Source organism: Oryctolagus cuniculus, chromosome 4 (genome assembly GCF_051225735.1).
Source record: "Oryctolagus cuniculus isolate XC-2025 breed Fujian yellow rabbit chromosome 4, ASM5122573v1, whole genome shotgun sequence".
NCBI classification, from domain to species: Eukaryota; Metazoa; Chordata; class Mammalia; order Lagomorpha; family Leporidae; genus Oryctolagus; species Oryctolagus cuniculus.
This window is the reverse complement of record NC_142870.1, coordinates 113,056,563-113,344,920: the sequence shown is the minus strand read 5'-3', so window position 1 is coordinate 113,344,920 and position 288,358 is coordinate 113,056,563. Positions and strand designations below refer to the sequence as shown.

The 288,358-nt window shown below is 37.9% G+C and overlaps 1 protein-coding gene and 2 pseudogenes across 6 annotated transcripts; 1 reads left to right on the top strand and 2 right to left on the bottom strand.

The window, feature by feature from the left end:
* Positions 1 to 80,437: 80,437 nt before the first annotated feature.
* LOC100339499 (ADP-ribosylation factor-like protein 8B pseudogene) lies at positions 80,438 to 81,093 on the bottom strand (annotated as a pseudogene). Its single transcript, XR_016232582.1, has one exon. The product of XR_016232582.1 is annotated as an ADP-ribosylation factor-like protein 8B pseudogene (transcript).
* Positions 81,094 to 107,565: 26,472 nt separating this feature from the next.
* ZBBX (zinc finger B-box domain containing) lies at positions 107,566 to 272,124 on the bottom strand. 5 transcript variants are annotated; one of them, XM_089331010.1, is made up of 20 exons: positions 272,049 to 272,124; positions 263,639 to 263,754; positions 261,013 to 261,126; positions 258,468 to 258,558; positions 250,914 to 250,962; positions 249,553 to 249,662; positions 242,942 to 243,037; positions 212,541 to 212,693; positions 203,900 to 204,071; positions 196,083 to 196,203; positions 179,772 to 179,896; positions 179,323 to 179,423; positions 176,743 to 176,822; positions 175,345 to 175,484; positions 165,766 to 166,073; positions 142,345 to 142,498; positions 134,194 to 134,310; positions 124,134 to 124,391; positions 110,366 to 110,504; positions 107,566 to 108,817 (listed from the first exon to the last, which is right to left on the bottom strand). In XM_089331010.1, the coding sequence occupies exons 2-20, from the start codon at positions 263,704 to 263,706 to the stop codon at positions 108,694 to 108,696; spliced, it is 2,520 nt and encodes an 839-aa protein (XP_089187136.1). In that variant the 5' UTR covers positions 263,707 to 263,754; positions 272,049 to 272,124; the 3' UTR covers positions 107,566 to 108,693. The 5 variants fall into 5 exon arrangements, 4 of the variants coding, with proteins under 4 accessions (XP_089187136.1, XP_089187137.1, XP_089187139.1 ...); XM_089331011.1 differs by lacking the exons at positions 142,345 to 142,498; positions 165,766 to 166,073 and having other exon boundaries at positions 107,569 to 108,817; XR_016232581.1 differs by lacking the exons at positions 107,566 to 108,817; positions 110,366 to 110,504; positions 142,345 to 142,498 and having other exon boundaries at positions 124,259 to 124,391; positions 165,766 to 166,076.
* Positions 216,626 to 217,504, top strand: LOC103350499 (uncharacterized; annotated as a pseudogene).
* Positions 272,125 to 288,358: the final 16,234 nt, after the last annotated feature.

Genomic DNA, 288,358 nt, shown 5'->3' with positions numbered 1-288,358 from the left:
GGTGCCAGTTTGGGTCCCAACTGCTCCACTTCCCAACTGGGGAGTTAATCAGTGAATGGAAGACTTTCTCTCTCTCTCTCTCTCTCTGTCTCTCTCTCTGTCTCTCTCCCTCTCCTTCTCTCTCTCTGTATAACTCTTTCAATTAAAATCAATCAATCTTAAAAAAAAAAAAAGTAGTGGAGCAACTAGGACTTAAACCAGTGCCCATAAGGGATGAAATTGCCACAGGCAGAGGCTTAACATACTATGCCAAAGTACCAGTCACTTGTATCTCAATGGGAATTGCATTGAATGTGTAAATTGCATTGGGTGGTATGTATATTTTAACAATATTAATTCTTCCATCCCATGAACATGGGTTGTCATTACATCATTTTGCTAAATTTCACTAAAAAATATCTTATCATTTTCATTATAGACATCTTTCACTTCCTTGCCTGAATTGATTTACTGGGTATTTCATTCTTGTAATTGTTGTGGGGATGGGAATGTTTTTGTGACTTCTTTCTCAGCAAGTTCATTATTGGTATATAAATGTGTTACTGATTTTTGGGCATTGACTTTGTATTTTGTAACTTTTCTGAATGTATTTATTAGTTCTAATCATCTTTTAATGAGGTTTTTAGGTTTTTCTGCACGTAGAATCATATCTCCTGCAAATAAGGATACTTTAACTTTATCCCTTGTTCCTTGTATAGGTTTTATTATCTTTTCCTTGCCTAATTGCTCTGACTAAATTTTCACTACCATACCTAAGAAGAGTATGAGAGTGGGCAACCTTATCTTATTGCAGATACTAGAAGAAGCATTTCCAACTTTTATCCATTCAGTATGAATTTGTGGATTTGGCATGTGTAGACCTTATTATATTGAAGTATGTTCCACCTGTACTTAATTGGTTCATGGATTTTTTTATGAAGGGTTGTTGAATTTTTTGGCTGCTATTTCTACATTTATTAAGATAATTTTAGATTTTTATCTTTAATTCTACTGATGTGATGTATTATATTAAATGGTTTATTTAAATGAAACCACTCCTGAATTGCCAGTTTAAATCCTACTTCATCATCATCATCATTTTGATGTACTGCTTAATACAATTTATCAGTATTTTCTTGAGTAATTTTACAAATAATTTAATCGAGAATATTGGTCTTAAATTGGTTTTCACCATTGTCTGACTTTGGTAAGATAATAATGCTACCCTTCTAGAATGAATTTGGAAGTTACTTGCCTTTCAATTAGAAAATTAGTCCCAGTCGTGGCTCTGGATTCTGTCCCGGTTGCCCCTCTTCCAGTCGAGCTCTCTGTTGTGGCCCCAGAGGGCAGTGGAGGATGGCCCAAGTGCTTGGGCCCTGCACCCACATGGGAGGCCAGGAGAAGAATCTGGCTCCTGACTTCGGATCAGTGCAGCACGCTGACAGTAGTGGCCATTAGGGAAGTAAACCAACGGAATGAAGACCTTTCTCTCTTTCTCTCTCTCTCTCTCTCTCACGAACTCTGTCAAAAAAAAAAAAAAAAGAAAAAGAAAATTAGTTTGAGATTAATTGATGTTAAAATATCAATTTTAGTGTATCCTTTTCAAAAAGTTATTTATCTGGATCGTCTCTGTTTTTTCACTTGGTTAACCAAGTTAAAGATTTATTGATGTTGTTTACATTTCGAAAAACTAACTTTCATTTCATTGATCTTTTGATTGCTTTTCTATTTCATTTTTCCATTTCAATTTTGTTTTTTTTCCTTTTATTTTAGAATGGTTTTAAATTTGCAGAACCAAAATTTTGAAGTAGTAAAAAAATTTCCATTTATCCTGTACCCAGCTTTGCCTATTATTAAATTTTCATAAATAAAGTCTCTTACATGTGACTTGGTACTATTCTTTTGTTAAAATTTTAAAATTTATTTATTTATTTGAAAGTCAGAATTACAGAGCGAGAAGGAGGAACAGAGAGAGAGAAATTTTCCATCCACTGGTTAACTACCTAAATGGCCTCAAAAACCAGAGCAGTGTTATTCTTTCTTGATGTTTATCATTCTGTCAATTTTTTTTTTTTGGTTTTCTGACAATTTGAATTTATTATACCATAGTGAGTATTTTTCTGGTATTTCATAGTGATTAATTTTCTGTATTTCTCAAGATGGGGGAAATTTTTTAGTTATTATTTCATCAAATAAGTTTTCTATGGTTCTCCAAATTTTGAGCATTGGTCTCCATTATTTTAACATATTTTATTTTTTTTATTATTATTTTTTTGACAGGCAGAGTGGACAGTGAGAGAGAGAGAGAGAGAAAGAAAGGTCTTCCTTTGCCATTGGTTCACCCTCCAATGGCCACAGCGGCCGGCGCGCTGCAGCCGGCGCACCGCACTGATCCGATGGCAGGAGCCAGGTACTTCTCCTGGTCTCCCATTGGGTGCAGGGCCCAAGCACTTGGGCCATCCTCCACTGCACTCCCTGGCCACAGCAGAGAGCTGGCCTGGAAGAGGGGCAACCAGGACAGAATCCGGTGCCCCGACCGGGACTAGAACCCAGAGTGCTGACGCCACAAGGCGGAGGATTAGCCTAGTGAGCCGCGGCGCCGGCCTCAATTGTATTTTTAGCTTATTCACTTCTTCATTTCATAGATTTCTGTTGTTCACTTTGCAATTTATTTATCTTCATAGTATTTCTCATTCATATTGCCAATTTTTTTCATATTTTGTGCCATGTCTTTCTGTATTCTCTCATATCTCATTGAGTTTCCTTATAATCATTCTGTTGAATTCATCAGACAGTTCATCTAACTCCTTTTCTTTATGGTTCATTGCTAAGGATATAATGTGTTCCTTTGGAGGCATATTACCTTGATTTTTCATACTTCTCATTTCCCTATATTGATATCTCTTACATCTGATTTGGTGGTCCCTGTCCTTTTTAAAGGGTGGCTTTTGTAATTAAAGGCTTTTCCCTGCATATATGTCTGTAGGTAAAGGTTTGCAGGTTAGTTGGGCTTTGGTTTCAGCTGGATTCTATAGTGTAGCTTCTCTATAACTTCTGCAACTTTATTCAGTAGTGGTGTGCACAGGGCATGTGGCAGCAGAGTTAGAGTGTTGATTCATCTCGGCAGATTATCTGAGGGCAGGAACACTCAAGTGTCCTGGGAAGGTATAGTGCACACAAAAGTGGGAGTGAGACTTCTAATGTGAGCCTAATTCAGTGGGCTTGGGAAGACGCTGTGCAGTGTGCATATATGGCAGCAGGAATGCACTTGTCATGCTCTGTAGGTAACATACGGCTAGAGTCATCTAGAATGTGTGGGCTGTTGTGGTTCAGTGTCTTCCTCCATTGCCCACATAAAGGCAGAATTAGTTTGGCAGGCTGTAAAGCAGGTATGGTATAGTTCTCATGGCAGAGCACCTCTGTATCATGAAAAACATCTGTCAGTCTCTGACAGTGTAGGGATGGAGTCACTTCAGCATGCCCGAGAGGGTGATGTTCTGCTCCTGCAGCCTGTGCCTCTTATCTAGAATAAGGTGAGGTGCCCTTGTCTCTAGGAAGTTATGTGAGAGGCGGTCTCTCTCGCATTCTGAATAAGTGATGTGCAGCTCATTAGGTACACCCATTAGTTTCTAGGAACTATGTAGAAGTACAATCATTCTAACATACCTGTGGGATCTGGCACAGCTCATGCAGCGCTTCTCTGTGATTTTCTGCAGGTTACATGGAGATGGACTCACTCCATCAAATAGGGTGGGTGAGTTGTGTAGAGGAGCAGGAAAGGGCAAGGTTGAGTATCATATCACAATGGCACTGCAATAGCAGCCTGATCGGACAAAACATACTGCCTGAACTGAGTTCTCCCTTGAAACAGTGCAAAGCTGTGCACTCCTTGACAACCCCTCTACTGGTCTAAGTATTTGAGGGCTGAAATATTCCCTAGCCATGAAAACTTCAGTTGTCCATGGTGCCAATATGAGCCTTTAGTGGCCTCCAATTAACTTTTTTCCTACCATGAGAGGAGGTTCCCAGGTTCAAACTAATCAGATGGGGTAAGGGGGCACTCATGTGATACAATGTGTTCCTTCCTTTATTAGATAATCCAGAGTTACTGAGTTCCACAATTTCTCTGTTTCACCTGCGCTGGATTCCAGTGATGCTCTTCCACAAACATTCTTTGTTGACCTTCAGATGCTCTAGCCATTTATTACTCTCTTTTTTGTGTGTGGAAGGGAAGCACATTGTGTGATTCAGCCTATCATCTCCTGAAACTCACGCATTTCTTTTTTCAAAAAGTTAAAGAGACATCTCAGTAAAGAAGGTACATCTTTAACAAATAAGCCATGAAAGAATATTCAAAATCATTGGTGAGTAGTGAAAAGCAATTTTGACATATCACTGCATACCTATTAGGATGACTAACATTAATAGCACTGGCAAGTGTCTGGAGCAATTGGAACTCTCATACATTGTTCATTTGGAAAAGAGTTAGTAGCTTTCTTTGAAAAGTTGGACATATACCTACTTCATGAGCCAGGCATTACTCTCCCAGCTTTTAAGCAGCTTCCCTCCCCAAACTAAGTGACTAGTCAATCAAAATATTGTGTTCCTATTCAACAAATATAATTTAAATATTTGAGTTGAGAATGCATGTATTGCAACCTTCAGTTTCTATTCTCTACAATTATATAAATCATCTACTTTTGCTCTCAACAAAAGCAAATATGCCGACTGAGAGACAGTGTGTATAACAGAATTAGTAACTATGATTCCTCATTTATTCACCTCCATTTATTAAGTGAGTAGAAAGCCCTTTAATCCTTCTGAGCTCCAGTCACCTGCTAGTAAAATCAGGGCATTAACCCTTGTCAGAACTATCGCTGAAGCAGATGTTTTCTTCGGGATACTCTAGTTCAAACAACCACAACAGTTTGTATCTCACCAGCATTTTAAAAAGAACTTTTTAAGAAGTCAAGATCATAAAAATCAAACTGCTATAACACTGTATATGTCACCAAAGTTTGACATAATTTTTAATCGGTCAGTATCATACAAAATTTTATTTTAGAATAAATCATATTAAACATCAAAAATATTTAGGAATACCTAGAAAATTTTATGTAAGAGACCACTTCCTTTAAAACACCACATTTTTAAAATATTTATTTTGTGGTTCTTTCAGCAAAGTTATATAGGAGCATATTTTTAAATATTGATTTAGAAATTCTTAATGGCAACACTTCTAAAAATCACTCTTTTAACCAGAAAATATATACTAAGTGCATGAACAAACATATTTAATAATTTTGATTGATATCTATAATTTATATAGTTTTATAGATAATAAAGAACCAAAAATATGCTATTTTTATCCTTCTCCTTCTAAAACAGGGGAAAAATAGTCCTGAACCCTAGAGGTGCTAAATGACAAATTAGAGGCACTTTGCCATTTAGTAGAATTTTTTGTGATTTGCTAATCTAGAGAATTCATAGAACAATGAAAAACCCTACCTGTCCCAAAGAAATGTTCAGATAAAGATATTCAGTTCTCAGCATCTCTAAAATAAAGAATTGTGTCAGAAATAATCAAAATAGATTTGTTCCTGTGGCCATATTTTTCATTTAATGGAGATTCACATTTGAAATATATGATGTTGTATCTGACCAAATATAGCACTTATGTCCTAAAGGTATCTTTTCATATTTGTCATTGTAAATAGTTTGATGCACTATTGTCCATGAGAACAGGGAGATATCATCCATATCAATCCTCTACAGGCAGATAATCTTTTAAGCTAATATCTACCTTTGCATCCAATATTATTTCATGTTTCCTGGAAGCTATCAGTAATTACAGTATTTTTTTCCTGTCGCATTGTGAAAAGCATTTACTACAAACACTAAATGTGTTAACGGGCTAGTAGAAATTGATAGCATGTTCGATTTTTCCAAGAATCTACTCATATTTCAGATTAATGATTGTAACCTGACTAGTATGTAATGACTTAGTAGGTTGAACCGAGATAAAGCAATCCTATACAGCCATTAATTACTCTGTTCCCTTAAAAAATAGAAAATCCAAAGTATTTTCTTGTTGGGAATTCTGTTCAAATAAATCTATCTAGCACAAATTCAAACAAAGCACAAAGTCATTTTTTCAAATGTAAATATTATTTTATTCCCAAACTCTTTAGATATGAGTTTTATTGTCCAGCAAATGTTGGCTAATCCAGCAGATACTGTGTCCTTATTGTACTGTGCAAATACAAGGATTCCAAAATCCCAATATGAGACTAAAAGCAAATCCTTGTCTGTATCCTTCTATCCAAATTCAACTGTGGGAATAATTCTGATACTGTGAAAAGGGAGAACAGTCTCCTGAAATGCCCTGCAGATTATCTGCACTGTTACATTTGATGTAATCTGATTTGCCAGTGATTACACAGTTCACCACAATGAAGCAATGTACACAAAAAATGTCATTGAATTAGTAGGAAAATATGTCACATGACAACTGCAATCTGAGCCTAAAAAGAACTCGGATTGCAAATCAAACCAAACATAACAATAAGTGACTTAATAATATGCACTGACAATTTTAGGAAAAGTATATTTTATATTGACTAAGCTTTAGCAGTATGCAAATGGTATTACCTACACCAATAGGACAGGATTTTCTTTCTTAATTTTTCTTTTTTTTCTGATAGTATTCCATCTCAGCCTGAATGTTAGGCAAAATTTATCATTTTTACCTTCTCTTATTCTACAATATTTATTTACATTATCAGTTTACAAAGATTTCTCTAATGTAAGATTCTTTTTTTTTTTTTTTTGCCAGAGTTAGACAGTGAGAGAGAGAGACAGAGAGAGAGTTGTACACAGTGAGAGAGAGAAAGAGAGAAAGATCTTCTTTCCATTGGTTCACTCCCCTAATGGCTGCTAGGGCCAGCGCGCTGCACCGATCCGAAGCCAGGATCCACGTGCTTCCTCCTGGTCTCCCATGCGGGTGCAGGGCCCAAGCACTTGGGCCATTTTCCACTGCCCTCCCGGGCCATAGCAGAGAGCTGGACTGGAAGAGGAGCAATGAAGACAGAATCTGGCGCCCCAACTGGGACTAGAACCTGGGGTGCTGGCGCCGCTGGCGGAGGATTTGCCAAGTGAGCCACAGCACTGGCCCATAAGATTCTATTTAATCCAATGTCCCCTGTGAGGCTTAGTTTCCTTACGCCTTAGCATACTTTCCCTCTATTTTCCTCAGTTGTAGTCCTTGGTAAGTACTTTCATGTCTTTTCTGTGCCTCTATTTCTTTCTGAATAAATCAATCTAGGTTTCCTTGGAATCTATCAACCTCTTGGTCACAAATGAGGAATGAAATAAAGAGTGATGGTTTGTAGAATGGAAAGAGTGACCCCACCCCGAGACATTTGTTTGGAAGACCAAATCTTCTGGCATATAGGGAAAGTGACAGGTAATAGAGGTAAGAAGACATGAGCTCCTTCATGTCTCAGCCACTGGGAAGTTGAATCAGTGATACTCCACACATTTCCTTGTAAAAGACATCCATCCACCTAGACAAGGATACATACACTAGAGCAGCAATAACTTATTGAAAACCATATATTTTTATGGGAGATTTCTAGAATAAAAGATCAAGGGTATGAGAAGTAAAAGATATTTATAATTTAGTGATATTGCTGACCTCTTATTCAAGAATAGAAATAAATTCTTTTTTAATAGAATAGACCCTCTCTAGGTGCCATTTTTAATGTGTTGTATTTGAACTTTTCTAAGTGCATGCTTTTGCTTTTAACAAAACATTTCTCATTCAATTGCACAAATAATTATTTGGTTTTGTATACTCTCCAAATCCTTGATATATTTGCCATCAATAGATGGATATCAGAACTGAATTCACACTGCTGAAAAATATAAAACTCTGGCATTCAGCGTCTCACATAGGATCACAATATTTCTTAGTGTTTTTTTTTTTTAATACACAGTCCAAAGCTTCAGTCCATAGATTTAAAGATTTCCCAAGAGTATGCTCAAGAACCTGCTATTTTAAACAGCTCATCAGGGGCCAGTGCTGTGGCGCAGCAGGTTAATGCCTTGGCATGAAGTACTGGCATCCCATATAAGCATTGGTTCATGACCAGTTCGGAAACTGAAATATGAATTTTTAATAACTTAAGAGGGAAGATAATTGATAAATGAGAAATAAAGAACATATTTCACATGGTGATCAAATGGTATTCATTCTCCTAACGTTGGCATAACTCCTTGTAATTCGTGGAGCCTTTGCACAGAGCTTCAGCACTGCATGAAATCTCATTGCATTTGATTTTGGTAGCACCAATAAGACACCAGTATCCATTCTGTCACATAACGTTAGTTAATATATGGCATCATCCACAAATAAACTGGAAGCAGCTTCAGGGGAGATGCAGTAAATTTTCCTAATCAGCATGTTACTTTCCCAATCCACTAGAATTTAAAACAACACTAGGTTTGTAGCTGGCATTCAAGAAACATTTGTTGAACAAATAAATTAATAAATGATGTAATGGGTTGAGCCCGACCCAAAGAAACAAAAACTACAAAATAAATCAGCCAGAAAACTGTTAATCATGGAAGAAATCTGTATTTCCTTGTTGTCAAAATGTAGATATAGTAAGCTAATTAATTATAATTATGCATAAAAGGCCGTACCTACTCAAAACTATATTTTTCTTTCAGTTTTAATTTTCTATTCAATAGTATATAAATAGCAGTGCTACTTCTTGACTGCAGCAAATTTACAGGAACAACATGTAAAATGTCTCACACCTATGGAACTCAATAATAGTAGTAATTAGTCCTAAAATTACAGAAGAAAACACTTTTACACAGTTTCTTGAGAATTGATCTGGCTTACCTTAAGTTAAACATGAAAGAGCCAAGGTTTTATATCTAAACATTTTCTCTCTAAAAGAGCATGATATTTTGATTTCTATATTTCTTCCCACAGTAGAATAATCATGAACAAAATACATATGTGGTCAAATAGAACTTCTTCATCAGACTTCGTGAATTTCTGAATTTTACCTTAAGGTAATAGACTTCAATTATTTCTAATCTTGAGCCCCTTAAGAACCTATTATAATATAGATATATAGATTTTGTGAAAGAGAAAATGCACCTGTGTGCAAAAGTTTTAATATAATTTGGAGCACTTTTCTTATTTCTCCAACTTTCAAGTTAAGATCCTCTATTCCTCTTTTGGAAAACTATTGATTTTTAATTGCCAAGAAGCATGACTCAGCATGTTATTGCCTGAGGCTGAATGGGCTTTATTTTGCAGAGTTTCTTTGCTACTCTGTCCCACCAGGACAGCCCTACCTTAGAATTGCTTCAAGATCTAATTCAACTTTAAACTGTACAATAGCCCTAATATTTAATCTCTGCACCTCAGTTCCCATTCACTAAAATCTATTCTTCCTTCCATCATTACTCACAACAGCACATGAATCAGGTGTGTGTATGTTATTTATTATTACAAATGAATTATTCACTTAGAAATATCATTCTCTTACTATCCTCTTTTTTAAAACTAATATCATATAGTAGTTACTGGTGCATGGACAAATGCCAACCTCCAAAGTTCATTGGGTGAAAAGTCCAAACCTATCACAGAGGGCACTTTTAATTCATCTGAGGAAATGATTCACATTGACCAACCATAATTTTCTAAAGGATAGCTTTGAATATCAAGGGATTTGGGGAACTTTTTAACCTAGTAACAACAGCAACAATGACAACAATAGAGATGGCAACGATGGGCAAACAATCATCAGCAGATTCTCCTCAGTTCAGAACTTTATTGTATTCTCAAAATGACAGGATTTCCTTTAAGTCACCAAGAAAAATATCTATGCCTTTATAACACTGATTGTTCCCTGCTGGCAAAATGAATCATCAAAGAAAACTTACTTTTGCATCATCAGTATCTAATTCCATCTATTTTATTGTGTTTGTTTTGCTAATAAAAACATCATATAGAATATCTCATACTGAAATGTATTGAATGATGAACCCTTGGAGTTAAAATACTGCTACTTTTTTCTATCAGATACTTTGTGATTACTCTAAAATTAATTTTTTTTAAAATTTTCTCCAAAATTCTGCCCCTAAGATTAAAGGAATTGACGGTTTGAGCTTTAATACTATTTTATTTCACTTTTTTTTCTATGTTACTTTTTCTGATGAACAAACATGGAAATTTTCATGATTATGAAAGAATCTTAATCCATTTTTGCAAAGAAGGAAAAGGATCCTAAGCAGAGGAAAATTGGCATTATCCATCTCTTTCTAAAACCTGCACAAAAAATAAGTATATGCTTTCTTGATTTGGAGCACTTAAGTTCTAGGTTGATCAAGTAATATACAAGCAAAAACAATACAAAACAACAAAAAACAAACAAAAGAAAACCTTTTCATACACCCCTCAACCCTCAAGTCTCCAATTTCGTCACCTACAATATCAAAACTTTCTAGGGCATTTCTATGCAACAAAGTCTGTTGATCAGCACCACAAACATCACCAGGCAGCTGATTAGAAACAGGGAATCAGGGCACCCAGAAATCCCCAGAATTACAGAATCGCAATATTTCTTGTGACAAGATTCAGAGGTGACCTGTAACCATTCCACTTTGACAAAGCACTGGCCAGGATGGTTTACCAAGACTCAAGGGAAACAGGTTCCTTATTTCAGAGGAAAATATTGGCAGGAGAAGGGAATATTTTTCTCTGCACTTTCAGAATATTTCACCTATTTTTCAGAAGTATTTGCAGACCACATTGTCTAGTTTTAAGGAATGCACGTGTGGTCACTTGCAAGCTCAATCAAGAAATGAAAAATGATTTTATAAACAAAAGTTTTATACAAAAAGTAAAGAGAACAAAAGTGACTAGACAGAGCAAGTTTGTTTGAAAATGTGTACATTTGTTTTCTCTGACAGAAACAGATGAAAACAGATTGACTTCTCCAGAAAGATAATAAGGAAAATTTGCCTAAGAGCATGCTATTGAAAATAAAATATAGAAGCAATGAAGTACAGCATTGACAGGTAACAAGAAAACAAGCACAGTAGAGAAAGGATGTTTATTGTAATGCCCGGGAATATGTAGCAATACCATGAGTCTCAAAATTGATTTTCCTTTCTTCTGAGGCAATGGTTTCTTGAAAAAAAAAATAAAATAAAAAAGGAAGAAAACACTAACCATCAGAAGTAGGACTAAGGCACAAAAGCAACTGTGTTGCAAGCATAATAATATTAGGACAGTGTCATTTGCAGGAAGAAATATTTTCCTTCTACTTGCTGACTTTAAGAAATGCCTGTAGGGATATAAAACATGTTGGTAATAACAGAGAAAAATGTCTAGGCACATACAGCTCAGAAAATTATAGTTATGTTTTTGTCAATTATCTCAAATGAAAAAAAAAGTCTTGAATAGTAAAGTCCAGTTAAATTATGTAGTTTCCTTAGTAATTCATTAATGTGAATATTTACCCCTAATTCTTTGGCTATATATAGCACATTGACCTCTGAAAGAAATAGTTCAAGAAGCAAATATGAGAAGAAAGTCACACTTGCCAAAGCAAAGGAAAAGGGATGTTTTCAAAGGTAGCAATAATTTTCTACATCAACAAATGTGTCCATATGTCTGTGTTAGAGAAATACAAAATACCTCACCCCAGGACAGCAGGAAAATATCTTGCATCCCTGGTTAAGCTAAGAAGTTTGTATACTTTTAAAATAATGTAATCATCAACGATCTGAGCAATTCAAAGACCTTGGTAAAAGTTTTAATCAACGGAAAGGTGGAAAAAATATGAGTCTGATACATTCAGGTCAGGATTTTCCCAAGCAGAGACACAAAAAGCAACTTAAAAATAGCAAATAAAGTGTTTAAACTGTACAAGGATGTTTTGGAAATATGAGCTGTGAATGTATAACAAGTCTCCAACATTCCCAGGGCAATTGCATAAAAAAGCAATGCTTCATTTTCTAGTATGTTTAGTAAGTTTCTGGAAGTCTTTTTAAGAACTGGCACAGGCCATTTGCATAAGTAGAGAATTCTAAGCACTATGCCTAATAGAGTGAGCACCAGGGTTCTGTAAGCAGGTCATTCTGAAGAGTGTTTAAAGGACGCTGTACTGAGAGCTGGATATGTTAGCCTCTTTGAAGAGTAATGCTGGTAGAGCTTTACACAGATCATTGGTATGAAGCCTGGAAAGCAATTATTGAAAATATGTAAACATAAAACAACAATGCTTCCTTGTAAGCAGCAAATCTTCATTAAGTCTTCTGGCATTGATTACATTCACATGATTAATTTTGAATTCTTAGTAATGTGAATTTAATGCATAATTTTTATGTAATGACTTTTTTAATTACCACATAATCATGGGTGGAAAAAGTGTCTTCCATTTGGTCCATTTTATGAGGCTAAGCAAATAAATCTATAAAATAATTTATTCTGCTAGTTGCCTGGAAACCTTATTGTTAATATGACAACCCTGGCATAGTAAATCAAATCACTACTTTCTTTCATTTGCACGAAGAACTCATGTATTTTCAGAAGAAATGAAGTCTTCTTTCTTTTCCTTATACTGCAGTGACATCTACAGAGAGGAATGAAGAAAAATTGGGAGGAAAAGACTAGGAAAAAACTTTGCTTTCTTTATTTTAAAAAATATTCTAACATATTGTATATTAAAACTTCCAGTATTAAGAAAGAGGTTGACTCTTTTAGAAATTCCCTAAAAATCTCAGAGGGCCTAATCTATAGAAGCTTCTAATTTGTACTTCCTAAAAAATCTTGGCTAATAGCAATTTTTCAAACAATGTTAGTCAATGATAATTCCAGAAAGAAATAATTATTTCCTTCATAAAGATCCATAAATTCTTGTATTATTAAAGGGTCAGCACTTACAAAGTATAAATAATCATTTATCTTCATAGTTTCTTTTTATTTTTTTTATTTTATTTATTTAAAAGAGAGAGATCATCCATCTACTAGTTCGCTCCATGAATTCCTGCAAGATTCAGGAACTCAAACTGGGTCTCCCAAGACTGTCAGGGACCTACTTACTTTAGCCATCACCCACTGCCTCCCAGGGTATGCATTATCAAGAAATCAGAAACATAGCTGGGACTTGAAACTAGGGACTCAGTTGTAGAATACAACTACACAGCTTTGTCAGAAATGCTTCATCTTGTATTTTGCAACCCACTACTATATTTATTTCTATAGATTTGAACATTTTTTCCTATTCCTTTGATATAATTTGAACAAATAAGCCTTTGTTCTTGGAAGGTGGATATGAGTTTTGAATTAAGCATGCCAATCTTCGCATCAAATACATTATAAATGAAAACTTTCATTTCTCATTCACCAAATGTCTATGTCCTTTCTGACTACAAAGATTGATCTGAGAGGAAAAAGATCTTAATCCCCATGTTCTGGAGACCATAAGTGATTCCACCTGCACCTCATTAAAAAGAGCAAGAATAAAAATAATTCTTTTTTTTTTTTTGGTCAGGATCAGTATCACAACAGAGACTTTTAAGAAAAAAAGAAGTCACTTTGAGTATACCCTGTTGAAACATCTCTGTTTCCTACAGGGCTTCAACATGTTCCACAATGACAGATATCAACATGACTTCTAAGAAATTGTAAAGTTATTAAAAACAGTCTGAAAAAGTCATTGTATTAGGGGCAAGGAACAATTCAAAGACTCCCTGTCTTAAATACTTTCTCATTTATTTATTTCCTTTACAAGGAAATCAAGGGGAAAGGAATGTCATCATCATTATCATCATTATGATCACTACTATGTTGTTAGGTATGGTGGGGATTTAACTGCCTAAAGGATAGTGATTTATCTCTCAAAAAACAGGATTGAGCAATGAAGAGGCTGGTAATTGTGGGAAGACTCACTTGGGACCGGCAAAGAGTTCCAGTTCCAGAAAATCAATTATATTACTTCAACTGGCACTTATGAAGCACCTGCTATGTACCAAACACTGAGTTTACCAGCAAAAATAAAAAAATAAAGTGAAAGTGTGGCATTCAGCAACATGAAAATTATTCTAAAACATAATGATGGTCTAGAAGACAGTACAGATTTGTCTTAAAGACAGAAAAATAGAGATAGGTGGGTAAGCAGATAGAAAAATGATAGGTGCCTACACACATACATATAAATCAGTAGTTACCTAGATAATTACATAGTTGACAGACAAATTATTTTGTATGTAACTTTGAGATGACAGATTTAATTCTTAGGAGTTTCATCATGTATTATTATTATGTTAAATGTGTAGAATGGGTATTTCTTAGGGAAGATATTGCTTCACCAAAACAAAGTACTTACTTTTCTGCCTCTGGCACCACATATTTCAAAAGGACATGAGTCAATATGTCAGAGTCTCTTTCTTTTGAAGAAAATCCCTTAATCCTGCCTTCATCTAAGAGGCAAGGTACTCATTGCAGTAAACCTCACTGGAGCATTATGCAAAACATAGAACCATGTCCCACATTCACAATGTTTGTCCATTGCACATTTAGTGTCATTCACAACTAAGATCCAATACTTGAAAGAAAATGCTGATGAAATATTAAATCAAGCAAGATTTATGGGATATTGATACACATAAAATAAAAATATGGACAAATAAGGGACCTCCTATAATGTGCATCAAGCTATCAAAAATAATTTAAAGACCAATACCTTCACAAAAGGACTAAGGTTCTAATCGTATGACAGTTGACCTGCTTCAATTTTCATTGCAAAGTCTCAAATATGTTTACAACTCATTTATTCCATTTTTCTAAGATAACCAGATAATAAATCCAAAATGAAATTCTATATATGGTCCACACCTGTAAGAACAGTAGTGCAAATCTTCAGAATCATTTGTGTGATAACTTCTCTTTCAATGGCTATCTGATTACCTGTAAAATGGGCTGTGGCACCTGGCTGGAGTCTCTGAAGCCTGCGAGGTATGCTAGGTCTAGGATAATTCAACAGGTATGACCCACAAAGTAGAAACAAAATCAAAATTTTAAACTCAAGATCTTTCTCCAACCTGCCCATTCATGCCTTTTCTCTACTGGCTGATTATAGATCCCTTATTTCCTTACCTGTAACTCTTATTGCCTAGATCTGCCAATTTGACACACCAGCAGATCAATTTGTTCTGACCCTTGTACCTCCTATAGTATTTCTAGCTCTAAGTCTGACTCTGTATCTTTGCTTCATGTTTAGAGTTGTCCTTTCTTAGAGGATCCTGAGGGTCTCCTGTGGACTGTCTTCTCTTCCATTTCTCTGGGACAGTACCCTGCCTCCAATACTGGCTCAGTCCACAGTGGTTGGACTCTGACGAGTGGCTTTATATCAGCTAGTGGTCGCATAAATCAGAAAATTGAACCTACACTGGGAGATCTGCCCCAGCACCTTGTTGATCTATCTACCAATGTCACCAGACCCTTCTAAAAATCAGGCCTTTTCTTTCAATCCCCCAAAAATACATCTTACTGATACTTTATGAACATTCTATGCATAAGAGCTTTGAAAGACATGAAAAGCAAATGCAAATGACCACCCTAGATATGGTGTAGAAAGACAAGGCTGAACTTCTAAAGAGTTCCTATTGAGTTTGTGGCCTCTGACTTCACTTGTTTTTTTCTCTCTTTGAGGTTTAAAATTTGTACAGCTTAACAGTGTGCCATTCCATTATAACAAAACACTGATTTAATATTTATTTTTGATAGCTTGATGCACATTATAGGAGGTCCCTTATTTGTCCATATTTTTATTTTATGTGTATCAATATCCCATAAATCTTGCTTGATTTAATATTTCATCAGCATTTTCTTTCAAGTATTGGATCTTAGTTGTGAATGACACTAAATGTGCAGTGGACAAACATCCCAGTTCCACTGGGATGTGGAACTTATCCATGCAGTTATCCAATAAATGCCCATTCAACACCGTGCTGGGTTTCTTAAATAACCAGATGAGCAAGACAAAGAGGTCCTTGCCTACTGACTGATTCCAGCCTTGCACTGAGGAGCAGAAAATTAACTATGATAAATGGTCATCAGAGGTATACATTAAAAGAAAGGTAATCAATATGAAGGGAAATTAGAAATAACCACAAAGGGATAATGATCTTGTCTGAGACCACCTGAAATGGTTTTCTAAGGATAGCACTTTTCTGCTGAGGCTTAGAAGGGGAGTAGGATTTAATTAGGTCAGGAGAGTAATTGTGAGGAGGAAATGTTCCTGGCAGGAGAGATCACCCTGTGCAATGACATTGAAGGAAAACAAGCCTTTGAGGAACTTAAGGAAAACCACTGTGACTGGAACACGGAAGGTGAAGAGGATGTTTGGTGATAGCTGCAAATCCCTAGCCCAGATGGCTATAAACATGATTGAGTGATCAAAGTAGCAGTGAGTGTGTATAACGCTGACTGTCTGCATATAGTTGACAAATGCTCTTCTTATCACTCCCCTTCTAAAAGGTAGCTATACACCACGTCAAATTATATCACCTAAATTACTTCCTTTTTGAGCAAAATAATATTCTCATTTTTGCTATTGTTTTCCAAAATCACCTGAGTGATTGAAGAATGGTTCACACCACTTATAAATGGCAAGCAAGTCACACATTCTCTACCTGTCAGAATTCAAGCAGTTGTACTTATTCCCCACAGATACCTTCATTTATTTGCAAGATGTACAACATTTTAATCATTGAAGTAATTTTTGTCATTATACAAATACAGTGATCCAATCATAATAGTTAATAACACGTCACTGTTTACTTTGGGTCAGGAATGGTGATGAGTACGTTACCTAAGTGACTTTCCCAAAGCCAGGACTGGAACCCACCTTTCTGGATGGTTCATTCAGTGTTCTTACCATCATTGGCCATAGAGGATTCAAGGTAAGTATTTAGAAGAGCAGGAATATGTGCCAACTTGGGGATTTACTTAGTACCTACTTGTATGGATTTCTAGTATAAAGAAGAGAGTCACACGCTGAGGTATTGACTGTGAGAGAAATTAAGGCAAGAAGTTGGGTTTTGTGTTAACAGCTAGGATTACTGTTAGAAATGTTTTAGGACAAAGAAAATGTACCCTTTGAGAAATAAAACTTTAAGTATGGCTGACGGAATTTCAAGAAACATTCTTTTTAAAAAGGTTAGAGTGGCCAGTATTGTGGCACAGCAGGTTAAGTCACTGCCTGCAATGTTGGTATCCTATATGAGCACTACTTTGAGTCTTGGCTGCTCTGCTTCTGATCCAGCTCCCAGCTAATGCAACTCAAAACCAGCAGAATATTGCCCAGGTGCTTGGGCCGCTGTTATCAATGTGGGAGACCAAGATTGAGATCCAGGCTCCTGGCTTCAAGGCCACTTGAGGAGTGAATAAGTGATGGAAGATCTCTCTCTCTCTCTCTCCTCCCTCCTCTCTCTGCCTCCTCTCTTCTCTCTTCTCTCACTTCTCTCCTTTCTCCCTCCTCCTCTCTGTAAATAAGCCTTTCAAATAAGTAAATCTTAAAACAAATACAAAAGAGAGGAGCCAAGAAAAGTCATTTTTCAGGACAGAATACTTTTTTAAGATTTATTTTATTTATTTGAAAGACAGAGTTACAGAGAAAGGTAGAGAGAGAGAGAGAGAGAGAGAGAGAGAGAGAGAGGTCTTCCATCTGCTGGTTCACTCTCCAGATGCCTGCAACAGCCAGAGCTGCACCAATCTGAAACCAGGAGCCAGGAGTTTCTTCTGGGTTTCCCATATGGGTACAGGGACCTAAGCACTTGAGCCATCTTCTACTGCTTTTCCAGGCCATAGCAGAGAGCTGGATCAGAAGTGGAGTGGCCGGGACCAGAACTGGCATCCATATGGGATGTCAGAGCTTCAGGACAGGGCTTTAACCCGCTGATCCACAGCACCAGTGCCTCAGGACTGCATATTTATTTAGGAAATTTAAGTAACTGTGCATGCTTTAGAATATGTTGGCTGCAAGGGTTAACCACAACAATAGGGAAGGTGAATGATTCTGCCCAATGACTTCTTTCTGCAAGGGGAACAGAACGCTGGATACTACTGGAGATCTTATTACAAAAGTTTTACTAAATTTTTATTTTTATTTTTATTTTTTGAAGATGCATACATTTATTTTCATTTGAAAGGCAGAGCAACAAGGGCAAAAGAGAGAGAGAGAGAAAGAAACCTCCCATACAGCAGTTTGCTCTCCAAATGGTTGCAACAGCTACATTAGAACCAGGCTGCAGCCTGGAGCTACAATTAGAACCTGCACTCTGATATGGGATGCCAGCACAGCAAGGGGTGTTTTAACACACTGCACCACTATCCTAGACTCTACTTTTATTTTTAGTTGACAATTAATAATTTCATTTAGTTATAAAGTACATGCAATGATTTGATATCCATACATTGTAGAATGAAATTCAAGCTAATTGATATATCCATCAGCACCTAGTTAGCTTTTTTGTTTGATCCCTTTATAATTTAAGGCAAGGATAGAAAGGAAATCTGTGCCATCTGGTCTCTAAAACAAAGAAACCACATGCCACTTCACCTAAAAAGGGAGGGACACTTTTATCCAAGCAACAAAATACATCTTCCATTGAGGAATGAAATGTTAAGTGTATTGCACAGTTGGGTATTTGCATTGTCATGTATGTCTTAGATATAATCAGCAATACATCTCCCACAAGGCAGAATACTAAACATGAAGTGTTTTTTTCTTTCTACTGTGTGACATACTCTGAAGACAAGATGAAAACAGGCTGTGATCTTGTCATGACACCTACATGAAGCACTTGAAGGAAGAGATTTTTGTTTTAAATCAATGTGGCATAACATTATCTATAGATTCAGCTGATAAATAAACAAGTTAACCTCCTCTTCTTCACTAGGTGATTAGCTACATATTAAGTGTAAAATGCTTATTTTTTTTTTATTTTTTAACAGGCAGAGTGGACAGTGAGAGAGAGAGACAGAGAGAAAGGTCTTCCTTTGCCATTGGTTCACCCTCCAATGGCGGCCGCGGCCGGCGCGCTGCGGCCGGCGCACCACGCTGATCCGATGGCAGGAGCCAGGAGCCAGGTGCTTTTCCTGGTCTCCCATGGGGTGCAGGGCCCAAGCACCTGGGCCATCCTCCACTGCACTCCCTGGCCACAGCAGAGAGCTGGCCTGGAAGAGGGGCAACTGGGACAGAATCCGGTGCCCCAACCGGGACTAGAACCCGGTGTGCCGGCGCCGCTAGGCGGAGGATTAGCCTAGTGAGCCGCGGCGCCGGCCAAAATGCTTATTTTTGAAGAAGTTCATACAGGGTGTTTCTGTGGAATTTTCAAACTGGGTTTGATCTAGTCTTAGGGTTACACAGAGGGCCTTAAAAGACCCACCTCACAGGTTGAGGCCTAGAATAGGGGAAAGCAGCTTGGAGAGGTTGTGTCCATTCTTATTCATATGTATTTCCTTTTATTTATTCAATACAATTTTATTGAGTGCCTACAAAAATAAGTAAATGAGTTCTCTCTAAATCATATGCTCACTGAATTGCTGTGTAATTACTGTTCTATGATCCCATTAACATTTTTTCAAAAATACACATGGTTGTATTCATTCATTTGTTTTTCAATCAATATATTCGACCAATATTGGATAGGAAGTAGAAATACTACTATTTCTCATAGAGTTCCCATAAAGTTAGAATCTAGAGGAGGGCTGGAGATACTAATTAAATTGACCATGCAAATAAATATCTAATCACATTTATGGAAGAATTTCCAAGCGGTAAATTGAGATATTTTCAGAAATGAGATTGACTTTATTGGCAAGGTCAGAGGAAGGCTTCAAATAAGCACGTGCAGAGGGAGTAATGCTTCTTGTAGAGTTCAGTCAAGCATCCTGAGGACTGTGCGAAGGGAAGTCAAGAAAGGCTGAGAAGTCAAAGTGGCCAGAAAGGAGGGAGGGAGAGGCAGGGCAGAGCAGACAGAGATGAGCATGAAGAAGGTAGAAGAAGACAGACAGGGCTCCCTAAGCCATGTCAGTGGATGTTCTCAGGGCAAATTTTCTCCTGCTGTTCCCCTCAGGCCCTCGAGTAATTCAAATGGTACAGTGATGATTTTTGTTCACTTCCAGATTTCACTGTTAAAACTCATCTAGACATTTGCCCAGTAAGTGGAATTAATTCTTCAAATAAACTGAAATTAATGCCTTCTCACACGTAACAATTATGTAATATGCTTTAAAGAATCTGAATCTGCTTAGAAATTTCAAAACACTGCTATGCATACTAGTATACACTAGCAAAAAGTTCTCTAAAAGTGTGATTGACTTATTGTGGGATGCTTGAAAATATTCTTTAAAAACAAAATAATATGTACACAACACTTTGTTGGTCCTCTAGCATTTTTATTTTGTTTTTCTCAAAAATTAAAGATCTAAGAGTCCTATTCTAACCCAGCTAGTTGCCCCATTAGATAAAACTACAAGTTTAGAAACACATAAGCTTCAAAAATGTTTCCTATCCCAAATTTTCTACTTATGCTTTTACTGGAAAAAAGAAAAAGGAGAAGAGAGTCACACTATTTGTTAAAATCAGAAAGATGCTTTTAAAGTTGTGATTTTCATTTGAGAGACAGAGATGAGAGAGAGAGAGAGAGAGAGAGGAGGAGGAGGAGGAGAAGGAGCTCCTGTGAGCTGATTCACTTTCCAAATACCCACAACAGTCAGGGGTGGTCCAGGATCAAAACCAGGAGCAAGGAGCTCAACCCAAGTCTCCCACAAAGCTGACAGGAGTCCAACCACTTGTGCTACCACTAATGCTTCCCAGGGTCTGAATTGGCAGGAAATTGGAGCCAGGAATTGAACCTAGCTATATGTGTGCTAACTGCTAGGCTAAATGTCTGCTGCCAACCAGCAAAACTTTCTTTGCAGAGCTTCTTGCCTAAAGAAGCCCTGCAAGACTCCAACCCCAGTCCTCACTTTCTGCTTCTCTTTGATTTCAAGAGCTTATGAAGAAAGGGATCAATTGTGTCACCATGAGAACATTGAGTCTTGGGTAACAAAGGAACAGCATTCAGAAACAAAGGGTCCCACAACATACTGCTTCAAAAAAGCAGCGTGGGGGGCCAGCACTGTGGCTTAGAGGGTAAAGCCACCACCTGCAGTACCGGTATCACATATGGGCACCAGTTCCAGTTGCTTCACTTCCGATCCAGCTCTCTGAGATGGCCTGGGAAAGCAGGTGAAGATCGCCCAAGTGCTTGGACTCGTGCACCTGCATGGGAGACCTGGCTCCTACCTTTGGATTGGCTCAGTTCCAGCCATTGCGGCCAACTGGGGAGTGAACCAGTGGATGGAAGACATCTCTCTTTCTCTCTCTCTCTCTGCCTCTCTTTCTCTCTGTGTGTGTAATTCTGACTTTCAAATAAAATTAATTAATCTCCAAAAAAAAAAAATAGCTTGTTGAATGACTCAAGTGAAAACCATCTTGGAAAACATTTGATTTGAATTTCCAGTGTCACCAACTGCTTTCTTTTTATTTTTCTAATTTCATCTTCTGGTCATTCTAACATCTCAAGTATGATACCAAAAAAATAAGAGCAGTTAGTTTTAGGTGTCATATACTTTTGACAGAATGAAATTACATTTGCCCTTGTCATCTCTGTGATAGGTAAGTTCAAAATTTCTTAAAGTTGTATTGTTGAAAATAATGCTTCCTTCTTTCTCTATGCTTTATTTGCTGATTTCTTCTTGTTAAGAGGTGTATTTCTTGATGATTTATAGCCTATAATTTACATTTTTTGTATATATACACACACATATATATAAAATATTTGTATATTAACACATGTGAAATACTCCCACAAAAGCAATTTCTAATTACATAACACCCCCAACATCAAAGTGAATATAAAACAATGCTATCACCAAGGAGTTCAAAAAAAACAAAAAACAAACAAAAATTCATTTCATTTCTGTGAGTTACCGTTGCCATTAATGCCAAACCATTACCATGCAGAATTGATAACTTCTAGTTGTTTAATTTGGGACAAAATTTTCTTGCCAAAATGTTTCAAATGCATACACTCTTGAAGAATGTTATATAATTCATTTAGTTAAGAAATCACAGCTAGATGCAGCATCTGGTTTTCAGTGAGTACAGGCTTTTCCCCCATTTTTCCATCTAGATTGACTGAGGTACAAGTCAATCAAGGGTGGAGCCAAAGGTCTCACAGCAAGTCAGAGTCTGGTACAGCAGTGAAGTCCAAGAGTTCTCCTTGCAAGCCCTATCCCATGAGACTTCTTCAAATATAGATATTGATTTATGGATTCTGATTTTGATCATGGATTCCGGCAGCCCTGTCTCTGTTAAAACTGGACATTTGACTAAAGATGGCAGTTGTAAAACCCATAATTTTAGAGCATCTGTCACAACACAGTCCAAGTTAGTGGTGTTAATATTCAGCAACATGGCTTTCTTTGGTTAGCATGCATCCTCTTTGAAAGACTCCACTATGTACTCAACCCCTAAGAAATATGGCCAGAAAAATGTACTCTTCACAAAGCACAAACACAAAGCACAATTTTGAGGACTAAGGCCTGAGGTTAAGATCCAGTTCTGCCGTTATTTGATTGTGTGGTCTGAGCAGGATCTTGAATCCCTGCAAACTTGTTTAATATCAGTAAAATAAGAGAAAATAACACTGTACAACTCAAGACAGTGTGGTGAGTGAAAAAACTTTTTTTTTTTAACTTTTATTTAATGAATATAAATTTCCAAAGTACAGCTTATGGATTACAATGGCTTCCCCCCCATACCTTCCCTCCCACCCACAACCCTCCCCTTTCCCACTCCCTCTCCCCTTCCATTCACATCAAGATTCATTTTTGTTTCTCTTTATATACAGAAGATCAGTTTAGCATACATTAAGTAAAGATTTCAACAGTTTGCTCCCATACAGAAACATAAAGTGAAAAATACTGTTTGAGTACTAGTTATAGCATTAAATCTCAATGTACAGCACACTAAGGACAAAGATCCTACATGAGGAGTAAGTGCACAGTGACTCCTGTTGTTGACTTAACAAATTGACACTCTTGTTTATGGTGTCAGAGAAAGGTACTTCCTTCTTTGATGACCCGTTCTTTCGTTCTTTCCACTAGGATCTCACTCGCAGAGATCTTTAATTTAGGGTTGTTTTTTTTTTTTTCCCCCAGAGTGTCTTGGCTTTCCATGCCTGAAATACTCTCATGGGCTTTTCAGCCAGATCCAAATGCCTTAAGGGCTGATTCTGAGGCCACAGTGCTGTTTAGGACATCTGCCATTCTATGGGTCTGCTGTGTATCTCACTTCCCATGTTGGATCGTTCTCTCCCTTTTTTATTCTATCAGCTAGTATTTGCAGACACTATTCTTGTTTATGTGATCCCTTTGGTTCTTAGTCCTATCATTATGATCAATTGTGAACAGAAATTGATCACTGGGACTAGTGAGATGGCATTGGTACATGCCACCTTGATGGGATTGAATTGGAATCCCCTGGTATGTTTCTAACTCTACCGTATGAGGTAAGTCAGCTTGAGCATGTCTCGAATTGCACATCTCTTCCCTCTCTTATTCCCACTCTTATATTTAACAGTGATCACTTTTCAGTTAAGTTTCATCACTTAAGAAGAATTGTGTATTGATTACAGTATTCAACCAAAAGTATTAAGTAGAACAAACAAAAAAAAATACTAAGAGGAATAACATATTAAGCTGCTCATCAACAATCAGGGTAAGGGCTGATCAAGTCACCGTTTCTCATAGTGTTCATTTCACTTCAACAGGTTTCCTTTTTGGTGCTCAGTTAGTTGTCACCTAAATTGTAACAGTGGTTAGGATACCGTGTCACGCTCAGGTTTGTGTCCTGGTTGCCCTGCAGATTCCAGCTCCCTGCTGATGCATATCCTGGGAGGCAATATATGACAGTGCAAGTCGTTGGATCCCTGCCACCTATGTGGGAGACCCAGATTGAGTTCCAGTCTCCTGGGCATTTGGAAAGTGAACCAGGAGACGGGAGGTCTCTCTCCTCTGCACTGTCTTTCTCTGTGCCTCTTCTCTTTTTCTTTCTCTCTCTCTGCCTCTCAAGTAAAATCAACAAATTTTTAAAAAGTTCAATAACATTTTAATTGAATGAAAATATTTTAAATTTTATATAACAACAGTCATTAGTCATTATACTGGATTAACTTCATGATGTTGCTGAAAATGGAGATACACAAATCATTGGTTAGTTATTGTATCAAGTTCCTATCTATATGCTTACACACGAAGTTAATACATATGGAGCTCATAAATATTCACTAAAATTCAATGTGACATTTTCCTGTTCATATGTGGTATAGACAGCATTGCACACAAGATTTTTTATAGGCTCTCCTGCAAACCCTGGCCTTCTTGCAGTTAGATGGATCTTTGTGACTGGTTCTGGAAAAACTAGTTTTGCAAACATAACCTTTTGACATTCCTAGAGGGAAGCATTCATGATCTGGAACTCAGCTTTCCACTAATGTGTCCCCTTACCATATTAGTTATCTATTACTAAGTAACAAATTACCCCAAAATTCAACAGCTTGAGAAAACACACATTTATTACCCCTTAGTTTGTATAGGTCATGAATTCCCTGAAGCTGGGTCTTCCACATAGGTCTTTTACAAGGCTGCAATTAGAATGTCAGCTGGGCCTGAGATCTCATCTGACAATTCATCTGATGATGGATTCACTGTTAACCATAGTTACATGGTAGTTTGCTAGATCCAGCTCCTTAAGAGATCCCAGCTCCCTCCTGGCCATTAGCAGGAAGATGCCTGAGCTAGGCTCTCTATAGTGGATCCCTCAACATGGCCACTGGTTTCAACAATGTCACTCAGAGAAGTAGTCTGCTAGTAAAACAGAAGCCACAAAAATTGGAAAGCCAATACCAAATATGAAATCCCTTCAACGTTGTAGTGCACTGGTTAAAAGGAATTTATCAGGGGCTGACGCGGTGGCTCACTTGATTAATCCTCCGCCTGTGGTGCCGGCACCGTGGGTTCTAGTCCCGGTTGGGGCACCGGATTCTGTCCTGTTGCTCCTCTTCCAGTCCAGCTCTCTGCTGTGGCCCGGGAGTGCAGTGGAGGATGGCCCAAGTGCTTGGGCCCTGCCCGCATGGGAGACCAGGAAGAAGCACCTGGCTCCTGGCTTCGGATGGGTGTAGCATGCCAGCTGTAGCTGCCATTTGGGGAGTGAACCAGTGGAAAAGGAAGACCTTTCTCTCTTTGTGTGTCTCTCTCTCTCACTAACTCTGCCTGTAAAAAAAAAAAAAAAAAAAAAAAAAAAAAAAAAAAAAAAACACCCTATGCACATCCAGGACAATCTGCCTCAAAACTAATGTTCTTTTCTCTATTTTTGTTCTCTTAATAATGTGTTTGTTAGAATTGCTCCTTCCTTACCAACCTGCAAGTGTGGTTAAGTTAAATGTTTTTAACACTAAATAGTGTATTTATTAACATCATGAAAATTCTTCTCTTGGCTCCAGATGCCCAAAGAATGAAGTGTAAATTCGTAGAATGTTACAAGTAAATTGTTGTTAATTTTGTTAATACTCAAGCAAAGTTATTTGGCATATGCCCTGCATGATCCTAAAATCCTTTGCCTAAACCTCTATTTAAGCACATAATGCACTGAACTGTAGTGTTTCATGTCATTAGAATGTTCAGATTTCTTTTCTCAGATTAATTCCCTAATAAAACTTCATTTCTCCCTGTAGGATTTATGAATACTTACCTACTGATAGTAATGATAGTGACACCACAATGTAACATTTATTCAGTGTTTACCATGCACCAGGCATTGCTGTAAGTTAGTAAAAGGTAATATCTCACTTAAGCCCTATTAAAACTCAAAGTTCCTTCACATGACGTCAACAGCTTAAAAATCCCCAAGGTCAGATGGCTAGTAAGAGCCAAAGCTAGTAAGGGCCTGGGCCCAGCATGTTTGACACCAGAATCAACGTTCTTTATAAAAAAACTATTTGTATATTTATTTGAAAGGCAGAAAGAAGGAGAGAAAGACAGAGATCTTCCATCTGCTGGTTCACTCCCCAAATGCCCACAATAGCCAGGTCTGAGCCAAGCTGAAGCCAGGAGCTGTGAATCCATCCTTGTCTCCCTCGTGGGTGACAGGAACCCAAGCACTTGGGCCATCTTCTGCTGCCTTCTCAGTTGCATTAGCAGGAAACTAGAAAGGAAATGGAGCAGCAGGGACTTGAACTGGCAACTCAGATGTAAGATGCCAGTGTCCCATGAGGCGGCTTACTCTGTTGTGCCACGATGCCAGCCCTAAAACCAATGCTCTTAACTCTAACATGTATAGTCCCCATTGCCACATGGAGACCCAAACACAACCTCAACTAGGTACACCCTTGCCTTCTGACCTAGCACTTGAATGAATCAGCAGTTCCACCTGACATGACTAAACTATCCTACCTTAATCTGCACATTCTAAGGCAATATGAGGGGAAATCTGAATGTATGACTTTTCAGAATAATCCAAGGCAGAAATTTTATGTCCTAATCTTTCTCCATAAATCCTTTAACCTAAGCCAGCCCCGTGTCTTAGTTGTGTATGTGACTCTAGCAGAATACTACAACCTAGGCAATTTACAAAAGGAAGATTTTATTTCTCACATTTCTGGAGGTTGATTAAATCAAAGGTCAAGATGCCAACATCTGGTGAAGGCTGTTGTCTTCTTCTAAGATGACTCTTTGAACACTTCATCCTTGGGAGTAGAGAAATCCTGTGTATTCACATGGCAGAAATAGAAGGACTAGAGGGATCAAACTCCTTTTATCAAACCCTTTTGTAAGGACATTAATCAAAATGTGAGTTCAAATCCCTCATGTCCTGAACATCTCCAAAACTCCCGTCTCTCAGCACTGTTGCTCTGGAGATTAAGTTTCCAACACATGAATGTTGGAGTTCAGAGTTAGATTATAGCAGGCTGCGAAAAAACAGACGGTTCCTCGCTTTTCTTCTAGGTCTTATTCTGATCCTCTTTAATCTCTAATCCAACTTCAAAAGAAAATGTAATCCTATTCTTAGAAATGGGCATCCTACAAATTACTGCTATCAACCAAAAGTGTTCAAAGATCAAAAGATCCCAAGAAAATAATTCATGAAAAAGAAATGTCGAGTCCTTAGTTCCTCCTAGTAGCTTAGTTCTGAATGAATGAATTTTTGCTGGTAGAATATACTAAATCTAAATAGCACAAATGTCTGTTTACTACATTTTTTTACTCATTTTACTACAAACAATATATTTCCTCCTTTACTACAAACAATATGTTTCCCCTATTTTCCACAATTCACAAATTGAATGATAACACAATATTGGCTCATTTTCTTTTCGTAATTATTTACTCCAGAAGCAGAGAGAGAGAGAGAGAGAGAGACGGAGACAGAGACAGAGACAGAGACAGATGGAGTTCTCCTATCTTCTGATTCACTCCCACACAAAAAAAGCTTCCAACACTTAGAATTGGGCCAGGCTAAAGCCAGGAGCTGGAAACTCAGTCTCGGTCTCCCATATGGTTTGCAAAGACCCAACTACTTGTGCCATCACTGACTGCCTCCCAGAGGGCACAATAGTAAGGACTTGGAATGGAAAGCAGAGCCAGGACTCAAGCCTAGGAACCATGATATAGGATGTAATAGTCCCAACTGGCATAATAACCCCTAAGCCAAATGCCTATACCTAACTAATTGTGTTAGTTCTTCCAGAATTGTAATATTTTGCTTTATTTATCCTTATTTTGCTTAAAAAACACAGAATTTCAATCTAGATGCTTTTACCTTCTAATGTGATTTTGTTAGGAAGGATCCTAAACTCATATATTTAAGTCTGAATGTGAATGTTCTCCAAAATTCATGTATTGAAATCCTAATCCCCAAGGCTCTAGATCATGGCATAGAGCCTCCATGGAAAGAATCAGTGCTCTTATGACAGAGGCTATTGGAAACTCCACACTCTTTCCACTACAAGAGCACACAGTGAGAACACATCTTCCATCATCCAGAAAGCTAGCCCTAGCAGAGACCAAATCTGTGGTGCCTAGATGTTGGACTTCTTAGCCTCCAGGACTGTGTGAACATTTCAGTAAATTTATATTATTTAGAAGCCACTCAGCTGACAACACAAATGGATTAACAGAGCCCTGCTAATGAATACAAAATACTTCCTGCTTAGCCCTGTGTCTTCCTGTCATGCATCTCTGTTCCGGCCAGGTAGAGTGCTGAATGAGAACAAGGGACATTCACAAGCATTGGAATAAGGTTATCATCAAGACTTTCAGTGGGAAGGTAAAATTGTTTGTGGGGTTAACCTGCTGTATACATCTGTCACCAAGAGGGATCAGTATTAAGAAAATTAAATGATTGTTGCCTGTCCGGTAAGTGTCTATACTACTCAAAAATTAAAGCCAGACCAGCACTGTGGCATGGTAGGCTAAGCCTCTACCTGAGGCATGGACATCCCATATGGGTGACAGTTTGTATCCTGGCTGCTCCACTTCTGATCCAGCTCTCTACCTATGGCCTGCAAAAGTAGTGGAGGGTGGCCCAAGTTCTTGAGCCCCTGCACCTGCATGGAAGACCCAGAAGAAGCTCCTGTCTTATGGCTTCAACCTGGCCCAGCCCTGGCCATTGTGGCCATTTGGGGAGTGAACAGCAGATGGATGACTCCCTCTCTCTCTTTCTCTCTCTTCCCCTGTATACCCCTCAAATAAATAAATAAAATCTTTTAAATAATCTTAAAGCCAAAAATTGTCCTTTAAGGTAAAAACACTGCTTACATTGCTGGCTAAAATTAGGGAAGGCTCATCTTTTCATTTTCAATAACCAGCAATTTATCAAAATTATAATATTACCCTCACAATCTTTACAAAATTATATTAAAAAGGTAATAAAAGTGACTAGTAATCATGAAATCCACCATTCAATAAATGTTCATTGTTTGTCAGGCAGCACACAAAGGATTTTCCATGTGTTATCTAATTTAATCTCCATCATATATTCTTAAAATAAGCAGAGTCACTAGCCCAAGTTTCAGAGAGAGAGAGGAATCAGGCTAACAGAAGTTAGCTGACCTGCCCAAAACCAAAAATGCAGCTCTTTAAGTGGCAGCATGTTGCAAACTGGCTTTCAGATTCTATGTCCCAAGAATAGGTTGTTGTGCTTCACCCTTTCTAAATAAAATATACAAACATCATGGCATTTCCCAAAATACTAGAGCCAGACTAATTTTGTGAATTCAGGAAATTACATTTTAGAAAGAGACAACAGTTGCTCCCCCCGCAACCCGCCCTGCTTTCTCCATTGGAATTCTATCATTGCTGTCAACTCAGAAGCCAGAATGATCCCTTCAGATAGGACATCTTTCTGATAAATGTTCTCCTGTCAGTCTTCTGGCTCAAATACTTCCAACATCTTCACCTTCTGAATAAAAGTCAAAGTTCCTATAATGTCTTAAAATCCTCTCTACACACTGCTTCCTGACTCCTACCGCTCTGTCTCCAATCTCGTCTTCCACTTGTTCTCTCCTTCACTGCCTAGAGCTGCACTGGTCTCCTTGTTGTCCCATGAACACTCTGCCTCTTCAGGACCTTTGAACTTGATGATCCTTCCTTATGATCTCATGACTCGATCTTCCATCAAATTCGCCTGTTCCAATGAGAACCTCTCAGATCCCATGTTTAAATTACAACCTACCTCTGACTATTCTTAGCACTCACTGAACCCCTTCCCCAAACACCTTATGGATTACATTTTGATTATCTTCCATCTGTCTGCACGAAAGTCAAGATTTGTTAGAGAAGGGATTGCTATTATTTGTGTTTATTTTATTTGCTATTGAATTTTTAGGGCCTAAAACAGTGTATGGGAAATTGTGGATGACAAATGAGCATTTGAATAAATTGAGAATAAATGAGTGAGTGATGCTAATAAGATCCAAATGTACATCATAATATCATTATTTACTGTATTCTATCAGAATACTGGGAAAAGATACATCTGGGTTGTAAATTGAGGCTATCATCTACAAACCTATGCAAAGATGAACAAAGACTAACCTAAAACTAATTTTAATTAAAAACAATGGGAAGATCTCACAAACCCATATTTGTAATTATTAACAGGACAAATTGAAAGTTTATAGAAGAATAATGATGTAAGATCAACCACTCTGATAGCCTGAATATGAAGCACTGCAAATAAAGTAACTAATAAAGTTACCAACCTGAAATGTCATGTTCGGAAAAATCAAGATTACAGTGCCATGGCTTCATTGTTCCTGTCAACTGAGAAGTGTCGGAAATGAAGTAAAACTTAACCAGTGACACCAATGAACAGAGTGACAAGAAGACAGGGGAATAATAGCTCCACAGGAATGACTCATGTACATTTTAATTCATGCTTGCTCTTTACCAGTTTCACATTAAAATCTGATAGAGAAAGATAAAGCAGTGAAATGAAGTCACACAGACCTTTGGGAGCTTTTAAGATGAACATTAGAGAAGTCAGAAGTCAGAAAGAAGAGTGATCTAGAGATAATTTTAAACAGTCATTAATTCCTCACACTGCCAGAAATGGAAAGAAGACAACAAAACAGTGAACCAGGATTAAGAAGACTTTTGAAGGAGCTTTATATTTCGGAATACTACTTTTCCTTGGCACCCAAGGCAATCAAACTGTATGAACTCTGCTCTCACCACATAGAGTGTTCTCAAGTTCTTCTCTGCTACTATCTTCTCTCCAAGTATAGCTGAAAAAGGCAAAAAGGCTAAAGACACACACAAAAAAAACACCAAACGCTCAGCAGAGAGAACCATTCTTTTTATTTTGGCAGTGACGTGGAGCTCCTTGGCAGGCAACACTGTTAGTTAACATTGTTAGCACTTTGGATTGTCTATGACTTTTGTCATGTGTTTAAGCTGATAAGCCCCTTGGGTGACTTTGGCTTCCAAAGCAACATTTCTTTTGACAGCTTGCTGAGGGTACAGATGTCTGGACAACCGATAAAGTTCTTAACCCTTCTTTTTCATTTGGTTTCTGCTCAACAGCTGTAATAGCATCTTGCACAATTATGAACAGAAAGCAATGGTTTAATCCTGTTTTAAGATGTACTTTTAAGACCTAACCACTACTGGCTATGACAAATTTGCATAACTAGCTGTACTCACTACACTGACCCCTTTCATATACTATACTCTGCGGATTATCTCTCTGTAATCTTAAACTAGCTCCAGCCTTTTAATTTCCATTTCTACCACCCTTTCTCCAGCTGTGATGTACGCCTGAAAATGCCTACTTCCTCCTTCGTGAGCTGAACTCATCTTCAACTTTATATTCTACTGTATCACAGGGTTAATGTTCCATTCCAAATACCTTTCTAATTATGGACAGTGAGGTCCAGACTCTGTACATTTATTTGTTCATGTTCCATCCATCTTACACATTTTTACATAATCTATTGCTCAAAATCAATAATTTAGCCACTTTTAGTCAATATCATATATAAATATTTGTAAATATATCATGTACTCTCATAATTTTACCAGTTTTAAAATATCAGCATATTTCTGTTGTTCAATCAGAATCATATATCTTATATATATACATATATACCTTTCATCCATCTTTCTTATACTCTATTAACAAATTTAGCTTCCTGAAGAACAAATTCTGTCTGACTAAAAAGTAAAATTTCAACATATATTCACATAGGTTTTAATCATTTTAATAACCCTTTCATATACTTGTGATAGCTTTGTTTTTTCTGAATAAAAATGCATATTCTTTGAGCCAATTATTTCCCTTTTATTTATCTATTATAAAAAGCATTCATCAATGCATATTAAAAAATATTACTCATTGTTTCATTATAATAGAAAAATCAGAAAACATTGAGATAATATTAATAAAAAATGAAGTAGTAAATATGAAACATCTTTATGTCATAGACTACTATGCAACAATTAATGTCTACCCCTTTCAGTGACTGCCATTGATAGTGAACATTTATCAATACATGTTATAAGGAAATAATAGCAAGTTTCAAACAAACGCGTATGATGTGATATAACACTTAATAGAAACAAATCCACTTTAAAAGGTCTGGAACATTTTGTTATAACCTTTTACTTCTCAAGAAAGACTCTGTGTGTAAATATTGTGGGAAAAAAAAGCCATTTCTTTTCACTGATTTACCTGTTTATTGTTTAAATTATTTCAGAGCGAATACATTCACATAGTATGAACTTATTTTCAACAATATATAAAATGACAAATATTGAGTTCATACTAGGTTACATACTGCAGATGGTGTGTGTCATCACTTATATTTGCTTACTTTTATTTCACAACTACATCACAGTAAATAGTTTATGGAATCTACTAGAGCGTTCACATTAGGTTGCAGAGTGCTGGCAAAGAAAGAAATTATCCTCTCAAGCAGCATTTGTCAAAGTCCTATATAAGGGATAATCTTCAATTTGGGGAGTCATATTTCATAAGGAAAAATATGAAGTAGACTAATCAGGATGCAGCATTTTTGTGATATTAAACACTTCAGTCACTGATAACATTCACAAGGAACAAAAGAAGTCTTTGTCATTTAAGAAGGTGCTAGCTGGAATGCAGTGGAGTCATTTTATCAGTATAGTCCATGGTAGGCAGTTTGACAATGAATTAATTCTACCTGGTCTCTATAATTATCCTATGTTCTCTCCTCATTGATACATTGTGATCCCAAGGATAATATGCTTTATGTAAATATTAAAGGCCAGAATGAAGAGAAGAAAGAATCATTTTTCCTTCATCACTTATAAATAGCACCAAGCATATCTTCCTTCACCTGCCAGCCATTGTGGAAAGAAAATGGCAACATTGTGATGTCATGTGAACTAACAATTGGTAAACTCATTCCAGCTCTAAGGTACTACACTTTCTAACTTCCACCACAAATGAGCCTAATCCATACAGGAGAAGAAGTCATCCAGCAACACTTTTGTATTGAAGTCTAAAACTTGAAAAAGTCAGAATACCCAGATAGTAAAAGAGTGAAAAAAGAAAAAAGAAAGAAACAGCAGATTATATACACTCATGGAATCAAAATATTATATTTATTTACAAGGCTGACTATAATAGCAGACACAATATTGAGAAAAACAATCATTTTGTATGGTTATAAATGTCACTTGGAAATAAGCAAACTGTTAACGACTTCTCGTGTGAATAGTATTATAACCTGCTTTAAATGACATCCATATAGAAAAAAAGATATCAGATATCATTGTAAGAACACTTAGCAGGAGATATACCCTTTTAATAAATTTTAAGTGCAAAATAGAATATTGCTTACTATAGGCACAATGTTGTATGAAAGAATACATTTCCTTGCTATTATTTTAGATTCAGTACCATATTCTCAGATTCTGTAACTTCTTATCCTCAATCAATTCCTTTCTGTCACTACTGTCTACTAAGTCTCCTCACTATGTGTAGCTCATCATTATTTTCAATTCTTATCCATTGAAAAGATGGATTTAGGAGCTAGAAAGTGATTATAGCATAGTAATTTGTAAAGGTCTTCTTAGAATTGGTACATATTACATGTGTTAATGACTGGCCTACTTAGTTTTACCTGACTCAGAACTACTAAGCCTGCAGAGACACTTCTCAGGGCTCCAGCCTTAATAACAATGAAGAGGCAGATGGAACACCTATTTATAAAAACTGAACATCTAATTTATTTACTAAACAGTAAGTACTGACCAGTATTGAATCACTATCCCAATTTTACCAAGCTCCCAAAGCCATTTAGTGGAGCAATGAGCCTGCGAGTTAAAGTAAATTAAAAATGTTACTGCAAAAATTAAGAAAGAATTATCATCATATTCTTAGAATTTGTATCTATGAAATACTTCTATTGATGGTAATAAAAAACAAAAAAATCTTCATTATTTATTTATGAATTTTATATCGAATCATTAGTTTGATTCATGCTAAACTATAACTATATTTTGAATCTAGAATGATATATATTTATTTATTTTAATCCTCTCTATTAACATATGCATTATCTGTCAGCTGTAAATTGATATGCAATTTCTGTCTCATCTTGTATTAAACTTGACCAGCTTCCTGCTATTAAAGAAAAAGGGCACACATCTGTCCTTAGACATTAGCAGTAATCAACAGCTAGTTTGTGACAATGGGCTTGATTTAAATGAAAAGTCTGATTATTATATGGAGAAGAATATGTTAGAATGAAAAACCATCCCTTTGGTATCTAATTTAAGGTCTGCTAACACAGTATGATTCATATCATAATTTTTAATTATATTTTTAAAAATTAAATTATTTTATTCAATTTTGCAGTCTTTATCCATCACTTTGTACAGCTGAATGTATTTTGCTCCTGAGTTTTCAGTATTAAATTAAGACTGGATTCAGGGAATGCAATGATTTCTGATGCCAACCACCCAGAATTAGACCAAACTTCACAGGTGAAGGGCACAGTTCTCCATAAGACTGAAATGACTGCAGACACCAGATGCGAGTTAGCAGGTCTCCAAGCCACCTTCACTTCTCACCTATAACTTCAATTGCCCACTCCCCCCATAATTTTAATGATTCACTACGATATTTCAGAAAACTTAATCAAATGCTGTACTTAACGGCTATAGACTTCTGATCACAAACAAGAGAAATCAGGACCAACTACAGGGAAGAGATGCACAGAGAGGTCTCACAGATGTCTAAAAATGAAGTTTTCATTGTATGCAGAGATATGTACCTCTCCTGGAGAACACATACATAACAATATACAATGTGTTGCTAACCAGAGACGTTCACCCAAGCTGGATGTCCAAATTTTCACCATTTTAGTTTTCAACATGGAGGTATAATTGATTGAATCACTGCCACCTGTTTGAACTCAATCTTTAGACCCCTTCTCTTTCCAGAGGTTGGTCTGAAAGCCCTTAGCTCAGAGTTTCAGTTCTCTAATCACATGGTTGGTGTTTCTTTCATGGCCAGTTCTCATTCTGTGCCATCTCATTACCATACATGATCTAGGGCTCCAAATAAGTCACCTCTACAGCCTAAATGATCAGATATGGTACAAAAAGAAAGTCATGTATGACAATGATACTCCTATCAGCCAAGATATTTCAAGAATTTAGAGACTACCTTTCAGTAACGGGAGGCCAACTCCAGAGAAAAATCTTTATTCCCAAGGGTTTTAAGGAACCAGAGACAAATGCCAACCAAATTGTTACAAAGTGCTTTGTGATGCACATGTTTCTCTAGTTCACACGAAATTCAAGATTTATTTGGTCCATAGAGGAAACTGTCAGCATAGTAAATAGATTTGGTATTCAACACTGATTACTATTTATCTTAACAGTACCCATTTGCCAATGCAGTATCTTAGTTGGAAGAGGAATATAAAAATAAAGGAGACCTGTGTCCAACATATGCCACTAGTTGAAAAAACAGCAAGAAAACACAATAGCTTACTCTGTATAGATCTACAAAACGTCCCTTCTACCAACTGAGTCAAATCTAGCTCTTTTCAGGAAGAAAAACCTGTCAAGGTTTTCTTACTATGACAAAAGATTGTTTTTCTCTTGTTTATGGAAATACCCCACTGCTGTTTTCAGTTTTGGTTTTCATTCAAAACAACTTTATTCCTGCTATATGTGAACATTTCAAGCATGCTTATCCTAGCTGCTTTCTCTTGACAGAATATTCCCAAAATCACCATTAAAATAATCAGAAAAAAATCATTCAAACTGAAATAGACAAATTCATGAATATATATTTATCTACATTTTAAGAAACATTATAAAGCTGTAGTTTTTGCCTGTCATGTGTTGCTCCCTGAAAATATGGTTTACATTTTACAGAGGGCTTTTAGTAGGCTGTGACCTAGATATAGAAAAACCCTGGAGATGAGCTTATTTAGACAAATGCCTTTGATAGCTGAGCTGGGTGAACTAACACAAGTGTTACTGTCTGTAATTTCAGAGATAGTGAAGACAAAGGGCCAACTAATAATTTATAATTATAAGTAGTTATAAGTACATATATAATTATATAAATAACTATAACTAATATATAAATAGTAATATCTAATATAATTAGTTATTAGCTATAACTAATTATAACTATACATTTATAATTTCAAAATATCCATATCAAAAGACATGGAAGCTTATATAACTGTAACATTAAACCACAAATAAAAAAGATTAAGACTGAAATAAAATATGTTTCCAGGAAGAAAATCAAATAATGCAGTAGCATTGGCTAGGGACCCTTAAATTAGAGCCAGGAGACTATTATTGGATCAGATTTCAAAACATTCACACAGAACCAATCTTTTAATCAGGCTGCAGACACTTACCCTTTCTAGTCATGTGAACCAGTCTTTGGACTGGGCCAAACCCCAGCTTCCTGAAACATTGTTAATCTCATAATCCACATAACAAGATTTTGAGGAACCTTCCACCTGGGTAACAGGTACTAGTGTAATAGTTTATCAAAAATTCTCTTTCAGGCCCAGACAGGAAATGCATGGTGTCAGCCTAGGAAATAGATGACTTCAACTGATGTGAGAATCTTACTAAAGCCAGTCATTACCCTAGCCAGGATACCTGAACATGCATAAAATTCTGGGAATTAGCCAAGAATGAACTTTTCCTTATTTTATTGCTTAGATTTCTGTACCAGGAGGGGCTTGAGCCTTATGGATATTACCTGTGACGTATGTCAAACATGTTTCTGAACTGCACTTGCATGAAGTTGTGTCCACCCTTACATGTGATGACAATGCTTCCCCTCTTGAGTGTACATTTCCTTTAAGATTAAAAAACAAAGCAAAACACAAAAAGAAAAAAAAACCTCCCTTTGCTTAAGGATTCATGACTTTAGAAATAATTCACCTTGCTCTCTTCATTTGTTGAAAATAAATTACTTTGTGTGACACAAGCTTTTGGTGAAGGTTTTGATTTCTACTCATGAAGAAATCGATTTACAACTTGGTAGGTAACAAATTTGTGGCAACTCCACCAAGACTCTGCCTCAGGGATCCTAGTCTTCGACTTCACAGTTTCTACTGAGAGCTGGGGAGCAGGTCTTACAAAGGCAAATTCATTATCGGTGCCAATGCTGTTGGTCTGGCATTGTTGCCCCTCAGGAGACTCAGGCACCCACACTGAGCATTTTGCACAGAGGAATTTTTGGCAGAGGAACATGATGACAACTATAAGAGTTATTTTTTAATTGTCTCAAAAAGTCTATGTAAAGCCTGGCTTCTGGAATCTGAAGACTACAACTCAAAAGGAGGCACTAGTCTTGGGTCTGCAGAAACTGCAGTGGTTCAAACTTTGACTCATCATCCTGTGGATTCAAGTCCCCTCATTGATCACCTTGTAAGTGATTCACAGTGGTTTGAGTCCCTCCAAAGTCACTATATGAGTAAAATACTTATTGGGATCATCCAACTCGTGTCCCAGAATTCTGTCACATTGGTTTTCAAGGAATCTGAAACTGTCCTCACTTTCTCCATTTCTCTACCATCAACTCTCTTATCAAGTCATTGACTCTACCAATTTCACTTTTTCAAGTAGTCCCAATTCAGATACTTTTCTCAAAAATTTATGTCCCTTTTCAAAGGATTTTCTTCAGTGTTCTTGGTATAATCCTTTCTACCAATCTTCTTGGTATAATTTTTCTCTTACATATTCTATACCCAGCATGTGGGCTCTAAATGGGAAGCTCTGCTTCAAGGTCTTCTGCTCAACTTAAGAATCAGCCTGGCCTCTAATCTGGCCCTCTTTCCATTACAGATGTCAGGCAAGAGGTGGTCAGAATTAGCCAGGGTCACCCTGAGTCCATCCCCAATAGGTCCTATGGAACTGTTTAGCTTCAGACGGCAAAAGAGAAGTGTATAGAGAGGACTGTTACACATCTCATGAGCAGTTCCAAAGGTTACAAACCTAGGATCTTTTTGAATCTCCTAACTCCCGCCCACATACAGAGATCTGGCAGAAGCCCACAAAATTTGACATCTGATTTGAATTGAAACAGTGGTATTTCTGTTATTACTAACTACTATAAGTTGTCAATGGAAATTTGTTAAATAAGAGCTCTGTGGAAGGACCTTAGAATATGTTCTATGCCAGAGGAGAGCCCACTGGTTTGCAGCCTCCAGAAATGGAATGCTTTCTGGTATCCCCATGGATCCAGAGACAGATGGGCTTCCTCTATAACACAGCCTGGCTGCAATTCCCATTAAAGGGTGAGGAAAGATGGTCACAAAATGATACCCTAATTTTTTTTTAACTTTTATTTAATGAATATAAATTTCCAAAGTACAGCTTATGGATTACAATGGCTTCCCCCCCATACCGTCCCTCCCACCCACAACCCTCCCCTTTCCCACTCCCTCTCCCCTTCCATTCACATCAAGATTCATTTTCGATTATCTTAATATACAGAAGATCAGCTTAGCATACATTAAGTAAGGATTTCAACAGTTTGCTCCCACACAGAAACATAAAGTGAAAAATAATAGATGATTTTTTTAAATGATGATGAAATCAGATCAGACCTATTGTTTTAATATGATACTGCAGTTGGATTGACTTTGCAAAAGGGGTGAGATACAGGAAGAATCCCTTAGGTCCACTCTTTTATGGCACTTTGTCATAACGGAGTTTCATAGAAAATATAAAATATATTTAAAAAGTTGAGCCCAAACCCAAAAAGTTTTTGCTATCTAACAGAATCCTTCTGATTAGGGAGAGCTGCTTTTTCAGATCAAAATCATAAGCTGAGAAAATCCTTCCAAGGTCCAAACCCTCCCCCACTTGGCCTTTGGAACCCTCAGTCTGCAGATTAATGATCCTTGGGGAGTCTTCCATCTTACTTCCCAGATCCAACTCCACAATAAAGTCCTTGATTCCTATGGAGTCGGAGAAAACCCTCTATCCCTAACACATGGTCCTCCCATTGAATGTTTGACTCTTCAGTTGTCTAAGATAAAACTGGGGTTTATCCCATAAGACAAGAGCCTGGTGGTGAAGGTGGACTCATAAATACATACACCCCCTTTGCCTATGAATCATATAACTGGAAGGCACATAGTAGAGGACTGAGGGTAGTTCCAGAGTAATTTAAAAACTTGCTCAAGGGAATTTTTATCACTAATAATCACAACTGGGAAGATACCCAGTTTGCTGATCACCCTGATTATCACCGAAGAAAAATCAGAAGTGATCTTAAAAGGAAGAGAATGGCCAAACAGTGAGTATGCCTTAGGACCAAGCATTTAATAATCAGATGAGTAGGTAGTGCCAAGGACAAACCCTAGGTGGGACTTCAATAGCCTGAGTGATCATGAAAAGTTTGAACATTCTTGAGATTTCCTTTAGATAGCTATGAAGCTGGTGAGTCAGCCACCAATTAACTGGTCTAAACTGAGAAAGATCCACAGGACCCCAGTGAAAACTCTTTGCCTTCCAACAAAGACTTTGAGACTGCTTCAGATAATACACAAACCAGGACATGAGGGTCAGGGCAGTGCAGTGGTTCTCAATACCTATTGTATATTTCAAAATGTTCCTACCATCCATAGAGAACTTCAGAAACTTGCAATAGGCCCTGATACCATTTCTGCCCAGCTAGTAGATGGTGCCTTTAGGATACTTAATAACTAATATGTGATGGAAGCAGGAAGAGGATAAAAAGATGAAAATGCACATCACCTTGTCAGCTGCAGCCTTCCAGTCTGCTCAAGGTTACCCAGTGGAGACACAGGAGACACCACAGTAGAATCAGGAAGTTACTAATCAAGCTGGGATCCAATAAATGTGGACTTCACAAAAAGAAAGGTATTTGAAGCCAGAAAAACCAAACCACCTCCAGAAGGAGCGGGAGTTGAGCAGGACTGATTCATGCCAACTTCCTTTGCCTGAAAATGAGATGTGGCAGAGCAATAGTGCCTCTAAGTAACCAGGTCCTCATCTCCTCTGTGGAACCCTGAGTGAGCTTAGCAGTGAAAGGAGGGAAGGCTACATTTCTGTTTGATGCTGGAGCTGCATTCTGAGTGTTAAACACCAGAAAGGCAAATATTTCTAACCATAATAATAACAACAACACACACAAAACAAACACAAAATAACATAGAAGCAATATCAAGAAGAGGGACTAAGTGGTTTCTGGAGTCCTTGACCTGTAAAACAAGGTCAAAAATGCTGAAGCATTCCTTTCTGTATATACCAAAATACCCTATTCCTCTTTTGAGGAGAGACATATTTATTGACTAAGGTAGAGTTCTCAATAAACTGAGAACAAGACAAAAACTGAGGTCTAAAACTCTAAAAGCCAAGAGTTTGAGCTCAAGACCCTATTGCAGGGCCTGCACTATGAGGCAGCGGTTAAAGCCATGGCCTGCAGAGCCAGCATCCCATTATGTAGGAATATAGGCACTGTTTCAAGTCCACTCCCAATCCAGCTCCCTGCTAATGCTTCTGGGAAAGCAGATGAGGATGGCCTAAGTCCTTGGACTCCTGCCCCATGTTGGAGACTAGGAAGATGCTCTTTGCTCCTGAATTCAGCCTGGCCCAGCCCTGTTGTTGCGGCCATTTAGGGAGTAAACCAGTGGATGGAAGCACTCACTATGTCTCTCTCTCTCCCTCTTCCTCTCCCTCTCTCTTTCTCTCTAACTCTATCTTTCAAATAAATAAATCTTTTTCGAAAAGACACTACTGCAAGGTAGACCAGCAGCACCAGATGTATATATATATATATAGAGAGAGAGAGAGAGAGAGAGAGAAAGAGAGAGAGAGAGAGAGTCCTGTAAGCATTGTGAATTAACTTGTAAGTATGCATGCTATGGCAAGTGGGACCAGCATCCGTAGGCAGTAAGAAACAGCATCTAGTGTCATATCAGTAAGAGAAAAATTAAAACAGATAGATTGCTGGCTCTAAGTAAAACAATATCCCTTTAAAAACAGAAGCTATAAGAGTGTTTCTTTCTGTTAATCAATGTTTTCTTTAGAGCAGGGACTAATCAAGCCATGCAGATCCCCATGCAATACTCCCATTGTATCTGTTAAAAAAAAAAAAACAGGACCAGGAGAATACAGATATATTCAAGATCTTAGAAGTGTCATCAAAGCAGTCTGAGACACACATCCTGTGGTACCTAACCCTTATACCATTCTTACTTGTCTCCCTGGGGACAGCAGTTTCTATACAGCACTGTATTTGAGGAATGCTTTTTTATTTTTTGCTTCCCAATATATCCTGAATCCCAAGAAGTATTTGCTTTTGAATGGGAGAACATTCACCATCACCAGAAGAAATAATACTGTTAGACGGTCTCATTCCAAGCACTTAGAGAACTGCTGTACTATGTTTGGAGACATCCTAAGTTCGGATTTAGGAGAATTAGGACTATAGTTACTACAGTTACCAACACAGTTACTACAGTAACACTGACTACTGTGTTACTGTATATAGACAACATCCTGATAGCCAATCCTACTAAAAATTTTCTAATAGCACTGTATTCATGTTAAACTTTCTAGGCAGTAAAAAATATAAAGTGTCCAAAGAGAAGGTACAAATATTTAGGAAAATTGTGAAACACTTAGGGATCATTATTTTGTAAGAGCGATGTTTCCTTCTAGGAGAGAAAAATTATAATTTCCCAACAGCAACTATAAGGAAATATAAGGAAACAGCAACTAGAAGCAAATATAAGGATCATTGGGAGTACCAGGCTTTTACTGCCCTAGGATCCCTAACTTTGGATTGATTGCTAAGTCTCTCTTTAATAAAGTACTTGGCTAGAAATAGACTTCTTTAAATAGGATAAACTATGTGGCCAAGCTTTCTGTAGGTTTAGAAAGCTGTTTATGGAAGCACCTTTACCGGCTTCTCCTGATTCCACTAAACCATTTGATTTACATGTCTGTGGGAGTCAGGGAGTATTTCTGGGGATATTAATAGTTTGAAACTTGCAAAAAGTGTGACAGCCCACTTCTCAAAGCAGTTATATACTGTTGGCAAAAGGATGACCTCCATATTTGAAGACTGTGGCTGCCAGTTTTCTCATTAACAAGGAAAAAGAGAAGGTATCTACAAGCCAACCTATAACATGGACCTTTCTAATCAAGTTTCTAGTCCACTAAAAACTAAAAAAATGTCTTTGGCTATTCCAAAATAGAATACCACAATTCCACAATGTCCAGTCATTTTGGACTCTCCTTGGATCTTCCAAAACCCTGTTAGATCCTGAAACCAGCTGCCCTGATCCCTGACCCCAGAAGGTCTATTACTCATAACTGCCCAGAGGTGATTGATTCGGTTTTGTCTACCCAGAAAGATTTTAAGAGTAAAATCTTATCTAAGGTAGAGTAAATATATCCAGGAAAACTGAACTGCACTGGAACAGAGCCAATAGTTATACTGCCAGGTGCAGGTTGGTAAAACAGGGCTAATCCAAGAGTCCAAAGTTCATGCTTGAAATAAAGCGAACAATTTAACAGGTTATCATTTCTCTTTCAGCCATTTGTCTGGTAAATTCTAGGAGGCTAATGATTCCTGGACAGTTCCAGCTTAGACAACTACTAAATAACTCCATACATGTTAGAATATGCCCATGCTGTGTACCATGTGGTTCTGTGGGCATATTTCAACTCTTCTTCCTCCTCCCAGTGACCTGTATGCTCTTCCTTCACAAGGGAAGCCTTATTGCACATAAATACATAGATAATGTTTGGTTCACCATACAGTGTTCACTTAATACAAGTGTGTGTCACTGTCCATGATAACAACCACCATCTGGACCATTGGGCTCTAATTAGAAGTAGGAACAGCTATAGGTTTAGCTGTGCTGTAAAACCACCATAAGAAACCTAATGATAGCTATAGAAACAGTTGAAACTCATACGTGCTTGAGGAAGTTTTACAAGGACTACAGTTTTGAAATTCATGAGACAGTGTGGCCCAGTGAATGACTGGTCTTATACCATCCATTAGCGGAGTAAGGAAGGATATGTTTCACTGCCTGCTGAAACTGGATAAACAATACTGCAAAGGTAGAAGTCAACATGGCTCCACTCTCTCTATCAAGGAAGAGGGTCAGCTCAGGGTACATGGAACACTGTGAAAACAGCAATACCCAACATTACTTGGATTCTCCCATTATTAGGTCCTTAGGCAGTAGACATCCTACTTTTGCTCTTCAGATCCCATGTACTTAATTGTCTTCTGCTGTTTGTAGCTAAAGGAATTGAAGCCATTGCATTATAGATGGCTATTACCCAGTGATGTTAATAATTAGTGATGACTCCTGGGGCTCATCAAGCCTGCCTTAGGCTAGCAGGTTAGAAATACTGCTCTGCTATAGTGCCTCTGTGATGACAGCCAGTTCCAGCAGAAAGCAGCTACAGAAGAGAGACCTCTGCCCTGGCCCCTCAAGCATGAAAAGTAGGATAAAACCAGAGAGATTTTGTAAACCACATAACAGGGGTTTGATGAACTCCTCCCTTGGGTAACCAGGCAAACAGTTGTTTCATCAGAAGTTATAATTCAGGCCTGACAAGGAAACAAGCAGCTTCAACCAGGAAACAGGTGGCTTTGACCAACTTGAAAATCTATCCAACCAGTCATAATCACAGCCAGGGCAAGAGAGCATATGAAAATGTCCAGAAATTGGGCCGGCGCTGTGGCTCACTTGGTTAATCCTCCACCTGCAGCACTGGCATCCCATATGGGAGCTGGGTTCTAGTCCCAATTGCTCCTCTTCCAGTCCAGCTCTCTGTTGTGACCCAGGAGGGCAGTGTGGATGATGTCCCTAGCGCTTGGGTGCCTGCACCCTTTTGGGAGACCAGGAGGAAGCACCTGGCTCCTGGCTTCAGATCGGCACAGCGCAGCACCGGCCATGGTGGCCATTAGGGGAGTGAACCAATGGAAGGAAGACCTTTCTCTCTGCCTCTCTCTCACTGTATATAACTCTACCTGTCAAATAAAAATAAATAAATAAATAAATAAAGGGGCGCTGGCCTCTATATTTAAAAAAAATCCACAAATTAACCAAGAATAAACCATCTCCTAATTTTAAGGCTATGATCTCCATTTCAGGAGGACCTTAAGTTTTGTTAGTATAACACACAATGCGTGCATAAGCATGATTCTGAACTGTTTGTGCGAGCTTGTTCCCACCCCTACAAGAGGTGACAAACACTTTTGCATATTCATTTCTCTAAGATAAAAAAAAAGCCTACCACCTTCTGCTCAAGGAATCATGACTTTAGAAATGATTCCTCATCATCTCCTTATCACCACAAATAAATTTGTTCAGTACCTACTTCTGGTGAAGACTTTGATCTCTATTGGACAAGATGTGGGTAAACAATTTAGGTGGGTAATAATCTCTGCACACCTTCTGTGCAGTGGTTCCCAACCCTCTAACTATCCAGGACAGAATACAAGTCTCATTACAAGACAGCTTAACTTTTGTCAGCACCAGTAATAATTCCTAGCAAATGACATAACTACCAACCCCTTGTTTTAGGTGTTAAACACAGTCACCATTTTCTTCTGTCCTGAGAACAAGATTCGCTGCTACTTGAATCTGTGTCTCCTGGGTGACAATCTTAGTAATTCCCTCAAAAATGTGATTTTCTTTGATTCCAAACAGGCTGATTTCATTCTTATTTGACATGATATCATGACTCTTCCAGTCATGTTAAGGAATGGAAGAGATGTATCTGCATGTTTTTGTTCTTCCTGAAACCCATGCTTGAGAGAGTCAGAAAGACAAAGACTCTAAGACATGTTCCTGTCAGGTACATAAACACACACACACACACACTCACATACACTTCTGTCAGGAAAATGGAAATGTGGTAATATGGTCCCTTAAGTTGCCATCTTACGTTCACTAGTCAATAAAACTTAAAACGGCATTTGAGATACATAAGGTAATCTTATTTATTGAGTTATTTGGATAAAGTCAACTTGACAAAATGTGATATGTTTGGGTATCCAGCTGGAGCAGTCCTCAAGATCTCCTTTGAGAGAAATTCTCATCAGTCACAAATAAGCCTATCAGTGGTAATACAAGGAGTTTAATAACATATTTGCAAACGCAAGAATGAACTCTCTATTTCACTTTTTTGCTATTCATTATAAAGCCCAAGAGAATAAGTCATGTTATAAGGATTTGTATATATAAAATGTAGGGTATGATGGTTGCTTAATAAGTCACAGAACTTCTCTAAAGGAAGAAAAATCAGCTAAATATGCTCAACATTTTTAAAATTATACAGTCAAATATCTTCCACATGGAGAAAATTCATCATTACAAATGCACAATAGCTAAAGCAATTCTGACATTCCAAAAAGACACATTTCATTAAGCATATAAAATTTAAGTTAGTGATTCTTACCAAATACAATTAGGAGGAGTTTAATTTATATTCAAAATGAATTGCACTTTCAAAGAGTGCATATTCAAGTCTTGAAAATCATAATTTCTTTTTAAAAATTTTAATCTATTCTATATTCACAGGCTTAATTTGTCACTAATCAAAATATTCAACAAGTAAGAAGTAAGAAGACCACAGTTCAACAGGAGTACAAATAAGGACTAAAAATAATAAATCATATCCCCAAATGTCTATTCCAGTCCCACTTTTTTTGGTAATCTGCATTAACTGCCACCTATCAGAGAAATATACATTTGTCTTGTGGAGACTGGCTTATTTCACTAAGCATAATGGTTTCCAGTGGCATCCATTTTGTTGGGGAATACAGGATTTCATTCTTTTTATGGCTGAGCAGTATTCCGTAATGTGTATATACAACATTTTCTTTATCCTGCCATAAGCTGATGGATATCCAGGTTGATTTTATAGATTAGCTATTGTGAATTGAGCTGCAGTAAACATGGGGGTACAAATAATTCTTTTATATGCTGATTTCATTTGGTTTGGGTAATTCCTAGGAGTCAGATGGCTGGGTTATATGTTAGACCTATTTTTAGATCTCAGAGAAATCTCCATATGTGTCTTCAATAATTATTGTACTACTTTACATTCCCCCACATCTCACCAGCATTTGTTGTTTGTTGATTTCTGTATGATAGCCATTCTAACTGGGGTGAGTTGAAACCTCATCATGGTTTTGGTTTGCATTTCCATTACGGCTAGTGATCCTGAGCACTTTTTCATATGTCCGTTGATCATCTGTATTTTATCCTTTGAAAAAACGTCTGTTCATGTGCTTTGCCTGCTTCTTAACTGGATTGTTTGTTTTATTGTTGAGTTTCTTGAGCTCTTTAGAGATCCTAGACATTAATCTGTTATCAATTGCATAGTTTGCAAATATTTTCTCCCATTGTGTCAGTTGCCTCTTCACTTTGTTGAATATTTCCCAAATATTAGTTATTTCTTTCCTCTTCATAATTTTGGGTTTGGTTTGTTGTTATTTTTCTCCAACCTTGAGATGCATTGATGGATCATTTATTTGATACATTTCCAGTTTATTGATGTAGAAACTAATTGCCATATACTTTCCTCTTAACATTGCTTTTGCTATATCCAATAAGCTTTGTTATATTATATTGTATTGTATCATCATCTTCGTTCATTTCCAAGATCATTTTTTATTTCTCTATTGATTTCTTCTGTGACTCAGCGTTCATTCAGGAGCATGTTTTTCAGTCTACATGTGACTGAATATTTCCTAGTGTCTTAGATTTTTAATTTCCAGCTTCATTCCAGTGTGGTCAGAATAGATACATGATGTGACTTTGATTTTTTTGAATTTGCTAAGGCTTGCTTTCTTGCCTAGCATCAGGTCTTAAAGTTTCATGCATTGATGAATGTGTATTCTTCAACTGTGAGATGAAATGTTCTGTAGATATCAGGTAGGTCAATTAGGTCCATAGAGTAGGTTAGCCCTGTTGTTTCTTTGTTGATTTTCTATTTAGTTGATCTGTCCACTGATGAAAGTGGCATGTTGAAGTCCCTATCATTTTTGTATTGGAGTCTATGTCTCCTTTTAGCTCTGTTAACATTTGTTTCACATAGCCCTGGCATTGGGTGAATATATTTTTATTAGAGCCACATCTTCCTGTTGAAATGATCCTTTAATCATTATATAAAGCCCTTGTCTCTTTTAACAGTATTTGTGTATCACATTTACTCAGACAGATTTTCAAAAATTCATTTATGTTTTTAATTCCTTTATTTGCTGACAATTTCATTGCCCTCATTTTCTTTTTTTTTTTTAAGAGTTATTTATTTATTTGAAAGTCAAAGTTATAGAGAGACAGAGGCAGAGAAAGAGAGAGAGAAATGTCCTCCATCAGCTGGTTCATTCCCCAAATGGCTGCAATGGCTGGAGCTGGTCCAATCCAAAGCCAGGAGTCTGGAGCTTCTACCAGGTCTCCCATGCTGGTACAGGGACTCAAGCACTTGGGCCATCTTCCACTGCTTTCCCAGGCCATAGCAGAGAGCTGGATTGAACGTGGAGCAGCCAGGACTTGAATTGGCACCCACATGGGTTGCCAGCACTGCAGGTGACAGCTTTACCGGCTATGCCACCACGCCAGCCCCTAATTCATTTTCTATATCACCTCTCTAGTGATTTACCTGACTGCTTTTTGATGCTTTATTTGATTTTACTACACAAGGTTCAGAAGGTGAACAATAGTAACAATGTAAAAAACTTGTTTGCCAAAAGTCATTTTTGGGGGGTGCATTTTTGTTGCAATAATTGGTTGTTTCCTTTTGATTAAAGAACAGCCTGTGAGACTTAATGACAAACATAAATAAAATAAAACTGAGTCTCAACATTTCTCAGGAAAGCTGATAGCAAACACATAGATTTTATTGTTTTGTTTTCAGGATTTATTTATTTGAAAGCCAGAGTTAAAGAGATGAAAAGAGACATCTTCTGTTCACTGGTTACTCCCGAAAAGGCTGCAATGTCCAGCGCTGAGCCAGGCCAAAGCCAGGAGCTTCATCTGGGTCATGGGCGGCAGGAGCCCAAGCACTGGTCCATCTTCTGTTCCCTCCCAGGCCATAACCTGGGAGCTATATTGGGAGGGAAGCACCCAGGACAAGAAAGTGTACCTGTTTGGGAAGCCAGCATTGCAGGCAGCAGCTTAACTTGCTTTGTCACAATACTTGCCCCAAATACCTACAACTCTTGAAGATTAAAAATTGTGCCCCATATGAATGAATGAGTTTTTGTGGAGACTAAATATATTTTGTGAAAACTGGAGTTTTAGAAAAACACAATATCTAGCCGGCCCCACGGCTCACTAGGCTAATCCTCCGCCTTGCGGCGCCGGCACACCGGGTTCTAATCCCAATCGGGTGCCGGATTCTGTCCCGGTTGCCCCTCTTCCAGGCCAGCTCTCTGCTGTGGCCCGGGAGTGCAGTGGAGGATGGCCCAAGTGCTTGGGCCCTGCACCCCATGGGAGACCAGGAGAAGCACCTGGCTCCTGCCTTCGGATCAGCGCAGTGCACCGGCTGCAGAGTGCTGGCCGCGGCGGCCATTGGAGGGTGAACCAACGGCAAAGGAAGACCTTTCTCTCTGTCTCTCTCTCTCACTGTCCACTCTGCCTGTCAAAAAAAAATAATAATATCAGAAATACAAAATTAGGCCATGGAAGGGTCAATGAGGGACCCTAAAACATACTATGCTTAAGCCTTATGGTAAATTCACTGTAACTATCAGGTTAAAAATTATAGCTACATACTTATTTTGAAACATGTAAAGATCTCCAAATTACATTAAATCTTTAAACATATTTTCAACAGATTGAAAACTGAGGATCAAAGCCAATTAGTTCCAAGCTGAAAAATGGGGAATTGCTGCCAGAGGTCATTGTGAAAGATAAAGCTTTATTATGACCAAAAAATCATTGAACATTAAGATGAATTGGTTATTATAGGAAGTGAACTATCACCTCCACACTTCAGAATCTTCAGGTAAGAAGAGATGAAACAGCAACTTTTCTTCATTTTTATCATTTCTGTTTTGTTTCAAATCTAGCCAAGGATAGTAAAATCCACAGGCCCTTCCAAACAACAATCAATCTATGATTATACAGTGAAATTTGAGGTTGCACATATTTTGATGTTGTAGAGAAAAAAAGGCTTATTTTGTGCCTAAGAAATCATAGTTAGGTTAGGATTATGCCTAATCTAGTATTAGAAAAATTAGAAATAATCTGATGTGTTAAAAATTAGAGATGATGTATATAGAATTTCTGACATGCTGGATATTAATTAAACAATTTTTTAACTTTATAATTATCAGTAGTAGCATCTTCTAAAACTAACAATAGTTTGGTTCAACCATTTGTTTTTGTATAGCTGACCAAAGCAACTGAAAACACTAGATGTCACTCACCCCTACCATGAGTAGTTTAGGACTAAGGAAAATTTTTGTTTGGCTATGAATTTGCCTATAATTCAAGTCAGTTTGGCTAAAAAGGTAATGTATAAATCGTAGTCAAGTAAACGTTGGAATTGCCCTCACATTTTGTTTGCCATGTTCAAGAAAAACCAAAAGTTGTGGTCACTACTTAAGATGCAGAAAACTTGCAAAAAGATTACCTTCACTCTTATAAGAACAAATAGTCAACTTTTCTGGAACTCATCAAAGAGCTGAGGTCTCAGGAAAAACACCTTACACAAAATCCAAGAAAATCCATCTCTGTAAAGAAAAGGGATACAAACCTTACTTAGAATCCACCTGTAGCCAAAGATGGTAAGAAGAATTCAAACAAACCTTAGCCCATTTCTAAAGGGCAATGTGTGCAGGAATGAGAATATAGGACACATGGAAGTCATAGCCACAGGTGAATTCGCACTTGCTCCAGGTGCTCTTCTTCCAAAACTTCAGACAGTGCTTTTTAGAAAGACTGAATAGGGGACCATCAGGACTGAGAAAACCTCCCTCAAGTGCAAGGATCAGGGAAGAAAATGGCAATGCAGTGTTAAAGCCAGAAATTCCTACATGGACTTATCTTACCTATCTCTCCTTTAGAAGACTTAAGGTTGGATAAATTTGTGATTTTGAGGATAGGGCAGTGAAATTCTGTTGCTTTTAGGGTAATGACGAGGAATCACTGAAGCTGGGGAAAGGGAAAAGAACTTTCTATTATGGAGATATTTCCCTAGACTATATCATTAAATATCCCAGTAAACTATGTTTTCCGGAAAGTGACAACCTAATTTTAAAAATTTTATGTAAAGACAAATGAACTAGTTAGTCAAAAAAAAATTGAAAAACAAAAATAAGGCTTAAAGAATTACACTGATTCCTGGGTTTATTATTAATATACAGCCATATGAGAGTTCTGTATTGGAGAAAGGATACACTGAAAGACCAAAGGAAATGAGTGGTGAATTCAAACCAATATCTATATGGTCAATTGATTATCAATAAATGTGATAAATTTCAATGTACAATGATTGTACTTTTCAAAAATATTATGTAAAAATTTATCCATATAGAAAACAATAGATGATGCTCATTTATGTGTCTTACTGTATATACAAATTAAATAAAAATGAACCTAGACATGATTCATTTGCAACTCATTGATTTAGTGCTCACAAAGAGTAAAAGAAGCTAGACATAATAAAACTCCACTCATATGGCATCCTTTCAATTCAAAACCATAAAGAAATAAAAACCAAGGTTTGAATGGGAACAGTGGTTTACTATTACAAGTATAGTAGATTTGATGAGATGAAACTTTCCTGTATTTTGTTCTATAACTTCATACTTCTTTAAAATAAATTTATAACTGTACAACAAAAGGGTGAATTTTGCTATGTGTAAATTTTATCTTAATTAAAGAAAGTAGAAATAAAGGAAAGAAGCTCCATTAGTTTCTCCTGAATACCTGAAGCCTATTATGATCATAAAAGCAGATTATTTACTTTTTTAATAGCCCACTAGAATATTAAAACTACAATTATTGCATTACTTTATATCATGCACAATGCTACCATGCCAAAATATTACATCCTTGCAGTTTTATGTGTACTCTCTATGTGTACTATAATCTTTGATGGAATTCACACATAGTATGGTGTTTCCAATTACAAATATTTAATTGACATATGTAATGGTCATTTCCACCTATACATCATTCTATCTGTAAGGTATAATCTACTTAACCTTTCCTCATTAGTGGACATTTGGCTGCATTACTATTATTTTGTCATTAAAAGCAAAAATGTCCACTGAACATCTTGATAAACAATTTTAGTTGACCTTTTTCCCTTGGAATACATTTCGATCTATAAAATTATAACAAGAAAGAGGTATAAACACCTACTTTTCCTTCATAAATATTGCTATCTTTTCACACAAAATGACTTTTGTTTATGTCCCTGCCCACAGTGAAAATTTTAACAATTTCATGATTACACATATTCATTGGTATGCATGTTACACAGTATATAACATTTTAACATGTGAGATTTGGAATATTTTGCTTTAATTTCCATTTCTCTTTTATATTTTTGTTTAAATTACTTTCCAATTTCATGACCCCTTGTGGCATGGCATATCCATATCCTTTGTCTGTAGAAAATGTTAATGGATAAGCATAGCAAATTTGCTGTGGATAAGCATCCTTTGCCTATTCTGTATTCACGACATATTATATTGGGAAACTCTGTTAAGTAAAATGAAGATAAAGACCATGTGTTGTTCATTGTCAAAAAGCATAGAACCTGCCTTATAGCAGAACTAAGTGTTCAAAAAGTATTTGTTGAGAGGAAGGGAACAACAAGGTTGGTGGGAAGGGAGAGAGGAAGGAAACTCACTCCTTGTGGGAAAACCATTTATTAAGATGGAGTAATAATTTTAATCTGCAGTTCTGGAAGGAGTCTTTGTAAGTAAGTGTTGTGGTCCTGCTCTCTCTTGAATCCTCTTGGTTTGGATCACATGGTGCTTCTATTATACATAGCTATGTTGCTCCTTTCCTTTGCTTCAGAATGACAATTACAAAGGTAAGCATGGACTCAAAATGTATTACTGACCTTAGTAAATTTGCATTGTAATAGTCAAATGTATACATAACGGCTTTTTCCCACCAGCAACACTGATAAAATTACACAGAAAATTCCTAGCTGAAGAATAGAAAACAAGTGTCCATATTCAAATGTATTGCTGATACAAGTAAAGTCACATTGAATAGGTTGCCATAGTCACAAAGCTTCCCCTGGCTTGTCATATTCTGCTTTTTGTTACAAATATTAGGATGCTTGTCACATTTTCCCCTTTTTATCTTTTCAACTTTAGAATGTACTTTTATTTCTAAGGGGAGGCTGAAGTAGTTTCTGTAACTAGAATAGCATATTTCTACTCACCCAATAGTGACAACTCTGAAGATACTTGGCTTTTTGGATTTTGAGTGTTTATTTGGCAGAGAGGAAAATATGTTAAAGTAGAGGAGATTTGCTACAATGGGCCCAAACGACTCAGCTTTCTTTTCTGTTTTGTTGTGCTTTCGTATCTCCCCTTCTTCTGTCATTATGCTGTACTAGACGTCAACCTTACTCAGATAAGATGTTTTTATTTTACCAAGTGAAATTGTAGAAGTAACAAGTATATTTCTGGCAAAATAATGGGGACATTAAGAGACCTGTCTTTGACACAGTATGGCAAAACCACAAACTGATGGATCTATGTCAGAATTTTACTATACATTTCTTCCCCACCCTACCTTGAAAAGAATAGCTCAAGGGATACTGGTGGTCCATCTGGAGGGCTCAGAGCCAATTTTGTTAATGCCAGATGATAGTGTGTGCATCAGAGCAAAGCTAGCATAATCCTGACAAGTTGGGAAGTGGTAATTGGTGACTGACATTGAGCATTTTCGGAGAGGTCAGAATCAAACAACATCTTTTTTTTACTATGAATGACAGAGCCCTGCATTCCATTCTCACACTAAATTCCCTTGTGCAGTAGCTTAGTAAAATGAAAGCAAGCATTATTTGGAACATTAGCTATAAGTCATGCAAAATTCGGAAGCTCCAATTAACATTTGAATAATAAATTAAAATGATCCCAGCAAACATGACTGAAGCAGACTAACAATGGAAAATGCACACTTAACAGTATTACTCTCCAAGGTAGCAAAGGATGTAAATGAATGTTGAAGCTTAGCATAAAACTGTCTAATATTTAATCCATCGATACTTACGAAAACTTACACATAATTTATGACTTCCGTTTTCTTAATTGAATTACACCACAGGAACTTACATGAGAAATAAATTGATATTGACAATACATTCCATTGTAACAATAATCAGTAGAATGGCTCAAAATGGCAAACTCTGAAAATGATACATTTTCCATAGTTTACATCCAAGACAAAGAAAACAGTCTGAGATTATAGAACAGAAATCATGCTACAGAAAAAAATCTGAAATTAAAATCACAATAGTTAAATTCTAAAAGATTGGTGAAATTATCATAAAAACAATTATTAAGAGGGAACACATGAAAGAAGAAGCTAGGGAATTTTTTGACATAAGAAAGTAGGGCATCAGTTAAGCATTTGGAATGCCTGTATCCCATATCAGAGTGCCAATTGGGAATGGTTGAGCCCCACCTTCACCAATACCAATCCAGCTTCCTGCTAATGTACACCCTGGTAGGTAGCAGGTCATGGCTCAAGGAGCTAGGTCCCTGCCTCTGAGGTAGGACAGCTGGACAGTGTTCTTTTAACTAACAACCTGAGCCAGCCATGGCTGTTGCAGTCATTTGAAAAGTGAATCAGCAGATAACAGATCTCTGTCTCTCCCTCTGTCAGTCTTTCTCTGTCACTTTTCAAACAAAATAAAAATAAAAAAAAAAAAAAACAAGACTGTTGCTGTGGCGTAGCAGATGAAGTTGCTGCCTGCAGTGTGGGCATTCCATGTGGGCGCCGGTTCCAGTCTTGGCTACTCCAATTCTAATCCAGCTCTCGGCTATGCCCTGGGAAAGCAGTAGAAGATGGCCCAAATGCTTGGGCCCCTGCACCTGCATGGGAGACCCAGAAGAAGTTCCTGGCTCCCAGCTTCAGATTAGCCTAGCTCCAGCCATTGTGGCCATTTGGGGAGTGAACCAGAAGATGAAGGACTTTTCTCTCTCTATCTATCTCTTATCTCTCTCTGCTTCTGCCTCTCTGTAACTCTGCCTTTCAAATAATAAATAAGGAAACCTTTAAAAATAAATAAATAAGCAAATTTTTTTAAGAAAGGGGCGTTCAGGGAAGAGTACACTTATTTGTTCATTCATAGATTTAAACATCAAAACATTTACTGATAGGCAGGCATTTTGCACAGCAATTGAGACACTGCTTGGGACTCCTGTAACCCATATCAGATTACCTGAGTTCAGGTCCAAGCTGAACTCCTAATTCCAAATTCCTGCTAATGTTCAACCTAGGAAACAGCAATTGATGGTACAAAGACTGTGGCTACTTCCAGCCATGTGGGAAATCCAGATTGAATTCCTGGCGGCTCCTGGTTTCATCCTGGCCTATTTCTGTAGATGTTCCAGGGATCTGAGGAGACAGCCAGAGGATGGGAGATCTCTGGCTGTCTTTCTATTTCTCTCTCCTTACTGTGCTAATAAAATAAATAAATAAATAAATAAATAAGTTTTAAAAGAAACATTTGTTGAGTATTTAATGATTCTGAGTCCTATTGTAAGATCTTCAGATAAAAAATATAAATACAATGATGGATTTTTAAAGGGTATTACAATGCAGTGGGGACTATGACATGTAATAAGATGGAAAGTTGCAGTGTGGAAGTTCTTTAATGGAAATATGTGCAAAAGAAAACATTTATAAGGCTTAAAAGCCTCTGGTAGACTGTGATGACAAAATTGTAAGGATGAATGAATATAATAAATGGGATCAGTTTGTGATGAGCATAAGAAAATCTCCACAGTAATTTAAAATGTTCATCATTTAACACTGAGAGACAGACACACACCTAGTATTTATAAGATGTGGCATACAGACATAATGGAATATTATCCATCTATAAAAATAGAATAGAATTAAATCCCATCATTTGCAGCAGGGCAAATGGAACTAAAGGATACTATGTTAAGTAAAATGAGCAGAGGCAAAAACACAAGTACCACATGTTCTCCACCATTTGTAGAACCTAACACATCAATCCGACCATAGAATAGCAATTGCCTGTGATTGGGAAGGGAGCACGGAGGTGAGAGAGAACTTCTAAGATCAGTGCCAATTACAATAGCCACAAAAACAATCAAATACCTTGGAATAAACTTAACCAAGGACATTAAAGATCTCTACGATGAAAATTACAAAATCTTAAAGAAAGAAATAGAAGAGGAAACCAAAAAATAGAAAAATCTTCCATGCTCATGGATCGAAAGAATCAATATCATCAAAATGTCCATTCTCCCAAAAGCAATTTATAGAAACAATGCGATGCCAATCAAAATACCGAAGACATTCTTCTCAGATCTAGAAAAAATGATGCTGAAATTCATATGGAGACCCAGGAGACTTTGAATAGCTAAAGCAATCTTGTACAACAAAAACAAAGCCAGAGGCATCACAATACCAGATTTCAGGACAGTTGTTATCAAAACAGTATGGTACTGGTACAGAAACAGATGGATAGACCAATGGAACAGAATAGAAACACCAGAAAAAAAAATCCAAACATCTACAGCCAATTATATTTGATCAAGGATCCAAAACCAATCCCTGGAGTAAGGACAGTCTATTCAATAAATGGTGCTGGGAAAACTGGATTTCCATGTGCAGAAGCATGAAGCAAGACCCCTACCTTTCACCTTACACAAAATTCCACTCAAAATGGATTAAAGATCTAAATCTATGACCCAACACCATCAAATTATTAGAGAACATTGGAGAAACCCCGCAAGATATAGGTACTGGCAAAGACTTCTTGGAAAATACCCCAGAAGCACAGGCAGTCAAAGCCAAAATTAACATTTGGGATTGCAACAAATTGAAAAGTTTCTGTAGAGCAAAAGAAACAGTCAGGAAAGTGAAGAGGCAACCCACAGAATGGGAAAAAGTATTTGCAAACTATGCAACAGATAAAGGATTAATAACCAGAATCTACAAAGAGATCAAGAAACTCCACAAAAACAAAACCAACAACCCACTTAAGAGATGGGCCAAGGACATCAATAGACATTTTTCAAAAGAGGAAATCCAAATGGCCAACAGACACATGAAAAAATGTCCAGGATCACTAGCAATCAGAGAAATACAAATCAAAACCACAATGAGGTTTCACCTCACCCCGGTGAGAATGGCTCACATTCAGAAATCTACTAACAACAGATGCTGGCAAGGATGTGGGGAAAAAGGGACACTAATCCACTGTTGGTGGGAATGTAAACTGGTAAAGCCACTATGGAAGGAAGTCTGGAGATTCCTCAGAAACCTGAAGATAACCCTACCGTTTGACCCAGCCATCCCACTCCTTGGAATTGACCCAAAGGAAATTAAATTGGCAAACAAAAAACAGTCTGCACCTTAATGTTTATTGCAGCTCAATTCACAATAGCTAAGACCTGGAATCAACCTAAATCCCCATCAATAGAAGACTGGATAAAGAAAGTATGGGACATATACTCTGTAGAATACTATACAGCAGTAAAAACAACAACAACAACAAAAACAGTGAAATCTGGTCATTTGCAACAAAATGGAGGAACACATCATGCTGAGTGAAATAAGCCAGTCCCAAAGGGACAAATATCATATGTTCTCCCTTATTGGTGACAACTAACCGAGCACCAAAAAGGAAACCTGTTGAAGTGAAATTGACACTATGAGAAACAGTGACTTGATCAGCACTTGCCCTGTTGATGAACAACTTAATACTTTATCCCTTTTAGTATTTTGTTGTTCTACTTAATACTATTGGTTGAACTCTGTAATTAATACACAATTATTCTTAGGTGTTTAAATTTAACTGAAAAGTGAGCTCTGTTAAATATAAGAGTTGGAATAAGAGAGGGAGGAGAGGTACAATTTGGGACATGCTCAATCGGACTTGCTGCAAATGGTAGAGTTAGAAATGTGCCAGGGGATTCCAATTCAATACCATCAAGGTGGTATGTACCAATGCCATCTCACAAGTCCAAGTGATCAATTTCAGTGCACAGTTGATTAAAATGATAGGTCTAAGAGTCAAATAGAATAGTGTCTGTTAATACTAACTTATAGAATTAAGCAGGAGAGAATGATCCAACATGGGAAGTGGGATACACAGCGGACCCACAGAATGGCAGATGTCCTAAACAGCACTCTGGCCTCAGAATCAGCCCTTAAGGCATTCAGATCTGGCTAAAAAGTCCATGAGAGTATCTTAGGCATGGAAAGCCAAGACACTCTGACAAAAAAGAAAAAACCTAAATGAAAGATCTCTGGAAGTTAGATCCCAGTGGAAAGAATGGGCCATCAAAGAAGGAGGTACCTTTCTCTGAATGGAGGAGAGAACTTCCAGTTTGACCATGACCTTGTCTAAATAAGTCGGCGAACTCAAAAGGCTTCCACAGCCTTGGCAACTCATGAGAAGAGCCTAGGGTGATTATTGACGCCACAAACAAGAGTGTCAATTGTTAAGTCAACAGCAGGAGTCACTGTGCAATTACTCCTTATGTAGGATCTCTGTCCTTAATGTGTTGTACTATATGAATCAATGGTATAACTAGTACTCAAACAGAACTTTACACTTTGTGTTTTGGTTTGGTTTCAAACTGTTGAAATCTTTACTTAATATATACTAAATTGATCTGTATATAAATAGAATTGAAAATGAATCTTGATGTGAATGGAAGGGGAGAGCGAGCTGGAGAGGGGAGGGTTCGGGTGGGAAAGAAGTTATGGGGGGGGAATCCATTGTTATCCATAAACTGTACTTTGCAAATTTATATTTATTAAATAAAAGTTTAAAGAAAAAGAAAACAAGCACCAAAATGGTAAGATAGAAGCAATTATTTATAATTCCAAAGCACAGTAGGGCAACAACAGTGCATGGTAAATTAACACGTATTTTCAGAGCAAATAGAGGAGAGGAGCTTGAGGACGCTAAACTTAAAGTAATGACAAAGAAAGGGAAATGTTAAGCTATCTTGTTTATATCAATACACATTGTATATACTTATTGAAATATTACATTGTACCCTAGAAGTATGTACATTATTTAGTGCTAATCAGATCTTTAAAAGTGTCTAAGGAGGAGCTGCTGTTGTGGCATAATGGGTAAAGCTGACACCTAAGACACCAGCATCTCCTATGGGCTCTGGTATGAGTCCTGGCTGTTCCACTTCTAACTCAGCTCCCTGGATATGGCCTGGCACTTTTAGTGAGGTAACAGATTTTCATAAATATATGCAATTTAATTTATTTAGAAAGAGATTATTGATATACATATTTTTCTGTTTTATTTTTTAACATTGTTCATGTGTACTGTCATTTCACATATAAAGTTCTAAAACATCCATGAAATTTGGGGGTACAGGAAAAAGATCATTGACTTTGGAATAATATAAAAGTTTTTTTTTTTAATTACAGTCATATCACTTATAACATAAACAGCTTTTCTTAATATTTATTTACTTGAAAGGCAGAGGTGGGGGAGGGGGATTACCCACATGGTGGTTCACTCCCCAAATGGCCACAATGGCTGGAGCCGGGCCAGTCCTAAACCAGGAGCCAGAAGCTTCCTTGAGGCCTACGCACATGGGTGCAGGAGCCCAAGAACTTGGGCCATCTTACACCACGTTCCTTGGCAATTAACAGGGGACTGGATTGAAAGTGGAGCAGCTGAGACTTAAACCACTGACCATATGGGATGCTGGCACTGTAGGTGATGGCTTTACCTGCTACATCACAGCACTGCCCCCCAGTTTAAAGTTTTGACCAACTAGAACTATTGTTTCATCCAACAGTGAATTAATCCCTTCACATGATTATGAAGATATAATGTAATAAAACATATAAAATGTCTTTAAAAAACTTAAAATTAGGGGCCAACGCTGTGGTGCAGTGGGTTAACGCCCTGGCCTGAAGCACCGGCATCCCATATGGGCGCCAGTTCAAGACCCAGCTGCTCCACTTCCGATCGAGCTCTCTGCTATGGCCTGAGAAAGCAGTAGAAGATGACCCAAGTTTTTGGGCTCCTGCACCCACATGGGAGAACAGGAAGAAGCAGCTGCCTCCTGGCTTTGGAACGGCGCAGCTCCTGCCATTATGGCCATCTGGGGAGTGAACCATCAGGTGGAAGACCTCTGTCTCTCTCTCTCTCTCTCCCTGCCTCTCCTCTCTGTGTGTAACTCTGACTTGCAATTAATAAATAAATCTTAAAAATGAATATCAACTTAGCCAGCTGTTATCACTTTTTTGAAGCAGGATTATTAATTGAAATTCACATCAATAGGAGTCATAGTTGACAGAGCAGGGCTCTGAATGGAGAATACTGGCAAAGTGTACAAACTTCAAGGTGAACATCAGAACATGTGGTGTGAAGGGGCCACTAAGTCTTCTACAGTAGATGGAGTAATTAGGATCTGTGCTTTGGCTCATGAAGGTGTGGTGCATTCCTAGCCTGTGAGCACAAAAGGCAATGAGAAACATCAGACAAGTCTTGACGTTGTCCTGGAAATGGTGACTGCCAAGGTGAATACAGACCCCGTGGGCTCCTTCCTGCAGAGGCAGGAAACTTATAGACTTACTGATTTTTTTGCAATTCAAACAAGTTATTATAAGTAGTAAACCCATCTTGGAAATCTAGGAGTGTTCCTCTTGAAAGTAAGGATTGGGTAAATCTCAGACATGTTTTGTCACATCCAGTATCTGAAGAATCAGATGACTACCCCTGCTGACAAAAGCACACCTATAGTAATTCAGACAATGTGTGTGATCATTGTGTTGGACACAGCAAATTCTTAAGTTAGGGACCTCCATTGGCTTTGCCACTCTTAAAGGAGCCCTCTCCATCACCACAGTGCTGCTGCTTCTTCTATCTCAGAGGTATTAAGAAGAGAACTTGTGATATTTGGAAGGCTCCCATTTGATTCTCTTCAAGCAATGGGAATGGCCTTTTCAAATGGTAAAGCTGGCTCATGGAGCAGAAAGCCATGTAAGTCCAACCCCCATATGCATCCCCTTAGAATCCCATCCTTGACCTATCCTGGTGTAGTAGGAAGAGAGGTGTGAATTGCCAACCTTCTGTGAGTGAACTGATTCATGTAAAATGAATCAGGATGCACTTGGATCCAAACTCCTGTGTGTATTTCAGAATTTGGAAGTGAGAGGTGTGTGAAAGTGGACTAATATAAAGCATATGGTAATGATCAGTAAGACACATATCTTGTCCAAAATGTTGGGGGTTGAAGCAGAAGCATTGATTTTATCATTAGACTTGCACAGTTTCCACTCTAGCCACCAGCTCTCATTTCCTTCAGATGGACTTTTTTTTATTATCCCAACCACTGCCTTGGGCTTCTAATCCTTACCTAAAGCAGGAAGATAAGGGAACCTGAGTCTAACCCACACAACTAGGGGCAGGCTTACCAAGAGCCAAAGAACCTCAAATTTCAGTCCCTTCCCTTTCGAAGAGCATTTCCCAAGGCTCAGAACATTCTCTTCTTGGAGGAAACAATGCCTCTGGACAAGCACCAGAAGTCCCATCTTCCTAGAGATTATTCTTTAAATTCCTGGGCTCAGCAAATGCTGGTGAACTTTCAGAACTATCTCTACTCAGTTCCCAGAAAAAAAATAAATAAATAAACCACAAACTGCCCCAGAAGGTCTTTTTGAGCTTTCTTCATTGCCCCCGAAGAGAAGATATGTGAACCAGATGCTGTTGCTTCATGGCAAGCTCCTTGCCAAAGAATGATCACAGGTGAGAGGAGGTGGTAATAGAAGGGTGAACAGGACAGCAAGGTTTTGGCTGAGCTGCACCAACTGCAGCATCAGAGGTCATTCTAAGGAAGAATGAAGATCTGGTGTTTTCTGAAGATTTTTTTTCCTGGAAAAACGAGGCCAATATTAGCAACTTCCTACCAAAGTGATGGATGTGAGATTATTTATAATAAGATGAGAATGATAAGAACAAGCACATTTTGATTAATAAAGATGGAGTGAATTTTTTTTCTATTCTATGTAAAACCATATTTAAAAGGTCATTGTCATATGAAAAGGCAGAGTAAACATCATAAAAATGTATTATGGAAGTATATCATGAAGTTAAATATGTCCTTTCACTGGATTTGTGATATGGTGAAATTTGCAAGCTTTATTTTTTTAAAGATTGGTTTACTTATTTGAAAAACAAAGTTATGGGGAGGGAGATGGAGACAGAGACAGAGAAAAGAAACAGAGATGCTCCATCAATTGGTTCACTCCCCAAATGTCTCCAACGGCTGGAGCTGGGCCTATCTGAATCCAGGAGCCAGGACCTTCTTCCAGGTCTCCCATGTGGGTGCAGGGGCCCAAGATCTTGGGCCATCTTTGGTTGCTTTTCCAGGTGCATTAGCAGGGAGCTAGATCAGAAGTGGAGCAGCCAGCACTTGATCCAGTGCCCATATGAAATGCCAGCACTGCAGGTGGAAGATTTACCTGCTAGGGCACAGCACTAGCCCCAGTTTGCCAACTTTTAAAAATACATAGTTTGCTTTGATTTCTTTTACAATTCTAACAAACATTTGTTTTCCAATAAAATTTTATATTTATAAATTTACATTTTTAGAAGAGTGTTCCTCCAACCCTGGGGGAAGGGGCATGGCTTTACTCTCTTAAAGTCTGTGTCTAGCTCTGCTCAGAAGCAAGCATAAAGTCATCATCTGCTGTTATATCCTGATTAAAAAGGGGAAACTTCTTGGATTCTGGCCTATGAGCCTTGGCATATGACTGCCTCTGGAAAACATGTCAGGTAAATATAAATGTAAACACTGTCTAATTGGGGCACCTGTTATTTTCTGCTCACCATTTTTACATAATTAAAACATGTGCTGTAGATACCAGGCTCTGGCCAGCCAACTGGAATTGCTTTCAACTCTCCCTGAGTTTATCATTCAGTACTTATCCTAGGAATGACTCTAATTTCAGGTCCTACACCCTGCACTTCGTTCATTCATAAATATCAGAAATACCTTAGAAGATATAAAACAGTGTTTTAGTTACTTATTGCTGTACAATGGACTACTTCGGTGATTAGGAGTTTGAAACAACCGTTCTATTTCTCACATTTCTGTGGATTTCCATCACTCAACTCAGTGGTTTTTCTATGCTAGACAACGTAGAATGGGTGGTAGCTGCCTGAGGGCTCAGATGATGACAGGTAAGCTGAGACAGCTCGTCATACAAGTTATGTCCGGAAATTGATGCTGGCTTTACTAGAAGTTTGCCTGGCCTATCGAATGGCACCTTCAGGTGGGTTCTCTATGTATTCGGGATTCTCACAGTGTGGTGTCCAATGTCTAAGGAATGTCCTAAGAGTGATCATTCCAACATGGGAAAGGCAAAAGCTGCCAGTACTCTAAAGTCCAAATAGAATTACTTCTGCAAAATTCTAGTGAGTAGAGTATTCAAGATCAGCCCAGATTAAAGGAAAGGGGAAATCAAGTCACCCCTAAGTTTAAAGAGTCACAAAAGTGCGTAGCCATATTTAATCTATAATGCACAAATATATAGTGAGCAAATCCCCAAAATTTACCATTAAAGTCCCAGATAGTACTTATTACGTAAACTCTGTGACCCTTGGGTCAACATTTTTCTTCTTTTTGTACCTTCATCTTTGATTCTGCCTGAAACTGCATTATCTTGGGAGACATTAAATCAGATTGAATTTCTCTGTATTAAAGGACAACTTGATGACTTCTTGTCCTCCTTGTATCTATTTCCTCTAACTCAACATCATTTCCCTAATGAGTAAAGAAAGCTGTTAAAAACAAAGCTGATCAATATCATTGAATGCAAATTTGTTATTAATTCTTAGGTTAAACATTAAAATGGATTTGTATTCTGGCATTAAGAAATTGATGTAACTTAAAAGAAATAAGGTATGGAGCGTGCTCCTCCCCACCTGGAATAAAAAGCAACATGAGATATTCTTATTAATCTGGAAAGAAAGCATATGCCACACTAACCTTCATCCAAATAATATTTATATACTAATTTAAAATATGTGGCTCTGTTGAAAGCACATATTTAATTAGCATCAATCTTTATCACACTGAAGTTTAATAAAACAATTTTTCTTCCTGATAGACATAGTGATTTTTATATTGCAGTCACACCATCTGCTGTGGCATTAATATTTTGGGGATTTCTTAGAGAACATATTTACAAAATCATCATATATGCTGTTAAAACTGAAGCCAATGGTAGCCTTTCAATGCGTCAAATCTGATATTTATCACAGCCTGCAGAAAGCCCCAGGCCATCTCTACATGCCAGAGTCTAAAGCAGTGGTTCCTAATATAAACTAATCAAGAGCTGTCACAGGAGTTTACACCATCTGGCATCACGTAAACCCAAGTCTTCACTAAACATGGAAACTCAGAAGTCTCATTTTCCCTATGTTAAGTCATTTGGTATTCCACTACATATCCAACAATAAAACATGATACACACACTTCACAAAACTGGGAGTACTTCACTGGAGCAAAATATTTTCTTACACACTGACTTTTAAAATTACAATAGTTGCTACACATTCTTCTGCATGATATTGATCACATAGTAATGCCACTGGAAACTCTAATAATAAGAATCACCTCCCCCAGTCACTTTCATTAACAAAGACTCCTATGAAACTGGTGCATTAGTATCTATTGTAAGATGAAAAGAACAGCTCGTTAGTACAAACTGAGAATTGAACCATTAAGATTCTAAACATGAATCTGGAAACATATAGGAACTCAATTTAAATATCTCATTGATTTCTAAAATCATAAATGGAATTCCTGAAATAAGAAGAAAATTTAAAACAGACAAGCTCTTGAAAAAAGTACTGTTCCTGCTTAAACAGCGAAATAGATCAGTCAGTTTACTTGTATTAGACAGACTGCTTAGATATGATTCCATCCAGGCTGCATGTAAAATCATGTATAAAGCTTTCACTGGACACTTAGGATTCACAGCTCCCTGTTTCTGACTTAAGCAAGAGATTCTGAAGTAAATACATAATGCAAATGGGCCCTTATCTCTAGTCTAGGTATCAGCGGTTGATAATTGCAAGGTGACGATATCATAGATGGAAAATCTGTTCTCATTCATTCAGGAATACTACAGTTTCAGAGTAATGTATTTGCTAATGCTATTGACAATGGGGTGTTAGGATTCCAAGTCTATACTAACATATTTTAATGCCTTAATAGAAGGCACACTTACTTAAAATCATAAAGAAATGGTGCTTGGGTTCCTGAGTTTTAAAAATAGGTAATCATGCCTTTCAGTATCACTTTCAGATGCTAACATATGCTATTCTATTCACAAAAGAAAAACAACTCTGATGAAATAACTATAAAATAAGAGCAGTCACTCCAAGCCTTCCAAAGATTATGCAGTTTCTATCTTGATTTTCTTCTTTTGAATATAATCATAGCAAAGCTGTTTCACTTACTATTGACATTATGAGAAAACGCTAAAGCATCAAGCAAGTATTGACATTTAATATATGACTAGAAACTGCCAGAATATTGAAATGAACACAATGCAAAATTTCTTACCAGTGATGCTTTCCTTTAGGTGCAAAGGCTGTAAAGTTTGTCCAGTGAGACTAGTCGCATACCATTCAAGAAAAGTGATACCTATCAAAAAGAATTATACAAAAGTTATCAAAAACTCTCCTTTCTAAGGAGTTAAAAATTTCTGCTCAAACTTTGAGGTCTGTATGAAGTCAGCCTCTGTTTTTTTTCTTTAAAATCTCCTTACTTTCTCATCACCTATGCACTGCAAGAATTTACTGCCCCTTACTTAAAACTACATGATCTTTCCCATACACCCCTGAAAGTACAGTCTCTATGTTGAGTCCTGATTCTCCTACCATGGCTGCTTCCAGATTACACTGTGACAACTTCTTTAGAAGCTTTAATTTGCCATTTCAGTCTGTTAAATTACATAGTTATCTGCATGAAAACTTATGTTGACAGGTATCTATGAAAGTATATCCAATAAGGAAAATTCTAAAAAGAACTGTGCAATTGGTAAGCTGTAAAAATGAATCACATTTCAAAAACTTACATTCGATTTTCAAAATTAAGTTGTGCTTAATAATTGTCATCAAATCTTTTTGCTTGTCATATTATCTTGAAAATTATATTAAATTCTAATATTATTTGCAGAAATATTATGTGAAATAATATTGAGACATATTATTTGCACAAAAACTACGCAAAATAATATTGACATATAAAACTATACTATGGATCCAGATATTTCAAACATCGAGTTACATATTCTCTGTCACCAAACAGGAAATAGGTAAGAAACCTTGGTCAACTATCCATGTTGATTTCAGGGGACCATTATTAAAGAAAAACATTTTACACACTAAATATTCTATAGTTTTCCAAATTAGATTATTTCTAATAGGAGTATTTTTACCACAATTAAAATAAGACTATTGGACAGAACAGCATTTACCACAATGGTTAAGTGTCAGCTTCAGATGCCTGCATCTTATTTTGAAGTGCCTGGGTTTGAGTCTAGCTCTGATTAGAGTTCCCGATTCCTGCTAATGAGCACCCTAGGAGGCAGCAGATGATGACAGAGGTAATGAGTTCCTGTCACCCACCAGGGTGTGTCACACTTTGATTCCAAACTGGCCTAACAATGGCTGTTGTAGGAAACCAACAAATGGGAGATTCTCTCTCTCTCTCTCTCTCTCTCTCCTTCTCACACACACACACACACACACACACACAGAGTAAATGAATAAAGAAACATCTTACACGACAATTTGACAAAAGAAATCTTCATTGGCTATCACTATCAAGCTTCACTTGCCTAAAGTCATCCATATAGGTAATGTATATTGTGGGATGTAATAAGGAATCAGGAATTATCATTTCTGCATCTCTGAATATGTCATTCTTTGCTCAATTACTCAGTCCTATTGAATTACTAACTGAGAATCCCTTCAATATTTGCCTCAACGATCTTTACTCATCTGAGTGTGCTTAAGGGTTTGAAAATATATATATATATACATATATATGTACTTTGTAATATATATATGTATTTGCATAATATATATTTTATTTATGATATTTCTTTGTCTTTACCTCCCAGTTACAACCATTTTTACCATAAGAGTTAATTTTTTTTTCATTCTTTGAAATTGACGGAACTGGAGCAAGATTAATATCTGTGTCCATCATACAAGATTTGCTGTTTGATCCCTAAGTACCATCTAAGTATCAATGTACTTCTGTACTATTTTAGAGAAATCTTTTTAATGAAACATGAAGGAATTATTCCCAGGATTCATTCTCCCCAAAACATTTTTGACAGATAAAATTAGACATATTTGCTGTGTACAATATGATGCTTTGAAGAATATATACATTGCATAATGGTTAAATCTAGCTAATTAACATGAGTCACCTTACAGAGTTATCAACCTTATGGAAAGAAGACTTTACAGCCACATTCATAAAATTGTTCAACAATGCAGAATACCGTTAACCATACCGACTCACCATGTTGTACAATAGACCTCTTGAACTTATTCTTCCTACATAACTAGTATTGTATCTTTTGCCCAAGATCATCCAAATCTCTCCACCAATCATCTCAACTGCTGTTAAGCACTATTCTACTCTCTACTTTTATGAGGTCAACATTTATAGCTTCAACATATAAATCACAGAATGTTTGACTTTGTGTGCTCAGGATTTAATTCATAATTTAAAAAATCAGGACAATTTGAAGGATCTGTTTCAAAATTTGACATTGATTTTTCTTTAACATTTATGAATTGGCCAAAAGGCAGGAAAACATAACTACTCTTCTCCAGTTATGTCAATTACTTGAAAAATCCTTTCTAGTATGACAGAAATGACTTCTCAAATCACAAATATGCTTTCTGTTTTGAGTTGCTGTATTTTTATATATGTAAAGGAATTGGGTAAGTTGTTATGAGAGCTCTATTAGAGGCCGGCATTGTGGCATAGCAGGTAAAGGCAAGGCCTACACTTCCAGCATCTTGTATAGGCACTGGTTTAAGTCCCAGCTGCTCCACTTTTGATCTAGCTCCCTGATAATAACCCTGGGAAAGCAGCAGAAGATGGCCTAAGAGCTTGGGCCCCTGGAATTGCTCAGGGCTCCTGGCTTAGGACCTGCCTAGCTCCAGCCATTGCAGCCAACTGAGGAATGAACTAGCAGATGGAAGATCTCTCTGTCTCTCCATCTCTGTAGCTCTGCATTTCAAGTAAATAAATAAATCTTAAAAAAAAAAAACCTATATTAAACCAAAGCCTTCCTTTTTCTGTTTTGTTGTCACAGACACATGGATATTTTAAAATGATAATGCTTACACATTTTTGTAATATGCTTGAAACAAATGCATTGAGATGCAGACAAGAAAGTCAACAATTCTCATCTAGTCTGTTTGAAAATAGCATATCTCAGTTAAGTATCAACACTTAAGAATAACTGTGTATTAATTACAGAATTCAAGCAATAGTATTAAGTAGAACAAACAAATAATACTAGGAGGGATAAAGTATTAAGTTGTTCATCAACAGTCAGGGCAAGGGCTGATCAAGTCACTGTTTCTCATAGTGTCCATTTCAACTCAACAGGTTTCCTTTTTGGTGCACAGTTAGTTGTCACCGATTGTGGGGCCCCATGGGCTGGCCAGCCATGGGTCCCTCACGTCAAGGTTTGGCCTGGCAGCTGATGCTGTGTCGGCGGATGTTTTTTAGTTTTAGTTACCAGGTGCTTTCCAATGGGCGGGGCTTTCCTGGAGGAGCTAAGAGTGCTGTAAACAACAAGATGGTGCCTGCTGCATGACACCTCATTTGATTGGCCCAAGGACGCTTGTACACTGCGTGAACAGGAATTGGATTGGAGGATTCCGTGCATGGACTTTAGCCCGCTTGTGATTGGTTGGATTTTGTATATAAGCCGTACTATGAGGAAGGAAGCCCCTTTTTTTCTTTTTCTTCTTCCTTCCTTTCTCTCTACCTCTGTTGCTGTTATTTTCTCTCTCATAATAAAAGTCTACGGAAGACCGATTAGCTGCGAGTAGCATCGTTCCTTTGCGGGCAAGGGAGCGACAACCGATCAGGGAGAACATATGATATTTGTCCCTTTGGGACTGGCTTATTTCACTCAGGATAATGTGTTCCAGATTCCTCCATTTTGTTGCAAATGACCGGATTTCATTGTTTTTGACTGCTGTATAGTATTCTATAGAGTACATGTCCCATAATTTCTTAATTTTATTTTATTTTTATTTTTTATTTTTTTGACAGGCAGAGTGGACAGTGAGAGAGAGAGAGAGAGAGAGAGAGAGAGAGAAAGGTGTTCCTTTGCCATTGGTTCACCCTCCAATGGCCACCGGGGCCAGCGTGCTGTGGCCGGCACACCACGCTGATCCGATGGCAGGAGCTAGGTACTTCTCCTGGTCTCCCATAGGGCGCAGGGCCCAAGGATTTGGGCCATCCTCCACTGCACTTCCCTGGCCACAGCAGAGAGTTGGCCTGGAAGAGGGGCAACCGGGACAGAATCTGGTGCCCTGACCAGGACTAGAACCCCATGTACCGGCGCCGCAAGGCGGAGGATTAGCCTAGTGAGCCGCGGCGCTGGCCCCATAATTTCTTTATCCAGTCTTCTATTGATGGGCATTTAGGTTGGTTTCAGGTCTTAGCTATTGTGAATTGAGCTGCAATAAACATTAAGGTGCAGGCAGCTTTTTTGTTCGCCAATTTAATTTCCTTTGGGTAAATTCCAAGGAGTGGGATGGCTGGGTTGAATGGTAGAGTTATATTCAGGTTTCTGAGGAATCTCCAGACTGACTTCCATAGTGGCTTTACCAGTTTACATTCCCACCAACAGTGGATTAGTGTCCCTTTTTCCCCACATCCTCGCCAGCATCTGTTGTTGGTAGATTTCTGAATGTGAGCCATTCTCACTGGGGTGAGGTGAAACCTCATTGTGGTTTTGATTTGCATTTCCCTGATTGCTAGTGAACTTGATCCCTGTTAAATATAAGATTGGGAATAAGAGAGGGAAAAGATGTACAATTTGGGACATGCTCAAGCTGACTTGCCCCAAATGGTAGAGTTAGAAACATACCAGGGGATTCTAATTCAATCCCATCAAGGTGGCATGTACCAATGCCATCTCACTAGTCCAAGTGATCCATTTCTGTTCACAACTGATCATAATGATAGGACAAAGAGTCAAAGGGATCACATAAACAAGACTGGTGTCTGCTAATACTAACTGATAGAATAAAAAAGGGAGAGAATGATCCAACATGGGAAGCGGGATACACAGCAGACTCATAGAATGGCAGATGTCCTAAACAGCACTCTGGCCTCAGAATCAGCCCGTAAGGCATGCGAATCCGGATGAAAAGCCCATGAGAGTATTTTAGGCATGGAAAGCCAAGACACTCTGGCAAAAAAAAAAAAAAAATGACCTAAATGAAAGATCTCTGCGAGTGAGATCCCAGTGGAAAGAACGGGTCATCAAAGCAGGAGGTACCTTTTTCTGAAGGAAGGAGAGAACTTCCACACGACTACGACCTTGTCTAAATATGATCATAGTCGGTGAACTCAAAAGGCTTCCATAGCCTTGGCAACTCATGACAAGAGCCTAGGGTGGTTACTGATGCCATAAACAAGAGTGTCAATTTGTTAAGTCAACAACAGGAGTCACTGTGCACCTACTCCTCATGTAGGTTCTCTGTCCTTAATGTGTTGTACATTGTGATTTAATGCTATAACTAGTACTCAAACAGTATTTTTCACTTTGTGTTTAGATGAGCATTAATTTTGTTTTTGTTTGGATTCTCCCAAAAGTAGTAAGAGAGAAAGGAACACCAACAATAATATTGAGATGCAGAGTTAAATGCAAATTATTTGGTAACTGATTTGGATAAGCACATAGGACAGTGGCAAAATGAAAAAGGGAAGCAGAAGAAGCCAACAGAGAGTGAGGTAATGAGAGGGTCATCTCTGGGTAACTGGGGCTCAATTCTTTGAGATGTCTAACATAAAGTGAAATGTACCTCACAACTGTGTCAGTCAGAGGTAATGAAGTTGGCGGGTTTACTCACCAAGCCCCAACGCTTGTTTGTTGAAGCGCTTCCCAAAGCCATTAACTTTCCTCTGGCCCTGTGATGCCAAGTACACCAGCTACAGCATCCAGGAACACGCTCAGGCAGAGAGACGCTCAGGCTGGATAGTAGCTGTGCTCAGGTGATCTCCCTCCTGGGACCTATATGAACAAGCCCCAGGACATTACATGGAGAAATTTATTTTCCCATCAGGCTTTTCACACTGAGTGGAGGAATACTAGCATCATGATTTCTAAATGCTTCAGTTACATGCATACCATTATATAAGAAACCAGCACATTTTTGCTTAACGTTAGATTGTACCAAAATGCTATCACGTCCCAGAATCAATTCAAATATCTTGAAATTATGATTTGAATAATCTGTTCTAAATATATATATATAACTATAGCACAGTAAATATATCCTGATGTCATTCAATGCCTAATAATTTGTCTAAATGAATATTCTTAGAAGACTTCAGGGATCCTCCCTAAGATTACCACTCTGGACAAGTTAAAATAAAGAACTCCCAGAATATTAGCTTCCAAGGTTTACCATTGAAAAGTAATGCACAGTGGATGGCTTTAAATAACAGACAATTTCTCAGTTCTAAAGACTAAAGATTCCTAATGAACATATAGGTAAGGGCATGCTCTCTCTCCCTGAAGGCTCCAGGCAAGGACACTTCCTTTATTCTTCCAGCTGCTGGTGGATGCTGGCAGCCCATTGGTGTTTCTCAGTTTGTAAACACATCATTTTGGTTTCTGCCTCAGTCTTCACAAGACAATCATCCCTGTGTGTCTGTCTGTGTCTCTTCCTCAAAGGGCATCAGTGACCGGATTTAAAGTCTATCTTTACCCAGGATGGCATAATTTTACTTGATTGCATCTATTTGATTGCATTTAGAAAGACTATGTTCAAATAAGATCATATGTGTATGGGGCTGACACTGTGATGTAGTGGGTATAGCTGCTGTCTGTTGCACTGGCATCCCATATGTGTGCCAGCTAATGTTCCAGCTGCTTCTTTTCTGATCCAGCTCTCTACTTCTGTCCTGGAAAAGCCATGGAAGATGGCCTAAGTGCTTGGGCGTCTCCATGTGGGAGACCTGGAAGAAGCTCTTGGTTTCTGGCTGTGGATCAGCCCAGCTCTGACCCGTTGTGGCCATCTAGGGAGTGAATCAGCAGATGGAAGACCTTTCTGTCTCTCCCTCTCTCTGTCAGTAACTCCACCTCACAAATAAATAAAATCTTTAAAACATTAGTATAAGAAGAACCATATTTTTAGGTTCTGGATGCATAAATTTGAAAGAAGAGGATTCTACATGGTGCACCTAGTTAAATTTGAACATCATATGAAAAGTTAATATGAGAATATTTCACAAAGTTCATAGAAAGAGTGTCTTACTGGGGCCAGCACTGTGGAGCAGTGGATTAATGCACTGACCTGAAGCGCCAGCATCTCATATGGGCACTGGTTTGAGACCTGGCTGCTCCACTTCCAATCCAGCTCTCTGCTATGGCCCGGGAAAGCAGTAGAAGATGGCCCAAGTCCTTGGGTCCCTGCACCCGTGTGGAACACCCAGAAGAAGCTCCTGGCTCCCGAATTCGGATCAGTGCAGCTCCAGCCATTGCAGCCAATTGGTGAGTGAACCATCGGACCTCTCTCTCTCTGCTTCCCCTCTCTCTGTGTAACTCTGACTTTCATATAAATAAATAAATCTTTTTAAAAAAATTTTTCAGATACATTTTAATTATTTTCACATTGCCCCAGATATTGCAAGGGACATACATTTCCTGCCTTTTTTTTTTTTTTTTAAGAGTGGGCATTCAGCTTAGTGTTTTAGTTGCTGCTTAAAATGTCCATGTCCCACATTGAAACACGTGGGTTCATTACTTTGCTCTGGTTTCTGACTCCATTCCCTATTAGTACACACTCTCGGAGGCAGTGGCAGTGGCTCACATAATAGAGTGTCAACCACTCATGTGGGAGTCCTGTATTGAGTTTTTGGCTCCTGGTTTCAGCCCTGGCCCTGGACCATTTTGAGTATTTGGAAAATGAGCCAACAGATGGGCTCTCTTTCTTTCTTCTCAAATGAAATTTTGAAATATAAGTACCTTCTTTGAAATTCAAATTTAAATAGGTGTCCTATATTTTTATCTGGAAAGTGTGTTGCTAGAGAGTGTGTAGTCTTCAGCATTATCTTATTTCTACACATCTTTTAAAAACACTTAGATTCTGAAACTAGAGTTTGAAATTAAAGGAAATGTCAAAGAACCTCAGATTGTCCCAGGGCTTGATTTATTATTCACCTTTCCTAAATCATTGAATTAGAATCTGGGTCAATTTACTTCCTTCTTTGCACCATTTCCTCTCGGAATCTGAAGTTGTGATTTGAATTTCACTTGATAAATATTTATTGAATTTTTCACAATATATGAGAATATGTGAGAGTAATGAGCACAGGTACTCAGTCAGATGGTAAAGAAAGGGAAGTAGGGAGAGCTCCCTTCCTCCAGGGCCAAGCTATTAGTTGGTTCTAATAATGAGGAAGACAAGTCCTTGGTAACTGCTATGAGGCACACAGAATATCTACCACCAAAAGTGTGCCACAAAAGTGGAAGGAAACTCAGCTAGTTGCTATCTGACCCATTCTGGAAGGTCCTGGTCAAATTTCATGGGGAGGTAGCTTGGGGGACCTTCAAAGAAGGGTAGGAAGGAGATGTAAAAGTGGGTCGGTGGAGAATAGGTAAAAAGAATAACCTGACTTAAAGTAGGAGTCAAGAGCTTTTTCAGTGATGAATTTGCCACCTAATCCAGTGATTCCCAAACTACGCTTCCCTTCAGAAACCCCTGTGTGTTGAATTCCTCCAGTTCATCCCAAGAGCATTGGTTCAGTAGGTCCAGAATGGTCAGTTTAAAAAAAATTACCCAGATACTGAAAAGTAAAATATGCACTCAAATGGACAATGGCTCAAACACAACCTAAGTTTATATTCTGTTCATACAGTAGTCCAAGGTTAATGGGTTAGGCTACTGCTAGGTTAGGTAGTAGTAGATGGAGTGGGGAAATCTATCTTGTATTTCAAAAACACAAATTAATCTTAGATATCATCAGGGATCTGAGAATTTTGTAGCCAAGAAGCTTTTATCGTTAACACTAGTATTTCCTATCCTTCATTCTACAAATACTAGCATGTTTCTCCTGTTAATTGTTCCTCATTAAATAGTTAAAAAGTCAAATAAGAATTCTCCAATCCCAAGTAATTTGTACATGCCGCATTACTGATGTTTCCAATTAGTAAACTAAAATGAAAAAGACTGAATGTTGTTAACTCTATGAACAAATCTACAGCAATTGGTTAGTCATTTTAGTTTACTAATACAAATGAATCAGAAGCATATGATGCAAATCACACTAAAACAGAAGTGGCTGACTTTTCATGTAAATAACTAAAAAAACTGCCTAAAAATATCAACTTAAATAACTAAAAATAACAGTGTGAGTCAAACTCCAGGAAATGCAGACTACTGCCTGTTGTGTCTCTGCGTTTCAAATAATGGTGGAAACAACAGCAAAAACTATTATTCCTCAAAGCAGACAAAATAGGAATGTGCACTTTTAGAAAGATGTTCTCTGACAGGTTGGAAAATGCTTTGACTAGGAAATTTCTTGTTCTCGTTGTTTTAGGAGATCCTCTCCCCACTGTGCACCATTCTAATCTAAACAGTACCAATATGTGTATTATCTGTTTGAAAAGGTCAGCATAGTTTCGCCTACATACTGCACAGTAATGATGACTACCATTTGCATTTTATGAAGCACATATGCTCATTATTTCACATTTAGCCCTTAACAGTTGTGATGGGTGAGGAAGAATGGGAGCTACACTTAACATTGCCTTTACCAATCAAGTGAGAGGAACTGGCTCAAATCTAAGATCTCTGATTAGCAATCTAGTGGTATTCCTATCATGCCATGAAATTGTATCATTGCAGGAAAAGTTTATTCTCATAAAATAATGTACCAGAGTAGAATCCTAGGCATCTGTTCTCTTTGCCTCAGACTGGTGAGAAGCATTATCAGGCTGTGGGTTAAGTAGCTGAGAAGCAGCTATTGGGGGTTATGAAATCTTATTAGGATTTAATATCTCTGTGGTTTTGTTTCAGAATAACTTGGTAAGCTGAACTAATCAATGTGATCAAGTAATGGTCTATGAAATTATACTTTAAAGAAAGCTTTCAGATTTGAGGAATCCAAAGACAAAATCTAAAACTAGTACACTTTTGCTAGTAATCTCCCTCATAGTTTTAATGAAATTCAAACCCAGTCACAATGAAAGGTCAGAAATGAAAGGTTTCAAAAGGAAAATGCAAAAATTGATTCTGCCAAGTTTCATTTAAAATCAAATGTTAATAGCTATGTTTTAAACCCCCCAAAATGATGTTGCTAATGAACAGGCTGACAGGCCTTTAACTGTCACAGCAATAACCAGGCACCACTGCACAAAAGCAGCATTGTTTGCAGTGGAAAATATGATGCCTATGTTACTATACTTGTTTGAAATAAATCGTCAGCGTAATTATATCCCAGGTAATCAACCCAGTAGTTCCCTGTTCAGACCTTCCTGGGGGCCTGTGGTCTCATTAATTCTCAAGTTTGAAAGTTCTTTTAGCAAACAGGAACAAAAGCTGAATGTCTTACAATGTGGAACAGTTAATTAAATTATGATGTTTACCAATAGTGTCATGTTAACTCTTGAAGAACTTTTATTGACATGGATAAATGCTCATGATCTAAAATGAGATATGAAAAAAATGACACCAATTCTTTTAGATTACTAGGGCTGCCACAAAAAAAAAAATGCCAAACATTGGGTGGCTTAAATAACAGGAATTTATTTTCTCACCACTTAAGAGGCTAGAAGTCCAAGATGAAGGTGTCAGCAGGTGTGCTTTCTCCTAAGGCCCCTACTCAGTGACTTTCAGAAGACCACCTTACTGTGTTTGCCCCTAGCCTTTCCTCTGCGTGGACTCATTTTGTAAGGAAACTAGTTACATGGGTGTGGGCTCTGACCTACCAGCCCCATATTAAATTAATCATTGCCTTAAAACCTCCCTTATCTCCAAATATGGTTACATTCTGAGATCCCAGGAATTAGAATTTTAATATACAAATTTTGAGGGCACATAATTTAGCCCATAGCACCAATTATATGGAAGAAGATTTTTCCCCCCTCTGGCTGTGTGTGCATTATGAAAAATCAAAAGGAAATGTGACAAAAAATTAACAGAAATAAATGAATAAATTGAGTGAGGTTAATTTTATTTTTAGCCTTTTACTAGTTTGAATGTTAAAACCGTGTGTGTTTATTTAAGCAGTAATTATTAGAATCACTAGCCACAAAACATCAGGGTTAGTTAAGAAAGTATGAATTGGTGAAAAAAATGAATTGTACAATAAATTATCTATATCAATGATCATATCCCTTTTCGTTTCTTTCCCTTTTTTTTGTAAACTAAAAACTACTGTTTCAAGAAATGTCTTAAACTGTAGCCCAAAAGGGTAATATTGGGAAGACTGGAATTTTTCTAGTTGATGCAAGGTCATTTTCCTTGTAACATGTAAATAACTCAGTTGTCTAGAGTAAGTATTTAAGTACTTTGAGGGCACAAACAAAGGGTTATTGTTCTTTAAAACTGTTAATCTCTAGTGCAATGCCTTCAACTGAACACATACTCAATAAATATATCACAAAACAAGACATTAAAATATCTTATAGCTATTCCTTAAATAAGAAAACAATAGACAGTGAACTAGATTTGAGTCAAGTCATTTAATTCAAGTCTTTGTTCTGTGGCTATTACACAGATAACTTTCAATAATCCACATAAATTCTCTGTGCTTTGGTTTACTCATGTGTTTATAATGCAGAAGAAAAAAATCAATTTTCTTAACAGCTGTTCCAAATCCAAGAGGGGATTGTCTTTGTTTAGGAAAGGTCTATGAGAAGGTACTTGGGATGAGATAAGATATTGAGAATAAGAGCCCAGTGAAGAACAAAAATTAAAACAGAGGAAAGGTTTAGTCTCTTTGAATGATAAAATGAGATTAATTTGGTCTAGTTCTTTCTATTATTAGAGAAGGTGAGAAGAGAGGGAAAATCTAAGAACAAACAGCAAAGGAGAATGAGAGAAGAGAGAAAGATGGAAAAAAGCATGAGGACACAACATGAGATGACCCAGGCGTTAGCAATTTCTGTGGCAGGGCAGAGAAAGTTCTATATACAATTTTAAATTGTTTTTTGTGTCAGGTGTAATTTGACCCCACATAAGTATTCCATAGTATTCTATTACACTGATGAGCTTTATATTTTAATGGTTGATGGTAAATAGTGGAGGGTGCAGAGGAGATTGGATGACTCAACAGGAAAGAGCAAGTCCTTCTCAAGAGGAGAGTAAAGGAGCCAAGGCCACACTGGTAATAGAATCCATGAGAAATTAAAAAAAAAAATAAAAAGAAAAAAACCATAGAAAGGACTTTGAACCCCCATAAGCCAAGATCAATCTCATAAACATCTTAAGTGGTTTTGCAATTCTATGAGATATCTGGATCATTTGTTAAATGGAGTAGTTATGTACCACAACTGACTTCATAGAATTACTGTATCAATCAAATGAGATAATAGCAGCTAACATTTATATAGCACTTCCCATAGGCAAGCCCTTTTGGGTATACATTATATATTTTCACTCTTTTGCCCTCATAAGAATGTCATGAACTTACCATTGATGTTTTATCTGCACTTTACGGGAGAGGAAACTATGGCACAGAGAAGCTACTTTCTCTTATTCATATATAATATGAATAAAAGTAAGAGGTGAATCCAGGATTCAAGACCTATAGCAACTACAACATTACATCCTAGAATAAAATAATGATTTATATAAATTAAGGGATATTGTAGTTAAATTGAAGACGTCACTCTTTGACAGATATTTTAGAGTACCTAGTAGCTATAATTTGCATGTGTGTGTGTGTGTGTATGTGTTAAGAACTTCTAAAATCTAGCCCCTCAGAAGAATTTTCAGTAGACAGTATGTTAGCAACTGCAAGCTTACTGTGTATTTACCCTACATAACTGAAAGTTTATTCTCTTTGACTCAATTATCTCCATTTTCTCCTCCACTCTGCCCCTGCTACCTGCCACCATCCTCTTATCTGGATCTATGTATTTGACTTTTTTATATTCTATATGTAACCAAATGATGCATTATTTTTTTCTTGCTGAGTCCAGCTTATTTCACTTAATAAAATGTCTTCAAGCTTCGTTCATGTTGTCACAAATGGCAGTTTATCCAACCATTTTGCAGTACAATGATATTCCATTTTACACACACACAAACAATACACACATACTACAACTCATTTATCAATTCAGCTGTTGAACAGAGATTATTTTATATTTCTTCACTATTGTGAATAATGTTACAATGAATATGAAATCTCAGATAGCTCTCCAAGGTGCTGATTTTATTTCCTAAGGAAATTAAAGACAGTAATAAATGGAAAGAGATCCTATGCATGTGGATGTGAAAAATTAACATTGTTAAAATACCCACACTCCCCTAAACTGACAGATGAAATGTAATCTTTATCAAAATTCCAAGGACATTTTTCACAAAAATAGAAGATAAATTCTAAAAGTTATATGGAAGCATAAAAGACAACCCTTCCCCCACATAATAGAAAACAATCTTAAGAAAGAAAACAAAGTTAGGCCAGCATTGTGGTACAGCAGATTAAGCTGTCTGCTTGTATGTAGAGGCATCCCATATGCGTGCTGATTCATGCTCTGGCTGCTCCACTTTTTTTTTTTTAACATTTATTTTATTTATTTGAAAGAGTTAGAGAGGTAGAACGAGAGAGAGAGAGAGAGGTCTTCCAACTGCTGGTTCATTCCCCAAATGATCCCAACAGCCAGAGTTGAGCTGATCCAAAGCTGGGAGCCAGGAGCTTCTTCTGGGTCTCCCACAAGGATGCAGGGGCCCAAGGACTTGGGCCATCTTCTACTGCTTTCCTAGGCCATAGCAGAGAGCTGAATTGGAAGTGGAGCAGCTGGGACTGGAACCAGTGCTCATTTGGGATGCCAGCACTGCAGGCAAGACTTTAACTCACTGAACCACAGTGCCAGCCCCTGCTCTGCTTCTGATCCAGCTTCCTGCTAATGCACCTGGGAGAATAATAGAAGATGGCCCAAGTATATGGGACTGTCACCTTCCTGGGAGACATGGATGGACTTCCAGGTTCCTGGCATCAGCTCTGTCTTCCATGGCCATTAGAAAGTGAACCAACAGATGCAAGCTCAATTTATCTTTCTCTCTCTCTCTCATCTCTCTCTCTCTCTCTCTCTCTGTATGTGTGTGTGTGTCTGTGTGCATGTCTTTTCTCCTGCTCTCTATAACTCTGCCTTTCAAATAAATAAGTAAATATTTTTAAAAAGAAAGACAAAGAGCCATCATACTTCTTGATTTCAGATTATATTGCATTGCTAAGGCAATCTACACAGTATGGAATTAGCATAAAATCAAACATATAGCACAATGGTCAGACTAGAGAACCTAGAAATAAGAATTTTTGACAAGGCCACCGAGAAGATACAATAGGTGAGATTATAGAGTCTCTTTCTTTCAATTCGTTTAGAGAAAACTGGAATTTACAAGCAAAAAGAGTGAAATTGTAATATTTAATACCACACAAAAAATCAATTCAAGCTATATTAAGGTACCAAATTTAAGATCGAACCCACAAAATCCTGGAAGAAAACCTAGCGGAGAGTCTTCCTGATATTGGCCTAAGCAATGATATTATGTATATCAAATCAAAAGCTGAAGCAACAAATACAAAAATTAACAATTAGGATTATATAAAATTCAAAAGTTTCTGTACCATAAAGGAAACAGATAACAAAATGAAAAAGCAGCATATGAATTGGAAAAATATTTTCAAGTCATACATCTCATCAGAGGTTAATTCATAAAGTATGTAAGGAACTCAATATATTTTTTAAAACAATTTAAAAATGGGCCAAGGACCTGGGTGGACATGTTTCTATATATATATATATATTATTATTATATTATTATATTATATATAATATAATATATATATAATATATATATAATATATTATATTATATATAATATAATATATATTATATATATTATATTATATTATATATATATATATATATTATTATATTGGCTGGAATGCTCTAAATTCATGAAAGCTTTTGAGGAAATCTTCAATTCCCAACCCCTTTAGAAGGTGTGTGAGACCAGGGACAGCTAGGAGTCGGCATGCTCTAGCTCGGCCCGTCCACAGCAGAGGGGTCTCAGCACAGTGTCGTGAGAACCCCTCAGGCAGAGGCCTCGGCCTGCTCTGCGGACGGCGTCTCGGCTCCTAAGGTGTGGTCACGCCCTTCACATGCATCAGGAGGGAGGCGAGGCACCGAGTTCGTGTCCCCGTGAGTCAGGCTTGAAGGATTCCTAAACACTGTGTGGCACTAGAACCCGCATGCTGTACCAAGTCAGGCTCCTAGTAAGCTACCAGATTCTATAATAAAATATTATAGTCATTAACTGATAACCAATATAAAAATCTGGCCCAGAAAGGCCAGAATAGAAATACGCAATTTTCTTGATTTAAGATGGTCAAAAGTGTGGGTCTGGTTTTGTTTTAGAAAAGAAAAGAAAGAGCTCTACACATTGTTTAAGCATGTGTAAGAAGCCTTTGTGTGTGCTGACTTTATCACGACAACTCTAGCTGATTCTGTGTGAGGGTTAGGGAGACACATCTGCAGCAGTGCACATGAGAAAGGAACTCTGAAAAAGGCAATCTCTCAGGTTTAGGAAGGACCATGTTCTGGGAAGTGCTTCAGAGGAACGGACAGTAATTCCAAGGCTACAGCCAAGGACGGAAGACTTCCGGAGGTTCTTCAGCTTCTTCTCGATTTTGAATGTTGAATAAGCCACTGAAGTGTGATATCTATGTTATCCTTTTCTTTGCAAGAAATTGAATAGCAGCAGATTTCTCTGTCCTGAATAGCAGACAGATTCATTTTTTCAATTAGCTGTTTCTCATCCAAGGCATTGGGGAGATCTCTCTTGTTTCCAAGTACTAGCACTGGGATTCCTTGTAACTGGGGTTTGTCTAGAAGATTGTGTAGCTCGTTTCGGGAGGCCTCTATTTTCTCACGATCTGCAGCATCTATCATATAAACAATAGCGTTGACTCCCCTGCAGTATCGTTCCCACATGCTCCGGAAGCGGGGCTGTCCTCCTATGTCCCAGATCTTTATGGTGACGTTACCTTTCGTGACTTTCCTCATGTTGAAGCCCACAGTGGGTATCATGTCTTCACTGAACTGGCCTGACGCGATGACATTGACGAAGGTGGTCTTGCCCGACTACTGCAGCCCCACGAGCGTGAGCTCCATCTCCTCCTTCCAGAAGAGCGAGCGGAACCAGTCCAGCAGGTGGGAGATGAGCGCCAGCATGGCGGCGGCCGGAGCGACGACCCCGTTTCAATATATTTTAAATTAACAATAGCCTCACAATGTAAAGTCTTTTGTTATTTCCGCTTATGGTCCCACAGCTTGAAATACTCTTCTGCTTATTTTATGATTATTGTGCATAGCACAGAAATCAGGTCTCAAGAGTGATCCATATTGAAATCCAGCCCTGTCTCCATTCTACAAGCCATATGCCAATATGGTTGCAACTAGCCAAAAGAGGAACATATTTAAATTTCATGCTTTGTAAAATTTTAGGCCCTGATTCTCTTCTTCTCAACAAAACAATAATCTTGTCATCATTAGATTTGCTTGAATTCCCTGTCTACCCGCCAATCACTATATTTTCATTTTTTTTAGCTGATATTAATTCCTGGCATCCAACCTGAGTTAATCACTATACTATGCTTCCCACATACTTTCTATGCAAGCCCCTTGAAAACTTGGGCTTGTTTGTTCTTAAGTATAAAAATATTAGCACAATGTTAGCAACACACTATGTTAGCAACAAAATGTTCTTGTTTTGTTTTCAACAAAGGAATAAAAAGTCAAATAGATTTTCTTGGAAAATATATTCTAGAAAATCAAAGCCAAACATCCTGGGAGACATTTTGCTTGAGAATCCCAAGAGCTGAAATTCAGCTTTAACTCAGATTCCAGCTGTATGACTTTGGGCAAATCATTTAAATTTCCTGGCCCTCAACTTTCCTTTAAAAAAATTGCTGAGTTGTGTTAAATTCATTGTTAAGGTCAACTCTTATTCTTAACTTTCTTTAAACATTCATACTCTCCCCTCTGTCAGAAGTATGACTAATGAACAAACACTCTTTATAATCCATTAGTCAACTTGGAAGATGAGGCAAAATTCTTGCCTTAAATCCATTATTTTGTATTTTTTTGATCCAGGTTCAAATATTTGCAGTGCTGGGAATTTGGAACTCCAGCTGAATGTGTTCTGAGTCAGCCCCAATGAATTCAGCTTCTGTATCTTTATTGCTCTACATATAAACTGTGGGGCATGGAAGAAAATGGTTTCTCTATGATAGTAACTTTCTCAGCTGTTCTTTTTAACTGCTAAAAAAAAAGTGAGCAGTGGATGAGAGGGGAATGATGGAGAGTTTAATGCCTCAAGCACTTTAACTTTTTCAAACAGCTCAGGTCGATCTGCTTGGCAGACATGACAACAGGAGGTAACATAGCGGGTGGGAAACAAGATATTAACAGGCTCAAATGCTTGGCAATTAGCAGTCCATTATACCCACCTCAGGGCTAGATTGGTTTCCCAATAAGTCTCTGAATTAACTGGTCCTCTCATCACAATGCATATCAATTAAGGACATTTTTCTGTATTACTTTCAGACTTCTTAAAAGTAAGTTGATTTATATTTGCCTAATTTCATGTATTTTTGATAAATTGGCTTAGTAAAGATTTTATTGTTCCACAAACATGACATATCATTGCTGATATATTAAGCCATGGAAGAAAACTGTTTGATTCTCAAATTAATCTAACTTCATAGTAACATACTAACATAAGTTAAAATTATTAAAATGGTGGAAGTAGGTAAACTCAATCCTGAAAAAATATATTTGAGAAATATTTTGGGGCTGGCGCCGCGGCTCACTAGGCTAATCCTCCGCCTTGCGGCGCCAGCACACCGGGTTCTAGTCCCGGTCGGGGCGCCGGATTCTGTCCCGGTTGCCCCTCTTCCAGGCCAGCTCTCTGCTGTGGCCCGGGAGTGCAGTGGAGGATGGCCCAAGTGCTTGGGCCCTGCACCCCATGGGAGACCAGGAGAAGCACCTGGCTCCTGCCTTCGGATCAGCGCGGTGCACTGGCCGCAGCGCGCCAGCCGCAGTGGCCATTGGAGGGTGAACCAACGGCAAAGGAAGACCTTTCTCTGTCTCTCTCTCTCACTGTCAACTCTGCCTGTCAAGAAAAAAAAAAAAAAGAAAAGAAAAAAAAGAAAGAAAGAAATATTTTGGGGGCAGCGCCGTGGCTCACTTGGTTAATCTTCCGCCTACGGCACTGGCATCCCATACGAGCACCGGATTCTAGTCCCGGTTGCTCCTCTTCCAGTCCAGCTCTCTGCTGTGGCCCGGGAAGGCAGTGGAGGATGGCCCAAGTGCTTGGTCCTCTGCACCCGCATGGGAAACCAGGAAGAAGCACCTGGCTCCTGGTTTCAGATCAGCGCAGCGCTGGCCATAGCAGCCTTTTGGGGAGTGAACCAACGGAAGGAAGACCTTTCTTTCTGTCTTTCTCTCTCTCACTGTCTGTAACTCTACCTGTCAAATAAATTAAAAAAGAAATATTTTGACATCAAATAAATACTCAAAGGTAATTATATGAAATGTTTCTTTTAAAAATGTTCCCTTATTAAAACATTGCTTTAAATGGCAGCAGCATCTACCCATCTGACATAAAACTTGAATGCTATCTTCATTGCTTTCTCTTGTCTACCACATCCAAGTTGTTTCCAACCCAGTCTATTATGTCTTCTTTTCCATCATTATAGATATGCTACCCTCCACAAAACTTACATTACAACACCTCCCCATCAGTAACACCAGTTAAAATGTCAGCCTTCAGGGCCAGTGCTGTGGCATAGTGGGTAAAGCCACCGCCTGCAGTAGTGATATCCCATATGGACACAGGTTGAAGTCCTGGCTGCTGCACTTCCCATCCAGATCTCTGTTATGTCCTGGGAAAGCAGTGGAAGACGGACCAAGTTCTTGGGCCGCTGCACCTGCGTGGGAGACCTGGAAGAATCTCCTGGTTCCTGGCTTCAGTACAGTTCCGGCTGTTGTAGTCAATTGGAGAGTGAGCCAGTGGATGGAAGACCTCTCTCTCTCTCTCTCTCTCTCTCTCTCTCTCTCTCTGCCTCTCCTTTTCTCCCTGTGTAACTCTGACTTTCATAAATAAATAAATCTCAATAACAAATGAGAATAAGATGGCTCCAACACATTTCCTACCTATGGCTCATACACAGATTGTAAGTCTCATTTTTTTGGATTCTTGTTTTGCAATTTTTGAAAATCACAGTCATTTTTTTTAATTTATTTGACAGGTAGAGTTATAGACAGTGAGAGAGAAAGAGACAGAGAGAAAGGTATTCCTTCCATTGGTTCACTCCCCTAATGGCCACTATGGCCGGCGCTGCACCGATCTGAAGCCAGGAGCCAGGTGCATTTTCCTGGTCTGCTATATGGGTTCAGGGGTCCAAGCACCTGGGCCATCCTCCACTGCTCTCTCAGAGAGCCGGACTGGAAAAGGAGCAACCGCGACTAGAACCGGCACCCATATGGGATGCTGGCACCGCAGGCAGAGGATTAACCAAGTGAGCCATGGTGCCAGCTCCGAAAATCACAGTAACTAATCCCTCACTATGTGATAAAAAAAAGAGAGATTAATCTCTTTTGGATCATCAACTTGCCACTGGCCACTAAGACTGACCTAATTAAACATCTTTTTTCTCTTTGTGTCTCTCCATCTCTGTCTCATGCATCATCATTCGAACTACTACCTAAGTCAAAATCAATGATATCAGAACATCAGGTACTCTGAGAGATTGAAACTCATGCAAATGTATGGCATTCTACACTATCATCTCACACCATCATCTGGGTTCTTCCTCTGATAATGGAAGATCCAGAGAACACTTTGGGAATTTCATGGGGCTGGAGTTTTCATGTGCTTTGTTACTGAGACCAGGCATTCTTATTGTCTGAATTCAGGTGGACAGGGTCCAGTTACCTGCAGGACACCTTCCAGTTATCAACATGCAACCCTATGGATATAGCTCCTTCATCAAGGCTTATGGCTTGTCAGAGTACAAGATGGATTTTACCCTACAATCATTCCCTTGGTCTATCACAAATTGGGCAAACATAAATAGAAACCCTGCTTGTGAACAAGATGAAAACACAGCTGGAAAGGCAGAACCATATTAGACAATAAGAAAATTTAAAATAATAATAACAGAAGAACTGGAGTAGGATTTTCAAAGACTTCCTAGATGTTCAATGTTAGATGCCTGTACAAGACCAATATAACCAGGCCCAGACATATAAGTTTATAGATCTTTTGTAATCTCTGCACAGATATCATTTTATTTTATGTGCCAATACTATTATAGTATTTCTCTAGACTCTTAAATAATCAAATAATGATTTAATATCTCTCCTTTGATTATTAAATAAAGGGTAATTAATTGTAGAATTGTGAGAAAACGCATCTCCTGAGGCCCATGTGATTCAGGGAATGGTGGAATGGAGTGTTGATACATCTTACTGGTGAAGACACTTTAGGCCAACCTAACACCACAATAATCTCTTGTCAAATTATTGGAAAAGCTGTTGAGAACAATGAAACTGACTTATTTATTATTATCTGTTTCCTTGTTACATAAACATGTACACCCACTCACAACTATAAGATCCTTGAGAAAAGAAAAATATTTCTTCAAATTTTTTATTATCCCTGTATAGAATAGTACCTAGAACTCTTAGACATCCAGAACATAGTGAGCAAATAACTTAATGAAATAATAAACAAATGCAGGCCATGATGTCATTTAAAGCAGAAGAAAGAACAGGGGCTGTAGGACATCCACCCCAGATTCTATGGAAAGAACCTCCTCATAGTTCATACTTCTTTGCTTATTAAAAATTAACTCACAAAAGCATGAGTTAAATCCAGGTCCATTGGAGGCTACCCAGTGTCCTAAAAAGTGTAATTACAGATTGCTGTTGTGAGCACTGGGAATGTAGGCCAGCCAAAGTTCAGAAATGGTTATTTAAAGAAAGCATTGAACCATTATTATAACAGTCATTACGTTTTTAAATAAATGAAGTAACTTCAATATACTTTAGTCTAGATCCAGTCAAGCCACCATCCTTGTTCCTTAGACTGGATTAGATGTGTAGACTCTAAACCACTTGTCCTATTTATAGTCTTTACCCTCAGTTATCTCCAGCAACAAAGTCCTGAAACCATCAAGTGTCTTCCATAGCATTTAAAATAAAGTGCATGCACACAGCTTCCTTTCCAGCTGCGTTTTCAACCACTCTCCTCTTTATCTACTATTTATGGGTGACACCAATCTCGTTACACTTCTGTCTGGAACCTTTTTCTCCTCCTCACCCCTTTCCCTTATTCACTTGGTTAGTTTTGTCTCACTATTCAGCTCTCAGTGACCTTCTTTATAAAGTTCTTTCTTGACTGCCTAATCCGAAGCAGCCCCCCAACTGTACCTTTACTTTAACCAAAGAAATATAAGTATAGATATACTCACTTCCTAACAGAAGCTTAAAGAGAGAGTGTGTGATTTGCAACAGTTTCTCTCCCCCACCCGTGTGTGTGTGTGTGTGTGTGTGTGTGTGTATGACAGTAACCAAAAATGCTACACATAGGAGAGACTTCAGCAGCCTACATCTTTCATTGATGATGATGTGTAACAATGGCTCAGTCAAACAGCAATGGATATACGGCCTGAGAAATACTAATCCACTAATTTGGGGAGATGAGTGCTACTGCAGCACAACTCATTCTGTTCTACTTAATGCATATCAACCTTAATGATTTCTTTTGCCAATATCTTTGCTTTATGAATATTTCTGTATTTATATCTCTAATTGCAGTCTTCAACAACTTATTTTATTTACAGGTAAACTGTCCCACTAGAATGTAACTTTCTAACCTATATATGCCTACATAAATTGTATAACCTTGTCTAGCATAGATTGCTAAATACACATTTAGTGTAGAAATGAATCCAAGTCCTATACTGTTATAGATGCTCTTCAGTAGAAAGGAAGCATGTAGATCCCCAGCACAGAGGAGAGGAATTGGAATTGATGCTAATTACTCTAACTCAGGTTAGAAACAAGAGGCCTCAACGAAGGACAGAGGATACATTTTTCCTGATTTCTTCTATGCCTCCCCAAAGGAACAGTCAGTCAGTTCACCCTATCAGTAGGCTGTCTCCTACAAGTGATCTGAGTTTCTACTGTCAATCCTGGGAAGCAGTTTGCTACTTGGATATCTTAGCGTCAAGCTTTTCTTGGCCTTAAACCAATACAACCTGAAATTGTGAACTTTTTTATAATGTAGACTCATTTAAAACTCTGAAGAAAGTCATGTTCTCTTTGCACAGTACAAAATTGTATATGTTTACAATTTCATGTAGTTCAAATTCCATGAGGGGATCCCACTCCCCATATTCCAATGCTCTCAATCTAAGAAATGGACTTCAGTATAATTCTGATTAGGCTTCCATGCACATCATTGTTCCTGAGCCTCATTTGGATCTGGTGAACACTCCTAATCTTGCCTGCTGTGACTCTGTCTTGATTGTAATATTTTTACTGTGCTGAATGTCTGGCACATGGCAGCAGCTTGGCTAACCACTCCTCTCCATCATCCTCATCTCCTCAATGTGTCCCCTGCAAGGCTACCTATTCTTCTTACTATTACTGGGTGATGGCACCACCTGTGAGCCCCAGTGCCTGTCCCACAGAAGGGAGTATGTGTTAGGTCCAGGTCCTAGTTCCTCTTGATCTCTGTATTCTACTCCCAAAATACACTCAAATACCCACTTTAAAAGCAGAAAAAAAATCCTCTGATATTGAGTATTTTTAAATGAAAAGACTTTAAAAATCTCTCACTTTTTTCAACTTCTTACAACTATGAAAGTATGAAAATAGGTTGTAAAGTCACTTCATACATCCTAGTGTTCCCTCTTGAACTCCTTTTTCAGCAGAAGTTGAAGATATAAAGTGCTTCTCAAACTGATAAAAGTGCATCTTCAGAACAATGACTTAGTTCGGAATCAAGCTAAGTTTTTCCAACACGGAGAGCTCTACAGCCTAATTTATGCATTCGTGTATGATGCTACACTATGCATGTGCATGAAGCTATTACACTCAGTTAAAATAAAAACCATAAGAAAGACTCATTGCTCAGGAATGTGGACTTAGCATCAGAGCAGAGCTAATTCAACATTTCAGATGGGAAGTCTGTAGTGAAGAAAAGTCTTACACAAAAAAAGCGATTAGAAAGAAATGGGCATAGAGTTTCTGTACCTGAAATATGGACAGGAGTTGAGAACCCCACCCACCCACTGAGGCCCTCTTCCCTGTGGAGTCTTCTTGGAACTACCAGTGCTCTGGGGAGCACTGCTTGAAAAGCACTGACAGAAAATATTTTTCTCTGTGTTGAATTCTAAGCTGCCCATGACAAGGCAATAGACAAACATCAAAGAAACAATTCAGATAATGCTTTCTATCTTCCACAATATCAAAAAAGAAAACAGTTCATGACCCCATCATTCATTTTGCTAGAGGTTCCTGGTGATGATTGTTTTCCAGGAATTTCAGAAGACAAATAAGCTCATTGCTATTGTGCTGAATGACATACCCCTGCCACGTGTGGCTGGTTTCAGCCTGTCTCCATGTGTCAGTGGCAGTCTCCTTTGCCCATTTTATATCCTGTCATCCTTAGTTAATGTATAACTTGAAAAACAGACTTTGTTGCTTCCTGCCCCTTTAGGATAGAATGTCAAATTGCTAGGGCTTTGAAGGATGGAGTAATTCCTTACATGATAGGAATATTTGCAATAACTTTAGCATGTGGAAATTCAGAATTGTACATCTTAAGGATATAAATTGCCTAAATAGAAAGCTGAATAATAATTTACTAACTTATTAATTATAAATTCTACAATACTGTTGTTGTCCTTTCTATTTGGGATTTATTTTTTCAAATAATATTTTTCAAGAATATTTCTCATGCTGCACCCACCTCTCTCAGTTGAGATAACAAATTCCAACTCAGTCTAAAGACCTGAACTGCACATCAATACTTCTGAGAAGCCTTCCTTAACACAAATATCACAGAGATGAAGCCAATCCACATTCATTAGTGCAATTATGTAGGTGTCTATCCTCCCTCTCAGACCATAACTTCCTTGAGGCAGGATTCATATTTTATTCATATATGCCCCATAGCCTACTTCAGGGCCTAACACATAATGGATTGTCAAAAATGTCCACTAGATAAATAAATAACAATGACTACTGATAGAAATGAAATACCTGATAGAATTATTGTGTGGGTAGCCATACTCAGGAAATCAGATAATCCAAGTGTTACTGGAGCCTACATCCAAGGACAGGAAGGTCACATGTTAGTTTTAGCCTTCTCACCAGCCATCTGTCATCCATCAACAAACTATATATTCTACCTTTCGAAAGAAAAGGCTTACAGTAATGTTGAGGTTATACAAATGATCACATATCTAGATTTTACTTTTGATATTTTATTCAGCAAAGATTTATTGGATTACTGGGTTCAAAGTAAGATAGGAACATTTTTCAAGAAAACAGTATTATAACAGTTAGTTATAAGACTAACTCCAGATATTTTATTAAGAAAATCCTAAATGTAATCTAATACCTAAAGTTAACATATATTTTATAAATCAAAAGTAAACTATATTTAAAAGTTCTTTGGGGCCAGGCATTTGATTCAGCACCTGAGATGCACTTAGGATGCCTGTGTCCCATATCTGAATGCCTGGATTGGAGTCTAGCAACACTCCTGATTCTAGCATCTTACAAATGCACACCATGGGATTCAGAAGGTGATGGCTCAAGTACTTGGATTCCTGCTGCTCACATGGAGACCTGGATGGAGTTCCCAGTTCCTGGCTTTGGCCTGGCACAGCCCTGATTGTTACAGGAATTTGTGGAGGGAACCAGTAGATGGAAGATCTATCTATCTATCTATCTACATCTTTCTGTATGTCTCTACTTCTCTCTTACTTTCTAACTCTGCCTTTCAAATAAATAAATTAGTAATTAAGATCCATTGGCTTGCTGCCTACAAGAAATACACCTCACAGCAAAGATACACACAGACTGAAAGTAAAAGGATGGGAAAAAGTATTTTAGGCTAACAGAAAGCAAAACGCGAACAGGAGTAGCCATCCTAATATCAGACAAAATAGACTTCAACACAAAAACTGTTAAAAGAGAATGAATGTAATGATTAAGGGATTGATTAATTAGGAAGATGTGACTATAATAAATGTATATGCACCCAATGCCAGGACACCTGGCTATTTAAAACAAATGTTAATGGATGTAAAGGGAGAAATAAGCTCTGATACAGTAATAATGGGAGATTTCAACACACCACTTCCAGCAATGGATTCATCAACTATACAAAAAAATCAACAAAGAAACAATAGAGTTAATCTATACTATGGGCAAAATGGACCTATCATCTGCAAAACACTTCATTCCACAAATATAGAATATGTATTCTTTTCATCAGTGCATGGAACTTCCTCTAGGATAGACCTTATGCTAGGCCATAAAACAAGTCTTAACAAATTCAAAAAAAATTGAAATATACTATGTTGCTGTGGATTCGTTCTGAGAGGAGGAGTGTGGTGGGGACAAGAGTTGCGGAGTCACCATACAAACACCGGGAGTCATGTGAAAGAAGGATAGAGGAAAGCAACTTGAAGACTCATTTATTTCAGTTGGTGCAGCAGCTTATATAGCTGAGGCAGCCAATCCAGTCAGGGGGCATATTTTATGCTGTAACCAATCACTGCCTGTTGCCAGGCAGGCTCCTTTGCCAGGTGGGTTCTGAAGCCATTCCTGAGTAACTGCCAGCAGCCATCTTGGCATGGCCTTCTCATTCCACATTTCCCCCTTTTCATTTATTTTTGAGCAACGGGAGGCATGATCCTTGGCCATACCATTGTTGACCCCATTTCCATGTGGTTTCCTCATGTGGTTCTGCCTGTCTTAGGTTGTCTCCCAGGAGATCTTACCTGTCTTTGACTAACCAGCCCTCAAAACATGAGACCACAGGAGTGCTTGCTCAGATGGGGGTAGGAATGGAGAACAATGATAATCAGGAATGGCATGACCTCACACAGTCTGTTGGCTGTGCGAATGCCTGACCAGAGCTAAATGGGGTGTAAAGCAGTAACAGACGTGGCTGTGGGCAGTTCCTCAGGGCAGCATGATGGGGCAGCAGCTTGACAATTGGTAACAGGTGCGTCCGCTAACAAGGTGGTCTCTCAGTCTTGTTCAGCTGGTTCTGGTTGACTGTCAGTTGTAGGCTTGATGTTTCTGGCTGGAACCCAAATGGGCTGTCCCGCATTTTCTGGAAAGACACAAGAATATCCTTGGCCCTCGGTTAGCAGAAGCTTTTTTACGGGAGTTGGAATCCAGGATCTGAATTGTGTGTCTGCTCCTACATTAACAGCAAACATGCAAGTGGGATGGGGTCTAGTGGCTGCCCTGGGGTGCCCAGGGACTGCCACAAATGTGGGGATCCTCACTAGGTGCGAATGGGATGACCTCACATGGGTTATTGCCTCAAGGTTGTCTAAGTTCATCTCACAGATATTTGGGGGGTGGCTGACTAGGCATTGCTGCATTGTCTATTGTCATGTGATTTTCACTGTCAGAGCTCTCTCTCCCAAAGTCATCAACCGTTAACTGTAAGGCAGCAGCCTGGAGTGACAGGCCCTTATCACTCACAGATTCATTATGTTTGGTAATTTGTGTGGGTTTCTGAAAGGGGGGTATGTTTCCCATGTTTGAGTGCTTAAAAGCAGCATTCCATGCCAACTCTAGCCAAAGGAAAGACACCCACAGCACCGCTGCCATAATAAAACAAATTCCTAGCACCTCAGTGGCTGATGGCATTATGCAGGGTGTTCCCTATGTTAGATGAACAGACAGTGGTGTTTCAGATTGTAAATATGTCCTGTGCTTAGTGGGGGACTTCTTTGATTCTTTAGGTCAAGGTCATATGTCCACACAGTGTCTCCAGAGTGTCACCTCTTTCCAGTGAGGGAACATGACTTCGTTCCAAATTCTGGGATGATCAGTCCCTTATGTGAATTTGCCGGGTGAAATGAAAGTCAAAGCAGAATCTGAGAAGTAGCATTACGCTTCTGGGTGGTGTGTGCCTAACCTGGGGTCACTTAGACTGAGGACAAGGACAAGGAAAGGGGTGTAGGAGGGGGTTCTGTGCTCATCATCACAGAACCGAACAGCACATAAAACACTGAGGGGCATAGTTGCCAAAATCAAGGGGGAACTTTATCAAGTCCGACACAATGTCTCTCTCTCAGTCATGTTGGGCGCCAGATGTTGAGGTTAATTTGTTCTGAGAAGATGAGCACTAGGGGCAAGAAGTGCAGAGTCACCACACAGATACCGGGAGTCAGGTGAAAGCAGGCTAGAAATCAGCAGCTCGCAGACTGGATTATTTTAGTTGGTGCAGTAGCTTATATAGCCGAGGCAGCCAATCTGGTTATTCTCATTCCACAATACTATGTCTCTTTTCAGACCACAGTGGAATGAATCTGGAAATTAACAAAAGAAACTCTAAAAAGTATGCAAACACAGGTAGACTGAACAACATGCTCTTGAATGAACAGTGAGTCATAGAAGAAATTAGAAGGAAGGGAAATCAAAACACTCCTAAAAATGAATATATGTGATGAAACAACTAAAGGAATACAAAACTTATAGAAAATAGCAAAAGCAGCATTAAGAGGGAAACTTACAGAAATTAGTGTCAACATCAAGAAATTGGTAAAGCATCAGATAAATGATCTAATAATGCATCTCAAGGTCCAAGAAAAACAAGAAAAAGCCAAACCCCAAATTAGTAGAAGTAAAGAAATAATAAAAATTAGGTAAGAAATAAATAAAATTAAAGCAAAAATACAAAAATCAATGAAATGAAGTGCTGTTTATTGAAAAAAATGAACAAAATTGATACACCATGGATCAACTAACCAAAGTTGGGGGAAAAGATCCAAATCAATAAAGTCAGAGATGAAAAAGGAGATGTTACAATCCATACTGTACAGATGATACAATGTATAAAAAATCATGAGTAATTGCTATAAACAGATATATGTCAACAAACTGGATATCCATAAAAAACAGATAGATTAGTGGATACATATAATCTACCAAAATTGAGTCCTGAAGACATGGAAAACCTAAATAGACCAATAACAGAGACAGAGATTGTATCTATAAAAAAGACCTTGACAACAAATACAAGCCCAGGACAAGATGACTACACTGTTGAATTCTATCAGACATTTAAAGAAGAACTAATTCTAATTCTTCTCAAGCTATTCAAAACAATAGAAAGTTAGGGAATCCTCCCAAACTCCTTCTATGAGACTAGTATCACCTTAACCCCAAAACAAGAAAAAGGTACAAGAAAGAAAGAGAACATAGACCAATATCCCTGATGATTGCAGATGCAAAAATCCTTAACAAAATACTAGCTAATGGAGTGCAACAGCACATCAGAAATATCATTCACCTGAACCAAGTGGAATTTACCCCTGGTGTGCAGAAATGGTTCTACATACGCAAATCAATAAATCTGATATATACATTAAGAAACTGAGGAATAAAAATTATATGATTATCTCCATAGATGCAGAGAAAGCATGTATTAAATATAGCATCCTTTCATGATAAAAACATTAAGCAAATTGAGTATAAAATAGGCATTTCTCAACATGATCAAAACTATATATGCCAAACCCACACTCAGAATCATGTTGAATGAGGAAAAGTTGAAAGTATTTTCACTAAGATCTGGAATCAGAAAAAGATGCTCACTTTCACCATTGCTATTCAGCATGCTTCTGGAAGTTTCAGTCAGAGCCATTGGGTAAGAACATCAAGTCAAAGGGATACAAATTGGAAATGAGAAAGTAAAATCATCCCTGTTTGCAGATGACATCCTATATATAAGGCAACAAAAATACTCCACTAAGAGATTACTGGAGCTCATAAGAGAGCTTGCTAAAATTGCAGGATATAAAATCAACACACAAAAATCAGTATACATTGTATACATAGACAATGCCATGGCTCAGAAAAAACTTCAAAAAGCTATGCTATATGACCTTGGAATAAATGTAAGCATGGTTGTGAAAGAGTTCTACAGTGAAAATTTCAAAACATTAAACAAAGAAATAGAAGAAGACACAAGAAAGAATGAATTCTCTTTGTTTGTGGATTGGAAGATTGAGAGATTCAATGCAATCTCAAAATTCCAAGCTCATTCTTCTCAGATCTAGAAAAAATAATGCTAAAATTCATATGGAAACATAAGACACCCAAAAAGATAAACCAATCTTAAACAACAAAAACAAACCTGGAAGCATCACAATACCAGATGTGAAGACATACTGTAGAGTAGTATAATCAAAACAGTCAGGTACTGGGGGAAAAAGAAAGACATGTAGAACAATGGAACAGGACAGAAATCAATCCATGAAGCTACTACCAACTAATCTTTGACATAGGAGCTAAAATCAACCCCTGGAGAAAATATAGTCTCTCCAAAAAATGCTGTTAGGAAAATTGGATATATTCATACATAACTAAGAAACAAGACATCTACCTTAGCCTTATACAAAATAAACTCACAATGGATCAAGGATCTAAACTTAGAACCTTATACTATAAAATTCTGCAGGAAAATATCAGAGAAACCCTGCAAGACATTGGCATAAGCAAAGACTTCTTGTAAAGACCCATAAACACAGACAATAAAAGTGAAAGTTGACAACTGGGATTATATCAAATTAAGAAGCTTCTGTAATGCAAAGGAAACACTCAAAAAAAATGAAGAGGCAACTGTCAGAATGAGAGAAAATGTTGCAAACTATGCAACTGAAAAAGAATTAATATCCAGGATCTATAAAGAGCTCAAGAGACTCAACAATAGTACAACAAACAATACAGCTAACCATAGGCAAAGGACATGAATAGTTATTTTTAAAAGGATGAAATACAAATGGCAGACACACATATGAAAAAATTCTCAGGATCACTACCATCAAAGAAATGCAAATAAAAAATCACAATGTGGCCGGCGCCGCGGCTTACTAGGCTAATTCTCCACCTTGCGGCGCCGGCACACCGGGTTCTAGTCCCGGTCAGGGCACCGGATTCTGTCCTGATTGCCCCTCTTCCAGGCCAGCTCTCTGCTGTGGCCCCGGGAGTGCAGTGAAGGATGGCCTAAGTCCTTGGGCCCTGCACCCCATGGGAGACCAGGATAAGTACCTGGCTCCTGCCATCGGATCAGCATGGTGCGCCAGCCGCAGCGCGACGGCCGCTGTGGCCATTGGAGGGTGAACCAATGGCAAAAGGAAGACCTTTTTCTCTGTCTCTTTCTCTCACTGTCCACTCTGCCTGTCAAAAAAAAAATCACAATGTGGTTTCACTTCACCTCAGTAAAATTGAAAAATAACAATCCAAAAATCAAAAAATAAATGTTTGTGAGGCTGTGGGGGGAAAAAGTACCATAAACACTGTTGGTGGGAGTGCAAACTAATACAACCATTATGGAAGACAATATGGAGAGTTGTCAGTGATCTGTAAGTAGATTTACCATCTGACCCAACCATCCCAAACCCTAACAAGATGAAATCAGCATATGAAAAAGCTATTTGCACCCTGAGGTTTATTTCAACTCCTTTTACAATTGATAAGCTATGGCATCAATCAAAATGTCTATCAGCTGATTACTACATAAAGAAAATGTGGTATACACACACTATGGAATACTACTCAGTCACAAAAAGAACGAGATGTTTATTTGAAAGGCAGAATGATTGAAAGGGAAAGACAAAGGAGAAAGGGATCACTTAAATGTCCACAATAGCAAGGGCTGGGCCAGCCCAAAGCCAGGAGACTGGAACTCCATTTATGTCTCCCACATAAACTCTCCACATACAACTACTTCAGCCATCTTATAATGCTTTTCCAAGAGCATTAGTCAGGAGCTGGGTCAGAATTAGAGCAGCCAGAACTCGAATCAGTCCTCCAGTATGGGATGCCAACATCATAGGCAGCGGCTTACCCCTCTGTGCCACGATGATGGCCCCCAAAATAAAGATTTAAAAGGTTCATTGAAGTGGAAAGGAAGCATTACATATGTTGGCAAGTGTAGACACAGGAATTAGAGTGCATATATTTACAAATCCATCAGCTCACTTACTAGCTTGAGGCATCTGGGTATGTTTTTTAAACATCTGATGTCTCTGTTTCCTCATATGTAAGGTGGCACTAATAATAGTATCTACTATATAAGATGATTGTGAGGCAAATGGAAGTTGCTTACAGCACATTATAGTTGCATGCACTTAACTATGAACAACTGCTCCTAACCACCTTTTCTATAGTTTTTGCAAAGCAAAAACATTCAATTGATATTCACTAAATACCTTCTCTATGTCAGACTCACACTGGTGACACAGTTATGAACCAGACCTTTCAGGAAGCCTATATTCTAATGAGGGCTACTAGCAAAAAGACGATCAAAATTTTCTGTAGTAATATTATAAAATATTGTAAAAAAATTAACATGCAATAGAACAAAGTAAAATGATGTGTGTCTCCTTTATACACAGTAGCCAGTGAAGACAATAAATTGATGATGAGACCAGAACACTGTTCAGAGGAAGCCATGCAAGGATCCATAGGGAGAGTATTTAAAAGGAGAGAGCATATAGGCTCAAGACAAGAGCAAGCCATGAGGTCTAAGAATAGCAAGCTGGTCATCCTGTTCAGAGCAAGTAGAGGTTAAAGTAGGCGGGAGAAGATGAGACATCAGGTCAAGGCAGGGGTTTACTGGCAAAAGTTGGCTCTAAGGTGCCAATGTTGTGGCATGATGGGGCAAGCCACTTCTTGCAATATCAGGATTCCATATCGGAAGCAATTTGAGTCCCAGCTGCTCTGCTTCCAATCCATCTTCCTTCCTTCTAATGTGCCTGGAAAGGCAGCTGTAAATGGTATATGTACTTGGGCTCCTGGCAACATGGATCCTGGTTTCATCCTGGCCAAGACTGGGATGTTGAAGCCATTTGGGGAATGAACCAGTGGATGGAAGATCTCTCTCTGCCTTTCAAATAAATAAATAAGTATTTTAAAAGCTGTTTATAGTTCTAAATATAATGTATGATCCTTGGAGGAGTCTGCATATGTTCCGGCTATATTAACTCTGGCTGTTTTATGAAGTAGAGATATTGGGTCAAGTATCAGAGGAATGAGCTGGAGTTAGGTGACAAAGGAAGACCGAAAGGCCCACAGTCAGAGTGGTAATAATATTAATATCATTCACTGAAGAATGTATGAAGGAACTTCATAAAGTTCATGGACAGCATGTACTATCTTTCTATTCCTTTTTCCATGAACCTTTTAAAACTCCTTCATATTTGTGCCTGTGAATAAAAAGACTATTCAAGTAACTTCCAGAATAGCAATTAGGTGATAGCTTTATTTCTAAAATGGGGAAAACTAAAGGAGGAGCCAGTATTTTGGACATGTCAGTACAGTAATCCACAATTATGCTGTAATTGTAAGTGAAATATCCGTTGAGTGTTGCATAGGATCACTAACACAGTTTAGATATATATTGAGCCCTGAATGTACCAACATTCAGAGATTGGTTAGAGGAAAGTGAATTTCAGACAACAATGAAACTGTTGCAGGAGGTGAGGTAAAAAGGAAACCACAAGAGTAGGAGGTCCACAAGGACATGTAAAGCTCAGTTTCCAGGATGGCACGGTGGTCAATCCAATCAAATGATGCTGAGAGCTTAGGATGATCTCTCAGAAATATGGAGGTCATTGCTGACGAGCACATTACAATCAAGTGGTGAGAATGAGGCTGACTTGAGAACACAGGAGATGAGGAACTGAAGTATACACAGACATCGCTGTTGAGGAACTCTATTAATGAAGTAAAAATAGTTGTAAGGGAAACAGCTAAAGAGGAAATGGAGTCAACGAAATCAGTTTTGAAAGGGAAGATATGATTGTTCATTCTCTATTGTCTAAGGAGGACTTTTTAAATTAAAACAGATTGAAATTCAACCTCCTCCATAAACAAATCCTCTCAGATCTATGATGGACTTTTTAAAGGGCAGCATTCCAAGAAATTAGATATTTCCCTTGGATTTAAAATGTGGACAGTGGGATTCCATTTAAAAAAACAGTAATAGATTTCTTCTTTGACTATTTTTGGAGGATCAAGTGGAATGATATTTATAAATCAAATTAAAGAACTTAAGAATTTTATTTTTATATTCCAGAATAAAAAATAATGAAAAATTAATTATTTGGTGTAGTTGTAGTCTATATTCTTGTTTCTATAAAATACAATAAATTTTCATTCAAAGAGTACTAGTGAATCAGATACTTTGACTCATGAAAAGACTTATCTTTTGGAAATATGAAAAATTCAACTGGGAATTTTTCCTAGCTGCATGCCAAAATTGTCTTTTACATAACAGTGCAATGAACTGAGTTTCACTAATACCAACTAAATGTGTTTTTAATGATGTTATAATAAACCTAAAATCTTGAGAGAAGAGTGATACTGTCAAAATATAATTGTTTCAGATGCAATGTTTACTTGCAGATACACGGCTTACTTTCACCTTGGCATTTATCTAATAGAAGGAAGAGACACAGCCATGGTAAAAGTTCTGTTATCGTTATCTCTGATTTTAATCTGCAGCATCTGGTTGGAAGTTCATTCCTCTTCCATAAAGAAGAAAATGGGGCCATTCCAAGAACCAGTAAAAGCAATTCAGAGTGAGACGGGCTGGAGCTCCCATCAGAATCATCTGGCTCCGGATGTCAGACATGCTGAAGGAAGCACCTGCTTCACACATTTGCAATGCTGCTTTCCAGAGAGTCTGCCGAGACCTCCGTAGAGTGCATTGCCCAGAAGGGAATTCAGTGTGACATTTCACTCCACAAGCTTTTCAAATACATCAATCAAGGAAATGAAGAGATGTTTATATGATGAGGACGTAAAGAACAAAACAGAATGAAACTCTAGGTTTCTCATTTCCAGCAATGGACCCTTGAGAACACAGTGAGATTCACACCTGAATCCTGTGTGAGAGGATGGCCCTGAGCAGTTCTAGCAAGCATGCCACTCAGGTTGATGCTGAGACTGGAGGTACTATCTGCATCATTACTGTATAGTCAGTTGTCTTGACTTGCAACCAGCCTTTAAATCCTTTTTTAGTTACTGTCCCTGTCCTCACACCCAGAACCTCATTCCTTTAATACTCAGTTTCTTCTCTGTATGGCACATCAGGACTTCTTCATTTTTTTTTTTAATTTTAAGATTTATTTATATATTTAAAAGTCAGAGTTACAGAGTGAAAAGGAAAGAGAGGCCGGTGGCACGGCTCAATCCTCCACCTGCGGCGCCGCCACACCAGGTTGTAGTCCTGGCCGGGGCGCCAGATTCTATCCCGGTTGCTCCTCTTCCAGTCCAGCTCTCTGCTGTGGCCCGGGAAGGCAGTAGAAGATGGCCCAAGTGCTTGGGCCCTGCACCTGCATGGGAGACCAGGAGGAAGGAAGCACCTGGCTCCTGGCTTCGGATCGGCGCAGTGCGCCGGCCACAACGCGCCAGCCATAGTGGCCACTTGGGGGGTGAACCAACAGAAAAGGGAAGACCTTTCTCTCTGTCTCTCTCTCTCTCTCACTGTCTAAACTGTGCCTGTCAAAAAAAAAGGAAAGAGAGAGAAAATATTCCATCCATTGGTTCACTTCCCAGATGGCTGTAATGGCCGATACTGGGCCAAATTGAAACCAGGAGATTCGAACTCCATCTGGGTTTCCCACATGGATGGCAGCAGCCCAAACACTTGGGGCATATCCTGCTGTCTCCCCAGACCATTAGCAGAGAGCTGCTTTGGAAGTGGAACTGCCAGGACACGAATAGGAGCCCATACGGGATGTTGGCATCAAGGCATCAACTTTACCCACTATGCCACAACGGTGACTTCTACTTCATTTTTTTTTTTCAATCTGAAAGCCAGAGTTACAGAGGGAGGGGGAGAGACAGAGACAGAGACAGAATCTTCCATCTACTTGTTTACTCCCCAAATGGCTACAGTGGTTAGAGCTGGGCCAGATCAAAGCCAAGAGCCAGGAGCTTCATCTGGGTCTCCCACATAAGTGCAAGGGCCCAAGTTCTTCTGCTGCTTTTCCAGGCACATTACAAAGGAGTTGAATCAAAAGTGGAGTAGCTGGGAAGCCAACCAGTGCCTATTTGGGTTGCCAGCAGAGCTAGGAACAGCTAAACCTGCTAAACCAAAGCATCAGCCATCCTCCACTTCGTTTTTTAAAAATTACCTAAATCCTATCTCTGGACCTACAGAGATGCAGAGGCCATGTTTTATAACATAAATTGCCATTACCTTCCTTGACCTCTTCTCTCACCATGGCCTTGCAAGTGTGATTTTGATGTGACTTAGCTCTGGGTCCTCCTTAAGCTATGATGGTGCCTGGCTTGAAAACATAAATGCAACCAATCCAACATCTCCTTTTTTAATTTAAAATTGAAAACTCAGTCCAGGAGACTGAAAGAGCCTTTTGAGGAAGGCTGTGAGGTAAAATCAGAATCCTGAATGAACCCAACGATGTTAAATCCTCAGGCATGAACAGAGAGGAGTATGCAGAGGACATCAGTCAGTCAAGTAAAAACAGGGCTCATGGGCCAAGAAAAGCGCGCGCAGGCATCCATGACCATCCTGAGGGAGAGTTGCCTCAAGTCCCAGGAGCACTTAGCTTCCCTTGACATCAGCTCTACTGTAGTTCTGGTTCTTAGGTTTCCATTTGATTTTGCTTCTCAGACCATTTACTTTCAGTGACTTCAGTGGATTTCATACCCGAGGGTGGGGTGGGAAGAATGTAAGTAGAAGATAGTTAGCACTGCAGACAGGTATGTGAGGTTGGGTAATCCTTCATGGGTTTCCAAGAATCGAAATCTTTCTCCATGATTGGAGGCTGTTCTTACTACTAAAGGATGTCCATCCAGTCACATATTTTAACGATTCTGTATCAACATAAATTTCAGAATATCAGCCTAATAAAGTGAACCAGAGTTGTTCTAGGGTCACCTGCATCAATTTTTATGGTAGAGTTCTTTCTTCAATCTTACAAAGAACCCTTTCATATAAACTAATGTCCAGACATACGTGCTTGAATTGAACACTTGGGTTCCCCTGCAAACTCCCCTCTCAAATTAAGAAACCCTAAGTGTCCCAATAACTCCATTCTGAAAGCAATTTATCTGTCATTTTACACATGGAAGGTGAAGGATTCAAGTGTCCAAACACTGCTTTATGGAAACGCGACAATGAGGCTTAATCAAGGTACCATTTGTAATCCCTGGCTGGTTTGTTTTGTTTTGTTTTGTTTTGTTTTTGACAGTCAGAGTGGACAGTGACAGAGAGACAGAGAGAAAGGTCTTCCTTTACCGTTGGTTCACCCCCAATGGCTGTTGCGGCCAGCGCACTGCGGCCGGCACACCACGCTGATCCAAAGCCAGGAGCCAGGTGCTTCTCCTGGTCTCCCACATGGGTGCACGGGCCATCCTCCACTGCACTCCTGGGCCACAGAAGAGAGCTGGACTGGAAGAGGAACAACCGGGACAGAATCCAGTACCCCGGCCAGGACTAGAACCCGGTGTGCCAGCGCCACAGGCAGAGGATTAGCCTATTAAGCCTCGGCTCCGTCCCCCTGGCTATATTATAACAATGATCAACATTCTTTTATCACTTTGTATTTGTTCTTTGGGTATTCTTATGAAAATTTCCAGCATCATAAGTTTCAAAATACCCTAACATTGGAACATTTATTTGAAACAAATATTTCATATTGTAGCATTTTTTAATGCAATGCATTTAAGTCTCTGCCCAAATGCACTACTTTGGGGCATTAGCCCAAAGAACAAACTTTACAGACCTGTGGAATGTTAAAGAATTCCTGAGGTCAAAATTTCAAGCTGAATAATGAAAAGGTCTCTATATTTGTGTAACTTAAATATAGCGTATCTTTGTAAAGGTATCAAGAAAACTAAAAGTGAGGTGCAGATTATACAAGAAACGCAATTTTCCTCAACAGTCAAGACAAAGGCTAGTCAAAGTCATTGCATCTTGAAGTTAATTTTACTTTTTTTAGAAACTTAATTAACTTTAAAGAAGTACCCAAGAATGATATATCTTTTGCAAGCACTTAGACATAATTATAATACAACTCTTTTTGTTGTTGTTGTTGTTATTGTTTTCAGACAAATTGTTGAACTCTTTACTTAGTATAGAGTTGATCTTCTGTGTATTAAGATCCTAGAGGAGAACGGAACTAGGGATGGGAGAGGGAGGAGGAAAGGCATGGAAGTGTGGGTGTAGGGTGGGTATGGTGGGAAGAATCACTATATTCCTAAAGTTGTACTTATGAAATGCATGAAGCTTATATTCCTTAAATAAAAGGTTTCTTTGGAAAAAAAAAAAAAAAGAAAAAAGAAACCATGATTTTAGTAGTATCTCTTAAATGTGACTTACTTAATCTCAAAAGATTGGTTTCAACCATGCCTGTCAAGCCATATTAACTGTAAAATCCATATATTCTGAAAACAAGCCACATGAGGAATGTATATAAATAAAATTTGTGAGAAAGAGAGAGCTCCCACTCACTGGTTCACTCCCCAAATGCTCAGCAGAGTTGGGTTAGACCAGATTGAAGTTGGGAGTCAAAAACTTAATCCAGGTCTCCCACGTGATTAGCAAGAATGCAAGCATTTAAGCCATAACAACCGTGAGTCTACATTAGCAGGAAAGTCAAATTGGAAGTGAACCCAGGACTTGATCCCAGGCACTCTGCTAGAGCATGTGGATGTCCCAAGCAGTATCTTAACTGCTAGATGACACACCTGCTCTAATAATAACGATGGTATTAGAGGCTGACAGAGATGCCAGTTGCCTTCATTGTCTCCTACCCTCTTTTCTCCTAGTAACACAATCCCAGTTTTATTCAGAGCAGTAATGTGCCTACATAAATGACTGCATTTCTAAAGTCCCTTTGATGTAGCTGTGACTAAGTTCTAGTCAGAACTGGTGCATGAGACTTCCTCCAAGGATGACTGCTTTAAGGAAAATTACCTGAGCTAGGAGGTGCCTATTTTGCTCTTCTTGTTTGCCCCTTCTTAATATGGCTGGAGACCTACAAGCATTTTGAATGACAAAGTGACCTAGTGGATGGAAACAACGTAGATAAATTGCAATAGTGGTTCTTGACTGTGTACACCCAGACTTAATTTCCATACAAAATGAACTAACTTCTATCTTACTCTGATGATATTTGATGCTTTTAATATAAAATTAAATCAAATCCTAACTAATTCAATAGCCTAACCTACAAGATACCCTTCTAGAGTTATGGCATAGGAAGTCAGAAGAGAAAGTAAATGTGATAAATACTTTTGGAAAATAAAATGTGTATTTGTTTATCTCCTGTCCAGACTGTTAGCTCTCATATTTTGATGGGCAGAGCTATTTAAGCATATTGTTGCCATTTGAATAAACAACACCAAATGTTTCTCTATAAAATATGACAATTATATGTCAAAAAAATGAAATCATATAAAAAGTTACCCTGAAACAATTATTTCATATTTATGTTGTATATGTAAGATTTAATTAACTGTAAAGTTGTCTGGAAGTGAATTCCTCCTTTACCCTTGGAAATCTTTAAAGAATCTGTATCTAAAGCAATATGTATTTTTTTCTTCTGGATAGAAAGCAATACATGGATTGCTCCCTTCTGCTAAAGGAACAAGATGTAGGAAGTTCTTTCAGAACTATATTTTCATAAGTTTTATTGCATGGGTATTTCATGTATTTGAACTAAGAAACTCCAATCAATCAATTAATGCTTTTTATTTCAAACACAACTATCACCTTACAGAGAATGTTAAGAAATCCTCTCTTATTCCTTAACTATGAAAGACATTTGCATTAAGAGAGCAGGATTGTTATTTCCTTATAGCTCATCTATGCCTGCTGGTTATTCCCCAGCTAAAGTCATAATCTTGTTTGCAACATCATAATCATTTACCCAGCAAACAATCAGGGTGTCACTAACAAAGAATTATGACTTTAAGGTGGGGGATAAACTACTGGCTCAGAACTCTGAGGAAATAAACATTGTTTTTATGCAAATGTAGCTAGTAATAAATAACAAGGGATGAAAATTATGATGAGACAGAATATCCTATAAAAACAGGTTTGGGGAGGCATAAATTGTATTTTTAAAATGTTTCCTCTGTGGAAGCATGATGTACAGGGTGCTTGTAAGCACTGGTACAATTTTAGTATTTAAAACTGAATATACACATGGTGGAAGTTAAAACATATGGAAAATGTCTTGGAAAGATTTTTAATAAATTTAGAGACATAGCTGTTAGCATAAACCAGCATTATACATCATCCAATGAATTATACATCATTCAATTCATGTGTTCAATACATTGAGAGCATTCCTTACTTCTGGTATTAAGAGATTTTGTGGATTATTTATGTAAACTTGCTCCTAAATTCATTCTTTGATCCAACATTAATTTGTCTGTATATTCAATGATTGCCTCATAACTCAAAAAATGATAATAAGAAGCACGGCAAACCACTTTCCAGATCCCAAGTGTTTTCTGATTGTTTACTTCATTTGATTTTCACAACATTAGTTTGAGCCAAGTAAAGTCAGTATCTTTCTTCCCATTTTATAATGAAAAATTACATTCAAATAAATGGTGCTCCAACTATTAAATAATGTAACCTGACAACTTGAAAACAGACCCTGTGTTTCTCTCAATGCTTATATTATTGTATCCCCTTAGGGAAAGTCGGGGTTAAAGGGGCTAATATGTTGGATCCTGCATGTTCATTCATTCACTAATGTTCTCCCAGTCTGAGCTGCACATCTGCTAGCAGCTAAGCATTTAATCATGAAAAGAATGGAGCTAATCCATGTTTTGTCCAAACTTGATGTCTAGTAGAGAGACCATTCCTTTGGCCAGTGCTGTAGCTCACTTGGCTAATCCTCCGCCAGTGGCACCAGCACCCCGGGTTCTAATCCCAGTTGGGGCGCTGGGTACTAGTCCCAGTTGCTCCTCTTCCAGTCCAGCTCTCTGCTGTGGCCCAGGAAGGCAGTGGAGGATGGCCCAAGTGCTTGGGTCCCTGCACCCGCATGGGAGACTGGGAGGAAGTACCCGGCTCCTGGCTTCAGATTAGCGCAGCACCGGCTGTAGAGGCCATTAGGGGAGTGAACCAATGGAAGGAAGACCTTTCTCTCTGTTCTCTCTCTCTCACTGTCTAACTCTGTCTGGAAAAAAAAAAGAGAGAGAGAGAGACCATACTTTCAAAACACACATACATTAGTAATATATGTGTGACAAAGGAAAAAGTAGAACACCATGTGAAAGGAAAAGAGAGAAGGGAAATTAATTTGTAGAGATATTAAAGCCTTTTTGAGTACTAAAAAATGAGAAATAGCATGTTCCAAAAGCAGGAAAACATGAACATTGTTCAAGATTTTCAAAAAATAGAATTGGTGGGTAAGAAAGAACCAGGTTTTTTTCTGAATCAAGGTATTATTTAAAATATCTGAGTGCCCTACTGCAGCAATGATGCCATTTTGTAACATTCATTTGTTCAAGAAATGTTTTCTGTGCACTCCACATATAAGGCATAGCAAGTGATCTTAAGGGAATCTGATGCCACTGGCCTGTTGCGTGACACAGAGTGCACTAGACATGAAAGATTTCAGTGGTTTTTAAGAAAAATTTTAAAGCTATCAAATACAATTTCATGTCAATTTTCACCCTCAATGTTTATGTACAGAACTGTGAAATTACAGAATCTCTTGTGGCTATCACAGCAATAGATAAGTCTGGGTATAATTTACCAACTCCCAACATGCTTAATGCAAAATTATGAGGTCATTTATCCCATAGTTGCTGGAGGCACACTGTACTGACTCTAGTGTCAGTAAAATGGCAGGGCTTCTTCTGGAAAAATTTGTAATGTTCTCAATTCCACAGGCAGAAGTAGGTGTGGGCTTTCAGGAGCTATTTTAAGATTGAGAGAACACAATGAAGCTGCTTCGGGCAAAGGCTGTAATCTCATTGAGTTTTTATTTCCTCATTAGACTAATGGCAATAGAATTAAGGAACTTTTCTAAATGTGTGGTTATGGGAAGCAAATAGAGGCAGAAGGGGGTCTTCTCTGCTTTGCCACAAGCGACTCTCATGTTTGATATCAACGTCCTATTGGAGGTCAAATGACAGAATTAGTGGCATGCTCCTTTCCTCAAGTTTTGGCCGGTATTGCACTGACGACTCTGTTTAATTTTCATTTAAAAATTATTAAATGTTTAAAGGTACTTGTGGGGCCAGTGCTGTGGCATAGCAGGTAAAGCTACAGCTTGCAGTGCTGCCATCCTAAATGGGCACATGTTCAAGTCCTGGCTGCTCCATTTCTGATCCAGCTCTCTGTTATGGCCTGGGAAAGCAGTACAAGATGGCCCAAGTCCTTGGGCCCCTACTCCTACATGGGAGATAAGGAAGAAGCTCCAGGCTCATGGCTTTGGATCGGCCCAGTTCTGGCTGTTGCAGCCTTTTGAGGAGTGAACCAGCGGATAGAAGACCTCTCTCTCTCTCTCTCTCTCTCTCTCTGCCTCTGCCTCTGCTTCTCTGTAACTCTACCTCTCAAATGAATAAATAAATTAAAAAAAAGGTATTGGCATTGTTAAAATCTTCTTCTGAGCCAGTTCACAAGACTCAAGATGTAGCTGAATTTACAAAAGGAATAATAGTGGGCCAATATAACCCTAAGAAGAATAGGATATGGCCTTGCACTTTGAGAGATGTTCCCAAGTGTTGGGAATCATCCCCAAAGGAACATTTGTTTCTTCATAAGAAGGGAACGCAAAGATGGTGTCTTAAAGCAAACAAGGGTAGACAGAGTCAAGAATACTGAAAACGGAAAAAAAAAGTGTTAAAAAAGAAAATCTACTATCACAACTTTTTTTTTAAGATTCTATTTATTTGAAAGTCATGATTACATAGAGGAGAGCAAGAGGAAAAGGGAGAAGGAGAGGTAGAGTGAGAGGGAGAAAGAGGGAGAGGGAGAGAGAGAGAGAGAGAGAGAGGCCTTCCATCCTTCCATCTGCTGGTTCACTCCCCAATTGGCCTCAACGGCAGAGCTGAAGTCAGGAGCCAGGAATTTTTTCCGGGTCTCCCACCAGAGTTCAGGGGCCCAAGGACTTGGGTCATCTTCTACTGCTTTCCCAGGCCATAGCAGAGAGCTGGATTGCAAGTGGAGCAGCCTGGACTTGAACTGGCACCCATATGGGATGCTGGCACTGCAGGCAAAGGCTTTATCTACTATGCCACAGCACAGGTTCTCCCCAAAATCTTTTCTTATGTTAACCAATAAACAGCTAATCCCCATTTTTAACTGCATTTGTTAAAACTCAGAAAATCATCAGTCTCATGAAAAGATGCCCAAATAGTTTTTGACACAAATGATGAAGATTCAAGGGGGACTCATCTTTCTACGTAATTGTGACAGAAGAAGTATTAACAGCAAGATAAAAATGAATGATTCACACTCTTTTAAAAGACATTTATTTCTTTTGCAACATTTTATTCTGATAATGACTGTTTTTTTTTTATTTCTTATTGTCCACTTATGTTAATCACTTTCAATAAAGGCCCATTTGATATTAAATTACAGAGAAACAATATTGATCTCTTCATCATCATGGTCTATCCCATCAGCAAATGAAGTGTGGGAATTCCAGTACAATTTATTGATGACCTTGAAAAAGTACCGAAGACCAATCTACACTTAACAATCATCAATCTTTTAAAACTGGTCACTATCCAGAATCAAAAAGAACAAGAGTGTTTGAACCCCAAGGCACAGTCATGCTGTGGTGAAACAGCCAGCCCTCCAGGATATTTTTCTGAGCAGTCAATAAATCCTGTAAGGGAAAATTGTGGTAAAATGACACAAAGTGACCACAAAACTAACTCCCTTCTGTCTTCTCCTGCTTTCTTTCTGAAGCCCTTGAATATTATGATTATATAAACCCTTGAACATCCATCTGAGGATCCACTACTAGACAACACCAGCAAAGTATTTTCCTGTGTATTATTATTATTATTATTATTTTCCTGAGTATACATAAGATTAACCATTGCATTGACATTCCCAAAAAAGGTGATTGGGATCTTTCCTGCATTTTACAAAACAGTATGACAAGTATTAAGTACACTTTATTTTGGGTCCTCATTTTTTCTTCTTGCATCAACTTTCAAAGCTACCAGAACTTCTATAAATGTCAAAACCTATAACAGAACAAAATAATATTGCTACTACAGATCTCATTATCTTAACTATTATTTCTTAAAATTCAGCAAATTTTACTAAAATGACATACACTATAGATTATTATTTGTCATTCATTATATAATTTGGAAGAAAAGCCCTTAAACTTGTAATTTCACTAAATTTTATTAGTTTGCGAGCCTTGAGACATTAATAATCAAAATCTCCAGCACCTGGACAGGTAATCGGTTATTTGCTTTTTTCAGCTGTTGGCTTCACTTTGGGTATAAAACAGAAAAGTAATCATCAAATGACCATTAAGTACTCTCCAACCATGGTAGTGTGATGACTTGTTGCTTGTCAAGCAGATCTTCTTCCTCATCTGTACTGCTCTCAGAAAGTGACAGCAAAGACTGGATTTCAGTATCTTTTCCAGAAGAGCTAGAAATACATTAAAGGATCAATAAACAGTATACAGAACCAGGTTTCAACTTTTCGTTTATCTTCTAATCAATACAACATCCATTGACATCGGGGGAGGCAGGCAGACGTGAGGGAGCTGTGTCAGACTGGGACGATAATTTTCAATGTGCCCAATATACCCACCCTCCTGTTATTAAGAAATTTTTATCATTCTTCTTCTCCCAAAAAATAAAGCCACAGTGGAACCAAGGAGGGAAGATTTGATGGGCTCCTGTTGTATCTTTCATAGATGATTCAGAAAGCACTTCAGAATCTTACAGAGCCTCGGGGTCATCATTAACAACATTCATCAGGACATTGGCTGTTTAATAGAATCCCCATGAATAGACTGTCAGATAAATCACCTCTTCTGTGTACAGTAAATTAGGACTATGTGGGTCCCCAGTCAAGATATGCCAATGCCAAAATTAATGGCAGCAATTGTTTGTTATTTTATTTTGTTGCATTTTATTATGGGGTGGGATTGGTAGAAGCTCTGGCTCTGAGGTATTGGGACATATTAGGAACATAGGTAGTGTGGGGGAACTGTAGAAGATCCTACAAAAGTCAAACTTGGGGGTCCTGCTTTATCTAGAGTTTCAGCCTATATATGCCATTGAATAATGTAAAATACTTCTTCCTATGGTGGATATCACTGTTCTCTGTACTATTTTTAAGATCAATAAAGGCTAAATCAGCCCATCAACTTTGAACTGTGGACCAGCGCAGATCTGTGATAAAATTCTCTCTGGTCCAAGAAAAGAAGAGAATGTAAGAGTAAGGTAGCAACTTTTTGTGACTGAGTGAAATGATTTCCTCCTTCCGAAACATAGTGACAAACCTGATTTTAATTTTACTGCAATATTATATTTCAACCAAAGGAATTCACAATACAAGGGTCTATTATTTAATATTTACGTTAGATTTTCTAGAAAAAAAAACCCTCCTGTCTTCACAGAATTCTAGTATGTCAATAATAAACTGACATGCCTGCTTTTCTGAAGCATATATTAGGAAGACCTACATTCTTAATAAACTTATCACCATGGCCACTAGTACTAATAGGGGGAAAGAATGAAATGGTACAAGTTAAAATATCATTAATAATCCCTAGAATTTCAATTAAAAGTTTCTCACCATTACATCCTAAAAATGTATACACATTGGATAAAATTTTATTAATGCAAAATACTGAAATTTATTAGGTTTATTAATTCATGTAAGGGAACTGTTTTTCAGAATAAGAGAAAATACTGAAGGATTATTAAATTCCAAGAGCTTTTTCATTTTTATGATACATATTGTGCAGCAGACAACTCTTTCTTCATACTGAAATAACAACTTGGTAAGTCTTTTACTATAGCCTAATAATAGGTCAGCAAAGGACCCAAACTGGTCACAAAGAATGGCGACATAAAGTACACACGGGAGGACAATTTTCCTTTGTATAGTAAAGAAAACTAGTTGGGCATTGTCAAAGCTTTACTATGCACTATATTTACATATAAAGCTACAGGCTTAACTTACCTCCATTCCTCAACTCCACAGGGACCCCTCATTTGGGCGGTTGTAACGCAGCCTGTGGAAGTCTGACTTAGATCCAGCAAAAGGCTGTTGAAGGCTGGTAACTCTTCTGAGGTTGGGCTGTAAAGTTTCTCTGAAGGATCTGAAATATTTTATTTCATGCACTGTCAACACATAAATTTGTGAAACAAATGCACGGTGTACAGTGCACGAACAAACTACATTCCTCAATTTTCTGCTGTGTGCCGGGTGGCAGAGCGTGGGGGGACTTAGATCTGAGATTCCAGATGGGGGCATGGACAGCAAGTCACCATAGTCACACTGATTTTGAAATATGCATTACATTTCTGAAATGTGTCAAATGTCCTGAGAATTCACAAAATCTCAAAGGAAATCAATCAAGTGATCCTCTCTTATGCTGGAATATTGTGCAGCTCCTATACTTGCCTGCATGTCAGAACCTCTCATGTCATCTCTCTCTCTCTTTTTCCTCTAAGAAGTAAAAGCTTTATCCCCACACAGTCTAACAGAAAGGTAAGCTTTGGCAAAGCTGCTCTTTCTTTTTTGGTTCTGTTACTCTGTTTGAAGTTAATAGTCATTTGCTTTTGCAAGAGCAGAATCCTTAAATGTGCCCCCTTTTCACAAAGCCAGTGAATGCTTTGGCCTAGGTATGGACAAACAGCCCAGATTAAAGATAGTATTTAGGAAGACATATTTTATATATAAACTATTCATGTATGGAAATAAATATTACTGAGGAGGACTTGTAGCCTAGCCATTAATATGCCCATATCCTACATACAGTAACCCAGGTTCAATCTATGGCTCTGAGTACTGACTCAAGCTTCCTGTTAATGAGGATCTTAGGAGTCAGTGGTGACGGCTCAAGTAAATGAGTTCCTGACACCCATGTGGGAGACCTAGATTGAGTTCCTGGCTTCTCACTTCTGTCAGCTGACCCTGTGGTCTGTAACAGGTACTTGAGGAGGGACCCAGCAGATAGAAGATATATCTATTGGTTCTCTCTCTCTCTCTCTCTCTCTCTCTCTCTCTCTCATGCTCTCCACCCTAACTCCCCCATTCAAATTTTTAAAAATATTAAATTCATATTACTGCAATAGAAAGGCTACAATATCTTTCTCTTGCAATTGATGAAATTTAAGGGCCATCAAATTTATCTATAAGGTCACACTATTGCAACTTTTGAAACCGTTAAAATGACTACATGGTGGCCGGTGCCGCGGCTCAATAGGCTAATCCTCCGCCTTGCGGCGCCAGCACACGGGGTTCTAGTTCCAGGCGGGGCGCCGGATTCTGTCCTGGTTGCCCCTCTTCCAGGCCAGGGAGTGCTGTGGCCAGGGAGTGCAGTGGAGGATGGCCCAAGTGCTTGGGCCTTGCACCCCATGCATGGGAGACCAGGATAAGTACCTGGCTCCTGCCATCGGATCAGCGTGGTGCGCCGGCCGCAGCACGCCGGCTGCACCGGCCATTGGAGGGTGAATCAACGGCAAAAGGAAGACCTTTCTCTCTGTCTCTCTCTCTCACTGTCCACTCTGCCTGTCAAAAAAACAAAATAAATAAATAAATAAATAAATATGACTAGATGGTATTCTTTCTCTCCTGCTCATGAAACTGCCAAGTATACATCCTCCTGGTCAGAAGGCCCAAACACGGAGATACATGCATTTTAATGCAACCAAACAGATTTTCCTCCCTTTTGTTCTGTTCTTTTTTTTTCTTTTTTTATTATTAATCAACTTGAGCAGTGATTCCCACCTAGAGAGGAATTTATAGCCTCTATTAGACATTTGAGTTCTAGCTAACTGAATGAATATAGAAAAAATTCAGAGAAGACAAATAGAATGAACCCAGTGTTGTAAAATTATTCATCCTATATTATATTTTAGATTACCTTGAGAAATTACTAGGAGTAAAAGGAACATCACTTGATTTCAGGTGAGGGAAAAATCAAGGCAGTAAAAAAATAAGGCTGCTTGGGGCACAGCGGGTTAAAACCCTGGCCTGAGGCTCCAGCGTCCCATATAGGTGCCAGTTCAAGTCCGGGCTACTCCACTTGCAATCCAGCTCTCTGCTATGGCCCGGGATAGCAGTAGAAGACGGCTCTAGTCCTTGGGCCTCTACACCCACGTGGGAGACCCGGAAGGATCTCCTGCAGCCATCTGGGGAGTGAACCAGCAGATGGAAGACCTCTCTCTCTGTCTCTAACTCTCTCTGTAACTCTGACTTTCAAATAAATAAAATAAATCTTTTTTTTTTAAAAAAGGCTGCTTACAAAACCATATTGTAGGTTAGTGTTAAACCAAAAGGTGCACTGTACAGATGAGTCCTCTGATTTCTGATGCAAGGCCAGTTAAGAAAGGATTGAGATTTATATTAGAAAATTCTCCAGCTCTATTACTGGGAAGTTGGCTGATTGTTGAGGAATAGATTGAAGTTAAATTTTTTCTACTCCTGGAATAAATGTAGATTCTCTCAACACTGAGGAGTTTTTCAAACATAATAACCAAATAGATAAGGAGCGAGAGACAGATTGAATTCAGAGTTCTCAAACTCACTTGTAAAACTGAAGCCATTTAAAATGCATACATAAAAGTATATCTCAGAGAAAATAAACATCTACTTGAATTATTTTTTTCACAAAAAAGGAGAAAGGAAAGTCAAAGAATCAAATAAAAACTTCCAAGAATGAAAATAAATCAGATAAACTATTTCCCATTAAGGAACAACCAAAATACAATTTAAATACAAAACAAAACAAAACTATCAAAAAAAAATGTCTGGCAAAGTGACAAATCTACGCAGCCCAGTATTTAGAAGAATGTGTCAACCAGGACATCCATGCACCCTGCACCCGGTGAGTCCCATTCCCAGACCCTCCGCATGCTTATTCCCTGTTCCCCTCACAGAGAATTCTGCATTCCCCGTTCCCCTGGGTTATTCTGGCTGGGCCTTTTTATCCCTCCTTTTCCTCTTCTCTCCGTGTTCTCATCCTTTTACCTACCGTCCGCCCATAGCTCTACTTCTTCAGTAGTCACAGTATTGATCTGAAGTGAGGATTTCAAATTATTGATATTATTATTTGGTGACAAAACTAACAATGGTGGGTGAGTATTTTCTGGGTTTGTGCCTTGCCTCTGCTATAGACCAAAGAGAGACCACAGGTAGTGACCACATTGCCCTAAATCTTGTACTGAATCTGAAAAGGGAAAAATGAGAATAGTACCCCTATGATCACCTTCAAAGAGTAGTTCTTAAGATCAAATAAACTGGGGCCAGTGCTGTGGCATAGCGGGTAATGCTGCCGCCTGCAGTGCCAGCATCTCGTATGGGCACCGGTTTAAATCCCAGCTGCTCCACTTCCAATCCAGCTCTCTGTTATGGCCCGGGAAAGCAGTGGCAAATGACCCAAGTCCTTGGGCCCCTGCACCCACATGGGAGACCCGGAAGAAGCTCCTGGCTCCTGGCTTCAGATAGGAACAGCTCTGGCCATTGTGAACATCTGGGGAGTGAACCAGTGGATGGAAGACCTCTCTTTCTCTCTCTGCCTTTCATTTGGTGAACAGACAATAATGTAGTCAATGTAGGCATATTTGAATGGTGAATACAGATGCATTCTGCCTTTAATTGGCAACAAACAGCTGTCTAATCAAGACGTGAGACTCTTTCAAAATTGCCTTTTGGGGTAGGTATTTGACCAACTGGTCATGATGCCAGCATTGGGGAAAGCATTTGGGCTTGTAGTTAAAACACTGATTGGGATACCCAAACTCCATATCAAAAGTGCCTGGGTTCTGATGGAACAAAGACATAAGCCTCAGCCATTTTAGTTCCTTGCCTGAAAGTAAATCAAATTCCTCAATGGACTCCTTTACTCCTACATTCCTTCAAGAGACCAGTTCACTCCCACACCAGTACTGTTCCCCGCCCCACCCCCTGCATTCTTTTCCCGGTTTGAAAGCCCAAGAAAAACCAGTGAGAAGAAACACCTCCACCCACTTCCCCGCCTCCTCCAGCCCCTTACCCCACCCTAAGGTATGTAATACCCAGCCCTCTGGAGGAACTGGACCCTCCGCCACTCCAAAGTTGGCTATCTCTGCAAATTCCTTTTCCCTTGAATAAATTTGTTTTGGCAGTGAGTTTGTATCCTGTCTTCTTTCTGTTCTGCTCCCCCTTTCCTTACAGATTCAAGTTTCATCTGTAGTCCTATTAGTTTCTTAGTATGTTGATTTTCATTTGGATATTTGTTTTCTGCATCATTTGTTTTCTGCATCCACACTAAAGCAACAAGATTGCCATTCTAGCCCATTGTTTCTGGCTCTCTTTCCAAGGATTAACTACTACCCTTAGGTTAGTTTGCTACCTGTAAGTCCTGATTATGTTAACACTCTTACAGTTTAATTTATTAGTACAATCAGTTACTTATGAAGCCACTGCCTTACTGCTTAATTTCATAGACACCATGACTACATCTGTGAATATGGGGTAGTTTTCTTTTTTATTTCTTGTTCAATAAAAAATACTTTTCTCTCCTAATTACTTGACTTATTTAGCTACTTGTGAGTGAGTATAAAGTTAATATTTCTATGGGAATTCATGGACCACAAAAACTTTAAACCATAAGTCACAATGAGTTTGAAGCAACTATTAATTAAGTCACGACTGATTCTTTTTTATAGTGTATATTTTCTAAATTTCTTCAGGTTATAACACATCTTTCACATAATTTCTCTGATACAGAAAGAAACTTAAAAGTAACTTGTTAAACATCAATAAGATAGGAAGTTGTGACATCAAGTTTCAAAACCAGACCCATTGCTCCTAGAGTCTGGTTCTCAAGCAACCTACTTTGATTTTCCCTGTCTCCTCATTCATCAGGAAGCTGTATCTGCAAGCTACATGCACACTCATGTGCATGCCCATGCATACACACACACACACACACACACACACACACACTTCCGTTTGCCCAGCCCAGCTACTTCTCTTAACAGCCACAACAACAACCCTAATCAAAAGAGAAAGTTTCCTTAATGAACTCATTTTCTATCTTTTAATTTTCTGAGCTCCTTGGCTAGGTGTTTTACAAAGGACTTAGGAGGAAGAGTATGTATCCTAGAATTAACAGAAAGCAAAACAGAAGGGTTGCTCCTCACAAAAATGCAACTTTCACAGAGATTTGAACAAATTTACATTTGTATATGAGTCAAATTGCGTGACTGTGTGAGAAGAAACTTAAAGCGTTTTTACAGACTGCACCAGAAGCAGTGAAAAGCAAGTGGAATTTTCCTGCCCGCTGATGCTCCACAGAGAATAAAGGCCTTGCTGCAGAATCAGTGAATTTTTAGAGTGGGGCTTTATTTCATTGCAGCATCTGCCACTTCACTGACTGGGGCGGGGTCGGCGGGGAGTTAACCCTTTTGCAATGTTCTTCCTTCTTCAAAGCTCCAGGTGAGTCTCTTCAAAATCCACGTGCTCATCCAATCTTCCCAAGAGAAAGCAAATGTTTTGGGATAAAAGGTCTGAAAATGAAACACTTCTGCTGCTAGACCATCACAAAATCGTAATGGTTCATACACAGGGTACCCAGCTGAAGTAGGCAGGCATACTGGCTAAAATTGATTAGTTTTGTGAGCTGGAAGACCATGCCTTTGCCATGCCCCTGTGTGACCTCATATGCCCCTACCTGGCCACACCTGGGTGCCCACCAGCCAATCAGGTTGATTAACCACTCCCCTTTGGAAGTGGGTTAAAAGCCTCTTGCCAGGAGGGGGCTGGCTGTAGCCTGCACCTCCAAAGCATGTGGCCTTCAGGCCACCCACTCTAGGCTTCCTGGCCTAGATGCTCCTCCACGTGGCTGGTTCCTGGTACTCGGTATGAACCCATATTTACTTCTCTCTCAAATGAAGCTCTCACTCTCCTATGCATCTTTCGCACTAAATAAAAGCCTAAAATGTACCATGCTGCCTTGTTTATCTGTGCTGGTATTTAGAATTCTTCTCTAAATATTAGGCAAGAACCCTCTCAGGCTTATTAATATTGGGGATTTATTAATAAGCATATGGTGATATTATCATATAAGTACCGTGCGCTAACCGATTGGGTAACTGGAGCTCCAGCATATGGTGATATTGTATGGCACCCCAAATTCCTATAGCATATGTAGCACCAGATGGCACTTCCGGGGAACTTTAAAGGGTCACATTTTTTGTATAGATTTTAGGGGTCATCTGATATCATAAGGTAACCACAAGTGCTTGCTTTCATATGCAAAACTTCTAAGTTCTAATGACAATACTGGGGTTGATGTAATGAGAAAATGGGAAAACATGATGTCTGCAGGAACAAAAATGAGAATGGAGATGCACAGAAGTGGGATAGTTCAATAATTCCTGTTTGTAGATTATTGTATATCATTTGTAAATAATGGAATTTATCAATTTATCAAAACAACAAAGTCTGTGATTTTTGATTAAACACTGAATTCAAACAGGGAAATAAAGAATAGAACCAAATCCTGAACTTTCAGATCCAGTTCAGAATTATATGTCTCCTTTCAGAAATGGCATAAAGTGTGAGAATTACCTCTGAGAAGGTTACATAAAGAAACAATGGGAAAGATTTATTATAGACGTTCCTCTTCAATCCTTTTCTAAAGTAGATAGAAAAATCAGAAAAAAAAAAAAAACACTAGAAAGGGAACCAAATGGAAGGTGTAGACACTCATGTAATAAAGCTCAACAAAGTTCAACCAATGATATAAACAGGAGTCAATGAAGAGTGGCTTGGGTCTTGATGCTCTTCCTGTCTACCTCACCTATCTGCCCAGTGCACTGACCTGCCCAGTGCACTGACACCAAACTAGGAACAGGAAAGTGAGGGTCACCAATGCCACATTGACTTGGAGACAAGCAGGTGAAGGGAAGTCAGAAGCAAAATTTGAAATCTTTCCAAAGCCCTTAAACACCCACCTCAAGGTTCTAGCAGGGGCAATAAAATTGCAGAGCTCTTTGTGTCCCCACAGAGAAAGAACATATTTGAACCCAGTTCAAATGAAGTTTGCCATTTCATAAAATCCAGGCAAAGACAAGCGAGCCAGATCCTCCAACAAAGGAGACAAATAGAACTCCCTAATCTTATCCTCCGCCCTGTGCCTTTTAGCCAACAGGAAACAGGAAACAATACCCAAATCCCAAGAAGTAGCTCCAAAAAAAGACTGGAAGATCTTCACACAGGTGCAGAAGATACAGGGAGGGTAGAGTGTCATCATATCAGAAAAGCATATGACAACCCAGGCATGTGACATATAAAGTGACTGTGTAAATCAGCTCGAATCTGAGAATCTATAACAAGATGAGGATGATGAAAATATGTTGGGAAACACAGATCAGACCATAAGAAAATTCTCCACAAGTCCCCTACATAAAAAAGAAGGAATGAAAACTAGCGATGATTAAAAAAAATTTCAACCAATGGTACTACAATAGGTGACAACTAACTGAGCACCAAAAAGGAAACCTGTTAAAGTGAAATGAACACTATGAGAAATGGTGACTTGATCAGTCCTCACCCTGACTGTTGATGAGCAACTTGATATGTTATCCCTCTTAGTATTTTTTTTGTTTGTTCTACTTAATACTTTTGGTTGAATACTGTAATCAATACACAATTCTTCTTAAGTGCTGAAACTTAACTGAAAAGTGATCACTGTTAAATATAAGAGTGGGAATAAGAGAGGGAAGAGATCTGCAATTCAAGACATGCTGAAGCTGACTTACCTCAAACGGTAGAGTTAGAAACATACCAGGGGATTCCAATTCAATCCCATCAAGGTGGCATGTACCAATGCCATCTCACTAGTCCCAGTGATCAATTTGTGTTCACAATTGATCATAATGATAGGACTAAGAACCAAAGGGATCACATAAACAGAAATAGTGTCTGCAAATACTAGCTGATAGAATCAAAAAGGGAGAGGATGATCCACCATGGGAAGTGAGATCCACAGCAGACCCATAGAATGACAGATGTCCTAAACAGCGCTCTGGCCTCAGAATCAACCCTTAAGGCATGTGGATCTGGCTGAAAAGCCCATGAGAGTATTTCAGGCATGGAAAGCCAAGACACTCTGGGAGAAAAAAAAAAAAAAAAACTAAAGATCTCCGTGAGTGAGATCCCAGTGGAGAGAACGGGCCATCAAAGTAGGAGGTACCTTTCTCTGAAGGGAGGAGAGAACTTCCACTTTGACCATGGCCTTGTCTAAAAATTATCAGAGTCAGTGAACTCAGGGGGCTTCCATAGCCTTGGCACCTCAAGACAAGAGCCTAGGGTGATTATTGAGGCCATAAACAAGAGTGTCAATTTGTTAAGTCAACAACAGGAGTCACTGTGCACTTACTCCTCATGAAGGATCTTTGTCCTTAGTGTGCTGTACATTGAGATTTAATGCTATAACTAGTACTCAAACAGTATTTTTCACTTTATGTTTCTGTGTGGGAGCAAACTGTTGAAATCTTTACTTAATGTATGCTAAACTGATCTTCTGTATATAAAGAGAATCGAAAATGAATCTTGATGTGAATGGAAGGGGAGAGGGAGTGGGAAAGGGGAGGGTTGCGGGTGGGAGGGACGTTATTGGGGGGAAGCCATTGTAATCCATAAGCTGTACTTTGGAAATTTATATTCATTAAATAGAAGTTTAAAAAAAATTTCAAACATGTCATAAAATCACAACATGTCAGGCATTGAAAGAAATCATTAAATGGTCATGGTTCCTGGATTAGATCATGTACCAAAAAAGAAATAAAACAGCTTTAAAAATTATCCAATGGGATAATTTATTTTTTATTAAAGATGCCTATCTGGATTAGCGAATCATTTGTGTCAATGTTAAGTTTCATGATTCTGATTATTGTTGTTTGGTTATGTAAGAAAATGTTCTTTATTTTTTAAAATGAAGACTAAAATACTTTAAAAGGTTTTTAATTAGTTTTTCTTTATTTGAAAGGCAGAGAGAGAGAGAGAGAAAGAGAGAGCACTAGCTCCCATCCGTTGGTTCATTCCCCAAATGCCTACAATGGCCAGGGAGGGCTGGAGCCAGAGCTGCAAGCTGGGAACTCATTCCAGGATTACATGAGAATGATGTGAATCCAGTACGTAAGCCAGCAGCACTGACTTCAAGGGTTCTCAGTGGCAGGAAATTGGAGTCAGGAGTCAGAGCTGGGAATAAAACCCAATCAACTCCCAGGAAGGATAACTAGCCACTCACTCTAAACTATTTTTTTGTAAAGAATAATAATGTTTACAGCTTCTTCTTAAATAGTTTGTTTTAAAAAAGGAAAGAATAGGGTATGTATGGATGTGTGTGTATATGTGTGTATGTGTATGTATTAAACTGAGGAAAGTATATGCAAGTATACAAGATTTCTACGTACTATTTGTAGTTTTTCAAGTCATTAGATTTGAAATAATAATAACTAAGCTACCAAATATGTCAAGGAAAAACTAAAGCAAACCTTTAGAGAACTAGTTTTCTAAAAGTCAAATGATAAAGAATGGATGATAGTCATATGAAAATTGAAATCATGACAGAGAAGACAAACTAGATATAGTCAGAGTAAAATAAAAGCAAAATAAAAAACAGTTAAAACAATTAAAGAAAATATAAAAAAATATATTATTTAAAGAGGATATGACATAAAGATCATTTTCTAAGAAGGAAAGAGCCAAATGAAACAGAAAAATAATTCAAAGATATAAAAGAAGAAAATTTCTCTAAAATTAGGGAGGTTTTTATTCTTTAGACACAAAGAAAACCCTGTCACTTAAAAAAAAATGCTTAACTATTGACACTGAAACACAATGCTGGTAGAGTTACAGGATTTCAAGGATTAAGAAAAAAATTCTTCAGGCATCCAGTCAGAAAAGAAACCCATCATATGCAAGAGAAAAGGGGAGCTATAAAATTAAGCTGACTGGGGCCAGCACTGTGGCCTAGTGGGTAAAGCTGCTGCCTGCAGTGCCGGCATTCCATATGGGCACCAGTTTGTGTCCTGAATGCTCCACTTCCAATCCAGCTCTCTGTCATGCCTGGGAAAGCAGTATAAGATGGCCCAAGTCCTCGAGGCCCTATACCCACATGGGATACTGGAAGAAGCTCTTGGCTCTTGGCTTCGGATTGATGCAGCTCTGGCCCTTGTGGCCCACTGGGGAATGAACCAACGATGGAAGACCTCTCTCTCTGCAACTCATATCTGTGTAACTCTGACTTTCAAATAAATAAATAAATAAATCTTATAAAAAAATTAAGGTACCCTCAGATTACATCACAGCAGAATTCAGGGTACAAACAGGATTTACAAGGTTTAAGATAAAGATGACCCAAGGGTACCACCATCTGCCAATTTGCCAATCAAATACAAGGACAAAGGTAACAGGCATTCTCACAAATGAAAGAACTCAGTTACTAGAGCTACCATGAGTTTTACCTACAGGGAAAAATAATTTGACTATTCAACCAAACAACTAATAAATGGAATAACTGATAAAGGACTAATTGGGACCATCTTCAGGGTCAGAATACAGTGGAGATATATTGACTAAATATATCAAAAATCAATTGTTGGCCAGCGCCACTGCTCAGTAGGCTAATCCTCCGCCTGCGGTGCTGGCACACCGGGTTCTAGTCCCGGTCGGGGCGCCGGATTCTGTCCCGGTTGCTCCTCTTCCAGTCCAGCTCTCTGCTGTGGCCCAGGAGTGCAGTGGAGGATGGCCCAAGTGCTTGTGCCCTGCACCCGCATGGGAGACCAGAAGGAAGCACCTGGCTCCTAACTTTGGATCGGCGCAGCGCGCAGGCCATAGCAGCCACTTGTGGGGGTGAACCAACTGAAGGAAGACCTTTCTGTCTGTCTCTCTCTCTCACTGCCTAACTCTGCCTGTCAAAAAAAAAAAAATTGTGATCCATTAAATAAATATGGCTAACATGCCAATTGGCCATAAATATTAGAGACACAATCAATAATGCCATAATCAAACTTAATGGAAATGCATTGAAATAAAAAACTCAGGATTTGGTCTCCTTAATTTTAAAAGTTTTTTTTTTTTTAAATGATAGATTAAGCCATAAAATTTCCATTCCAGTATTCTATTGATCTACAAAAAGTATATAGTTCAACTTAGTAATTTTTCTGGTGAAAAGTATTTATCAGAAATGTACAATTTCCTTTAGATGCTTTTCAGTATATCTTTTGTTAAGTTGGGTAAATATATATATATATATATAAAATACATATACACATATAATTTTAAGTATTATGCAGAGTATAGTCTATTTTTTATAAAATTATCACCACCTTTCCTTCAATCTATTCATTGTTCTACATATATATTTTTACATGTGTAGTTATGATATAATAGAGATGTTTACAATGATGCATGTGTAAATTCATAATGATTGTTTTAGTAAGACTGTAGGGGTTTTGGTTTTCTTTAGTATTCTTTAACTATTTGAATTTTTTAATAACTAAGTTGAATCATTTTTAGAAAAACAGCAGTCTATGGGTAATAAGGGAAGAAACCACTAATGCACAAAAACAAGAAAGGGAAGAGCAAATGTTGAATATATGGGAGCAGAGAATTTTCTAGCTTGCCTCTTGGATCTGTAGCTGGCTTCTTTTTCACTGTGTAGCTGACTTTTTGATGAAAATAAGATTACTTCCCTTCATGTTGTTGTTGCTGAACCAGACTTTCTCATGATCACGTATATGTTCATACATATTAGCTAGACTATTATTATGGAGGCTTGAAATAAAACATACACATTTAGTTACCCCTCAAAATGTGGTTTGCTAGCTACCTGAAATGGCATCACCTGAGTACTTGTTAGAAGTGTAGATCTCAGACACCACCACAGACCCACTGACTCACAATCTGCATTCTTAACAAAATCCCCTAGGGCATGTATCCAAGCCTAAAGTGATCTAACAAGTGAGTTGGACAGTAGCTTTCATAAAGCTATAAAGATTAACCATTAGAATTAAGTCAGTAGGAATGTATGGAGAACTATAAAGCTTTGCAGTTACAAACTTCCTCCTCCCTCTCTTATTCCCACTCTTATTTTGGAAACCCAAATCCCAATAAACTGGGTGGTAAAAATATCATCTTAAGTGTTAAAGTGATCATATAGGTAGGATTAAGTGTTAAATGGGTCATATAATTAAGATCAAGTGTCTGCTAATAATAATAGATAGAATTAAAAATGAGAGAATGCTCTTTTTTTCTTTTTTTCCTTTCTTTTTTTTTATTTGACAGGTAGAGTTAGACAGTGAGAGAGAGAGACAGAAAGGTCTTCCTTCCATTGGTTCACCCCTCAAATGGCCGTTACAGCCAGGGCTATGCTGATCCACAGCCAGGAGCTGGGTGCTTTCTCCTGGTCTCCCATGTGGGCGCAGGGGCCCAAGCACCTGGGCCATCCTCCACTGCCCTCCCGGGCCACAGCAGAGAGCTGGACTGGAAGATGAGCAGCTGGGACTAGAACCGGCACCCATATGGGATGCCAATGCCACAGGTGGAGGATTAACCAAGTGAGCCCCTGCGTCGGCCCCCGAAGAATGTTCTAACATGGGAAGCAGTCCACACTGCAGACTCATATAATGACAATCGCTTTAAATAGCACTCTGACCTCAGAATCAGCCCTTAAGGCATTCTGGTCTGGCTGAAAAGCCATGAGAGCATTTCAGGCATGGAAAGCCAAGACACTGTGGCAAAAAAAATGTCTTGCATGAAGGATCTCTGTGAGAGAGATCCCAGTGAAAAGAAGTGGACATCAGAGGAGGATGTACTTTTCTATGAAGGGAAGAGAGAACTTCCACTTTGCTTATGGCCTTGTGTAAATACTGACAGAGATTGTGGATTCAAAAGGCTTCCATAGCCTTGGCAGCTCATGTCAAGAGCCTCAGGTGATCACTTAGATCATACATAAGAGTGTTAACTGTTAAATTAACAACAGAAATCACTGTGCACTTACTTCCCATGTGGGACTTCTGTCCTCAATGAGTCATATTATGAGAACTAAATACAAAACTTGGTCTCAAACAGTTTCATGTGTATCTGTGTGTGCATGTGCAAATTGTTGAAATCTTTACTTAGTATAGAGTTGGTCTTCTGTGTATAAAGTTAATTGGAAATGAAACTTAATGGAGAATGGGACTGGGAATAGGAGAGGGTGGAGGAGGTGGAGTGGGAGTGGGGGTGGGAGGGCAGGTATGGTGGGAAGAATCACTGTATTCCTTAAGTTTTACTTATGAAATTTCTACTCATTAAATAAAAGGTTTCTTTGGGAAAAAAACTAAAAGCAAAAAAAAAAAAAAAAGAAAACACAAATATATTACAGACACACATACAAGATAATAAAAAATAACACTACTTTAAAAAAAGATTAACCCTTCAGTGGTTATGGGGAAAGGAGAAAAAAGATTTGTTTTTCTGCACACATGAAGTCTTTATGCCACATTTGATTGTGTATTATGTAGACTCAGGAGAATCAACCCTGTGCAACTGCACAGCAACACTTGCTTATCATATTTTCTTCCCATTAGCAGTGGATAACAAGAAGAAAGACATACTAGTTCATGGTTAAAGAAGGAAAAGGAAAGTCTACTTTGTTTTACTGCTTGTTTTCCTAGCAAGAGTAATGAACAATGAGGCAGAGGGCAGAGATAACATTATCTATGGTGAAAAAAAAAAATAGCCTTACCTGCAAGATTTCTCTGCACATTTAATTCTTTTTCCAAACTTGCTATGGTTTGTTGATCAGCAGTGTCATCTAAGAAAGGCTCATTCTGGTCAGCAGTATCAACATATTCAATTTCTGAAACTTCAGATGCAGCTCTGGATAGTGATTGAGCAGCTGCACTACTTGATTGAGAATGAGAGGATGAAAGGCATCTGGAGCATTTTGTAACAGAATTGGAAACTGGCAAATTTGCTGTTGAGGGTCTCTGTGATTTCTGGTCTAAAACAAGAAGTGAAAATTTTTAAATCAACTGTTTTTAAAATTCTGAATGAGTAATAATACAAAATACCAGCCCCCTACACAGTTAAGGTTCATGCAACAGAGTTTATGAGAAAATCCACTTTTGATTATCATCTATTTCAGCTAGCCAAGATCTGTTAATCTCAAATCACTTCCACTATGTCATAAAGAATGCTTCTTGTAATTTTTCTGTAATTTTCTATATTCAGAAAAAGACAAATGAAATGCAATATTCACCGAAGCATAATATTGATGGTTTATAATTTATTCCTATATTTAAAAATATGGGAACAGAACAAATACATTAATATGAAATGGCTGTGTGGATTTTTCCAAAACCAAAGCCTTTCCAAAGACTGAGATCAAATCTTTAATCTCCTAAATATGAATTCACTCTGCTACTTTCCAGGTCACTTGAATGTAGAAGTCCCAGAAGCGCAGACCTAAGACAGGTGATTGCATTGTTCCATTAGAGTCATCACTACTCCATGTTGATCTAATTCAAACATTCACTTAGTTGACTTCTTCGACAGATGTGTTTATTTTTAAGGAGAGGAAAAAAAATCCCTATAAATATTCTACTAACACAGCTTATTTTTGTTTTGGTATTTCTCACAAAATATTCTTTAATAAATGCCAAGGGAATTTTCACAGTACACATTTTCAAATTCTAGCACCAGTTAATTTTCAGATGTACTGAATCATTTTTCTGATTCAGATAAATATATTAACTATAAAAAATTTATCTTGTAATTTTACATTCCCTTAACACAACTTGCCATGGGTTAAAACATTAGACTCTAAAGAAGTGCAGTTGTCACTGTAGCAATCATGACCTAACTGAACGTGTGTCATATAACACTATAGCCCCTCTATCGATTCCAGTGAAAATATAATATTCAAAAAAGTGAAAGTGGTCATAGCATATTAAACATGTAATGGCTAATGAGTTTGTGTTTTTTACTTAAAGAATTCCATTTTGAATGCAGCTAATACACTAAGAAGAACCTGAATGCAGTATGTAATTATTTAAGCAATTAATACTGACTAAGGGTGAGTTCCAAAGGGCACCAAATTTAATGAACATTTCAGAAATCAATTTTTATAATAATTTTGTTAGAATTATTTTGTGAATATATTAAAGAAAGATCCTGATCTTTTTGGGCCTGTTTGTGTTCAGAGACAATTCTGAAGAAAAATAACTGACAAAAACTCACCTAGGTGTTAAAAATACATAAATCCCTAAGAATTACATTGGCAACTAGAATTTGTAAGTAATTTCCCCTTTTATCTATAATAAGTAGAGAATCAATATTCTATTCATAATCACCCAGAAAGGCAACCTTGCCATGCTTGCATAATGAAGCTCTAGTAGGAAAAACAGCAGTGGCATCACATCTTTGAGTATAACAACAATTCACTCTGTACACCAAACTTTTAGAGCTGTGTAAAAAGCTTTGTTCTTGTATCAGCATTGTGATGGGTCACAGTCAAGGTAAAATGCAAAGGAACTCAGAACTCTCATTAAAATAATATAAACAAAGGAAGATGTTATTAGTAAGGCCTGGACTATTGCCAACACAGAAAAATATTAAGTGAGAAAAATTTTAAATAACGTAAATGCCCTTCAGAAAAATCAGGAGAGTACAAACACTTGCTCAACTTTTATAACAACATCTGGTTGCCACAGTATTTAAACTTAATTGATCCCAATTGAGGGGAAAACTACCCAGGGGATGGGTCAGACTTATGATCAGCACACAGCAAAGAGACAAACCATCTTTCTTACTGGAAAATATGCTCAAAGTGAAATTTAAACAAAACAGAGAATTAGATAGAAGAAGCACTAACTTGGTCCTTGATATTCTTGTTCACTTAGGTCAGTATATCATTCTCTGCAATGTTTAATTTGTAAGCTTATCAATGTTATTGCTAAGGTTAGGATTTGACACAATATTAAGAATGGCACTAATACAACATGCCACAATCGAGGGGATCATTCCATAAAGAAAAAAAGAAGCACATTGTGTAGATTACCAACAGAAGAAATTATTTTTGGAGCGAATTGTGCTATCACTAGCAATATAATCTCAGGAAATCATTAACTGTTCACAGTTATCCTCTAAATACAACAAAATAAATTTTCCATTGTGGTAGCCATAAAATATTGCTCTATAATTACTAATTAAAGTATGCCAAATATTGAGAAGTTAAAATGCAATGTACTTTCAGGTTATATTAACAAACACAAGAATGCTCATAAGAATATGAAAAATATGAATCACTTCAGTGAATAATATTTAATATTCCAATAATGGTTGCTATTCTAGATTTAACATTGCTATTTGATGAAACATAATTTTAACAATGTGTTTTTGAACAGAATTTTGATAGCAAATAACATCCTTATTCAAGGACCCAATATTTTAATTCTAATAAAGAATGCAAAACAATAACCATCTATTGACAATCTTGTTCCAAGTATAAACTGCTGAGAATTATACATTAAAAAATGAAATTTATTTTCTAAGAGTTCCTGAAACACATATAGAAATTTTATTTAGCAATATGGTTTAGAGGAAAGAATGCTAAACTGGGTAGCTAAGAACCTAATTGTCTCATCACACTGAATTAGAAATCAGCCTGTGATCTGAGATACGGCATTTCATATTTGACATGTTAACTGGATGATATAAATCTCTTCCAACTCTGAGAACTTATGAATTAATACTCAACCCAATTCAACTATAAAGTCATTTATCAACTCCAAATACTGCTAGGCCATGTATCAGGATCAGGATACTCAAAAGCAAATGAGAAGCTGGTGTTTGGCCTAGTAGTTAAGATGCCAAGTAAGACATACACACATCCCCCACTGGAGTGTCTGCATTTGATTCCTAACTCCAGCTTCTGACTACAGCTTTCTGTTACTAAGAGGGGCAGCAGTAATGGCTCAGGTAGTTGGGGGTCCCTGCCATCCACATGGGAGACCTACATTGAACTTACTGACTCCTGGCTTCAGCCTTAGCCTGTCCTGACCATTGCAGGCATTTGAGAAATGAATCATTAGATGAAAGTGCTCTCTCCCTCTCTCTCTGTCCCTCCCATTTCAAATTGATAAATCAGTAATTTTTAAGTGAATGAAACTTTGCCCCTACCTTCAATTTGAACTCCAAAGTTAAACTTCAAACTAATGCACACATTCAGAAATATGTACCAAGCACTTACAATATACCAGGCCATGCTATATCACAGAGGATAAACCAATAAACAGAGCAAGATAAGCCTTGTTGTTTCCAACCATAGGTGGGAGCGAGCAGAAAATAAACAAATACATGAGATCATGTCACATGGAGATAAGTTCTAAGAGAAAGAAAAAAGAAAGTAGATGTAATAGAGGCACCCTGGAGACTAGCATTAGATACAGTGGTCTCAAAAGGCCTCTCTAAGGAGACAACATCTGAGCTGACACTGAATAAAGGGAAGAAAATATAATCATACAAAGCAGGCTGTGACAATGGAGAGGGAGGTTACACAGCACTCTAGATGAGAGAGAACAGCAAATTCTAAAGCAAAGAGCTGAATAGGAACATGGCCTCTCCAAGAACTGAAAGGAAGCCAGTGGAGCTATAATACAGATGATGCAGTTTGGAAGACAACATGGGAAGCCAACCCCGGTAATGCTGTGTTAGGGAATGCAATTTTTCCTACCATGTATAGGAAGCTTTGGATGATTTAGGTTATTAAATGATGTGATAAAATTTATGGTTTAAATTTATGGAAAGCATACCTCACTCCCTATGAATTAAAAGTATGAATAATTTTATGACTATAAATATAAGCAATTAATTCTCCAACTATAAACTATAGAATTGGATGGGAATTAGTCACAACAGCATGATTGTGGTGGGGAGAAAGTGAACTTGGGAGGGAGAGGTTCCTGGACTCATCTTGAACAGTGAAGATGAAAGTGCTCAGATTCAGGACCAGTTTTGGAGCTGAGAGCAGCAGGACTTGGGATGAATAAGATGTGGTGAATGGAGTCAAGATGTATCCTGACTTTCAGATTTAATCCATTTTCAGATGGTATCGTCATGTACACAGACAGAAAATTCGGGTGAAAGGGGCAGATTCTTGGAGAGCCAGAGGGAGAATCAATGGAATTGCTGACAAACACACAAATACTTTCTAGCTGCCATATTTTTGTCCTTACAAATTTTAAAATGTTATGGAAATGGAAATTTATTTACATATTGGTATCAGTTCAAAATAAAAGATGCATATATTGATAGTCAGTTACTATACTTGTCTAGAAAGCCATTGCACAGTTTCCCTAACTGATAAGTTATTATTTTTATAAGTTTCAACTGAAATGTCATCTAGTCTCTAAAATCTTTCATATCTACATTTTCTATGGCAAAACCATTATTTTATAACCTCAAAAAACTATATATGTACCTATTTTTATTATAATTGATAGAACATATAATTATTAATTACCTATCAACCTCCAAAAGTACGTTATAAAATTTATAAATGGTAGAAATTATGTGTCTGAGCATGTGTATTAAATTTTTTTTCAGAATATGATTTTTTTAAAAATATTACTTCCAGACTATATCAGCACAACAGGGAGTTGTTGATAAAATAAATGCAAATTCCCAGGTTTCTCCTTAGCCTTAATTAATCAGAACCTCCCAAAGATTCAGAAACAACATAACAATGGGTTTCCCACGTGATGCATACTCATCTCTGAGAACCTGTGTACCAGACTGCAAGGCAAAGATTTATTTAATTTCACAGTCCCTGGACTCAGACAGGTGATCCAACAAATGTGTTTGTCATGTTGTTAATTTTTGTTAGAGAGAAAAGGTGTGTGTGTGTGTGTAGTGTGTGTGGAGAAAGAGAGAGAGACAAAGAGAGAGACAGAGAGAGAGGGAGAAACAGCATGTGACACAGAGGGAGCGTTTATCTACTGGATCACTAGCTAACTGCCATCAAGGGCCTCTGGCCTCAGCAGAAAGTGGGGACCTGGAATGCAATCTAGATATCCCCAGAAGGGTGGCCGTGACCCAATTACTTGGGCCATCACCTAAACTGCTTCCCAGCATCTGCACTGGCAGGAATCTGGAGTCAGCAGCCAGATTCTAGAGTCAACCCAGGCACCTCAGATATAGGAAGAGATCATCTTCATCCCTAAGCCAAAAGCTTAAAAGTGTTTTGTAATAAATCGTTGATTATGACTAATCTGCCCAAATTGATACTTATAAACATTTGGCTACTTAGTTATAAAGATTTCTCTTAGTAATGAATTTCTCATAGCATACATATGAATTTATTTTCATCAGTGTATACCATAACATAAAATTTTCTTCTTACTTCCTCAGAAGGAAGCAATCAGAAGTTTGGAAGCTGCTCTAGACTTTGATATGAGACTAGGTACTTAAGCATAGAACTAAAAAAAAGTCATGAATGGTTTCTATACTAATTTTTTTTTTACATCTGACATATATTCATCATAAATGCATATAGAAAGGAGTCTATGTTCACCAAGGAGTTTTAATCATCATCTAGGGCAACAGAGACATATAAATCTTATATATAGGATAATCTTGTGTAATTGAATTTCTGGCTTGAAGAGAACATTTAACCAAGGTAAATAAGGTACTTTACAGGATTCCACCTAAACCATGAGCTCATTAACATCAGGGAACATGATTTAGGCATCTCTTTATCCCCAGAGCCTAGCATAGTGTGGACACACTCAACACATGCCTTAATTCAATAGTTAACAACTGTAACCTAATATGAAATTCAGCACAAAGCAAACCTCCTTTAACAATTATGGCTTAATAATATTAGTAACTTTAATGCTGTCATATACTCTGTATACACTCATTAGGAAAGGATTATAATGGACATTGACCATATCAATAGTTATCCTTCCTCAGCTACAGAGTTAATGAATGGAAATCAAGATATCAACAATAAAGCATTACATTCAAAAGCAATGTATACTGTTGAAATCTTTTTTTTCCTTTTTCTTAAACTTTTATTTAATGAATATAAATTTCCAAAGTACAGAATATGGATTACAATGGCTTCCCCCCAATAACGTCCCTCCCACCCGCAACCCTCCCCTTTCCCACTCCCTCCCCCCTTCCATTCACATCAAGATTCATTTTCTATTCTCTTTATATACAGAAGATCAGTTTAGTATACATTAAGTAAAGATTTCAACAGTTTGCTCCCACACAGAAACATAAAGCGAAAAATACTGTTTGAGTACTAGTTATAGCATTAAATCTCAATGTACAGCACACTAAGGACAAAGATCCTACATAAGGAGTAAGTGCACAGTGACTCCTGTTGTTGACTTAACAAATTGACACTCTTGTTTATGGCATCAGTAATCACCCTAGGCTCTTGTCATGAGCTGCCAAGGCTATGGAAGCCCCCTGAGTTCACTGACTCTGATAATTTTTAGACAAGGCCATGGTCAAAGTGGAAGTTCTCTCCTCCCTTCAGAGAAAGGTACCTCCTTCTTTGATGGCCCGTTCTTTCCACTGGGATCTCACTCACGGAGATATTTAGTTTTTTTTTTTTTTTTTTTTCCCCCAGAGTGTCTTGGCTTTCCATTCCTGAAATACTCTCATGGACTTTTCAGCCAGATCCGCATGCCTTAAGGGCTGATTCTGAAGCCAGTGTGCTGTTTAGGACATCTGCCATTCTATGGGTCTGCTGTGTATCTCACTTCCCATGTTGGATCACTCTCTCCCTTTTTGATTCTATCAGCTAGTATTTGCAGACACTATTCTTGTTTATGTGATCCCTTTGGTTCTTAGTCCTATCATTATGATCAATTGTGAACACAAATTGATCACTGGGACTAGTGAGATGGCATTGGTACATGCCACCTCGATGGGATTGAATTCGAATCCCCTGGTATGTTTCTAACTCTACCGTTTGAGGTAAGTCAGCTTGAGCATGTCCCGAATTGCACATCTCTTCCCTCTCTTATTCCCACTCTTATATTTAACAGTGATCACTTTTCAGTTAAGTTTCAGCACTTAAGAAGAATTGTGTATTGATTACAGTATTCAACCAAAAGTATTAAGTAGAACAAACAAAAAAAATACTAAGAGGGATAACATATCAAGTTGCTCATCAACAGTCAGGGTGAGGACTGATCAAGTCACCATTTCTCATAGTGTTCATTTCACTTTAACACGTTTCCTTTTTGGTGCTCAGTTAGTTGTCACCTATCAAGGAGAACAAGTGGTATTTGTCCCTTTGGGATTGGCTTATTTCACTCAACATAATGTTTTCCAAATTCCTAACAGGGATCACTTTTCAGTTAAAATTTAAACACCTAAGAATAACTGTGTGTTAATTACAGAGTTCAACCAATGGTACTAGAACAAAAAAAAAATACTAAAATGGATAAAGCATTACATTGTACATCAACCATCAGGACAAGAGCTGATCAAGTCACTGTTTCTCATAGTGTCCATTTCATTTCAACAAGTTTCCCCTTTGGTGCTCAGTTAGTTGTCATCGATCAGAGAGAGCATATGATATTTGTCCCTTTGGGACTGGCTTAATTCACTCAGCATGATGTTTTCCAAATCCCTCCATCTTGTTGCAAATGACCAGGTTTCGTTGTTTTTGACTGCTGTATAGTATTCTAAAGAGTACATGTCCCATAATTTCTTTATCCAGTCTACTGTTGATGGGCATTTGGGTTGGTTCCAGGTCTTAGCTATTGTGAATTGAGCTACAATAAACATTAATGTGCAGACAGCTTGTTTGCCAATTTCATTTCCTTTGGGAAATTCCAAGGAGTGGCATGGCTGGGTTGAATGGTAGGGTTATATTCAGGTTTCTGAGGAATCTCCAGACTGACTTCCATAGTGGCTTGACCAGTTTGCATTCCCACCAACAGTGGGTTAGTGTCCCTTTTTCCCCACATCCTCTCCAGCATCTATTGTTGGTAGATTTCTGAATGTGAGCCATTCTAACTGGGGTGAGGTGAAACCTCATTGTGGTTTTGATTTGCATTTCCCTGATTGCTAGTGATCTTGAACATTTTTTTCATGTGTCTGTTGGCCATTTGGATTTCCTCTTTTGTAAAATGTCTATTGAGGTCCTTGGCCCATCTCTTAAGTGGATTGTTTGTTTTGATCTTGTGGAGTTTCTTGATTTCTTTGTAGATTCTGGTTATCAACCCTTTATCTGTTGCATAGTTTGCAAATATATTTTCCCATTCTGTCGGTTGTCTCTTCACTTTCCTGACTGTTTCTTTTGCAGTATGGAAACTTCTCAATTTGATGCAATCCCAAATGTTAATTTTGGCTTTGACTGCCTGTGCTTCTGGGGTGTTTTCCAAGAAGTCATTGCCGGTACCTGTATCTTGCAGGGTTTTTCCAATGCTCTCTAATAATTTGATGGTGTCAGGTAGTAATCTTTACTTAATATATGCTAAACTGATCTTCTGTATATAAAGAGAATTGAAAATGAATCTTGATGTGAATGGAAGTGGAGAGGGAGCAGGAAAGGGGAGGGTTGGGGTTGGGAGGGAAGGTATGGGGGGGAAGCCATTGTACTCCATAAGCTGTACTTTGGAAATTTATATTCATTAAATAAAAGTTAAAAGAAAAAAGCCAGCTATCACAACCTCAGCTATAAGTGGCAAACTTCACCTAGGCTACTCATTTTACATATAGATATGAGTGATAATAATATGAACCAAGTGGAAAAGTATACTAAATGTGGTATAGAGGCCGGCGTGGTGGCACAGCGCATCAAGCCCCACATGCAGTGCAGGCATCCCATATGGGTGCCAGTTCTAGTCCCAGCTGCTCCAGTTCCCATCTAGCTCCCTGCTATGATCTGGAAAAACAGTATAAGATGGCCCAAGTGCTTGGGCCCCTGCACCCACATGGGAGATCCAGAAGAAGCTTCTGGCTTCGGGTCAGCTCAGCTCTGGCCATTGCGGCCATTTGGGGAGTGAACCAGCGGATGGAAGTCCTCTCTCTCTCTCTCTCTCTGTCTGGTTCTACCTCTCTATGTAACTCTGTCTTACAAATAAATAAAATCAATACTTTTTAAAAATATGGTATAAAATACTACTTCCTTCATGTATAAGGCAAGTTTATATTTTAAAATGATTGTTAAAAATACACTATATCCTGATCTATGTTTTACAAATATTATTCCCTAATACACTGTTATAGAAAACATAATTGAATTTTTCTAGAAGAATGATGAATTCACTTGGTGTCTTAGAATTCTGGTTTTGGAGGGCCAGCGCTTTGGCTCACTTGGTTAATCCTCCACCTGCGGCGCCAGCATCCCATATGGGCACCAGAATCTAGTCCCGGTTGCTCCTCTTCCAGTCCAGCTCTCCGCTGTGGCCCTAGAGGGTAGTGGAGGATGGCACAGGTGCTTGGACTCCTGCACCTGCGGAGGATACCAGGAGGAAGCGCCTAGCTCCTGGCTTCAGATCGGTGCAGCACCGGCCATGGCGGCCATTTGGGGAGTGAACCAATGGAAGGAAGACCTTTCTGTCTCTCTCTCTCTCTCACTGTCTGTAACTCTACCTGTCAAATAAAAAAATAAAAAGAATTCTGGTTTTGAGGGCAAAGTCCAAGATATTTAGTTTAAATGGTTGAGTCTAAATGTGTAACTTTAAAAACCAATTTTCATGTGCCTAGTAAACTGCTAAGAAACCAACTACTAAACCAACAATATGGCAATGCTAACTTATAGCCAATTTTACCTATCTTCTGTTGTTTTCTTATTGAAGATAGATTCTGGACACTCTTCAGAACACCCAAGGCAACTGCATTATCAGCATGTGTACTTAGGCTGTGGTCTGGGATCCATTCTCTGTCCCCTGGAAACAGAAAAACAGTAAAATAATATAACATATGAAGTGAGAAACATTCATGTTGGCCTGATATATTTATTATCTTACTGAACAAATTTAGCTGAATAAAATATCTTTAACAATGATATATATCCATACATATATTATGAAATATAAAATCTCATAAACTAAAACCCACTAAATTCACATATATTGATTAAAAAGAAAAAATAATATATCAGTTGCAAAATATTACACTCATATGTTTAAATAGGAACAAATATTCTTAAAAGTATATGACAATATAACATAAGGTATAACTGCTTTTTATTTTATTTTATTTTATTTACTCATTTTGTATTTGAAAGACACACAGAGAGAGAGAGAGAGAGAGAAAGAGAGAGAGAAAGAGCGCTCTTTCATCCACTTATTTACCCTCCAAATTCTTGCAACACCTAGGGTTGAATCAAACCCAAGCCAGGAGCCAGGAAATCAGTTCAGGTCTTCCACATTGGTCGCAGGGACCTAACTACTTGAGTTGCCACCTGCTGCATCCCAGGGTGTGCATTAACAGGAAGCTGGAGTAGGAAGTAGAGCTCAGACTCAGACTCAGGCCCTCTAAGTGGAATGTGGATGTCTTAACAACTATGCCAAATGCCCATCCTACTAGTTTAGCATGAATAATCACATGTAAAAGGACAGGTTACCCAAGAATATTGATGACACCATGGCCCAGCTTCCAAAAAGAAACAACAAAATCATGAACAAATAGGAAATCGAGTATACAAAGGCAGTTTTAAAAGCTTGTGGATAAATACAATTAAAAGAAAAGTTTATTTTGGTGCAAAATTTTGGATACTCATGTAGTTTTTTGATAATACACATTTTCCAGGAACTTTTTGAAGACCTGTCACATGTATAACTAATAAGGAGATTGAATCAATAATCAAGAATAACCTAACAAAGAAAGGCCTGGAACTAATATTATGTGTTACTGGTGAATTCTATCAGACATTTACAGAGGAATTCACCTCAATCCTTCTTCAACTTTTCCAAATAATTGAAGAGAAGAGAATACTTCTTACCTCATATTAGGAAGCCAACATTATCCTGACACAAATGTCAAATAAAACACTATAAGAAAAGTATCAACCAATAAAATTATCAATGAATATGCCTAAGGAGCAGTTATGCAAAAATCCTCAAGGAGGTACTAGCAAACAAAATTCAGCAACATGTTAAAAGGATTATACACCATGACCAAGGAGAATACACTACAGAAATAAAAGGATAATTCAACATATGAAAATCCATCAGTATAATTAAAACACTGACATAATGAAGGAAAACAAAACAGGATCACCTCAGTTGATGCAGAGAAGTTATTTGACAAAATTCAACACCCATGCAAGAAAAAGAACACTCAACAAACTAGGAATAGAAGGAAACTACTTCCACATAATAGTCATACCTAAAAACCCAGAATAAACACCATATTCAATGGTGAAAAACTGAAAGATTTTCCTCCAAGATCTAAAGAAATTCAAGGATTGACATTTTTACCACTTCTATCCAACATACTACTGGAAGATCTAGCAAAGAGACAAGAGAAATAAGTAATAATCATTCAAATGAGAAAGAAGAAAAAGTTATTTCCATTAACAGATTATATAATCTATGTAAAAAGAAACCTAACCATTGCATGAAAGAAATCTGTTAGAACTAATAAATGGAATAGAATGCAAAGTCAGCAGGCAAAAATAAATTACATGTCTATATACCAAAAATAAAAAATATGAACTCAAGCAGACAATTCTATGTATAATAATATAAAAAGGATAAAATATTAGAGAATTAACTAAGGAGATAAAGAATGTTCATAGAAAGCTATAAAACATTACTGAAAGAAATTAAGGAAGACTTAAATAAATGGAAATATATCCCATTGCATGGACTGGAAGATGTAATAGGGTTAGGATGGAAATGCTACTCAAAGCAATTTACATACTCAAGGCAACACCTATCAAATTCCCAACGCCAGGTTTTGAAGTGATAGAAAAATCATACTAGGCCAGTATTTTGGCATAGTAGGTGAAACCACCACATGCAATACCAGCATGCCATATGTGTGCCAACTTATGTCCCAGTTGCTCAACTTCTAACACAGCTCCCTATTAATGGCCTGGGAAAAGCAGCAGAAGACGGTCCACGTGTTTGGCCCCTGCCACCCACATGGGAGACCTGGAAGAAATTCCTGGCTCCTGGCTTCAGCCTGGCCCAGCCCTGGACACTGCAGCCATCTGGGGAGTGACCCAGTGGATAGAAGATCTCTGTCTCTCCCTCTCTGTAACTCTGGCTTTAAATAAAAACAAATAAACCTTTAAAAAGGAAAAAGAAAAACTCACCCAAAAATTCAGATGGAATCATAAGGGACCTTAAGTAGATGAAGCAATCTTGAGAAAAAATAATGAAGCTAGAGGACTCACCCTTCCTAATCACAGAACTTATTACAAATAAACAGTAATGAAAAAAGTATGGCACTGGAAAAAAGTCATACATGTTGACAACTGGAATAGAATAAAGAACATAAAATAAACCCTAGCATATATGATCAAATTATTATTGCTGTTAATTAAGAATGTTTATATATATAAATGTATACATACATATATATATATATAGTATAAAATAAGATGTTCTGAAATATGTCTCCACAGTGGAATGGCTAAATCAACCTAATAAGCATGTATCTAACCTCACAAATTAAATATTTTTGTGCATAATAAGATTATTTAAAATCTACCCTCTTAGTGAAATTATTTTTGACAAAGAACCTAGACCACAAAGACAGTTCTTTTAAAAAATGCTGCTGGAGGGGCCAGCATTAGGGTGCAGTGGGTTAACCCACTGCCTGCAGCACGAGCATCCCAGTTAGGCACCCGTTCAAGTCCCAGCTGCTCCAGTTCCCATCCAGCTCACTGCTAATGTGCCTGGGAAAGTTATGGAGGATGGCTTAAGTCCTTGGGCCCTTGAACTCATGTAGGAGACCCAGAAGAAGCTCCTGGCCTTGGTCTGTTCCAGCCCTAACTGTGGCAGCCATCTGGGGAGTGAATGAGTGGATGTATTTCTCCTTCTCTCTCTGTAACTCTGTTTTTCAAATAAATTAAATGTCTCTTAAAAATGCTGCTTGAAAACTCTATGCATATGCAAAAGAGTGAATCTATAATTTAACCTAACACCACATACAAAAATTAACTCAAATTGGATAAAAGATCTAACGGTAAAATTTAAAACTAAAAATTCTTAGAAGAAAATGCAATGTAAAAGCTTCACACATTAGATTTGGATACAATTTCTTGGATATGTTACAAAAGGCACAGACAACGAAATAAATAGTAGACAACCTGGTCTTCATGAATTTTATAATCCGCATTAATAGATACTTATGAGCAGAAAAACAGCAATCTCCATGGGGCAGGCCTTTTGTAGCACATCAATTAAAGACTTCACTTTGGATGCATGCATATTAGATTGCCTGGGTCCAAATCTCATCTCTGCTTGTGAACTAGCTTTCTAGTACTGCATCTGGGAGTCAGTAAGTGATGGCTCAAGTACTTGAGTCACTGCCACCCATGTGGGAGACCTGGATACAGTCCTTGGCTCTTGAATTTGGCCTGATTTAGAAATTATGTGCCATTTGGGGAGTTAACAAACAGATGGAGAATAGGGTCTCTCTCTCTCTCTCTTTTGCTTCCTCTCTCTCTCTCTCTCTTACTGCTGCTGTTGTTCTGCCTTTAAAATAAATAAGAATGCCCAATCAAAACACCAATGATATTCTTCTCATATCTAAAAAATGATATTAAAATTCATATGGACACACAGAGGACCCTCAAGAGCTAAAGCAATATTAAACAACAAAAACAATGTCAGAGACATCACAATACCAGATTTGAACACATACAACAGGGAATATAATCAAAACAGCCTGTTAATGGCACAAAAATAGACATGTAGACCAATAAAACAGGATAAAAAAATCCAGAAATCAATCCAAGAACCTACAACCAATCAATATTTGACAAAAGAGCCAAAATCAATTCTTGGAGAAAGGACAGTCTCTTCAACAAATAGTGCTGGGAAAATTGGATCTATGCATGCAGAAGTATGAAAAAAGACCCTTATTTTACACTTTATTCAAAAATCAAATAAAAATTCTTCAACGATCTAAATCTACAACCTGATACAAAAAATTACTATGGGAGAACAATGGGGAAATTTTGGAAGACATTGGCATAGGCAAATATTTCTTGGAAAAGATGGCAGAAGCACAGGCAATAAAAATAAAAATAGAAAAATAGGATTACATCAAGCTAAGAAGCTTCTGCACAGCAAAGGGAACTCAACAAAGGGAAAAAGCAACCAACAGAATGGGAGAAAATGCTTGCAAGCTATGTAACTGGTAACAGATGAATATCTAGAATCTATAAAGAGCTCAAGAAATTCAGATATAACAAAACAAAAAATCCAGTTAAGAAATGGGCAAAGGACTTGAACAGGTGCTTTTCAAAAGAAGAAATTCAAATAGCCAGCAGACACATGAAAAAAAGTGCAGGATCATTAGCAATTAGGGAAATGCAAATCAAAACCACAATGAGGTTTCACCTCACCCCTGTTAGAATGCATCTCATGCATAAATCAAAAAACAACAAATGCTGGTGAGAATGTGAGGAAAAGGTTACCCTAACCCACTGTTGGTGGGAATTTATATTAGTATAACCATTATAGAAGACAGTATGGAGATGACTCAAAAAGCTGAAAATAGATATATCATAAGACCCAGCAATCCCACTCCTGGGAATTTACTCACACAAAATGAAACCAGCATATGAAAGAGTTATCTGTATCCTCATGTTGCTTGCAGCTCAATTCATAATAGCTAAGATATGGAATAACTCAGATGTCCATCAACTGATGACTGGGTCAATAAATTATGGAATACTACTCAGTCATAAAAAGAATGACATCCTGTCTTTTGCAACAAATTGGATGCAGCTGGAAACCATTATACTTAGTGAAATTGGCCAGTCATGAAAAGAAAAATACCATATGTTTTCCCTGATCTGTGATAACTAATAGAGTACCAAAAAATGTAATGTATATGAGTGAAATTGACATTTTGAGATTCAATGAATGATACAGTCCTTGCATCTACTGTTGAAGAACAGGTATCTTTTTTTTTTCTATTTGTTGAATTCTTTACTTAGTGTAGGGTTAATCTTATGAGTATAAATATATTGAGAGTAATCATTGAAACAATTAAAAGAAGCAATTTGAAAAGAAGAAGACAGGTAGAAACATGGGTAGGAGGGAGGGTAGGGTGGTAATTATTACTATGCTTCTAAATAAATATATATGAAATACATGAAATTTGTTTACCTTAAAAAATTTTTAAAATAAAGTAAAAAATAAGCAGTTCCCCAAATTTCAACACCTTAAGATAATCACTGTTAACATTTTAGCATATTTTTTCAAGCCTTTGTTAGTTAAGATATTTCTAAAAATTAAATAAAAATAGTCATTTCACTTCCAGAAATAAATAAGAAATAAGAATATATAAACATTAAAAAAGGCAATCCAAAAATGAGAATATTTAAAAACTATGTCTCTTATAAGGAGCTAATATATAAAATATAATTTTTAAAACTCAACAATAAAACAAAGCTAGATATAAAAATGAGCAAAAGACGGGGCCAGTGCTGTGGCATAGCGTAAAGCTGCCGTCTGCAGTGCTAGCATCCCTTATGGGTGCCAGTTCAAGTACTGGCTGCTCTACCTCTAATCCAGCTCTCTTCTATGGCCTAGGAAGGCAGTGGAGGATGGCCCAACTCCTTGGGCCCCTGCGCCCATGTGGGAGACCCGGAAGAAGCTCCTGGCTTTGGCTGTTGTGGCCAACTGGGGAGTGAACCAACAGATGGAAGACCTCTCTCTCTCTCCTCTCTCTCTCTCTCTGCCTCTGTCTCTCCGTCTCTCCATAACACTTTCATGTAAACAAATAAAAAAATCTTAAAAACATGAGTGAAGAACGTGAAAAGACATTTCTCCAAAGAGTACATATCAAAGACTAATAAATATGCTCAAAATCATTAATTCTTAGAGAAATGCAAATCTGAACTACAATGACACTACCAATTTAGACCCAGGAGAATGTCTACTATTAAAAAGAATAGACTAACAAGTATCATCAAGGATATGAAGTAACTACAATACCTGTGCACTGTTGATGAAAATATATTGTGGTCTAGCCACTGTGGAAAAGAATTCCATTGTTTTTCAAAAACTTTCAAAAATCTCCATGATCCATAAATTCCACCTCTGAGTATACACCTAAAATAACTGAAAGCAGGATCCACAAGGGATGTTGTACAACCCATATTCACAGCAACATTATTTGCAAAAGTTAAAAGGTGGAGGAAACTGAAGCATCCATTGATGAATAAATGGATAACCAAAATGTGGTAGATATACACTGTAGGATGCTATTTGCCCTTAAAATGGAAGAAATTTCATTTTTTGATTCAACCAGGGTATTTTATTGCAGAACAGACATAAATCCTCTATACTAAATCCGCATTCTTAATGCAACAATAATCAAAAAGGAAATTCTAAAGAAAACAAAAACAACAACAAAAAAAAAACCCACCCTCTTTCCACTTGAACAGTGACTTTCATATTCTTTCCCATAGAGTAGCTGGGAGTTGAGAGGTATATAAAAGAGAAGCTGAGTAGACAAAGCTTCAGACATTCTATCTGCAGTTTTGCAAATTTTGTTTTTTTCTTTAAAAAAAAAGTAACAGGAATTTTGACACCTGTACAACACGGATGAAACTTGAGTCATTATAGGAAGTGAAATAAACCAATTACACACACACACACACACACACACACACACGAAGCCAAATACTATATAGTTCTACTTTAACAAGGAAGTGTAATCAAAATCAAAAAATAGAAAGTAGGGGTTGAAAGGAAGGGAGATGAAGAATTACTGCTTTAATGAAATAGAATTTCAGCTTTGAAGATGAAAACGGTTCTGGAGATGAATAGAAATGATGGTCGCATGCCATTGTGAATGCTTTTAATACTATTAAACTGCACTTTTAAAAATGGTTAAGAGTGTGGAAACCTGGCATAGCAGTTAAGACATAATTTGGGAAGCTTACATCTCATATCACAGCACCTGAGTTTGAGTCTTGGCTCAGCTTTGGATTCCATTTTTCTGCTATTGTGCACCCAAGGAGACAAAAGGTGATGGCACAAGTAGATGGGTACCTGCCTCCCATGTGGGAGACCTAGCTCCTAGCTTCAACCTAGCCCAGCCCTGGCTGTTGTAGACTTTTGGGAGAATGAACCAGCAGATTCAGCTGTCTCTGTCTCTGTCTCTGTCTCTGTCTCCCTGTATGTTTTTGCATCTTCCAAATATACAAAATCAATAAACATTTTTTAAAGAAGTTGAGAGCAAAAACGAATGACAGAATTCTCCCAGAAATTTCATAGAGGCTAAGATTTTGATTAGTTTTAAGTCAGAATTATAGGAATTCAGAAATCATCATATGGTACTTACCATGACAACATGATAGAGCAATTTCTGCTATATTTATAATTTAGTAAGGGTCACACTTCTAAATCAACAATAATATTTCCTCAGATTCATTATAGTAATTTTTCTCACATTTGATAATAGCCTTAATAAATGTCAGTGAAGCAGCATGATTCAAAAAATTCATGAAATGTGGAATTGGAAATTAAGTTTATTTAGGGGTACAAAACATTTTGAAATTTATTCATAGGATGTTATTCATGAGCATTTTCCATGAACATTTTGAAGGCTGCACATATGCAATACACAAAGTGTCAATGATTTTAGCATGGCAAGAAGGAATTATTTTATTCATTGAACAGAATAATTTCCCAGTATTTCCTAAGATGAGAACAGACTGTTTAAAAAAGAAATGAGATAGAAATTTGTTAGGTTGGTCTACAGATCATTTCATTTCTGATTACCTGCAAATGTATTCCAAGGTCTGGAATAGCTGCATTCTAAGCTATGAGAAGAAAGTAAGTTGAATCTTTCATTTTTATCAAAAATAAAGAATCTTTCAAGTCCTTGATATTGCTCAATTATAGGCTTACTTCTGAGGGCTATTTCTTGTAACAACTAGGAAACAAAATATTCAACACAATTAACTTTGTTTTCAACCTCATCAAAATTAGGAAGCATACTAGGTACTTGGTATGAATTTTGCTTTCATCAACATTGGTTCTAACAGTGGGGACAAAACAACATACCATTTTATAAACTAAATCCACAAAAATGTATAAACCACAATTAAGGGTAATTATCTGAAAACTACCTTCAATCAAAGGATTGTAGAAATTCAAGAAATACAATAAAGTTTGCTTTTCTATCTTCTTTCCCTGTTTTCTTACTTTTGTGTCTTTTCAAATAAATTATTTTGGAATATAAAATCTCTTTCATGTATAATGCTCTTGAACTAGTGTCTTTTTCTATACTTGAAATAATTTCAGAGGTGGAAGTAAAATACTAATAGAAATAAATTTGAACTGACAAAAGTAAAGGACAAAATCCAAGTTAAGTAAATAATAATCATGAAGCAAATATGCAAGTAGGAAACTGAAGAAAGAAGCAGTTACAAAATTGATGAAGTTTATATATATAGAAAATAATAGAATAGGCTTTGAACATAAATTTGGTTAATTTGAAGCTTGGATTTACTCCACTACCCTACTGATTTGTTTTATTTCTAAAATTTGTTTATTTATTTGAGAGGAAAAGAGGGATAGGGAGTAAGAGAGAGAGACAGACAGACAGAGAGAGAGAGAGCAAGTTGTCCCACCCACTGGTTCACTCCTCAAATGCCTGCAACAGCCAGTCTGGGCCAAGGCCAAAGTCAGAAGCCAGGAACACAATTCAGGCCTCCTATGTGGGTAGCAAGAACCTATTACTGAGCCATCATAGCTGCCTCCTAGGTTTCTCATTGGCAGGAAACTGGAGTCAGGAGCCAGAGATGGGAATTGAATAGGTGATGTGGGCTAGATTACGCAATCAGTTAACGAGCAGAGAAGCTAAGAGACTGTCACAGTGTTTGAGCCACAGCTACACAGTGCACAAAACCCCACAGCCTTCCCTGCTGAATTAACATGGATGCAGGCTGAACACACCCATTCCCCAGCATGCCCTGGAGCCTCACTACTCCTCATGCAGTAGAACCCACGATGAACATACGTGTGCTGTGCCCCATGTGGAGACATCATCACCCCTTTCTGGAGATCACCACATGCACTGAAGCCCCATCCAAACTCTGGCAAATTGAATATTCAATTAGAGGGCTACCCCTATTCTTTAAAGGGATGATCTCAACTTTGGTGGGGACAGTCACCATGCTAAGGCAGAGAGGTTACTCATATTCACATTGTTGTGTGTACTATCCCTTTAAACAAATCCCGCTTCCCTCTATACCATGATGCTTCCACCTTGAAATCTTGCAAGTGTGCAATGAAATACCTGAAATGAACCCAACGAGCGATTCCGTTCCCCACAACACAGTATTGTGACATGGAATATGAGCAGCTTAACCATTAGGTTAAACCTTTGTTCTGTAATTCATTTTTTAAAGGTTTTTATGCTAGGAGAGATTATATTTGGAATTAAACACACATACACACACACATACACACAAAGAGAGGAATCTCTTAGGAAACAAATTAGGATTTCAAAAGTAAGAGTTCTAGTTGGCCTTAAAATACAGTCTAAGTGGCTAATGGTATTTAACAATTCTCCTTAATAAATCTAATTAATGCCCCCAATGCAGTCAGTTTTAAGGAACTAAACAATGTAAGGGAATTTTGCTATAATTCAATATAAATTTATAAATCACATAAATGAGAAAATATTTTAAAATATAGTGATTGCTCAATGGAATATGTATATGTATCAAAGTCAAGTCCAAGTCCATTGTTTTCAGGGCATCTTCCCTAGTCCTCTCTGACAGGGATCAAAAATCCTAGAATTCCTTCAGCTCTACTGGAACTCATATTTGGACTATGCAGTTGCTAAACTAGGTTTTAAAAGTCTTGGCTAACAGGATTAAGAAACAGTGATTATGGTTTGTTTTGGTTTTGCCCAAACTCACAAAGTTAACTATTGACACTTTCAGAACCAGAATCAAGGAACTTGTTGTTCCATGTTCTTCCCAGTTATTGCCCTAAATTTAATCGGAAGTTCTCCCAGGTGAAGAAATCAATTCCTGAAAATCAAAGTTCAAAATGAGCAAACTAACATTAAACTTGGGTGCCAGGACACACCAGTGCTAAAAACTGGCCTTCTAGAAACACAAATTTTCTACTGAAGCACACCAGGCAAAATGTAAACAACTTCTGCTCTTGGAATGGCTTCTACTATGGTGGAACAGAAACAGTTCAGGTCTAGTCATTACTGCTGACAAAAGTAGATTCAGCCACTTAAGTCGTCAAAAACAAGAATTCAGTCTGAAAACCGTGAGGTACTAATTCCTCTCCCAGCTATGACCCAACAACTTCACTCACTTCAGAGGTTGGTGTCTCCCTTAAGAAGGAGCTCAAGGAGAAGCCTGGGAGTCAGTTTAAAGCCTATTACAAGTGGAAGAAAATTTTCTGTGAAACTACATTATTTTATCCCTCAGATACAATCACTTTGGAATGGCTTAATTATTATTTTGTTTACATATTTTAAAAAAAGACAATCATCAAGTTAGAGACCTGTTGGTCTGTGGAAGATTCCTTTGAAATTCCAACATGAGGCCGTGGCATTGTGGCACAATGGGTTATGCCACTCTTTAGGATGCTCACATCACATGCTGGAATGTCTGAGATTGAGTCCCACATCTATTTCCCATCCAGCACTGCTGCTAATGAATACCCTGGGAGCAGATGATGGCTCTACCCATGCTGGAGAGATCCAGTTGGAGTTCTTGGCTCCTGCTTGTGGTCAGGCCCAACACAGGTTGTTGAGCGCAGTTGAGGAGTGAACTCATGGATGGAAGAGCTCTTTCTCTCTGTTTGCCACTCTGCCTTGCAAATAAATAAAATATAAATCAATTTAAAAAAATGGAATCCTATAACTGATTGTTCCTGCAAGGCCTCCAGCTGAATATCCCCCAAGAAGAAAAGGCGCTACTGTGCAGGACTACATTTACTGTAACCTAATTGAAAAAACAATATCCATGTAAGCCACATTACAACAGTCCCTGCCTTCTGATTATTTCAGCAGGTTTCACCTGGTGAGGACATTAGGGATCCCAGTCATTAACTGGTTTCCTGAACTATGTCACTTCATGTTTTATATGAAGAATTTATAGTGTTAAATGGAGTAAAATAAGAATGTGTCCTAAAAAGGTACACCCTCCTGTTAATAAACATCTTAAGTTAGTGATACCTCTTTCACACTAATTAAATAAGCTGGTGTCATCGTATAAAAGAAAAAAGGCAGGCTGCTGGAATTTAATAGTGCAGTTAAAATCACAGCCATTCTGACAGGCTTTAATGAACTGAGAGTAGACCAGGATATTAATAGATATTCAAATCCCTGGTTCAGTCACCCAACTGGAAAGTTCTCTTAGAAATGGGACTAGAAAATAAGGCCTGAAGGCAATGCGTGTTGCCCTATGCCTCCACACTGAAACAAAGAGTGTGTTGGGCAAGACTTCTCAGCGAGTTTATCACACGCACACTTGGAAAAGAGAAGCAGAGAAGGATAACACTCTACTCAGAGCTTACTGGTAAAAAAGAGGTGAAAAGGAAGAGAAGGTCAGGAATAGATCCAAACAGACACAGGTACTCAAAAGGAGAATAGTAGACACATTTTAAAACCCAGGTCCGTTTTCAATAACTCTTTGCCTGTGCCAACATCTAGCAGAATTTTCCCAATGCTTTCCTCTAGTAATTTGATGATATCAGGTTGGAGGTTTAAATCTTTGATCTATTTTGAGTTGATTTTCATATAAGATGTAATGTAGGGGACTTGTTTCAGACTTCTCCATACGGAGATCCAGTTTTCCTGGCACCATTTGTTGAAGAGACTGTCCTTGCCCCAGGGATTGTTTTTAGCTCCTTTGTCAAAAATAAGTTGGTTGTAGATGTGTGGGTTGATTTCTGGAGTTTCCATTCGTCTACAAATCTATTTTATATGCCAGGAAGTAGACTGTTTTGATAATAACCATCCTATAGTATGTCTTCAAATCTGGTATTGTGATGCCTCTGGCTTTATTGTTCAAGACTGCTTTATTTTTTAAAAGATTTATTTATTTATTTGAAAGTCAGAGTTACAGAGAGGCAGAGGGAGAGGGAGAGAGAGAGAGAAAGAGGTCTTCCATCTGCTGCTTCCCTCCACAAATGGCCACAATGGCCAGAGCTAAGGTGATCCAAAGCCAGGATCCAGGAGCTTCTTCTGGGTCTCCCACATGGGTGCAGGGCCCCAAGCTCTTGGGCCATCTTCTACTGCTTTCCCAGGCCATAGCAGAGAGCTGGATCAGAAGGGGAGCAGCTAGGACTCAAACTGGCACCCATATGGGGTGTCAGCACTGCAGGTAGCAGCTTTACCTTCTACTTCACAGTGCCAGCCCCTTAAGATTGCTTTAGCTATTCAAGATCTCTTGTGTTTCCATATCAAATTTGGCATCATTTTTTTCTAGATCTGAAAAGAATGCCCTTTCTTTTTTGATTGGGATCACATTGAATCCATAAAGTGCTTTGGGTAGTATGGACATTTTTATATCAATTCTTTCAATCCACAAACATGGAAGAATTTTCCTTATTTTGTATCTTTTTCTTTCTTTAAGGTTTTGTAATTTTAATAATAAATATCTTTGACATCCTTGGTTAAATTTATTCCAAGACCACAGAAGCACAGGCAATAAAAACAAATATAGACAAACAGAATTACATCAGTTAGCTTCTGCAACGCAAAGACACTCTCAAAGTGAGGAGGCAACCAACAGAATGGGAGAAAATATTTGCAAACTATGCAACTGATAAAGGATTAATATCCAGGAACTGTAAGGAGCTCAAGAAACTCAACAGCAATAAAACAAACACTCCAGTTAAAAAACAGGCAAAGCACACAAACACACATTTTTCAAAGAATGAAATACAAATGGCCAACAGACACATGAAAAATGCTCAGGATCATTCTCCATCAGGGAAAGGCAAACAAAAAGCACAATGAGGTTTCACCTCATCCCAATCAGAATGCCGTCAGAAAACAATTCTAAGATGGCATATTAGGGAACTACATACTGCATTAGGCTAGGGATAAATAGTAAAAAAAAAAAAAAGGAAAAAAGAAAAAAGGTGTAGGAAATCTACTTGAGACTTGGAGAGAAAGTCACACTGGAAATTCTACAAGAGTAAGAGGAACACGGAGGCCCTTTGTTGGGGGTGAGCGAGGTTGTGCACCACAAACACAGACACAACAAATGACTGCAGCAGCCAAGAGCTGTAGCAGGTGGCAACTTGGAGATAGAGGTCAGACCAGACTGCAGCAATCCTCACTGATACAGCCAGAGGGACAGCTTGATGTGAGTCTGGACTGGAGCCCCAGGGGCTACCAGTTGTTAGCAGTTGCCTGAGGACCCAATAGCAGTGTCCACTGCCTGGCTGAGAAAGGGCACGTGCCATTTTGGGTTTGGCCAAGAGCTTCGGAAGCCTTTTTGCATACACACAGCAACTGGCTGACACAGGACACCATTTTCTTGGCAGTACTGGTGGCAGTGACAGGGAGACAGTGGCTCTTGTCTATGGAGAGTGATCCAGAGATTCTAACAGAGGGAAAAATCTGCAGTCCCCACACACTATAAGCCAGAAAGGAAGGTGGATGGGCAATCACATAGGACAGTGAAGCACCCACAGTCCCCCACGATTAAGACATTTAGCTAGAGCTGGCTCAGGGAACATCTGTCTCACTGTTGACAGGACAGGCTGGCAGGACAGAATGAAACCTCTACACCCAGCAATTGTAGGAGCCTGGTGTGCTGAGACAGTGGGGACTCTCGGTGGTTACATGAGAGGGTTCAGGGTATAGCTGAGTATCTGGGTAATCACTGGTGTGGCTCACATGCACTGAGCTTCTTGGTTGCCTAGGGCTGGTCAGCACAGTGGAAATCATGCTCACAGTGAAGTCTGCACAGATCATTTGTATGGTTCTTACAGCAGCATGGATGAGTGTTGGATGCATAGGGGGCTAACACCCAGGCATTGCTCAGCTTGGAGTAGAGGAGGTGAGGGGGTGATCACACCAACAGAGGTAACCATTTCCATGCTTCTGTTACCCTGGATACTCACCCCATCCTGAAACATTGACCAGAGCTCCCTCATAACACCCTCCACACAACTCTGGTATTCACTGAAAATACAGACATTCCACTAAGCCACAGAGGCATAACTCAGATAAAAGCTATCAGAGGAAAATAACAATTAATTCCACAATTGACTAAAAATAAACACAGAAATTCAAGAAACAAGAATAAGAAAGACACCATGACCCCTCCCCGCCATGGAACATAACAGCATTTCAATATTAGTATGTGAAGATAAAGACACTGAGGAAATTAAGGAAATAGAACTCAAAAAATTAATCACAGGATTACTCAAAAGCCATCAGAAGCAAATCCATGAACTAAAGACAATACATGGCATGAATAAAAGTTTTTCTGATGAAATTGAGATTTTAAAGAGAAATCAAAATGAAGTATTAGAAATGAAAATTGCAATAGATCAAATAAAACATGTGGTGAAAAGCCTTAAAAGCAGACTTGATGAGGCAGATAGAAAAAAATATCTGACCTAGAAGATAAATCTTTGAAAATCTTTCAATCGGGCAAAAAAAAAAAAGAAGTAGAAATTAGAAAACTTAAAATAGTGTTATAAATGTATGGGATACTATCAAATGATCCAAACTACAGGTCTTAAGAGTTCCTGAAGGTTTGGAAAGAGAGAACAGACTAGAGGCCCTATTTAGTGTAAAAAAGACAGAAAATCTCCCCAATTTGGAGAAAGAAAGAGACATCCAAGTACAGGAAGCACATAGAACTCCTAACAGATTTGATCAGAAAAGATCTTCCCTATAACACATTGTAGTCAAATTTTCCACAAAACACAAAGAAAAGATTCTAAAATGTGCATGAAAGAAACATCAGATTACTTTCAGAATTTCTTCAATTGGACTCACAACTAACTTCTCGTCAGAATCCTACAGGCTAGAAGAGAATGGCAAGACATAGTCCAAGTCTCAAGAGAAAAAGAACTGATAACCCAGAATACTGTACCTTGAAAAACTCCTATTTATGAATGAAGGTGAAATAAAGACTTTCCATAACAAACAAATTGAAAGAATTAGTCACCTCTCATCTAGCCTTACAAAAAAATTTTAAGGATGTGCTACACACAGAACCACAAAAAATAGCCAACACTACAAAAGAAAGAGAAGGCAGAAAATTCCACCAAGAAAAGCATAAAGAAATTCAAAGTAAACAATAGGAATATTTATAGGAAAATGGCAGGGCCAAGCCATTACTTATCAATAGTCACCTTGAATATAAATAACCTCAACTCTCCAGTTAAAAGATACAGACTGGCTGAGTGGATTAAAAACAAGACCCATCTATTTGCTGCCTACGGGAAACACATCTCACCAACAAATGTACCCACAGACTGATAATGAAAGGATGAAAAAGATATTCCATGATAATGGAAATCAAAAAAGGGCAGGTGTTGCCATCCTAACATGAGACAAAATAGACTTTAATATAAAAATTGTTAAAAGAGACAAAGAAGGGCATTATGTAATGATTAAGGAATCAATTCAATAGGAAGATATGACTATAATAAATGAATATATGCCTTATTACTGGGCGCCTGTCTATTTCAAAGCAGTGTTAATGGATCTAAAGGGAGACATAGACTCCAATACAATAGTAATGGGAGACTTCAATACCTATTTTCATCAATAGCCAGATCAACTAGGCAAAAAAATCAACAAAGTAATAACAGAGTTACTTCATACTATGGACCAAATGGACCTAACTGACATCCTCAGAACTTTTCACCTCACAGTTGCAAAATACACATTCTTCTCATCAGTGCATGAAACTTTTTCCAGGATAGACCATATCCTAGGCCATAAAGCAAGTCTCAGAAAATTGAGAAAAATCAAAATCATACAAAACATCTTCTCTCACCATAATAGAATAAAGCTGGAAATCAACAACTCAAGAATCTCTAGATCATATGCAAACACATGGAAACTGAAATACATGTTCCTAAATGCATAGTTGGACATAGAAGAAATCAAAGAGAAATAAAAAAAATTTCTGGAAACGAATGAAGATGGCAATACATCATATCAAAACTTATGGGATACAGCAAAAGCAGTGTTAAGCAGAAACTTTATAGCAATCAATGCCTACATCAAGATACTGCAAGGCCAGCATTGTGGCATAGTGGGTAAAGCCACTGGCTGCAGGGCAAGCATCCCATAGGGGCTCCAGTTTGAGTTCTGGTTGCTCCACTTCCAATCCAGCTCTCTGCTATGGCCTAGGAAAGCATCAGAGGATGGCTCAAGTGCTTGCTCCCCTGCACCAGCAATGAGACCTTGGAGAGGCTCCTGGCTCCAGATTTCGGATCTATGCAGCTCCAGCCATTGCAACCATTTTGGTGTGAACCAGCAGATAGAAGAGCTCTCTCTCTCTCTCTTGCTCTCTCTCAATCTCTCTTTCTCTCCCTTTCTCTGCCTCTACCTCTCTGTAACTCTGCCTATCAAATAAATAAGTAAATCTTAAAAATAATAAATAAATTGAATAGGCACAAAATAAATAAGCTATCAATACCTCTCAAGGACCTAGATAAACAACAAAATAAATTAGTAGGAGGAAAGAAAAAATTAAACTTAGAGAAGAAATAAACAAGATTGAGACAAAAATACAAAATATCAGTGAAATGAAGATCTGTTTTTCTGAAAAAATAAGCAAAATTAACACACAATTGGCACAACTAAACAAATAGAGAGAAGACCCAAATCAATAAAATCAGAGATGAAAAAAATGAATACAACCACAGATACCAGATAAACAAAAAACAATAATCAGCGATTAGTACAAAGAGATATATGCCAACAAATTGGGAAACCTAGAAGAAATGGATAGAATTCTAGACACATAAAACCTACCAAAATTGAGTCATGAAGACATAGAATATCTAAATAGACCAAAGCAAAGATGGAAATTTAATCAGTTAAAAAAACCTCTCCAAACAAATATAACCTTGGGACAGGAGGGCTTCAGTGCTGAATTCTACCAGACATTTAAAGAAGAACTAATTCTGATCCTTCTCAAGTTATTTAAAACAATCTAAATGTTGCTATTCAATATAGTCCTGGAAATCTTAGCAAGAGCCATTAGGCAAGAAAAAAAAAAATAAAAGGGATAGAAATTGGAAAGGAGGAAGTAAAATAATCCCTATCTGCAGATGACATGATTCTATATATAGGGGATCCAAAAGACTCCACTAAGAGACTATTAGAATTCATAAAATAATTTGGCAAAGCGGCAAGATGAAAAATCAACACAGAAAAATTATTAGACTTTTCATACACAGATAATGTCATGGCAGAGAAATCACTTTTAAGATCAGTCCCATTCAAAATAGCTTCAAAAAGAATTAATTACCTTGAAATAAATTTAGCCAAGGATGTCAAATATCTCTACAATGAAAATTATAAAATACTAAAGAAATAGAAGAAGTCACACAAAAAATATGGAAAAATCATCCATGTTCATGGATTGGAAAAACGTTTATACAACCAAAAGCAATTTACAGATTCAGTGTGATATCAAGCAAAATACCAACAACATTTTTGGAAGATCTAGAAAAAAATGATGTTAAAATTCATATGGAAACACTAGAGATCTTGAATAACTAAAGCAATCTTGTACAACAAAAACAGAGCTGGAGGCATCACAATGCCTGATTCAAGACATACTACAGGGCAATTATAATCAAAACAGCCTGGTACTGGCACAAAAACAGACCCATAGAACAGAATAGGAACTCCAGAAATCAATCCACATACCTACAACAAACTTATCTTTGACAAAGGAGCTAAAATCAATCACTGGAACAATGACAGTCTCTTCAACAAATGGTGCTGGGAAAACTGGATCTCTGCATAAACAACTGTGAAACTAGACCCTTACCTTAAACCTTACACAAAAATCCACTAATAATGGATCAAAGACCTTAATCTATGACCCAACACCATCAAATTCATGGAGAACATTGGGGAACCTATGCAAGACATGGCATAGGCAAAGAGTTCTTGGGAAAGGCCCCAGAAGCACAGTCAATGAAAGTCAAAATTGACAAATGGGATTACATAAAGCTGAGGCTCTTCCGCACTGCAAAAGAAGCACTCAGGAAAGTGAAGAGACAACCGACAGAATGGGAAAAAATATTTCCAAACTACACAGCTAATAAAGGGTTAATATCCAGAATTTATATAGAGCTCAAGAAATTCAACAACAACAATACAAAAAAAAAAAAAAAGAAATGGGCAAAAGATTGACAAGGCATTTCTCAACAGAGGAAATTCAAATGGTGAACAAAAACTTGAAAAAAATGTTCAGGATCACTAGCCATCAGAAAAATGCAAATCAAAACCATAATGAGCTTTCATTTACTCCAGTTAGAATGGCTGTCATACAGAAATCAACAAATAATAAATGTCAGTGAGGATGTGGGGGAATAGGTACCCTAATACACTGTTGATGGGAATGTAAATTGGTACAGCCACTATCGAAGACAGTATGGAGATAACACAGAAATCTGAATATAGACCATCCCACTCCTGAGAATTTACCTGAATCAAAAAGAAACCAGTATATGAAAGAGTTATCTCTACCTTTATGTTCATTGCAGCCCAATTCCCAATAGCTAAGCTATGGAATCAATCTAGATGTCCATCAGCTGTTGACTTGATAAAGAAATTATGGTATGTATACACTATGGAGTACTATTCAGCTTTAAAAAAATGAAATCCTGTATTTTGCAACAAGATGGACACAAATGGAAATTATATTTAGTGAAATAAGCCAGTCTCAAAAAGACAGATATCATATATTTTCCCTGATCCAAGGTAACTAGTAGAAGTACTTAAAATGTAATGTATTGGAGTGAAAAATGCATTTTGAGATTTGATGGTTGTTTACAGCCCTTGTCTACTCCACTGAAGAACAGTGTTTTCTTAATCATACTATTTGTGGAACTCTTTTACATAGTACAGGGTTAACTTAATGATCATTAAGTAACTAAAAATAGATCTTTGTAAAAATTCAGAGAGGCAATGGGAGAGGGAGGAGGAATAAGGTTTGCAGCACAGGTGGGAAGGAGGGTGGGGTGAGAAGTATCACTATGTTCCTAAATTTAAATATGAAATACATGAAACTTGTATAATAAAATTTAAAAAAGATTTTTTTTTTGGTCACAGCGTCTTGGCTTTCTATCCCTGAAATATTCTCATGGGCTTTTTAGCTGGATATGAATGCCTTAAGGGCTGATTCTGAGGCCAGAGTGCTATTTAGGACATCTGCCATTCTAGGAGTCTGCTGTGTATCCCGCTTCCCATGTTGGATCATTCTCTCCTTTTTAATTATATCAGTTAGTACTAGCAGACACTAGTCTTATTTATGCAATCCCTATGATTCTTAACTGTATCAGTATGATCAATTGTGAACAGAAACTGATCACTTTGACTAGTGAGATGGCATTGGTACATGCCACCTTGATGGGATTGAATTGGAATCCCCAGGTATGTTTCTAATTCTACTGTTTGTGGCAAGTCCAATTGAGCATGTGCCAAATTGTAAATCTTCTCGCCCTCTTACTCCCATTCTAATATTTAACAGGGATCACTTTTCAGTTAAATTTAAACACCTAAGAATAATTGTGTGTTAATTGAAAAGTTCAACAAATAGTATTAAGTAGACCAAAACAAACAAACAAAAATATTAAAAAGACCTACATGAAAGATCTCTGTGAATGAGATCCCAGTGGAAAGAATGGGCCATCAGATAAGGAGGTACCTTTCTCTGAAAGGAGGAGAGAACTTCCACTTTGACTGTGACCTTGTCTAAATAAGATCGGAGTTGGGGAACTCAAAAGGCTTCCATAACCTTGGCAACTCATGGCAAGAGCCTAGGGTGATTACTGACACCATAAACAAGAGTGTCAATTTTTAAACTAACAACAGGAGTCACTGTGCACTTATTTCCCATGTAGGATCTCTGTCCTTAATGTGTTGTACTACGTGAATCAATGGTATAACTAGTACTCAAACAATACTTTACTTTGTGTTTCTGTGTGGGTGAAAACTGTTGAAATCTTTACTTAGTATATACTAAATTGATCTTCTGTATATAAAGAGAATTGAAAATGAATCTTGATTTGAATGGAATGGGAGAGGGCGTGGGAAATGGGAGGGTTGCAGGTGGGAGGGAAGTTATGGGTGGGTGAAGCCACTGTACTTTGGAAATTTATATTTATTAAATAAAAGTTAAAAAATTAAAAAAATTAAATGAAACATACTAATGGTGTATTCCAAATCATAAAAATAAATAAATAACTCAAAAAAAGAATGGCTATTATCCAAAAATCAAAGGAATAAATAAATACTGGTGAAGATACAGAGGGAAAAAATACCCTAATATATAGTTGGTGGAAATATATATTAGTATGATGATTATGGAAGACAATATGGAGATTCCTCAGAAATCTGAAAATAAATCTACCATATGACCCAGCCATCTCCCATCTAGGGATTTACTCAAATGAAATGAAAGCAACATATGAAAGTTGTTTGTACCCCCATACTTATTGCTGCTCAATTCACAATAGCTAAGATATGGAGTCAATCCATATATCCTTGAACTAATGACTGTATAAAGAAAATGCGGCATATATGCATAAAAATCTAATGTATAGAAGCAAAATTGACATTTTGAGATTTGATTATTGTTTATAGCTCTTATCTCTACTGTTAAGGAATGGTAGAGTTTTTTTTCTTCTATTTGTTGAATTCTTATTACTGGAGGTTTAAGCTTGTGATTATAAAATAAACTGGAACTACATCATTTTAAAAATTAAAAGAAAAAATAAGAAAGTAGGGAAGGGCCGGCACCGCGGCTCACTAGGCTAATCCTCCACCTTGCGGCACCGGCACACGGGGTTCTAGTCCCGGTCGGGCCCCGGATTCTGTTCCGGTTGCCCCTCTTCCAGCCCAGCTCTCTGCTGTGGCCAGGGAGTGCAGTGGAGGATGGTCCAAGTGCTTCGGCCCTGCACCCCATGGGAGACCAGGAGAAGCACCTGGCTCCTGCCATCTGATCAGCGCAGTGCGCTGGCTGCAGTGCGCCGGCCGCGGCAGCCATTGCAGGGTGAACCAATGGCAAAGGAAGACCTTTCTCTTTCTCTCTGTCTCTCTCTCTCACTGTCCACTCTGCTTGTCAAAAAAAAAAAAAAAAAAAAAAAAAAGAAGGTAGGGAAGAGGGAGAGTGGGGGCACAAGCAGGAGGGAGGGTATGGTGGGAAATGTCATTATGCTATTAAATCTGTATGTATGAATTACATAAAGTTCACCTTATATATATATTTAAAAAAAAACAGGACATAGGATGTGGGAAGAATTAAAGATATAACTGTGACAAGATAATAATTCTAATTTATTTCAGTTCAAAAGTAATTTCCATGCCCTGATAAATACAGCCTGTGAGATTCCAACCTGTCTCTGATGGTCATAACCAGTTAAGTTACCTGTTTTCCCTCTTACCATGCAGAGAGTTCAATAAAGAATTAGAGAAGTTGAATATTGGGATTCACCTCAATTTTTCACTTTCCTGGGGATGAAAATTAGACTCCTCCAACCCAACATTCCTTCTCTGGAAGTACAAAAGCAAGGGAATAAGTGTTCCCCAGGAAACAGCACTTAACTACAGATGCTACCATGGACTTAGGTGTGTCCTCATCTAAAACTGTGGGCAATCACTGCCCTCTTCAGTAATAATTAAGCAATAACCATGCTGTACTATGCCCAAGTCAAAAATTTTCAACATCTATATGGATAATACTAAGAAATTCTGATAGACCCATAGAAATCTGGCAACAACACTTCTTAAAATATTGGTAATTACTTCCTGAGCACTTATTATGTATAAGGATACTTCCAAGAGTTCATTGGGAAAAGGAATTAAAATATAAATTTATTTTGATGAAAAAAATTGTTGAAATAATAAATAATTTCTTTATAATATGCATTTTGAAGGGAACTTATAAAACACTTTGATAATGTAATCATTCACCACTTTTAACAAAGGCATACATTTTTTATAATAGTTAAAGGATAAAAATGCACACAACTTAGTAACAGTAATTTTAAAAATTTGTTTCAACTATCTATACCAAATTGTTCTTAGGCTTTATAGATCTAGTTGTATCATTGTACTGATGTTGATTTACTGTATTCAAAATACATGTTTTTAACAATTACTACTTCTGGGTGGATCCATAAGAAGTTATAACTGTTTTAAATATTTGCAAAAATGTCACATTTATACTCAGATTAATTTTACACTTAAATTTTAAAATAATGCTTTTGAGATGCAATCATGTTAATGAGAATAGTAATGCTTCACTCATTTCCATGGCTACACTGTTTTGCATTATATGAATTACCAGATTACATCACTCTGCACCTTGCCAAATGCCCTTTATTATGGTTACAGGAGATATTCTTTATTTATTGTTTTAATGTTTTAATTGTTTTTATATTAAATGTTTTTAATTGTATTTAATTTGTCAAATTCTTTACAACATTCATTGAGCTATTCTAAGTTCCTTTTTTGGCTAAGAATGTAACCAGATTTGGTTTACTATTATTATTTTTTTTAATTTTTTCTGAAAGGCTGAGAGACAGAGAAGATAGAAAGACCAACAGAGACAACGTTCATTCTCTGGTGCCCGCTCTGCAAATGCCCACAACAGCCAGGGCTGGGACAGTCCAAATCCAGGAGCCAGGAACTCCATCTTGATATTCCTGTGGGTAGACTGGACCCAAGTACTTCAGCCATCACCTGCTGCCTCCCAAGGTGTGTATTTGCAGGAAATTAGGTCAGAAGAAAAGTACCAGGACTGCACACCAGACACTTCAAAATGGAATGTGGGCATCTTAGCTACTGTATCAAATGCCTGCTCTTGCCCCTTAGTTTATTGTTATTTTATGATGTATAAATTTACATTCCTCAGTGACATAAGCTTTAAAATTTATTTATTTATTTTAAAGGCAGAGTTACAAAGAGAGGGAGGGAGAGACAGGAGATCTTCCATCCACTGGTTCACTCTCCAGATAGCCGCAATGGCCAGAGCTGGGCTTCGAAGATCCAGGAGTCTCATCCAGTCTCCCATTTGGGTGGCAGGGGCTGAACACTTGGGCCATCTTCTGCTGCTTTTCCCAAGCTGTTTTCAGAGAGCTGGATCAGAAGTTGAGCAGACAGGACACAAATCGGCACCCATATGGATGGACTACTAGGGTTGCAGGTAACTGCTTTACCCACGATACCACAACGCCGCTCCAAAACTTTGTTTCTTATTTGATCTTTCTACAGTTTCACTATTAATGTTATCCTGGAGTCAGGAAAACTTTAATTCAGGCATTTTCCCTTCTTTTCTGTTCTCTGAAAGATGGAATAATTAGATATTACTGATTCTTCAATGGTTTGTTAAAATTCATCTGCAAAATGTGCATGCCTTTTTTTTTAATTTCATGAAGGAAAAGGAGTTTGGAGAAAAACAGACATATAGGAGTGGTTTAAGTGCTTGAATGATGTCCTGGTCTGTTTTTTTGTTGCTATGACAGAATACTAGACACTGAGTAATTTATAAAGAAAAGAAATTTATTTCTCACAGTCTGGAAGCTGGGAAGTACCTGATCCTGGGCCCAGACCTGTTGCAGGCTTGGCAAGAGAGGAAGGAAAGACTAAACCCAATTTTATAGCAAACCACTCCCACACTAATATTAATCCATTTGTGATGGCTCCTACATGAGCTAATCACCTCCTCTTAATACTTTTGCTTTAGGGATTAAGCTTCCAATACATGGACTTTGAGGAGCACATTGAAACGATAGCAAATCGTCACTGGTCTAATTTGGATATTTTACGTACAGAAATAGAGCCAAGATTCCAAATGTATAGAAGGATTTTTACAGTGAGATGGGAAATTGCATAGAAATCTAAGAACAGGAACAGTAGTAGAGGTAACCTCAAGGGGAATTAAGGGAACTAAAGCTTTCCGGAACCTGAGATAGCTCTCCCTTAGGACGCTGGTGTGTGTTCCTGTGTACTCTCCGTGGCTGGCCAGCTCCATTTATCTTCAACTGACTAGCGTTTTCTGTTCTCTTCAACTTTCTGCTCATACACAAAGATTTAATTTATTTTGTTTCTTAAGGTTTTTGAAACCTTTTCTGCTTCTTCCAGAGTCAAATTTCAATAATCATTTTCAAATAGATTGACAGAAAGTTGTCTGTAAGAAACTAACAAATAACCCCTCCTTTTTCTTTTCATTCCATAGATGTTGTTTAATTACATGTTGTCTCTTCATTTTCGTGGTCATTGTGTCCAGAACTGTGTCTGATTTACTAGGCTTTTCAAATACATAAAGTTTCTAGTTTCACTGATGCTCTTTATTATTTTTCTTATTTTATTAATTCCTATTCTTTATCACTATTTATTCTACTTTTTTGAGTTTAGGTTGCTTTTATTGTTTTATCATTTTTCAGTCAGATTTGTAGTTCATTAACTTCTACTTTTTCCCATTTGCTTCATTTCAGATTACAAATGATCCTCAATTTACTGTAGAGTTATTCCCAATAAACCCACCATAAAACGAAAATACAGTACATCTGAAAGTATATTATTACTTATCCTGCTGAATGTCATAGATTAGTAACAAAACAGACCATGCATCATGAGAAAGTAGTGTACTGAAAAGCGCTAGCTCAGGAAAAGACCAAAATTCTAAATTCAATGTACAGTTTCTACTAAATGCGTATTGCTTTTGCAGTACCATAAAAATGAAACAGCATAAGTCTAGCCATAATATGTCAGGAACTGTATATTTCATCCTAACACATTTCCACATGTGATCCTTTAGCTCACATTCAGTTTTAAATATTTTTAATTTATTTATGATTTCTTACTCAACCAAGACTTATTTTGCTAATATTTGGCTGTTATTTATAAATTATTGTACAGAGGCTGAAAACAATAGATATATTATTTTCTTAGCATCTGTTGGGACTTCCTGGGTGGCTGTATTTTTGTAACGTTTTATAATTTGCATTTTGGAAACATCCCATGTATTTTTTTTTTTTGACAGGCAGAGTGGATAGTGAGAGAGAGAAACAGAGAGAAAGGTCTTCCTTTTGCCATTGGTTCACCCTCCAATGGCCACCACGGCTGGCGCTGTGGCTGGTGCACCGTGCTGATCCAAAGGCAGGAGCCAGGTGCTTCTCCTGGTCTCCCATGGGGTGCAGGGCCCAAACACTTGGGCCATCCTCCACTGCCTTTCCGGGCCACAGCAGAGAGCTGGGCTGGAAGAGGGGCAACTGGGAAAGAATCCAGCGCCCCGACCAGGACTAGAACTCGGTGTGCTGCTGCCGCTATGTGGAAGATTAGCCTATTGAGCTGCGGCGACGGCCCCCATGTATTCTTAAAAAGAATACGCATTCTCTAATTGCTCAGCATATTGTTCAAAACATGCCCTTTAAGCTCACTTGTGTTGTTCAAATCATTTACAAATAAAAAATTCAATTGGGAGTTAGAAACGTGCCAAGGGATTCCAATTCAATCCCATCAAGGTGGCATGTACCAATGCCATCTCACTTGTCAAAGTGATCAATTTCAGTTCACAATTGATCACACTGATAGGTCTAAGCATCAAAGGGATCACACAAACAAGACTAGTGTCTGCTAATACTAACTGATAGAATCAAAAAGGGAGAGAAAAATCCATCATGGGAAGCGGGATACACAGCAGACTCCTAGAATGGCAGATGTCCTAAACAGCACTCTGGCCTCAGAATCAGCCTTTAAGGCATTCGGATCTGGCTGAAGAGCCCATGAGAGTATTTTAGGCATGGAAAGCCAAGACACCCTGGAAAAAAAAAAAAAAAAAAGAAGACCTAAATGGAAGATCTCTGCAAGTGAGATCCCAGTGGAAAGAATGGGGCCATCAAAGAAGGAGGTACCTTTCTCTGAAGGGAGGAGACAACTTACACTTTGACTATGACCCTGTTGGAATAAGATCGAAGTCAGCGAACTCAAAAGGCTTCCATAGCCTTGGCAACTCATGACTAGAGCCTAAGGAGATTACTGACACCATAAATAAGAGTGTCGAATTGTTAAGTCAACAAAAGGAGTCACTGTATACTTACTTCTCATGTGGGATCTGTCCTTAATGTGTTGCACAATGTGAAGTAATGCTATAACTAGTACTCAAACAGTATTTTACACTTTGTGTTTCTATGTGGGTGCAAACTGATGAAATCTTTACTTAATATATACTAAATCAATCTTCTGTATATAAAGAGAATTGAAAATGAATCTTGATGTGAATGGAATGGGAGAGGGAGCAAGAGATGGGAGGGGTGCGAGTGGGAGAGAAATTATGGGGGGGGCATTGTAATCCATAAACTGTACTTTGGAAATTTATATTTACTAAATAAAATAAATAAATAAAAAAAAATTCAATTGGGTTGATGGAGATGCCTACTGAATTAACACCATGCGATTCTGGCAATTTAGGTTACAATATATCTGAGATTTCATTTGTAGGTAAATACTCAGATTTTCTTTAATCTTCCTGATAATTCATTTTACCAAATATAATGACACTTCTACCCTGGTAATTTTACTATCAGATATTTTTCATTATTTTTTTTTCTAATTGTGCTCACCTTTACTCTCAAACTTCCCCACCATGTTTTGCATAGCTTTTTTCCTCCTTTTTTTTAAAAGATTCATTTTTATTTATTTGAAAGGCAGAGTTACAGAAAGAGGTAGAGAGGTAGAGGTAGAGAGAGAGAAAGAGAGAGAGAGAGAGAGAGAAAGTAAGAGAGAGAGGTCTTCCATCCATTGGTTCACTTCCCAAATAGCCACAATGACCAGGGCTAGGCCAGGCCAAGGCCAGAAGCGAGGAGCTTCCTCTGGGTCTCCCACGTGGGTGCAAAGGCCCAAGCATGTAGGTCATCCTGTGCTGCTTCCCCAGGGAGCTGGACTGCAAGTGGAGCAGCCAGGACTTCAACCGGCGCCTGTAAGCAATGCTGGCACTGCAGGCCAAGACTTTAACCCACTGTACCACAGCATTGGCACTTCCTTCCATTTTTTAATTCAGCAAAAGCACCTATATGGGATTTGTTTTATTTACAAGAAGATGGAACTACAAATTACACAATTTAATCTGTTCACATTAATTCTATGACTTTTATGCTTGGATTTATTTCTGTCTGCCTTTTTTATCCATCAAGAACTGTGAAGCCTCTGAGATCTTCCCCTAGCTGTAACCTGTTACACATCAGGGATGCTGGTAGAAGACCCATAAATTTATGCTCAGAGATAAAGGGTTTCATTATTAACACCAACAACAGTAGTCAGAGTATCATCATTTGCACCAATTCCCAGGACCCACTTCCCACAGAATATCAGGAAGGCAGTTGGGTGACACCTGCACATACTGGGGGTTACGTTACATGAAATTTCTGAGCTTAAGGAACCCTCTTTTATACGGGGCAGTAGCTCTGCCTGCCATTTTTACTGTCCTTTCTGTAGAAAACATTCTATTTATAACACTAAACAATAAACAAGCCTGCTCCTTGCTCTGAAGAAAGTATGGTCTTTGTCTTCCAAGACAGACTATTTTCATATAACCAATCCTTAAAAATATACTTTGAAAGAGAGGGGCCAAAGCCTTTGCTCAAAAAATAAAATCTGAAAGATCCTGGAGGACATAACATCCAACATTTACTCTTCCATTGTTTCTCTTATGTTTTTCTTTCCTATCTCAATTAACTGAGTGTTCTATGGTCCTTTTTCCCTCTATGTTTGTAATGTTTTAGTTGTTGCTCTTAAAGTATTTAACATGTATAATTCATTAAAATTTAGTTAATATAATTAAAATTTAGTTAATATAATATAGATATATAATATAATGGCTTAGTAGTTTAAAATCTATTTATATCTTTTTTAAAAAAAGACTGATCCATTTATTTTGAAAATCAGGATTACAGAGAGAGCTGCAGAGAGAGAGAGAGAGAGAGAGGTTGTCCATCTGCTGCTTCACTCTCCACATGGCCTCAACAGCCAGCACTTGTCAAGGCGAAAGCTGGGAGCCAGGAACTTCATTCGGACTTCCTACATGGGTAACAGGTGCCCAAACACTTGGACCGTCCCCACTGCTTTCCCTAGACCATTAGCAGGGAGATGAATGGGAAGTGGAATAGCTGGGACATGAACCAGGGCCCATATGGGATACCAACATTGCAGGCAGGCGTTATTTTTCAAATTATGGCTTTATATTTTTCCCATCAAATATACTTTTATTACCCTCAAATTGGTTATTATAATAATTATTTATAATATATACAATTTGTTTATCGTATCTTCCAATCCCTTTCCCCTTTCCCAGCAATTTTTTGGATCCCATGTTTTCCTTTGGGTTGTTTCTTTCTTCAGTTGGTCATGCAAGCAGGGTAGTAACAAGTAAATTTCTTGCATATTTTTATATACATCTACACGTTTCATTATTTTATTCTGCTTTACATGGCATGTTTGCAAGTCTTGGAGTTTTAGAATTTAAATCATTTCTCTCAGAATTTTAAAGACAATTTTCTACAATGTTAGGCCATTGAAGCTATCTGTAGACTTGCCTTAGAATTTACTGACAATCTAGCAATTATTCTTCTCTGGAGACAATTTCCTATTCGTTGTTTTTTTTGTTTGTTTGTTTTTTGTTTTTTGTTTTTGGTTTTTTTTTTTTTTTTTTTTTTTTTTTTTTTTTTTTTTTTTTTGACAGGCAGAGTGGACAGTGAGAGAGAGAGTCTTCCTTTTGCTGTTGGTTCATCCTCCAATGGCCGCCACGGCTGGCGCGCTCGGCCGGCGCACCGCACTGATTCGAAGGCAGGAGCCAGGTGCTTCTCCTGGTCTCCCATGGGGTGCAGGCCCCAAACACTTGGGCCATCCTCCACTGCCTTTCCGGGCCACAGCAGAGAGCTGGCCTGGAAGAGAGGCAACCGGGACAGAATCTGGCGCCCCGACCGGGACTAGAACCCGGTGTGCCAGCGCCACTAGGTGAAGGTTAGCTTATTGAGCCGCGGTGCCGGCCACAATTTCCTATTATCACTGGTAGATTTTTAAGGCTGTCTATCATGTAATGACGTATCTCAAAATTTGTCATGTTGTGGATTTGTTTTTACTTAGACTGTCCTGGAGTTATATTGTGTCAATCCTCATTCATTGTATATCATCGATGCAATGAAAATGATTTATTTAAATTTATCTTCCAGGCTACTCATTATTTGTTTATTTGTATTTAAGATTCCATTTATTGGTTGGTACCGTGGCTCACTAGGCTAATCCTCCGCCGGTGGTGCCGGCACACTGGGTTCTAGTCCCGGTCTGGGCGCCAGATTCTGTCCCAGTTGCTCTTCTTCCGGTCCAGCTCTCTGCTGTTGCCCAGGAAGGCAATGGAGGATGGCCAAGTCCTTGGGTCCTGCAATTGCATGGAAGACCGGGAGGAAGCACTTGGCTCCTGGCTTCGGATTGGCACAGCGTGCCAGCTGTAGCAGCTATTTGGGGAGTGAACCAATGGAAGGAAGACCTTTCTAAAAAAAACCAAAAGATTCCATTTATTGCTTCCATTTAATTACAGTTTCAATGTAAGTATTCTGAATGCTTGACTGGCTTTCATGTATAAAACAGTATCTTATTCTTAGAATTTTAACCCCTTATTTTCTTTATTTTAAGCATTTTAAATACAATCTCAAGGACAGAAATTGTGCTTTTCTCCAGAACAAAGAGCAGGCTTGTTTACTGTCCATTGTAATAAAGACAATGTCTTCCTCTAGAACAAAGTTCAGGCAGGCTTACTACCCAGTACAAGAGAACAGGGCTCCCTGAAGTCAACATTCTGCTCCTGTAACACACAGCACACCATATGGCAAGTGTACTTCGTCCTCATCCTGAAACCTGGTAGAAACTGGAATACTAGGATTCCTATATATTTCTGTGCTGAAAGTCGTGCTCTGATCAGCTATTTTGTTCATTAGGAGAAGAGCACATCTGAAACAGGACTTTCTTTTGGGGGTGGAGGAGAATTTATTCTGCACCAAGTTGTGGTAATGTCCTTCTTTGAGTTACTAGGATTTACTTCTGCCACATACATTAGGATATCAACAGATAAAGATTACCAGTAATCTTAAATTTTTAGCTTGGAAATTCCAGGCTAGAAATGCATATTCAAATGTTTGTTTGGATGATTGCATCCAGACCTATGGTAAATTAAAGCCCAAATTTCTATTGTTCATGTCAGATATTTAATTGCCCCTGCCCAAATCCCCAGCAGAAATCAATTTCCTTTCGTCGTTTGGCACCTATGAATAGTTCTCCTGTTCCATTTCTTTAGTGACTGAACAGATCTTTAGCATTCAATCGTTTTTAGTGGCCTCTGTTCCCAATTCTCACCTTATAAAGGCACAACACCTGTCAAAGTAGGGACAGGAAGCATTTCCCCAAACAGAAGCAGCATCAGCTTAAGTATTAATCCTGCTTTTCTGTTTCCCTCTTCAGTTCAGACATTGAGTGAATTAATTTCAAATGACTTTTAAACCTCTGAAAAGAAACAAAACTAACACCTCTATTTTTAATAGTCATATTAAAGAAGGAATTACCTTCTTCACCTTATAATTCCATTAAAACACACAAACTGGTATATATACAAATCTGCTTCATCTTAACCAGTGACTATATTATAGTAAAACAACTAAAAAAACTTATCCTACTATTTCATTCATAATAATAAATTCACTTGACAAAGTAACTACACTCTTATTATGTTGCATGGAGAAAACCATTTGTTAAAATTGCATTCACCCTGTTAGGATCTGTTCTTAAGTCATTAAATTTTTCCCATGAGTCACTCTTAAATTACCTCATTGATTATATAAAGTAGCACCTTTTACAGAAAAGCATCATTTAATAATGTATTATGCCAATATAATACTTGCTTATGGAATTGTTGCTTATACAAATTTTAACATAATAAACATAACGATATTTACCAGTGGTGACTCTGTTGTTTTAGAATCTTCAAAATGTGGCCTCTTATGCAGATTGCTAAATTCCAAGGAATCATTGATATCTTGAGATAATTTCTCTTCAATGGGAGGTTTCCCTAAATCTGTATTATTTGCCAGAGAATCCTTGTTCTCAAGTTTTATGCAGGAATAATCAGATTTTTGATTACTTTCTCCATCTATACTTTTCTCGTTTACATTTCTTTTAAAAGAGTTGCTTTCTGCTACGTTATCAATATCAGAATAAACATCAGAATCCGCCACATTGTCAAAATCTGCATTTGAAGTTCCTGCTGCTGAAAATACACATTTAAAAAAGGTAAATAAATAAATGTAAAAAATAAATTGATTAGACTGAAAACATTTATAAAACCTAAATAAATACATGCAAACAAATAAATTAAACTGTTCACTAACCAAAAGTTCTAGATGAATATTTCTATCAATTAAACACCATTTTTTTCAGCATGTCTTTATTGAGATTTCAGGGTTAAAACACCCTTTTTGCTTACATTCATAAGTTGTAATCATAATTTACTTAAACAGACATTAATGAAACAGAATAATGGATGGAGGCAAAATTTTATTTTGTAAAGAAACCTTGAAATTGAGGCAAATTTTAATTTCATTCGGTGGTTTAATTCCCACAACTAAAATTCATGAAAGCTAAACCACAGAGAAACTGTTTTCCACATTTTCCTCTTTTCTCTTGCGCACCCAGTGACAAAGAGCGCACAAAGGGAAATCTGCCAGATGGCAGTTAGTGGACAGAAAATATGCAGCTGGGATACCTGCCTCTAGAAAGCCATAAAATGAGCAAGATTATCTTAGTCACCAGCTCATTATGTCTGCTTTAAATAAATCACTTGGTTTAGATAATTGGTTTTCAACCTGTCCACACAATGAAATCATCTAAAGGTAACTCTTTAAAATTGTCAGTGCATGGGCATGACCCCAAAGCAATTATATCAGACATGGGAAGTGGGGCTCTGGCAATGGTCTGTTTCTATTTTCCCACACCACATTCTCCTGATGATCATAATGTGCAGATAGGGTGATCAAATCAATAAATGGTCTAGATTTTCTTAAAAAAAATGAAAATTATTTAAGGATTTTTGTAACATATTTGTTTCATTTTTAAAAAATTATGTAATATTATTAGTTAGATTAAATTCAGCTTCATCTTATTATTTCCTCTTCTCTTTCCAAAATAAATATCTATATAAATTTGCTGCATAAAATAGTGTGAGCTTTGACTAAAATAGTTTCCAATGATGCAAATTCTGCTTTACAGATTTACGTGTTGCAATCAAATGTTATATAAACTTGATAATTCCACATTACAGCTAGAACTTTGACTTTCAACTATCGTCACACTTCTCAAATATCACAAATACTCTGAGAAACTAAATAACTTATATGTCAGAGCAATATCTTCATTAGAACATTCTATAAAAGCTATTCAACACAACAAAAATTCCAGAAAAATGCCATAGTTACCCTCTGAAATCAGAAGGGAAATTAAAGATTTGTAGTAGAAAAAGATATAATTTCCTACACTGAAATGTCTCAAACTATCTTCAATAATTTGTTTACAAGATTGCAAAATCCCACTATTAAGAGTCATTGTTGCTGAGAATATTTAAAAAAAACCTTTTAATAATATTTAAAATGTAATAAAGTGGAGGTACAATATAATTTAGTTGGGACCAGCACCATGGCACAGTGGATAAAGCTGCCACCTGCCATGCTGGCATCCCATATTGGCACTAGTTCGGGTCCTTGCTCCTCCACTTCCAATCCAGCTCTCTGCAATGGCCTGGAAAAGCAGTAGGATGGTCCAAGTCCTGGGCCCCTGGAGACCCAGAAGAAGCTCCTGGCTCCTGGCTCCTGGCTTCCAATTAGCACAGCTCCGGCCGATGTGGCGAATTGGGGAGTGAATCATTGGATGGAAGACAACCCCTCTCCCTCTCTGCATCTCCTCTCTCTGTGTAACTCTGGCTTTCAAATAAATAAATAAATCTTAAATAAAAAAACTTCAAAGTCCTGATTGAAAGATACTAAATAACAAAACAAATGGAGTGATATTCCACGCTCATGGATGAGCAGATTCAATATTGTCAAAATGGAAGCTCTTTCCAACTCAATCTATACAATCAAGGAAATCTCAATCAAAATCTCACCTGACTCAGTGGATATGGACAAACTAATTCTGAAGTATATATGGAAAGGCAAATGACTCAGAATAGCCAATGAAATATGAAAGGAAAATAACAAGTAACAAGACTGACACAACTTTCCTCAAGAATTATTATCAATCTACAACAATCAAGACAATGTTTTGTTGACAAAAACAAAAAGATCAAAGAACAAAACCGAGAACCCACACTAGACCCATACAAATATAGTCAACTAATCGCTGACAAAGAAAGGACAATACAATGAAGATGTGCTAAGCTTTCAGATAATTGGTGGTATAAAAATTCGATATCCACACCTACTCCAGGATTGACCACATACTAGGCCATAAAGCAAGTCTCAGCAAATTCAAAAGAATTAGAATCATACCATGCAGCTTCTCAGACCACAGGGGAATAAAGTTGGAAATTAGCAACTCAGAAATCCCTAGAGCATATGCAAACACATGGAGACTGAACCACATGCTGCTGAATGAACACTGAATCATAGAAGAAATCAAAAGAGAAATCAAAAACTTTCTGGGCGTAAATGAGAATAACAGTACAACATATCAAAACTTATGGTATACAACAAAAGCAATGTTAAAAGGAAAGTTTATAGCAATAGGTACCTACATCAAGAAATTGGAAAGGCACCAAATAGATGAGCTTTCAATGCATCTCAAGGATCTAGAAAACCTACAGCAAACCAGACCCAAATCTAGTAGGAGAAGAGAAATAATTAAAATCAGAGAAGAAATCAACAGGATTGAATCCAAAAAAAAAAAAATCAGCCAAATGAGGAGCTGTTTTTTTGAAAAAATAAACAAAATTGACACCCCATTGGCCCAACTAACTAAAAAAAACAAGAGAAAAGACCCAAATCAATAAAATCAGAGATGAAAAAGGAAACGTAAAAACAGACCCCACAGAAATAAGAAGAATCATCAGAAATTACTACAAGGACTTGTATGCCAGCAAACAGGGAAATCTATCAGAAATGGATAGATCCTGGACACATGCAACCTACCTAAATTAAACCAGGAAGATATAGAAAACCTAAACAGACCCATAACTGAGACAGAAATAAAGGCCCTCCCAACAAAGAAAAGCCCAGGACCAGATGGATTCACTGCTGAATTCTACCAGACATTTAAAGAACTAACTCCAATTCTTCTCAAACAATTCAGAATAATCAAAAAAGAGGAAATCCTCCCAAATTCTTTCTATGAAGCCAGCATCACCTTAATTCCTAAGCCAGAAAAAGGTGCAGCACTGAAAGAGAATTACAGACCAGTACCCCTAATGAACATAGATGCAAAAATCCTCAATAAAATTCTGGCCAATAGAATGCAACAAAACATCAGAAAGATCATCCACCCATACCAGTGGGATTTATCCCTGGTATGCAGGGATGGTTCAATGTTCACAAATTAATCAATGTGATACACCACATTACCAAACTGCAGAAGAAAAACCATATGATTATCTCAATAGATGCAGAGAAAGCATTTGATAAAATACAACACCCTTTCATGATGAAAACTCTAAGCAAATTGGGTATAGAAGGAACATTCCTCAATAAAATCAAAGCAATTTATGAAAAACCCACAGCCAGCATCCTATTCAATGGGGAAAAGTTGGAAGCATTTCCACTGAGATCTGGTACCAGGCACGAATGCCCACTCTCACCACTGCTATTCAATACATTCTGGAAGTTTTAGCCAGAACTATTAGGCAAGAAAAATAAATTAAAGGGATACAAGTTGGGAAGGAAGAAGTCAAACTGGCCCTCATTGTAGAAAATATGATTCTTTATTTATGGAATCCAAAGAACCCTACTAAGAGACTATTGGAACTCATAGAAGAGTTTGGCAAGGCCGGTGCCGTGGCTCACTAGGCTAATCCTCCGCCTTGTGGCACCGGCACACCGGGTTCTAGTCCCGGTCGGGGTTCTATCCCGGTTGCCCCTCTTCCAGGCCAGCTATCTGCTGTGGCCAGGGAGTGCAGTACAGGATGGCCCAAATCCTTGGGCCCTGCACCCCATGGGAGACCAGGATAAGTACCTGGCTCCTGCCATCGATTCAGCATGGTGCGCCAGTCGCAGCACATCGGCCGCGGCAGCTTTTGGAAGGTGAACCAACGGCAAAAGGAAGACCTTTCTCTCTGCCTCTCTCTCTCTCACTGTCCATTCTGCCTGTCAAAAAAAATAAAATAAAATAAAATAAAAAAGAAGAGTTTGGCAAAGTAGCAGGATATAAAATCAATGCACAAAAATCAACAGCCTTTGCATACTCAGGCAATACCATGGTTGAGAAAGAACTTCTAAGATCAATCCCATTCACAATAGCTACAAAAACAATCAAATACCTTGGAATAAACTTAACCAAGGATGTTAAAGATCTCTACGATGAGAATTACAAAATCTTAAAGAAAGAAATAGAAGAGGATACCAAAAAATAGAAAAATCTTCCATGCTCATGGAATGGAAGAATCAATATCATAAAAATGTCCATTCTCCCAAAACAATTTATAGATTCAATGTGATACCAATCAAAATACCAAAGACATTCTTCTCAGATCTGGAAAAAATGATGCTGAAATTCATATGGAGACACAGGAGACCTCGAATAGATAAATCAAACTTGTATAACAGAAACAAAACCAGAGACATCACAATACCAGATTTCAGGACATACTACAGGGCAGTCGTTATCAAAACAGCATGGTACTGGTACAGAAACAGATGGATAGACCAATGGAACAGAATAGAAACACCAGAAATCAACCCAAACATCTACAGCCAATTTACATTTTTTCAAGGATCCAAAACCAATCCCTGGAGTAAGGACAGTCTATTCAATAAATGGTACTCTGAAAACTGGATTTCCATGTGCAGAAGCATGAAGCAAGACCCCTTCCTTTCACCTTACACGAAATTCTACTCAACATGGATTAAAGACCTGAATCTACGACCTGACAGCATCAAATTATTAGAGAACACTGGAGAAACCCTGCAAGATATAGGCACAGGCAAGGACTTCTTGGAAAAGACAATGGAAGCACAGGCAGTCAAAGCCAAAATTAACATTTGGGATCGCATCAAATTGAGAAGTTTCTCCATTGCAAAAGAAACAGGAAAGTGAAGAGGCAACCGACAGAATGGGAAAATATATTTGCAAACTATGCAACAGATAAAGGGTTGATAACCAGAAACTACAAAGAGATCAAGAAACTCCACAACAAAACAGGCAACCCACTTAAGAGATGGGCCAAGGACCTCAATAGATATTTTACAAAAGAGGAAATCCAAATGGCCAACAGACACATGAAAAAATGTTCAGGATCACTAGCAATCAAGGAAATGCAAATCAAAAACACAATAAGGTTTCACATCACTCTGGTTAGAATGGCTCACATACAGAAATCTACCAACAACAGATGCTGGCAAGGATGTGGGGAAAAAGGGACACTAACCCACTGTGGGTAGGAATGCAAACTGGTAAATCCACTATGGAACTCAGTCTGGAAATTCCTCAGAAACCTGAATATACCCTACCATACAACCCAGCCATCCCACTCCTTGGAATTTACCCAAAGGAATTTAAATTGGCAAACAAAAAAGCGGTCTGCACCTTAATGTTTATTGCAGCTCAATTCACAATAGCAAAGACCTGGAACCAACCCAAATGCCCATCAACAGTATACTGGATAAAGAAATTATGGGACATGTACTCTTTAGAATACTATACAGCAGTAAAAAAAATGAAATCCGGTCATTTGCAACAAAATGGAGGAATCTGGAACACATCATGCTTAGTGAAATAAACCAGTCCCAGGGGGACAAATATCATATGTTCTCCCTCATTGGTGACAACTAACTGAGCACCAAAAAGGAAACCTGTTGAAGTGAAATGGACACTATGAGAAAGAGTGACTTGATCGGCCCTTTTCCTGACTTGATGTAGAACTTAATACTTTATCCCTTTTAGTATTTTTTGTCCTACTTAATACTATTGGTTTAACTCTGTAATTAATACACAATTATTCTTAGGTGTTTAAATTTAACTGAAAAGTGATCCCTGTTAAATATAAGAGTGGGAATAAGAGAGGGAGGAGATGTACAATTTGGGACATTCTCAATTGGACTTGCCCCAAATGGTGGAGTTAGAAATGTGCCAGGGGATTCCAATTGAAATCCATCAAGGTGGCATGCACCAATGCCATCTCACTAGTCAAAGTGATCAATTTCAGTTCACAATTGATCACAGATAGGTCTAAGAGTCAAAGGGATCACACAAACAAGACTAGTGTCTGCTAATACTAACTGATAGAATAAAAAAGGGAGAGAACGATCGGGATACACAGCAGACTCATAGAATGGCAGATATCCTAAACAACACCTTGGCCTCAGAATCAGCCCTTAAGGCATTCGAATCTGGCTGAAGTGCCCATGAGAGTATTTTAGGCATGGGAAGCCAAGACACTCTGGAAAAAAAAAAAAAAAAAAAAAAAAAACAACACTAAATGAAAGATCTCTGGGAGTGAGATCCTAGTAGAAAGAATGGACCATCAAAGAAGGAGGCACCTTTCTCCTAATGGAGAAGAGAACTTACACTTTGACTATGACCTTGTCTAAGTAAGATTGATGTCCACAAACTCAAAAGGCGGCTTCCATAGCCTTGGCAAGAGCCTAGGGAGATTACTGATACCATAAACAAGAGTGTCAATTTGTTAAGTCAACAACAAGAGTCATTGTGCGCTTATGACCCATGTAGCATCTCTGTCCTTAAGGTGTTATACAATGTGAATTAATGATATAACTAGTACTCAAACAGTACTTTACATTTTATGTTTTGTGTGGGTGCAAACTGTTGAAATCTTTACTTAATATATACTAAATTGATCTTCTGTATAAAAAGATAATTGAAAATGAATCTTGATGTGAATGGAATGGGAGAGGGAGCAGGAGTTGTGAGGGTTGTGGGTGGGAGGGAAGTTATGGGGGGAAAGCCATTGTAATCCATAAGCAGTACTTTGGAAATTTATATTTGCTGAATAAATTTTTAAATAAAGAAAAAAAATGGATATCCACAGCAAAATAAAAAATTAATTTAGACACAGTTTATATAAGCTTCAAAAAATTAATTTAAAATATATCACACTAAATGTGAAATGGCAAACATTGAAACCTAGATAACCTTGAAAAAGAGTTTGTAAGTGCAGTATCAATGAAATAATTGATAAGTTGCACTTCAATAAGATTAAAAACTTCTGCATTGCAAAAAGCACTGTTTATGAGGATATAACCTAAAGACTGGAAGAAACACTTGGAAAATATTTATCTGATAAAGGAGTGATATCTGAAATACAAACATACCCATAAACAAAATTCTTAAAATTCAAGAATAAAAAATCAAGCCAATTTAAAAATGGACAGAAAACCTGAACAGATACCTCATCAAAGGATATATACAAACGGTAAAAAAGCATAATAAAAATGTTCCGCATCATATGTTGCTAGACAATTGAAACTAAAACAAAAATGGCATACCACTGCACAATTATTAAAATGGAAAAACTATAAAACAGTGACAACACAAATCCTGGTGAGAATGTGGAGGAGTTGGAACTCTCATTCTTGGAGGAAATGCAAACGGTAGACATCAATGTTGGTAGACACTGTCAATTTCTTAAGAAACTAAACACACTCTTACTTTGATCCAAAAGTCATACTCATTGATATTTACCCAAATGAATTAAAAAGTTGTGTCAAACAGAAGCCCATATGTGGATGTTTTTCACAATTGTCAAAGCTTGCAAGCAACCACAATGTCCTTCAGTTGGTGAATGTGATAAATAACGAGCTATAGTCCATCTATCAAAGAAACCATTAAAAGATATGGTGGAAACTAAGCTGCATAATAAATGAAAGTAAGTAATTTGAAAAGGCCACATACTGTATAACTCCAACTATACGATATTCTGGAAAAAACAAAACTATGGAGATTATATAAAAAAAATAAAAGTTGCAGCCAGGGCTTTGTTGGAGGGAGGAATAAACAGCTGGAGCCCAGAGGATTTTTAGGACAGAAAACCTATTCTTTGTTATTACAAATGGTGGATATATGTCATACATTTATCAAAACAAAACCTATAGAATGGGCAACATCAAGAATAAATTTTAAAAAGCCTGTGGACCTTGGATGATGTGTCAATATAGGCTTACCAACTGCAAAAACCAAATTAGCATTGTGTGGGATGCTGACTGGGGGAAGCTGAGCATGTGTGAGGGCAAATGGTATAGGGTAACTCTTTGCTCTTTCTATTCAATTTTTCTATGAAGCTCAAAGTGCTAGAAAAAAAATCAATATTTTTACAATGTATCATTAAAGTAACATTTACATGGACATTTGTAATCACCATTTACCCAAAGGAAACTAGAACACCACACTCCTGCTCAGTCACACAACACTGGCCTTCCAGACCAGATCTGCAGTCATGGGAAGTCCTAAATCCCTATATGTGTATAGTTGGTATTTGGCCAGAATGATTTAGTGGCTTTATAGTTGAAATTGCAAGTCTGGCAGGATTACCAAAATTCTCCCACTGTTGTCTGCCTCCTGCTGCCAAGTTAGAAGGTATTCACCAGATTTACAATTAATTTTAAATAATGCCCTTTAGACCCCTCGGATTGTTCACACATGGTACAATTATTGAGTCTTTCTTACAATCTTATATCAAATAAAATATTTCAATGGAAAACTGAAAATGATCTACTCATATTTTAGCCTAGGAAAATGAGTTCCAATTTAGGTGACAAGTCAAGGTCACAGAGTGATTTTAAGACAGATAGGTAAACAAAATCTGACTCCTAGGCCAGAATATTTTGTTGTGATTCTCTTTAAATGCTGACCTTACAACATGGAAATAGAAGTAGACATTTTTAGGCAGTGTTCTCATCTATAGATTGCATGGAAATTATTGGTAATAACAAACAGACAAATAAGATGATGTTTTCTCTAGGCTTTGTCTTATATCAAACCACATTAAATATGAACATTGAAGGAAAGATTTAATACAAATGAAGGCAACAGGGTGGCAATCAGACCTTTGTCACTAACAGGCTTTCCACACACTCTTTTAAATGTTAGCCCCACCCAGATTAACTGCTAAAGAGCTGATGGTTTTTTCCTTACAAACACTGACTAAAAAGACTGTATGCTCGAAAAGTATATATTTTCTACCAATTTTTTTTTGAGTACTAAATCTCCTGGCTTTAAAATGACTTATTAGTAAAGGTAAATATTTTATAGATTGTGACATTTATTGGTTTTATTAAGCTGTTAACATCATTGTTAATATTAAATATCAAGAAAAAAGGTACCTTGTAAGTTATCTTTGCAGTATGTAAAGCTGTTTCTCAGACAAAGATGCAAGTTAACTGTTCTTCCCTTGTTTAAAACATGTTGTGGATGGATGTCATGTTCATACAGGAAGCTATTCTGATAATCATGAATTGTACAACTTTCATGTTTAGGGAAATGCAAAAGAATAGAAACACAGAAATGATATTACAATGTCTTATTTTATTGAAACAAATATAGTAAAATCTTAATATAATAGTCATTTATGTTAATTTAAGATTTGTTTTAACCTCACTGCGCATATATCCTAAACCACAAGTATTTAATAGTATTATATATATAAAAGAAATAGGTAATAAGAACAAATCTAGTTAAACTGCAAATTTCAATTGACAGTTCTTTCTTCAAAACATCCAGAAATAAGTTTGATTCCTCAAATTTTCTCTTCTAAAATGTAGATTTATTTCTCAAGCTCACTGAAAATCAATGAAATGAAGGCTTTACCACTATATAAACATATTTTTTCATCAATGATCTATATGATTTTAAAACCAACATGTGGTATTTAGGTTTTGGTTTTAATGATGATTACTGTTTATACGTATAGTTACAATTTAAATAACATTCCTTATAAATTAAATAATCTATTTTAACAAAGCCCAGTATCTATAATAAGCTCTCCAGAATACCACCATTAAACTCACAGATTATGCGTAACCCAAAAGGTTCTCCTGTGCCACTCATGATCTCCACAAGGGAGACCAAAATAATACTCTATGGGCTCTTCCAAACCAAAGCTGTATAACTACTGCCAAACCTTGAGCAGTAACTTTCTCCACTGCCTCTAAAATCTTACATAGGTGTCAAAGCCAGAACATGGTAAGGTATACAAAAGAACAAAGACAGCACAAATGCCATTCCTTCCCTGGGGATACAAATAGGAAAGAGATCTCTCATCAAAACCCTGCTGCTAAAAGCACACTTGCATTAGATATCTTGAGTCCTTGCTACTAGATACCTGAGGCATTTGGGGCCCAGGATGGTCACTTAAGCTCACAGCTGTTGAAAAATGTTTCAGAAGACTAAACCAATCTGAACAAAGAATTGGTAAAAGGATTGCTTAATCAGATATAATATTTGATACTCAAAAGCTTGAAATCCTAAAGCTTCCACAGTGAAGCAATTTAGAGTAAATTTTAACAAGAATAACAGATACAGTTAGCTATTATTTTTCATTTGGAAATGAACTCTATAAATTTTACAGAATTACTAAGTGAATCATTATATTTAACTTTTAAAAATGCTTATCACATATTAAAGTCACACATTTTGATTCTATAAATTTATTATTTGAAGATAGTTGATTTTTTGATGTGTGTTTTTTAATAAGTGTCCAAAGTGAAGTAGTGACAACTTACCTTGGTTGACTGTCTGCATCAGCTAATTCAACTTTGTATGGTACAATGTTTCCTGGTTCTTCAAAATCCTCTTCATATGTCTTATTAAATACATGTGACATAATATCAGTATTTAATAAATCTATTATATATTAAACAAACTAACTTGTGAGTGACATTTAGAGTATTTTCTTCCTACAAATAATGCCATGAGTGCTCCATTTATATTCCATAATACATGTTCTGGGTGAACTATACACGTTCTACTGTTGTTTCTTGAGGGCACTGGATGCATCAGTCACTTCTATCATTACTGTCACACCCAGAACCAACTATAACAACTTATATGTTATTAGGTAACTACTGAGTGTCAAGTAGATGAGTGACTATAAGCTTCTTCGTTTCCTGGCTGGCATGTCTTAGCCCTACTCTGCAGCATTTGATGAATTTGTTCTACAATTTGATGAATAGCTCAGGCACTTAAATATACGTGAAGATATTTGTCTAGTTTCTCCAGCCTAACCAGAGAAGAACTAAAAATGTTGCCAGGCAAACAAAACAAATCAGAAGCTATCTATCCATCGACCTAAAGAATAAAACACTATTTAAAAGAGCACTTTGTCCATTCAAGTAGTTTTCTGCAACAATCACAGCAGAAAGAAAAGTTTAGAACAAAAGATACATTCAGCTACCATGAGATGAGTAGAAAGTCAGAAATGTGCTGGGTTTGGTCACACCACAAGCCTTCAGCCAGGAGCTCTGGCTCTGCCTGGCTCTGGCTCTAGCTGATTCTACTGGTTCTTCTAGGGGTGAGTGTTTAAAATAGTATTCTACTAAACCTCTAAAGTCTGAAATGCTATTTATTCCTTTAAAAGGAAATACTGCTTAATGGAATTCAAGAAACTAAATTTGCACATAAATTTTGTTTAATACCATACAATAAGATTCACCTTGCTTAAAAATTAAGAGAACATGAAGAACTAAATGAACCAAATAACAAAATACATTTCTGAAAGTTAAATATTGTTTTATTCTTGCAAGCATGTTTAAATTTAAGCAGTTATTAAGGTGAGCAGATGTTTGACCAGTGGTTAACACACTAATTAAAATGTCTATAAGTCCCATACTGGAGTGCCTGGATTCAATGCACAGCTCTGGCTACTGTTTCCAGCTACCAGCTAATGTAGAACGTGGGAAGCAGGAGGATGGCTGAAGAACTGGCCACCCACTTGTGAGACATGGATTAACAACCTAAACCCAGCTTTTATGGGCATTCGGGGAGTAGTAAATAAGTAGACAGGAATTCTTGTTCTCTGTTTCTATCTCTCTTTGTCTCTGCCTCTCAAATGAAAGAAATTTTTAAAAATTAAAAAATAAAAATGTAAACACTTGTAAGTTTCCAATTAAACTATGTTGACTTATAAAACTTTTTATATTCCAATTCAATCCCATCAAGGTGGCATGTGCCAATGCCATCTCACTATTCCAAGTGATCAATTTCAGTTCACAATTGATCATAATGAAAGGACTAAGAGTCAAAGGGAGCACATAAACAAGTCTAGTATCTGCTAACACTAACTGATAGAATAAATAAAGGGGAGAGTGATCCAACATGGGAAGTGAGATACTCAGCAGACTCATAGAATGGCGGATGTCCTAAATAGCACTCTGGCCTCAGAATCAGCCCTAAAGGCATTCCAATCTGGCTGAAAAGCCCATGAGAGTATTTCAGGCATGGAAAGCCAAGACACTCTGGCAAAAAGATCTCTGTGAGTGAGATCCCAGTGGAAAGAACAGGTCTTCAAAGAGGGAGGTGCCTTTCTCTGAAGGGAGGAGAGAACCTCCACTTTGACTATGACCGTGTCTAAACAAGATAAGAGTCGGAGAACTCAAGGGGCTTCCATAGCCTTGGAAACTCATGACTGGTGCATAGGGAGATTACTGATGCCATAAACAGGAGTGTCAATTTGTTAAGTCAACAACAGGAGTCACTGTGCACTTACTCCTCATGTAGGATCTCTGTCCTTAATGTGCTGTACACTGAGGCTTAATGCTATAACGAGTACTCAAACAGTATATTTCACTTTGTGTTTCTATGGGGGTGCAAACGATTGAAATCTTTACTTAATGTATACTAAACTGATCTTCTGTAAAAAAAAAAAAAAAAGAAAAAAGAAATTATCAATTCCCAACTTGACTCTCACTGGGATTAAACATGACAATAGGTCTGATCTGATTTCATCATCATTTTAAAAAAATCATCTATTATTTTTCACTTTATGTTTCTGTGTGGGAGCAAACTGTTGAAATCCTTACTTAAGGTATACTAAGCTGATCTTCTGTATATTAAGATAATCTAAAATGAATCTTGATGTGAATGGAAGGGGAGAGGGAGTGGGAAAGAGGAGGGTTGTGGGTGGGAGGGACGGTATGGGGGGGGGAAGCCATTGTAACCCATGAGTCGTACTTTGGAAATTTATATTCATTAAATAAAAGATAAAAAAAAAAACGTTTTATAGAACATAACAACATAACATGAAATGTACTGTATGTTATAATTTCCTGTTTTTAAAGAAATATGAATAGTAATTTTGCACTTACATCATCCAATTCAACTATCTTTAGAGATGGCTCAGGTCTCTCAATGATTAATTCTTCTACTGGCAGAAAAAGAGCTGGGTTTTGTACTTGTGTCCCTTCAACTAGGAAAATTATAAAATAACATAATCAAGAATGCAACTTACCTGATAATTCTTTTTTCTTTAAATAATGAAACCAGCAATAAACCTCCTAAATATTCATGAAAAGATATAACTACTATCAGTTTCCTCAGCTCAAGTAAAATATACATTGCTTGCAAATTAATTTTTAAATGAAACTATTTTAATTAAGGCAAAGTAAATCTAGAGAAAGAGAATGTGCATGATTTTATCTGGAGATAAAGGGTTACATAATCCAGCTGAGAATAATACATTAAAGAAAACCAAAACTAGATGCTGATTAATGCTTGGTATATACAATTTGAAATAATAAATTTGAAAATATCAAACCCAGGCTTGATTGATCATCACTGTCTTCATCATTTTCCCTCTGAGAACACTGTGCCTCACTAGAATTTTTGCATGGATTTATGAATGTACTCGGCACCATGTTGAAAAGTTGCTCCTGAGGAGTTCTACAAAACAAGAAAGAGGCAATTGAAAGACTGAAATACATCATCTGAAACTTCCTCAGAAAGGACCTTGACTTATTTGTCAAATGAGTGAGTATTCAAAATTAATGATGAACCATACTGGATTTAGCTCATGAAAAAAAAAAAAAAAAAGAATGATTGTATAACAGAATCTTAACATATTTAAAAAATGTATAAAACAAATGGGTATCACAAAAGATTTTTAACTGACAGATCCCACTGTTTTCTGCTTAAGATGAAAGTGAATGTTACGATAGACGGCAGTGTTCACTCAAAAGTTATGTAAAATCCATGAAACATACCTCATTATTTACAAAGCTTATTTATGAGTATGTGTGCATGTGTGTGTGATCTCACAATTTTAGCATCATGTAGGTGAATTCTAAGGGAACTGAGAGCACTTATCTAAACTTCCACCACATCAGTAAGCTGAGAATATTTATCACAATATGAATATGAGGTGTTCTGGCTTAGCACCTATTACTTAATTAGTAATGAAGATTGTTGAAGTCCATCTCAGATGAAAAGCAAGAAAGCCCAGGAATTCTAAGGTCAGAATGTGTATTTGGCTCCAGCGGATACTCATGGATTACTGGGGGAAAGGGTTACTTTTTAGCCAAGAATATAAGTAGCTGTATAGTTCTTCAGGTTTTTGTTTTTGTTTGTTTGTTTGTTTGACAGGCAGAGTGGACAGTGAGAGAGACAGAGAGAAAGGTCTTCCTTTTCCGTTGGTTCATCCCCCAATGGCCGCTGCAACCGGCACACCCCACTGATCCGAAGCCAGGAGCCAGGTGCTTCCTCCTGGTCTCCCATGGGGTGCAGGGCCCAAGCACTTGGGCCGTCCTCCTATGCACTCCTGGGGCACAGAAGAGAGCTGGCCTGGAAGAGGAGCAACCGGGACAGAATCCGGCGCCCCGACCGGGACTAGAACCTGGGGTGCAAGCGCCATGCTGCAAGCAGAGGATTAGCCTATTGAGCCGCGGCTGTATAGTTCTAATGACCATGCATACTCATGAGATCTCCATAGAAAAGTCAGGGGCTTCTAAATGATACAGAATTTAAAATATACCAGGCCCTGTTCTAATTTTGATATATTAAATATGCACTTCTATAAGGAGTCCTCAAAACTTGATGAAAAAATAAAATTGAAACTTGTATAGTTTGGAGCAAAAAAAAATATTGTAATCCATGCCTAACAGGAGTCTTCAAAAAAGACTGAAAATTCAGACTATGAAGAAAAATACATGGATTTCAAAATACTTTTGTGTAAAAATAGCCTTACCTTTGTGTAAAAATAACTTTGTAATTTAATTTCATTTTCCCATGAACTTTTAAAGTACTTACCATCTTAACTTTATATATGATGAAACTGAGACACACAGCATGTTGAAAGCCATTTGGGTAGTAAATTGGAAGAGGAATTTGAAAGCAAGCAGCCTGCTTCTTGAAGCTCATGTTTATAACCACGTTCTTACTTTACACTAGTATTGCCTCTTCTTCAATTTACAAAGTGATTAAAATCTAATAATCTCCTGAAGGCATAGATTAGGCTGTAGCATTTTCCAAATACATATAACATACATATCAGAGGACTACAAAATATTTCTATATTATTTAGCTTTTTAGCCTAACAAATTTGAAGAACATGATACCTTATACCATAATTTATTTAGGTGATGGATAAAAATGTTAAAAAAGCATATGCTCAAAGACAAACTGGCATTGGTCTACCAAAAACCACTTTCCAGTTCGACATAGATCTACCACTCCAATAATTCATCATATACACACATAAAAATACTACTATCCAGAAACTACTTCATAAAGTGAAGACCCCTAATTTTATGGGTAAAGATCCTGAACCAAAAGATTTACAGAATCTCAGTAGGGGAGTATAGGACTTAATTATTCAAATTCAATATTTTTCAAATGAGAAAACAGATACTAAAAGAATTTTAAGTGATTTGCCCATAAACAAAATAAATAGTCAGGGATCTAAGAATTTTCATACAAGTGCTTTTTAAAAGGATCATTTTACAGAGGATAAAATAACTTTCAGAATAGCATTCATCTCACCACATTATATTTATTTTAAAACTTAGCAAGTAGTTATTGAGCATAGATCAATTGGGTAAATACATGATGGACTGTTATAAATTAGTCCTGTAATTCAATTTTATGCTGTTTATTATCAGATGTGGCAAAGGAAGAATTTTTTTTTAATGCTGAGTCTCATATCCACTCTAAAGACACTGATTTTTATTTAAAATTTATTCATTTATTTTGATTTTGTTTGAAATATTGATAGACATTTTCCATCGTATCTGCTGGTTTAGTCTTCAATGGCTCTAACAGCCAAGGCTAAGCCAGACTGAAGCCAGGAGGTCAGAACTCAATTTGGATCTCTCATAATGGTGGCAGGGATCCAAGTTCCTGGCCCATAACTGCTGCCTTGCAGGGCGTGCATTAGCAAGAACCTGGATTGAAAGTGGCGGAGTTTAATAGGAGATACAGATATCGCCAGCAGTGTCTCAAAAGCTGTGCCAAATGCCCACTCTGAGACTGAGTTTTAGATCTGCCTGTGCTCAGGTCCATGAATCAGTAGTGTAAAAACCTTCCACAGACACTTCTAAATACCAGCTATAATTAAGAATTATATGCATTGAAAAGAACGGTGGAGCTTGAGTCAGAATACTAGCTAATTTCTAACATCTATCCTTACAATACTCTAATTTCAAATCTTCTACACTCTTTCATGAAGTTTTCCTATATTGGAGGCATCACTATTTTGATCTATCAACACTTTTATCTTGTTGCAAATGGTGAGATTTCATTCTTTCTTAAAACTGAATAATCTTTCATCGAGTGTGTGTGTATGCACACCATATTTGCTTCATTCATGCACTGATGATAGAAGATTGTTTCCATATCCTACAGGACATTATGCTAAATGAAATAACACAGACACAGAAAGATAAATACCATATGATCTCATTTATCTCTGAAAAAGTTGAGCTTATGGAAGCAAAGAGTAGAATGGTGATTGCCATGGCCTGGGTGTTGGAATAATTAGGGAGCTATTGGTCAAAGAGTATAAAGTTTCAGATAAACAGGATGAATAAGTTTTAAAGATCTAATGTACAGGGCAAGATGGCGGAATAGGAAGGGAGCACACTGATAGTCCGGGGAGAGACAGTTTAATAAAAGTGGAGATACTGCAGGTTCAAGAAAGAGTAGGGGAGGAAACAGCAGAAGAAACTCTTCCAGAATGCATGATTCACACCAGACCTGCGTGGAGAGCTTAGGAGCCCACAGTTCAGGACACCAGCGGCAGAATCAACACACCAGCACTGGAACGCGAGGTGAGCCGAACCTCAATAGCCCGAGACACCGGCAGGCAAGCGGAGAGAGGAGACTAGAGGGAACGACCCCCGGTGGGGGAAAGTTCACCAGGCTAACTGGAAGAGAGAGAGAGAGAGAGAGAGAGAGGGTGACTATACAGACAAGGGTCTCTCATTCTCCGCTCACCTCTCAAGGGCGAGCAAGACAAAGAGCAGGTGCCATCTTGGACATACGTCATAAGCAGAGCGACCTCAGGTCTGCACCGGCCCTGAACCTAGCAGAAAAACCTGACTCTGGGTGGGGCGAATTAACAGGAGATTAGGACCTAGTAAATTTGTGGTGCTACTGAACTGAGACTGTGAAAAAAGAGACGGTGGGGGAGAGAACTCACAGAATTCACGTGAGTACTCTCCAGAGACGCTACAATTCCGTAACTTTGGCAACCCAGTGGGAGACTGAAGGAGAATTTGAGCCCACTCTGAGGGCCGAACAGATTCCCTGTGTGGTCCTTGGGAAAGAGCTTCCGATCTCTGGCTCCTGTGGGTATATCATTTGCCTGCTAACTACCTCCAACTTTGTTCAGCTGTGCAGAATTACTTCCCTTTTGAATCAAAAAAAGAAAGAGAGAGAGAGAGAGAGAGAGAGAGAGAGAGAGATTTACCACGCCTAATCTGGGAGTGTCACCTTTGGCACACCAAACAGAGCTCTCAGGCCACACCCATCTCAAGCCCTAAGGCTCCATCAAAAACAGATAGTCCACTTAATCTAGAGTCATAGTATAACAAGAAAAAGCACCACAGTGAAGAAACCAAATATCTCCAATATGCCAAATAACAAACGCAAAAACCGAGGCAATAAAAACAAGGAAGTCACCATGACGCCCTCAAATGAAAAAGACTCCCCAATTCAAGATTATGAGGATGATGACATAGAAGAAATGCAAGAAGCAGATCTCAAAAAATTGATAAGAACATTAAGAAGTTCTCAAAAACAAATTCTTGAACTACAGAAATCCTTAATGGACAAGATAGAAAATCTCTCTCATGAAAATGAAATATTAAGGAGGAATCAAAATGAAACAAAACAACTAGTACAACAGGAAACTGTGATAGTGACTGAAGTGAAGAATTCAATAGATCAAATGAAAAACACAATAGAGAGCCTTACAAACAGAATGGGTGAAGCAGAAGAGAGAATATCGGACTTAGAAGAAAGAGAACAGGAAAGGATACAGTCAGACCAAAGAAAAGAAGATCAAATTAGAAATCTAAAACATATTGTCAGGAATCTTCAGGATACTATTAAAAAACCCAACATTCGGGTACTAGGAGTTCCTGAAGGCATGGAGAGGGAGAAAGGATTAGAAGGCTTTTTTAGTGAGATATTAGCAGAAAATTTCCCAGGTTGGGAGAAGGGCAGAGAAATCCTAGTACAGGAAGCTCACAGAACCCCTAATAAACACGACCAAAAGAGATCCTCACCACGACACGTTGTAATTAAACTCTCCACAGTGAAACATAAAGAAAAGATCCTAAAACGTGCAAGAGAGAAACGTCAGACTACTCTCAGAGGATCTCCAATCAGACTCACAGCTGACTTCTCATCAGAAACCCTACAAGCTAGGAGGGAATGGCGAGATATAGCCCAGGTACTAAGAGAGAAAAACTGCCAGCCCAGAATATTATATCCTGCAAAGCTATCATTTGTGAATGAAGGTGAAATAAACACTTTTCATAGCAAACAGAAATTGAAAGAATTTGTCACCACTCGTCCAGCCCTGCAAAAGATGCTCAAAGATGTGTTGCACACAGAAATACAGAAACATGGTCATCAATATGAAAGAAGGTAAAGGAAGGAAACCTCACAGCAAAAGATCACAGGGAATTCAAAGCATATATTAGAACTTATCTTTGGCAAATGGCAGGGCAAAGTTACCACTTATCATTAGTCACATTGAACGGTAATGGCCTGAACTGTCCAGTTAAAAGACACTGATTGGCTGATTGGGTTAAGGAACAAAACCCATCTATTTGCTGCTTACAAGAAACACATCTTTCCAACAAAGATCCATACAGACTGAAAGTGAAAGGCTGGAAAAAGATATACCATGCCAACAGAAATGAAAAAAGAGCGGGTGTAGCCATCTTAATATCGGACAACATAAACTTTACCACAAAAACTGTTAGGAGAAACAAACAAGGACACTATATAATGATTAAGGGATCAATACAACAAGAAGATATAACAATTATCAATGTATATGCACCTAACTACAGGGCACCGGTTTATCTAAAAGATTTGTTAACGGACTTAAAGGGAGACTTAAACCCCAATACAATCGTACCGGGGGACTTCAATACTCCACTCTCAGAAATAGACAGATCAACAGGACAGAAGATCAACAAGGATACAGTAGATTTAAACGACACTATAGCCCAAATGGATCTAACAGATATCTACAGAACTTTCAATCCTACAGCTAAAGATTTTACATTCTCTCAGCAGTACATGGAACCTTCTCTAGGACTGACCACATACTAGGCCATAAAGCAAGTCTCAGCAAATTCAAAAGAATTAGAATCATACCATGCAGCTTCTCAGACCATAAAGGAATGAAGTTGGAAATTAGCAACTCAGGAATCCCTAGAGCATACACAAACACATGGAGATTGAACCACATGCTCCTGAATGAACAATGGGTCATAGAAGAAATTAAACGAGAAATCAAAAATTTTCTGGAAGTAAATGAGGATAACAGCACAACATACCAAAACTTATGGGACGCAGCAAAAGCAGTGTTAAGAGGAAAGTTTATATCAATAGGTGCCTACATCAAGAAATTGGAAAGGCACCAAATAGATGAGCTTTCAATGCATCTCAAGGATCTAGAAAATCTGCAGCAAACCAGACCCAAATCTAGTAGGAGAAGAGAAATAATTAAAATCAGAGAAGAAATCAACAGGATTGAATCCAAAAAAATTACAAAAAATCAGCCAAATGAGGAGCTGGTTTTTTGAAAAAATAAACAAAATTGACACCCCATTGGCCAAACTCACTAAAAAAAGAAGAGAAAAGACCCAAATCATTAAAATCAGAGATGAAAAAGGAAACATAACAACAGACACCACAGAAATAAAAAGAATCATCAGAAATTACTACAAGGACTTGTAAGCCAGCAAACAGGGAAACCTATCAGAAATGGATAGATTCCTGGACACATGCAACCTACCTAAATTGAACCAGGAAGACATCGAAAACCTAAACAGACCCATAACTGAGACAGAAATTGAAACAGTAATAAAGGCCCTCCCAACAAAGAAAAGCCCAGGACCGGATGGATTCACTGCTGAATTCTATCAGACATTTAAAGAAGAACTAACTCCAATTCTTCTCAAACTATTCAGAACAATCGAAAAAGAGGGAGTCCTCCCAAATTCTTTCTATGAAGCCAGCATCACCTTAATTCCTAAGCCAGAAAAAGATGCAGCATTGAAAGAGAATTACAGACCAATATCCTTGATGAACATAGATGCAAAAATGCTCAATAAAATTCTGGCCAATAGAATGCAACAACACGTCAGAAAGATCATCCACCCAGACCATGTGGGATTTATCCCTGGTATGCAGGGATGGTTTAATGTGCGCAAAACAATCAATGTGATACACCACATTAACAGACTGCAGAAGAAAAACCATATAATTATCTCAATAGACGCCGAGAAAGCATTTGATAAAATACAACACCCTCTCATGATGAAAACTCTAAGCAAACTGGGTTTGGAAGGAACATTCCTCAATACAATCAAAGCAATCTATGAAAAACCCACAGCCAACATCCTATTCAATGGGGAAAAGTTGGAAGCATTTCCACTGAGATCTGGTACTAGACAGGGATGCCCACTCTCACCACTGCTATTCAATATAGTTCTGGAAGTTCTAGCCAGAGCTATTAGGCAAGAAAAAGAAATTAAAGGGATACAAATTGGGAAGGAAGAACTCAAACTATCCCTCTTTGCAGATGACATGATTCTTTATTTAGGGGACCCAAAGAACTCTACTAAGAGACTATTGGAACTCATAGAAGAGTTTGGCAAAATAGCAGGGTATAAAATCAATGCACAAAAATCAACAGCCTTTGTATACACAGACAATGCCATGGCTGAGGAAGAACTTCTAAGATCAATCCCATTCACAATAGCCAGAAAAACAATCAAATACCTTGGAATAAACTTAACCAAGGACGTTAAAGATCTCTACGATGAAAATTACAAAACCTTAAAGAAAGAAATAGAAGAGGATACCAAGAAATGGAAAAATCTTCCATGCTCATGGATTGGAAGAATCAATATCATCAAAATGTCCATTCTCCCAAAAGCAATTTATAGATTCAATACAATACCAATCAAGATACTGAAGACCTTCTTCTCAGATCTGGAAAAATTGATGCTGAAATTTATATGGAGGCACAAGAGACCACGAAAAGCTAAAGCAATCTTGTACAACAAAAACAAAGCCGGAGGCATCACAATACCAGATTTCAGGACATACTACAGGGCAGCTGTAATCAAAACAGCATGGTACTGGTACAGAAACAGATGGATAGACCAATGGAACAGAATTGAAACACCAGAAATCAACCCAAACATCTACAGCCAACTTATACTTGATCAAGGATCTAAAACTAATTCCTGGAGCAAGGACAGTCTATTCAATAAATGGTGCTGGGAAAATTGGATTTCCATGAGCAGAATCATGAAGCAAGACCCCTACCTTACACCTTACACAAAAATCCACTCAACATGGATTAAAGACCTAAATCTACGACCTGACACCATCAAGTTATTAGAGAATATTGGAGAAACCCTTCAAGATATTGGCACAGGCAAAGAATTTCTGGAAAAGACCCGGGAGGCACAGGCAGTCAAAGCCAAAATCAACTACTGGGATTGCATCAAATTGAGAAGTTTCTGTACTGCAAAAGACATGGTCAGGAGAGTGAAGAGACAACCGACAGAATGGGAAAAAATATTTGCAAACTATGCAACAGATAAAGGGTTAATAACCAGAATCTACAAAGAGATCAAGAAACTCCACAACAACAAACAAACAACCCACTTAAGAGATGGGCCAAGGACCTCAATAGACATTTTTCAAAAGAGGAAATCCAAATGGCCAACAGGCACATGAAAAAATGTTCAAGGTCATTAGCAATCAGGGAAATGCAAATCAAAACCACAATGAGGTTTCACCTCACCCCGGTTAGAATGGCTCACATGCAGAAATCTACCAACAACAGATGCTGGAGAGGATGTGGGGAAAAAGGGACACTAACCCACTGTTGGTGGGAATGCAAACTGGTCAAGCCACTATGGAAGTCAGTCTGGAGATTCCTCAGATAACTCTACCGTTCGACCCAGCCATCCCACTCCTTGGAATTTACCCAAAGGAATTTAAATTGGCAAACAAAAAAGTGGTCTGCACCCTAATGTTTATTGCAGCTCAATTCACAATAGCTAAGACCTGGAATCAACCCAAATGCCCATCAACGGTGGACTGGATAAAGAAATTATGGGATATGTACTCTTTAGAATACTATACCGCAGTAAGAAACAACGAAATCCAGTCATTTGCAACAAAATGGAGGAATCTGGAACGCATCATGCTGAGTGAAATAACCCAGTCCCAAATAGACAAATACCATATGTTCTCCCTGATCGGTGACAACTGACTGAACACCAAAAAGGAAACCAGTTGAAGTGAAATGGACACTATGAGAAACGGTGACTTGATCAGCATAGCCCTGACTGTTAATGAACAACTTAATACATTATCCCTCTTAGTAGTTTTTTTTTTGTCTGCTCTACTTAATATGACTGATTTAATTCTGTAATTAATACACAGTTATTCTTAAGTGTTGAAATTTAACTGAAATGTGATCCCTGTTAAACATAAGAGTAGGAATAAAAGAGGGAAGAGATGTACAATTTGGGACATGCTCAAGCTGACTTGCCCCAAATGGTAGAGTTAGAAACATACCAGGGGACTCCAATTTAATCCCATCAAGGTGGCATGTACCAATGCCATCTCACCAGTCCAAGTGATCAATTTCAGTTCACAATTGATCATAATGAAAGGACTAAGAGTCAAAGGAAGCACATAACAAGTCTAGTACCTGCTAATACTAACAGATAGAATAAATAAAGGGGAGAGTGATCCAACATGGGAAGTGAAATACTCAGCAGACTCATAGAACGGCAGATGTCCTAAATAGCACTCTGGCCTCAGAATCAGCCCTAAAGGCATTCCAATCTGGCTGAAAAGCCCATGAGAGTATTTCAGGCATGGAAAGCCAAGACACTTTGGGAAAAAAAAAAAAAGAAAAAAGAAAAAAACCTAAATGAAAGATCTCTGTGAGTGAGATCCCAGTGGAAAGAACAGGTCTTCAAAGAAGGAGGTACCTTTCTCTGAAGGGAGGAGAGAACCTCCACTTTGACTATGACCGTGTCTAAACAAGATAAGAGTCGGAGAACTCAAGGGGCTTCCATAGCCTTGGAAACTCATGACTGGTGCATGGGGAGATTACTGATGCCATAAACAGGAGTGTCAATTTGTAAAGTCAACAACAGGAGTCACTGTGCACTTACTCCTCATGTAGGATCTCTGTCCTTAATGTGCTGTACATTGAGACTTAATGCTATAACGAGTACTCAAACAGTATATTTCGCTTTGTGTTTCTATGTGGGTGCAAACTGTTGAAATCTTTACTTAATGTATACTAAACTGATCTTCAGTAAAAAAAAAAAAAAGAAGAAATTATCAATTCCCAACTTGACTCTCACTGGGATTAAACATGACAATAGGTCTCATCTGATTTCATCATCATTTAAAAAATCATCTATTATTTTTCACTTTATGTTTGTGTGGGAGCAAACTGTTGAAATCTTTACTTAATGTATGCTAAACTGATCTTCTGTATATAAAGAGAATCGAAAATGAATCCTCATGTGAATGGAAGGGGAGAGGGAGTGGGAAAGGGGAGGGATGCGGGTGGGAGAGACGATATGGGGGGGAAGCCATTGTAATCCATAAACTGTACTTTGGAAATTTATATTCGTTAAATAAAAGTTAAAAAAAAAGGATCTAATGTACAGCAAAATCAGTATGGTTAACAATCAATCTTGGTGTTCTCACTACACATCCAAAATTGCTAACTATGTGATGAGTAATAGAAATGCATAGTAGCTTGCAAGTGGTTATCATTGTGCAAAGTCTCTGTATATCAAAAAAATCACATTGTACACTTCAAATATAAAATTTTGGCAAAGCACCACTAAATCTGAGGAAAAGAGATCTATAACACTTAACATTGGTTTCTGTTTAAATACAAATCCAAATCACAAAAAGCATGGAAATTAAATGCAATAGAACAAATATTTATAAACCAATTATAAAAACATGACAATAGGCCAAAGCAAATCCAAATGGATCATGGTTAGCAACAAGGGAAATTTTTTAGTGTACAGCACAAGAAAGGCATCATAAACTTGAGAATTGCAAATGGATTGCCCTGTACTTGCATCTGTAATTAAAATAAGGTGTCCACTGAAAAACTGATTACCATGAGGCTGGCGCCGTGGCACAGGTTAATCCTCCACCTGCGGCGCCAGCATCCCATATTGGCGCCGGTTCTAGTACTGGCTGCTCCTCTTCCAATCCAGCACACTGCTGTGGCCTGGGATAGCTGTAGAAGATGGCCCAAGTGCTTGGGCCCCTGCACCCGCATGGGAGACCAAGAAGAGGCACCTGGCTCCTGGCTTCAGATGGGCACAGCTCTGACCGTTGCGGCCATTTGGGGAGTGAACCAATGGAATGAAGACCTTTCTCCGTCTCACTGTCCATAACTCTACCTTGCAAATAAATAAATAAAATCTTTAAAAAAAATAAACTGATTACCAGTAAAAAAAAAGTGTAAATGAGACCACAATGAATAAGTTTAGTACTTATGTCCTTGTTAATGAAATCTGCCAGCTTTCAATATTCACCTTAGTTCAGGAGTTGCTGTACACGTGATTATTGTTTCTTGTATCTGTCCAAGCACAAACAGTGATGGCTGGACAATACCAGAATTGTGTATCTGATTATTGTAGGAGAAATTCAACATGACCCAACACTGAAAGGTAGCCGCCAAATAAAATACATGACTTTGGATTATGTTCATATATAATTGCTAAACTAGAAAGAGTTGACCAGCAGGTACACATTACTAAGTTATACACCTTAAGAGATGTTATGGGTAACCCTTTAAGATATATGAACAGCCTAAACATTTTTCATATAAGAATTATGAGAATATTATAATGAATGAATTTAAAGCCCTGCCACATAAAACCACAAAGAGATATGACTACATGTGTATTATAGAGCAACCAGAAGGAGAAAAAAACAGCTAAAAAATACAAGCTGCTGGCAAGAGTCAGTAGCAAGTAGAACTCTCATACATGTTGGAGAGAATGAAAAATGATACAGTAACTTGGAAAAACAGTTTGGCTATTTTTTATAAAGATAAACTAGCCAAGCAGATCAACCACTCCAGAAGCAAGTATTTATCTAAAGAATTAAATACATATATTTATCTAAAGAATTAAATGCATATGTATATATATTTTTATAAACCCTGTGTACAAATATTTATAAGATATTTGGTGACAACTGCCCAAAACTAGAAGCTAACAGGAGGTGATTCAATAAAAGAATGGAGAGATAAACTCTGCCACATTATGATGGGAAATTCTACTCCACAATATAAAGGAATGAATATTGCTTCATACAAGAATGTGGATGAATTGTGAATACATTTTGCTAAATGAAGGATACAAAAGGCTATCTATTGTATGATTTCATTTCTACAGTCTTCAGAGAAGGACAAATTTATAAAGATGGAAAACAGATCAGCGGTTACCACAGGTTGAGGAGGACAGAGCACGAAGGAGAAACACAAGGGAATTTGAGGGGTGATGAAAGTTCTGTTTGATAATATGGTAGATATTCGACTTATTCATTGGGAAAAACCCATAAAACTGGAAATGACTAGTTTAATTCTATTGAAATTTTAAAACCAATCAGGATATGGGCAGAAACCAAAGAAAAACATAAACACCCTAAAGCAGGTGAGGAGGAAATGAGTGCATGATCTAAGTATAATATTTTGACTGGATGAAAAGTACAGTTTCCAGCCGCTATTCTACTGTTGGCAAGTTTGTTTCTTGCAGTGATATTACTTATAAATATATATTATATAAATTTAGTTGATAAGTTAATAAATATAGGTAACGAAAGCCAGGTTCCCCACAGTATGCAAAAGATGCTTCAAGTAAACAAAATGAAAATGCTGTATGAACCATGTGTTTAAAGTCAGAGATACCAAAATAAACCATGTTACTTTAGTAGATATTCAGATAATTAGATACAGCAATGCATTTTGATGTGTGTATATACTGGATTAGTGAGTGAATATAGACTAAATCTACGATTTTTCTAGTTTCATGCTTTTAAAAGGCCTAGAATCTGTGTCACCTGAGTAGCAGTGCACACTCCTATAGTCTAGATCTTGGTTTCCTAACATTGTTCTGCAATAAAAGGAATAATGATTTTTAATACAGTGATTCCTGGGTTAGGGCAGGAAATGCATTTATATATCTTGAGTACCAGAAAATAAATAAACAATGTGGTCAAAAGCAGACTAAGGAAAACAATCAAAAAGGGATGAGGACACGTTAAAAGAGTAGAGTCAACTAGGAGAGTCTTAACAGCCAAAGCAGGAACAAATTGACTCACAAAATAAATAATAACATTATTACATGCTAATGCAAAAAATAAATATCCATGAGTCCACATAATTAACAACTGAATAAATAAAGAAAGTTGAGAGTAGGAACATTTTCTTTCAGGAAGAATTTCAATTAATATACATAGAAGAAGGAAATGAAATCACCAATAGAATAGCAGACTAATAACTGCTATAAGCAAAAACAAGTTAGTAAGTAAAAGTTTATGGGAAAAATTTGCATCATCTCAATTAAAAAGCAAACAGTAATTTTACAGTGGAGGAACTTGGTGAGCAGCACTTTAACCACATTGATCAAGGCCAGCATCACCAGTAATAAGATATGTTGACATCATGATTCCATAATAATATCAAACACTGAGAAGGATACAACCTTCTTGTAGGATTCTTACCCAATGCCTATAATGTCAATTTAATGGTGAAAAAACTTCAGACAAGCTCCAAATATGCAGATTCTATGAAACATCTAGCAATATATATTTTAAAATGTTGAGGTCATAAAAGAGAAAGGCTGAAGAACTAAAACAGAAGTGGATAAATGACAAAAAATGCAATAAGAGATTCTAGATTGGATCCTTAAGCAAGATAAGGTGTATTAGTGGAAAGACTGATAAAATGCAAATAAAATCTACAATTTAGCCAGTAGTAATGTTAGTTTCTTGATTTTGATATATAAGCAACAATTATTTAAGATGTTACCAGTTAGGGAAACCCAAGTGCATGTCTAGGAATTATTGCATTACTTTGAAACTTTTCTGCATATCTTAACTCAAAATTAAAAATGTTTAAAAATTGGGGCTAGCATTGTGGCATAACAAGTTAAGCCACCACCTACAATGCCAGCAATCCCATATGGGAGCTGGTTCCAGTCCCACCTGCTCCACATCCTATCCAACTCCCTGCTAATGAGCCTAGGAAAGCAATGAAGAATGCCTAAGGTACTTGGTCCCCTGCACCCCTGTGGAGCCAGAAAGAAGCTCCTGGCTCCTGGCTTCAGCCTGACCAGGCCCTGGCTCTTGCGGCCATTTGAGGAGTGAACCAACAAATGGAAGATTCTCTCTCTCTCTTTCTCTCTCTCTCTCTCTCTCTCTCTCTCTCTCACACACACACACACACACACACAGCAACTGTGCCTTTCAAATAAATAAATAAATCTTTAAAAACTGTTTAAAATTCGCCACATTAAAAACAGTTAAGGCATGGTACAGATAATCTATCAAACAGAAGCATTAAGGGAGACATGAGAACTGGCTTTTAAAATCTGAAGAGATTTCATGAAGAGGAGAAATTAGATTTGCTCTATACAGGCTTCCTTAGTTGGGGAGAATTAGGATCAAGTTTGGAAACTAGCTGAAGACAGATTACAGCACAGGAGGAGATGGTATTAGGCAGAATATTCCAAAGACAGAATGGTCTCCCTCAGGAAATCTCTTTTTATGAATGAAGATAAAGAATGGGCTTGATGATCGCTCCTCAGGCTCGCTCTAGAGTGCTTCCATATCCTTGCTCCTCAAAACTAGATCCAGGTAGTAGCATCATCCACACCATTGTCACTTGGGAGCTATTAGAAATTCAGAAGTGCACATACTCAGGCAATACTTCAGATCAACTACACAAGAACCTAATTTGGCACTGCCTCTAGGTGACTGGCAGTGAACAGTGAAGTGTGGGTAGCTCTGTTGTATGGGAAGCTGAGATTGTGGCTTTTAAAGGTGTATCTCCAGGGGTGGACTTCTGACGCAGTGGTTAATACTTCACTTGGGATACTCATGTCTCACTGCTGAGTGTCTGGGGTCAAGTTCAGGCTCCTCTCTTTTTTTTTTTTGAAAGGCAGAGTGGACAGTGAGAGAGAGAGAGAGAGAGAAAGGTCTTCCTTTGCCGTTGGTTCACCCTCCAATGGCCGCCGCGGCCAGTGGGCTGCGCTGATCCGATGGCAGGAGCCAGGTACTTCTCCTGGTCTCCCATGGGGTGCAGGGCCCAAGGCCTTGGGCCATCCTCCACACACTCCCTGGCCACAGCAGAGAGCTGGCCTGGAAGAGGGGCAACCGGGACAGAATCCGGCGCCCAAACCAGGACTAGAACCCGGTGTGCCAGCGCTGCAAGGTGGAGGATGAGCCTAGTGAGCCGCAGTGCCAGCCGGCTCCTCTCTTGATTCTAGGTTTCTACTAGCACACATCCCAGGAGGAAGCAGCTGACAATTCAAGATCATGGATCCTTGCCACCCACATCAGAGACCTGGACTGAGTTTCTGGCTCCGGGCTACACCCTGACCTAGCCCTGGGTGTTGCAGGCATTTGGGGGAATGAACCAGTGAATGAGAGATCTCTGTCTGCCTTTCTGTCTCTATCTCTCTCTGTGCATATGTTTCTCTTCATTTCAAATAAATAGATTTAAAAAGAAAAATATAAAGGTACCTCTCAAATCAGAAATACTATGGGCCTTATATAATGAAATGATGAGTGACTATAATTTGTACTCATTTATAAATTTGGTTTAACAAAATTTGAATTTCCTAATAATTTATGAAGCAGTATATCTAATGATATAAACTTTGAATAAGAAATATTTGACACTATTAATAAAATCAAAGGTCTAATTAACTTAAAAGTAGACTCAAAATGTCTCAAATGCTTATGCTAACATACAAAAGTTGACGACAATATCTTATCAAAGGAATCTTTCATTTATCACTCTATTTTTGCTATGAATCTTAAGTTTTATACTGCATGTGTGCTTTTTCCCATGTATACATTTCCATTTCTCAAGGCAAATTCTAAATTAATGATGCAACACAAACAAAAATAGAATTAAAATTTTTAGAACAGTAGAAGCTTTACAGGGATTTAATATGGCCTTAAATTATTTATGCAAATATAAAACACAGTAAGAGATATAAAGTTGCTCTGAAAAGTCATGTCACAAAAATCAAGGATCATAAAGAGCTTTTATATTTCCCAATAAGAATAACAATCCAGAAAATACCTCCTGTGTTTTTTAAGCCATAATTTTTCCATGTAGGATAGACTGTCTTCTTTAAATTCAATATTAAGTGGTTCTCTCCAAATTTTCAGATTAGTCTGTACTTCACATGCTCCCAAAGAGTCTATAAAAATAAACACAATGTAACTATCTACATAATTAATGTAAACAAGTATATAAATTACTGTTTTCTCTGTATCTTCTCCCAAGACATAGAACTCACCATTTTGAAGCACATGTACTTTTTATCTATCTTAAAAATGAATTGGGGTTTAAATAATACTAAAGTGTTAAAAACTGGTATAATTTATTGAATGATTATAGTATAGACAATTATTTTCAACAATCCTCTAAAACAGAAGATTCTTATCATTCACAGGTTTTTTTTTCTTTAAAGTAACTAATTCTTTTCAACGAGAAAGAAAAATATAAAATTCATTGACCATTCTATAAATGCACATACCCATAAAGACACAAATTATAGCCACTGTCAATATTTACACATTATGGCAACCAGAAAATAAATAATTCAAAATGACACTTAAGGATACAGTACTTCTCCTGAATTTATATCTACACAGGAATTAAGTCCCAGATGCTTAACAGATTTCTGAAGTACTGCTAAATTAAAGTCACTATTCAGATATATTCAAAACTGAGTAAGGCTTCTAAAAAAGAAATCAGTATAAACTCAGGATTACTGGCCTCTTCACCCTCCTACAAATTGGCCCTGTCTCCAAAATGAATAATATAGGAGGGAGAGAGGGGAAATATAAACATGGGAAACAAATTTTAAACCAATCAGACTTCACTGATTCACTTCCAGAAGCAGCCAAATGCTAGACAATAAATATAAAGCAAAAGAACAAAAGTCACTCCACCTATAGTCTTTCCAAGTAGAGATGCTGAGTAAGCAATTTGATTAAATGCGGAGAAAAGAGAAAGACCAACCAGAATCCATTAAACTGAAAGAGTAGGAGTTAAGGACATGAGCAAGTCATGGAGATAAGGAGGTGTCTTCACTATGAATCTTCCTTTCCACTATAAACAAACTGTCTCCTAACAGGAAAGCTGAAGGAAAAAAAAAAAAAAAAAAAACAGAAAAAAGAGGAGTTCATTCCCTCCCCACTTATCCCCCCAAGTCATAGAGGAGAGTCACTGTGCCTGAGAGATAATTCCAAATCTAGAAGGGCAATGTGGAGTTCGGAGTAAAAACAGTGGGTTCATGATTCACTTTTCTCTCATTACCAATGGCACATTCCCAGGAAATAAAGATGGGAGGTGACCTGGGGTTAATTTGTTTGTGAATAGGTTGATAACTAGATCTTCTGGCAAACCGATTAATGATATTTCCAGGAGGAGAAGATTTAGTAATGTATAACATTTAGCAAGATAGCCCTTGTTTAGAATGCTTATAAGCAAACAAATCCAGATTATGTGAATTTATGAGACAGAGCTCCCTGGAAATTGCCACAAAAGCTATGGAACTTGAGTTCTGGTTTTCCTCTCTTGTTTCATGGTTCCCTGGCTACCTTTTGTGAGAATCTGTGAGATTCTTGTAGATTGCTGGTATTTTCCTTAATAGTGCAAGTATGCCTGTAGTGTTTGGAGGATATCAGGAAGCCAGAATCACTGAAAACCAACAACCTAGGAAATAAGGCCTCACAGATAATGGAATTCAAATCATATAGAAGCTTCTAGGACAATGGAACTATCTAATAAAAGTGAAGGTACCTTTCACAATAAAAAAAAAAAAATGAACCTTAGGAGTACTAAAATGACATTAAAACTAGCGTACTGAAAGCATGTCACTAAGCTTAATGGCTAAGAAACATATGAAAAGATGTTCAATTTGGGAGCCAGCATTGTGACATAGTAAGTGAAAGCTGCCTCCTGCAGTGCCGGCACCCATATGGACGCGGGTTCATGTCCCAGAGTCTCCTCTTCTGATCCAGTTCTCTGCTAATGCCCTGGGAAAAGCAGCAGAAGATGGCCCAAGGACTCAGGCCCCTGGTACCCACACAGCAGACCTGGATAAAGCCCCTGGCTCCTGCCTTGGGGAATGAACCAGTGGATGGGAGACCTCTCTGTAACTCTGATTTTCAAATAAATCATTTTTTAAAAAAAATATGCTCAATTTCATTTGTAATAAAAAGTAAACAATTTAAATAAACCATTTTAGATCTATCAAGCGAGGAATAAATTTAAAATCTAACAATAGTGAGTGTTGGTAATAATGGGAAGCAGACAAAACTTTTATACATTGCAGGTAGAGTTTAAATTAGGTCAAGCACTTGAACAATAAAAATGAGAAAACTACAACTCTGCACATCTACATAGTGAATCTCAATAACAAAATATTGAGTGAAATGAAGCGTTCAGAAAAGAATGCATATTCCATATTCCACTTACATAATGTTCACATCTATGCAAAATTAACAATGTGTTGTTCAGTAAAATCCAAGGAAATCAAGGAATGAAAAAAATGAACAAAAAATTCAGATTGGTGATAATCTCCTAGAAAGAAGGGAATAGGACTGATAAGGAAAGAGGTCTTCAAACAGAACAGTAGTTGGATTCCATTTTTCAGTCTAGAATTAGATTCACAGGTACTTACTGTTTTTCCTCCATGAATTACCTAAATTTTTTAAGTGTTCTTTGTATTCATCTAATATATTATATAAAGTCTATTATGAAAGGTAAAACATTTACAAACATACATACATGCCATATATACATTTATTGTCAATCAGATATGTAATATCAATCATATGTATTGTACTCTGGAACAAAAAAAATCTTTACATATTATATCCAAAAAGCCCTCACCTTAATGATTTTCCACAACATCCACACTGCTGACCTCAGTCCACTTTTAAAAACACTGCTTCGCACTGCTTTCATGAGAATAAGCTCTACCAGCATCCCTCCTAGGTCTGCACCACTCGGTGTTCTTTGCCTGCTTGTCTTCTCCCCCAGGCCACTGGATGTCAGTACTTCTACCTCTCTAGCTTCTTGTCAATCCTCCCTTGCTCTCTGAGGCTCAGCCACCCACACCTGCCCCTACTTCCATAAATTTGATCTACTCCCTTGATCCCAGAGCATTTCAGCATGCTGTTTTCTATCCCCAATCTCCAACTCAGCTTCTACATCTTAATGCAGATTTTGGATTTAAAAGAAACCTTTCTCCAACAATCTGAATTGGCCAGGGCCTATCAAGAGATTATAATAATACTTAATGCTATGATTTGAAGAGAGTCAAATGAAGGGACTATAATCATTTAATCATTTGGTGTTAAAGCATCCAGAGATTAAGAAATAAATGAAAAACTGGTAGCAATCCTAGGCTCAAAGGTACAAAGAAAGAAAACTGTTAGAAAAAGTCACTGAAAGCTATCCCTATGGAAGAAAGGCCATTCTGAGATGTGCTGCTAATAGAAATAGAAAATTCAATCATTCTAAAACAGCAGCATGCTAACAAGTCAGAAAAGTAATATTTCTACCTCTTGATTCTCACCCTACAATGTCCTGTGTCTCCCATTGCCAAACCCAGCAAGAATCCAGAGAGCAATTCTCTAGAGATCAGTCCCTGGGGACACAGAGTAAGACAAGAGTAGCAAAGAAGGAATCTGGAAAGACCAACAGAGAAGGAAACATAGGGAAATCAGACAAGTGATTAGCTATCTATGAATCCCAGAGAGATTTCATTATAGTGATATTCCCAATTGAATCCTATATTTAAAACATAGCCACTACTAATACACTTTAGGTAAATTAGCAAGAAAAAGGTGGGAGAAAATGAATTATTCCACATAAAACACAGTTGCAATGTTCTCTATTTTTGAAAGGGTTTTGAAGCCCATGCCGATTTAATTATCAGAGTTCCCATCATGCACGACTGATTCTAAGTTCACTTTACTCTCTACCAGTACTTTGGCTATTTTTTTTTTGCTTTAATTCTTCATTCTCAAAATATGTAGAAACACAGAAGCCCTCTTTTTACTGAGTTGCCAATTTCCCATTGAACAGTACTACTGGATATAGGAACACTAAAATACAAAGCCAACGAAACCTTGGGCTCCAGATACAATCTGTATCTTCTTAATTGTGTAGTAGTGATCCATGTGTTCAGTAGTAATTTTGGTCTACCAACAGAGTCAGCAAAGTGTCCCTTGCCCCTTCCTATTAATTCAGTGATAATAAGCTCCAACAGAACAAGGGGAATCTCAGCAGCCGATTTCATGGGAACATGACTAGAGTTTCCTAGATTATAAAGTGTCCTGTAGGAAAAGCACTTCAACCTCACAAGGTTTTGTCTTCTAGTAAGAACCACACTGACTCTTCAAGAAGTCATTCCCTGAAACTATTAAGCGGGATAATTCTAGATAATGAGACACATGGTAAGATCAGTGAATTCCTTGGTGGGAACTGTACCTCTATAATAGAATGAGTGTCTTGATCTGAGTCAATGTTGTGCAAGATATCATGGTGATAAAATGGAATCCTGGGAGCTGGCATTGTGGCATAGTGGGTAAAGCTGCTGCCTGCAGTGCTGGCATCCCATATGGGTGCAAGTTCAAGTCCTGGCCACTCTACTTCTGTTCCAGCTCTCTGCTATAGCCTGGGAAAGCAGTAGAATATGGCTGAAGTCATTGGGCTCCTGTACCCGCGTGGAAGACCCGGAGGAAGCTCCTGGCTCCTAGCTCTGGATCAGACCAGCTCTGGAGATTGCAGCCATTTGGGGAGTGAACAAGCAGATGGAAGACTTTCTCTCTGTCTCTCTCTCTCTCTCTCTCTCTCCCCCTCTGCCTCTCAGTAACTCCAGCTTTCAAATATAAATAAATAAATCTTATAAAATGAAATCCTACTGACAGACACATTGTAGGAAGAGAAAGCAAATCCATGTATGAAATATGTAGCCAATCCCATGAAAACCAATCTACTCCCTCCATTATAGGAAGGGACTAATAGAATGATCCTAAAACAGATATCCTCGCTCACTAAATCCTTTTAGCATCACGCCATCAACTTAATGGATAAGCATTATCATGTGTAGAACAGCAAGACAATCAAAGTCCTTTCAGAATACATAATGCTAGTAAGCAGGAGAATTCATGCAGGTATGGAGTGAGATTGTAAAGGTTTACAGGTATACTTTTGCCTCTATATTATAAAAAATAAAATTTTTTGATTATCTTTGCTTATAGAAAAGAATTCATTTTCTAGGTCAAGGATCAGCAAACTATAAGCCTAGGAGCTGCATCTGACCATGGACAACTTTTGTATGACCCGAGAGAACAGAATAGTTTTTATACTTGTAAATGTTTGAAAAAATAAAAGAATATATTTTAATATAAAAAATTAGGAAGTTCAAACTTCTGTGTTCATAACTAAAGTTTTATTGAAACACAGAGTCATGAATTTATATACTGTCTAGGACTACTTCCAGGCTATAGTGGCTAGACTGAGTAGTTGAGTTTTTTGGAATAGTCCAAAGGCTATAATATATCTGGCTTTAACAGAACAAGTTTACCAAGTTCTGTGGTCAGTCAATAACTGATACCAATCTCAAGGAATAGATTGTCTTTCTGTAGGAAAGACATTAAATCTAGAAAAGAAATTGATATTGCTATCATCATAATCAATCAAGTTTTTGACAACTTGATCATTCTCTGAGAACACCAGCTTTTGATCCACACAGGCAAATTAAGTAGGAATAGTTTAACATAGTATTCCTATATCTTTCAACCATTTAATTATCTCATTCATCTCTGTAACTTCCAGAAATGTAGTATTGCTACTCCAGATTATCTCAGCATGGAATGGGGAAGAGGGTTGGTAGGGATGGGTTCTAGTGTCTACTACTTGTGTACTACCATAAAAACATTTATACCACAAGTCAGACTACCAACATGGGGATTTTTCTCATTGTTATCCATTCCCAATATACATTCTGGACTAGGAAAATAACCACATAAAGCGCTCATATGTCAAATATATTCTATAAAGTAGAATCAAGATTCTGTCATTTAAGTTCTATCAGCTTCTATCACTGATTGGTGGCTTACATGGCAGTTAGGGTACACAGGGAAAAGTGTCAGTTCAGAGTCAGACACTAGTAATGTTTCTGTAGGCCTGGTTATCGCCTTTCATCGTTACACATTTATCCTTGGTTTGGCTTACATCTGCAAATATCATAAAACTCCAAATCCTCCGTATAGTGGCTCAAGTCATGTCTTTGCTCATCAGTCAAAATTGTTCTATATGTATAGGTAACCCAGTAGGTTGTATATCCTTTAAATTCCTAGGTATATCAATTGTCATCAGAGATATCTGTGATTCAAAGCAATCTAATTACTTTTCTTGTCTCTCCTTTATTTTGGTAGTTTTTCTGCCACAATTTTCATGATTATGTGCCAACACCTGCCCTATACCATTTCAGGACTCCATTATTCCACTGACACCAAGAAGGTACAGCTCACTCCATAATCATCTTCATCCTACATAGGAAAGCTACAACAAACACATTTAGGGATTCCTGTGCTTAATTCTTTGGTAATGTGAGAGTTCTCTGGGCCTATAGAGTTAAAGAACTAGAAAATACAGGGTAGCAGACATCTCATAGACTAGCTGTGAGTGTACAATTGATGCAGTTAGATCTTTAGAAGACAATTTGATAACATTCCTCAAAATTTTATAAAATAAATCATCACTGAGACACCATTCCTACACTTAGACATTCCAAAATGATGGAACAAATAATTTATATTTATATGATAGCTGCTCTTATGCATGTATGAATATATATGCGGAAAAGTGAAATTGAACACATAAAGCACAAAATAATTCAATGAGAGTTGAGGTATATACTGAGGTACACACTACTAAAGAAAGCACACAAAGAGATTAAATGCTAACAAAATTGATGTAACATGAACAAAAGTAGGAAAAATATCTGAAGGACAGCGTATTAGTAAAAAGTTTAATTAATATTGGGAAAATGACATGTGATGCTTTGACATTAGAAATTACACTATGTAATAAAGGAGAAATAATAGGATTCTTTCACTGGAAAAGAATGAAATAAAAACAGTTAAATTAGATGCCTCTGTCAAGTAAGGTACTTGATTTAAATTTATTATCTAACATTTCATTTGCAATGAACAGCAATTGGAAAACACTAAAATATTCAGAGTCATAAAAGTAATAATTGGATATTTTAATACTATATGTTTCTCTCAAGAGATACTGGAAAATGTAAAACAAAGTTTCTGTACATTTCAGTCATCTAAAGCTTAAATGCCCAGAATACAGAAGTGAAAATCATCAAGAAAAAATAAAATCAAGAAATTGTTCTTCAAAAAGAAATAAAAATTAAAACACAAACCAACTCGCCCCCTAAACTCTACAGTGATCCTCAAAATCATAATTTTCAAAATACATATAAAAAATCTTTACTTCTCTATCTCAAGAATCCTCCCATCTCACATGTTGCAATTACAGCTCAGAAAGGAATGGATGTCCTGAAAAAAAGAAAACACCCTGCTAAAAGAAGAGGAGCTGAAAACATCCAGTTCTCCATTCATTTCACTGACTGAATTTACATGGAAAATAATGCAAATAACCCAGTGCTCAATTTTGGTTCTATAGATATTAAACCACTCACCAATGATCATACAATGCATATTCCTTTGAGGAGTCATAGCAAACTGGTTTTCCAATGTTTACAATGTTTGGACATCGCATTTACATTCACAGAAGATGGAGATAAATAAAGTCATTCTTATATTATAATATCTGTGTTATACAAATAGCCATACCTAGTTTTTCTGCATGTAAGTTCTGTTTCTCATCTTCATGATTTCCGGCTCTCCACTGACCTAACACTTCCTGAAAGGACTGGGCAGAAGCTTCTTCATTGAATGACCCTTCACACAAGAGCCTCTCTCTTGGATTTTTACATTCTACTTTCTTTGTTATGGCAATATCCACCTAAATCAAATAAAACAAAATTTAAATATGCTTTTTTAAATTTTCTGTATGTAAAAATACAAGTAGGAGTAATTATTAGTCATTATGAATCTCTTTGAATAGAATGTTTTAAGATGTATTTATTTATGTTTTACTGCTTTCTTAAATTCCTATTAGCAATTAAAAATGTTTTTTTTTCTGAAATTATCAAATCAAGAACCCATAGAACTGATGATTTATTGTGCTACTCACCAGTATTCAGGGTTGCAAGAGCCTATTCTCCAATCTATTTCCCTGATCTCTTGCTCCCTACACCTTGCCCACAACAACAAGAGCACTGCACTTTTAATAGTAAATCTGAATATGCCACTCTTCTACTCAACCCCTCCATTGATTCTGTATAAAATCCCAGGTTCCTAGTAGGACATGTAGGGATCTACACAACGTTGTACTTTTTCACCTTTTACTTCATCTCCTTTCATTCTCCCCTCCATTCACCCTGCTCCAGCTAAACTCACATTCTTTTTTTTTTAACTTTTATTTAATGAATATAAATTTCCAAAGTACGGCTTATGGATTACAGTGGCTTCCCCCTCATAACGTCCCTCCCACCCGCAACCCTCCCCTTTCCCACTCCCTCTCCCCTTCCATTCACATCAAGATTCATTTTCGATTCTCTTTATATACAGAAGATCAGTTTGGCATACATTAAGTAAAGATTTCAACAGTTTGCTACCACACAGAAACAAAGTGAAAAATAATAGATGATTTTTTTTAAATGATGATGAAATCAGATCAGACCTATTGTCATGTTTAATCCCAGTGAGAATCAAGTTGGGAATTGATAATTTCTCCTTTTTTTTTTTTTTACTGAAGATCAGTTTAGTATACATTAAGTAAAGATTTCAACAGTTTGCACCCACATAGAAACACAAAGTGAAATATACTGTTTGAGTACTCGTTATAGCATTAAGTCTCAATGTACAGCACATTAAGGACAGAGATCCTACATGAAGAGTCAGTGCACGGTGACTCCTGTTGTTGACTTTACAAATTGACACTCCTGTTTATGGCATCAGTAATCTCCCCATGCACCAGTCATGAGTTTCCAAGGCTATGGAAGCCCCTTGAGTTCTCTGACCTTTATCTTGTTCAGACAAGCTCATAGTCAAAGTGGAGGTTCTCTCCTCCCTTCAGAGAAAGGTACCTCCTTCTTTGAAGACCTGTTCTTTCCACTGGGATCTCACTTACAGAGATCTTTCATTTAGGGTTTGTTTTTTTTGTTGTTGTTGTTGTTGTTTTTGTTTGTTTGTTTGTTTGTTTGTTTTTGCCAGAGTGTCTTGGCTTTCCATGCCTGAAATACTCTCATGGACTTTTCAGCCAGATTGGAATGCCTTTAGGGCTGATTCTGAGGCCAGAGTGCTGTTTAGGACATCTGCCATTCTATGAGTCTGCTGAGTATCTCACTTCCCATGTTAGATCACTCTCCCCTTTATTTATTCTATCTGTTAGTATTAGCAGGTACTAGACTTGCTTATGTGTTCCCTTTGACTCTTAGAACTTTCATTATGATCAATTGTGAACTGAAATTGATCACTTGGACTAGTGAGATGGCATTGGTACATGCCACCTCGATAGGATTAAATTGGAGTCCCCTGGTATGTTTCTAACTCTACCATTTGGGGCAAGTCAGCTTGAGCATGTCCCAAATTGTACATCTCTTCCCTCTCTTATTCCCACTCTTATGTTTAACAGGGATCACATTTCAGTTAAATTTCAACACTTAAGAATAACTGTGTATTAATTACAGAATTAAACCAGTCATATTAAGTAGAACAGACAAAAAAAAAAACTACTAAGAGGGATAATGTATTAAGTTGTTCATTAACAGTCAGGGCTATGCTGATCAAGTCACCATTTCTCATAGTGTCCATTTCACTTCAACAGGTTTCCTTTTTTGTGTTCAGTCAGTTGTCACCGATCAGGGAGAACATATGGTATTTGTCCCTTTGGGACTGGCTGTGAAGCTCCTCCTCAAGAATGTTCCTTCTTAAGGGCCTTGCCCTAGCTATAAACAATGCCTAGAATAAGCCTTCTCCAAAGCTTCAGCCAGTCATTCTTCACATTTTACTTTCTATGGCTCAATGTGATCTACTCAGAGAGATCTCTGCTAAAAATCCCAAATATAATAGTACCTTTCCCCCTACTTTATAATCCTTTAACTGCCTTGTGTTTCTCCTATTGCATAGTTCTTTGTGAATTTACTCTTCATGTTTATTTATTGTCTGTTTTTCCCCATTATAAGATAATGAGAATGGGGATTTTGTCTTTTTTTTCAGTGCCTAAAGCAGTGCCTCACATTAAGTTAGGCACTCATTGAAAGTTAGTTGAATTTATAAGGAAGTTTTTTCATGCATATGAAACATTGTATGCTTCTCAGTCAGGGAAAGAATTGATTCCAGTACAGTACATAGGTCCAAACTGAAGACAGAAAATAAAGGTAGGATTCAGCAATTATCAGTGTTATCAGAAAAAAAAATGGAACAAATTAAGAAACGTAAGTAAAATAAAATCCATACCAATGGCTAGACTATCAAATGTGAATTATTTGTACTAATCAAACTGCTAAATCTCTAACCTGAACCTGTTAGACACAAATATAGATAACTAAGTTTAGCCCTTAACTGAAAAACAAAAATTGACAGACTATTAGTATTGAGAATACATTGTTAAAGATATATACAAAAATGTTAAATGTAAGTAAAATATATGTGAGGGCCTATTAGTCACCAGACACTGTACTAGTGGCTGGTCACAGAAACTTGGGTTAATATATAGACAACAGAAATAGGTTCAAGGAGTACATATAATGCAACAGTGGCATCTGAACTGGGTTTTGAAAGATAAAATAAGAATTGCTCTTAAACCTGTATGTAAAATAAATGAAATTTGTTCTCTTTATAAATATTTTTTAAAAAATAAAAAATAAACAAATGATGATACATTTAAAAAAATCAGAATTCCATAAGCAAATGTGATGAAGGCACTACTCCAAAGATAGAGAATGGAATAGAAGCTTAGTTAGGGAATCAGTCAGCATGGAAGGACAGAACTATAAGTAAGTTTGTACTGATTAGCAAAAGTGGAAAATGGGAAAATATAATCAGTGACAAGACAAACAGGGGCGCTGGCCATATAGGGGAAAACAGACTTGTCTATCGAAAATAAAAAACAGAAAAACAAATAACAAATTACAGCAGTGTGGGAGAGAGAATTTGAAGAGTGAGTTTATATTTAAGGAACCCAATTAAAATGTTACAGCCATTTGGCCATATCAACCAATATTATAAATGCATAATCCCTTAACCTAGCAATTTCAGAGTTCTATTACATTAATGTACATTCATATAAGGAAATCAAATTTTTCCGAAATTATACTCCATATTTTAATATGTACTCACAAAATATTGAAACAGTATAAGTGTTCATCAATAGTAGTCAGATGTTTAAAAAGTCATTTTCCATTCAATAAATGGAGTATTTTATTCTACACAGAATGTGAAGGCTCCAGAATGTACTTATATGAATATGAAAACTATAGTGTTAAGTGTAAAAAACATGTTAGGAAATCAATATGCAGAGTACATTAAGATTTGTGTATAGAAATACATAATACAAAACTACAAATGTCAATAGACTCCTGGAAGGGGAGCAAACAAAAGGTAACTACTTCATAAACTAGTTGTTCTTCAACTGCAGTATCTGGAAAAGTATCAAGGACAGAATCAGTAAGCAAACATTCAAGAGATGCCATTTTTGGATGGCAGATTGTGTGGAGTATGGTGACTTTGACAAACCAAATTATGCTTCGCCCTCTCTCCAACTCCCCATTCATGTGTTGTGGGGAGCAACTCGGACTAGACTAAGTTACTGGAATTAAGACTTATTCTATGCATCTGCTCTCCCACAATATGGCGCTGAGAAGGGAGAAACAGCTTCTACACAGCTGCCTCCAGTTCAACCAATAAACTGTAGGACCTGCTCCTGATTGGAGGAGAGCAGCGTACTCGGCGTGTGGGTAGCAGAGTTGGGATTGGTGGAAGAGGACTATAAAAGAGGAGAGAGACAACATGCACCAGGAACATCTAAGGGGAACATCTAAGGGGAACACCTGTGCAGCCCCCGAGAGAGCCGGCCGGCGGTGTGCCGCTCCCCTGCGGAAGTGGGGAATGTGGCAGGGGGAACCGCCCTTCCACGGAGGTGGAAGGGACGGTAGCCAACCCGGGAAGGACCAGCAGCCAACCCGGGAAGAACCAGCAGCAAACCCGGGAAGGGCCGAAAGAACAGCGCAGGGTCCTGTGTCGTTCCTCCATGAAGACGGGGAGCGACAATGTGTTAAAGCCCTAACTTCCAATATGACTGTATTTAGAGACAGGTTCTATGAGGAAGTAAATAAGGGTAAAAGGTCATAAAGGTGAGGCCTTACTCTGATAGGCCTGCTCTACTCCTATCGCTTTCCGGTATGCTAGTATATTCTCTACCCCCATTCCTTTTTCTCCACATTGTACACAGAGGAAAAGTCATTGAAGGACACAGCAAGCTGGCAGCCATTTGGAAGCAAAGACAAAAAGCCTCAGCAGAAACTGAAGCCACCAGGACTTTGATCTCAGATTTCTAGCCTACAGATTTGATCTGGGATTCTAGCCTACAGATCTGATCTGGAATTCTAGCCTACAGATTTGATCTGAGATTCTAGCCTACAGAACTGGGAGAAAAGAAATGCTTGTTGCTTAAAGTGCTCAGCCTTTGATATTCTGTTAGGACAGCCCAAGCAGACTAATACAGAGAAGGAGATAGACTGTAGAAAACAACTGTCTTTGTTGCCTTGGAAAGCTAGATGAGGTACCTCACACAGTGACATCTTCAGGTTGGTGAAAAGAGAAGATGCATTTAGCTTTAAGATACTGAGAGATAGGACTATGTGGGAAGATACGTATGGGAATCCAGGAAGCAAAATGTGAGTGTGTCCCTGTACCCATCCTGCCTTCAAAAAGAAGCATTGAAAACTAAGTAGCTTGATACAAAATGGTTTAAGTATGAATGATTCCAGTGGCTCTCCAGGGCAGCTCTTTTCCAAGCAATGAAGCATAGATATAAGACATTTGCATCTTAGAGCCATGCCAAATTGGGATTCCTGGCTTCCACATACAGGGTAAGAAAAACCAAAGATAGAGGGTTTTAGATTGTCTTTTAAATGTTTTACTCAAAAATGTTAAATATTACTTCCATGTAGAGTTGGACATAATCTTGCTGATTTCTAAAAAGATTAGGAAATTCAGAGGAGCCACTGGATAGCCAATCAGTGCATTCATTACCCTCTAAGCACATGATATCCCTTTAAGATCTCTTTCAATATCCCCACATTCCAGAAGAAAAAAAAATAGGAGTTCAAAAGGGCTAAGTAGTTTTTCTAGTTTTACAAAACTGTAAGAAAGTCAGCAACAGTATTACAAATCAGTGTTCTAGCTTCAAAAATCTAAGTCCTTTCCTAAACTGCACCCCTTTCCAAGGATACCCCCGTTGGTTTAAATCCATTTAAAAGCCCTAAGGCAGATATCCAACTTGGCACCATTGTGACTCTTCCAGCCATTAGAATTACTTGAGAGTGTGCCTTGAAAATTAGATTCCTGGCTCAGACATTTGGGCTATGAGTTCAGATGCTGTTTGAGGTACCTCCATCCCATTCTTGAGTGCCTGAGTCTCTCATACTCTAGTGCTGGTCCATACCTGATGCCAGCATCCTGCTAATGCACCCCTGGGAAGCAGTACCTGGGTCCCTGTCGACCACGTGGGAGATCCACACGGAGTCCCTGTCTTGTGGTGTAGACATGGCCTAGCCCTGGCTGTTGGCATTTAAAGAGTGACCCAAAGAATGGGAATTCTCTGTCTCTCTCCCTCCCTCTCTCTTAGTTTTTTTTTTTTTTTAAGACTGTCTCTTGAGGGCTAACCTAGATGTAAGATGTAAGAGGGGAACAGAATTTTGATGGAAGATTCAAGGATTCATATGTTCAACACCTTGCCTATGTTTCTGATTCTTACTATAGTTTGAAAACTACTGCTCTTCAGCACAGAGTGCCAAGCCCATGAGGGTTCTCTCTTTAGTGTGTGCTTTGAATATAGGTGCACACCTGGATGCACCTACAAAAGTGAATCCCCACTGAGAATAGTCACCGAAATCAATGATATGCTGTTAAAACCACTCATGTCTCAGCCCCACCCTACAGAGAAATAGAACTCAATAATGCACATTCTCTTATCAATTCTCCAATTGATCTTAACATATACCACCAAACTAATGTTTTTAAGTTAATACAAGAGGCAGAGGGTCTACATAGCATACATACAAGGGTATTTCAAACATCTGTGTAGAAATCAGAGTGGAAAAGATAAGTTAAATTTATTGCAAAAACACTTTTGAAATCCATGCATACTTATCTAGTGGTGCACATCTCGATGAACTTTTTAAAGAGTTCTTGTATGCATGAATTTGAAAAGGTTTTACACCAAAATCAACTTATCTTTTAATTCTGTATTTCCATGAACATTGTGAAGCATTTATTGTAAGGACTAAAAGCACAAAGTGTCAGGGCCAGTGCTGTGGAGCAGTAAGCTGAGCCTCTGCCTGTGACACTGGCATCCCATATTGGCACCAGTTTGTGTCCCAGATGCTCCTCTTCCAACCCAGCTCTCTGCTTATGGCTTGGGAAAGGAGTGGAAGATGGTCAAAGTGCTTTGCATCCACATGGGAGACCTGGAATAAGCTCCCAACTTTGGATCAGCCCAGCTCTGGTCATTGCAGCCATTTGGAGAGTGAATCATCAGATGCAAGACCTTTCTCTCTCTCTTCTCCCTCTCTCTATAACACTACATCTCAAATAAATAAAATCTTAAAAAAAAACTTACATGGCTATTGTGATTATTAGATCAGAAAAAGCAAATAAAGCATTCAGCACAATGACTAGAATAAGGTGTTAAATAAATACTAGCTGTTGATTTACCGCTCTTATTTTAGACAGGCTAAATTTAGACAGGCTCCATTTAGACAGGCTAAATTAGATAAAACAGCAAGCACAAAGAAAACCTCTAAAACCTCAGCTTCCGTGTGATGATCAAAAGCAGATTTCAGTCAAATCTGAGTTCATCTTAAGTTGCCCAGTCAATTACACCTTGAGAAAGTCATAAAAACAGTTCTTTGCCACTATTCTTCCATCTTCAAAAAATATGGAAGAAAAGACAAAGGGAAATAGCTAGTGTAAAATATTTAGGGTAAGGGACAGCATTGTAGTAGAGCAGACAAAGCAATTCCTGTCTGCTATACTTCTGATCCAGCTACCTGCTAATGGCCTGGGAACGCAGTGGAGGACAGCCCAAGTGCTTGGGCCCCTGCACCCATGTGGGAGGCACAGAAGAAGCTCCTGGCCCAGTCCTGGCCATTGCAGCCATCTGGGGAGTGAACCAAGGGATGGAAGACCTTCCTCTCTCTCTCTCTCTCTCTCTCTCTCTCTCAACTCTTTCAAATAAGTAAATAAATAAATAAATAAATAGGGACAGTTCAGGCCCTCAATAAATTGTTATAATTAGCAGGCTGTAACTCTTTAAGTGACTCTTCACAAAATACCCTTAGTAGATCCATTAGAAATGAAATCCATGAAAATTATGTCGACTTTTCTGTAAAATCCAAGCATAGTTCCTTTGCTGGAAAGAGGTCCTCCAAGTATAGAGCACATTTTCATTCATGTTCTGTAAGCACGTGTTGGCAGTTCAACACACTTAAGTTCAATCCAAACTTGGTCATCAGTTTGTAAACTGTGGGACTCTGGCAAATTAGACACCATTTCTGAACTACAGGAGAAAAGTGAGTGACTTCTGAAACAATGAAGATTATACCATAGACCAAAATTTTAAGTTTATTTCTCAGTAAAGAATCAACACATCTATTATAAAAAATATAGATGCGAGCTGATAAAAGCTTATCCAGCACATTGTCAGATCAGTACTCAATCTGAATAAGAACCAGAATTTGCTATAAGTCTGGTTTTAAGTAACTGTAAATTGCCTGTCCCCTAAAGTGCTTTGCAAAGTTCTGTATTTTTTGCCTATCTGAAGTTCAATATAAAACATACATTTCATCATTGTTTTTTAATGTTTCCTCCAAATACCTGCTCAGTCCCTGAGAGGGTAGAAACATCCAGAAAGTCATATGGTCAAAAGACCATTCATCAAAAAGATCAATGTTCAGTGGAACCCAAATTCTCCCTGCAAAAGGCTTTCTTACAATCCAGATATTTTTGAATAATAAGACACAAACCCATATTAAATAATAACTTTATAAAATAATCTGCGAAACTTTATAGTCTAGTTAAGAATATGAATGATGGTTGCCATAGTCATATAAGATAGACAATGTCTAGTCTATTTCCCGCAGCTTACCCCTGAACTGTTCCCCTGCAGTACAGGTTGGGGTTTATTCTGAGTTTTATTGCTCTCTTTTGTAGTATTCTCCGCTTTGGGTTCATCTGGATTAGCTTCTTTTATAAATTGATGGGCCACGTCCAATACACTGGGTAATATTTCAGATTTCGCCTTTTAAAAAAGAAACAAAATACGATTTGATTAAAGAATCAAATGTTAGACTAAGTAATTTACATACCTCCAACAATCTATGAGTCCTAATATTCAATTCAATTTAATTAATATTTAAAAAGAAAAATTGAGGGTTGTATCAATCAATATAATAATAACATCTGGCATCTTCTTGGGGGACTAGGTAGGGCTCATACAATGCTAAGCATCTTAAAAACATTGTATCACTTAATCTCAAGGCAAATGTTTTATCTCTAAAACTTAACTATGATAATCTACATTTTAAAGATAAAGAAACTAAAGTTCAAAGAGTTCAAACAACTTGTCCTAAGTCACATGGTGAATGGATACCAGAGCTGGAAAATGACCCCAGGTATGCATATCATTTTAATGACTCATAGTCTTTGCACTATGCCAACCTCAAATAGACAGATTTTGTGAACATGATAGCTAAAGAACTAAATACAGCTAATCCAAAAGGAGCATGATTAAGCAGTAACGAGTAGTCCTTGGTGATAAAGCACCTTCAAAAAGAATACACTATTCAAAAGTTCACAACAGGATCTGTCTGTCTTCATATTGTCCTAGTAAATGCCAAGTTTTCCTTATTTCACGTCTTTGGTCCTGAGACGACTTACCAGGATGGCCTTTGCTCACCTTTCATCATCTTTGCCTGGAAGCCTTCTACTTCTCCTCCTGTATTTATCCTACCTTATTCCCATAGGTTCAGAAACAACTTGTGGAAGTATCCACCCCATGTATCTCCTTAATACCCTGAGTGCATCTCTACTAGTCCTTACTTTATTGGTGTTACAAGACCTTTTGTTGTCAGTCTATCCCATCGTACCACAGAAGGTCATAAAGTACAAAGAATTTTTTTAAAATAGCCTATGGAAAATGGCATATGGAAAATATAAGGTACGGGGAATGGAGTAGAGTAGAACAATTAAAATAAGTAGTTGAGAAAAAGAATTACAGAAGAAGACAACAGAACTTTCCACATGCCTTCAGAGTGGCCGGAAATGAACAGACAAATTTTGGGAAGGTCCTGTTCTCCATAGGGTTTGTTATCAGAAACTACCTCAGTGTAACCCAAGACTGGGATACTATATGAGCTTGAACTACACTCCAGGGGAAGAGTCTGGATCTTTAGAGGCTTTATGAAAACCTGGTATTAGGAAGACAAGAAATAGGTTTTACTTTTTAGCAAACGTCCTCAACAAAGAAGAAAAATTCAGGAAGGATAAGAAATAATTATCTTGTATTCTCCTTAGGAAATATGACTATTTTAAAATTTTCAGCTAGTTACCATTTAAACAGCAAAGATTACACTGAAACTTTCCAGTTATGACCTTTTGAAAATCTATTAAGATTCATTGCAGTCTGATTCTGGAATAAATCAGTGAACATCAAATTAACTAGTGTAATTTTACACAGAATTAATAAATAAATAACCTAGGAAAAAAGTGGCAAATGTGACCTATGCACATACATCAGCCTGTGATGTATACAATACTGTGACGTCTGCTCCAAATTTTCTCAGTGACTTTCAAAAAGTCCCATATGGACCTATGTAGCACTTAATTTTAAAAGAAATTCAAGCAGTGTTGTTAATGCTTCAGCCTGTTAGAAATATCTGTATTTTAGCTAAAATTTTTAAAACAGAGTAGTCCAAAGTAAGCCTGATTTTTCTTTTTAAGAAGGCCCATGAATTTCAAAGGCAATAACAATGTCTGTTTTCATCTTGTGTTTATAAAATATCGAAACCAATGGTATTAACTGTAAATATCAAGGTAGAATTACACAAACATACATTTATTTAAATAACACAAACCAAATATTACTTCTATCCTAAAAATAAATCCTGCTATCCATATTCATTTATTTTTATATTTATGTAGTGTATTAGATAATCTAAAATGGCAAAAAATTTGATTCTAAATTTAAATTTATTGCCAAAAATTACGATAAACATCATGAATAAATAAAATGTAGTTCTTTCTGAATATCTTAAAGTCTTGTTAATTCAATAAAAAAGTGAAATAAATAAAATGCCAATATGCTAGAATGCCCTTCCCAAAAACATCATACATTTAAATACCACCTTTCTCCATAGTGTGACTGTGTATATGTATGTTACTTTCTTAATATTTAAACAATCATATATGGAAAGAAAGTGGATAATATGATCTACATTATATAAAGCAAAAAGAAAATCCAAGTTTAGAGACCATAGGTCAAAATCAAATGACTACAAGGTGTTGGGACTTAAATGAAAAGCAAAAAACTTTTTACTTTTAGACTAACCGCTTTTTCCTACTGAATTTATGTAAGCCTTCATAACACAGAAAGTGTGTCCTATCTTTGATCTATTGAGATTGAAAGTGTTAAATTTTATTTCTAACATATTTAAATATTGTTCTTTTAGTTTATAAAAAACCACAAAATTATATTCTATAAATAATTGACTATTTAAAGATTAGATGGACCAGTTTTTGTTGTTGTTGTTGTTGTTGTTGTTGTTGTTTTTTTTTTACAGGCAGAGTGGACAGTGAGAGAGAGGGACAGAGAGAAAGGTCTTCCTTTGCCGTTGGTTCACCCTCCAATGGCCACCGCGGCTGGCGCACTGCTGCCGGTGCACCGCGCTGATCCGATGGCAGGAGCCAGGTGCTTCTCCTAGTCTCCCATGGGGTGCAGGGCCCAAGCACTTGGGCCATCCTCCACTGCACTCCCTGGCCACAGCAGAGAGCTGACCTGGAAGAGGGGCAACCGGGACAGAATCTGGCACCCTGACCGGGACTAGAACCCGGTGTGCCGGCGCCGCAAGGTGGAGGATTAGCCTAGTGAGCCACGGCGCCGGCCCAGTTTTTTATTTTAACTGCTTATTTTTATAATTGATCAAATATATAAAAATAAATCATATTTCCACAATATTAACATGTAAGAAATGGAGGTTAAAACCAGTTCTTGAATTGTACTCCCCTAAGTTAACTATTTTTAACAGCTTGGAAAATATTGTTGAAATGTTTTGTCTCTACTTAGTAGACACAAGTATTTAACTTAGTAATATAACAATTATTTTAAGTATTAATAAGAAAGTGAAAGATATGGCTATAAAACACTTAAAATATATAAACATAAAATCATATAAACATAAATATGAGTTAAATATCATAATAACGGCCCCCATCCACGACAGCACCACCATCTGGAACAATGCTATCCTGGGAGACCTGAGAATGGTGCCTCAGGGACCTTGGCCCGGCCCTATTGCTGGGGGCCCACATGCCACTCTGCACTGAGGATGGGCACTCTGGTGACACTAGCCCCTCCACCACCAGCAACACCGGCTGCTTCGGCATCCATCCAACCTGACCAGAACTGGGCCAGTGCTTGTGCATGCCCGGGCCTGCTCCCTCTTGCCAAAGGCCATCAGCTGACCCACACAAGCCCACTAGCACTAAGAATGAACACTCTGGAGCCCCACCGCTGCTATGGATTACAGAGAGACTACACTGTGGTGCGACTAGAATTATAGCTAAAGTAGTCCGCCAGGCTGACATCAAGACACATCTTGAGGAAAAAGTCTTTCACCAAAAACTACCCTGTAAAAGCAGTAGAGACAGTGATCTTTCAGATGCAAAATTATCAGTGTAGGGACACAGGAAGTTCAAATATGAATGTGACACCTCCAAGGGAACACAGTCACTGCTTAGCAGCCAAATGATACTGACAAAATGCCTCATAAAGAATTCAAAGGAATTATAAGGCAACTCGATGACATATGAGAGGAGAGACTACAGAGCGTTTAACCAGTATTAGGAAAGCAATGCCTGGTATCACTGAGAAATTCAGCAAAGAGAGATCCTGAAAAGGAATCAAACAGAAATATTGAAAATGAAGAACTCAGTAAATGAATAAAAAATTGTTAAATGACTCAGTCACGGCTGCAGCTCTTGCGACAGCCCAGCCCAGCCCCGCCCAGCCCCCGAGCGCCTACTGCGGCCACCAGCCCACTGCATGTGCCCCGTGCCCTGGTGCCCTGGGCCATGGCAGGCTTCACATGGCTGGAGAGGAGAAACGCCAGGGTCTAGGCCCTGCAGCAGCAGACGTACAAGGACAAGCAGCAGGACCAGAGGGCAGGGCCCGCGGCGGGAGCTGCATGATGAGCGCGAGCGGCAGAAAGCCAAAGGCGATGTGGCAACTGTCAATCAGTGCGTCAGCTCTTGGAGGAGGAACTGGACAGAGCTCAGGAACAACTGGCCACGGCCCTGCAGAAGCTGGAAGAGGCCGAAAAGGCTGCGGATGAAAGCGAGAGGGGAATGAAGCTGACAGAAAACCGGGCCATGAAAGATGAGATGATGGAAATTCAAGAGGCCAAGCACATTGCTGAGGAGGCGGACCATACATACAGGGTGGCTCAGAAATTGCTCACTCTAGAGGGCGACCCGGAAAGGGCATAGGAGCGTGCAGAGGTGTCTGAACGAAAATGTGGTGAGCGGGAAGAAGAGGTCAAGAATGTCACTAACAGTCTGAAATCGCTGGACGCTGCATCTGAAAAGCATTCTGAAAAGCAGGATATATACGAAGAAATTAAACTTCTGTCTGAAAAGCTAAAAGACACGTGCGGAATTTGCAAACGAACTGAACTGTTACCAGAACCGAAGAGTCTTGTGCCAACAGAAACTGCGGGGCTCCACCTCTTCTCTTCCTTTTGTTATTGCATCTTCACCTTGCTGGAAGTGTCAAGCCAACTAATATGTGACCAAATATTTTATATCAGAGAGGCTTTGAGCATCAGTTCAATCTAATCCCTTTCTTTTTTTCCTTCAAATGGCACCAGTTTTTCCACTCTATTTTAGTCCAAAGTTGCATGTATTCCTAAAACAGACAGGGCTATTTCCCACTGAGTGTCCCCCACCTTAAGACTGAGATCATTTGGTTCTGGGGCAAGTAGACAACCTCATGTTTTCGAGAACATAGACTCTTAATAATCTATCTAGTCATGGATTGATTTAAAATGCTTAAGAATATAAACTTCTGGGTCCCTGTCGAAGGACTACAGGAAGCTGGTGGCTATCACATTAATTTGGGTGGGTATTTTCCATCCAGAGAAGGAAAAAAAAGGTAGGGAGGAAGGCTACTGTGGGAAGTCGTAAACCACAGATCAACCTGGCCCTTCTCCACACTCCACTGTGCAGAACAAGCATTCTCCAAGCAGTAAGCATGAGAATGCGTGGGGAGTCATCACAATCGTTTCCCGGGTATTTTCTGGATAGCCCCTTGATGTTATGGCCTTCTCCAGGTTTCTCTCATTCCCAAGTTGTTCTCTAAGGACCAGGTGTCTTGTGCCAACAATGACCCATGCTTGTCGGCATGAATATGAAGTTCAGTCTTGATCAGGTCAGCGCTACCAAAAGGCTGCTTGCCACCAATGAATTCAGCAAGGGATTTTGTTTTTGTTTTTGTTTATTTCTATTATCACATATTGGGCAGAAGAGGCCTGTCTGGTAGCCAGAAAAGTAATTGGCTTCATGCTATCTCCATACTTGAGGGAACTGCAAAGTGAGGATTTCTGTATCTAGAACTTTCCAATTCCTTCATCAGGACCACGTTAATAAAAGCACAAGAAACTCCTGATGAAACTGAATATGGAGTATTTTTTAGACAGCAGCTGCACATTTTTGCTTTCTTACATTTCTGCTTCCTCAGTTAACATCTCAGAGCTGAAACATTCCATATTCCCCACACTGTGGGGGCCAATTCGCTGTGGGGAGAGAAGGGAGGTGAGGAGGGGAGGGGAGGGGAGGGAAGAGAAGGAAAAAACGAAAGAAAAGAAAAAGAAATTCATCCATCTTGTTGCAAATGACTGGGTTTCGTTGTTTTTGACTGCTGTATAGTATTCTAAAGAGTACATGTCCCATAATTTCTTTATCCAGTCTACCGTTGATGGGCATTTGGGTTGGTTCCAGGTCTTAGCTATTGTAAATTGAGCTGCAATAAACATTAAGGTGCAGGCAGCTTGTTTGTTTGCCTATTTCATTTCCTTTGGGTAAATTCCAAGGAGTGGGATGGCTGGGTCATGTTGTAGGGCTATATTCAGGTTTCTGAGGAATCTCCAGACTGACTTCCATAGTGGCTTAACCAGTTTGCATTCCCACCAACAGTGGGTTAGTGTCCCTTTTTCCCCACATCCTCTCCAGCATCTGTTGTTGGTAGATTTCTGAATGTGAGCCATTCTAACTGGGGTGAGGTGGAACCTCATTGTGGTTTTGATTTGCATTTCCCTGATTGCTAGTGATCTTGAACATTTTTTCATGTGTCTGTTGGCCATTTGGACTTCCACTTTTGAAAAATGTCTATTGAGGTCCTTGGCCCATCTCTTAACTGGGTTGTTTGTTTTGATGTTGTGGAGTTTCTTGATTTCTTTGTAGATTCTGGTTATCAACCCTTTATCAGTTGCATAGTTTGCAAATATATTTTCCCATTCTGTCGGTTGTCTCTTCACTTTCCTGACTGTTTCTTTTGCAGTACAGAAACTTCTCAATTTGATGCAATCCCAAATGTTAATTTTGGCTTTGACTGCCTGTGCTTCTGGGGTGTTTTCCAAGAAGTCATTGCCAGTACCTATATCTTGCAGGATTTTTCCAATGCTCTCTAATAATTTGATGGTGTCATGTCATAGATTTAAGTCTTTAATCCATGTTGAGTGAATTTTTGTGTAAGATGAAAGGGAGGGCCGGCGCCGTGGCTCACTAGGCTAATCCTCCTCCTAGCGGCACCAGCACACCGGGTTCTAGTCCCGGTTGGGGCGCTGGATTCTGTCACGTTGTCCCTCTTCCAGGCCAGCTCTCTGCTGTGGCCAGGGAGTGCAGTGGAGGATGGCCCAGGTGCTTGGGCCCTGCACCCCATGGGAAACCAGGAAAAGCACCTGGCTCCTGGCTCCTCCCATCGGATCAGTGCGGTGCGCTGGCTGCGGCGGCCATTGGAGGGTGAACCAACGGCAAAGGAAGACCTTTCTCTCTGTCTTTCTCTCTCACTGTCCACTCTGCCTGTCAAAAAAAAAAAGATGAAAGGGAGGGGTCTTGCTTCATGATTCTGCACGTGGAAATCCAATTTTCCCAGCACCATTTATTGAATAGACTGTCCTTACTCCAGGGATTGGTTTTAGATCCTTGATCAAATATGAGTTGGCTGTAGATGTTTGGATTGATTTCTGGTGTTTCTATTCTGTTCCATTGGTCTATCCATCTATTTCTGTACCAGTACCATGCTCTTTTGATAACAACTGCCCTGCAGTATGTCCTGAAATCTGGTATTGTGATGCCTCCAGCTTTGTTTTTGTTGTACAAGATTGCTTTAGCTATTCGAGGTCTCCTGTGTCTGCATATGAATTTCAGCACCATTTTTTCCAGATCTGAGAAGAAGGTCTTTGGTATCTTGATTGGTATTGCATTGAATCTATAAATTGCTTTTGGGAGGATGGACATTTTGATGATATTGATTCTTCCAATCTATGAGCATGGAAGATTTTTCCATTTCTTGGTATCCTCTTCTATTTCTTTCTTTAAGGTTTTGTAATTTTCATCGTAGAGATCTTTAATGTCCTTGGTTAAGTTGATTCCAAGGTATTTGATTGTTTTTGTAGCTATTGTGAATGGGATTGATCTTAGAAGTTCTTCCTCAGCCATGGCATTGTCTGTGTATACAAAGGCTGTTGATTTTTGTGCATTGATTTTATGCCCTGCTACTTTGCCAAACTCTTCTATGAGTTCCAATAGTCTCTTAGTAGAGTTCTTTGGGTCCCCTAAATAAAGAATCATGTCATCTGCAAAGAGGGATAGTTTGAGTTCTTCCTTCCCAATTTGTATCCCTTTAATTTCTTTTTCTTGCCTAATAGCTCTGGCTAGAACCTCCAGAACTATATTGAATAGCAGTGGTGAGAGTGGGCATCCCTGTCTGGTACCAGATCTCAGTGGAAATGCTTCCAACTTTTCCCCATTCAATAGGATGCTGGCTGTGGGTTTTTCATAGATTGCTTTGATTGTATTGAGGAATGTTCCTTCCAAACCTAGTTTGCTTAGAGTTTTCATCATGAAAGGGTGTTGTATTTTATCAAATGCTTTCTCGGCATCTATTGAGATAATCATATGGTTTTTCTTCTGCAGTCTGTTAATGTGGTGTATCACATTGATTGTTTTGCACACATTAAACCATCCCTGCATACCAGGGATAAATCCCACTTGCTCTGGGTGGATGATCTTTCTGATGTGTTGTTGCATTCTATTGGCCAGAATTTTATTGAGCATTTTTGCATCTGTGTTCATCAAGGATATTGGTCTGTAATTCTCTTTCAGTGCTGCATCTTTTTCTGGCTTAGGAATTTTGGTGATGCTGGCTTCATAGAAAGAATTTGGGAGGATTCCCTCTTCTTCGATTGTTCTGAATAGTTTGAGAAGAATTGGAGTTAGTTCTTCTTTAAATGTCTGGTAGAATTCAGCAGTGAATCTGTCTGGTCCCGGGCTTTTCTTTTTTGGGAGGGCCTTTATTACTGTTTCAATTTCTGTCTCAGTTATGGGTCTGTTTAGGTTTTCGATGTCTTCCTGGTTCAATTTTGGTAGGTTGCATTTGTCCAGAAATCTATCCATTTCTGATAGGTTTCCCTGTTTGCTGGCATACAAGTCCTTGTAGTAATTTCTGATGATTCTTTTTATTTCTGTGTTGTCTGTTGTTATGTTTCCTTTTTCATCTCTGATTTTATTGATTTGGGTCTTTTCTTTTTTTTTTTTAGTTAGTTGGGCCAATGGGGTGTCAATTTTGTTTATTTTTTCAAAAAACCAGCTCCTCGTTTGACTGATTTTTTGGAATGTTTTTCTTGATTCAATCCTGTTGATTTCTTCTCTGATTTTAATGATTTCTCTTCTCCTACTAGATTTGGGTCTGGTTTGCTGTAGGTTTTCTAGATCCTTGAGGTGAATTGAAAGCTCATCTATTTGGTGCCTTTCCAATTTCTTGATGTAGGCACCTATTGATATAAACTTTCCTCTTAACACTGCTTTTGCTGTGTCCCATAAGTTTTGGTATGTTGTGCTGTTATCCTCATTTACTTCCAGAAAAATTTTTGATTTCTCTTTTAATTTCTTCTATGACCCATTGTTCATTCAGGAGCATGCTGTTCAATCTCCATGTGTTTGCGTATGCTCTAGGGATTCCTGAGTTGCTAATTTCTAACTTCATTCCTTTATGGTCTGAGAATCTGCATGGTATGATTCTAATTCTTTTGAATTTGCTGAGACTTGCTTTATAGCCTAGTATGTGGTCAATCCTAGAGAAGGTTCCATGTACTGCTGAGAAGAATGTAAAATCTTTAGCTGTAGGATTGAAAGTTCTGTAGATATCTGTTAGATCCATTTGGGCTATAGTGTCCTTTAAATCTACTGTATCCTTGTTGATCTTCTGTCCTATTGATCTGTCTATTCCTGAGAGTGGAGTATTGAAGTCCCCCACTACTATTGTATTGGAGTCTAAGTCTCCCTTTAAGTCCCTTATCTTTCAGATAAACCAGTGCCCTGTAGTTAGGTGCATATACATTGATAATTGTTATATCTTCCTGTTGAATTGATCCCTTAATCATTATATAGTGTCCCTCTTTGTCTCTCTTAACAGTTTTTGTGGTAAAGTTTATGTTGTCCGATATTAAGATGGCTACGCCCACTCTTTTTTCATTTCTGTTGGTATGGTATATCTTTTTCCAGCCTTTCACTTTCAGTCTGTATGGATCTTTGTTGGAAAGATGTGTTTCTTGTAAGCAGCAAAGAGATGGGTTTTGTTCCTTGACCCAATCAGCCAATCAGTGTCTTTTAACTGGACAGTTCAGGCCATTACCGTTCAATGTGACTAATGATAAGTGGTAACTTTGCCCTGCCATTTGCCAAAGATAAGTTCTAATATATGCTTTGAATTCCCTGTGATCTTTTGCTGTGAGGTTTCCTTCCTTTACCTTCTTTCATATTGATGACCGTGTTTCTTTGTTTCTGTGTGTAACACATCTTTAAGCATCTGTTGCAGGGCTGGACGAGTGGCGACAAATTCTTTCAATTTCTGTTTGCTATGAAAAGTCTTTATTTCACCTTCATTCACAAGTGATAGCTTTACAGGATATAATATTCTGGGCTGGCAGTTTTTCTCTCTTAGTACCTGGGCTATATCTTGCCATTCCCTCCTAGCTTGTAGGGTTTCTGATAAGAAGTCAGCTGTGAGTCTGATTGGAGATCCTCTGAGAGTAATCTGATGTTTCTCTCTTGCACATTTTAGGATCTTTTCTTTATGTTTCATTGTGGAGAGTTTAATTACAACGTGTCGTGGTGAGGATCTCTTTTGGTCGTGTTTATTAGGGGTTCTGTGAGCTTCCTGTACTAGGATTTCTCTGTCCTTCTCCACCTGGGAAATTTTTTGCTAATATCTCACTAAAAAGGCCTTCTAATCCTTTCTCCCTCTCCATGCCTTCAGGAACTCCTAGAACCTGAATGTTGGGTTTTTTAATAGTATCCTGAAGATTCCTGACAATATGTTTTAGATTTCTAATTTGATCTTCTTTTCTTTGGTCTGACTGTATCCTTTCCTGTTCTCTGTCTTCTAAGTCTGATATTCTCTCTTCTGCTTCACCCATTCTGTTTGTAAGGCTCTCTATTGTGTTTTTCATTTGATCTATTGAATTCTTCACTTCATTATGATTTCTCGTCACTATCACAGTTTCCTGTTGTACTAGTTGTTTCGTTTCATTTTGATTCCTCCTTAATATTTCATTTTCATGAGAGATTTTCTATCTTGTCCATTAAGGATTTCTGTAGTTCAAGCATTTGTTTTTGAGAACTTCTTAATGTTCTTATCAATTTTTTGAGATATGCTTCTTGCATTTCTTCTATCTCATCATCTTCATAATCTTGAATTGGGGCATCTTTTTCATTCGGGGGCATCATAGTGACTTCCTTGTTTTTATACCTCGGTTTTTGCGTTTGTTATTTGGCATATTGGAGATATTTGGTTTCTTCACTGTGGTGCTTTTTCTTGTTATACTATGACTCTAGATTAAGTGGACTGTCTGTTTTTGATGGAGCCTTAGAGGCCTGAGATGGGTGTGGCCTGAGAGCTCTGTTTGGTGTGCCAAAGGTGACACTCCCAGGTTAGGCATGGTAGATCTCTCTCTCTCTTTCTTTCTTTTTTTGATTCAAAAGGGAAGTAATTCCACACAGCTGAATGAAGTTGGAGGTAGTTAGCAGGCAAATGATATACCCACAGGAGCCAGAGATCGGAAGCTCTTTCCCAAGGACCACACAGGGAATCTGTTCGGCCCTCAGAGTGGGCTCAGATTCTCCTTCAGTCTCCCACTGGGTTGCCAAAGTTACGGAATTGTAGCATCTCTGGAGAGTACTCACGTGAATTTCGTGAGTTCTCTCCCCCACCGTCTCTTTTTTCACAGTCTCAGTTCAGTAGCACCACAAATTTACTAGGTCCTAATCTCCTGTTAATTCGCCCCACCCAGAGTCAGGTTTTTCTGCTAGGCTCAGGGACGGTGCAGACCTGAGGTCGCTCTGCTTATGACGTATGTCCAAGATGGCGCCTGCTCTTTGTCTTGCTCGCCCTTGAGAGGTGAGCGGAGAGAGAGAAACCCGTGTCTGTACCAGTCACCTTTTTTTTCTCTCTCTCTCTCTCTCTTCCAGTTAGCCTGGTGAACTTCCCCCCCCCCCCCCCCCGTGGGTCGTTCCCTCTAGTCTCCTCTCTCTGCTTGCCTGCCGGTGTCTCAGGCTATTGAGGTTTGGCTCACCTCGCCTTCCAGTGCTGGTGTGTTGAGTCTGCCGCTGGTGTCCCGAACTGTGGGCTCCCATGCTCTCCACGCAGGTCCACTGTGAATCACGCGTTCTGGAAGAGTTTCTTCTGCTGTTTCCTCCCCTAAACTTCCTTGAACCTGCAGTATCTCCACTTTTATTAAACTGTCTCTCCCCGGTCTATCAGTGTGCTCCCTTCCTATTCCGCCATCTTGCCTCTATCCAAAATGGGTAGGATTTCTCATGTTCATGTATTGGACTGAGTTAACATTACTTAAAATGTACATACTATCCAAAGTAATTTATTGATTCAATGGAATTTCCAGGAAAATCCCAATGACAATCCTTATATAACCCTAAAAAATCTTGGACTTTATATAAAGCAGGGGCTGGCACTGTGGTACAGGGGGTTAATGTCCTGGCCTGATGCGCCAGCATCCCATGTGGGCGCCAGTTCATGACCTGCTTGCTCCACTTCCCATCCAGCTCTCTGTTATGGCCTGGGAAAGTAGTAGAGGATGGCCCAGGGTCCTTGGGTCCTGCACCTATGGAAGAAGCTTCGGATCGGCACAGCTCCAGCTGTTGCGCTCAATTGGGGAGTGAGCCAGCAGATGGAAGACCTCTCTCTTTCTCTGCCTCTCCTCTCTCTGTGTAAGTCTGACTTTCACATAATAAATCTTTAAAACAAAAAAAAAACCCAAAGCCAAAGCAACCTTCAACAAAAAGCACAAAGCTAGAGATATAATACATGATTAGAAGACATACGGGAGAGATATAGTAATAAGCAACACATCTGTAACATAAAAATAGACACACACATGGGTAGAATAGTATGCAGATCTCAGAAATAAATGCATTCATCTGTAGATAACAGTCTCAACAAAGGAACCAAAATATACATTGGAGAAAGGACAACCTATCAATAAATTGTATTGGGAAAACTGGATATCCAGATGTGGAAGATTGAAACTTGACCCCTTCCTCTCATCTTATACAAAAATCAACCCAAAATGGATCAAAGACGCATAACTATGGAATTTCCTTAAGAAAACATAAGTGAAACACTTCAAGACATTGGTGTAGATAATAACATTTTGAATAAGATCCCCAAAATACAGGAAGCAAAAGCAAAATTGGACACATGAGATTATATAATACTAGGAAATTTCTGCACAGCAAGAGAAACACTTCACAGGGCTAGGAGACAAAATTCTACAAATTGGTTAGAATTCCCTACAAAATGGGAGAGAATCCAGGAAACCATTCGTTTGGCAAGGCATTCATATCTCGAACAAGTCAGGAACTCAAAAAACTCATTTCAATTTAAAAATGGGCAAAAGGACTGAAGAGATACAAATATTCTGCAAATAAAATGAAATATGTTCATTATCAATATCTATCAAGAAACGCAAACTAAATTATAAATGAAATCTTAACTCAAAGCAGTTATTACCTAAAAGACAAAAGATAACAAATTCTGGTGGCAGCGTGGAGAAAAAAGACCCATTATACACTTTTGGTGGAAAATAGCACATACATTTTGGAGAGCAATATGGAATTTGCTCAAGAAATTAAAAATGATCTACCTGTGACCCAGCCATCTCACAGATAGTAAAATAAAAATATCAAAAAGAGAGCTGCATTGCTAAGATTTTTAGAGCAGTACTCACAAGAGGCAAGATACAGAATTGTCCAAGATGTCCATCTAAGCATAAATGGATAAATAAAACACTATATATAAACATACACACAACAATAGAATATTATTTGACCATAAAAAGTATAAAGTTCTGTCACTTGTAGCAAACTGGAAGAAACTGGAATGTAGTATGTTAAGTGAAATGAGACAGACAAAAGAAGAATACCGTATGTTCTTACACTTATGTGGAAACTAATAATACAGTTGATCTGAATGTAGAGTATTAGACTGGGAAGGGTACAGGCAGGGAGATATAAGGGGGTTAGAAAAAGCTACCAGAATTTAGAGTTGGGTTCCACAGCACAGTGGGGTGACTGTAAATCACCATAACACAATAGTTATTAGGCTGTCATGATAAAGAAATGCAAATACTTAATTACTTGATTTTACTCTGCAAATATTGAAATGCTAAAATGTACCGCATGAAATGTATAAATGTTATGTAAATAGATAAGAATTTTTTAAATTATTATTTAGTAAATATAATTTCCAAAGTGCAGTTTATGGATTACAATGGTTTTCCCCCCATAACTTCCCTCCCACCTGCACCCCTCCCATCTCCCGCTCCCTCTCCCATTCCATTCACATCAAGATTCATTTTCAATTATCTTTATATACAGAAGATCGATTTAGTATGTATTAAGAATTCATCAGTTTGCACCTACACAGAAACACAAAGTGTAAAATACTGCTTCAATACTAGTTATAGCATTACTTCACATTGTGCAACACATTAAGGACAGATCCCACATGAGAAGTAAGTACACAGTGACTCCTGTTGTTGACTTAACAATTTGACACTCTTGTTTATGGTGTCAGAAATCTCCCTAAGGCTCTATTCATGCGTTTCCAAGGCTATGGAAGCCTCTTGAGTTCTCTGACTTGGATCTTATTTAGACAAGGTCATAGTCAAAGTGGAAGTTCTCTCCTCCCTTCAGAGAAAGGTACCTCCTTCTTTGATGGCCCATTCTTTCTACTGGGATCTCACTCACAGAGATCTTTCATTTAGGTCCTCTTTTTTTTTTTTTTTTTTTTTTCCAGAGTGTCTTGGCTTTCCATGCCTAAAATACTCTCATGGGCTCTTCAGCCAGATCCAAATGCCTTAAGGGCTGATTCTGAGGCCAGAGTGCTATTTAGGACATCTGCCATTCTATGAGTCTGCTGTGTATCCTGCTTCCCATGTTGGATCGTTCTCTCCCTTTTTTATTCTATCAGTTAGTATTAGCAGACACTAGTCTTGTTTGTGTGATCCCTTTGACTCTTAGACCTATCAGTGTGATCAATTGTGAACTGAAATTGATCACTTGGACTAGTGAGATGGCATTGATATATGCCACCTTGATGGGATTGTATTGGAATCCCCTGGCACATTTCTAACTCCACCATTTGGAGCAAGTCAGCTTGAGCATGTCCCAAATTGTACAAAATAACACTGAATCACATTTTAATAAAATATTTTAAAACAACTTAAAGATGATTTTCTTTTCACCTTTTGAATATGAAATTTAAATACAATAGTAGTAAATATATAGCAATAGCAAGAGAATAGAACTAGAAATGTAAAATTACCTGGCAACTGTTATACATGCTAAAAATGTTTTTAAATCAAACCAAAACAGCCTTCAAGGCACACAGTAAATATCTCTCTTTGTAGTATAGAAGCTAAAACTAGAGCCAAAGAATGTGATTTACTGCCAGCATTTCCAGATTGTCCCACATCCTTCACTACACAGTGTGATGGTAGGATTTCATCTAGTAACTGTTCTAAATTCTCACCTGAACTTTTTTTTCTCCCTAGGATGATATTATCTTTCAAATTACACTCTGAAAGAATTCATCACTCTGACAATGTATCATTAATCAAAGTAAAGAGGGTTGATATTTTATAGCATTTTGGAATGGATGGCACTTTGTAGAAGTTAAGGTGCAAGAGTAAAAGTTTTAGTTTAGTTAGAAAAATCATATACTCTATAGTTGCATCAGCCTATCAAAACTCATTTAAACCAGCATCATCCAAAGCCCTGGCTATCCACTAATAAATATTGATTAAATTGATCATTATGTTGACATAGCCATGCTTCCTTATAAGACTAGAAGTTTCAGGTGAAAGAAATCCACACATAGTTTAGATCTATGTTATCTCAATAGATTCAAAGAGAAAAAAAAAAGTAGTAACATCTCTCATACAGTTGACTTTCATGGATTTTCCAATTACAAAATTTTACATATATTTCAACTACTATTTTGCATTAAAAATTTTAAAAAAAAACTCTAAACTCTTCAGTTCTCTTATTTAATTTGAATTTTCTAGACAAATAGATACAGAGGTAGAGACAGAGATGCACTAATGAATACCCAAAAAGAAAAAAAATGTATTACAACATAACACAAAAACATCAAGCCCATTGGTTGCAATGATTTTTGGATATGGTTCAGTCTTAGAATACTTTACCACAAAATGTTTTTAGCAGGATCAAGTTATATATTAATGTGATTTTTTAATGCACAAAATGTCTTCAAAAAGCTAGTGGAAAATGGATTGACAGTTTATTTATCACAAAAATATTTTTAAATTCATGCACATTTTTTCCTAATATATACACATTGTCATGAACTTTTTGAAGACCTCTCATCATGCATGTGTGTGTATATGTAGCGTGATGTCAGTAGGATGTCAGTATGACTCTAGACTTTTATTGATTATCTAGTTTTTCTCTTCCAGAATATTACTGTTTTGAAGCAATGAAAGGCTCCAGTTACAACAGTGTCACATGATTTGAGTGAGATTTCACATAGCCATAATTTTTCCTTAAGCACTGTTCATTAGGTGGGTGATTTTCCAGAATGGAAAGTTTTTCAATAATCATATATTGCATTAGGACAATAATGTATGTATATGAAAGAATTATACTTAATTTCTACTAAAAGAAACTTTTTTTTACTAAAAGTCATCAAAACATTTGCTCAAGATTTGTTTATCCAAGAAAAACTTTACAGATCGTTTTATATTTGTTAATATATTTGTATTTCTTAATGTATTCATAGCATGAAACACATTATATTATAGTAATATAAGAATCCAGTTACTAACAGTAAGAAATCGGGCTAAACCTCTCTGAGTTGGGAACTACAAAGTAAAGAAGAAATACTAGTTACAACAAGTAGATAAATTTATTATATTAGTATGGGTCTACAATAGGACACAAAAGTCCTATTCAGTTATCATGTAGTAGAAATATCTTTGCGGGCCTGAGCCGCGGCTCACTAAGCTAATCCTCCGCCTTGCGGCGCCGGCACACGGAGTTCTAGCCCCGGTCAGGGCGCCGGATTCTGTCCCAGTTGCCCCTCTTCCAGGCCTCCTGCTGTGGCCAGGGAGTGCAGTGGAGGATGGCCCAAGTGCTTGGGCCCTGCACCCCATGGGAGACGAGGAGAAGCACCTGGCTCCTGCCTTGAGATCAGCACGGTGCGTCGGCCGCAGCGCGCTAGCCACGGCGGCCATTGGAGGGTGAACCAACGGCAAAGGAAGACCTTTCTCTCTGTCTCTCTCTCTCACTGTCCATTCTGCCTGTCAAAAAATATATATACATCTTTGCGAAGAAAAAGCAATTTACCCATAAAAATAGAAAAATCTGAACTTCCTCATTCATTAAACAAGGAAGAAAAAGATAAAAATTATCTTCAATTCTTCTACAATATTAAAACATATCCTCAAAGAGAAAACTATTATTTTGCTTTTCTGATGAATTCATCTTTACAGGTACTCAAAGCTAATTTATTTTCCAAAAATGGGCTTTATTATAGCCAGTTATGAATTCTCTATGAAAATTCAAAAAAAGATATCCACAAATGATTTGATCACAAGTTTCATCTACTGTGAGGCCAAAAGAAAAAGTTAACCATGCTAGTTGGCAAGGCAAAGGACAGGTATTTCCACATAGAAAACTCGAAATTGAGGAGACGTTCCCCTTATAAATATGAGAAGAAACAAGAGAAAATAGAATATTTATAGGGTGGAAAGAAATTGCAGTGGGAAACTCATAGCCAAATCATGTCTTTAAATCCTGCTGTATTCATCATATTTCTAAAAACAGATATGATATCTGTATGAGCCGTACAAAAATATCAATGTCATAAAAATACTACTTATCACACTTATTGCAAGCTAAATACAAATCAATGCCTGAAAATGTGAAATTCTCTTAGCTGAAGTTTATTGCTTATTTCAGCACATATAACTCTAAGCAGAACTTAAAAGACACTTAGATTTACTTCTTCATAGGTCTGATTTCTATCAGGTTTTAGTAATCAAAGATTTATGTATTATTATTTATCTTTGAAACTTAAAAAGATAATAAGAATTGGCAAGTACCTGGACATATGCCCTTGATTATAAATGCCATTTATTATTCACTAGATAAAGGTGTCAAACAAAACTAATCTGTATTCAATATTTAGTATTGTCACAAAGTAATGCGAAAATAATAAAATAAAATAAATCTGCTCTGGTTAAAATATTTTAAGATTAAATGTAAACGCATATAAATATAATAACTCAAAAATTAACATATTGTCAAAAATTTATACTATCACTTGGTATCCAGAAAAATAACAAGTGATTTAAGTCTAAATAAATTGTGCCTTTCAAATATTATTATAATGCTAAAATACAAGTAATCTTAAAAGTGAACCAAAACAGAAACAAGAAAATAACAGGTAATTCACACCTGTAATCTTGCTATTTGCAGTTTTGATGCCATATAATTATGCACTGTATTAATTATCTTAGCAAGTACTCACTATTACTTTCATGAATATTACATGTATAATGAATCCAGATGAGTTAGCTGTTTTCAGCAATTACTCATATTTGAGCTACATTAGAAACAAGTGATTTTATATGCAATGATTTGAATAACAGAGGTAGCACAATAAACTCACTAACAAACAGTAATTAATAATTCATCATATGTGGTTTTGAAGTGTTGTGTTGCTGCTCTATCACTATTTTTATCCCATAATGACCAATGGAAAAAAATGCAACAAATAAAGCTACCATAAAAACTTCCAGAATCCATAACAAAATCAAGAAATAACGTAGATAACATCTACAAACTATAAAGGTTCATCAAACATCCAGCATTACTGTGATTAAATGTTCAGACATCTGGCTAGACTAATGATATTTAAATTTCCCCCCCACCCAAAAAAATTTAAGATTATATTATCCTCTACTTTGGAGAAGGAGAAAGTCTTTACTTTAAAATATATCTTTGGGGCAGACACTCGGCACAATGGTAAGTCACAACTTGGGCCACCTGCATCTGAAATGGAGGGAACTGTTTGGAATACTGACTACTTTGCTTTCCAACCAGCTTCTTGCTAATGTGTATTCTGGGAGGTAGCAGATGATGGCTACCTTGAATCCCTGCCACCAAGGTGTGGTGAAAAGGATTGAGTTCTGAGCTTCTGGCTTCAGCCTGGCTCAGCCTTGGCTATTGCAGGCATTTGGGAAGTGAAACAGTAGATGGAAGATATCTCTCTCTCTCTCTCTCTCTCTCTCTCTCTCTCTATCTCTATCTCTATCTCTCCCTCTCCCTCTCCCTCTCCCTCCCAAATAAAATGAAAACAAATATATAAAAATTTTGAAAATATATTTGAGGGGCCGGCGCTGTGGTGCAGTGGGTTAAAGCTCTGGCCTAAAGCACAGGCATCCCATATGGGTGCTGGTTATAGTCCCGGGTGCTCCTCTTCCGATCCAGCTCTCTGCTATGGCCTGGGAAAACAGTGGAAGATGGCCCAAGTCTCTGGGCCCTGCACCCACGTAGAAGACCTAGAAGAAGATCTTGGCTCCTGGCTTCGGATTAGCGCAGTTCCAGCCATTGTGACCATCTGGGAGTGAACCAGCAGATGGAAGACCTCTCTTTCTCTTTCTACCTCTCTCTGTAACTCTTTCAAATAAATAAAATAAATCTTTAAAAAAAAGAAAATATATTTGATAAATCTAGCTTTAAAATTTCACTGTTTAAAAAAATGGTAACAGTTTACTTGAGAAGCAAAGAAAAAGTAAGAGCTCCCATCTACTAGTTCATTCCCCAGTGCTTGCAATAGGAGGGGCTTGGCCAACTCAGCCAAAATTTAATCCAGGACTCCTACTTGGGTGGCAGGAATCCAGTCACTTGAGACACTGCTGCTGTCTTCTAGGGTCCACCTTAACAGGAAGCTGGAGTCAGAAGCAGAGCCAGGAATTGGAATTACGCACTCCAATATTCATCGTGGGAGTCTTAGCCAGCTTCTTAACCAGTAAGCCAAGTGCTCATCCTGCTTCACTATTCTTGTTGTTCTTTTTAAAAATAACCTTCAAAAATATAATCTACTATAATGCTTTTGGAAGCAATGCTAAGTGTACAATACTGCACTGTTAACTATAGGCACTATGTTGTACAGAAGATCTCAAGAACTTACTCATCTTGTTAACTTAAATCCTATACCTGTCGAATAACATTTCCTCATTTTCCCTTACCCCTTCCATTGGTAACCAGTATTCTATTTTCTGCTTCAATGAGGCTTGACTTTTAGATATCTCCTAAATGGAATCATGCAGTTCTTCTGTGATTTACTTATTTCACTTAGCATGAAATCTTCCAAGTCCACGTTAAGAGTTCTTATCACACACACACACACACACACACACACATACACTCAAAAAAAAAAAAACACAAGGGGCTAGGAAACTAACTTCTGAAGGAAGCAAATATATTTATTATCATGATGATATCACATGTATACATATATCCATATACTATATTTTTGTAGTTCTGTATATAAATTTTACTTCAAAATCATTTAAAAAATATTACAACCTAAATAACAAAAGCAACATTTGATTTAATTCTTTAGGCTCATTAATAGCACTCTGTTTTCAAGGCTTTAAACACAAATGGTGCAGGAACAGGACTGAATTTCTATTAATATTACATCCTAACTAATAAAAGCTAATGTATGGAGCACCTGCTATGAGCAGAATATGTTCACACTGTTGTAATTTAATCTGGTCCTCACAACAGCCATGCAAGGCTCTGAGCTTGCATATATGAGTTTCCTTTTAAAGATTCCCTTAGCCTAAACAGCACAGAAATACCCACTTCTCATTTGGAGATCGATTCAGGCCATGTCTGCATTAAATCCTTATACTGCAGTTACCCTCTCTACTGTATCAATGACTCTGTCTGTCACTTATTTCTGCATTATATGCCCTAAACCATTTTGATTTTTCCAACACTTCGCTGATTCCTCAAGTGGTCTCAACAGCCAGGTCTGGGTCATGCCAAAGCCAGACACCAGGAACTCTACCCCGGTCTCCCCCATGGATGGCTGGTATCCAAGCACTTGGGCCATCTTCCACTGACTTCCCAGGAGCTTTAACCAGGAAGCTGGATCAGAAGCCAAGCAGTCAGGTCTTGAACTGGCAATTGTGCTGTGGGATACTGGCATCACATGTGGCTGGCAACTCGGTCCACCGTGCCACAATGCCAGCCCTGTGGAAATTTATTTTTTTAGGTGAAACAAGTATTCTACAATTTTTTTTTTGACAGATAGAGTTAGACAGTGAGAGAAAGACACAGAGAGAAAGGTCTTCCTTCCGTTGGTTCACCCCCCAAATGGCTGCCAGGGCTGGTGCTGCGCCGATCTGAAGCCAGGAGCCAGGTGCTTCCTCCTGGTCTCCCACACGGGTGTAGGCGCCCAAGCACTTGGGCCATCCTCCAATGCAATCCCGGGCCACAGCAGAGAGCTGAACTGGAAGAGGAGCAGCCGGGACTAGAACCCGGTGCCCATATGGGATGCTGGCGCCTCAGGCAGAGGATTAGCCAATTGAGCCACAGTGCCAGCCCCACAAGTCTTCTACAATTAATTGCGTTGTGATAAGCATTGTAAAACAGCTGATTGGGCCACCAAGAACCTACATTAGAAGGCCTGCTTTGTACTTCTTTTTTTTTTTTTTTTTTTTTTTTTTTTAAGGTTTATTCATTTACTTGAAAATCAGAGCCACACAGAGAGGACAGGCAGAGAGAGAGAGGTCCTCCATCTGGCTGGAGCTGAGCTGATCCAAAGACAGGAGGCAGGAGCTTCCTCTGGGTCTCTCACATGAGTGCAGGGGCCCAAGGACTTGGGCCATCCTCCACTGCCTCCCAGGCCATAGCAGAGAGCTGGGTCAGAAGAGGAGCAGCCAGGACACAAACCGGCGCCCATATGGGATGCCGGAACTGCAGGCTGAGGCTTTACTTGCTATGCCACAGAGCCACCCCATGGTTTGTGCTTCTGATCCACCTTCCTGCTAAAAAACCTGGGAGGCAGCAAATGATGTCTCTGCCACCCACATGGGAGACTCGGATCAAATTCCTGGCTCTTGGATGCTGCCTGGCCCAGCTCTGGCTGTTGTGGGAATTTGGGAAGTAAACCAGTAGACACAGGATGTCTCTGAATATCCCTTTCTCCCTGTCTCTGTGCCTTCCAAATAAATAAACTTTAAAAAATAAAAGAAATCATGGTAGTAATGTATATATATCTGTGAATATGCCAAAATAAATTTAAATTGTACATTTTAAATGAATTGTACTTATATAAATTGTATCTAAATTATTTTTATTTTTAAAAATCTTGTCCATGACTCCATGACAAGAATTTTTCATATATCTTGTGTGTATCCCATCATTCTATTTTATGAAATTCTGAATAATTGAAAACTTAAATGCAAAGCTCTCCAAGGAGTCTGCCTGAATTAAATAAACTTTCAGTCTCTCAAGACTTTAATCAATTCTTGGTATCGGTCTATTCAGAAAGATAAGGACAGGGATAACTGTTTGGCAGCAGGCAAGCATTGTCAGGAGTCTTGCAAAAGTTCAGACAGAAGTACAGTTCAGGCCAGCACCGCAGCTCACAAGGCTAATCTTCCACCTTGCGGCGCCGGCACACCGGGTTCTAGTCCCGGTCGGGGCGCCGGATTCTGTCCCGGTTGCCCCTCTTCCAGGCCAGCTCTCTGCTGTGGCCAGGGAGTGCAGTGGAGGATGGCCCAGGTGCTTGGGCCCTGCACCCCATGGGAGACCAGGAGAAGCACCTGGCTCCTGCCATTGGATCAGCGCGGTGCGCCAGCTGCAGTGCGCCAGCCGCGGTGGCCATTGGAGGGTGAACCAACAGCAAAAAGGAAGACCTTTCTCTCTGTCTCTCTCACTGTCCACTCTGCCTGTCAAAAAAATTTAAAAAAAAAGAAGTACAGTTCAGATAGGTGACAGGTATACCTAGCTTAGAAGCTTTATTATCTGGCAAAGTCAGTTCACAGACTCCAGAGCCCACAATAGATGGGCCAATTACAAAACTCACTGCACTCAACGAGATACAGCTTACTGTATATACCGTACTCCCTGTTTATATGTAATTTGCAAAGCACAGATCATATTCATCAGAACTACGTTGTCTAGGAACATAGTTGACTTTACCACTTTTATCTGTTTCCCAGAGCTAGAAAGTTAACTAAAGGTCATATTCTCACACTTAAGAAAAGCTTTTGTTAACCTTTCACACCAATGTAAAACATCGGCAGTTCATGTATTTTTTTAATTATCTGCTCTTCAATTGACACTTTGGCCTTCAAAATTCTGAGAAAAATTAATTTTGAAATCTAAACTATAGTTTTAAGTTATGTTAGGGAATTGATTTTTATCTCTAGGGACTCATTTATATTTTCATGCTTATAAAAAGTTATATAGGACAGGTACAAGCATTTGGAATTGAGTGATGAACAAAATAGAAACAGTGCTTCTTAAAATTTATCAGAAAACAGGAATGAGTAAGTAATCAATAGCAATACAGCTTTGGAAATTCTTCAACAGAGGAAATGTAAAGTGATAATCATACTAGAGGTCAGTGAACACAAACCTATAGGGTGAGGAATAAGCATTGTCTTCACATTGAAGAAATAGGCTTTAAATGGAAACATTCAATTGCTTATACATATTTAAATATTTTTCCTAAGTGTATATTAACTAATATTTACAAATATTCAATTTCTATTTTTCCAGAATATTTATATAACCAAAACTTTAAAATCATGTAAAGTAATGACAGTTCTCTTGGGTGAATAATTACTTGCCATCCGCATAATTCTCTTTTTAAATCTTTATTTTCATTTTATTTGAGAGACAGAGAGACACAGAGTGAGATCCTCCAACCTCTGTTCACTCCCCAAATGCCCACATCAGCCAGGACTGGATCAGGCTGACGCAAGGATCCTAGATCTCAATTCGGTTCTCCCAAATTGGGGTTCAGGGACCCAAGCACTGGAACCATCACTGGATGCCCCTCAGGGTGTACATCATCAGGAAGCTGGGTCTATCTTATTGGTGACACTAGGTGAAGGAACTGAGCATGCTCCATTCTGTCCCTTCTGGGTGCTGTCTTCAAGGCTGCTTGCCCAGAGAGGGAAGCTTTGCAACATAGACATAGAGTAATCTTTTGTTTAGGATCTTCCCTAACAAATGAAACATCTGCAATGCAGGGAAGGACAGGGCCAGGGGTGGGATTTAATTCAAAGAAGTATCAGGGAGTTGAATTTTTCTTAACATCCATGCCATAATCACCAATCTCAATTGTTTCAATAATAAAGTTGATTCATTGATTTCCACCTCTGATCTTATATCTGTTGCTCAGTTGGTTCAGAATTTGAATAGCTAATAAACAGAAGTCATGTACTAAACCTGCATAAACTCTGTACTCTAAAATTAGGCCAGCAATTAAATACAATTTCACTCTGAATTCCATACTGTTGTGAATAGATTTCTTTGCAAATCAATGTCATTATTGGTCTGCTTGAGACTTAGCAAACAGTGTTCTGAGAACATCCAGGGGTAAGCAAAGAAGGAGGACCAAGCCAAGAAAAGGTAAATTTCAATGTAATTGTCAATCACAGAGGAGCTATCACGGCCCATCCGGGTTGTTCCAGATTGAGGTAAGAGGGCTGCTGGGATTTGAATCCTCTGCTAGATTACAAATTGGACACAGGCTAACTCCAGGAAGGGAGTGTAACTTAAGAAACAACAGCAATCCCCTTTGGGAAAGTGAAATTACTGAGGCAGAGTTTCAACTCTGACCCATCAGCAGGCAACTTCTCCATGCAGTAAGGAATGAGAATCTCAGATCTAAAGATGAGGATTTAGGTGGGACAACGTCACACCTACAATATGCATATGTGCAGTGTTTAAGCCTGGTCCTACTAACATCATCCACGTACATGTGATGTTTCCCAAAATGGCTAGCTAGGATTTCAAAACATTGGATTTGTCTGAAGATTAACAAAACAATCAGAGTGTGAGCATGAAAGCTGATATTGGTCATCGTCAACTTTAAGAAATCTACAACAAATTTGGTAAGCATAAATAGTGTTCTGACAGTACCTGGGGTTCTGCACAGTGATTATTTTCATGTAAATATGTTCAGGCACAAAGATACTCCCACTTATATCCACATTTTTATAGGGATATATTTCTTTAGAGACAGTAAAGGGGCTGCATACACAAATGCTTCATACCAAGAAATATGGATATTGAATCTCAGTTAACTACATCCTTTTCAAGGTTTCTCCTTTCCAGATAAGAAAATCTCATTCAAATTAAGAAAACATGCTTAACTATCATCAGTCACTTACTTAATCTAATATCCCTTACACATGTCACACTTCGCAACAGAATGCCCTTTGTTTGTTGCCCCACATCTTTAATTCTGTCTGATTAGCTTTGTTCTTTTGTCTGGTCATATGTTGCTAATAGGAAATAGGAATGGCTCATGTAATAAGATTTTACTTTTTTATTTGAAGAAAACTCCCATTTCAACCCTTAATGTTGATAGTCTTCCTCAGAGTAGAACTAAAATTTTCATCCTTGGTAATTCCACTCATATATTTATCTTTTCTTTTGCAGATAATTAACCATTTAATGGAGATTGGAGAAAAGAAATTTGAATTGTTTTTAATCAATGCAAAGTATGAACCAATCATAAATAAAAAGAACGTCCTTTTGAAATTATAGTGTTAGCCAATATTAAATAGTACCAGTTGGTCTTCAAGGTTTTCTGGGATATACCTCCGAAGTAAAATAAAACATACTGGTACAAAATGGCTCCTACTGTCTATGAATCACTAGGCTCTCTGGGCTATAGAACATAAGCTGAAATGGTTTATAACTATACAATCTGGCTATACTTTATAATAACCAGAAACAATATAATAAGTTAAAGAAAATAAAGTATAACAACCATTTGCCTAGAATTTTTGATTGTTTTTAAAATTCAAATGCTTAATATTTATTCATCAAATATGAGCCTTAACTTTTACATATGAATTAATATGAGTTAACAGAGCTCGATAATTAAAAAAGCTCAAATTGCTATATGACCGGCTAATGAAATTAAACAGAAAAGGGTATACATTCTTACTGAGCAAACAGCCTTCCAGGACAAGGCTCAACAACAATAAGAATCTTAATTTACTGAGAAAGTTAGGGGGAAATGGTGCAAAAAAAAAAAAGGAAGAAAAAAGCAAGATGACTGAGGGAAAAAAAGAACATTAGAGGTTAGAAATAAGAAAATGGCAGCTAGTTAAAGGATGAGTGATTAAAGCCAAGACTAGATGGCAGAGAAAGATACAGGAGAAAAATGAAGCACTAACCAGAAGAGCAAATCCCTTAGAGCAAGATGTACAGTTATAGACGACATCAGCCTTTCAAGGCCTCTTTCTAAGTGTTCTAACAGCAGGTGGTCATAAGAATGGACATTAGTCACTATCAGTGAGACTACTCTCACTGTGCTCTGCTTACTAAGATGGGAGGGAGTATGTAACAAGTTTTGAAAATTTTTCCTTCAAAAAATATTATCCATCTGTGCATCTGTTGATTATTATATATTTAAGGTATATAACATAAAATTTTGATATACAAATACTAGAGTTCTTCAAAAAATTCATGGGAATGCATACTATGAAAAAAAAAACAAACAAAAATAAGCCAAGCAGAAACACAAAGATTCTGCTTGACCTCATTTACATGTGGAATCTGGTGGTGGGGTGGGGGGAGACATCTTTTTCATTTAAAGTTTTTGTATAGGGGCTGGTGTTGTGCCATAGTGTGTAAAGCCGATGCCAGCTCAAGTCCCAGCTGCTCTACTTCCCATCCAGCTCCCTTATAATGGCCTGGGAAAGCAGCAGAGGCTGGGCCAAGTGCTTGGGCCCCTGCACCCACATGAGAGACCTGGAGGCCATTTCAGGAGTGGATCAGTGGACAGAAGATCTCTCTCTGCGTCTCTGTGTCTCTCCCTCTTTCTCTGTAACCCTTTCAAATAAATAAGCAAATATTTTTAAAAAAATAAATAAAATTTTGTTTAACAAATAAATTGAAAGATTTAATTCAGTTATCTGGATGGAAAATGTCTCTCTCAAAGTCTCTCATTCCTTAGCAACTTCAGTAGGTGAAATGATGTTTTATAAGAAGACCTTAACAGGAGTGTGCGTTTAGCTTCCAGTACAGGTAGGCTGCACATGCTTTTTGCTAAGTTTCAGCCTCAGGATTTCCCTTCAATAGGAGGCAATGCATGACCCAGGACTCCACCGCTCAGAGCACCAAGTGACAACTTTGGTCTCTGCAGATCTGAGAGCAATACAAAGGAGTAAGATGTACATGGGAGGGTGTGGTTCTTTCTCATTCTTCAATCTTAACTTTACATACAGAAAAGAACCCTTGAATTAGAAAGGATCTATCAAGATCCATGGCCCCTCGATATGCTATGAAATTCATTTACACTAACTTGTAGAGACATTGTCTTCTATAGTTTGAGATTCGGTAGTGACTTAAATAGTTTTACTCTTTATGCCTCACCAACCTTCCCACCCCTAAAATCAAAATTAGAAAATATGATGCTAGCAGAATCTTAAATATTATCACACACACACACACACACACACACACACACACAGAGAGAGAAATAAAAGGGAGAAAAAAGAAAATGAAAGTGGCAATGTGATAGAGGTGATACGTAAATGAAGCATCATAAATATGCACAATTAGTCAATTATATATAAAAAATAAAAGAATACTTTATAGATTGCCAAAAAGGTTTTGTCCAAATTTCATGTAACCTAAAGGAAGTTATACACAAGAAATAATAGCATACAAATTTATTATAAAATATATTTACACAATAAATATATTCCTACTTCCTCAATTAATTCTATATTTAGAATTTTATAAGATTCTAGTTTACAGAGAGCCTACTCTTCTATGTTAAGATATGGGATATATCTACTTTAATGATAGTAATATGCAACATGAATGGTCAATGTTTAGAAAACACACTCCAGGGGCTGGCATTGTAGCACAGTGTTTCAAGTCCTGGCTACTCCACTTCAGATCCAGCTCCTTGCCAAGGCACAGAGGATGGCCCCTGCCACCCATGTGAGAGACCCCAAGTTGTTCCAGGCTACTTGCTTCACTCCAGCCCAGACCTGGCTGTTGCAAACATTTTGGGAGTGAACCAGTGGATGAAGGATCTCCCTCTCTGCCTCTCTCTCTCTCTGAAACTCTGCCTTTCAAATAAACAAAATAAATCTTAAAAAGAAAGAAAGAAGGAAAACATATTCTATGTCAAGTTGCCTTTATGGGTATGGATAACAATAAGCTCTATATGGCAAAGCCTAACTGTTCTTAGAAATTGTGTGTGTGTGTGTGTATGTGTGTATGTGTTTGGGGTGGGGGAGAAAGAGAGAGAGGGAAGGAGGTGGGAATGGTTGGGAAGGGGGAGGGAAAGACAGAAAGAAAAAGAAAACAAAATCTGGGTGAATCTTGAAACCTGAGAAAGGCCCATATCTTATTCTCTATATCTTCAATATCAGCTGGATCTATGTTAAATTTAAATGAATGGGGGGGCCGGTGCCATGGCACAGTAGCTTAATCCTCCGCCTGTGGCGCCAGCATCCCATGTGGGTGCCTATTCTAGTCCTGGCTGCTCCTCTTTCAGTCTGGCTCTCTGCTGTTGCCTGGGAAGGCCGTGGAAGATGGCCCAAGTCTGTGGGCCCCTGCACCCAAGTGGGAGACCCAGAAGCTCCTGGCTCCTGGTTTTAGATCGGCACAGCTCCTGCCATTGCAGCCATCTGGGGAGTGAACCAATGGATGGAAGATCTTTATCTCTGTCTCTCCTCTCACTGTCTGTAACTCTACCTCTCAAATAAATGGATAAATAAGAAGTTTAAGTGAATGTGTTGAACAAACCACTGAATGATAAAATTCCTAATACGACTTCATAGTGGGATAATTTTACTGTTTACTCTTAAAATGCAGTCCCTTTTGTTAAATTCTATATTATTTATATACAAGCAATCCTGTATTTTATTTTCTTTATAATTTTTTACTGTACTTCATTTTTAATTTAATTTTATTTTTATTTTATTAGAACTGTCTGATTATCACAGCCCAAGGGAGGAAAGTGGCAGGTTATCTTTTTGTTTTCCCTCCATTATTTCTGCTCTAATCATTGAATGGCCACTCAAAACTGACTTAGGTTAATATGAGTCAGGTCTATTTTCTGTTTTGCAGTTACTGTAACTCAGGTCATGAGAACCTTTGAGAGCTACCAATATTTGTATTGCTGTCACATATAACAGTGACCAGGAGTCTTTCAAAATACAGATCTGATCACCTCCTGCCCTATGGCTACCAGTCAATATTAAAACCCATAACCCACTCCACAAGGTCTTTGGTTCTCACTTTCATCTCCAGGTCGTAAAGGACAGGGTCCTGGCATTATGAATCTGCCACTGCCCTCTCAGAACAGGCCACCTGCTTTCCTAGAAGGCACTTGATAAATATTTGTTAAGCAAATTCCTCCAACATGAATGAAATCTATGATGAATCAAGGCGTCATTAGATGAAACATGTGTAATGCCTCGTCCCTATTCTATTTCTTGTTTAACTATTAGAATTTTAAAGCAATCTGACACGGTTTGAGCTTAGTCATTAAAAAAAAAAAAAGTGACTATATAAGAATGAGTACAGGGTACTGAAATGTAGAAGGAAATGCAGAAACCTGAGGTGCAAGCTTATTTAAATGACAATGAGCCAGGATAACTAACAAACAAATTTTTAAAATAAACATTAGAAGAAAACATGAAAATTTCTATTTATAAACTAGATAAAAATACTTAAACCACATATTCATTTAAAACCACAATAGATGAAAAAACCATATAGTTCTTAAATGTCAAGCTCATAGATAGAATGCGTAATCTAAAGACAGTAATCAGGCAAAATGTTTCAGTAACTTATATTAAAACACTGGCCCCTGGCTTTGGATAGGCGCAGCACGCCGGCCATGGCGGCCATTGGGGGGGGGGGGTGAAACAGCAGAAAAAGGAAGACCTTTCTCTCTCTCACTGTCTAACTCTGCCGGTCCAAAATAAATAAATAAATAAATAAATAAAAACCACAGTCTAAATAGCCAAATAGAATCCAGATATCCAGATTAGTGATCAGTAAAGTGATTTTAAGATATATGTCAAGATTGTACATATAATAGAATTTTAGAAATTATTATAAACCATCCTGGATTCTAGATCATTAAACATGTTTTAAATGTCTTTATGTTTAAACATTTTATAAACACTTGGCAAGTATAGCATTTTAGAAAAGTCATACCTGCAGAAGAGTTGTTCGGTGGAGCTTCAGTGCCCCCTTCTGGTGAATTTTAGCAAAGCATCCTGAACAATAATCTTCCCCACATTCAAGACAAACCTTAAAAGATAGGTGTAAAACAAAGTTTAACAATGGTATCATTTTGGGAAACTGAATGCATAAATGTTTCGCTTTCTCACATTTGTTTCTCCAATTACCTGCTTCTATATCATCAGAATGTAGAAGTTCTCAAAAAGCTGAGACTACTACTCATATTCAACTGTTAGGATTCAACTATGAGGCAAGCAATACTTAATCTCATATCAATATTAATGAAACAGCTGCAAGGTAGGATTCAGATATATGTGTTATATTAGTGTACGGATGAACAACTTCTTAATAAATCATGAGACAACACATAAAAACTAAACAGCATTATCTGTGGGTCATTTTTGAGTTCTTTTAGATTCCTCTATAAATTTACATGGCACAATCTGTTTCAAATAATAAACTATTTGCCTCAAAAAATGCAAATACACTTTCTTAAAAGGCACTCTTTTTGACTGATGATTCTCAAAGTATGATTTTTTAAAAGTATTCTCAGAAACATACTCAAAAGAAAGAAAATACAAAAACAACACTGGATGGAACTGCATCACAGCATCAGCGATGTTTATCACTGGGAAAATGATTATGGGTAAGTTTACATTTGCCTTCCAAATCTCTGCAATGCTAAAATGTAACTTTAAAGATGTATGCATAAATTGAAGAATGAGTTGAACCTGTACCTAGGATGGTGCCAAACAGGACCCCAAATCCAGAGAAAAAAAAAATGGAATTTTTGTTACAAGTGAAATGAATACCTTGCTGTCATACTCCAGCTTCAGTCTACAGTGTAAATGGCTAAGATCCCTGATTTTCTTTATTTTGGCACAGATAGGGAATGACCCATAGCATGAGAAAGCCACCCTGCTTGGAGAGATGGGGTCCAAATGTGTATGTCAAGAGGCTCAGAGTTCCACTGATCCTTTCACTTCCTCTCAGAGCTCCCACCATTATTCCCACCCCTCTCCCTATCCCCTTACCATGGAATAATAAAGATAATCCAGCTGGGTGACACTAGCAAAAAGTCAGAGAAGCTCTTCTGCATTTGTGCTGGCCAATAAACAACAGAAACGTGCAATCGAATGACACCTCCTCAACTGTAATGGACATGGGAATCACCTGGGATTTCGGTTGCAAGGCAGGCTCTGTTTCAGCAGGACTGGAATGGGACCTGAGACCCTGCCTCTAACAAGCTCCCAAGCAGTGTTCATGGTGCTGCCCTGCAGACACCTGTTGAATGACAAGGCGCTGTATTCCATGAGGGCACTTCAAAGAGTTCATGGAAAAATGAAATGAAGTGAAAAAGTATGTTTACCTCGGTGCAAAAAATTTTGTGATCTGTGTACAGTTTTCTCATGATATGGTGTTTCTATGAATGTTCTGAAGACTTCTCATATTTGACATGGACAAGTAGACTAAACTCTTAATTAAGAGTTTTTAAGTGCATTAATGGTTTAAAATGACATTTAAAGTCCCCATATGATGACATGGTTACCTATATTAATGTAGTCAAGTCTATTAACAATAAAATAATTAAGATAATACTAGAAAAGAGATTAAATGAGTAGAAAATTGTATGTGAGCAAAACTAATAAGAAACGTTAAAAGGTGGCTGGAATAAAATAATAGAAACATCCACAACATTTAGTGAGCACTTATTGACTGTTGGTGGGGGCTTCACATATTTAATCTCATTTAATCATCACAGCACCTATCAGGTAAGAATGATTATTGTACCTCTTTCAGATAAAAAGGGACACAATGATTGAGAATTTTCCCACAGTCATACAAGCTAGAAGTGGAAGAACTAAGATTTCAAATGCACACTTTGGCTCAAATCTCAGACTAAATCATGGCATACACTGCCACTCATTGGATCAATCCCTAAACATTAATTGCAGTACTAATGATTTAGTGGAAACCCCTGATGATATCTGCAATAAAATAATGGGACATGTCAAATGAGTGATCAGGTTTAAATAATATTTTTCAAATATGATTAGCTATTCAGAACTGAGTTTTTATTTAAGAAGAATAAAAATAAACGTAATTCCGAACAGAGGAATTAGTTCTACACTTTTAGTTCTTGTTTCAAGAGCTTCAGTCTCTTGGAGAAATGATCAAAACTTTACTCTAAATTTATAATTTTAAATGAAAATTCAATGAAAAGTATAATTTCACATAAAAATATGACAGGACTATTAATATTCATTTCACTGCATTATGCCTAATGTATTGGCTAATATTTTAACAAATTTACTGTTAAGTTTGGGGCACTGTTTTTATAATACAAGGTAGTACTACTGAAAATCAGTTTCAGAATATGATTCTAAGCCAAGTATTTACCCACAGCAGACTTTTAATGACAGTAGCCAAAGAGGTGTTTGCAGACTGGAATGTCAAAGTAGGAGTTCCAGAGTAAGCATATGTATTTTGTTATACAAGCACATTTGGATTTAAAGTGGGTGAAAATGACCCCCAACTGGAAAATATGCTTAGGAAGTTTGTATAACCGGCAGAAACATTCTAAAAGTGGACTCCATTCCATCACAGATGCTTCTTCTATGATGGAATGCCCAAGTGCAGCTTTCCCAAGGATCGTGTTAATTTGATGAATGCCAGGAGAGCTTTATGAGGTCTTCAGAATCCATTTGAGTTGTATTAAAGTATCTACATTTGCCAAATTAATATTTTGTATTTAAACTCGACACCTTACTTTTGTCATCAAGAAACAGCATAAACTGATGGAGATTTCTTTTAAAAATAATATATTTGGAAGTTGTGAGTTTCATCTTTCTATCAATATACTCTTAGGTGCATGTGAATTCTTCAGGTTGTAAGAAAATGTGTTGACAGAAATACACAACTGATTGTCTCCTTTCTACATCCCCAACACAATGCTGAATACTTTGTGAGCATTAAGTCGTCATCCTCAATAGCTTTTGAGATATAGACTATTGTTATGCCTATTAACCCATTTTACAAATGAGAAAAGACATATGGAAAGGTGAAGTCGCTTGCTAAAAATCAAATAGTTAGTGAAGGGTAAGATTGATATTCAAATCTCTCAAATTTTTAAACAGTTTCTTATTGGGTTTTGACAACTATCATGGAATATTATTTCAATTCAAAGAACATTCTGTCTTAAAACCTTAGAGAAATTCTTCAAGAACATTCAGGGTCTGAATCCTGGTTTCTGTATAGTTTTGTGGCGAACCAGCTCTTCAGTCTCTTTACACATTGTCATTCTTGTCTGCTTTCCAGCCAAGTCACATATCATTTATCCTGGGTGTAATTTCCTTCCTCTTATTTTCCATCTATCTAGAAAAAACTGAACCTTTATGTCTAGGTCAAGACCTAGCTACTTATGCCATACTATTCGGTTCCATTGCCTTTAAAATGAATCCAACACAACGTAGGATTCCCAAGAAATGCTGACTCACAGCTCCTACTCAAATCCTTTTTTAAGATCATTAATAGTGGACACCAATAATTCAAACGCCCTTTATAGCTCTCAAACTTCAAACTCAAGGACTATTAGCATTTATTTATATTTTAAATATTTCTGGATAGTTTCAATTTCCTTAATTTATTGTCAACTATTGTGTCAAATAAAAAAGCAGTAAGTAGTATGATATAACAATAACAGCACTGTGCCAAGTCGGGATTTTAGATTTAATATTCTTTTAGTTATGTATTAGGTGTATAGCACTCTATTTTAACCCAGTTAAAACTTCCATTAAATGTGCCTAGCAAGGGCTGTGCAGGTTAACGCGCTGGCCTGAAACATCAGCATCCCATATGGGCACCCGTTCGAGACCCGGCTGCTCCACTTCCAATCCAGCTTTCTGCTATGGCCTGGGAAAGCAGTAGAAGATGGCCCAAGAACATAGGCCCTTGCACCTGCGTGGGAGACTCAGAAGAAGCTCCTGGCTCCTGGCTCCTGGCTCCTGGCTCCTGGCTCCTGGCTCCTGGCTTCGGATTGGCACAGTTCCAAGCCGTTGCGGCCAATTAGGTAGTGAACCAGGTGATGGAAGACCTCTCTCTCTCTCTGCCTCTACTCTCTCTGCGTAACTCTGACTTTCAAATAAATAATCTTTTAAAAAAATGTGCTAGCAATACAGTCAAATCAGAAAGGATGATGGCTAAATTCGCTAAAACTATAGCAAATCTAAATATCAGAATCATTAAATTTTTGAGAGGTAAACTGTTTCTTATAGAAATACAAATGTATAGCAGCATTTTCAATTGCAAAATTTAATGAGGTACCTTCAATACTGAAATTAAAATATATATAAACTAAGTAAAAGTCTATATTATGGAAGAGTTTTAAAGAAATGATTAATCTAACAACTATTTGTTGAGTGCCTACTGAACTGCAACATAACCTTAGGTGGTGAGTACACAGCAGTGAACTAGACTAAACCTTTAACCTTAAGAAGTTTACATTATAGCTAGGTAGAAAATAAACAAACATACATTACACAATAACATTATTGTTGATGAATGGAGTAGCTTCACAAAACTAGAGGGCAACTTAGCTTTTGCTGTAAGGACTTTCCAGGAAGGTAACATTTGAGTTGACTTTCATGCACATGAGTCAAGTCTAGAGGGAGAATATTTGTTAGAGGGCCTTACCTTGAACATGGTAAGTTAAGATTCCTATTAGATATTCAACAGAGGTGTTGAGTAGGTGTTTGAGTCAAAAGTACGTACGCAAGAAAGCTATGGAGTAGATATATGAACTTTGGAATCATCAATGGAGAAACAGTCTTCAAAACCAAGAGAATGTATAAATTTACCTTGAGAATAAGTGTAGATCAAGAATAGGCCTCAGTTAAAAATTTGGAAAACCAGCAGGGGAGACTAAGAAACAGGTAGCAAAGTAAAATGAGTCCCAGAGAGCTTAGTGTCCCAGAGGAAGCCAAATGAAGGAAATCATAGATAAGGAGAGAAACATTGTGATAAGTATTCCTAATAATTTCAGATTACAGCTAAACATTGAACATTGTATTTAAGAATGTGAAGGACTCTGATGACTTCAACAGGAACAGTTGCTGGATGACAGAGGACACCCACAACTCAATGGACAGAGTTCAAAAGAAATTGGGAATCTAGCAATTCCAATTGCAGGTACATAGTCCAAAGAAATGGCAGCAGGATCTAAAGAGATGTCTGTACACTCATGTTCACAGAGCATTAACTCACACCAGCCAGCAACCCAAGTGTCCACCAAGAGATAAACAATATATGAGCTCTATCAATGAATTATTTGGTCTTAAAAAAGGAGGAAATTCTGAAGCTTGAGGAAATTATGCCAAGTAACATAAATCAGTGACAAAAGGGTCAGTACTGTATGACTGCATTTATATAAGGTACTTAGTCAAATCCATAGAGACAAAGGAAATGGTAGTCTCTAGGGGTTAGGGGGTCAGGAGAAATGGGGAGTCATTGGTTAATGGGTGCAGAATCATAGTTTTACCAGACAGAAACATGGATGATACTTAAGGCACTGAAGTATACACTTAAAAATTGCTAAGTTGCTAAACTTTAATTTATGTGTGTTTTGTAATAATTTTAAAGATACTCAAGAAATTGATCCCAAGGCAAAGTCAGAGTTGTTAGAAATCATTCTTTTCTGTTATAAATTTCATTTCAAAACTTGTAACAGAAGAAAAATGTACATCATTTGATAGAGAAAAAAAACCTCATGCATAAATGCCCATAGCAGCCTAACACATAATAGAAAAAAATTTAGAATGCTGAAAAAATCCAAATGGCATTCCATATGTGAATCAATATGCAAAAGTAGTAAATACATAGGCTAGAATATTACTCAATAATACAAATGCACACACTACAGTTAAATTCAATAACATGGTTCAATCTCCATATGGAGGAAAAGAAACCAAAATACACAAATTATGTCATTTCATCAATATAAAGTTCAAGAGAAGGCTCTGCTAAACCTAAGGTGATAAAAATTACAATAATTGTCTTTGTGTCTAGAAGAGGTACAATGGGAACTATCTGGGCTGCAGATAATAATCTACATACTGTATACATTTATCAAAAGGTATTTAATCGTACATTTAAGATCAGTCCATTTCACACTAAGTAAATTATACTTCAACAAATATAGGAGCCAATATAAATAATTCCTCAGTAGAGTATTACTGTAATAGGGTGTATAGAGAGATCTGGAGTTTAAGAAACTTTTTGTTTTAAATTTCGTTTTGGTTTTGGTTTTGGTTTTTGATGGGAGACACTGCAACATGTTTGTGTGCCAACATGCATGATCCAAAGGAGAAAGGACAAGATGTAAGGTGACCTCCTTGAACAAAAATGACAGAATGAGTCTCACTGAATTCACTGAGGAAGTATAGATGTTGGCCTCACTTGGCAGCATGCACATGTCACTCATGTAACAATAATGGAGGAAAAGCATCAGATTGCTAAAGCAGATTAAGATGGAGAGGTGTGCTAGCTCATTGAAAATTCTATGCCAATTACTTATTCTTGGTACATACTAGTAGAGCAGCTTTGTCCTCACACTGGCCGCAAACTTTCCCTTTTATCTTGGGCTTTTCACTTCTGGAAGAATTTGCCATTTTATAATTAAATGGTTTTTTCTCTGACTCTGGAAGAAAAATAAATGTCAGAACAACCCTTTAGAATATGATATTTAGTTTTCTGACTGAAAAAGCAATGAAAAGCATTTACATACCCAAATTCTCAAATATTATTTAAATATTTCTTGCCCTATAAAAATGAAATATAGCCAAGTCTAATCTATAAGTAGGATGCAGGGCCCATTGTAGTCCCCACCAGGTCCCATGAATATAGGCCACACCTCACTCATATCCATTCTACTTCAAACTCACTTGAACTGAACATACAGAACCATGAATGTTAAAGGCCATGCTCTTGATGGAATTCTTATGGCATTCTTTCCCATCTCTGAATCAAACTGAAATCAACCAAGAATAAACTCTAAACATTTATAACATTTTAACTATTTACACTGTGTTATATTTAATTTTGAAAATCTACTAAATTATTAAATGCATTTGTCTTCCAGAAAAACAATTAATTTAAAATTATTATAAATTTGGGCCGGCACCACGGCTCAATAGGCTAATCCTCTGCCTACAGCACCGCACACAGGATTCTGTCCCAGTTGCCCCTCTTCCAGGCCAGCTCTCTGCTGTGGCCAGGGAGTGCAGTGGAGGATGGCCCAAGTGCTTGGGCCCTACACCCCATGGGAGACCAGGAGAAGCACCCAGCTCCTGGCTACGATCAGCGCCGTGCGCCGGCCGCAGCACGTTGGCTGCAGCGGCCATTGGAGGGTGAACCAACGGCAAAAGGAAGACCTTTCTCTCTGTCTCTCTCTCTCACTGTCTACTCTGCCTGTCAAAAAAAAAAAAAAAAAAAAAAAAAGAAAGAAAGAAAAGAAAGAAAGAAAAAAATTATTATAAATTTGAATTTTTTGCTATTTTTTAAAAATTTAAAATATTAGATAATTTTTCAATATTTTTTAATTTCATACAGAATTTCAAATAACTTTACACTGATAAATTATCTTCCTGGTTAAAAGATTACATCAGTGAAGTTTAAGTATCAGTGCTATGGAAGTCCTAGCTTTTGAAAAAAAATGCAGTTACTATAATCATGTTCTAGGATGAAATTTCTTGACAGAAAATAAGACCATCCTCAAAAATATCAACCTGAATAAAATTTACTTTGAAAGTCAAATTATCATCATTTTGGAGTTTAGAATTGTTTATACTGTATGAACAACTATAGCACTTTAATAATAAATGTAATTCAAGTGAAAAAACAAAATTAATTGTATCTTTAGCATCTACTAATACAGTGACAAATTATTTACCTTGGATCTGCTCCTTCAGTAACTTTAATCTCACATTTCCGGCTGAAAGCTGTATTAATGAGATAGATACTATTTGTCATATAAATATTCTCTAATTCAAAGAAAGATTAAGTTTTAACAAAAACATTGGAAAGCTATACCATTATGATTTATGTTGAACAAGAATTTATTTTTAAATAACAATATAAAATTAGTAGATCATCAGTAAAGCAAATATAGACCTTTCAATTTATTAAAGAGAAAATTCATTAAAAAGAAAATCAATTTTGGAAATATATATAAACCATTTTTAAAAAAATATATATTTAAACAAAAACAGCCATATATTACATAAAATGATTCTAAGGAAAGCTAGTATCTAAATATTGCAAAGATTCAATAAATATTTTCTATTTCAGCTCTTTCTGAAATCCACAAAGCTTAATATTTGTGCATCCTGAATCTAAACTTAATTCTGACTGAGTCTGCTTATACACTGCACAAGCCAATTTGTCCAATTTAGAGAACCATAGGTTTAAGCATCATAAACTTAATCTTCAAATATAATATTTATGATCTCTGACTTTCCTACATTGTAGCCAGAAAAACTGAGTAAGTAAAATTTACTAGCAGGTATTTCAAATAAATAATAACTTAAAAATTCTGGGATCTTAACAGTCTAGGAAATAAAAAGGAGTTGCCAATTGCCTTGATCTTATTAGACTAACATTTAAAGTACACAAATGAACATGGTGAATGGTGTGCATTTATACAGACATTGTCAATTCATGCTTAGTTTTCAGTTTGCAATTTGCATGCTCAATTGCTCAATTTGTACATGAGAATACGAGAACAATGACTGTTTCTATATCCATGGCTGTACCAACTGCAGTCATCTTTGAAAATTTAGGCCTAATTATTCTCTGTGAGTCTAGTGGTTCTGCTTCAAAGGGACACTTATTGTTCATATTCTTTGCAGGAGCCATTCAGATGTTTTCTGCACCAAACACAGCAGAAAAGAAAATAGAATTGAAATAATCAACTTGGGTATGAATCATACTTTCAATTTTAAATTGGAAATGTTATACAAGTTACAGATAATTTAATCTCCTTTTTCATAACCAAATTACCCAATATGATTACCTTAATGATACATCTGAATTACAACATGATCGGTGTGGATTCAGGCTACCTGGACACAATGAATAGATATGCCAAGACAAAATAAACCCATTAGTAGGGAAATTTTGTAATTTTTTTACTATTATGAATAAAGTTTCTCTGTTCTATGAATATGGCCATATTCACGTCAAATGATGCAAAATGCACAAAAATGTTTCAGTGAACAAACTGCTCCCAGCTAAAGTACAAGTGCCTGTGAAGTCTGATTTCAATTTGTTTGAGAAAGGGCTGGGTGCAGAGTAGGAACAGAGCAAGGATGAACACATGCACACACATGTATACATATATACATACACATATCCAGATACATATACACATACATGGATGCATGTATATGTGTGTATATCAAAATAATCACAAATTTAATACTGAAGCTTATGCTTTATTAACTCACATCTGTACAAGCTGGCATTGAAGGGTGTTTCCAATGTCTAGAGCAGTTCATTGGAGGTACCACACAGACTATCACATGAGCCATGGGGTCAGGCTCTGCTGACACATCAGCCTCCTCAGCATTCACAAATGCTTCCAAACTCCTACCAATGCCTAAACCTGCCACACCAGGCCACCACTGCAGATATTCTCACCCCCAATCCAAATTATCTGCTGAACCTTTGCTATTTTCTACTGATTGCTCACCCACCTAGGCTCCCCTCCTCCTCCACAGGGCCCCTATGAAACATTATTTTAACTATCTTATGCTTTAAATCAGGAGTGGGGAACATCTGGCCTGCAGACCATTTAAGGTCCATGAAATCCTCTGGGCTGGCCCTGCCGAGGCAACCACCAGCAGACCGGGAAATTCAATAAGTCTACAGCAGGCTAATCTTTAAGTTGGTAATTTTGTATGGCCCACTAATGATGTTATAAATATTCAAATAGCCCTTGGTAGAAAAAAAAAAAAAAAAAGATCCCTTGACCCTGCTTTAAATCTTTTCCAAAAATGTTTCATCCAAAACTTCACATTCATGGACATCCACCTTTCCTTAAACACAACCTCCTCCAATGCGCTTTCCAAAGGATTGAGCTCCTTTTCCACTGCCTTTCACTTACCAGGACAGAAGAAAAAATATTTCTTTTTCCTGTATGCTTTTCAGTGCTGCTTCCAGAATACTGTTCCGCTATCATCAGTCAGCAAAGTCATCTCTTCTGGAGGTCTCCACCATCCATTTATTGCCTTGACCAACTCTTGTGGTCCTCCTCCACCTGAACTTCAGCAGTCTACTCAGCATTCCTCTGATAGCCTTGAAGATTTCAATGTCCATGTTCACCTGACATCCTGGGACTGAAGACTCTCCAACATGCTGGCTACTTGTGAACATTTCAATGCCTCTCAGCCCACCATTATGATCAAACCTTGTACCTAAGCAGCATTGTGACTGGACACACCTTCAAAATCCCAAATGCAGAATTTCTCTAACCTCAATCATCGTACCTCCTTCTTCCTAGACCTCCCATATCTACCCACTACTATGATGAAATAATACCAAAGAGCTCCCATAAAATCCGTCCTGAATATCCTCAGTGGGTCCTATGGCTTTTCAGCGGTCCATTTATTCATTTTCTCCTAAACCCCAACCATGATTCCCACAGTAGCTATTCCAAACTTTCACCATTCCCAAGAACTGAAATTCATCCTTCCATACCCCGAGCAGATAACAGTGACTTCAACTTTACCAGCAATGTCAAGGTCTTCCCATTACAATTTTCCACAGGTTCTAACACTTTCCATCTATCAAACACAACCTCTAAAATTTACTTTTTTACTCTCATCGGTTTCTCTCCCATCCATCTCACCTCAGGACAAAAAGAAAGTATGCTTCTTCCTGTGATGAACCATCTTTTAAAAAACCATATCCCTAGTAACCGGCACTTTTCCCACCTGAATCTGCAATCTGTCCTTTACCAGCATGTCTCTCCCTCAGCCCACAAATGCTCACATCTTCTCCCCAGTCCTAAAAAAAAACGTGTAATAAAGTTTTTCTTAGATCCTATTAAACCCTTGAAAGTCCACCCTTTTTTCTCCCCTCATGGTCTCCTAGCCTTCCTTTTCAACCACTTGAAATATATTTTCACATCTGATAAAGTCTCAATCATCAAACTCAGTTTTTAAAAAAATCCCATTCTCCATAAGAGGGATTTTAATGTGCAAACTGGTTTCACATATATTGTCTCACATATTGCTCAAAACTGTGTGAAGCTGTTAGTTGGTATTTATTGTGTAAGTTTATAAATGTGTTAATAGAGACTCAGAAAGGTTAAGCGACTTACCCAAGATCACCAAGCTGATGATGAAAAGAGTCAAAATGTTAATCTATTAGTCTCATACAGGGTTTGAGGACTTCAGCACTACTGATATTTTTGACCACAAAATTCTTTATGATGGTGGCTTTCCTGTGTGTTTCAGGATGTTTCTATTTTCTGTTTTTAATTTAAGAGATATAGAAAATGACATACATACAGAGGGCTTCCACCCACTGGTTCCCTCCGCCGTTATCTGCAAGGGCCAGGACTGGGCTGGAACCAAATCTAAGGGCTGGGAACATAATTCAGTTCTCCCACATGGGTGGCAGACACTCAGTCACTTGAATCATCACTGCTGCCTCCCAGGGTCTGCATTGTGGGGTCTGGAGTTGGAGTCAAATATTAAACCCAAGTGCTCCAGTGTGGGATGCAAGCAGCTTAAGTTAGGCTGACTGCCTGGACAAAGCACAAACTTCTCAGTGGTAACAACTGAAATCGTCATCAAGACATTGCCAAACGTCTCCTGGGAAGCAAAATTGTCCCATTGAGAAACACTGATCTAACTGATACTCAAAACTCTCTTCACTATGCAATGTACTTGACAATATTGACTTCTCCATATGTTCTTTTTTTTAAGATTTATTTATTTTATTTGAAAGTCACAGTTAAACCAGGGAGAAGAAGAGGCAGAGAGAGAGAGAGAGAGAGAGACAGAGACAGAGAGAGAGACAGAGAGAGAGAGAGAGACAGAGAGACAGAGAGAGAGAGAGGTCTTCTATCCGCTGGTTCACTCCCCAGATGGCTGCAATGGCCAGAGCTGTGCTGATCTGAAGCCAGGAGCCAGGAGCCAGGAGCTTCTTCCAATCTCCCACTTGGGTGCAGGGGCTCAAGGACTGGGTCCATCTTCTACTGCTTTCTCAGGCTATAGCAGAGAGCTGGATCGGAAGTGGAGCAGCCAGGTCTCGAACCAATGCCCATAAGGGATGCCGGCACTGAAGGAGGTGGCTTTTCCTGCTACGCCACAGCGCTGGCCCCTCCATATGTTCTAAAAATGCCCTCCTTTACTTGACCTTCTATAAAATTGTACTGCAGCAAATCTACTCCTGATATACTTTTTCTTTTTTTATATATATACAGAAGATCAATTTAGTATATACTAAGTAAAGATTTCAACAGTTTGCACCCACACAGAAACACAAATTATAAAGTACTGTTTGAGTACTAGTTATACCATTGATTCACATAGTACAACACATTAAGGACAGAGATCCTACATGGGGAGTAAGTGCACAGTGACTCCTGTTGTTGATTTAACAACTGACACTCTTATTTATGACGTCAGTAATCACCGGAGGCTCTTGTCATGAGCGGCCAAGGCTATGGAAGCCTCTTGAGTTCACCCTTCACATAAGAATGGGCCAGTTATCTAATAACAAGCCTAAAGGGCCTGCATTCAAGTCTCAGTTCTGATGCCAGACCTTCAGCATTTACTTGATGTTGAGTTACTTGATCTAAGGACCCTGAATAATAACAAGTGCTCTTAGGACTGACAGAAGCACTTCATGAGGAAAACATAAAAAGGGGAAAAAGGCTAAACCGTTGAGTGGTGTTAAATATTAATGCTCATTTTGCCCCCATATTCCATCCACCGGATTTCTTGAGCTTCCATTCTTCAGAAGTTTCTCCTCTTTACAAATTCTTAGGGAGCTCATTTACCCTCTCAGTTTCCCATCATGTGAGTATTCAAACAAAACTCTAAATGTACATCCCAAATAATTCTAATGCCTTTCCTTATGCTATCTCCTAGCCAGCCCAGCATGTAACAGAACGTATGCTTGACTTCCTGTTCTCCTTTCTCACTATTTTTTGGTTCCTTACTTCCCTTTATATCTTCTGCCATCATTCTAATTCAGAATTCTTTCATCTGACCTCCAGATTATTTAAACTCTTCCTAATAGTCTTTCTGCCTCTATACCAGTGGCCTGCAAAGTAGCATGTCTGCCAAAGGAGCTCATAAAAAGGAGAGTAAAAATAAAACATTTACTTATATTTCTGTTTATCACATTCTAATTTCCATATTTTGTTTTATAATGCAGATAATATATATTTTAGTAACAGTATATATAAATAAATTCTATATATGAATGTACTTTGGAGGAGACAGAAGTATTTATCTCAATTAGATATGTATAAAAACACTGCATGGTACCCCATACATATGTGAAATTTTTACATGTAAGTTAAGAATAAAAGAAAAAATTAAGTATACAAAAGCAAAACAAACAGTAGTACATATATAGGAAGTCTATACTCAAAATATATTCTTTTCTCGTGTGTCTCATGTTCAAAACAGTTTAGAGACCACTTGCTCCATACTTTAACAGCTCCAAATTCACTGGATGTTTGAACGAGATCACTCATCATGAATTACTATCTTTGCTTACTACTCTTTTGCTCAAAGACTGTCAAGGAATTCCCTTAAACAAATGCAACACATCAACACTACCGAGGTTAATATTCACATCCTTCTATCCTCCTGCCCAATCTTTCTTTTGAGACCCATTTCCACAGCTCCACAACCCTCTATATTCTCAACCTCCCACTTATTTATAAGATTTGTAGGGATTTGGATTCCGATTTATTCACTGTTTTTCTTTTAAATATACCCAGTAGAATCTTAAATATTCATAGAACCAAACTATTATTTCTCAAGCAGATTGTGCATATGCTAAATGATTATGGCAAAAAAATTACATACTGAACTTTACCATAAATATTTATTTTTATGCACCTCATCTTTACTTTAAATTAGGAACTCCTTGAGAGCAGAGATAACTTATTTAGGGTCAGTCCTATGGCATAGTGGGTAAAGCTGCCACCTGCAGTGCTGGCACCCCACATGGGTTCAAGTCTGGCTGATCCACTTCTAATCCAGCTCTCTGATATGGCCTGAGAAAGCAGTAGAAGATGGCCCAAGTCTTTGGGCTCCTGCACCCGTATGGAAAATCTAGAAGAAACTCCTGGCTCCTGGCTTTGGATTGGCCCAGCTCTGGCCATTGCAGCCATTTGGGAGTGAACCAGTGAATGGAAGACTCCTCTCTCTCTCTGCCTCTGCCTCTCTGTAACTTTGTCTTTCAAATAAATCTTAAAAAAAAAAAAAAACTCATTATAAGAGAAAGAAAGCATTTAATAAACTTATTAAGTTAATAATTACAAAGTTAATAACCATGAATAGTCAGCACTTTTAATATATTTACGATAATATCTGAAACACAGAACACTACATTGGCAAGATAATGAAAAATGAAAAGTAGATTATAAAACTTTTACCCTAAAAATTAACCTATCTGATTAAGGGAATGACACCACACAGTAAAATGCTTTTGCAATGCCAAAAAGTTTAGAAGTAATGAGTAAGACATTTGTGGATACCAATTGATTCAATGAAAATTTAATGATAGGTATATAAAAAATAAAAAGCCATGTAAGTTAAAATTTACAAAGTCATGGATCTTATACTATAGAATTCAGAAGCAAAATAGTTTCTTTTTTGCAAAAACTTTTACCTGGTTTTAATTTTAAATAAATATAAGGTTAATTTATATGTTTAATAAAAGGTAAGATAAAGTAAATATATAGCTGGGAAACTGAAAAAAAACCATTTTTTCCAGAAATACACAGAAAGCAGATTCTCACACATGGAACAAACTATATATTCTTGAGCATTATTCAAAATAATGTAAAACCAATAAACACGATATAATATATAAATGTAGAAATAAAGTATATCACTTGTCATATCAATAACATTAGCTTTCACTTTAATATAGAATTATATAGAACTATTTCACATACTTTAAACCAGAACTGAGCTGCATGGATAAAGGCCATTTGAAATTTGGAAAAAATGAGAATACAGAAATTCACCTCAAGGCAAATTTTTTAAAATGAACTTTAGATGAAAAACAAAAATATGAATAATGAAGGCTGTGTATTTACCATAAAAATGAATCAAATATTGACTATTATGCAAAGTTATTAAGATAAGAATAGTGAATTCCTGAGTATGGAGGGAATCCAAGATCTGAAAACATAATTTATATCTTCTTGCTTAGCAAATTGCCCGAGAATCAAATCATATCTTGTTACCTTAATAGAATTTCCTTTATTTTGCAGCATCATGTGTGATTGATTACTCAATTTGCCCACTTTTCCAGACTTCCAGTGATATCCACTTGACCTTCAATATATATAAATAACACAAAATGTAATCACAAAAAACATTTCTCCTTTTAATGAAAACAAATATATTTTCCCTGTTTCAGGAAATGGAAATTCAGTTGCTAACATGCAACAAAACACCACAAAATGAAAATGAAATATCAATAATGCTCCAATATCCTCAGTAATTTGAAAATATAGCTCTACTATATTTGTGACTGTTGTTGAGAAATGAATAAAAGTAACATGTCCAAACACAGATGAAGAATTCCATCTATTTTTTGACATTTACAATGACTAAAGATAGCTTTATTGATTTATAGGAACCTTTACAGGTTGTCACGCAACTTTGAAAGCTGAGAATTCATAAAACATCAAGAGGAAAATGAAGCAAAGCAACATCCAAAAATACTCAGCAGATCTCCTAAGTGATGAATTTCTTCCTAAGACTTCAAATGAGCGGCCAAGTTGAAAGATGACCAAAATTGAAAATAAATAAATAAATAAACGGTGAGTTTTTGAATTTTACCGCTTTCAAAGCACTTCTATTTGAAGTCACCAGGACCCAGAATCCAATTCCCATTTCAAAATCAATGAGAAAACAACTTGCCCAATGTCACACCAATAATAAGTAATACAGCCAGGATGAGAACACTGGACTTCTGCTCTCCTGACCAGTGAGTGGCAGGTCCTCATTCTGGCTATGACACTTACTGTCTGTCTGACCTTAGAGAACAGTGTAACTATGCTGAAAATTCGGTCAAACTTTAGGATGTTTAAAAAACTCCTAGAAAAGTTTCTGCCGCTAAGGAAAACTCAGGAAGCTGATTCCAGAAATTTGATTACCAGATGAATACCACCATCCATTGAGGAGTACAAATTAAGTAAAAATCAGTAAAGGGAAAAGAAATGGCCACTGGATCGTTAAGTGAAAAGCAGCAAAACACACAAAAACAACTTCCAGGGACAGTATTGTGGCATTTGGGGTTACACTTCCACCTGCAAAGCCAGAATTCAATATTGGCATAAGTTTGGGTCCCAGCTGCTCTACTTCTGACCCCACTCCCCGCCTGGGAAAGCAGTGGAAGGTGGCCCAAGTGCTTGGGCTCCTGCACCTATGTGGGAGACAATTTCATTTGTAAAAACAGGGCACACACACTCTTAAAGCATGCATACATTCATATACAGGTGTTTACATACACATGTTATATACACATATAAAGATAATACATTTACAGCAATAAATTTAATCAGTCAGTCTAGAGCTAAGAGATGATTTTTATAACTGTCAGTTCAAATTGACTTTTATCATATTTATTATCTTTATAATAAAGCAAGTCTCAGTAAATTTCATATAAGATATATGAGCATAATATTTGATTTATCATTAATAAAATTTCAAAAACTGGCATTTGCTAAAAACATTTCAAATACACTTGAGGTTTTTAGTGCTTCTAATATGCATACATGTATACTTTTCCCCAAAAAAAAATCTTTAATAAATATAAATGGTCCTAAATATAAACTTGTTTCCTTTTTAAAAAATCTTTGTTTAGTTGGGAGGCAGAAAGAAAGAGAAAAGGAGAGAGAAATTTCTGTACTGCAGGTTCACCACCCAAATATCTACAACAGCTAGCCCAGCTGAAGCTGGGAGCAAGGAACTCAATTCAGGTCTCCCATTGGTGGTAGGGACCCACCACCTGCTGCTTCCCAGAGTGTACATTAGCAGGAAACTGGGCTCCAGAGCAGATCTGGGACTGGAACCCAGGCTTTCCAATATGTGATGTGAGTGCAGGAAGAAGCATCATAACCGCTATGTTCACCACCATAAACCAGTTTTTATTTGCTGTGGATAACAATCCTCTAAGAGCAAAGGGCACAGCATGTCTTGTAGTCCTAAACTTCCAAAGCATAGATCGCTCAGAATCTTAATGTAAGAAGAGAAGTAAGAAAGAATAGGAGTAGGTGCTGTGGCGTAGCAGGTAAAGCCACCGCCTACAGTGCCAGCATCCCATGTGAGCACTGGTTCGAATCCCAGCTGCTCCACTTTCGATCCAGCTCTCTGCTACGGCTTGGGAAAGCAATGGAAGATGGCCCAAGTGCTTCAGCCCCTACACTCATGTGGGAGACCCAGAAGAAGCCCCTAGTTCCTGGCTTCGGATAGGCTCTGGCCGTTGTGGCCAATTGGGGAGTAAACCAGAGGATGGAAGATCTCTCTCTCTCTCTGCCTCTGCCTCTCTCTAACTCTGACTTTCAAATAAATAAATAAATCTTTTAAAAAAAGGATAAGACCAAATAAATTCAGAAGGCAAAAAAGCAATTGTAATTTGAAAAAACAATATGCCTCATGAGAGTGGCATAGTCAGAAATTATCCATCCACTAAACACATTTATTGGAAGACAATAGTATACAAAGCAAGTTTTTCCTTTTAATCAGTTTATTCTTCTAAAATTCATTAAAAATTTCACCCACCCTATTTCCTCCTTTTCTTTGCTCCTTGCAGATCGGAATTTTTGTAGTTTCTTTTCCATCTCTTCATTTTCCATTTCTAACCGTACCTTCTCCATTCGCAATTCTTGAGCATTTCTGAAGATTTAAATATGGAATGTTCACTTGGATTAAACAAAAACAAAAAAAGAACCAGAGGCAAAGTAATTTCATATAGTCTTTCACTTTTAAATTAAAATATTAATAATAAATAAATGATCAAATATTTCAATGGTTTCCTTTGTACTTCTTGAAGTATGGTTCCTAAAGTTCATATTTGCCTTCTGTTAATATTCACCTAAAGCAAGGTATCTCTTCAGTCTTGGACTTTTGCTTACCTTATTATACTGATGAAGGTTTAAAATAATAATTCACTATATACATGGGCCACATCTTTACATATACACAAACATACATGGCACAAAATAGAAAAACAAAAGGAAAAAGTATTTTCTAATTTTCTCAACAGCTTCCCTCTAATTTGTTCAAGCAGTATGAAGAACAGCATTCAGAACATTTTTTTTTAGGAGCCAGCACTCTGGCGTAGTGGGTTAAGCCACCGCCTGCAGTGACAGTATCCCATATGGGTGCCAGTTCAAATCCTGGCTGCTCCACTTCCAATCCAGCTCTCTGCTATGGCTTGGGAAAGCAGTGGAAGATGGCCCAAGTCCTTGGCCCCTGCGCCCACATGGGAGACCTGGAAGAAGCTCCTGGCTCCTGGCTTCAGATAGGCACAGCTCCGGACATTGTGGCCAATTAGTGAATGAATTAGCAGATGGAAGATTCTCTGTGTGTATGTGTATGTGTGTGTGTGTGTGTGTGTGTGTAACTCTTTCAAATAAATAAATAAATCTTTTTAAAAACACTTTTTCTATACTGGCAAAATATACATCTTTTATGGAACTGATCATCGTGGGGCCCTCAAATCAATCTCTACCTTTATGGCACATATGTAAAATGAGGAAGGAAAACAGAGCTTATTTGAAGCCAATTAGAAGACAGACCCTGTTAAGGTTCTGATGTAGGTCATTCTTGTGCAAGAGATTTTGATATTAAATCTGAAGTCCATCAACCTTTTGACACAAGTTACTCTCCATTTTCTAATTCTCGCTTATTAGCAGCGCTAGTTATTTGACACTTTCAAAGAGCAAAGACAATCTAATCCTTTAGATTTTATTATCTATCATGAGCTTAAATATTTATTGATCATTTTTACATTAATATTTTACTATAATCAAATAGCATAGGCACCCAGGCATGCTATGGATGAGAAACCAAGCTAAAGAATAATGGAGATAGAAAAGGAAACTAATTTATAGATGTGGCGATCTGTCACCAAAGAATAAGGTGGGCCAAGGGTGTATCCCCATGTAGATACAACCCAAGGAAATATCCAGAAAGGGACAGAAAGCAAAGGCTGCCAGTGGGTTCAGCAAAGCTGGACAAAATACAGAGGGAGTCATTGTTTTCATTGTATCTACTGTATATGGAGAAATTCAGCTCTTACTGCAAATGAGCACTATGATGGTGACAAGATACGAGACACAACAGGGGAATAAACACGAGTAGAAAGGTGACTGCAATTTAGTGTGCTGGTCCTCTCAGCGAAGAAGCACAAGGGCTACCTGAACATGCAAAAAGGGCCCACCTTCCGGCACCAGGACAGGAAGACAGTTGCTACAGAAACGGAAGTCTGAGATCTAAAGATAAAAGAACTTAGCCAAAGGGAGCTCCTCTCTGCACTAAAAATAAATTTCCTAATGATGATAATGCCATATACTGGCATAAGATTTTCCAGTTCACACAACGCTTTTACACTCCATGTCTCAAAGGTGAATAGAACATTAGGAAGGCTCTAAAGACTTGGAGAAACCATGGGCGTGTTGATTTGAAGCAGGAGACTCGGAAAGTAATATTAAAAACTGACAGTCTGTCCCCCAACCTGTGCTGGCTGGCCTTTGGTGAGATTTTAGAGGAATAACCATAGGATTGTCAGTGCTCTAGATGATCTCAACGGGAAAGTTGTTTGAGTTCTGCAATAACAAGGAATTCCAGGATACCTTGAATTGCTTGGCTCCAGCAAAATGCATGTGCCAGTCAACCAGGCACAGAAAGCAGCCTTCTCAGGAAAGGTGTATTCTGCATAATGTCCTTTAACTCTGCAGCAGGCTAGGATATGTAGTGCTTTGTATTCCATGTTTAAGTTTCCCTCACCCTAGCCATCTCCCTAATTTCAATTTCTGTCTAAATTTCGGGGTGATTCTTTTTTATCTTTGAATAAGGGTCACAAGATATTTTTAACTTTCTTTTATATTGCTCTCATAGAATCTGAACCCACCATTTAATTCTTGTAGAATAAATACATTTATTTTCAATAAATACAATAAATACTTTTTTTCGATTTTGTAACTGTGATAGATTCATAAAAATTCAAACAGTTTCTTACAGAAACACACAGCTATGTGATTAAATGGAGATAGAATTCACAGTATTTGAGTTTAACTCTGAACAATGTCAGAAGAACAGTTTAAATTACAATATATATACACTTTTGTAACTACTTCTATTTAAGAAATATATATGTAATATATATATATATATGTATACTCACTTGTATTTCAGTTTTATAGAATTTCCAGGTTTTCCCCATGGAAGAACTACAAAATCTTTGGTATTCATAATTTTTGTTTTAATATTGTCCAAAAATTATTCTGATTTGTGAAAACCCTGAAAAAATGACAAAGACAAAAGCATTATGCCAGAGATAAAGCAGTATGTTACAAATGCAAAATCACACATAATTCAGAAAGTTTTAAAACCACACATCTTTATGAGGGAAAAGTTGAGTGAAGTCCTAAACAAATCTATCATGTATTATGCTATATATGTTATGTAAATAATTTATACTAAAAGAATTTAAGTGTAACATATTTGATGGAACTGAAATTTCACCAAAATTTACATATGCATTTCAAAAAAAGCTATACACAGATTACAAAAATTTTTGCACCAAAATAGAATTATCCTTTAATTCAATTTTCCATGAATTTTTAAAGTCTTCTGCATAACAAAAGAATGGAGAAAAATTCAAATCAAAGTGAAAATGTATTTATTAAGACAAACTAAAGCATGTATTTTGGCTCTTTATGATTAAGATTAGAAAAGTATATATAGTCATGTACCAAAAACATTTTGCTCAACAATAGACCATATATCATTCTGTGGTCCATAATATCGTCTAGTGAAATTGTAGCTGTTTTCATTTGTATAAGACTATAAGTACACTCTATGATGTTCACAAAAATGACCAAATCGCCTAAAAACACATTTCTCAGAATGCATTCATCGTTAAGCAATGTATCAGTTTTTGCAGGGATATATAAATGGATAGGGGGGCGGCGTTGTGGTGCAGCTGGCTAACACCCTGGCCTGAAGTGCCGGCATCCCATATGGCCACCAGTTCTAGTCCAGGCTGCTCCTCTTCCAATCCAGCTCTCTGCTATGGCCTGGGATAGCAGTGGAAGATGGCCCAAGTCCTTGGGCTCCTGCACCTGTGTGGGAGACCTGGAAGAGGCTCGTGGCTCCTGGCTTCAGATCGGCACAGCTCCGGTTGTTGCGGCCATCTGAGGAGTGAACCAGCAGATGGAAGATTTCTCTATCTCTACCTCTCTATATAACTCTATCTTTCAAATAAATAAAATAAATCTTAAAAAAAAAGATATAGATTGACCCATAAAAAAAGTCCAAGAATATATACTGTGATATGAAAAGAATCTTTGAGATTTAATTTCAAATTCAAAAAACTATAGAGCAATGTAAAATGAGAATTAAGGTATGTAATAATTTACCTTAAGGCATTTTAATAGTCTCATTTATCACAGAAAACTTTCAATGATGCTCTTTGCCACGGACCAGAATTAGCATATTTTAGAAAGAATTCTTCAGTAAGAAATGAAACAAAAAGGATTCTTTGCTTAACTCTGAGTTAACCAGAAAATTAAATTATTCAGAACAGCCTATTTCCTGGGTATCCCAATTATTTATGGTTCTCTAATCATCTACTTTGTAATGCTGAGTTACTGAATCCATATGCATAACTATTAGATTTTTCTATGAATAAAATTTCCAATTCCTAAACCTGTTAAAGAAATATGAACCAGTATCATAGTAGCCATAGTCTTAAATGCCCAAACCATTTGGTCCTGGCAGTTCATATGTGTTTTCCCATGTGCTCATAACCCCAATAAATATTTATTAAGCTCTGTTACATGCAAGGCACTGTTCAGAGACATCAAGGAGTCAAGACCCAAAGAGATTTGTTTTCTGAGCTCAAATAGCTTAGAGTCAAACAGGGTCTATAAGAACTATACATATAAACTGATAAACAATATAGAAATTATAAGACCATAAAATTTATAGATAGAATACAGGAAGTGAAAAAAGGAGAGAATTCAAGCTGGCTAGCATTTAAGTGAAGCTTTGAAGGAAAGCAGGGCCTTACAGGTGACGATATGGATTGAAAGAAAACTCTATACCATGGGAAAGAACAGTTCTTGAACAGGGGCCTAGTGACTGGTTCAATTTGATTGATGTGCAAAGTGTATAGAGCATAAAAGTAAGCATAAGTTTAAATACAGACACTAAGATCCAGTAAGTGGCTTTAAATGCCAAGTTCAAGTATTTTGGATTTATTCTGTAGCTAATGGAAAGATAAGTCTTGGAAGATAGGCCTTAGCTTTGCTGCAAGATTTAAAGAAGGGTGGTACTAAAACTGAAGTAACCAAATGGAAGGTGATTACAATGTCAGTGTCTACACAACGAAATGAGTAGTTTTTCAATGTTGTTCCTTTGGCTACTAGCTCATAATTTCAATGATACAACAACTGATCAATACATTTTTTAAATGTTTTGTTAAAAATAACCTGTCCAGTCCATCCCACACCTCAAAAGCACAGATTCATTTTTTGCATCATCTTTTAAAAATGTTTCAGACTTCAGGTATTCCGGAAATCTACACTAATTACTCATTCCTGCTGATTTTTTAAAAAATATTTTATTTATTTATTTATTTAAAGTCAGAGTTACTGAGAAAGAGAGAGAGAGAGAAAGAGAATCTCATCTGATGGTTCACTACCCAAATCGCTCTAACAACCAGGGCTGGGACAGGCCAAAGCCAAAAGACAGCAGCCGCCTCCAGGTCTCCCACATGGGTGCAAGGACTCAAAGACTTGAGCCATCATCTATTGCTTTTCCAGGCCCCCAGCAGGGAGCTGGATCCAAAGTGGAGCAGCCACGGGGCCAGCGCCATGGCGCACTAGGTTAATCTTCCACCTGCGGCAGCGGCATCCCATATGGGCACCGGTTCTAGTCCCGGTTGCTCCTCTTCCAGTCCAGCTCTCTTCTGTGGCCTGGGATAGCAGTAGAAGATGGTCCAAGTGCTTGGGCCCCTGCACCTGCATGGGAGACCAGGAAGAAGCACCTGGCTCCTGGCTTCGAATTGGCACAGCTCCTGCAATTTGGTGAGTGAACCAACAGAAGGAAGACCTTTCTCTCTGTCTCTGTCTCTGTCTCTCTCTCTCTCTCTCTCACTGTCTGTAACTCGGCCTGTCAAATAAATAAATAAAATCTTAAAAAAAAAAGTCAAGCAGCCAGGACATGAACCACCACTTATATGGGATGCCAGCATCACAGGTAGCAGCCACAACAGTGGCCCCATGGTCATTTAAGCCTAAAAATGGTTATGCAGTAGGAACAACTACTTTGTTCACTCAAACACAGCTCCAAAGTATTTGCACTACCTCCAAAATTCAAATATAACTGGGAGAGCTAGGCTCTCACCATGTTGAATGAAATTCTAAAGGAATTTATTCTCTAAATATAATTGCAAAATGGAATTACACAAAATAATTTTGTATTTTAAGCAATATATTGGTTATATCATGGAACTAAATACATTTATATCTTCAATCCACTTTATTTAGCTGTTACTTTGCAACTTTATTACAGGTAATAAAGTCACAGTGGCAAATAAGACATGGGATCTTCTCTCAGGGAACTCCAAGTCAAAAGGAAACTCACATGAGCAATTACAATATTGTAAGACATTCTGACACAAAGATCCTGTCTCTTACAGCTATAACTAATGTAAATGAGCACTAACAATACTACAGTAATGAGAAACTAAAACTTGGTTGGCTATTGCGCTGGGGGAACTGGTGGCACTTTCAAATGAAATTCTCTTCTATCTCTTTAAAATTTCCAGGAGTAATCCTGCTCATGGATCCTATATTGCTTTCTGATCATAATCAGGAAATCCAACAGCTGGATTCTTAACTTCTTTTGCTAACATCTTCATAAGAAATTCCAAGAGATTGTCATCATTAAGCTGATAGAAGAATTCCTAAAACTAATGTCTAATTAAAATAAGCTAAACTGTCTTAATTTCATTTACACATTAAGATACACTTCAATTTTATGTGTATGTGTATAGGCAAAAAGCTAAATTGATACACAATGACTGATTTTACCTATATAAAGCATGAAAGAAAAGTCTGTAAGTCTCATTAGAATGAAATGCTTCAGATTTATAGCTTTGCTGATAATGTGATTTAACCAATAAACGGTCTTATTCAGAGGGCATTTCACTTCACTGAATGCAATTAGTAAGGCTTCTTCTCAATTAAATGTTTTATCAAGTCACATACATAAGCCAATTTTCTTGTATGAAGCAGAAAAGGAAGATTATAATTGTGATTCATGCTGTTCTGCCTGCTTCCTTAGGTAAAGCCAACAGAGAATTAGTCATCTTTCTTGGGACAGCAAGGATAGAACAATGTCAGCAGCAAAAACCATAAACCACAAAATTTCAGTTACCTTTGAAATCAAGGGGACACAGATACACTCCCTAGTATGGAAAATTCGTAGTTCCTTCAGTCGCATGTTTGTCTGTTGCTGTGGATTCGTTCCGAGAGAAGAAGCATGGTGGGGGCAAGAGGCACCGAGTCACCACACAAATGCCAGAGTCGGGTTAAAGCAGGCCAGAGGTGAGCAGCCTGCAGACTCGTTTATTTCAGTTGGTACAGCAGCTTAAATAGTCAAGGCAGTCAATCTGGTCAAGGGGCAGTCTATGCCCTAACCAATCACAGCCTGTTGCCAGTCAGGCTCCATTGTCATGTGGTTTCCGAAGCTATCCAATCACAACCTGTTGCCAGGCAGTTTCCGTTGCCAGCGGCCATCTTGGCATGGCCTTCCCATTCCACCACATTTGTCTGTCTGCTTCTTTTTTTTTTGCAAATAATTTAACTGCCAAAAGTTCAGTAATAACTTGGGAAAGTTTCTAGTAGACTGTATCATTTTTCTAGCCTAACCCTACTTCCCCCCACCTGCAGTCAATATGATCCAATTATCCACCATGGTTTGATCATTCTTCTACACATGTTCCAATTTTGGGAAAGCAACCCAAGCATCAAGTCCTGTTGCCACAGAGTGTAAACAAGGACTTTAGGATGACCTAGGAAGATAGAAACTCAGAGCACTCAGCAAGAGTTGCCCTGGACTCCCAGAGAATTTATTATTAACCACTGGCCAAGTGAGAGATTTGGGAAATCACTGTTTTCACAGCAACTCACTTTTGTAATGGAAAACTTACCTAAGGTTAGTGATTCTTCTAAAGACTCTGATGATCTAGGCCCAAGAGCTTAACCATTTATAAATGAGGGTTTTCCCTTGTTTTAGCACATATTCTAAAAGAGTCGAATCAGCAACTTCATTTGGATGGCTTAACATGGTTTAATCCATTTAGTACCATAGTAACCAGAAATCAGAGATTCAAGCAAGAAACGTTAAATTGATCTAATTTAAAACTAGTTATTTTATTGAAAGAATTTTACTTTTAACATTTCCTCTATTTGATACTATCCCTGTTAAAGATATAAAGTATTTCCAATCTTAAAACATACCTATATAAGGAAAGAACAGATCATAAATAATCTTTAGCAAATGTTGTGCTTGAGGAGCCTACTATTAAGCCAAGGTTATCCAAGCACAGGCCCTAAGCCTAAATCAGGTGATGCTGACTTCAAGCTGGATTTACTCTTTAGTCAACCACCAGGTATCTGCTCTAACACTGCTTCAGGTCACTAAATGCATCCAAGTCACATGTTTTGCTAACCCTCTATATGCAGGCTCTCTTGAGAATAAGCAAGAAATGGTTGTCTTTAGACTGCAAGGAGAAATATTCCCTTTTAAAATACTTTGAAATTAAAAATAATAACTAATATTTTAAATACTGAATTTAAGGTAGAAGACCTATGTGTCCTGCATTCATTGGATTTGAGGTCAGAAAACTGGGAAAGTGATGTATGAGCTCCATTTTATCCACATATAAAATGGTAAGGATTCTCCCTCATTTTCAAGAGATTGAACAAAAGCTCTCTAATACACGGCCAGTAAATTGTAAGAGGCCTCCAGAGAGCCCAGAGTTTAGGGAGGGAGACATTTGACAAACACCCACTGGAGAAGGGCAAGAGGAGCACTTCAAGACTCTGCCTCTGTCTCTTTTACATAATGAGCCTGAGGGTCAGAGTTAGCATAAATAAACTGGGCAGGTAGTTCGTCACAGCAGCTAAGGTAGCACTTGGGACACCTGCATCCCACATAAGGTTCCAGGATGCCTGGGTTCAAGTTCTAGCTCCACTTCAGATCCCAGCTTCCTGTTAATGCAAGTTTTGAGAGGTAGCAGGTGATGTCTCCAGTAATTGGGTCCTTGCCATTCACCTGGGAGCCCCAGGTCGCGTTCTTAGTTACTGGTTTGGCCTGCGCCAGCCCTGGGTATTATGGACATGTGGGGAGTAAAGAGTAAATCAGCAGATGAAAGACTCTCTCTCTCTCTCTCTCTCTCCCCCTCAACTCCCTTTCAAATAAAAAAAATAAATTTTAAATTCAGATTATATACGGGGGAAGAAAGAGAGACTTTTCTATAGCTAACTAAAAAAGGTGTGAATGATACAATTGTAGAGCCACATAAAACTACTGATGCTCTATCAACTAACACTCACATCCCTGTTACAAACAATGAAGCACGTGTTCCATTTATACATCGCAGCCTTCAGAAACCTCAACCTTCTAAGACTTCGTCTGTCCCTCCCTTTCTCATCTACTATAAATGCAGGGAATTTTTGGCATCAAAAACATTAATGGCATCTCTCCAACACACGTGAAAAAACAAATATTTCCTTTATATTTACTGTTAACTTCTCTAAGACATGAAATTTAAATGTTGTCCCACATATTTAAAATTTGTTGATAGTCTTCTTTCACACTCTTTGCCTTTCATAAAAAAATAAATTTCGAGAAAGAACTGTTTGACATGAAATATTTTTAAATTTTTCTGCAATATCTATTTTTAAACACTGTTTTGAAACTTACAGATATTCAAGTTCCTCAAAGTAGCAGAAAGTTCCTACGTTTTGTCTCTAAGTAGTTCTCTGTACTCTCAGGAAAAATCATATTCTGTTTGACATTTGAGTTTTCCAGTGTGCCTTCCTGTCTTCCTACGCCTTCTGCCCTGTTCACTCTCTGCTCACCAAGTTTCACTCTATTCAGCGCCCACTCAAAGGCTGCCTGCCTCTTGAAGATCTCCTTCATCAAAAGTAAGCTTCTCCTCCTGCAAGGGCCTCATGTTTATTATTCATTTGTTGGCATATGCTGCCTAAGGGTATTTTTCACTTCATTGCTTATATAGGTGTTGTTTCCTTAAACTGCCCAAATATTGAGGGCAGTCCTGTCATGGATCTTTGAATCATCAGCAATGATTCCAGCGCTGACACATGATGCAAAGCTGACAATAACACACCAAATTTTAAGCATTCTGTTTTCTCTATCACTTTCAATTTATCATTCAATCTACCCTATGCAATAGAATCTGTAAAAAAATCACTCTCTCCCACTTCTAAAAATCTCACATTTCTTTTTCACTTATGTGCTACCAGGAGCTTAATGAGGAGTCAACAATTACATGTTAGACAAATCCTCTGTGCCAGCAATCAGGAATCAGCCCTGCACGGCAATGTGAACCAGCAGGTATAACACCAACTCACAGAATTTACAGTCTGGTGCGGGAAGTATGAAGAACAATCTGACTGCAGAAAGTATTCACTGTCTCAAAGGAAGTAAACAAAGGATCTACTTCCAGATGTCTGGGACACCTGGTAATGCTGTGGAAGTGGGGCCGTGTCTGCAGAGTTGGGAGGTAAGGCACTAAAAGGAGGTGGCCCGTTGTAGTTTCAATCCAGTGTAGTAATTTCATAGAACCTGTTGCATCCATTGTTGTTTCAATCCAGTGTAGAGTCAACTTTACAAACTTTTAAACAATCCTTGTTAACTTCACACTCAAAACAGATCAAATGAATACGTAACTAAACCTGTACAACTGAACATCTGTAATGTTTATTCGGGGAAGAAAAAAGAGTCCACAATTTCAGATTTCTCAACAATCAAGACCTCCCCCCCCCCCCCAACAATTAAGGCGAACGCGCAGGCAGAACAAAAGGTACAAAAGAAAAGGCGTTATGGGTTCTCCTAACATAAGGCACACTGGCTCTCTGTAACTTTGCCTTTGACATAAATAAATAAATAAATCTTAAAATAAAAACCAAGCAGATAACAGCGGCTAGCACTTGAGGTCAGGCTGCAGCAGGGGTACAACTGATGGAGGCTGAGGATTCTGTATCTCAGGCTCACCGTTGGTTCATGTGTCCACTGCGGTCAGAGCTGGAAGCATTTTGTTTATAGTAAATAGGACTCAATTTCTGAGGTCAGAGACGCGCCTTGCTGCTCCCTGGCCTAGTACTCTGTCTTCAGGACAGGGTCTCAGCAAGTACCCGCGGGGCCAGAGCCACTGGAGCTGCCTCCTGTCTCTCAGCGTCTCCCAGCTCACCGCTCCAGCTAGTCCCCGTTCGCGGCCCCGCTACATATACTTCAACGCCCCCCGCCCGCCGCTGTCACCCAGACACCCAACTCACCGTGAGGGAGACCCTCTCGCTCCTCAAGCCGCCGCTAGCCCGGCGCAGCTTCCGCCTTGGTCTCCTTGGTTACCGCGTTACCTCGGTACCCATAGCAACCAAACGCTTGCTCCTGCTGCCGTCTACCAGCAGAGGGAGCAAGGGAGCTCTGAGGAGTGAAGGAAAAAGAGGACACAGGAAGGCAGGAGCCAGATAGAGCTCAGGCTCAAGGATGTCCTGGACGCTTGGACGTTAGAGCTCTGCTGACACCTACTGAGCCCTCGCTGTATTCGAGCGCTGGTCAAAGAGGTTTCTGTGTAACCCTTGGCCCAGCACCGTAACAAAAGTAAGGTGGAGAAAGTTTGGTGATCCCTACCCAAAATGACCATTATACACTGGGTGGCAAATGATCCACCCAAGAATGAACCCAAGCAGTTTAACCTCAGAATTCTCATATATATTCTATGTTTAATTGCTTAGGAAAGGCTATAATAGGCAAAAATCAAGAAGGATTCCAAGTCTGCTGTCAAAGTTCAGAGCTCTCTTTTCTTTAAATAGATGACTCATGGGGTGCTTGTATATAATATATGTAAATTCACACACACAATCAACCCATATTTCTCAATCTTTTCTGCTCCAAACAGACCTGTGGTGACCTATTTTTGATTTCTAAATTTGCTGTTATTGTTTCATCTTTTTATACAGTGTAAGTAGGATGTGTAATTGACTCTGCAGTCTGCCACTCCATAAACTTCTGTGCTTGCCCATGTGGAGTCTATCTTGGTACTGAATTGTACTGAATTAATAATTTTAAGTACTGTAGTTAATAGAGTAACCATTGCTTTCCAAACAAATGTGCCTGCTAATGCCCAATGAAAAAAATATTTAATATTTTTTCCTTTGGCAGAGTCAATCGTTTAAGAGCATAACCACTATGGGTAAGAGAAGACATGAGAGTCTGGGTCTTGAAGTCAGGCAGATCTGAGTTTGAGCTTTGATCCTGCCATACACAAGTGCCGTCCTGCCTTGAGGCAGTTATAAAGCCCACACTAATTGGTTACAAGAGGTTAGAGCACACATTATACAGCACAGAAGACTCAATGAAACGATGTGTCCTAAGTCTTTAGCTCTAAGCCAAGCCAATAGTATATGCTTAACAAAAAGTAAGAATTGGTGGTGTTTGCCTGTGATGGCTGTTATGGTAATCATGGCATAACTTACCAAGCCCTCTCTTAAATCTTATGCAATGACATACTTCAAGTGGAACTTTAAACTTCTCATTTTCCTGTGCAGGGTGTATTTCCAAATATGCATTTCAAATTATTTAGAAAGGCATTCATTCATTCATTCAATGAATATTTACCAAAAACCCTCTGTTCTAAGGCTCAAAAATGCAGTGAAGAAAACAAGAGCCCCAGCTATTGTCAAAGTTATATTTCACTGGGAGCAGGAAGGATACAAGCAAACATAGACATGCAGCAACGAAGAAAATAAGGAGGAATAAAGAAACAAAATCAGAGTCCTTGTTTCCACTGGATGTTCCCTGAAGTCTCTGGACCCAGGGAAAGGGGAACTCATGGGGCAATCAAGGCCAGAATCATTCCCGAGAGAAAAACTAAAGCAGTTTTCAGGTCTGCCTCAATGGAGAGTAGCATTTTGTATAAAACCTCACATCACATCTATAAAGTACTTTTCACTTCAAAAAAAAAATAATTCTTACAATGCATTTTACTGGCACAATAATAAAATTAATTTTCATAGAAACAATATATAAACTATTCTGGCACTTTCTGAAAGCATTAAAAGAACATTATCCTACTTAAATTTAGAAAAACAGCTTTGCACATTTATGAAAAGCAAAAGCAGAGCCAAAAAATAAGCCGACGCCAAGTGAAATGAAAATGTATAGTGAAATGGAAAGAGCTTGTCTTTCAGAATCATGATTAGTGACAGAATGAACTGAAACATGTAAAAACAATGACACCTCCAGAGAGAAGACACTGTCCTCAGTGAAGCAGAGGGCTTTTAACTGACACACCAACAGTTCTGCAAATGGCCTACCGTGTCTGTATCAGGAGCACAGGAGTCCTGAGGGTTTTTTGTGCTAGTGTGAAGACAAGGTTTGAACACAAATTTTCTTTCAAGAGATGGTTGAGATACTGAACAGAAGAGATAAAAATTATCCAGGAGACAGTAAGTACACAGACACTGAATTCAAAGGATAGCTGCAAGATCATACTTAGAAAAACATTCTCTCTCTCTCTCTTTGTGTGTGTGTATGTGTGTATGTGTGTGTGTCACTCTCCTGTCTCTTCTCTCTCTCTCTCTTTCACACATGCACACACCCACACACACACACACACACGAATACACACGCACACTTCCTTTGAGCAAGCCCAACTCATTAGGCAATTTTATTTGTACTTGGTAGGATAAAGCCTGGAGGAAAATTACAGCAGGCTCCAGGCCTTTTCTCGTCAGTCACAGGTAATAAAAGTTCTTACATGAGTAGTAAAAATATTTCCCTACTTAACTGTCAAAATTTTGCATTTGATTTAGTATTGAGGCTTTTTCTCCTTTTAGGGAGGACCTGAAATCAAGGATCTATTGAAAATGGTCGGCTGAAACTGAGGAGATTCCAAGATGGCAGATTATGGAAGAGCATGTTGCGCTGGGCTAGGAATAAATAGTAAAAAGAAAAAAGTGTAGACATGCACTCTCAGGGGAATATTGGAGAGAAAACTGCACTGGAAAAGAAGAGGAATGCTATGGACATGTGCAGAGAGTGGAGACATGCAGCACAAACACGAACAAAACACACAACCACAGCAACAGTGAGCAGGAGGCAGCTTGGAGACAGAGGTGAGACCAGACTGCAGCAAACCATGGTGATACAGCAGGAGGGAGGGCACAGCATTAGTAAAGACAGGTGCACCAGAGGCTAGTGGTTGATAGCAGTTGCCTGCAGGCCCAGTGGAAGCAAAGGGGGCATGTATATCTCTCTCCAACTTCCCCACAGCAGCACCCACTGCCCATCTCAGAAAGGGCAGGCAAATTTTGGGTTTGGCCAGGAATGTGGAAGATTTTGTGTGCACACACAGCAATTGGCTGGGATGGGTTACCTTTTTCAGCAGTACTGGAGGCAATGGCAGGGAGCAAGCAATATTCAGCCAGTGGCTCTTGTGTACTTGTTTGATCCAGAGATTCAAGCAGAGGTAACAATCCACAGTCCCCCCCGACTTTTAGCCTGGCTGGGAGGTGGTTGGACATCCGCATATGTGGTGAGAGGCCCCCAGCTTCCCAATATCAAGAAGCCTCCATAGAGCTCGCTAAGGGAACATCTGCCTCTCTGTTGACTAGACAGAAGGTTGGAAGGGCAGAGTGAAACTCTATACCCAGCAACTGTGGGAGCCATGTGTGCTGAGACTGAGGGGAACTGGTGGTTACATGAGAAGGTGCAGGATGTAGCTTGGTCTCTGGGCAATCACCAGATGTGGCTCTACACACTCAAAGCTCTGAGGTTGCCTAGGGCAGATCATTGCAATGGGAACTGTGCTCACAGTGAGGACTAGGAATATCATTTGCATGGTTCAAACAATGGCCCAGATGAGTGTTGAACACACTGGGGGCTAACACCAGGCATTGCTCATCTTGGGGGAGAGAAGGTAAGGGGGTGAGCACACCAGCAGGGGTGTCCATTCCCACCCTTCTGTTAACAAGAGAAGATATAGCACAACCACCTTAAGTGTTACCCTGGATACTTGCCTCACCCTGGAGCACTGACCAGAGCTCCCTGGCCACATCCACCACACACTGAAAGTGCCAGCATTCCACTAAGCCACAGAGGAATAGCTCAAAGATAAAAGCCATAAAAGGAAAAAAAAAACAACAATTTACTCCATAAATGCCTAAAAATGAATGCAGAAATTCAAGAAACAAGAATAAGGAAGATACGGTGACCCCCTCCCCAAAGGAACACAATGTGAAGATGAAGAGATTGAGGAAATGCCAGAAATGGAATTCCAAAAATTAATCATAGAAATCAGAAACAAATCCATGATCTAAAGAGAAACATATATGATATGAATGGAAATTTTTGCATTGAAATTGAGATTTTAAAGAGAAACCAAGAGGCCGGCGCCGCGGCTCCTCCACCTAGCGGTGCCGGCACACTGGATTCTAGTCCCAGTCGGGGCACCGGATTCTGTCCCGGTTGCCCCTCTTCCAGGCCAGCTCTCTGCTGTGGCCAGGGAGTGCAGTGGAGGATGGCCCAAGTGCTTGGGCCCTGTACCCACATGGGAGACCAGGAGAAGCACCTGGCTCCTGCCTTCGGATAGGCGAGGTACGCCGGCCGCGGCGGCCATTGGAGGGTGAACCAACGGCAAAAGGAAGACTTTTCTCTCTGTCTCTCTCTCACTGTCCACTCTGACTGTCAAAAAAAAAAAAAAAAAGAGAGAGAGAGAGAGAAACCAAGAGACTGGCACTGTGGCATAGTAGGTTAAGTATCTGCTTATGGGGTCAGCATCCCATAAGGGTGCTAGTTCGAGTCCCAGTTGCTCCAATCCAGCTCCTTGTTGATGGCCTGGGAAAGCAGTACAAAATGGCCCAAGTGCTTGGGCCCCTGTACTGACATGGCGGGCCCAGAAGAAGCTTCTGGATCCTGGCTTCAAATTGGTCAAACTCTAGCCTTTTTGATAATTTGGGGAGTGAACTTGCAGATAGAAGACCTCTCTCTCTGTCTGTAAATCTGCCTGTCAATAAATAAATAAATTTTTTAATAAAGAGAGAAATCAGAATGAAATATTAAAAATGAAGAATTCAAAAGATCAAATAAAAAATGCAGTGGAAACCCTTAACAGCAGTCTTGGCAAGGAAGAAGAAAGAATATCTGAACTAAAAGATAAATCTTGGAAATCTTATAGTCAGACCAAAAAGAAGAAGAAGAAGAAGGAGAAGGAGAAATTAAAACCTTACAAAGCAATGTTGGAAATTTATGGGATACTGTCAAAAGACCCAACATGTGGGTCATAATAGTTCCTGAAAGTGTGGAAAGACAGAATGCTCTAGAGGCCCATTTAGTAAATGGACCGGCTCCCTAGGCTAATCCTCTGCCTGCGGCGCTGGTACCCTGGGTTCTATTCCCGGTTGGGGCACCGGATTCTGTCCCAGTTGCTCCTCTTCCAGCCCAGCTCTCTGCTGTGGCCCTGGAAAGCAGTGGAGGATGGCCCAAGTGCTTGGGCTCTGCACCTGCATGGGAGACCAGGAGGAAGCACCTGGCTCCTGGCTCCTGGCTCCTGGCTTTGGATCCGCACGGCGCCAGCTGTGGCAGCCATTTGGGGAGTGAACCAGTGGAAGGAAGACCTTTCTCTCTGTCTCTCTCTCTCACTGTCTAACTCTGCCTGTCAAAAAAAATTTTTCTACCAATATCATATATATGTATATCATAAGCCTATCAAATTTGCTTTCAAACAACTTTAATTTCATGATGGTTCTTATCTTAATGGAATAATAAACTATGGCATATGTACATTCTATATTTATAAAGCACCATACTTTTAACTATTACCCTTGCATCTTAGGTACTGGCTGTGGCATAGTGGGTAAAGCTGTGCTGGCATTATATATGGCTGCTTGTTTGATTCCTGGCTGCTCTTCTTCCTATTCAGCTCCCTGCTAGTGCACCTAGGAAAGCAGCAGAAGATGGTCCAAGTTCATGGGAGACCAGGAAGAAGCTCCTGGCTGCTGGCTTTGCATCTGCCCAACTCCAGCTGTTGCAGCCATTTGAGGAGTGAACGAGCGAATGGCAGATTTCTCTCTCTCTCTCTCTCTCTCTGTCTCTCTCTCTCTCTTTCTCCTCTCTCCGTCTCTGCCCCTGTCTCTCTGTAACTCTACCTTTCAAATAAATAAATAAATATTTTAAAAATTACATTTAATACTGTCAATCCTTCCCTCCTTGATGAAGATGGGACATCTAGCATTCCAGAAGTACCCTTTCAATTTTCATCAACTCCTTGGCCATGGAAATTCTTTTACAGGCTGAAGTTGGAGGTCAGTCCAAATTTCACAGTTTTCCACCATCTCTTTTATTCCAAATCCATCAATGTTCAAACGTTTACATGGAGCATCCCTTTCCTTCATCCTTGGTAGATACTAAATATAGCAACCTATTACATATGCATGGGTTTTTAATTTAGCTTGTCGAGGATAACTTTAAAGGTAACATAAAATTACAAATGAGCGTCCCAAAAATCTAAATTATTATGATAGAAATATATTGAAATGCATTTAATGACTAAAGAGAGAAAAAAAGAAACTTACAGTAAATAGGTGACATTGCCCTTTTATAATTCTTCTCAGCATTGGAATTTCTGGCTGCCACCCATGACACAGAATTCTTCAGCAAATAAATTTCCATAATACTAGGCAATTATTACTGATGTTTCACAAGTAGAGGAGAATCATCAGGGCATATGATAAATTTTCAATTACTGCAAAGCACAGTGCCTTCCAAGTAAAAAATAAATGTATAGGCTTGCTGTATGGGCATAGCTTCATTTAATCACCATTTAATCAACAGCTGCTCTATTCTGGCCACTCTCCCAAGATGGATACAAAAGTGAACAAAGATGTCATCTCTGCCCTTGAAAAACTCAAGCGAGGATTTATAAATAATTGATACATAATCTGTTGAACACTGCTCGAAGTTATAATATAATCATACGTGTGTAGCATGGCCAGAATTTTTGGGTGGTTCAAGATTATAAATGTGACAAAGACATGAAAATCAAAAATGGTGCAGGAGTCAAATTTAAAAAACATCTTGGACATTACTATATTCAGAATGAAAACCTAATTAATCTTTCAAGAAAAAAATAATGATCTCAGTATTCTTATAGCAGCATCTTCCAACAGTAATTCTGGTAGCACTGTGAAAATAGAGCAAAGGGGATGATTAAGACAAGGAGACAAGTTTAAATTACGCTGAAATTAGCCCAAGATAGAAATGATACGTCTGGAATTAACCAAAGCAGAAGGCACATGTCTAGTGAAATAGACTCAAGGGTATTTTGTAAACATCCAACAGGACTTGGAGACTGAAGCAATGTTGTTGGCCAGTGATAGAATGTAGAACCACTGATCCCTCGATTTACGAACTTGGTTAACTTAGTAGATGATCCTGAGAACCAACACAAGACAGCAGGAGAACAAACCAAATCTCAGAGATTGGGGCAAGTAAGTGAGGCAGAAATGAGCTCAATTTTGAAGATGTTACTCTTGTGATAGCAATAAGGGGTAGTAAAAAAAAAAATATTGCTCTTGTAATTAGGAGAATGATGGGAGTTAGCCACATATATTAGGATAACATCAGAATATAGTTAGTAACCAAAGTTAAGGAAACATTTGAAATTGTCTTGGGAGTCCTCAGGAAATTATAGTAGAGATGGTTTTGAGGAAGCCATCCAACGTTCCTAAAATAGACTAGTATGAAATTTATATGTTGTCTTCTCTGTCCAGCAGTTTTTACTATAGGGTGCTCCAAAATGAGATTCACAGCCTGAATTAATTTACTGCTGTAATCCACAGTTCTTCATATCATCCATGCAGTTACTGAAGACAAGCGTACACTACACTGAACAATTAACACAGAGATTAAAAACTGGCACTGGTCCCTGAAGTTTGTGTTGCCAATACAATAGTCTTATACACAAGACTATTGGACTTGTTCCTATAAATCTGTTCAGAGAAGGCAAGGATACAACTCACATGATGAAATTTGTCAGTTCCAATGCAGAAAGGGAGCAATTCATTTCAACATAAAGAACACTATTTTCTTTCATTTTCCACTTTAGCCTCTAATTTAACATAAAGTTAGTATTTCTTGGTTCCATCCAAGTACTGATTAACAACTATAGTGGACAGCAATAATCTTATCACCCTTCATTTGCTAGGCAACAATCCATAAGTCTTGACTGCTGTAATCTATGTTTCATCCACTGCCCTCACAGTGGATTATTGGTCAGGAATCCCAGTGGACCAGTCAGATTCTCACTTCTGTGATGTGGAATTGACACAGAGAGAGTCTTGGAGAAACAATATTCTGCCATGTGTACAAGGGAAAGAAAATAAATGAAAAATGAAAAAAAAATGATCAAATAAAGAGAGAAAAAAGGGAGGCAAAGAAGTAAAAATACGAGATGGAGTTCTGGAAATTTTCCCTACCTTGAGAACTAATTACATCCTATATGATATACTTCTCTACCCTTAAAATAAATTATCGTTTGTTAAATTAGGCTGGATTTGTTTGGGTTGTACAGAAGATAAAACCTTGACTAAAATGACTACCAAAAGAATTGTGAAGTAAAATAAAGGAACTTTCCTTACAAAGCAACTCCAAAGCACAAATTCCCAGAGACTTCTTTTAAAAGATCTTAGAGCATTATCTGTGACTTACATAATTTAAAATTCATATTCCTGCACAGACACAAATAAGAGTCATTCGAGCTTGCTTTTGAAGTCATCTACTCAAAAAAATACAAAAACTTCTTGTTTATTTTTTAATCAGCTCAATTTCTTAGTTTATTTGCTATAAGTTTATCTGTGCCAGTTTTGCTAGCAAACAATTATTTATAATTGATGTAGCTTTAGGGAAAAGCTAATCTTAAAAAGAAAAAAAGACTGACATCTCAGAGAAAAAGTCATTCATTTCTGGTCCTTGGCAAGTTTTAATCAGTGTGTCCTACTGTCTTCTTGAGATTTATACACTGTTAGCTATACTTCATTTGGAAAATTTGCATTTTTCTCTTATGCCCTCAAGCTGGGAGGAACAAAACAAGAGTTCCAAGGCTTGTTTGACAAAAGATGTTTAACACTAATTTTGTTTCATCAAGTTTTTTCTCCTACAGTTCTGATCCCCAAGGACATATTTTTCATTAGATTTTGTGAAACATTTTACAGTAGCAGCCTTACCTTTGCAAAAGCTACCCTCTAAAACATTCCCAAGGAGCTGTCACAACTCTCTCCACTATGGAACAAACCAGGCTTACCATTCTTATGCCCACTCTGAGTTAATATTTCCCATTGCTATAACCATAAACAGGACAGATTTGCATTCTGTATTCATAAAAAAACACATATGATGAAGAAACTACACATGAACTTAAAAAATGTTCACACCAAGGGATTCTTATACTTATCTTTTTAGCTCCATTTTCTCCATAAATTTATTGAAGTACCCTCATATAGCCTACATAGAGGACACAAACAAGAATTCAGAATATTAACTGCCAAAACTGAGATTATGTTAGAAGAAAAAGGCACAACTTAACAGTTGGGGCTCAAGAAAGGCTTTTTAGCATATGTGCGATCCTACTAGTTTCGGCCCAGATGGTTGAGTAGGAGCACCAAACAGATTTGGGAGGTGTGTGAAATTAGGGAGTATTCTAAGTTTTAAAAAAAATTATATGCAAACTTCTCCACAGTGAATTCTAATATGGTATATTTAGAGAATCTAAATATCGTTGCATGGCTGAAATATACAAGAGGCTTAGGGACAAAATAGAAGGATGGAACAGAGGTAGAAGGAGGTCATACAATTCCCCCAATGTAAAGACAATTAAGACACCATGGCTGGCCGGTGCAGCAGCTCAATAGGCTAATCCTCCGCCTTGTGGCGCCAGCACTCCGGGTTCTAATCCCGGTCAGGGCGCCGGATTCTGTCCCGGTTGTCCCTCTTCCAGGCCAGCTCTCTGCTGTGGCCAGGGAGTGCAGTGGAGGATGGCCCAAGTGCTTGGGCCCTGCACCCCATGGGAGACCAGGAGAAGCATCTGGCTCCTGCCTTCGGATCAGTGCGGTGCACCGGCCGCAGCAGCCATTTGGGGGGTGAACCAACGGAAGGAAGGCCTTTCTCTCTGTCTCTCTCTCTCACTGTCCACTCTGCCTGTCAAAAAAAATAAAATAAAATAAATAAATTTTAAAAAAAGACACCATGGCTATAGTGTAAGAAATACTAGTTGCCTGTATAAAATAGAGGAAACAAGGCCAAAGAAAAGCAAAAGGAGACACCATTTATAAGTAAAAATTAATCAGTGGACTTGGAATTGATCTGATAAAAGGCTTATAAATGAAGGAAAATTCCTAGGACTTAAGATTCTGAAAAAAGGATAAAAAACATACAACCTATGCTGAATTATGAGACATTTGCTTATGCATTTTAAGAGATATTATTGTAATAGCTAAAACACATCAGTTACTATTTGGTGGGGGGTAAAACACTAAACCTAGGCAAACTTTATTGAGTTTATATTTTATTGCAAATAAAAATGATATGCTGATAGATTTTGATTTATTACCTAAAGAGAATAAAATGTCAATAGAATATATATTTTTAGGGTGAAATCCTATTTTAGGTAACATTAAAAAAATTTCTCTGAGTAAGTGACATGAGCAATGAGCCCATGATAGATGAGGATATCTGTGGGAAAGTCTGGAACATTTCCTAGAAGTTGTTCTAGAATAGAAAGAATGATTATATGTTGGAAATGTGGTGATCAAAGGGAAAGAATTAGGAGGTAAAGACTACACGTAAAGCTGGGAAGAAAAATGGGAGATTAAGACCAAAATAACAAAATAATTAACATAGGAAGTCAGGAATAAAGTTTAAATAAAGCAGTGGAAAATGATTCACATTTTCATGAGATTACATTCATGACCAGAGAAAATATAATACAGAGAACCAAAAGGCAAACAGAGAGTGACCAGTGAGAAGGTCCTGACAATAGTCCTGAGAAGATATCATGTATTAAGGAATTAATCAATGTTTTATGATATAGACTGGCTGCTGGATCAAAATGTAACATAACAGTGGGTTAAACAGAATTTCTGATGACTTCTCTTTCACTTAGCATTTAACTGTAAGCAATCTAGAAGGTAACTGTGTCCTTTTTTTAAGATTTATTTATTTATTTGAAAGTCAGGGTTACACAGAGAGAGAAGGAGAATCAGAGAGAGAGAGAGAGAGAGAGAGAGAGAGAGAGGTCTTCCATCCGCTGGTTCACTCCCCGATTGGTCTCAATGGCCGGAGGTGTGCTGATCCAAAACCGGGAGTCAGGAGCTTCCTCCAGGTCTCCCACGCAGGTGCAGGGGCCCAAAGTCTTGGGCCATCTTCTACTGCTTCCCCAAGCCGTAGCAGGGAGCTGAATTGGAAGTGGAGCAGCCGGGGCCCAAATCAGTGCTCATATGGGATGTTGGCACTGCAGGTGGCAGCTTTACCCTCTATGCCACAGCACTGGCCCAATGGCTGCTATGGCCGGTGTGCTGCGGCTGGCGCACCACACTGATCCAAATCCAGGAGCCAGGTGCTTCTCCTGGTCTCCCATGCAGGTGCAGGTCCCAAGGACCTGGGCCATCCTCCACTGCCTTCCTGGGCCACAGCAGAGAGCTGGACTGGAAGAGGAGCAATCAGGGCAGAATCCAGCACCCCGACCGGGACTAGAACCCCCGGGGTGCCAGCGCCGCAGGCGGAGGATTAGCCTATCAAGCCGCTGCGCCGGCCGGTAATTGTGTCTTAAGAGTAGATGGGAGTCAGGCTCCTGTGTTGCTCTGTGTTCTTCAGTATTTGATTTTCATTGAATTGTATAAGATGACTGACCTAGCTCCTGCCATGAAGCTAGCATTGAAGCCAATGATATTGAAAGAAGAAAGGATGGAAGAAAAACTAATGGCACTGTTTTTCTTTTTAATAATTGATATGCGAAAATTTGCATTTGCTTCATAAAGAGCTTAAACATGTTTTAATGGCCATATGTATGTCTATTTGACAATTGACTTTTTTCAATGTAATTGATTATGTAAATTAATTAATTAATTTACTTATTTAACAATGTTTGTATGTTATTAAAAAGGCAAAAAAAAAAAAAAAAACAGAGACTAACAGAGAGAGATCTTCTAGTTGGTGGGTCACTCTGCAATTGGCTGCAACAACCAGAGCTGGACCAGGAACCTGGAACTCAATCCAGGCCTCTTACAAGGGTCACAGGGACCACAGTACCTGAGCCATCATCTGCTGCATCCCAGGGTCAACATTAGTAGGAAACTAGTTCAGAAGCAGAGGAGCTGGGACTGAAATCAGGCTCCAATACGGGATGTGGGCATTCCACACAATGTCACAATCACTGTACCAAACTGGATTTCAAAATGTTTTGGCCCATGCCGCAGCTCAATAGGCTAATCCTCCACCTGCGGCACCGGCACTCCGGGTTCTAATCCCAGTGGGGGCGCTGGATTCTGTCCCGGTCACTCCTCTTCACAGCTCTCTGCTGTGGCCCGGTAGTGCAGTGGAGGATGGCCCAAGTCCTTGCGCTCTGCGCCCGCATGGAAGACCAGGAAAAGCACCTGGCTCCTGCCTTCGGATCAGTGCGGTGCACCGGCCACAGCAGCCACTGGGGGGTGAACCAACGGAAGGAAGGCCTTTCTCTCTGTCTCTCTCTCTCTCTCGCTGTCCACTCTGCCTGTCAAAAAATAAAAAAAGTTTTTGCACCAAAATAAATTTATTTTTTAATTCCATTTTCCACAAACATTTTGAAGGACATTCATAAAATTGACCATTTAGGGATTATATTTCCTAGCCTTCTTTACAGCAAACAACAACCATATGACTGAATTATTTCCAGTGGAATGTGAGTAACAATCTCTCTGCCAGTCTGATATCCACATACAGACATACCCTGGTATAATAGAAAAAATGGGGGCTGGCATTGTGGCACAGCAAGTTAAGCCACCGCCTAAGACACCACCAACCCATATCAGAATGCCCATTGAAGACACAGCTGCTCCAGTTTTGATCCAGCTTGCTGCTAATGCTTCTTGGAAAGATGTGGGAGATCACCCATGTACTTAGGCCCCCGAAACCCCTTGAAGACCCAGATGGATTTGGTCTGACCCACCCCAGTCAGCTGCTGTGGACTTACTCCAAGCAAACCAGCAGATGGGAGATCTTGTTTTCTCTTTGTCTCTTTCTCTCTCTGTGTCACTTCATCAAATAAATAAAATAAATCTATAAAATAAAGTAAAAATTATTTCTGTCTAATTTATGCCACTATATTTAAATGTTGACCCATAGTGTATGCAGTATCTTAACTCAATTATAAAGGATGTCTGATTATTTTTCATAGTCAACTAAATAACTGTACATTGTCACTTACTTTATTATTCTTATTGATTTTTTTCACAATTTTGTCTATTTTTTAGCATTAGCTGTTCAGATTTATCTTTCAAAAATATTTGATTATGAATATTTCTAAATTGCTCGAATAAATAGTATTATTACCTTGAAGAATATTAATGAATATTTTCTGCATGTACTTGAGATTCTTTCCAATCAATGCCTCAATTAATTCTTGATGCTAGAGCTAAAAAAAAAGCAAATGTAATTGTCTGCATTTCACAGAAGAAACTGAAGTAAAGATATTAAATTATTTGCTCATAATAGCAAACCAAGTAATGGAAAAGGTGGAAGTAAAATGCAATTATCTCACTTTTGCTTTTATTGAACTATTGGATTACAAGTCACAACCAATTAAAAACATGATATGAGTTAAAGTAATATAACCTTTTTATCACAAAGAGTGTCCGAAAAACTTCCCTTCAGTACTTTATAAAATATTTTTGTAAAATGATCTTTATTAACCTTTTTGCTAAGTTTTTATAGATATAAAATAGATATAAACAAATAGTTGAAAATGTGGAGTACATGTTAAAAATACAAAATTTATTCGCTACAAGTTTTCCACAAATATAAAAATCTGTTTATATTTGGATTTATTTTCTTTCAGCTCCTTCTCTATTCATATCATTAAGCCCTTATTTTTTTACATAATTGTGATCAGATAAGTATAAATTCATATAGCATTTATTTTATATAATGTTTCTCAAGTGAAATTCAACAGAAATCCATTGGGTGGAGTTGTACTATAACTTAACACTTCAAAATCTGTCTCAAGTATTTGTTTTTCCCCAATTTGCACACAGCTACTAGCTAAGTAACATTTACTATTTGAAGACTTTAAAAATGTTTTATTCCTACTGGACCATGTTTGGAAATTGCCAGCTCACATGCCATTTTATTTTTTATTTCATCAAGTACAAGGGACATGCACACAGATACAGTGTAGGATTTAATGCTACCACCAAAGAAGATAGTTGCTTATTTTCCCAAAACTATGTAAATTAAAGAGATCAAATAGAAAATAACAAATGACTTGATAAAAAAAATTGCTCTGCCTTTCATCTCTCAAATTCATTTATTTTCTGCCATCAAGAAGGGAGGTAAGCATCTGGTATCCCAACTCCCTGAGACAAAATGTTACATGCTCCAAAGAATCAAGACTTCATTAATGTTGATCCATTCTAATAGGAGCTCCAGATAGCTGACAAGAATTTGACATATACTTGGGAGCTAGCTCCTCAACTAAAAAAATAAGTTTATTCTTGCATCCGCAATCAGATTTATCTCTCACTAACAATATGACTTAAGTGTTCATAAATATCAAAGACCCAATCCTGGAAATTCTGGGCTAGTCAATCAGAGGTGGACCTCACAATATGTATATTTGACAAGTACCTATGGTGCTCCAAGGACCATATGTGGAAGCATTCCTTGATGGAAGAGCAAAGATGGAGCTCTTTCCATCAGTCTCCAGCCATGGAAACAAGCTGAGGCATTTTGAAACTTCCTGTGGTTCAATTATTCCTGCAATTCTAATTCATTCATCCCCTGAGGGGTGGCCTAAAATTTTCTTCCTAACTCCCTAAGCCTAATTCACAAACTCCTTTAAAAATGCACTAGTTACTTATGCCATTTAGAAGGATAAATTGAAAACCGAAATAATTAAATAGAGGAATTTATACATTAGGCTAGGTGGATATTTTCTTTGACTCTTTAAAAATTATCAAAGTTCTTTCTTAGAAAAAGATAGCGTTCTTGAACTGTCCATGCTTTAGTCTCAATTCCTGGAGGAAATAATGATCAGTTTCAGTGCTAGCTGCTTTAATCCACCATGCTGATTAATGATGGAATGAGGTACTGATTTCTTTTTGGCAAGATGCACAACAATGAGCAACAGTGCCAGTGTTAGAAAAGCAGTCTGGCACCAGGGCATAACCACAGAGTAAAGAATACTGAGACCTGAAGTTGACCTTAGCACTAAATGTGGTAGCTGAGGAAACAAGGGGCAGGCTCTGAATATCTGTTTCATGTTTATAAAATATTGATAAAATTGGCTTAGAGTATTATCCTATTGTAAAGCAGCTCACAAGTGATCACATGATAAAAATAAATTCTAATTTCCAAGTTGCTGTCTAAAGTAACACTGAAAGCTATGCAAAAATTTGGAGGTTGATAGTTAGGTTTTAATGCTTTCTATTGATCATTAAATCTGTGTTGAACACCCTCTGTGTGCAATACAACCTCACTGTACAGCCATTAAGCAAGTCTGGATAACCACAATAGAAATATAGAATATTAGATTTGCAGGTTATACAGGTGTGTTTCTTGATCATCAAACCTACTTGGGGTACTTTTTTAAAGCTCTGTTTTTCTGCTCTCCAATCAGATCTACTGAGTCAGAATCTCTCAGAGGCCTGGGAATCTGCGACCTATAACAGATGCCCAAGAAAGTACTATGATCAGGGAAAGAAAATGAGAGAGAGAAATCATTTCTTATCTACTTTATTCCAAATTCCTATACAGTGTATGTATTCCACAAGCAATATATTTAACATTGGCAAAATTGACATTTTCAAAGGACAGCATATTATATTATTGGTATTTCTTATAATTTTTATTTATTTGAAATACAGATAGAGTGAGAAAAAAAGAGAGATCTCATCTGCTTGCAACAGCCAGGGTGAAGTGAGGAACTGGAAATTCAATTTGGGACTCTCATGTGGGTGGTAGACACCCAACTACAGCCATCACTTGCTGCCTCCCGGGGTATGATTAGCAGCAAACTGGAGCCAGGACTCAAACCTAAGCATTGCAATATGGACTGCAGATGTTCCAAGTGGTGGCTTAACTGCTGCACAAATAAAATCCTGCTCTTTGTTACTGGTGGCTGAGTCAATGAAGGCAAAATAGTATACATGAAGTAACAGGAAGACTATGCTATTATTGATAGTTTTTATAATTATATACATTGATGCCACATGTTAGATACCTTTGTTCAAAATAATGCAAACAAAATATACTTTTTTTAGAAAAAGTATTCAAATGCAGGTCAATGTTTGGACTGGATCACATCACATGGCAGTATTCTTCCATGGTAACAAACACTGAG

Bases quoted from the DNA above. Each gene is read 5' to 3' on its own strand.
- ZBBX (XM_089331010.1), bottom strand. From the start codon at position 263,706: ATGAATACCAAAGATTTTGTAGTTCTTCCATGGGGAAAACCTGGAAAT. The intron at 196,204-203,899 runs GTATGGCTATTT...TTATTTTTATAG, and splicing joins CTTACATGCAGAAAAACTAG to ACTCTTTGGGAGCATGTGAA. The intron at 179,897-196,082 runs GTATTTTCTGGA...CTTGTTTTGTAG, and splicing joins TGGCTTAAAAAACACAGGAG to AACTCCTCAGGAGCAACTTT.